Source organism: Dunckerocampus dactyliophorus, chromosome 6 (assembly GCF_027744805.1).
Source record: "Dunckerocampus dactyliophorus isolate RoL2022-P2 chromosome 6, RoL_Ddac_1.1, whole genome shotgun sequence".
NCBI lineage: Eukaryota > Metazoa > Chordata > Actinopteri > Syngnathiformes > Syngnathidae > Dunckerocampus > Dunckerocampus dactyliophorus.
Window position 1 is genome coordinate 23,788,496 of NC_072824.1, and position 284,724 is coordinate 24,073,219.

Sequence of the window (284,724 nt, forward strand, 5' to 3'; positions counted from 1 at the left end):
GGGCTATGTGAATAAAAATTAAAAACGGCTTGACTACATTAGTGCCAAACTCTGCGATTTACGTAATATATTTGAATGCCTCATGTGAACAACCACAGTGTGCGTAGTAGCTACAGTAAGTACAGTGCAGAAGAAAGGAGACAGCATGAAGTCGTTCATTGTCGTGTGTGTGTTAGATGAACAAATAAGTAAGTTTGATGACGACGTCGTTCATTAAAAGTGTTTCATCATGGAGATTTTTCAAGATCGTCGATATTGTGTGCTAAATGAGAGCTGCTCTTCTTACGCGGTGCTGTTACTAATTAGTGTGTTTTCTTAGCTGTATGAGCCTGCCATTTGTTTGTTGACTGGATTCACTGACTATTTCAGAACCCCCCTCAATTTTGCACGTGGAAGTAAATGTATTTTTCGCGAATAATAGGTGTTCTTCGGGTGTTGCGGATGTTTTGTTCAGCGGTCCTTGAACACACCAAGTGTGACGCAGATTGAGACTTATGTGTGTGACTTTCTCCGACGCTGTACAGACAGACGTGCATTTTCCATTCGTTCTTTCACCTCGTCTTTATTCACAAATGTTAATGCTGGGTGTAAATGCGCAGAGGTGAGCTTTAATAATGTTAGCTGTGTGCTGCTGTGCATTTTTGCTTGGTGCACAATCTCATGCTAAATGTGCATAAATCCATTGGGTGCTGTAATAAACCTTGTGTCGAATCCATTTCCTCATTGATTTCTGCACGTTACGTGCCTTTGTTTTCATTGTAATTATTACGTACCATGTTGCAGACAAAGCACGGCAAAAGAGCATAAAAATCACACTTCACCACATCTTACCACAGCTTGTCACCATTTAATATAATGTAATATACAATGAATAATAATAATCATTCATAATATAAATAAATTCACCAAACAGAAGACACCTCTGAAACGTTCTGTTTTAAATTAGTAGCCTATTGTATGTTTGCAGTTGAAAAATGAGACACTTTTTAAAATATAATGTCATAATATATTTAATAATATATCAAAGATGTTTCATTGTGTGGTTTGTGTTTTTAAGTGTGCAAGAGTGGAGGTACATGACTTCCAGTCAGATGTCAGAAGGGGTACTCGACTGTGAAAAGTTTGGGAACCACTGAACTACAGTTTCAAATTTTCCAAATACAAGCGTATTTGCACCAAGTATCGGTATCGGATCGGTATCGCCGATATAAGCCCAAATTTTACTCAGTATCGCATCGGAATTGAAATCCATAGCATAGCACATCCCGAGTAACAGGCCTGAGGATGAGCATTGGGAAACGCCCACACTGTGCTCCAGCTACTTCCTGTATGAGCTCCTCTTAAAGGTGCAGGACACAGCGCCTCATAAGAGATTATGATCCATACCACAAACGGAAGTACTATTACTAAAATATAATCCTTACCAAACAAGTAGTGATATTATTATGTGATTTTAACATTAAAAAAACAGACCGGTACATTCTTTGGAAGGCTGAACGCAATTTAGGACGCCTCGGAATGTTCCCCTTTAATTCAGCCAACTCCTCCGCCATGTCGCCATTATCGGCATAACAAACAGCGGGACTCAAGTAGACCTACCATCCTCTGTGTTCTCGTCTGTCCGCCGCGTCACCATCGAGCGTCTCCCCCTGCCATGCCCCGCGTCAACTCGCTGCTGCCTGCCCTGCTGTTCGTCCTCTTCTCGGGCCTGAGCCGGGGTTACTTCCCCGAGGAGCGCTGGAGCCCAGAGTCTCCGCTGCTCGCTCCGCGGGTCGTTGTCGCGCTCATCTGCCGCAACTCCGCACACTCTTTGCCGCTGTTTCTTGGAGCCATCGAACGTCTCCATTACCCCAAGGACCGTATAGCTCTGTGGTGAGTGTCATTTATAACACACATTAATGCATATGAACACATATTAAGGCAGAATAACATATTCACCTGGTCAGACAGAAGTGACAGTTAAGTAAGCTAAAGTGTGATGCAGCGTCAGTCCTGTGCTTGTCCTCTGTCATGACCAGGTGTGAGAAACATCTGTCTTAGTAGTAAACGTCCTCCTCATGGAAAGTTTCCAACTTGAACATAATTCTCTGCTTGTTTTGTGTATGGTTCATTGTTTTAACGATTTAGTCAACGCATGTATTAAATTCGGGGACCGAGTCGTCTGGCGGGCTTAGACCAGAGAGTGGAGGGGACAGGCGGGCTGAACTGGTCTAGGCGGGCCCATGAAAAGTTCAATTCAGTTTCGGATCTTCTTTCATTGCCCCTCGCTATTCCCCTCGATGCCTCCTCCCCCTCTTTCCTGCCACATCTTTAGACTCGACTGGAAACAGTGCATCACTCTTTTACACACCATCATTCTGGCACAAAAGCTGAATAAGAATAATTTTTGCTACTTATAGTCAAGTTTTTCACTGCATCCAGGCCCCAGCCTTGCAGAACTTTGTCTCTGCAGCTCACTGCCTCTTTTTTTGATCCTGGGGGAGTAGACCTAGTTTATGGAGTTAAATGTATCTTTTCATGTGTATTATTTGACAGGTTAGATTATATCTTGGCCATATCTTTACCAATACCTTCAAGCAGATAAGTACGATAAACTTGGACTTTACTTTAGAATTGTACTTAAATTGATAGATTATTTAATTAATGTGGAATAAAACTAGCTGGAAATAGACTTGCAGTCAACTGTTTCCTTGGCTTCAAACCAGACTTTCAGGCTGATTGTACTCCATCCAGCCTTTTGCATGGGTGCTTTGCTTTGTGATACTGTAGAGCTGCATCCTCAGTTGTACGTTTGTTTGTTTTTTTTAATATAAACTCAGTGGCCCTGCCAACCTGTCTATACCTGCAGCTATCAACATGACAGGTAAAGATAAAGCACCTGGCAAGCAGCCTCACATAAACAAATGCATGTGCACTGTTTTGGTGTGGGTGTGCTGTACAGGCTTGCAGGATGGAGAGTAACCTCCCATAAATCTTACAATCTCACCTGTGTTTCTACCACAGCCTTTTCCTTAAGTTTAGGTCTGGTTCTGTTGATGGTTTACCACCAATGGCATATACAGTAGATCCCTGCTTTTCACGGGGGTTACATCCAGTACCACTAGCAGATGGGCGAAAAAGCGTGAGTACCATAATTTCCGGTGTATAAGCCGCTACTTTTTTTGTAAACTTTGAAACCTGCGACTTATACAGCGGGGTGGCTAATTTATGGCCATGTTCTAATCTCGTGACATCTCCTTTACTTCAGAGATACTACTAATCATTTAAATACTTTGCCGCTTGCGAGTCAGCAAGGATAAAATATTTTTTTCTTTGGTAGGAGCCAATCACAAGGTGTAAGGGAACTCTCAACGAGCTTGTCAACCCATCAGAAATTGCAGGAGGTCATTACTCAATATAACAGTCTGACTCACGGTGTCCTTTTACAAACAATGCTAAAATCATCACACAGCAACTTAACGCTCAAAATGTAGGTAAGAAATATACAATACAACTACCAATACGAGTTTAGTATAACAGCTATTTTAATGATTTCCCATCATGCCTTTCTTCCCAGCATAGCATTTCATTGGCTATGGCTTCCGGGGCGCTGGAAAATAGTGTTTTTATTTATCGTGTGGTTAATTGATTTATTGTTTATCATGACAGGACAAATAATAGGCAATAGTGGAGGTCCACACACTTTTCATTAGACTGTGCAGGTATACATAATGTATGGCTGCTGAGTGTCCTGTACTTGATCTTATAAACCACTACTCAGATGCTTCCAGGTCGAGGGAAAGCGAGACACACATTAGAGACAGTATGAGAACATGAAGACGTCTCGATGCTGTGAGGTGGTCACATGCAAGTGTTGAGACAACACGTCTGTGTGAGAACACCACACACGCAAATGGCAAACTAATGCCCACAGCACGACGGCCGTCAGCAACTGCATGACACAGTTGGGAGTAAATCAGTTTTCTCTCATACATACACATTCCATGTGTCTCTCTTTGCCCCTCCCCATCGTGCTCAAAGATTTGTTTTGATAACACAGACGGCAGACAAATCTGCCCCACGGCTTATTTATCGTTATCTTTGTCCACAGCGTGCATTGGTGCTGCATAGCTATGCTCTAATCACAAAGCCACAGATGCTGAAAAAGTCATTATATACACTTTGTGTCTATGTCAGTACAGTTTTAAAAGTTACCAAAAATTACCATCAGTAGTATGTAGGCCTGTCACGCTAACAGATTTTGATGGACGATAATTGTTTTACAAATTATTGCAGATAAACAATATTATTGTCAACATTATTTTGAGACCATTTTTTCATGAATGTAATGATAATATACAGTATGTAATAGTGTCAGCATTATTTTGAGGCAATTTTTTTCACTGATGTAATGATACTATACGGCAGGGGTGTCAAACTCGTTTTCATTGAGGGCCACATGACAGTTATGGCTGCCTTCAAAGGGCCACTTGTAACTGTTATTATATATGAATATAAATATAACCTCATGATATTATTACACAATTGCCCGTGCATTTGATTATTTGATTTTTACTAAGAAAGTGATGGATAACTTGCTTTGAATTGAGAAGTGAAGTGAACATGTCAAGGTGACAAGCAGACATTCAGGGATTTATTTTTGATAACAAAAAATGCTTGGAATATCTGATCAGATAATATTGAAGTTTAGAAAAACTGCACGCAGTACAATTTTTCAGTCAAAATGAAATAATAAATACATTTCAAAGGAAAAAGATGAAGTGCATTATTGACACACATTATTCCCAGGCTTTTGCGGGCCACATAAAATGATGTGGCGGGCCACATCTGGCCCCCGGGCCTTGAGTTTGACACATGTGCTTTATGGCATAATAATGTGAGTACACCGTATCAAAAGCAATAAACTTTAATTTGCCAAGAGTATTTTACATTGTAATTGGAGCTTTTAATTAAAATACATTGAACATAATAAATGAAACAAACCAATGAAAATAAAATGGACTCTGAGTCTCTTTTAGCAAAAATTGCACTTAAATAGAAGTCACAATCAATCACAATATTTCTGATTATAAATCAGTGTCACTTTTGTTATTGTCTGTGTATTGACCAAAGAAACAACAACCCGGAAATACTCTGAAGTTTACATTGTGTGTCAATGCACACATCAGCATATTTGCATATATGCTTCCACCGTTTCATTTAAATTATTTTTGTTGGTTTATTGCAAACTACTTCACCTTTATGAACTAAGAAAAATAGAATTTACAATGAGGGTTGAATCATTTTGACGTATATTGTCGGATTTGATGTATATTGTATGTGTATTAAGGACTGTATATTGTAGACCAGTGGTGTCCAAAGTGTGGCTTGGGGACCATTTTCGGTCTGCAACACGTTTTTTTAATCAGATATTCTTGGATATTACAATAATTTGTTTTGTCAACTATAACACAAAGCTAAGATGTCAATGTTTTGTTCAGATAGTTCTGCAGGCGGCCTTCGCTGGAAAAAGTTTGAACACCCTTGCTGTATACAGTGAGGCAAAATAGTGTAATGTCACATAGCACAATGTATTGCAATCATTGAAGAAGAAAGGACAATATTCACAAATTGATTAAACATGTGAAACATTCGGTCACATTAAATTTAATACCTCTCACAGCGTGAATTAAAACTGCTGAACACTTGGTCTTTGAAATGGCGAACATTTTGAGGGGTATTTTATGTCCAAACCTGCAGGACAGAAAACAATCAGCGAGTGCCAGACAAATGAGGCAATTATTTTACACACTTTGATTGATAAGCTGCTTCAGATTCAATTATTGGACTAGTGCTGCCGAATTATATATCACAGTAGAAACTTCTTTATGAAGACCTTATTTTATAAGGAGACATTTTAATAAGGTGTCAGCACTACTGCTCTTCCAATGTAATTAATTATTCAGTGCGTCCTGAATAAATGTCTTCAGTGCGTCCTTAATAAATGTTTTCAGTCCAAGTACCTGTGTTCCTCATCTTCCCACAGGGTGGCGACAGATCACAACATAGATAACACCACAGCCATCCTTCGAGAGTGGCTCATCAAAGTTCAGAATGACTATCACTATGTGGAGTGGAGACCCGATGATAGATCCAGGTAATTTAGTCTGTTTGTTTGTGAGAACCAGACACTGTTTGGGCTTCTAATACGAGTGTCTATCTGGACATGTCTCAGTGCCTTCGTGGACGAGGTGGGACCCAAACACTGGAATAATCTTCGATATGAACATGTAATGAAGCTTCGTCAGGGGGCTTTGGACACAGCCCGTGAGATCTGGGCCGACTACCTACTGGTATGTTGTCAGTCACATCCTGATAAACGGCACATACATCCATGTTTATTAATGTTTATTTATATTGTTGTTTGGGGGGAATATAAATCAATGTATTGATTAATCAATACATCTTTACACCTCTGTAATGATGATGTGAACATGTGTGGAATGATGCGTATCAGTCTGACTGCAGTGGTGTTGTAGTGGCCACATACAGTAGTTCCTTTAAGTTCCTTAAGCACATCACTATTAGATACTCAAGTGGAAGAAAACTTTTGTCATCATGTGCAGTATGAGTATTTATAGGTTATGTATCTATATCACGTCATCATCATCTATCTATAATGTTTATTGTGTCCTGGGTATAATATGGTTAAAAAAACACGCTGGGGGGCATGTATTTAAGCAAGATGGGTGCTGCATGCGAGGGGTGTGAAAGGGTGACGTCACACGTAGGGTTGGGCATCGAGTCTCGAGCATCTATGGGAATCGGTACTAACATTGTGATTCTCCCAGGAGCGTTCACATTTTTTTAGCGGCTAAAAAGTTTGGCTTACTATCATAAAAAACAGCGGCTGTTCAACACAATAATCATGCAAAGAAGGGTCAACATGATCAAACACCCCCCGATTCATGGAAATAACAAGAATACCTCGTCTTTGATGCACCCGCTGCTGTGGAAGTTTGGTGTAAATGAAGGACGGGAGCTACGGCTCTAGGAGGTAAGTTTATTCATGTGCACAGCTACAGGAGTCTCTTTCAACAACAGTCAAGACACCTTTTCAACCCACACAACACACGTCCGGCCGTCAAAATAAGAGTTCCGTTGGCTACATCCAGTTTACTTTGAACAAAATAAGGGTGTCATAAAAAATAGCTTACACCAACACTGAGGCAGCAAGCAAAGTATACTAGTGCTAAGTGATAACATTAGCGATCCGTGCACTTTTCAGAGACAAATCTTATGCAAGTTGTTTGACTGTGCATGTTTAAGTGGCAGCAGCATCACACACTCACTGACACATAAACAGCATATGTGGAAATGTTTTTTCATGAGCTTCTCAGAAGTAAACATCTTTTGTGAAAGTGCACTCCTGTAGAAAGAAACTTGAAGAGTTGAATGGTTTGGTATTTATATGCTGGAAAATAGCCCTGTGGGAAATTAGTGAAGTTAATAAACAAAATGTTTAAATCATTAAATATGGATAAGTTCAGACATTTCATCCAAAAAGAATTTTGGTTAGTGCCCTCATTTCAACCATGAAAACTTTTATGACCCTTACTCTTAAAATGATTGTAATCCAGAATCATTAGGAACTGTAATCGAAATGAGTAATCGGAACTGGAATCGTTCAAATTCAAACGATGCCCAACCCTAGTCACAGAGCTGGTGTTTATGCCACGGAGTCTGACTTTCAATGAATTTATTAATGAATTAACTTTTCCATTTTTTGACTGGAATACATTTCACCGTGGAGTCCTGGGACACAGGGATCGGCGCCAGGTGGATTGCAAAGTGGATGTGTATGTTCATGAGTGGAACTGCGGCTTTCACTTTATTGCATTGCCGTGCATTGCCTTATTTGTGTGTCTCTGGCGACATTTGGGCATAAAATTGGTGGGTTGATTTTTTTTATGTTTGATTCCTCTTGTTGGCGGGTGTGAAGTAGAGGGAGGTGGGGTGTTGATACGCTCGTTTTGGGTTTGGGGCGTAATGTCATGTGCGGGATTGATTTGTTGTAATTAAACAGCCGTATTGGAGGCAATCGAGCATTTTTTTTCATTGTTGTATTTTCTGATATCTGGTCCTCCCGCGACCTCTTTAGTTTGCGTTGCGATTGTTACAGTTTACATTTTAACACTGAGTTGTTGAACGTTTCCCTGTCTGTTAGTTGCATAATTGATGGTAATGGTGAGACTCCCACTGTTTGTCCCAGTGAAACAAGTACCTTTCTATGTGTTGAGACCCATTTTATTCATCCTCTTTGTTTCAGGACATTTAGATGGACGAGGTGGAGTAAACAGAGATGTTTGGCAGTGGATGATAAAGCTTACATTCTGTTGCTACGGTTACCTGAGTTGAAATACAGATTCCTCGAGTATTTGACATGGTTGCCAGCCAGACACCCTTCCAGGCAATTCACATGTCATATGAGAGCCAACAGAAACTCCAAGAGCAGAACTGTTAGTGTTCTTTTGATGGAAGCAGCGGGTTTTTGCAATATTATGCCCTTTTGTTTGTCTGCAGGTGGCAGACTGTGACAACCTGCTTACAAGCCCAGATGTGTTGTGGAAACTGATGAGAGAAAACAAGACCATTGTTGCTCCAATGTTGGAGTCCAGAGCGGCCTACTCCAACTTCTGGTGTGGCATGACTTCACAGGTACTGTCGCTGGTTTGTTTTGAGCTTATACAGGTCCACCTTGATACATATGTAGGTATTTTCAGTTTCCCCCAGTTTTGCCCGACACAAATGGATTTGGTGCTACCTGTTCACCCTTGCTCAGCACTATTTACCGCCGTCCCTCTCCACATCGCGGTTCGAACATCGCTCCCTCACACTATCGCGTTTCTTCAAAAATCAGTTCATTAATAAATGATCACTGTGGCCATGGCATATTTAAGCAAATTGTGGTTATTCTTGGGCTAAATTAGGCATTTTCAAGCATAAAATGGCTAAATGAACTCAAATAAAAATACAAGGCAGAAGAAGCATTCTAATTGTGAATGTACTGCTGTACTCTACATTGGCCACTCGGCGTTGGGGTTCGGTGAAACAGGCACTCGACGTGTCACAAAGGTTCCCAAGGGAACACTTTTACTGTGACACTGCCAGAGCAGGAGTTTCATGTAACTTGTAACGTCTTAAATAGCTTATCTATTCTTATTTTGTCTACTATATTGGGTAATACCAGTGTAAAGCCATTTAAAGCCGTCATTACAAGTAGACTGGAAGTACTCTGTCCAGAAAAAATAACAAGGAACTGCTAACGTGTAAGTCTGTTGTCTTATTTATGCCTAATATGTCGTATTTTCTAGGATTATATCTACTATATTGGTTAATACAAATGTAAAGCTGACTATACAGGTATGTGTGTTATGAGGACCCTAATAATGTTAAACCTTGTATTTAGAAGATTTAGAAGTTTTCTATGCCATAAATTATTCCATTTATTAACATTGAATCCAGCTTGGCGGAAATTCATTTATCACGGCCGGGTCTGGAACCAGTTAACTGCGATAAACGAGGGATGATAGTAACGGGTAATGTACCTTGTCATTGCAACTCTGTGCAGTAGATGGCATTGTAACTCTGCTTCTTAACACGCCTCATACGCACCAGAGAATAAGAAGACATTGCAGGAGAGACCAGTGTTGCTAATTTAACAAGTTTTTTGCTATATTTAGGGAGCATTCAGACCCTTCTAGGTTTTTTTTTTCAAAAAAGCAACTGGCAGCAAATTTTCTGGTCTTATTGGATACTTTTGGAGACTGAAACATGAAAGCACATATCGCTCTTTTCAGCGAGCAGTGGATCCTGCTGTGCCCACCCTCATCTAAAAGCACTCACTAGCGGGTCCATCTTGCTTGCTACTTAAAAAAAAAAATCACGAAAAAAAAGTGAGAGAAGAATGTTCATTTGTATTTCTAAACCTATTTGTTTTGTTTTTCATGTTTTTTGCTCACTTTTTGTCTCTCCCACAACATCCATAAAACTTCCATGCAATTATGCAGATTAGACAATGACACCATCTATATTTTGTTCCCACAGATAGATTACAGACCTGTGGGAAACACAATTTTTTGTTTTTGATTGAAAGAACATTAGAATTTCTTCAAAAGTGTTTGTACAAATGTGTCAAACCAAGAACCTGCTGGCAGTTTAAGCAGTACTCTTTGCAGTTATTCAGAGATGATAAAAGCTAAGCATTATAATGTTTGCTCAGCTCCATCGGAGTGTATCGTGCAAAAATATTGCCAAATCCTTGTAAACTGCAATTCAACTACCTAAATTTCCTGTCAGTGTTTTCAGATTTATGTGAGACTTGCACGCAAATAAATGACAGGGTGAAAAAAAATAATAAAGGTCTAGTAAGAGAAATGCTAGACATTGGACATGAGCCTAAATTCCTAACGGAGGCAACTCCTCACTAGTTCCAAAGCAGATGTTCAGCGAAGGAAATTATAATGATATCAAACACGAGTCCCCACTTACAACAAATAAAGTTGGAATTCAAATTTCCTTCATACAGTAAATCCCACACTTTAACAGAATAATGTCAAACTCATGCCCTGGAGGGCCGAAACGCTGCAGGTTTTCTCTCCAACCAGTTTCTTCAGCAGGTGATTTAATTGATGAGCTCCTTCCCTCAAACTGAAGGTGTTGATCATTAAAATCACCTGCTTTAGTGACTGGCTGGAAAGAAAACCTGCAGTGTCTCGGCCCTCCATGGCACGAGTTTGACACCCCTGGAATAATTCATATTTCATCAGTGAGTAATACATTGCGTGCAACCGTCCTGGCAGGGCTACTACAAGCGAACACCAGCCTACATACCCATCAGAAAGCAAGAGCGCCGTGGCTGCTTTGCTGTACCGATGGTCCACTCGACATACCTGGTGGACCTACGGAAGGAATCCTCTCGTCAGCTGGCTTTTTACCCGCCACACCCGGAGTACAGCTGGTCCCTCGATGATGTCATTGTTTTTGCCTACTCTGCTCGCATGGCGGGTGGGTAAGATGGAGGGAATGTGATAGTTGGCGTGTTATGTGTTACACTTGGAAGGCTGCATTATCTGTCATATTTGATCATGCTCAGACGTCCAGATGTATGTGTGCAACAAAGAAACCTACGGATATTTTCCTGTGCCAATGCGTTCCCATGCTACTTTGCTGGATGAGGCGGAGAGCTTCTTGCACACTCAGCTTGAGATCATGGGTGAGTTAAATTATGTGGCATAAGACTGCATTTTTGAAAAGGCACACAATATGTTGTTACATATTGTGTGCTGCAGTAAATTTTATGACGTCACATTCACAGACAATTATAGAAAAATAGAAAGTTATGCATCAGGTAAAACAGAAATTGGACATATGCAGCAATTGAGATCACATCCAGCAATTAACACAATCGTTTTCAAGGATTGTATTCAAGGATTTAATCTTATTATACATACCACAGGATATGTAATCGTCCATAGGAGAGGCAACATGTACAGGCTGGGATAATTAAAAAAACACACTTTTGTTTTGCTGAATGTCTCTGGCAAGGCGCTTGGTGCTCTGGGCCACTTTTTGGGAGACTGATTCATTACAAATTCTCTTTGTAACTCTGCTCTACTGTTTGAAAGTGAAAAATCCACCACTGGAGTATTCCAGCTTCCTGTCTCTTCCTCCCAAGCAGCCAAACAAGATGGGCTTTGATGAGGTATCGTCATTTCTCTCTGTCAAATACACGCACACACCAGCATACACTAAGACAACAGCCTCAGCACATTTGTGTGCTCGCAGGTCTTCATGATAAATCTGGTGCGGAGATCTGACCGGCGTGAACGCATGCTAAGAACGTTGCACGAGATGGAGCTCAGCTGTAAGGTTATCGCTGCTGTGGATGGCAAGTAAGTGTCACTTCATCTTACTCCCTTCTCACAGCCAGCATGCGTGTTGCCTCAGTTGACATCTAACAGGCACGCTGTATTGTTGCAGAAAAGACGAGGCTACAAATCTAACCCCACTATTAAACAGTGGCACATACAGTATTCTCCATCTCTGATAATTAGTTTAATGTAGGAACAGCAGGTTCAGCCATGGTTTGCTAATTAAATTACTATTACATGAATTTGAAATAGAGGGCCCTGAAAGTCCTGCCTGGACTGACTGTATTTGGGGACATTTTTACCTTCTATCGTTGCAAAGATAATAATGATTAGTTCCGCATGACACTACAAGAGAGATATCATTTACCAATTGATTTATTAATGTGTTTGCAGTGGTGGAGAAGCGCACAAAATTATAGGGATGGGCCGAGACCGCTTTTTCATGTCCCATACAGCAACATTGTATGTCTACCAATAGCAGCCTTTTTTCGCCCTTCTTTTTATAGTAATAGATTTTTATGCTTTTATCCTTTGCTGAAAGGTGCTATCCCTCCTTGGCTCCAAATTACACTAATTTCACTCAAAAACTATACGAACACCACCACCGGCTAGCATATGTTACCAATAGTGGTGACAGAGAACATATTGTACAAAAAATGTCTATATTCTTACCAATTGCAAGTTAAACGTGGAGTTGTCTTTCTCCACGAAACGGGGGAGTGGTGTTCATGGCTGTCCCTCACTCATAGCTCGTTCACAGGCACATGCCCAAACACATACACATAGTCTCAATGAAGCTGTCGACAATTAGTAGTCATGGCTGAGCAGGAAGAGGGCGGGATATAGTACGTTTGAACGCTAGCGCCCCCCTTGCAGTACCTAACCGTGACAGACAGCACCATATTAATGTAGACACTATGACCACCATAAAAAACACCATGATAAAATGGTGCAACAAATATTCTGCTCCCCTAAAGGAAGCATATACATTTCCCACAACATGACTCAAGGTAAGCATTTTTGATTGGGCACCCGACACAGCAATACCTTTCAAAAATTGAAAATAAAGGTGAATAAAGTGAAACCTTGTAGAAAAGTGAAAATAGGAGTCTTAAAGGGACAGTTTGGATTTTTTGACATGAAGTTGTATGACATCCCCTTCATCAGCAGTGACTTACCCACCACTTCGTCCTGTGAGCCGTGTTCTGGTCGGATCTCAGTGATGAGGAACTTTCTCTTTTCTGTGCGTTCTAAAGATATAAAAACAGATAAGAGACAGCTCATCACTGCAAGTAATGGGTTACACCTATACTGCTTACAAAGACCACTATTAAAACACCTCCAACAAGGTTTTATGGTTTTACATACATGCTGTGACCATGTAGTAACAGGTATATTCATTATAACATGTAATACTTACAGTATTTTGCCACATTTTGGTCCTTTTAAGCATTACTGTAACTTCCTTTATGGGCGCATTGATTTCACATAGCAACATCGAAACGATTGCCTACACCCAGCGTTAACTTTTCTAAACTCAAAAATAAAAACACAGCAGTGACGGTAGCTCCAATATGCAGCCTGAGCTTTTTGGTACTGTCTGAGGCACCGGGAGTGTGGCGCTAATGCGGGCGAGTGTGTGGTGAAGCTAGTCGCCACCTGGCTAGTAGCTAGCCGGTGTGGTGTGGCAAAGTGTCAATGCGCCAGTAATGTAGTTTGATCGGCGTAATAATGTTAATAATAATAATAATAATAATAACAACAGTGTTGCTGTGGCTTGGTTAATATGCACGTCACATTGTATGTAAATGCAGCGTTGTTGGTGCTTTTTGGAGTATTTTTTTTAATAGGCAGAATAAACGTTTCCCATTACGTGCAGTAATGAGCTGTCTCTTTTTATCTGTTTTTATATCTTTAGAACGCACAAAAAAGAGAGACATAGGTGTTTGTGTCTTACGTAAGGATTGTGGATGATGGGAAAAATTCCAAAAAAAGTGCAGTTTGCCTTTAAGGCACTCACTTCGTTCATTTCAACATGAGGAGCAAATCGTTTTCCAGAAAGATGAAGATGTTTCAGCCTGCTCAGCTCTCAGCTGCTTCTCCGCTGTTTCTCTGTTTACAGCTTGTTGTGTAATGTTTAGCATTTACGTGATCGTTTGGACTTTGGATTGAAGTTTCTGATATTCTATCCAATAAATTTGGCCAGTATCTGACCGATACCAATTGTGAGTATTGGATCGGACCATCCCTACTAAATTATACAGAGATCTTCTTCTATTTCTTCCTTCTCATGTTGCTAAATAATATAGAAAATATTAGAATCACATTTCAATATGATGTCGTGCTACAATAACAAACTACTGTTGAAGGTATACCTCTCAGATAGTGTCATTCAAAAATGCATTGTCTACAGCTCTTGTGCTTAGATAGTGCAGGTGTACCTAATGTTTTGCCAGCGAGTGTGTTTTCCCTTTACAACAATCTCATCTATATGATGTATTATTTCTCTCTCTAATCTCCTTGTTTATCCTTTGTCTGTCAATCAGAGCTCTGAATAATAGTGACATAGCGTCTATGGGGATTAGTATGCTGCCTGGGTACAAAGACCCCTATCACGGTCGACCTCTCACCAAGGGTGAACTGGGTTGCTTCCTCTCTCATTACAACATTTGGAAGGAGGTGAGAGATGTGTCAGTGCATTCATAAAGTTCACTGCAGTGCAGTGAATTAGCACATGTAAAGAATGTCCTCATTTTGTTAAACAAGATATCCTAAACAGATTATACGAGGTGTCCACAGCAGCATGACAAAGAAAATGCTTGAATTTTAATGTTCAGCTATTCGGTGTTTGAAATTGTAGTTACTTGTTTTTACAACCAATAGCTGCTGAATAGCTGCCTCTGTTAAACGGACGAAGGATAATTGCTGGAGCATTTCTTTGAATGTGATAAATAATTCATCCCGAGTATGTTTGTTATTCATATAAATTTGTAATGCCCCGTAACTGTAAGGTGCTTGAAGAATGTTGAATATTTGTCTTGAAAGTGCTTGAATTTTTCCTTGGAAACGCTGTTGGAATCTTTATTATAACACACAACTGAGAATATTTCTATTATGGAAACACTACTTGCTTCTGTTACATATAACTATAGCTGTGTGTGTGTGTGTGTTTGTGTAGATAGTGGATCGTGGTCTGCACTCATCCTTGGTCATCGAAGACGACCTGCGCTTTGAGGTGTTTTTCAAACGGCGTCTCCAGACGCTGCTCCAGGAAGTGACGGCACACAAGCTGGACTGGGATCTCATGTGAGTCAACACAATGAAAACACTGTGTTGAAAATAGAAAGGATTATTTTCTTCTTTATACAAAGAAATCCTTCCATCTGTCACCCACGCTTTCTTCGACACCACGGACCACACTCAGAAATCACTGAGCTCCAACATTTTCACATTCATAGCTAGGAAGAATGATTTTTGATTTGGGTATTTACCACTGGCCTTGTCCCTGTTTATACAACAAAAATATAAATACACACACAAACACACAAACAGGCCTATTTCTCTCAAATATTGTTCACAAATCGGTCTAAATCTGTGTTAGCGAACATTAATTCATCATGATTCAGAGACAGCATGATTATTGCACAGGTGTGCCTTAGGTTGGCCACAATAAAAGTCCACCCCAAAATTATTGGGGATGGTCCGGAGGGTTCCGAAAACCACACAGTATCTGGTGTGACCACCATTTGCCTCAAATACCGTATACACCGATCCAGAGCATCCCAAACATGCTCAATGGGTGACATGTCGGGTGAGTATGCTGGCCATTCGAGTACTGGGATCTTTTCAGCTTGCAGGAATTGTGTACGGATCCTTGCAACATGGGGCCGTGCATTATCATGCTGCGACATGAGGTGATGCTTGTGGATGAATGACACAAGAATGGCCTCAGGCTCTCGTCACAGTATCTCTGTGCATTGAAAATGCCATCAACACAGTAAAATGTGCCTGTGTTATGGATGGAGTGGCCCGTAGTGGGAGTGGGGTTAAGGTATGGGTAGGGGCGTATCTTATGGATAAAAAACCCAGGTGCCTTTTATTAATAACATTTTGAAGATAGTGAGCATGTTTGGGATTTGTATTTAATGGTGCCCTCCCTCACCTTGCTTATGCAGTTATATCGGACGGAAACGGATGCAGGTGGATCATCCAGAGAAGTCAGTACCCAACATTCACAATCTGGTGGAGGCCGACTACTCCTACTGGACTTTAGGCTACCTGCTGTCCTTGCAAGGGGCCAAGAAACTCCTCAGGGCTGAGCCTCTGAAAAAGATGCTTCCTGTCGATGAGTTTCTTCCTGTCATGTATGACAAACATCCTGTGTGAGTTCTCCTCTCCTCTCCTCTGTTTTTTCTCTTCAAGGAGTTTTTTTTTTATTGATAAGCGGTTGTTTGTTTGATTGCTTGCAACCTCCTGCCTACACATTGTTGTAATGGATTTGTTGACGCATGGTCAGAAGCTCTAATGTCAAACTGTGTGTGTGTTCCCTATAAGTGGTGACGAACGTTTTTTTTAACTTCTATCGTTGCTTTAATTTATTTTTTTTTGACATTGTATATGAATCCTCTCACCCCTGTAGCTTAGACTACATGGACCACTTTGAAGATCGGAACCTTCGGGCATTCTCTGCGGAGCCGCTTCTGGTGTATCCCACCCATTATACAGGGGATGCGGGCTACATCAGCGATACAGAGACCTCAGTAGTCTGGAACAACGAGACAACCAAGACTGACTGGGACCGAGCCAAGTCCAGGAAAACACAGGAGCAGGTGGAGCTGAGCCTAGAGGCCCAGAACTCTGATGTGCTCCAGTCTGATCTGGAGAACTGGAGTGCACGGGATGAGCTCTGACTCTCACATACACACTGAGCAGGTTGACATACTGTACAGTAGAACAAAGCTGTGATAGTGGAAGGAATGAAGAAAAGATACGAGGGAGGCCGGGTAGACGGACGTAGGTCAAGTGAGACTTCAACATGTGTCTCTTGCCACCATTTGATCTTTCTCTTAAAGGAGGAGGTTGGATATAAAGTCAAATTAACTCTTGAAGAGTCACTTAGCAGCTTTTGTTTTATTTATTGCCTCTCGACACCCCCTTTGGTCCATATGTGACTGGACTGAAACGTTTAATCGCTGACTAATCCCACTAGCCTTTCAAATAAATACAAATATTTATTTGATAACGAAATCATAAAATGTACTTTAAAAATGCTGCGATGACGTCTTAATCTTAATTTGCTTTTAGTTGGACACTCAAATTCGGAAAACGTTGGCGTCAGTTGACAAGATGTAGGAAAAAAACCCCTCTATCATCGCCACTTGCCTTGTTTTCTTGTGGCTGTGATGAGTTAAAAACCCAATTGGTGTACAATTAGTTATTTCCCAGGAAAAAAACAACATTGATCCATTGATGCTTGGTGCCTTTTTGACAGCCTTGTTGGGAGCCATTCATTTTTCTCCTCTCGGCACCAACAGTGTGTTATTTATTATACAGTACATTTTATAACATGATATATCTTTTTTAACTCATGAATGTATGTGTGTCGTTTTCTTATAAGTAAGTCTTACAACACAACTACTATAAGTAATGTAGTTTTTTCTCACCATTGCTTTCACTGAAGCGCAACCTGAAGGTTGTGATGCATTTTGTTTGGCTTATCAGTTCTTTGTTTACAAATTGATCTGTTTTTGAGAAATAATAAAACATTTTATTGATAAATGATGGTTTCCCTGTGTTTTTAATGATGTCATTTGTGTGCGCACATTCTTCTGCAGTAGAGGCATCTCTTAATTAGTGCCTGCTGGTGCATGGCTGTGAGTACATGATTGTGACTGCATGTTGCAGTCGGCCTCTATTACTCCTCATGCTTCACTGTCCTTCCAGTGAGGGCCTCCTGTAGTCACTCCTGAGATGTATGACTGCTATGGTGCTCCACACTTTCAGGATATTTGAGGTTGTTAGTGAGCAACATGGCTGTAGTATAGCTTGGGGACATTTGTGTCCACAATGTGCAGTTTGTGTGTGTGTGTGTGCACCTGCAGACGATAGTGTGAGTCAGACTAATCCTATTAGATCTCTCTCTCTTCACCTCTATATATACCTCCCTCCTTTCTCTAAGATTAACCTGGGTATTTTTCTGCAAGCCTCCAAAGATCAATAGTTGCTTTTGCGCAGCGGCACTCGCTGAGGTTTAATAGATCTGTGCTCCAATCAAACGATCGACTCCTTAGGTTCATTTCCGCTACACTCCACATCCCGCCTTTCACATGGCTTTGATAACAGGATGCAACAAGAGTCATTCTTGTGCTTGGAGGGGAGAAAATAACTGACATCGGTAATTAGTGAGATGCCAGGTAGCACTGCGTGGCCATGTTGGCAGAGATGCATCTAAATTGAAGCACTTTGTGCAACTGTCCAGTTTCTTCATCCTTGCTGTCCTTCCTTCTTCTCTTAAAGTAAGAAGATTGCCATTCCTGAGCTGGCGTTTTAAGGGCCTGCACAATGACCTCTGCTCCTGAGTTACAGCATGGACACGCCCACTCTTATCTGTAATCTCCCTCGGTAAATCCCGGTGTCGCTTGAACTTAAGCACAAAGCCAAATGAAGAAGCAGTGAAGGTGTCATTTAAAGGGGAAAACAAAGAGCTGAGGAGGAAAGGCAGCAAATCAGAGATGAAAACAATGACTTGCAAGAGAAAGTTGGGATATATTTGAGACAAGGAGTTTCAAGGTGAGGTAAATGACTTGCGCTGTATTCAGCTGCCACAGCACGTAGAGCAATTGATTGCCTATTAAATTAGCTATTAACTAAACAAGGCACTGGCGCTAGTATATCAGGCCAGGATCAATGAGCTTCAAAAAGTGAACCGGATGATTGCAAAATTACTTTTCCGAATGTAGGATTTAAGCTTTGACCTCTCCAAGTCTTACAGTAAATCCCTTTTTCCAGGCGACGTCCAGTTTCCAACATATTTCTCCTCTATCAGCCTCGGATGTCTCAGTGTGGAGTTGTAGTGCCAAATAGATCAGCTCAAAGCCAGAGAGCCAAATCTAATTTGTGAGGTTATCACTGTCAATTCACAGCCTGCAGTGACTCCGGCGACACTGAAATACAGGCTGGCCCGGACCGATAAAGCACATTTCAAAAATGTTGGCCTGAACTTTATTTCTACATCAGAAAAGTATTTCTTCTGTGGTCCATCTGCACCATAATCCTTATTCCAAAGGGCTACAATGTAGATTGTTCTATAGTACAGTAATTCCTTAGACTAAAGCCTTCATCACTGGCATATGATCCCCAACATTTGGCTTTTTATTCTACTGAAAAGAGCATGTTTTGCTAATCCCTCTGTGTGGAGTTTGAATGCTCTCCCAGTGCTTGTGTGGGTTTGCACCTACAGTCCAAAAACATGCATGTTAGGTTAGTCCAGTGGTTATTTTCTGTCATGCACCCACTGGGGGACTGATTTGTTTTAGATAATGCTGTTATAAACTCACTACAAACTATACAGTTACACATTGCATTGTCAGCAATATGTGTGTAGGGTTGCTCATAATTTGGCCCATCATAATTTACCCCTGATTACGAGCAGAGCCGGAGAAGCTAAATGCGGGCTCACAATCTGGCAAGCAGGACGGAACTCCTGTTGCGCTGAGCCTGTGACTTGTCGCGTTTTATTAAGTTAAGGTCTATGAAACCAATGAGTATCAACAGGTGGATCAGTACCGACTCTGGGTGTGCCACTGACAGCCAGTGAAAAATTTACATTCGAAATTTGAATATATAGAAATAGAACAAGACTGCCCGGTGAACTAGTGGTTAGTATGATGGCCTCACAGTCAGGAGATGGATGTGTGTGCATGTGTTCTTGCCAGGTACGTTTCCTCCCACATTCTTAAAGCATCATGTTAATTTAATCGGAGACTCTAAATCAGCTGCTTTTTTACGGCGGGCCACATCGCGGTTCTGGTGCCCTCAGACGGGCCGCCTGTAACTGTGAAACCATATTAGCGTACTTGGAGTACATTATCTATTTACTTGCTTACATTGAAATCAGAAGTCGTGGTGCCAAGTCCAAATTCAAGGATACAACTATTGTATCATTCCTTTTAAATGGGATTCTAACTCCAACTTAAGTGGGATTTAACTCCAACTGCTCGCGGTACAAATTTTAACAATACATATAGCTAGAAAGATAAGCGTCTTTCGGATATTTTGATTATTATTTTTTATTAAAACAAATTAAAAAATATTAAAAATAACAAAACAAAACTGGTTTTCCCTCTAAATTTAGTGGGTGCAGCGTATACACCAGTGTGGCTTATACACTGGAATTTACGGGATATATTAGCAATAAAATGTCTGATTTTTTGGTGTTATTTTGTGCATTTACAATATTTAATGTTAATATTTTCACCTTCATGCACTTTCTTATCATGTTCCTACATAACGTGCTCTGAAATGCACTTCACACATGTAACATTTATGTGTGTATAAGTTGACATAGGCAATTTTAAAAAACGCTTGGTCTTAAAGTCAATAAAAACGGGTCACAACTTTCAACCATGGGGAAATGTGGGTCCCAGGTTGAGACCCCCTTGTGTAGAACATGTATAAACCCTCTATAAGCACCCATTTTAAGTGGTCTCTTTGGATCCAGCTCATGCATTGACTCTCAACTAATAATGTATGCTTTGCTTGCAGCGTTAATGACTCTTTCTTGTTGTTGTTGAGCAGTTTTATGTAAATCCTTTAGACTCGGACAGGAGAAATAATGCTGAACTACATGACTTATCTGACATAACGTCAGACATTATGAATGCAGGCAATATACTGCAATTTTAACAAATCATTTCATATCTCCACAGAGGCATCTTCCATCTTCGCCCCCTGCTTGTGTTCCATCATGGTGGACCTTTTCCTCAACCGAGTTCTGGTAGAAAACAATTGGGACCAGGATGAGCTCAACACGGAGCGGGAGATCATCGGGATTCTGGAAAACCGTATCGTGATGCTGCTCTTTGCAACTGCCGAGTGTGACAAGTGCTGGGAGTTTGTGCCTGTTCTGAATGACTTTTTTAAGCGACTGAAAGACCCGGCTTACATTGAATACCCCCGACTGCTGGCGCTTATTTATATCAGGTCTCTGCCGGCATCACTCCTTGTTTTTATTTCACACAAGATAAAGCTTTCTTTTTTGAAATGTATAAAGATTCAAGATTCAAGAGAGTTTTATTGTCATGTGCATGGTAAAACAGCAGTTATACCATGCAATGAAAATCTTATTCTGTTCATTCTCCCAAGAAAAGAAAGAAAACAAATGAAAGAATAAGAACATAAGAAACATAAACACATAAACATATATACCAATAAATTAAGCAACAACAACAGACGAGACATTAATACAAGTAAATAATACAAATAAATAAATAAATAAAGTGCTATGAGTGTGTGCGTGTGTTGCGTGCGGCGTGTGCGAGTGCTTCGTTGAGCGCTTAAAGCGCTTTCATACGTTAAAAAGATGAGCTCATGTGCATTTACTTGGTCGTGTTCATCTCGTCTCTGCAGCTTGGACCAATCAGAGGAGCAGCAGGGAAAATTTCTCAAAGAGATGCACAAAAAGGTTCTGTTTTTGGCCTTTGAGGACCCATACAGAAAGTAGGTGAACAGTTTTAGCGTACGTTTTTGTGTGTGCCATTCTTTTGTGGCATAAAAATATGTTTGTGGATTTCAGGGAACTCCAGGCCATGTTTAAGGTGAAAGATGTCCCGACTGTAGTGGTCCTTCGTCCCGACGGCTCTGTCCTGTCCCCGAACGCTGTGCAGGACATCTGTCGTTTTGGTTGCGAGTGTTTCCACAACTGGCAGGAATCTTCAGAGCTGATCGAGAGAACCTTCATGCTGAACGAGGAGTTCGACAACCTGAACATGCGCACCGCCACCGACCCTGTGAGGAGGCTCAAATACAAGACGGAGGACGACAAGAGGAAAAAGAGATGGTGGAGGTTGTAGGGGAGAGCGAAAGCTGACAATGAAGAACGAGAAAGTGGAAGACGAGCTTCTACGCCTCATAAATTAACCGCTTGGGACGCAATTTGTGACCGAAAATGGTGAGCATTGACACGAACTGACCACGCTCCTGGACGACTTATTTCCACCTTGTCAAGTAGTAAGGTGCTGTTTATGTCTAGTGCACGACAACAATATGCGCTACTCGCATTGGCCCCGCATGGGTATGCAATGTCACCACCACCTCCCGCATCTGTGAAACAGTCCCGGCATTATTCGGTCTCGCTGCGCCCCGTGTGACGCTAGGCGAGAGCAGGCATCACTCGTAGCTTCATGAATTCCTCTGTTTGCAAGGGAGCTACAAGATGTTGAACTCCAGAGAAAAAGCTCTCATTGGAGAAAAGTTATACCGAAATACTTCATTTGTGGTTCCTGATACTGCTTGCTATGCTGGGTGGTGCTGCAAGCGTGTAGGTCAACCAATACCAGCGTTTTCAAGGTGATTCTACTTTCTGACTGGATTGTTAGTGTATAGCAAACATACTGTATTCACGCTAGGGGAAATCTTTAACACCGGTGGGGGCGTGCGTAAGCTGGAAGGTGCTTTCCACTGACGTCCTTCCACAGAGGAAAAGCAAACATCTTTTTTTTTTTGCAATCAAATGCATTCAATATGTTTTTATGCTCTGCTGAAAGAATGAATGAATTTGACTGCCATGATGGACGATTATATAACCAAACTCACCAGGAGGTGATCAGACTTTTACAACAAAGTATCACAACCTTTCCCGGAGAAGGAAAGGCTGCATGTATTTCATGTCCAAATAAAAGGTAAGAGCACAAATGTTTTTCAGTTTATAAAAAAAAAGGGTCTAAGAAGTATCTGAAAACATTTTGAAGACATTTTTTAAGAAAAGTGAATTATTCTCTTTTTTTTTTGGCTAGCCTCTTAATGAGCAACCTGTATTAACATACAAATACTCCAAAGAAGTCTGTGCCTCACCAGCCATGAACCTCAGCGCACGTCACAGGCAAACACAACATCCGCAGCCTGGCAATGGCTGCAATGACACCAATGTTATATTTAGCTATGCTGACTAATACCCGCCTACACAGAGCTTATACCTTGACGTAACGTGCGTCCACATTTAAAGTGGATATAAAAATGATAAGGCCACGATAAAACGGAAGAAAACGTGACCTATAAACAACACAATTCAACCGAAACACAGATGTTTGTATGCAAACAATTGGGCAAGTCAAGATGTGCCATTCCGATGGACTCCAATCTTCAAAGAGTAAAAAAAAAAAGTGCTTCAACTAAGAGATTTAGCGTTTGCAGATGGGGCACGGATGGGGCCAGCTTATTGTGCTTTTTTTTTTTTACATTTATCTTCCTTACATATATATATAATTTTTTTCAATGGAATTGTACAGGTTATAGATCATATTATGATATCACAAGTGATATGACTGATAACTGGTATTTTTGCCTCAGAAAACCCTGCTATTTTAACACGTTTGTCCACTTTGGAAGCCCTTATAGCCCTTATATACTACTATTACTAATGCTGCTGCTAGAATGTGAACACAGAACTTCTATTAGCGTAACTTAACATATTTAAAGATACTACCTTAAAGGTAGCAAGAGCAATACACACCCTGCTGCTAAAATAATGCATATCGTGACACTTGAAGTACTTGCTCTGAGTCGCTACTGCTTATTTTGCCTCCTCTATTGTCAGTTGGATTTTCCAGCCTTGCGATTGACCACGAGAAATTCTGCTGCTTATTTCAAATTGATCTGGACTTCCCTGTGCAAAGCTGGATGAAGCTTTTAGAGGCGAGGTGAGAAAGGATTGATGTCTGGGGGAAGCTTGTATCTTGTAACTCCCACAAACAAAAGTGTCTGAATGTTGCCTTTGGTGGTATGGCGTGGTAGTCAGATAAGTCGATTAAAATATGTAAGTGCACCTTTAAATTTGTCACAGGTGCTGGCGCCTGAAGGTAAGAGTAGAAGTTGAACTTTACAGATAAAACACAAAATAGCGTGTATGTTGTCAGCTTAATAAAATATTTATTGTGTCCGTTTTTACTTGTTATTTATTTTAGGATCACGGGGGTATGCTGGAGCCTATCCCAGCTGACTTCAGGTGAGAGGTGGGGGACACCCTGGACTGGTTGGCAGCCAATCGCAGGGCACAAGCAGTCATTCACACTCACATTCACACCTATGGACAATTTCAGAGTCGCCAGTTAACCCAACGGGGGAGAATAGGTAATTACTAATAAAATTACTAATTCATTAACAAACGTGTGGGCTGGTAAATTCCACACGGCAGACATGTTTGTTTTTGTTGTGGCACGCTTGCTTGCTACCCAATACGTTAGGGCAAGACACTACACAGTACGCAGGGGTCTCTACAAGCTGCAATAGTACGAGCCACAGGTGATCGGCTTTTGTAATCGGCATTTATGGGCATATGCCGATCAAGTACTTGGCCGATACTGATCGGTGGCCAATCAAAGAAAATGGTGGGTTTTTTAACTATCGTCCATGTATGCTATATACTTTAGCTGTATTATTACATATTCATAAAATATGATTAACTCATGACTCGTGTCAAATTAAAGCATTCATTTGCAATTAATTAATTACAGTCTTTTTTTATCTTGTTGATCTAATTTTTAATCTCTACATTACTGTTTCGGTATGCAAGTTACCTTTTTGTAAAATCTGGTTTTGGGGTGGAAAACAATGGTCAGTCACACCCCGAAGCGGACTTTGATTAGCTGTCGCTGTGTTTGGCCTTGTTTAGCCTTAGCTGAGAGGCTCCCATTGTAGTTGGGAGGGTTTAGTAGCGAAGAGGAGATGTTAAAATGAATGTAAATGTTGTGAGGATTGTCGGACCAATGAGACATTTCTAAAAGAAAAGAGTGCTATACCTTCTTTTTAAGGAAACGAAGCAACTGGTTTCGCTTACCACATGAACGCAAAGCAGCCAGTCGCGAGTGCAGCCACGGCTAAAGTTAGCCAGCGAAGACATTCCTAATTCCAAACTAAACTCGAAAGAACACCCCACGTATAAGCATCTCTGAGAACGACAGGCTGATGAACGTTCTTGCCAAGTGGATAGCGATGCACTGCAAGCCGATAAACACAGTGGAAGACGAGGGGTTAACAGAGGTGCTGCAAAGTGCGTCCAGTGGCTCGTCATACATTCCACCATGCAGGACTACAGTGACAACCAGAATAAGGCAAGATGTATAACAGCAAAAAGACAACTTACAAACTTAAGATTTTGGTGGAGGGTTTGCCCAACTGTGTTGCAATAACCCGACATCACTGGAACTCACTGGTTCAGTGTTCAGTACTTGTGTTGCTCTGAAACGTTTTCTTACTGTTTGTCTGATGTGTTAACTTTATGACGTTTTATTTTATCTTTATTTTCCAATGATTTGGAGATTGACAAAAGAACACAATATCCCCCCCTGGTGTTTGAAACTAAAGGTTGCAGGCAACACTTGGCACTCTCAAATACAGTGGAATGGAAATGGCCAGGACTGATTTGTTCAAGTCTGTTCAAAACAATGAATTACTTGTTTTAAAGCAAGCGTTTGATCTGCCACAACAATTTAACACATTTAAATGAAAATACCTCAGTGGTTTTCAGGTTAGATTAAAAAGAGAATAATTACATAGTTAATTATAGCTCATAATTAATTAAACTGTGCATTTTTTAAATCACTTGACAACACTAGTTATGGTGAATGAGATGTGTTTGTTGGAGAAAAAAACGGCCTATTTTTGGAGAAACGTTGATTTTTGACCATAAATTAGCAAATTTGCGGGACCATGAATGCCGAATGCGACGTACTGGGATCCACCGTTTACCAAACAACAACTACAGTCTATTTGCTGTGACTGAATGTGAGTGTGATGTCGACCAAAGTTATCCTACAGTCATGGAAAAAATGATTAGACCACCCTTGTTTCTTTAGTTTCTTGTTCATTTTAATGCCTGGTACAATTAAAGGTACCTTTGTTTGGACAAATATAACAATGACAACGAAATTAGCTCATAAGAGTTATATTTTTTGGCAGTACAATGCTATAGCTATTCAGTGATGAAGTGATTTTGGTTATTATCAAGAAAACCATGGACGTTGCCAGACGTCAGCTCTTAAATTAAACTCTTATGTTGTTATCATCATTATATTTGTCCAAACCAAGGTACCTTTAGTTGTACCAGGCATTAAAATGGATCAATAAACTGAAGAAATAAAGGTGGTCTAATTATTTTTTCCATGACTGTATATTAGTTATACGCTTTTCCATTATTTTATAATTTTGGTGTCAAATATCTCTGGCTTATATTCAATACTTTGTATGGAACCACGCACTCGTGTCCACTTGCACACACCACCAGTGAGCACCTTGTCTGTCACCTTGTCTCGCCCCACCCTCCCAGACACAGGAGGGGAGGTGAAGCGCAGACAAAAAGGAAATACGAGTGAACAGCAATCAAGGTGAAGGAGACATAGTTTGAGAGTGAACATGATTTGACGAGACAGACTTGGAAATGATTCAAGTACAACTCAGGAGGAGGAGATAAGAGTGAAGAAAAAAGGCTGTTCTCTTTTTGGATGTGCTACTCTGAGGTCGAGGTAAGCAAGAATGAGGATTATCAGATTTAACAGCGAGCAAGACGTGCTCGTGTGATTAATGGGAGCTTTATGGGACTGACAGCGAGGAGACTCATTAGTTCATTTCAAACACTGCTATTGAAACACGCAGCAGAAGACCCTCATACTTATCTGCCACTGTACTCCCCTTTTGTCATGTTGTTTGCTAATAAACCGCCCTTTTTCTCTATCTTCAATACACCTTCTTGAGGCAGTTCAAGATGGTGGACTTGTTCATTGATCGGGTCCTGGTGAAGAACAACAGGGACCAGGACGAGCTGGACACAGACCATGAGATCATCACACGTCTGCAGAACCGCATCTTGATGCTCTTCTTTGCTTCTGCTGCATGTGAGAGATGTCAGCATTTTGCACCGAAGCTCAGCGACTTCTTCAGACGCCTGACCGATGAGTTCTACGTGGATCGATCTGCTCAGCTGGTCCTCCTGTATATTAGGTATAACAGCCCAATACTGTCATGTCAACTAAATGAGCTCCCCACATGGTCTTAGAGTCACTTAACATTTGTGGCACCTCCTATTGCTATTGCTATAAAACCTATGCTCATAATTACAATTAGCAGTCACTTTTACTGCAAATGTCGCCCTGAAATCGCATGAGAACGTGAACGTCAAGCTAACGGGTGGGTTTATAGTCAAGGAGGGGGACATTTTCCTGGCCGTATCAGTTACTTCGCCCTGCGCTTGTGTCCCCGGATGTAACCCCGCGAAAAGAGGGAATTTACTGCACAGCTGCACAGTATATATGTGCATATGCAGGTGTTCACCCACACTTCACTCATTCATTCATTTATTCATTCATCAATCACACAGCCATCACCTCGTGTTTACATTCATTCATTCAACCATCCATAGTATTAATTAATTCATCGTTCATTAATCCATTCATTCCTTTAACCATCCACCCATTTATTTATCCATCCATGTATTCATTTATTAATTCAACCATCCATATTGTATTCTGTGAATTAATGCATACAACTCATTCGTCCATCGTTTTTTTTTTTTTATTTATCAACCAATGACTATCCATATACAGTAGGGGATATAATAATAATATTATACATTATAATAATTATTTCCTCCACTGTATCCACCCACCCATTCATTCAATCATCATCCATATTGTATTCATATTGTAGGTATTCATCCATCCATCAATTCATCTATTCAGTCATCCATCCATTCTGTTATAACTCCACCAACCCATTCATTCATGCATTCATCCACTCAGAAATTAATTGAACTATTGATGCATTTATTCGGGATGCTCCGATCAGGGTTTTATGCTGCCGATACCGATACCGATCATCCATGAGTGAAATTGGCCGATACCGATCACATAGCTTAAGTGTACATTTTAAAATGTACTATTGGCTATATCAGGGGGCACTAGCATTTTTTATTGGGAGAGCCACTTTTACAAAACGAAAATGGCCAAGGGGTACTTATTTTTGCAACATTTATTTTCATAAGGCACATATGGTATTTCAGAATGTATTTCTTTCTCGTGTTCTCACGTTATTAACTGAAAACCAGAGTGAAAAGGCAACCAAAGGCAAGTTTGTTTAAAGAGCACAATTCAGACACAAGGTCATTCAAAGTGCTTTACAGAAAAGAAGGGTAAAATCACTTCATAAAATCATTCCATAAAAACAGAAAGTCATTCTAAAATCGTTCCATAAAGTTCCATACATGATTCCATGAAACAAAAAAGGTGAATAATGAGGAGTGCAGATAAAATACTTTCATTTGTCTTATGCACAGTTGAATAGGAGTGTTTTCAGCCTGGATTTGAACATTGCCAAAGTTGAGGATTGTCACACATCTTCTGGAAGATTGTTCCAGATTTTGGCAGCATAAAACTGAAACGCAGCCTCACCGTGTTTAGTCCTGACTCTGGGCACCCGCAGAGTGCTCCGCTTTGGAGCAAGACCATGAAAAGACTTGTACACAAGCAGAGTTGTTTTAAAGTCTATTCTCGGAGCAACAGGAAGCCAGTGCAGAGACCTGAGTACTGGACTAATATGGTCATATTCCCTGTTTCTAGTCAGGACTCGAGCAGCAGCATTCTGGATGTACTGCAGCTGTTTTACTGCTCGTTTTCTGAAGCCCGGTGAGAAGGCCGTTACAGTAGTCTAGCCTGCTGGAGACAAAGGCATGGGTTAGTCTCTCTAAATCTGGCTGAGACACTATTCCCTTGACTTTGGCAATGTTTTTTAGTTGGTAAAAGGCTGATGATGTTATTAAAATTCAGATCTGAGTCCATTATTACCCCTAGATTTCCAACCTGATCATTAGGTTTTAGAGAAAGAGTCTCAAGGTGACTGATAACACTTTGTCCTTGTTTCTGTGGGACAAGGACAATGATTTCAGTTTTGTCTGAGTTTAACTGGAGAAAGTTGTTTTGCATCCACACAAAAACAGGCTCGCATGTGGTTGTGGGGGGGCTACCTGGTGCCCGTGGATACCTTGCACATTGGTGACCCCTGGGCTATTTGATATGAAAGGGGAACCATAAAATTTACACAAAACATATTTGAATTACTTTTTCAAAATCACTGGTGAAACTTAGAGGATCTTAAGGAGAATCTTTAAGGAGAATTTGGATGCGAGAGCAGCTTGATGGCGCTCCAGCAGGACCCCAAGGCAAACCCGGTTTCCTCCAACCACTTTTCATGCTATCCGACTGCCACGCACACACGGATGATTGTTCACCGTTTTGGCTGCATTAGCCACCGCCTGACTGATGATCACATCGCAAGCCTTGAAAACTCACCACACCCTGCCAAGTGCCCGCCCCCCAAATGCCGCACCAAACGAAAGCTTTTTTAACGCGCCACCCGGCGAGACATTTTTCATGGCATGTTTTGCAGGGTGCAAAACTTTAATCACTTTCACAATGACAGGAACTCTCACACGGCAGACATGCTTGTTTTGGCTTTGTGAAGGGAAAGTGGGCTGGAGACGGCTGCTGGTGATCGCCAGTGGAGATCGGCGTTATAAAGCAAGTATCGCATATGCCTATAAAGTGCTTTTTCATGGAAATTGGCCGATACTGATCGGTGGCCGATCGATCGGAGCACCCCTGGTATTCATCAATCAATCCACATTAATTCACTCATTCAGCCATCCATGAATTACTTAATCCATCCATGTATTCATTCATTCAACCGTCCATATTGTATGCATATTGTATGTATTCATTCATTCTTTCATTCGTCATCCATTTATCAATGCATTCAGTCCTTCACCCATCCATCCAATAAGTTGCCCATCCCATCCACCCACTGATTCATTCGTCCACCCAATGTATTCCATTCACCCATACATGTATAAATTCATTCATTACACAAACTGTATCGTATTCATATTGTCATGTATTCATTCTACCAGCCATCAATTCATTCAGTCCATCCATTCGTTCATCAATCCATCCATGCATAGTATACTGCAGATTAGATAATATAATCATTCATGTGTTTATCAATCCATCCATTCATTTATCAATCCATTCAGCTAAAATGATTTTACCAAAAAAGTGTTTTCTGTTAACATCAGTTTGGACCTGTCAGAGGAACAACAAGAGAACTTCCTCAAAGAGCTGCCTAAGAAGTGCCTGTTCCTCGCCTATAAAGACCCCTACAGGAGGTCAGTGATACAGGCCCGCAGGCTGTGTACACAACTTGCTGGTTGAGATGACTGTGCTGCAAATACACACAGTAGTTGAAATATATTAAGTGTGCGCCACTGTGAGCACTATTATGTGTGTCCACAGAGAGCTGGAGGACATGTTTAACGTGGGGGAGCTCCCCACAGTGGTGGTCCTGCGCCCCGACTGTTCTATCCTCATCCCAAATGCAGTGGACGAAATACTTCGCCTTGGCCCTGACTGCTTCCGCAACTGGCAGGAAGCAGCGGAGATTCTCGACAGGAACTTCATGCTCACAGAGGACTTCCAGGAGAAGTCCATGCGAAGTTTCACAGATCCTGTCAGGAGACTCAAGTACAAGGTGGAGGACGACAAGAAGAAGAAGAAAGAGGAGAAAAGAGGGCGGGATGGAGGGGGAAATGATGTCGAGGCTGACGGAAAAGGAAGAGGAGCGTTGCCATGGTGATGAGAAGAGTACTACGACGATATTGACTGAGAAAGTTTCTGAAAGTTGTTATACTGTATACTGTATACCTCTACCAAGGAAGATTTGGTCCCATTCATTGGTATAATTATCTTTAAGTAGGGTCACGCAAACACATTAAAATATATCATGCATGAATCACATCGCAGTGGGAGTGCCTGTATATGTATCCTGGTTGTATTGTCATTTTGACAGGTTGCTACAAGCAGAGCAGGATGTGGCTCTGATCCGACTTGCGAACATTCGGAGATATGAACGCAAGCTGACTGGTCTATATTTTCATGTATTTTGAGTGGTCGAGCATATTCAAGATTGTCATTGGTCATTGGTGGTGGTGGTGGTGGAGGAGGAGGAGTTATTGAAAAAAGGACAAATCGTCGTGGTCGTTAGACTCTTCTAAAAGAGGTAGTGTTCTGTGGGTGGTGTAGAATTAAGCAGGCCTATTAACTCTTCATAAACTTTAATCACACGCTCTCTCCGGGTTGTATCACACAGCTACAATTTAGCTTTGCATTTCTCTTTTACACGCTCTCCCCAGCGTCTTCCTCTACCTGTTGGTCCCATTAGCAGTGTCACAGTGCCCTCTACTGGTCAAGCATGTACAGTAGCAGTAGAAATACTGATTGAGCGACTGACTACAAGGCAAAATAAAATAAAATATAGACCAGTCGGCTTGTGTTCGTATCCGCAAATGTTCGCTAGTCGGGTGTTCGTAAGTTGGGGACCTAGTGTATTTATTTTCTGTATGAGTCCAATCAGTTTTTAACATTTTCTGAAGTAAAAATCGCTGAATTTGCACATTTCCGGTTACTGACGCTACCATGAGCGTGCCTGCCTACCGTTTCACCAGTGACGGGCGGTGAGGTTCATGGCTAGCGAGACTCTTTTTGGAGGTTCTTTTTGGCGTCGCTCATTAAATAGGTAAGAAAAAGAAGAGAATAATTCACTTTGGCGTAGACCCATTTATTTATTTTTCTTATAAACTGAAAAACATTTTTGTTCTTACCTTTTACTTGTGTATGAAGTACAAGGAGCCGTTCATTCTCTAGGAAAAGTTCTGGTACTTTGTAAATGTTTCTGCAACAGTTTATTATTGGCGACATGCTGACAAACTGGCAGGCGACATGAGCCAACTCAGTGTTCACTTAGACGCTGGGCCGAGAAGCCATGCTCACGGTGGCCTCACCTTAGGTTTCTTCCCTGTATTTGAGGGAAATAACTCTCCATCACTGACATCAATTAACTATCTTATGAAGATGCATGGGCTATTCTTGAAAATACAAAGCAAAAACAAAAACAAAGGCAGTCAACACCGAAAAGAACCTGAAGAGATGCCATAGAGAGAGTAAAATCCAGAAGTCCAGAAGTCATTGATGGGAAGGAGAAAGTATCCAATGTGAAGGAAAATAAGTGAAAGCAAATAACAAGGAAATATGGCATCAATGGAAAATCAAACATCCCCAAAGCCAAAGAATCCTAAAAAAAATAAACCCAAGCCAAAGCTCAGAGACTAAGAAGGTACAATAAGCGAGCCATCTTCATCAAGCAAAAACAAATGTTCATAGAAAATGCAAAAAGATTCTACAGGGACCTAGAGAAGAAAAAGACCACTGTCTTAGAATCTCCCTCTCTTAGGGAGGCAGAAACTTTTTGGAGTAAAATACGGAAGAACAATAACTCCCATAATGATGATGTCAAAGAACAAGAAAACAACAATGTAGAGATAACGACATAACGAGAATGGCTAGATGTCACACCAATTAAAAACAACCAAGACACTAAACAGAACAAGCAACTGGAAGGCTGCGGGACCTGATGGGACTTTATAAGTTAGATGATAAGCTTTATAAGTTTACATGACCCCTAGCCCATGCTTATAACGCCATCATCAAGGAACCAGAACGATGCTAACTGAAGGCATAAAACACATCCTCCAAAAATCTGATGGAAACCACCAAACCTAAGAACTACAGCCAAATAACCTGTCTACCAACCACGTATAAAGTCCTGATATTTATCATCACTGAAGGGACCTATACATTCCTTGAAAAGAACAATCTCCTGCCCAAGGAATGGAAAGGATGCCTGCGCTTCGGCTGCAAAGCCAGTTACTACTAATCAATAAAAGCATTCTGGAAAAAGTAAAAACAAAGAAAAACAAAGCCAACAGCATGGGTGGACTACAATAAGGCCTTTGATAATGTGCCCAACGAAAAGCCTTAGACTGTACAAAGTCTGACCAGTTACCACCCAATTCATTGAAAATAAAATGAAAAAGTGGAAAACAACAGTCCATCTGAACTATGTGAAAGGTACGTTACCATCAAGGCCCATTGACATCAAGAGCGGGATTTTCCAAGGAAACTCCCTGTCACCTCTCCTATTTTGCCTGGCACATGCCCCACAAAATGCACTGCTGAACAACACCAACTACAGCTACCAGACTCCAAGAAAACAATCTATATTGACGACCTGAAGCAGATGGAATTCAGAATAGAAAGGATCAGAAAAGAGTAGTACCGGCCGGAGAGTCAGAATGGTCCTTAAAACTGAACTCAACTTTGCCAGTGAGTTTGAAGCAATTACCACCTTGGTTGTCCCAGTAATCACTTATAGCTTCACACATTCCTGCACCTTTATATATATATGAAGTCTTCCTTACATACAGAGATACCTGTACATATGCACACTCACAGTACATACGTACTTCCCCACATTACTCACTGAGTTAACCAGGGTGTTATTATGTTGTTGGTTTTATTACAGCGACGGTGATATCAGCAGTATGACTATATATATATATGTGTGTATGTGCGGTATATATGTGTATATATATATATATATATATATATATATATATATATATATATATATATATATATATATATATGTATGTATGTGTATGTATGTATATATGTGTGTATATGTATATTTTTTTTTTTTACAATGATGTGCATTACAGTAACTTTGATTCTATTCACTATCATGGATAATCATTTCATTACTACAGTTATGTGTGACTGTTTCAATGCGGTATTATCATGGTGATCACTATCATAATTCATCATTTCATGACTGCTACTGTGTGCGACTGTTTCAATGCAGTATTGTCATTGTGATCACTGTCATAGTTCATCATTTCATGACTGCTATTATGTCTGATTGTCATTGACAGCTTTGTCATTGTGGTTGTTGATATTGATTTGTCCTTTATCCTTGTTCGTCTTTATATTTGTCATGGACATTTATTTGCTGATGTCGTTCTGTATGTTTCTGTTGTTCTGTCACAATTGTTGTTGTTGCTGCTGTTGTCCTTGTCTCTTGTCTCTCTTTTTTTTGTTTTTGTCCCCTCTGTGAAAGAACTGGCAAACGTTGATGCAAGAACAAGAAAATAGCTCACCTCAACAGATTACACCACTCAAGGTCGACCGCCTATACTTACCCAAATCGAGCTCTCGTACAAAATAACTAATATCAGATTCGACAAATACGTTGGAAGAACAGAAGACACTCTGCTGAAAATCGTCACAGACCATCACAAGTCGATAAAGCTTCACTCCATCTCCAAAGAAGCACTGTCATACAGCCACCAGCTTAATTAGACCTGAGGAAGATGAGGCAAACAAATAATAAAGAATAAAGAAAAAGGTCAAGACTCTCGGTCAAGAACAGCACAAGTCAAAGTGGGAGGAGAAAGTGCAACATGGCAAATATCCTCAAAAAACCAAAAAAGCAGACATTGACCTACAGTTGAGTCACAGAGTGCTGGTCTGAAACCGGAGACGGAAAGGCCTCATAATAGCTGCACAAGATCAAAGCTTGGCTACAGGATGGTGTCACCACAACATCCCGAAAGATAGTACAGACCCCTGCTGTAGTGTATGTGGAAAATTCCCAGAGACAATAGACTGGTCACTGGCTGCCCCGAGTTGGAAAAAAACAAATACATACACTGTCATAACACAGCAGCTGCGTACATGCACTGCAAAATAAGCAAGGGATATAGGCTACTGATTGAAGACAGTGGTATGAACACGAACCACAGACAGTAGCAGAAAATGACAGTCACCGTCCTTTGGGACATGCCTAGCCACACAGGCAGACGAATGAACAACTTCTCACATTTATGACAGGGTTTTGTGATTTTTTTTTTTGCATGTTATCATGTTAACAAATACTTCACCAGTCAACCAAGCCGTTTCCTGCACTGTTCCTCTTAAATACAGTATTACACTAGCTGTTAAGCTAGGACGCTATCTAGCATTATTGTTCTGCCTTAGTGGAGGACTGAGCTTGACTGGGTGCATTTGTTATAAATCAAATGCATTTTGGCAGAGTTACGACTACCACCGCCTACAACAGTTTCTTTTTTCAGACAAACAAAACCCTCATTTGTCTGAAGATACAGACGTCTATTGATGTAGTTGGAATGCCAATCTGATATTAGCGTGATTACATTGCTTTCCTATTACAGCAATGGCTTTGCTCTCACTGTATATTGATTTGCCATCCACCAATTAAAAGTAACATAAAAATCACACGAATCCACAACGATCTCAGTTTGGCTGCCGTGTTGGTTGGGCGCCAAGTCCCCCCATGATAGGTTGTGTGGCTGTGAATGGGGAAGTGGTTAGAAGAATCAGTAAAGCGAATAATTCGCACCATCCAATCAAAGCACATCATGTTTATTCTGAGATCTGAGACGCTGATGAATTATTCAGCGCCATTAAGATAATTTTGTCTGTGAATGTTGTGCCTGAATGTTTAGCCGATGAAGTCTGGCTCTTCCCTTTGGACTACATAAGAGGCAATCAGGGTTATTCTAAGTCGCTTGTCTGTGACTTTCACATAATTAGTGATTTCCTTTGACTGTGACACATCTCCCTTCATGCTAAGGACTTCATGTTTCCATACTGGTGATGGTGATGATGATGATGGTGCTTTTATGGGATCTTCAAATTGCCTTGCAACATTTCCTGATACCTCAGCTTTGAAAGGCTTTTCACCTTCCTCTGACTTCTGAGGCTTGCTATGCTGCCATTAGGCAAATGTGAGCGTTTGCCTGCTACGGTGTGCCTTTGTATTGTCGTATTAACGACAGGAAACTCTGAATGGATAAAATATTTGTGCACAGAAATACACTAGGCGAGTGTCACATTAGTTACTTCTGGTAGAACTGGCTTCATTTCCTTCAATCGGTATATTCCCTTTCATTATTATACCCTCCAAATGTATTGATGTTGTGATCTGAGTTGGTTTGTTTGTAGGTGTTTATGTGAAACACGCTACCCACGGAATGTTGTTCTTCCAAAGATATTCCCATTGAAACATCTGATTTAAAAGCTGTAAAGCGGTCACATCAAGTTTAATCCACATTTAAAATGGCCAATATAATTTAACAGGTTCAGATGCTTATATCTCGATCAAATCTCATCAAAGTAGGCCATGATTTGTCATGCATATATAGGACCTCATTATCGATGACACTGTATTAGGGCAGTGCCCCACCAGATTCAGAAGATGATGTCATTTTTTCTTTCCTACATGTATTTCCGACAGTGTTGGGAGTAGCACCTTATAAAGGTAAAACAATGATAGCGGCTGTAACACAGTAATGTAAAGTAGTCATTTTCATAGTCATAGTCATAGTTTCTGTTTAAGTCCCTTGGATCACACGCGCAACAAATCTCTTGATACTACGGTATCCTCGGCTCTTTCATTTGGCAAATTTAAATGAAGAAGAGGAAAGAAAGAAGAAATGAAGGAAGCTAAAGGGGTGAAGGTGATTTGAATGTTTTTGACATTTGATGGCAAAATGCTATAATTTTATAATTAACAACTGTTAACAGTTGAAGGCAAAAATTACAATGAACATTTTTCCACTGCCAAAGGCAAAAAAAAATTATAATTTATAATAAATTGGAAGGTTTTCGGCTTTCCTTCCAACCCGAGGTACCTCTCAAATCTCTCTTCCAGGTGAGACAAAAAAAAGGAAAAGATGAAAGTTAAGAAGAAAGGGGAAAATGGAAAAAAAGGATCTGATTTCAGAGTCGGCCAATCCGGGTTACGGCATCAAATTGAAAGACTTGACCTGAATTCCTAGATTGAGCAGCTTCAAAAATCAGGCAAAGCTGAAGTTTTGAAAATGTTGAAGAAAAAGTCACAAAGCTGACAGCGTTGGGCACAAGTTGCATGCCGGATCGCTTCCATCAAGTGGCCGGCGCTGGGCTCGCACTCCGCAAAGTGAGCCCCACCTTCTAGACACGCCGGCTTTTATAGTCAGTCAGACCAATGCCAAATGGTTCTGACCGGCTAGGACCGATTTGGTTCAGCCCAGGGAGTGGCCCCGCTTCTGGGGTCAATGATCTCTAGGTAGAGGGCCCTTGGGAACCCTCATTCATCATTTATACGTATTTACATGCATTTTTAATTGTTTTCTGCAAAACTGTTCCTGTAAAACTATAAAAACGTGTTTTGTGTAAACATTTTTGGCTTTTCAGAACTAAGTAGATTTACATTATTTCTTATGGGAAAGATTGATTTGGTTAACTTTGGTTTCGGTTAGAGTCGGTCCTTCGGGAACAAATTAAAGACGGTAACCAAGGTTCCACTGTAATGTGTTCAGTCTGAAATAACATATAGGCTCGAGCTCAAACGCATCGGTTCTGTATTTCATGACGATTTCTTGCCTACACAGCAGACCTTTAGAATAAAGTCGAAGCACATCCTCCCCTTGCACAGCACATATGAACGCACGCTCGTAAACACGCGCGCGCGCGCGAGCGCACGCACACACACAGAGAGGCAGGCGCTACGCGCTCCCGAGCGCTGAACGCGCAACAAGCGGGCCAGCGGATGAAGCGGGAGCGCGCACTCGGAGAAGAGAGGACGGACGCAAGGCAATATCAGGAGCGGGAAATGAGATCCTATGACGGTCCAGCTGTTTGTGTGTGTATTTGTTTTTTTTTTTTTAAGAATCTGAGCAGCTTTTTATTTGACATATTTGCTACATTTTTAGAAACAGTAACGGACATCCGCCCTTGCTGTTGCGCCTGAGCACAATTCATCAAGAGGATGCATTTTCACGTCGACGCTATTTGGTGCTAAGTGCAAGGGAGGATGTGTTGGAACAATGTCGAAGGAAGATGCGCAGCCATGACAACAAGAGGGCACTGTGAAGTGTAGACAACGATAAAGGTCCACACACGGTCTGCGGATCATATTTATCCTTGGCGTATATTTCCTGCCGCCATCCATCGGGGCTATCAACACACACAAGGCCGACAGCCCGTGACGTCCGTGGGCACCGAAAGCCGTGGGAATGATGGTACCAACGTGACGCACAGTGCAGCGGGGACGGCATCGGGTGAACGGAAGGAGGGTGTGAGATCTATCAAGGGTGGACGCCCAGTTGTTGTTGGACCTCTAATGACTGCTTCACTGTCTGCTGTATTACACCGCTACCACTGCCGAGTGAATATTGCATTGATTTCCATGCAACGGGCAGTGTAGTGGGGGAACAGCAGAAAAACGTGAGGATGGAGACGCAGTGAGCGAGGAGGAGGAGGAAGAGGATTGACGGTAAGATATGGATATAGGCTATGAGGAGGCACCCCGCCCCTCTCTCTCTCTCTCTCTCCCTCCCTCCCTCTCTCCCTTGCATGTACTCGTGCACGTAGGTGATCAATGCACCGGGTTGACAGCAAAGGTGCTCTGTTCCTTCACTCAGAAAAAACAAAACCAAATCATTGTTCCTTCAGAGGTTTGTCACAGAGGTGGTAACCATAAAGATACATGATTTTGGTACCCTTGACCAGGAAAGCATCAATGCACAGGCTGGCTTAGGCCCTACTATGCTATGTAGGTAATATTAGGTTACTGTACATGACTTGAAAACAAGGCAAGTTCGTGATGCCAATTTAGACTACTCTCCCTATTTGGCCTTGGGGAAATGTACAAAATATTACCTTTGAGTTTATAAATGAGCCTCATAATTATTAGCGTAGATTGCACCTGGAGTGGACTTCCCCCCCCCCCCCCCCCCCCCCCCCCCCCCAGCAAAGAGCATTAGGTGAGTGAGCATCAGGGATGTGATGCTTGGCTTGGCTGCCATTAAGCTGCATGGGTCAGTAGTGTATAAGTGTGTGGTACGCTGTGAAATATTTATGTGCACGTGATAGGCTTCCTCAGGGCCTCACCAGAGAGAGTGGTCTCAGAGTGTCCCACCATAGGGGTCCATTGTGGGGACGATGCCACATGCAGCTTCACTGCAGCGTCTGGTGTGCTGCATGGCGCAACGTTTGATCCATGAGGTTTGGGCGTCTCAAGACGCTGCAAACGTGAACACAAGGGGGGAAAGATTTGCATTATAGTGATAGAGGATATGAACGAAAGTCCACTGTCGACATTTCAGAGGAGTGGGTCAGTAGAGGTGGAGAGGTAAGCTTACATGGCAGAGAATAGAGGGAGGCGGACAAAAGAGGATAGAGGAGAGAGGGAGAGATGCTCAGTGGCTGACGGGACTTTTGCTCTTGTGTCAGCCTCAATCTTAGCCGCATGTGTAACCTTTGGTGTGTGAATGTGAAGGTAATGGAGTACAGCATACTGTACATAAACTGATCACACGCAACATCATGACCATTTGCACTTCTATAGATTTAATTGGTCCGTCTGTCTGTCTATAGGATGTTTTATTTGAACTCTCTGGCAACTTTAGCATCACCTTTTTGTCAGTGCATGTGCTGCATGTTGGATGTAGAGGAGAAAACAATGGCAATCGGGTTTGTTTCCAAGTACGGGTAATTTGTATCGAACGCAACGCGGTAAAAAAAGAGAATTGATTCGTTCAAACCTATGCACACACGCAAACATGTTTTTGGATGGATTTCTCTTTGCTATTTCACTACTAAAACCCACACACTTTATATACATTATTATTTCTATTTTATTGATATGCTTAGAATATATATTGATTGGAGATCTTGATGGATATTTTGTTTAATGTCCCATAGCTGACGTCATGCTGTACTTCTTTAGACAGCAAAACTCATTGAGAGGGAATCAACAGCAGCTCTGTTGGTTGCATCAAAATAGCGCTTTCTGTTTTGCTTCAAAATATGATTAATCAGTGATTGATTGCACATAATGATGATGATCCCTTCTATTTGCTCCTTTTCTGTTCAGGCAAGAGGCGTACTCAGAGGATAATATGTCAATATTATGATGGGAATTAGCACATATTTTTATGAAATATGCAATTTAGGGCTTTACATAATGATTGCTTCAGTGTTTATTCATTGAAACATGGTAGTCACTCTAATGGTTTGTCCAAAGAATAAAAAATGGACATTGTTGAGGATTCAAATATAATTGAAAGTAAATGTCAAGCACAGGTATTTTCCCTGGCTAAATCATTCTACTTTGAACACTCACCTACAGAGATAAACACCTCCTAAATGTCACCATTAAGATTAGTTCATATTGTTCAGTCCAAAATGAAAAGGAACACGTCTCAAAGTGGCTCCTACATCTATTCTTTAATGTGATTGAGCACAAAAATAGAACAGGAGTATGACCAATGAATTGTAGTTTGTGTAATATTTTTTGTAGCTGAATAAGGTAATGTGTACGATGATGGTTCCACCTTCAAGTTTTGGTTAAATTACAAACTATACAACCCTTAAAGGAATTCCACTGAAGTTTTGGAGTACGGCTCCCGAGCAAACAAACAATGAATGATTAAAAAAAATGACCAAACAGCAGAGGAAGTGGTGTTTTTTTTGTCCTCATTGTGTCAAATTTTTGATAAGATTAGCTCGTCCAACAGCAACACTGCAACCTTTCCAGTATCTGCAAACATTTTTTGTGAATATTTTTCATATGAATGCTCTGCTGCGTCTGTGAAATCAAACATTCTAGAAAGGGGGAAGTACCCGTACATAATTCACAGTGCGACCATCCTCGCTCCTACAGTTAAGACTGACACTTGAAGGCTTGTAATGATGTTTATGAATGACAGTGTTAATTAGGAGCGCTCCGAGCGTGATTTATGACATGATAAATAGAAATGAGGTGACTCCGGGGCTGAAACTCATGTCTTATGTCCGCCGGTTCAACTCTTTGACATGAAAATCGTTAGAAAGGGAATAGATGGCTTTTTAACATGTTAATTATGCATTTTCGTCCTACAAACCTGCAAAATCAGGTCAGCGACAGATTACAGTACTATATAGGGTATTTTTACATGCTTTAGATGATGATTTTATTCAACCATTTAAGGAGCTGCACGGACATTTTTTTTTATCATTCTAACATTTCTGTTTTTTTGTACTGTGACATTTTGAGGTGCTTCACCGTTACAACATACACGAGTGCGCAAATCATAAACTGGAACAGAGGAACATTTGCCTTTTCATCTCAATTAGGCCTGTCACGATAGTCGATTAATCGAAAGATAAATAAAAACGACCTTGATAATTTTGACATGCGCATGCATGCATGTTTGTTTTCCTCCTCTCTCTTTCCCGCACAGCCTGGATGACAAGAAGGTTCACTCTGCGTCCGTCTGTGTGCTTTGGTTCTATCGTGGAATGAACGGAGAGAGCGAACCCTCCTCTCAGCCATTCAACCTCTTTGTCTCAGCACGTGGAGGCGGCGTGGAGTGCTAGCAGCAAGTTAGCCTAATAGCAAGTATACGCTAACATGAATGAAAGCACAAAAGCGATGGTTTCTCAGGCGATTGCCACAGCCCCAGTGTGGGAATATTTCGCTTTTAAAAAGAATGAACACTGTGAGTACATGAGCACCGACGACCGACACAGATGATTTTTACAACTGGGAAAAAAAACTACCGATGCTGCAGAGTCAACACTTACTGAGGCGTTTGGTCGGCAAAGTAAATCTAACCAAAACAGCGCAAAATGGTGCACTCTGACAGCCTTCCTGTAAAGGAATCATACCCAATGTTCATTATTTATTCAAGGCCAATTTTGTTTACAGAGACGTGATCCTCCATTTTATGTATTATTTTTATTGATGTGAGTGCTTTTTATTGGAGTGTTTTTTTCATAACAGAGACAGGGTCTTTTTTGTTTTTTGGTTATGATTGTGATTTTTGTTTAAGTGCGATTTTTACTAAAAGAGATTGAGAGTAAAATTTTTTTAATTGGGCTTTTTTTGGGGCTTTTTTTTTGTTTGTTTAATTTATTATGTTGTTTGTTTCACTTATTTTATTTAAAAGCTTCTCACATTCCAATTATAATGTTAAATACTCTTGAGAAATTAAAGTTTATTGCTTTCGATACGACGTACTCGCATTATTATTATGCCATATAATTAATAAAAAAATGGTCTAAAAATATGTTGTCAATAGTATCGATTATCGACAACAATTTCTAGCACAGTTATCGTCCGGCGAAATTTGTTATAGCGACAGGCCTATTCTCAATACAAATAAATCTTCATAACAATATTTACACTATGTTACATATACTGTATTGGTTTGTGCCCCATATTTCACAACAGGAATATGAATAATTAAATAACTCTGAGATATGTGGCTCCTTTCCACGCCCCATATAATGTAGACTAGGGGTGTACGATAATTATCAGACTGATAATTATTGGGCCGATAATTATGAGGATTTATGACGTCATACTGATAAATCTGATCACATTAAAAATAGCTCAGATAACTGATAATATAAAAAAAAGAGAATACCTTTACTGTGGTTTGTGTTACTGAGCAAAGGTGAGCAAATCAAGCGCTCCTTTTCCGTGACGCGCCGCACTTGCAAACGGCCTGTCGTCACTTCCCCACCTATCCTGAGCTCACTTGTAAACACACATGGTGTCGATCATGTGGGATTTCACAAAGCTGCTAAACCACAGAGCTAGCCACACTGAGCGACCAGCCTTCTACCATTGTTGAAGATACCTGCTTTTGTCGGCTAATAAACCACTTAGAGCCACGGTTTGTGGGCGCTATTTTAACGAGTGATATATTTTGTCTTACATTAATGCTAACATGTCCATTGCAAATGTAAAAGTTGCGCACAATCATCAGTCACTGTAGTGATAGCCAAAAGTTGCTGGGTTGCACATGACGTCACATCCGGTTGCCGTCTTCACCAGCTCAAACTCTTGGGGCTCAAACAAGCGTATTTGCAGCAGGGCGTCAAGTGAAGTCAGAGCGAAAATGCCACAAACGTGCTTTTCTCGCATGTGGAAATCGTTCACATTGGGACTTTGGAAAAAGTTATTGCTAAGATGGTCCATGATAAAGGGAAAAAAGTTGAAGAAACAGCCAAAAAATGCTGAGAAAGGTGCATGCTGAACCTGTCGCTCTCGTCGAGTGGAGCCAAGTATGAACACGCTCCAGTTTGGCTGACAATAACAAGCAAAATTTATAGTAATTTATATTAAAATTATACTTAAACATGCTCATAAAAATGAGAAATGTAGAAAGAAGTGCCTCACAACCGAAAGCTATAGATGTGTCATTTCCTTATCCTGCTTCATCAAAATGCTCCAACTGCATAGAGTAAGTGGCCAATTATTCAATAAACATAACAAAAATACCACCAAGATTACAAAGCCTGTTGTGTTGCAAGAAAAATGGATGAAAAATGGAAAAGTAACTTATCAAAAAGAGGAAAGAAAGTCTGCACCAGCCGTATTTGAACCTGTGACGTGATCATGTTAGTTAACAACAAATGAATGTTCATACGCTACACCCCCACCTCAGTAAAACAATGGACACGTACGAAAATATTCATGCAGACTGTCTTGGTGTAAGAACGCAGACAGCCATGTTAGAAGCGCTATTGTCTTCTGCTATGTTCATGATGTCTGACGCGCACAGTTGCACAGTTTTCAATTATTTAATGTCTTTATTCAACACACCATGCACACTCACACAATTGGAGCAAATCGTTTCAGTGGCATGCGCCCTTATTTCCATGCATCTGTCAACCATTACACAAAGTCACTGAGCGCGTATGTGGCCCTACTGAAATGTTTGCACCCCCAGCCGAAAATTGGAAGTGACGCGAACTGCTTCAAGGTCACGTGGTTGTAACCGAGCAATAGCAAGGACACTAATTGGGAGAAACAACCAAAGCCAAATTCTGGAATAATTGAAAATTAATTATTATGCAACTATGCACATCACCGTAATCTTATTTATGGTTACACATTTCCGCCACTGTGCTTCATGATATACAGAGTTTAAAGAAAAAATGGATAAAAGAGCAAGCGCGATATTGTAAAATATGGATATTTCCAGATACTGCGAAAGCTCTATGAGTCACTGGGACACAGTGTGCTGTTATCTCCGTGGATGTGTGCCGGGGGTAGGATTACAAGCTTGATGAATATGTGAGGAACCTTATCAACATTTAATCAACTTTCTAGCTGCCTTGAGACAATTTTGGTCTTGCAGGTGAAAGCAAGTCTACCTCGTTTCTCATCCTTCTCACAAACTCCGTGTGTTGACACTTGCAGTATAAATAGAAGCAATCAACTACACGTGGTAACTAGCAACTACCTGCTCGCAGTGCAATTTTAGGAGGCCGATATGAAATGATAGGGGGAGTGGGCTGTTGCACGCAGGGAGCCAGCGGTGTACAGGGTGTGCTAGCTGCAAATGTGTCACATTGATTGTGATCGTTTGTGACTGTGCGGTGATATGAGAGAAAGGAAAGGCATGTGGTATGACAGATTCCATGTAGATCATTCATTAAGTACGTTTGATAGTATCAGAAAGTTGTCAGTCAGGTCTAAAAATTGTAATTAAGTGACTATTTTACACAGATAGAGAGTAAATAAGTGCGTATGCGGTTACCATGCTTTGCATAGGGATCAGACGGAAACTTTAGGTCAGTGGTTCCCAAACTGTTTACAGTTGCGTACCCCTTCAGACATTTGACTTGAAGCCATGCACACTTAAGAAAACATCCACCTTTTTATCTTTATTAACTTGAAATATTTAACATAATTAATTGGTTAATTCATTTTATTGCAAGTCAAAAATGTGCAATTTGCATGGTCACATTTTGATAAAGTTTCACATGAGCACTGATAAATAGTAATAAGTAATCATCCCACAGCTCTTTTAGAAATATTGAACACAATTAATTGGTTAATTATAGTAATTCCGGGTCAAAATGTTGTATTTTGCATGGTTGCATTTTGATCAAGTTTCACATGAGCACTGATAGATTAGTAACCATCCTACATCTCTTTTATTCCAGTCGGATGTAGGCGTCCTTTCGTCTGAATGGTTTGAATTTGAGCGTCACTTTTTCTGTCCACTCATGATGGTATATGTTTAAATCTGCATATTAATTTAATACCAACTTGAAGGGGAAAGTTTGAATATCATGATAAAGCGGTATCTGAAGTACAAAAATACATACAAGCAACGATAAAAGCCTGATTTTAGGGGGGAATCCCCACTCACAGTGAAAACCTGTCACTGTGACAGGATTGGAAAACCAGTATAAATGAAATCTTCAAGATTGAACGCTCTTAATGTACAAAATAATCATCAAACTTACTTATTTGTCCACATGATGCACACAGAGCAATTACCAACTTCGTGCTGTGGCTCCTTGCGCCGTGAGGTGTTCAGTCGCACTCGTAATTGTGAGTGGTAGGCGCTAATTGTTTTTCTTCACGTACCCCCTATTACAATTGGCGTATCCCTGGGGGTATGTGTACCCTGCTTTGGGAACCTAGGCTTTAGGTAAAAGTCTCAAAGTACACGTAGATCCTTTATTCTTCTACTGTAATTGCTATCAGCTAGTGGATGGTCGTATTGGAGACACAGCAGCATATCATGCACTGTCTTTACTATGCATCCATCCATTTTCTATACCAGTTCTCATCAAGGTTGCGGGTGAGCTTATTAGCATATCCCAGGACGGGTGTTTCTGATCAACAGAACAGAAGCAAGACAAGGGAACGAAGGTGTGCGGTGAGCACACAAATACCGGAAGACCAACGGTCAGCCCATTCCTGTGATTCAAGTTCCCTGCCAGGATTGCTTTCAACCCTTGGGGGTGTGAACCAATATTGTGGTTAATTGTGATGTGACAACCTGGATATTACAAATTTAGTGTACAATTTTAAAGGTTTAGTAAAATTATTAGGAAAAAAATGAGATCTTATTTTTGTAGTTGCGATGCCATTGTGTCAGGTATAGTTGGGAACTGCTACTGTAAAGTAGCAGGATGTTGCGATACTATAGCAATATCTAATCTATTTGGTCTTCTGGCGGGACATATTGTGCAACACAGTAGCACCTGCAAGCAATTTGATCAAATCTTTGGGTGCACATTGTGCTTGCTGCTGCATCCAGCAACAAATGCTGCTGCTCTCAACAGTGGCGTGCATGACAATGTGGTGTTGGTCCTAATGCTTCCGACTTGGCCCTGAGCGTCGCCTTTGTTTCCCGCCTACAACAAACAAATGATTGACATGTGGCGACACCTCTATTCCCTACAGTCACGCATCGACCAGACAAACACACAAGCTCTAAAACCCCGTAAGTGGTTTGGACTGCAGCCTCAGCCCTCTGGGATCTGTAGAGGTCGACAGACTGAAACAGTTCACTCTATCGCACACGTGGCGAAGTAGCGTGACTTAAAATCCTCTTAATATGTAAATATTATGGGTAATATATTTCTTGTTTTTTTTCCTGCTGTGAGATAAACAGGCAGACAGGCAGACAGTTTTGTCTCTCCCTCATCCTTTGACTCCTCTTCACACAGTCACGCATTCACTCGTCCATTAGCGGCACAACACCACACGCCTGTTTTGTCACTTTGTGCTTTATAGCTCACTAGCCTCAGGCATGCTGCACTCTGAAACCAAATGAGGGGGCAGTTACTCTCTGTTGATTTTATGGTTGATTTTATTATAGTGTGAATCTTTGTACCTGTGAGATTGACATCATTTTCACTCATTTCCACTAGTCTGACTTTATTGGCTTTGACATATTACTGGCTTCCAGGGGAGCAGCTTTGTGGTCTGCCAAGTGTTTGCAGTGCGTGGCAGTTGGCACCTGCTTTTTTGGCACCTATTCTCGAGCTGCGACAATTATCCAGTTAATCGTCAACTATTTCGCTATTCGATTAATCGTTTTTAGGTTTAAACATTTAAATATCCCTGATTTCCCCTCTCAAATATGAATATTTTTTTTACTTTCCTTCGTCATCCATGAAAGCAGAACGGATATCTTTGTGTTTGAAGCAAGATATTCACACACAGCAGCTTTGACTTTGGAAAATAGTGATTGAGATTTTTGCCTCTTTTTTGATGTACAATACCGTTTGTGTTTGGTTTATATTGATTTGGTTCATTGAGGGCCTAACCGATTACTCGACTAATCGAAACGAGTTACAGATTAATCGACTAGGAAAATAAATGTTAGCTGCAGGCCTTGTACAAATCCTGCCACCTGCAGGACTGGAGCGGACTATTATTCGGTGCAATGTTATGATTTTTGAATCAAACTAGCCAGAAAGACATCTGGGATTTTCCTTCCTTGACAGAGGTCTGCACTTTATTAGTTAGTTAGTGGGATTGCGCATACAATATGCAACCAATCTCCATGAAACCTGACAGCAGGCATATGTGCCAGGCAAGATCCCATTAAATTTTGGTTAGGATCTGAACAAAGGTGAACTTGACGTGACTTGTACTGGTGACGGGTGGGACAGTGACCAACCACATCGAGCAGATGGAGGCCGGTAGTGGAACGGGTCTTGCATGTGATGATTTAAAAAAAAATGTAACAGACAAGAGAGACATGTCAAGTTTTCCATAATTCCAAAAGCAGTTCGGGTAAAGGTATTAGTGCATATTAGCATTGTAAGGTAAGAAAAGATAAGACAACTAGATGATGCAATGTCAATAGACATTGCCTGTGAATGCTGAAAAGCTGAAACAAAACTGAAATGCTTTGAAAAGGTGCAAAAATCGAAATATAGAATGAATATGGGAGCTGTTTGGATGCTGAAGCTGGACGCTGAAGCTTTGGATGCTGTTAAAATACGCTAAAACAGAGAATGAAAGTTAAGAGTAGCTTAGAAGCTGAGGTTGACAGTGGACTTGAACTGAACATGTTTGGGTCAGAAACCAAGCATTATACTAACTGAGCCATGCTACTTCTCTGGGTTTAGCAGAATTGGGGTAGTAGCAGTGTGCACCGAATAATTCTTATTGCGCCTCATTTTTTTGTCTAACTCCTCCTTTCACATTGAATGGGCATTTAAATAGCCCATTTATTTTCAATGGGCCAGTTTTCATAAAAAATATGCAATTACACTAAATGTGGGAATATTTAGAAAAGTCAGAATTGGTAGCAACCTTGTCCCGAGTGAGCTGAAGCGAAAGTGAAATGCTTTGCGCAAAATGTGTGTCCCACCGTGGACTGGTACAACAATGCAAGACTAGCAAATTCTGCACCAATTCTTCTTCTTTTTATTCCGTCTCGTTATTCGTCCGCTTCCACAGGCCACATTTTTCAACTTATTCCAAATATTTCAACACAAAAATGTTCCACTTATTCACGCAACGTGTGAACTCTTTTCTCCATGTTTCTAAAATTTCCACATTTCCCAAAATTCAAAAATTTCCACAAAATGTTACCATTGAAAATGAATGGGCCATTTTTCAAACATCCACAGTTCCTACATTTTTCAACCAATTCAAAACATTCCAATTATGAAAACCTTCCACTAACTAAGCACTTCAGAATTCACTATTTTAGACATTCTAAAAATTTCCACTTTTTCCAAATTTTCCAATTTTCCAGAACCCAAATGTTTCTTTTTCTAAGAAAAGTTTCATGTTCTACATTTGTCAACCGATTCAAGCGATTCCAACGTCAAACTGTTCAACCAGTTGAGGACATTAATTCTATCTTAAATTTTAAAAATTCCTCAAAATCCTTGTTTTTTCATAAAACCAGTAACTTTTATGACAACGCTCCTTTTTCCACATTTTCCATCCGATTCACCTCATTCCAACATCAAACCTTTCAACAAAGTCAGGACAATCATGCTAGGAGCCACAGTACAAAATATTCCAAAATTTTGCAAAATGAACATTTTTTCCTAATGCTGCTTTGTTTCAATGGGCTTCTTCCAATGGACGGCCGATTCAATTTGTCAACCGAAACAAGCCACTCCAACATCAAACTGTTCAACACGTTAACGACATTCAGACTCCCAATATTTATACTGAACAAAAATTGCAAATGTAGACACAGATATAAACACATAGCACTATCATGTTAGTTGTTAAAGAAGTGCTGGCTTGAAGGTTGGTTAGCATGTTGGTCACACAGTCAGAAGATCGGGAAGATCTGGGTTCGAATCTCCGCTGGGCATATTTGTGTGGCGTTTGCATGTTCTCCCCGTGCGTGCGTGGGTTTTCTCCGGGTACTCCGGTTTCCTCCTACATTCCAAAAACATGCATGTCAGGTTGATTGGCGACTCAAAATAAAAAAAAACCCAAAACCCAATTATTTTCAAAGACACATATAAGAATTTGGGGGTAGTAGAGTAGATCCTCGCTTTTTGTGGGGCTTATTGTACATTTTGTACACACGACTCACTCCTCCCGTTGACGAAGTTATACGATCTCATCCGATTTCAGATCAACATTCACAATAAAAGTGACTGTTGGAATTATTCGATTAGATTCAGCTCCAGAACCCTCCTTTTCTCCAGACGCACAATCCAGGTTGTAGCCCTAAATATGCCTCACACATTTGGTCACTCACGCATTTTAAATATTCAAAGGCCAGCGGGTTTTCCCGGCTGTCTGAGAAGGCGTTTCTCTAAGGTGCGTCTACTTAACCCACACTGCTTGCCTGTTGTAATCACAGTGAGGATTTATAATCATATATTAAAGGGGCTGTCCCTCTTCTACTCTAAATTATTTAACCCAAAAATATACAAGAACATGTGTGTTACTGATAGTGGTTTATAGGAACAGATTGAACAAATAAATGTCTATATTTGTCACAATTTGAAGTTTAACTTTGTAAAAAATTACCGTTCGAGCCAAATATGACTGCTGTTCAAAAGCAACAACTAACAACTAACTATCGTCGCTAAACTTTGTCAAAATTACTTACAACAAACACTAATGAGCACGTGTGTGTGTGTGTGTGTGTGTGTGTTACATGGGTGCGTGAGCAGGAAGAGGGCAGGATCTAAAGCACCCCCCATGCAGTACCTAGCCAAGGAAGACCGCACGTTTAACTTTTGTTTACCTAGTTCCAAGTTCTGAGGGTAAGAAAGTAGACTGTAGAACAGGGGTGGGCAAACTGCGGCCCACGTTTTAATCCGGCCCACAGGGCGTTTCCAAAATCCTTTTTTTTTTAAACCTTTAACATGGAAAGTGTAGCTGGCAACGTGACTTCCACTGCTACTGTGACGCAGATGCAATCTGTAGCTTGTACGAAAAAAGCCATCCAAACAAAACAACACGTCAACAAACATGACGCTCAAAGTAACCTACCCCCTGCACCCGCCGCAAGGCATGCCGGGTAGCTTGTGGTACTCTTTTTCCCAACATTTTGCCGTGTTTGTCGCATTTTTGCTTGATTGCAAAATATGTCGATGAGGTTGTTAGAGAAGTAAACACGGAGGAGTTAACATGCTTAATATTCATTGTTTTATTGTTCATAGTTCGTATTGTTGTTGGCAGCTGGACTACCCAGCATGCCTTGCGGGCATTTGTAAATAACAGTTTGAAGTTATGTGCTATGTTTAGCACTTAGTTGTTGATGTATGTGATGCGTTAACTTGCTGTGGGTGTGTTGTGTTTCCGTTTCATTGAGCCGTGAGCAAGTACGTCGTTCTGCTTGATGCCACCTACTGTATATATAAACGGCCCCCCGCCGCTACATTTTTCAACGCGATGTGGCCACCGAGTCAAAAAGTATGCCCACCCCTGCTGTAGAAGCTAGTGCTGCTGTAGAAGCACACGCAGTGTGCCACCACCTTGCACTGACATCATGTCAGTATTTAGGCAGATGACTAGGAGAGGTGGATGGAAAATGTATTTCCTGGAGAAAAAAGACGTATTTTGTGACAATAAAAATAAAAATATATTACTGTACTGTATTACCAAACTTTTATTACTCTTATTTACTCAAGAAAGTGGGATAAGGGCAAATTTCACACATTTTTCACATCGTTAGAATGGAGTTTTCTGTAGTGTAAGTAAAATGTCACAGTGGATTTAGGTGTGTGTATTTATATACATGACTTTCTGTATGTGTACTTGTGTCATGTATTTCACTCCAGGCCCACTCATACACACACTTTCATTTAGATTGCTGCTCCTTCAAGTAGGCCGGCCGGTGGCCCGAGGCTGCATCCTGGTTGTAGGCAGGGAGTGCGGTGCTGTGAACAGGGGGACTGGGTGTGTGGCTTTGTCAAGGCCCATCAGTGTCCTTGCTCTACTTTGCACCAACACTTAAGGGTGTGTATGTGCATGTATCGGTGCATGTGCATGTGTGTGTAAAAGAGAGAGAGAGGGGAGGGCGGGGGGGCCTATGCAAGCAAAAGAACATGCTGCCATAAGGCTTTTTGGCTGAGATGAGACATTTATGTGCACTCGTTTTCTTAGTGTGTGTACAGTATGTGCGTGTGTGATAACGCTGGAGAGGATCTCATTCGAGGGAGTGATTTTATGTACCAAATTTACTGTGTGGATGAGTATGTGTGGGCCTGTGTGGTCATATCATAAGGCTTTTATTGTAGGTGTGTTGGTTCAGTGGACTTTAAAAAGGAAAGAACCTCACTTGTTATTCTATGTTTGCGTGTGCGTGTATGCCACGTTATCTTACAGCTAGAATAATACACGACGCGCGCACATGTTCATAATGTAAATCAATACGGTTTATATGAAAGACGTGGTGTGAATATGGTTTTATTAAGGCGTGGTTGAACTTACAAATCAAATGTAATCTATCTAATATTTCCTCAAGGGCTGGAAATACGTGTGTGTGTGTGTGCATGCATTTGTGCGTGCGCACCGAGCACGCACTGTTGCTCTAGTCTAGTCGAGTGCATGTTGGATGTTTGTTGAGGAATGACCTAAATCTGTCTCCCGTCATTACCAAACCTTGAATCCCTTAGAAACACAAGTCAGAAATAAACACACACAATGACTATAGCAACACTATAACACACTATAACATGTTCACCCCCCCCACAAACACACATACATGCTTTTGAGTTGTTTTTTTAATACTGTAACATTAAACACATCATTCAAGCCCAACACTAACCTTCTCCTGAACCCAATTTGGTGCTAAGTCTTAGTCCCCAAATAGCCTTTTTTGATGATTGTAAGGAAACACACACACACGCACACACGATCATACGACATTACAACCGCAGTTCCAGTCAGAGCCATGTTGGGTTCATACTGAGGAGCCATTATCCTGTTGTTTGGCATGCTAGTGTGCATGCATCATGTGTGTTCCTTGCACTGTAACACCATCACACATTCACCTCCGTTCAACTGTTTTGTTCACCGGTCCTTTTGGGGGGAAGAGATTGCATCTGCTGCATCATTTATTTAGGATTACTGAAAAGTGGCCTAATGTGCGCGCGTGTGTGTGTGTTTTTGTGTGTTCTTGTCAAACTGTGTGTGGATAGAAGGATTACTGCTGTTTTGTGGGTCAGTGGCCAGTGTTGCTCCGGGCTAACTAAGGACTTATAACACACATTCGCACATATTTACAAGTGAAAATCCAGACGTCCACAAACCCAGCATGTCTCTTTGCTCTCTTTCACTCTCTCCCTCCCTCCCCAGACGGCACTGGGCTATCACCATGGTAACAGCAGATTGAGAGACTTTGCTGCACGATTGCTCAATTGTTATGTTGGTTTCTCTCGCTCAGTGCTTTCTGTCTGACTGTTGTTCTGTTCTCCTCCCATCTGCTGCATTTCTCACGTGAGCCCCATCACTGTTGCTGCTGCTGCTGCGTGTTATTGACCATCCAGGACACACACACACACACACAAATTATTATCATGCACAGAAAAAGCGGATGCAGCTCTTCACTCTCCATGTCACACCTCCACTTCTGTTTCCTCCCCAGGCTCTTCTAACCCGGCTGGTGGTGTGACGTCTGAAGTCTTCCTTCCCAGCATGGCGGCATCATTGTGGCTGTTTGCTGTGTGTGCGCTCACTTTGGCTCATGTTGCCCCCTCCAGCGAAGGTAAGCTGCTGCCAAGGTGTTGGTACCTGAGTGGGTAAATAAAAAATGGAGTATACCAATAGACCCGTGTGCCAGTTTGTCATGACATCATCATGAGAAATGTGCCTTGGACTACCACCCCAAAACCAAGCCAAAGCCATCTTGGCAAAGTTTTTGTAAGGCAGCGACCTACATAAACAAAAGATTATGAAAACATTTGAAGCATGGCCAAAGGGAGTGTTTCAAAGCTGCCTGTAGCAGCTCCTTAATAAAGCATCAGTCATTCAGCACCATGGAGAGTTGCGACACACCAGCGGCATACTGATCGCGCCGCCGTGTGCTCCCCTTTAATCCTCATACGCCGACGACCTTTTCATGTGTACACGCCACTCTGCTTGATGTGAACAACCAGATTTACCTAATGCTAATGGGATTTTCTCCAATAACCCAGGTTTAGATGGATTAATATGTCAGGTGAGTTTTACACACATTTTGTATATGCATGTGGTCAGAAACCAAATCTTACTACTGATACTTACTACGGATCAAAGATGGCGCCCTCCGTGGCAGACGTCTCTGTGACACTCTCCCGTGTTTTTCTATTTTTTGCTATTTTATTGTTCATTTTGGACATTCAACACACTCACGCAGTACATTACAACAGAGAGACACTTTTGAACATCGGCAGGGTTCACCATGAACCTTCATTTAGCCTCTCAGACTTTGCCTTTCTTCTGCGCCGGGAGAACGCAGCAGCCTGCGGACCTGGTGAGCTGAATACCCGGCGAGCAAAGCATCCGAGGCGTAAACGAGGCAAGCGAGCCGGCCTGCATGCTAGGCTAAAAGCTAGAGCGACGAGGCCACCGCTACCAAGCCTGCTGCTAGCCAACGTCCGCTCTCTTGAAAACAAGATGGACGAACTACGAGCAAGGATTACAGCTCAACGTGAGATCAGGGAATGCTGTGTCCTCACCTTCACAGAAACCTGGCTGACGGAGGATATACCGGACTCGGCGATCCAGTTGGAATCATTTGCTGCTTACCGGGGAGATCGGACTTTAGCGTCTGGTAAACACAGAGGTGGCGGCGTCTGTGTTTACGTAAACAAACGGTGGTGCACAGACGTACAGACGATGGAAAAGCACTGCTCGCAGGACATTGAGCTGCTGATGGTGAAATGCAGACCTTTTTATTTGCCTCGTGAGTTTAGCGCTGTGTATTTAACTGCTGTTTACATCCCACCACGAGCTAACACTGCTAATGCACTAGGCCTCCTGCATGACATCATTGATAAACACGAGACCAAACACCCAGACGCTGTATTTATTATATCTGGCGATTTCAACCACTGTAACCTCAGGACTGTCCTCCCCAAATATTACCAGCATGTGAGCTTTCCCACAAGGGAAAATAACATCCTGGACCAAGTCTACTGCAACATGAAAGGTGCTTTGAAGGCTGTTCCAAGACCCCACTTTGGAAAGGCTGACCACATCTCTATATTCCTTTATCCAACATACAGACAACTTCTTAAAAAAGCTCCCCCTGTACGTACAGCAGTTAAAGTATGGAATGAAGAAACTGATCAAGTACTTCAGGACTGCTTTGGCTGCACAAACTGGGATGTGTTTAAAACTGCAGCGGGGAGGGAAGATTGTACTGTTGATTTGGATGAATATGCTTCTGCTGTTACTGGCTACATTAGCACATGCATAGAGACTGTTACCACCACCAAGTATTACAGAAAATACCCTAACCAAAAACAGTGGATGAACTGTGATGTAAGGGCTAAGCTACGTGCTCGTTCGACTGCATTTGTCATGGGCACCGCTGATGACTACAAAAAGGCCAGATATGACCTGAGGAGGTCCATACGAGAGGCCAAAAGACAGTACAGACAGAAGCTGGAGGGCTACTATTCCACCTCAGACCCTCGGCGCATGTGGGCGGGGCTCCAGCACATCACAGACTATCGACAGCAGAGTAGCGTAGCCACGTCCAGCCAAACCACACTTCCTGATGAGTTGAATGAGTTCTATGCCCGCTTTGATACCCAAACTCCTGATGAGCAGAGAGGGTGGCTGAACCTGGGGAGCACACAGGACTCACCTCTCATGGTGACATCAGCTGATGTGCGCAGGGTTCTAAACAAAACAAACCCACGAAAAGCAGCAGGGCCAGACAACATCTCAGGACGTGCACTTCGGGTTTGCTCATCAGAGCTAGCTGATGTGCTTGCTGACATATTTAACCTGTCGCTTGCACAAGCATCTGTACCGACCTGCTTTAAGTCCACCACCATAGTGCCCGTACCCAAGAAGAGCAACGTGACCTGCTTGAATGACTATCGCCCTATAGCACTCACTCCTATTGTTATGAAGTGCTTTGAAAGATTAGTCATGACCCACATCAAAAAGAGCATCCCGGCGGCAACCGTGGACCCTCTACAGTTTGCATATCGCCAGAACCGGTCCACGGATGATGCAGTCAACACTGCCATCCACACAGCCCTTTCTCACCTACAGGGCCAGGACACATACGTCAGAATGCTATTTATAGACTATAGCTCTGCATTCAATACAGTCAGCCCCCACAAACTCACAGATAAGCTCCTCACACTTGGCCTGTCTCCCTCCCTCTGTAACTGGGTGTTTAACTTTCTCACAGGCAGGCCCCAGTCAGTCAGAGTCCACAACCGCACATCCAGCTCAAGAATTGTGAGCACTGGGACCCCACAGGGGTGTGTGCTGAGTCCACTCCTCTACACGCTCTTCACCTACGATTGCGTGGCCTCCCAGAACAACACCAGCATCATTAAATTTGCAGATGACACTACAGTCATCGGACTGATCACTGGTGGTGTTGAAACATCATACAGAAGAGAGGTGGCGGACCTCATAGCTTGGTGTCGTGATAACAATCTCCTTCTCAATACAGATAAGACTAAAGAGATGATCATCGACCCAAGAACAAGGGAAAAGGAGCCGCATAGACCCCTGTTTATTGATGAGACTGAGGTGGAGAGGGTGAAAACCTTCAAGTTCCTTGGCACACACATCAGCGAGGACCTCACCTGGTCTCACAACACCCAACAAATTCTGAAGAAGTCCCAAAGGAGACTGTACTTCCTGAGAAGACTGAGGAAATTTGGCATGTCCACCACAATCCTGAGTTGCTTCTACAGATGCACTATCGAAAGTGTCCTTACCGCCTCCATCACTGTTTGGTACGGTAACTGTACAACACGTGATAGGAAGGCACTCCAGCGGGTGATCAAGACCTCACAGAACATTGTTGGGGCAGCCCTCCCCACACTGCAAGACATTTATAAATCTAGAGTCCTACGAAGAACACACAACCTCATCAAGGACAGCACACATCCACAACACTCACTATTCACACTCCTACCGTCAGGCAGACGCTACAGGAGTTTGAAGTCCAGGACCACAAGGCTGGCAAACAGCTTTTACCCACAGGCCATCAGGCTCCTCAACGAAGCACTCGCACACGCCGCACGCAACACACGCACACACTCATAGCACTTTATTTATTTATTTATTTGTATTATTTACTTGTATTAATGTCTCTTCTGTTGTTGTTGCTTAATTTATTGGTATATATGTTTATGTGTTTATGTTTCTTATGTTCTTATTCTTTCATTTGTTTTCTTTCTTTTCTTGGGAGAATGAACAGAATAAGATTTTCATTGCATGGTATAACTGCTGTTTTACCATGCACATGACAATAAAACTCTCTTGAATCTCTTGAATCTTGAATATTCATATTATGTTTACTGAGCATCCATATTCATTATTATGGTATTTGGGTGAGTGTTAGTTTAATTAGGGGCACTTGTGTACACGCCAAGCCTGTTTTAAATAAATGAACTAAATATTGATTGATTTCAAAGAGCTTTAAATCTGTTTTTTTTTTGTTGCAATTTTTTGTTCATTCGCCCTAAATCAGTGCTAATTTGTAAATAGGTGATAATTCCGATAAAACGCACGGCGTACATGTCCCACTGTTAAAAAAAAAGCCCACAATATTTATATGTCTTTACGTTTCACTGAATGTTTTTTTTTTTAGATTACGCACCTTTATTGACAGGCCTTGAAGGCACTGTAGTTGCTGTGAAATAAAACTGTATGTGAGGCACATTGACAAGAGACGGAGGAGGGTTCTGGAGCTGAATCTAATCTAATAATTACAACAGTCTCTCTTATTGCAAATGTTGATCCAAAATTGGAGGTAGTGTCAACGTCAAGCTAGCAGGAGAGTTTGTAGCGGGAGTGGGAGCGAGCTGTGTGTCAAAACTTTTTATGGGCGTCTCGATTACTCGCGGCTTTTTGACATTAGCTGGTGGTCGCGGAAAGTAAAACTCACTAAAAGCAGGTATGTACTGTATATCCAAGTGCAGAAAGCTGCAGTTAAATTGAATGTATACTAGCAACGAGGTGTATTTGTCTACAACCATACAGTGTGTGTACACGTTGATATCATCACTTTGTTAACTTATACAATGACGCACATTATATAAATTATTTGAAATGAATTAACACCATCATCAGTTGAAAAAGTCATTTAGTATGTGTGTTGAGTAACATAAATAAATAAAGCATAATAAACTTTTAGGCTTAATCCAAAACGTACATCAGAATTTTGCACATCATCCACAACGCTTATGTGAGACATGAACACATGTCTCTCTCTTTTCTGTGCATTCTAAAGATATAAAAACAGCTTAAAAGAGACCGGCGGAATACGTGTAAGTGGCAATAAGTAATAAGTGGCAATGTTACAAAACCCGTATTTTAGCAATGCAAAAATCTGCCACTGAGCATGCGTGCTCTGTTAGGGGAGTACGTAGGACGTGGGGTACCTATTTCAAACCAGTAAATACCCTGAGACAAAAATTAGTGCATCCTAAAGACAAGGCTCCAAACCAGAAACAGAGCAATGTGGTCTATTCCATCCACTGTAAAGATGAGGAATGCAAAGAGCACTACATTGGGGAAACTAAGCAAATGCTCCAAAAAAGGCTTTATCAACATCGCAGGGACAATGCTAGTGGTCCTCAATCAGCAGTACATCTACACCTGAAAGCTACCAATCACTCTTTTCAGGACAGCGAGGTAAAGATTTTGGCCAAAGAAAACAGATGGTTTGAAAGAGGAGTAAAGGAAGCTATTTTTGTCAAACAACAGAACCCATCATTGAATCGGAATGGTGGTTTGAGGTTTAATTTGGACCCTGTGTTCAGCAGGTTACTGAGACCAAAACCCACAGCTCTTAGTCTTGCAAATGAGGTGAAGGCAGGGCCGAGCCAGAACAATAGATGCTAACAAGCCAGTATCAGAGTCGTTCATACCCAATTCAGGGAGTGACACTTCCCTTTTATCGTAGGTGTGAATAACAGGATAGGATTATACCACTGCTCCGCCCAGGCTTAGTGTAACGAACCAATAGGAGGAGGGTGTTGGCACACCAATTCCGCCCACTCTTACTGTATTTAAGGCCTAAGCTACCAGCACTTATTAGTTTGCTGACGAAGCTCTTCGGATGAGGAGCGAAACGTCCGACACCTTCTACACAGAAGTACAGATGACGTCTCAAGAAGCCTTTTCCTCGATGGACAACTCCTGTACGACTGAGAGCCTACACAGACGCATAGATATCCATTCATTCATCCATTTTCTATGCCGCTTTATTATAACAATCATGCTAAAAAAAACATTGATTTCCTGAACTATGGAGTGGATGTTGCTGGATTTTCTACATTCCTGTCATCGATGATAGCTAGGTGTATTTCTTGTGGTGAGTTTGGGGTGAAAACAAGTACACAGCGTGCTGCTGCACTGCAGTGTGAGGCATATGCAAGAAAAATATGACACTTGATTTTCTTCCCTGGCCTTTTTGATTATCAATAAAATATCAATGGCTACTCTGTTGAGATTTTCACTGTCTGAGTTATTATATATTTTGTATATTGTATATTATGTTGTACTTGCCAAGGTCCGTGGGTCGATCACAGCTTTCGTCTTGACTCAATGTTAAAGCAATGGGGACCAAAGGCTTTATATTCGGTTATAAAATCTGCTCTAACTTCTTTAGTATTTGGGGTAGAGAAGCGAATGAGGTATCAAATTAAAGTTCAAGTCATGCTTTATCAGATAGAATTAATCACAGACTTGATTTTACAAATTTCAAAATTTTGTCACATTTCTAGAATAAGTGTTTCCCGTTACGTGCATTCTTAGCTGCCTCTTTTTAGCTGTTTTTTATATCTTTAGAACAAACGAAGAGAGAAAGACATACTGTATGTGTTCATGTCTCACATAAGGATTGTGCATGATGGCCAACATTCCCCAAAAAGTGCAAAAGTTCAAAGTTTTCCTTGATATAGTGTGCAGTAAACGTGATGATTGGCAACATGCCGACAACATGCAGGTGAGTTACACGCTGGGTGATGAACAGATGATTGGTTGATCACCAGTTTGTGGAGGGAAAAAAGCCAGTTGCTGATTGGATTGGACACAGAGTGGGCATGTCCTTCTAGTGATTAGGAGGCTGGGGGCGTGACACAGCCTCATTTATACCTTTTAATTTTGCTTTCAATATAATGACATACAACAATTTAAAACTAGAATGGCACAACATTGAATAATTTAAATTAATTGCTATCACTATGTAAATGTGATGGCAAAAAATTATTATTCAGCCACAGTTGCAGAAACAAATTAATTGCAGCCTGACAGTGACTAAGTACATTGTTAATGCCCCTTTCTTCTCAGCACTTTTTCACCTTCTCCTGTCAAACCCCCATCTTCCCCGCTTGTGTCTTTTGTGGACAGCCATGTCTCGGGCCGCCATGCCATTTGGGCTGTTGCGCAGGGAACTGGCCTGCGAGGGTTATCCCATTGAGCTTCGCTGTCCAGGAAGTGATGTGGTGATGGTGGAAACCGCCAACTATGGACGCACCGATGACAAAATTTGTGACGCAGAGCCCTTCCAGATGGAAAACACACAGTGTTACCTTCCTGATGCACTGAAGATAATGGCCCAGAGGTGTGTATGTGTGTGTGTGTGTGTGTGGTTGGTTCAGCCATCCACTAGTTCTTTATTATTAAATATGCAAATCACTTTGTCGTGTGTGAGATTGGATGCGGATAAATCAATGGGAGCATCTACAGCATGCAACATAGTCCTGCACATCACTCATGCAGACCTGTGTTAGAGGAAACATTACACCCGGCAAGTGCTTTTGTTGTGAGTTGTGTGTTTGTGTGCGTGCAAGTGCAATAATCACTCCAGCTAAATCTGGCTGCACCATTAGCTGTGTACTCAGCACTGCTTTCCTCGAAGAACAGATCAATATTCAGGGAGAGGAGACAAACGGAGAGCCCTTTGCTTCCCCTTTCCTGTATATTAATCACTCTCCTTCTTTCTCTTCCGACTCCATCCATCACTCTCTTGTGCAGGTGTAACAACAGGACGCAGTGTGTGGTGGTTGCAGGGGTGGATGTCTTCCCAGACCCTTGTCCTGGAACATACAAATACCTGGAGATCCAGTACGAGTGTGTCCCTTACAGTGAGTACCAATGTGTATTTTATGCAAACACTACTGAATACTATTCATACATAAAAAAACAGCACATGAGCACATTAACTTGTATGTTTTACAAATGCTACACAAAGATACACTATATGGACAAAAGTATTAGGCCATTGCACCTACAGTGAGCAAAATGGAGGAAAGTGTGGATCCCTCTTTTTCCGGTCTTTTGGGAAGACTTTCAGATTTGTAGTTGGACCTGTTGGCACACAATCTCTGTTGTAGTTCATCCCAAATGTGTTCCACACCAAACTCATCCTAGCATATGTTTATTCAGTCACGTTGAAACCGAAAATATCCTCCCAACTGTCCCCAGCAGTGTCCAAAATGTCTTGTTCTGGTGGACAATTACGAGTTCAGGGTTCCAGCCCACCTACTGATTAATACATTCATTGATTGATTGATGAAGGGTCGTGTCTCAATACTTTTTGTTCACATAGTGTAAAATCTATTTTTGTCATGATATGTTATAAATGTAAGAGTTTATTCTTTATTTTTTATAACCTCTTCAATTCCTGAGATGCTGTTTCTCCGCAGAGAGTGTGTGTGCTTAAAATACAAACAGAAAGTTGAAGGAAGTGTATTTGCATAGTGTATGTCTCCTATGTGTGTGTGTGCGTGTGTGCGTGTGTGTGTGTGTGTATGTGTGGGAGCGTGCACATATGCACCTGCGCGTGCATGTGTGTGTTTTCTTTTCCAGAGTCACGCCATGCACGGGAGTTGCTCTCTTTTATCCACAGGAGTGCCACTGAGAGATTTAGGGAAGGGGAGGAGGAGGAGGAGGGTGATGGGGATGAATGGGGGTGCTGCATGGGGGGCGGGGGGGAGTAGTGACGAAGGGATAGCAGGTGGGGTGGGGTGGGAGGGGGTGTTAGGGGTTGGTTCTTGTAATGTTTGTGAGAATGGAACTCATAATCTGTGCAATTCTTTCTTTACTTTCTTTTTCCTTCTCTCTGTTTCTCGCTTGCATTCTTGCTTCTTTCATTTCTCCTTTTCTTTCACCCCTCTGATTTCTCTTTCTTTCTCTCCCTCTTTTTTCCTATGCTTGAGTAGAAGTGGACCAAAAAGGTAAAGACAATACACTGTAGCATCTTGATCTCTCCTTACCCAAACCCCCCGTTTCTCTCTCCTTCTCTTCCTCTCTCTACCAATTCTCTCTTCCTCCTACCCAAGGACGTTGTTTGTAGTCATGCTGGATGTTGCCCCCCTTTTTTTAATTTACTCCTCAGTTGTTTTTATTCCATTTCTTTCCATCCCTCGTTGTATGGAAATCTGTGCTTTTATCTAATTTAATGCAGGTTCCGCACATAGTCTTTCTTTTCTCTCTCGTGTTCTGCTCTTCTTTCTCTTTCTGTCCTGGTTGTTCTCATTGCACACATAAACACACCGGCTACAACACCTTTCTATCTGTCCTCCTTTCCTTCCTTCCATCCTCTTTATGCTTATGTTACCTTTTCTTCCTCTATAGGCAGAGCCCCTTATTTACCTTCATAGGAAACATAAGACCAAATGTGTGTGACGTGTCTGGGTGTGTGCATACCAAGCACTGCTTATGTATGTGTGTATGCGTCCGTGTGTGCGTGTGTGCGTGCGTGTGTGTGTGTGTGTGTGTGTGTGTGTATGCATGCCTTCTTGCATGCCAGCGTGAGATTGTACAGTAAACATATGTGTCCATATATTTATTTTTTTGACATGTGGGTGGACCAATCGTTGTGCTCAGTGTAAACTAACCTGCCCTCTCATTCACTTTAAGGCAAAATGTAGCCCCGCCCTCTACGTCCCTGATTCTACCTCACACCGCACTAACCTACATGCCCGCACACATATAACATACTCACACACCTTTCATTGCAGTGTCCCCTGTTATATTACTCACTACACAAGCACATGCACACACCGACACACACACACACACACACACACACACTTTTATGTCTCATCTCTTGCTGGACTTTTGACATCAGCACATGTATTTTAAAGCCCTCTGTCTCTCCTCTTCTTTGTCTTTCTTTAATCTCATTGCATCAACTGCATCTGTCTCAATTCAATTTTCATGCATTGATCCATTTCCTCCCACAATCCTTACACTCTCTATCTCTCTCACCCACTCTCATCCATCCATATCCTCTCTCTCCTCTCTCTCATCCTTGTCTTTGAAAACTCCCATCTCCCAGTTTTCGTCTGTCCCGGATCACTGCTCAGCATCCAGTCGCCTTCCTCCGTGCTGGAGGCGGAGCATCAGTCGGGGGCATGGTGCAAGGACCCGCTGCAGGCTGGTGACAGACTATACGTCATGCCATGGACACCCTACAGGACCGAGGTGCTGTACGAGTACGCTTCCTGGGACGACTACCGGCAAAATCGAGTCACCACTACATACAAGTGAGTTTGTCCAGTGAATTCTGGACAATTTCAGTTAACGCAATCAAATCTGCAGATCCCCCCCCTCCGCCGTGTTTTCCAATTGTGATCTCGGTTACTCAGATGCTGGAATTACAGTCAAAGTCCATTAAATGTCTCGGCTTCAGGGCCACTTTTATGGAATTTCATTTAAGCTTCCTTTAATCATGAATATGTTTGTTATGTCTGTAGTGTATTTTAAAATAATAATAAAATACAAGGTTAAAAATAGTTATCAAGCAGGTTATTACTTTTATGTCTAGGACATTTTAAGTAGCATTTTAGGTTATGAAAACATTCCTCAAATGTATAAAGTGTTAAGTGGGTGTTTTCATAATGACTCTGATCTTTCCCTGCGCTAAGTCCACATGAAAGAGGGATTGTCTTTTTGTTTTGGTTTGTTACTTAGCAGACTTACACGAAAGCCAGTCACGAAAGTCAGTGAAACATTGTGGAGTCGAGACGGGTGTTCAGGAAGAACCCTTTTAATTTGGTGCAAATCCAAACCAAAATGGCACTACGGTAGTTAAAGGTGCTGTCTGCCTTGGCTAGGATAACCTTCCAACGTGCTGTAGCCCGCCCTCTTTCTTATCTTCCTGCTCAGAGCATGCAAGGTACGCCCCATGTAACACACACAGGCATTCGTTTCTGTATGTTTGTTGTCAGCTAATAATAGCCATTTTGGCAAAGTTGATCTACTTACTTTAAGGTGTGTACGCGATTTGGACCGAGCGGCAGAGTCCAGACATTTATTTGTTTTGTCTGTTCTTTTAAACCACTATTGGGAACATATGCTAGCCTGTGGTGTTAGCTTTATATTTTTTAGTTTAAAAAGTATCATTTGGAGCAGAAGTGGGAGAGCACCTTTAATATATTTCTTTTGTTGTTGTGTCAGTCACAATGTAAGGGCTGAGTGATGTCCATTTGTCTATTTGTAACTTCTTATTTTATTCTCTGTTAAACCAGAAAGTAGCAGGCTTGCTAGCATACAGAGAGATAAACAAATGTATCAGAGGAATTGACTTTTTGCTGTTTTGAGTAACAATGGAACCAGAGTCAATAACGGTACATAAAATGCAAATAAAGAGATGCGTAAACAGAGTGAGCTGCAGTTTTCTTAACCTCATCATTTACTTTGTGTCTTTGTCCTTCACAGGTTGCCAAGTCGCGTGGACGGCACAGGCTTTGTAGTGTACGATGGCGCTGTGTTTTACAACAAGGAACGCACACGCAACCTGGTCAAGTATGACCTGCGGACTCGCATTAAGAGTGGAGAGGCGGTGGTGGTCAATGCCAACTACCATGACACGTCACCTTACCGCTGGGGAGGGAAGTCAGACATTGATCTGGCAGTGGATGAGAACGGCCTCTGGGTGATCTACTCCACTGAAGCCAATAATGGACGCATCGTGGTCAGCCAGGTAGCACAAATGAAACTTTGTGAGGGGCAAGCTGCAGATTTGCCTCTCACCTTTTCACCTCTTCCCTGCTCCTTAGGTGAACCCGTACACCTTGCGCTTCGAAGGAACATGGGCCACCGGCTTTGACAAGCGTGGGGCGAGCAACGCCTTCATGGCCTGTGGCGTGCTCTATGCAGTGCGCTCAGTCTTCCAGGATGATGAGGGGCAAGCAGACGGAAGGGTCGGCAACGACATGGTGGTGTATGCCTATGACACCAGCCGGGGCCAGGAGCTGCCTGTTCAGATTCCGTTCCCCAACCCCTACCAGTACATCTCTTCCATAGACTACAACCCCCGAGACAACCAGTTGTATGTGTGGAATAACTACTACGTTTTGAGATATCCGCTTCAGTTCACCCCACCACCACCCACTAAAGGTCTGCTGAGCCAGAACTTAGATTGGTGTAACCCAGGGGTGTCCAAAGTGCGGCCGGGGGCCATTTACAGTCTGCGTTTGTTTTTTTATTGGCCCTTGACAAAAGAAAACAAAAAAAACACAGCAAAAATGGAAAAAGAAGTAATTTTACAAGACAAAATATTAGAAAATTAAGTCATAATATTTAGAGATAAAATAGCATAAAGTTGAAATATTAAAGACTAAAAAATGTTGTAAGAGTTGTAATATTATGAGAAACAGAGAATCGAATTGAATAAAGTAGAATAGAATAAGAGGAAATTAAAACAAGAATAAAAGAAAAAAGAAAAGAACAGAGTTGCAATTTTAGGAAACGTTGGGTAAAATTTATATCACAATAAAGTCATAATATATTTTTTTCATAATAGAAAAAAAATGTACAAGAAAATTGACATATTTGTAAAAAATAAAAATACCAAAAATGGAAAAACGAGCAAAACAACGTACCAAGGAAAAAAGGTTATTCACATTAATAATATGCTTGTCAACAGTAACACCAACCTGACAGGCTGTTTTTTTCTTTAATTATGGTAAAGTGGCCCCCGCATGTTTTGATTTTGTTGTTGGAAAAAGTTTGGACACCCCTGGTGTAACCAGACCCTTTGAGGAATATATGGATCTGAATTTAAGTTTCATATCCCCCCAGGTCCCCTTTCTTCTTTAATGACTACCGTCCGCTCTTACACGGCAACAGTGGCGTTGAGTCCCGTGCGGCCATCAGCCTCCCATCCAGTGGGCGTCATCAACCGTGGGCCTTTTGATCAGCGGCCAATCACAGCCATGGTACCCCTAACGCCTCGTCCCCCTTTGCGGGTCCCCTTGGCTCCAGGTGGCCCTGGTCAAGTAGGTGGATGTGAAGGAAGAGTGGCACGAGGCGTGCAGTGGCCCCCCACTCTGAAAGGGGAGACAGTCGAGAGGCCCTGCCCCAAAGGCTCACTGGGTAAGTCAAACGTTGTATGTGCGTGTGAATGCGCGTTTGCGTGCGTGCGTGCGTGTGTGACGATGCCAGCATTTCATTGATAGTGTGTGTGTGCGTGTGTGTGTGAGTGTGTATCTTGTTTCCCATTGAAATGTAGTCACATGCCCTCTCTTTGAACTCCTCTTCACATGACATGAAGAAAGTAGTTTGACTTTTTAACGTCATGGGCCGTCGACTCTCGTTCTGCAGCTGTCTTCTCCTCTTGAGAGAAAGTGGACATTTTGTGTGTTGCACATTGTGTATCATCCTGATCCTATCACGTGTGTAAAGTTAGTAATATTGTTCAACTGGAGGATGTGTTTTTATCATAGTGGTGGAATGACATGGATGCTGTTGCAGTCAACTTGTATATCATTTAAATGAAACAGCATTTCTAGCCATCACATAAAAGTCCTTTTGCCAGTGTCACAGGAGTCTTCCATGTCACGCTGTCTTCTTCTGCAGGTATCGCATCCTACCAATGCATGCAGTCTCCTGTGAACTGGAGCTCCAGAGGGCCTGACCTCTCTAACTGCACCTCTCCCTGGGTCAGCCAGATTTCACAGAAGGTCAGTCACATAAACACCCCTTGTGCAAATGGCCCAAAGCCAGTGAGTAAGAACTTTCTACTTCAGATGTCAAAAATCAAATGTAATTCTGAACGCTGTGTGCTCAGATTAAAAGTGGAGAGAACGCAGCAAACATAGCCGGCGAGCTGGTCAACCTGACCCGTGGGCGGATCTACGCCGGTGATGTCAGCATGTCTGTCAAGCTAATCGAACAACTGCTGGACATTTTGGACTCCCAGCTGCAGGCATTAAGACCAGCCAATAAAGAATCTGCAGCACGTAACTACAATAAGGTGAATGGCTTCCTCAGATTCATGCTGATGTGGACCTGACCTTTTGTGGAAAAGAGGACTGAAATGTCAGCGCGGATATTTGTAACACAAATGTTGTTTGCTGTCTTTGCAGTTGCAGAAGAGGGAACGCACATGCAGAGCTTATGTGCAGGTAATGGATGGACAGATGATATAAATGTGTTATTCAACTTTTTCCTTTTTTGTGTTTATGTGCTTCTTTTATGTCCAATTTATTGAAAGACATAAACTCACCAACAAATAGTGTAGGATGGATGGATGAATGCAGAAGGATAGATAGATTGATAACGGGCACGCAGGTGGATGGCAAATAAATGATATATTTAATATATGATATTAATGATATATATAAATATATATGACATATATATATGAGATTTAATATATAAATGATATATATTTATTATATAATAAATAAGTGCCATATTTTGGACTATATCCAAAACATCACTTTGTGCCCCACCAAAAAAATTGACTAACGTTCTATTGTTTTGTAGGGCACCTTGTCAGTGGTGGGCCCTTAGAATTGTCATCACTTGTTTCATCCTACAACCCTGATAATAGCTGATTGGATATTTAGATGGATTAACAGATGGATAATGTGCAGATGGGTGGATGAAAGTTGGAGAGACAGGTGTATGGAAGGATGATGGGGCAATGATGTATGGACAGTTGGACAATAGACAGATGGACAACTGGACAGATGATTGAAGAAATTGACTGAGGAATGATGACTGATGGGGCGATGGATGGATTAATGGATAGAGGGAGATATCACACATGGTCAGAAGATTGAAAGGATTGGTGGATGGATGATGGGCAGATGGATGAATTAATCAGATGGATTTATGAAAGGGTGGATTGATGGGCTGTTGGATAATGGACAGGACAACCAATGAACAGACGACGGATAGACTGATGGATGGACGGGCAGACATATATGTAAATTAACCGGATGTATGTTTCTCCCTATTAGGCCGTAGTCCAGACTGTAGATAACTTGTTGGGTCCTGAGGCTCTGGTGTCCTGGGCTGACATGAGCGGTCCTGACCAGTCCCGCTCTGCATCACTCCTGTTAGATGCCGTTGAGAAAGGAGCATTCCTATTGGCTAACAACCTCTATGAAGGCAGATTCAGTGACAGAGCACCAAACGTTGGTATGTCTTTTCACTTCCTTTCAACGTACCATACCTTAAACACAATCATCTCATCTACACACCTGTGTGTGTATGTGTGTGTGTGTGTTTAGATCTGGAGGTGTATGTATTAAATACAGAGGCGGACATACAGGACTTAACATTCCCGCACTCCTACGACAGTGACAGCATCCTGCAGATCTCAGCAGTGGCTCTGCAGCAGTACAGCAATAATGGTATGAAGCACACTCGTTTCAATATAGAAACAATCTTTAATAAACCACAAATAAAAATGTTAATGGATTGCAAATAAAACTCTTCAAAGCAGTCAACGACACAGAACCGTGAGTGTTAATACATATTTTTCCTCCTTCTCTTCATTGCACAGGCCAAGTGAAGTTGGTCCTCTCGCTGTATAAGAACTTGGGCTCCTTTCTTACCACGCAGAACTCCACTCTGCGACTTGGCCTCGGACTTGGGCAGGGGTCAGAAGTCAGGCGTCGAAGCCTGGTCGTCAATTCTCATGTCATCTCTGCTTCTGTGCACAGAGGCTCCAATAGAGTGTTCCTCTCTGAACCGGTGGTCTTCACTCTCAGACACCTGCAGGTCTGCCGGGAAATTCAACATGGACAAAAAAATCCTGATGATATTAGTCAGTACTTAAGAGTTGTTTGTGCTGGGTGTGTGTTGTTTCCACAGCAGGAGAACCACTTTGGTCCAAACTGCTCTTTTTGGAATGCCTCAGGGGTTTCTGGGAGTGGCAGGTGGTCCACACAGGGATGCCGTCTGTTACATACCAACAACACACATACAACCTGTGCCTGCAACCACCTGTCCAGCTATGCTGTCCTCATGACGTATCAGCAACCTGCTGTAAGAAACACACACCATGTAAACACGCACATGCACAGAATGACTGTCATTGGAGTGTTTTGGCTGCAAAAACTATTGTGTCATCACATTACATAATGCATACATGACCAACGTACTGTATTTGCTAGTTGCTACTGTATGTGCATTTTGTTTATGACCTGTACATGGAAATCTCATTCATAACAACCCAAACAGTGGTAACAGAACCAACCTCTCTCATGTCTTTATTTTCATTAATTAGGGCAACACTGCTGCTCTGCAAACTACAGGATAGGGATGATTTCCTAAATTAGAAAGACTGATTAAATGCTGTTACTCATAGTAGTCGTTGGCATCATACCCTCCGGTCTTTTGCACTTATTCACAAGATGTTTATTAATTAACCAATAAAGGATCTGTGAGAGATGCTTCTGAACACTGCAAGCTATTTTGTCTTTCATGAAATTAAACTGAAATGTGATTCCATTTACTTAACACCTTATAGATAAATATTTGTGTGTGTCAATAGCCGCATACAGGAGAGTGAAGGTTTGAACGTCTCTGTGTGGAGTTTGCATGTTCTGCAAATGTCCTTCTCTATGACTCTAAATAATCCATAGGTGTGAATGTGAGTGTGAATGGTTGTTTGTCTATATGTGCCCTATGTTGTCCTATGATTGACTGGTGACCAGTCCAGGGTGTAGCTCGCCTCTCAACCAAAGTCAACTCCAGTTTACCAATGACCCTAACGAGGACAAGCGGATAGATGGATGGATCTTAGTCAGCTATGTGTCAAATAGTAGAAGCATTGTGTGTGCATGTGGTCTTTAAGGTGACTTTCTAACATAGCATTTCATGTTTTGTCTTTCTGGTATTAACAGTCTGGTGTGGGAGTAGAGGAGCTTCTGGTCTATGTCGTCTCCTGGGTGGGCATCTCTGTGGCTCTGGTGTGTTTGGCTACCTGTCTTACTACCCTTTGCTGCCAGGGGGCGCCCTGGCACACTGACCACAGCACCATCCACTGCAACCTGTGGGCCAACCTGCTCATCACTGAGCTCCTCTTCCTTGTCGGGGCTAACAAGACACAGTACACAGTGAGTTCTTATTCCTTATATTCAAAAGCATTAAATCATTCCTGTCTTGTTGCAACATGTTCATCATACATCTGTATTTGCAGGTTGTGTGTTCCATCATTGCTGGCCTGCTGCACTTCTCCTTGCTCTCTGTCTTCTGCTGGTTGTGTTTGGAAGGAGTGGAATTATACATTTTGCAGCGTGAGGTGTTTGAGGGGCGTAACTCCAGGAGGAAGTATTTCTACCTGAGTGGCTACTCTGTACCTGGGCTGGTGGTAGCTGTGTCTGCGGCCATTGACTTCAGAGGCTACGGCTCAAAAACTGCGTATGTTGATCAAAACTGTGCAATGTGTGTGGATGTTTACATGTTTTTGCTTCCAAAATACCGTACGTTTTATTAGTCCACAGACACATTAGACTTGATCCGATTCAACAGCCTTTTCGACCTCAACAAAGATACTATATTGTATATATTATCTGCTTTGGTTGGCACTGTCACAAAGACTTTAAAATTTGTTATTATTTCATAGTCCACTGCTAACCACAACAAAATAATATGCCTGTTATTAATCCCCTTACTTATCCCCTAATAGTTTGAAATGTTTAAACTGACATTGTTAGAGAATTTGTTATTATGTTTGTATGCACAGCTGCTGGCTGCGAACCGACAATTACTTTATTTGGAGTTTCCTTGGACCTGTGGGTGCAGTTATCACAGTAAGAGTTCTGTTCTTACTCTCATAGACACCCATACAGTATTTAACCACTAGATAATGAGTGTAATAATGTATTGATGACTGTTGTGTTTACAGTGTTTACTCTGTGTTGTCCTCAGCTCAACCTTATTATCTTAGTGATGACCTTACATAAAATGCACAGCACCGCTGCCCTGAAGCCAGACTCCAGTCGCCATGACAACCTAAGGTGAGTAACTGCACTTCGATTTGGAGACAAAGGATTACATAATGAACATGAGCTCAGTTTCATTTTTCTTGTTTGCTTTAGTTTATTTGGGTGAGAAGAAGTCCAACCTTTGAATGATGAAAAATAACAAACCAAAAAAGAAAATTGCTAATGTCTGACAAGCATTAGTTACACATGATACAGCTAGCACAATGATACTAAAAAAGAAACGTCACTAAAAGAATGTTTGTATTAATCATGAATTCCATGCTGAATGAAAACGCTTGAGAATGAAGTTTGTCAAGAACCCTTTCTAGGCAAGAAAATGCTTAGGATGCGATGTTTCTTTTATCGCCTCAAATGATGAAATGCTCAGCTTTAAGTGGCAGGTGGCTCTGAAGGCCCTAAAATGACACAATTTCTCCTCAGTAGATAAATAACAAGGCCAATACATGTGCACCTCTTGTTACTGTCATTTCTCTTCCTATAAAGTCATTAGAAGCCTACTTTAAATTATTACATCAAAATTGTGCATTTTTAATGAATATGATCATTATAGTGGCCATAACTTTATTACTGCATTTTACCAGTTATACGATGAAGGTTGAATCTCAAATACTGCTCAGCTGTAGCGAGGTAATGGTAAAAATGCATCCCAAACAAGAGCTTAGGTCTCGAGCGATATGGCTCATTATGCATCTTATAAATATATATATGTATATATGTAAATATATACATATATATATTTCTTTAAATTATGTAATTAACAACAGTTGATAAGATATCACAAATACAATACTTGATAATGATAATAATCATAATATCAACAATAACAATAATAATAATCATAATATAATCCACAACAATAATAACAACAATACTATTTTTAAAAAAGCATTAAACAAACAACAACAAAAAAACAACACTAAAAGCACATAAAAAGGAATTACAATATCAACAATCTTCATCATTATTGTTACCATTACCATCACTACCACTACTAATAATAATAACAATAGTAACAATAACAGCACTATGTATCTGATCCACAGAACATGTTCTACATGGGGTCGGCCTACGATATTCACCTGTACAATGTTAAGATATTCCCTTAATTTATCCTCCAAACAACAAGGTCATTTTCATCTCTGCTGAATGAAAAGACATTTTTATGCTCCCAAATTACAATTGTAGCTCGCAATAAGAAAAGAAAGAAAATACATTACTCTCACACTGGGGAAATTCACAGCACAGAGTAGTATGTTGCCTCTGTCAGAGAGCATCTCATAATGTCACATATGCTGATGGTATCATTATTAGTGAACCATTCCTGTTCACGTAAGGGAGTGAGGGAGTTTTAGAAGCCTGCGCATCTACAAACATTGTGGAGGGGCTGCTCGGTTAATATAGCGACCATGTTGCTAAATTGTCAACATGGATCTCTTCTACATATGAGGTGTGTTGTGAAGTGGGACCAGTGATCGCCGGGACTTGTAAAATGGTGCTCAGCCAAAAGTAACGAGCGTTAACGCTCAGTTACACTATTTTACAATGTGTTATTTTATTATTCAATCAATCAAAAACACGTTTTCCGCGAATATGAGAAGCTTCATTTAGCTGATAACTTAAACTTAAGAGGTCAGCTTCTTTCAAACAAAATGCATTGTTGAAGTCATCTTATCAGTAGTTCAGGTAGTAAGCTGTTGCTCACCTGTAGTCTGTGTCGGAAGAAGATTTAACAATTTCCCATCAAAAAAGGACGCAACAGAAGAGGCACAGTGATGACAGTTTCATTTGGTTGGAATGTACTTTTAAATGTCCCGGCGGCTTCCTCTCCATTAGCCTAATGACAACTCCTCCCCTTAGGGGATCAGATTTGACAAGAACAGGCTGGCTTTTCCTGTAATTCAGCTAATCACCGGTAGATAGGGTGGGTGTTGGCTGAATTTCAATAAATGTGTGAGGAATGGGACGTGTGGCGTGGGTGGGTGTCATTTGCTTGACTCTCACAGTAATTTTGTGAGAGTTGGCAGACTTGCATGTGACACCAAAGTAGCACCTCTATTGTGCACAGATTTGTGCAAACTCTGGGCTCCATTCAACCTCAACTCTGTGCTCTTGAGCTGTACCCCACAAAGCTAGACACAGGAATGATGACAAGCGGCCTAACAAGTTTGGTTAATTATGGGAGAAAAAAAATGTTTAGTAGTCTAATAGTAAGATTCAAGAAAGCTCCATCAAACTGTGCAAACCTGCAATTTGCACATTTATGTACGGACAGCACGTTAAATAATGAATCATTTTGCTTGAAACAGATGATAATGTTTGTGTGGAGGTGACAATGTGTTGTCCAGTGGGAGCAGTGCTGAGTTACACACCCTGACAGCAGCTGGAAGGGAGGCCTGTCAGAACCTTTCCTTCTGGACCTGTGCAGCCTGTTGCTTTAATTAAAGATCCAGTCGGTGCTGCGAGAGTGTGCTGCACAGGGTAGGATGTGTTGGTAATGAGGGATGAGCATTTGGCTACCATTCCTCTCTCACTCAACAACTCCTCCAAAGGGAAATCAGCCTATGAAATGAATGTGTTCGCCTCCTGTGGGAAGTTTTTACAGAAAGAGATTCAACAAAAAGTAAAGATTTGATCATACTATTGACTTTGTGTATTCTTGTGTGTGTAGGGCGTGGGCAGTGGGCTCGCTGACGCTGCTCTTCCTGCAGAGTGTCAACTGGTCCTCAGGCCTGATGTTCCTATCTGCTCCATCTCTCCTCCTGGCGTACCTCTTTGCCTCCCTCAATACGGCCCAGGCTATCCTCATCACCATTTTGCACTGTACCCTCGCCAGGAAGGTCAGCATTGGAGCTCGGTGTCATTATCCTGCATGAACATGACATCATTTGTGTTGTGTTTAGGGTCAGAAAGACTACGGCCGATGTCTCCATCTCTCCCAGTGCTGTGCAACATCTTCGTCCAGCTCTCCGGACTCAGTAAAGGGTGCTGCGTTGCGCTCCAACAGCCGCTACAGCAGCAGCCAGGCCCGGAGAGCCACAGCGAACAGACAGGTGAATGCTCCATCTCACGCTCTTTCTCCGTGTCTTAGGGACTTATTGTGCACTTGAGCCAGTTTGACAGTCTGCACATATTCCTGTTCCAGAGTCGTATTAGGAGGATGTGGAATGACACAGTTCGAAGACAGACAGAGTCATCTTTCATCGCCGCTGATGTGAACAGCACCCCAACTCTTAACAGAGGTCAGTTTATTTTGACATGTATTTCCTGTACTTGGCAACATTTATTCATCACTTTTCTGCACATAGCTGCATTGGGGAATCATTTCCTGACCAATCCAGTGCTGCAGACTCATGCTGGAGCATCTCCTTATGACACCATGCTGGCGCAGGGATATAATCAGCCCTTCACCTCCACAGGTAAATCTCACCACAACCTCAATGTTGCCTTTCTTCATCTTTACACAAATAATTTAGTTTTAACCACACTTCTATTTATAAGCACTTACAAGAAGTCTGCATAAGTGATATCATTTTTAGTTTTAACATGTACCGCTATACAGTACCACGCACCACTAGAGTTGTTGTTCTAATTACCATTTTCACAGCAGTCATTGACATAGTAAAACATTAAATGCAGGTTATATTAATTCAGGTTCCATACATTTGGTTTTTAGAGAGGCAGTTTCCTTTTGTGCAATTTTGTTGCTTTAATTTTACTTTTTTCTGAATTATATATATGTTTTCTACATTACAATATAGGTAGTGTTCACACTCCTTCAAAGTAGATTTTTACTCTGCAGGTATATTATTTTTGTGACAAATAGTGTAGTCATGTAACATTTGTGTTTTTTGTGTTTTCTGCTTTCTTTTTTTTATTTTAAATATTTTTATTTATATTACTAGCTATGGTCATATTATATTCATATTATAGCATTGCTTATTCAAGATGTCAAAATGGTGGCCTAAAACCTTACCTGCACAGGTGTAGTTAGGTATAGTTTGTTGTCTAAAAAAACAGTTGTATTAACAGACGTTTTAAAAAAAATAGTGCACACTTTGTAAACACCACTTAAATTTCTTGGCCTGCTTTTTGTTGTGTAGTACAGTAGTACTAGTAGTGTCTTGCAATTATAGATTTCTTACTGATACCCGATACTTCTGATCAAAATTTTAAGACCAGTTGAAAATTGTAAAGAATTTACATTTTGCACAGTTTGATCTTAAATCACGCACGGGCTCCTATGGCTGGCCTACGTGTAAAAAACGCAAGAAACGAGGTGTGATGTGTGATGTGCTGGTTTTTGAACCGCAGGCCGGCCACAGAGGTTTTTTGTCATGTCAAACAAACTGTACGCACACTTAAGTTTTTTTCAGGTTGCAAGACAAACTTACGCACTTGGTACGTACTCGTGCGTTGTCCATACGTTTGTCTTTCATACATTTGCTGGTGTCGGGTTTGGGCTCCCTAATATTCCTAATAATATAGAATCTTGCCAAAGCAATTTTGCCTTTGTGGGCGTCTGCGTGTTACATTTTTGTGAATTATTAGTGTGAATTATTGGAAATAATAATTGGTTTATGTCATTTAAGTCTGCTGTCTTTGTGTTTTATATTTTGTGGGGTCCTATTGAATGTTTTTGATGTTGTTTCCCTCTTTGTCTCTCTCTTATGTGGACCAGTGGGAACCTTCCGAAACAAGAGTATGAGCTCTTCTTTGTTGTGCTCACCCAAATCATTTAGCGCCACTTGGTTGGCTTCATAGACGACCTGTGTCATATTTGCACACAGTGACCATACATAGATCATGATGACATGAAGAACCATGAAATTGACAAAGCCTCAATCTTTGGGAAGATGCTCTGCTCATTTTTTCATACATACATATTCATGAAACTCCCTTCACCACAGTCTTTTATTATTCTATGTCTTTTCTTCTGTAATTTGTCACTTCCTGTTTATTTCTGTAGAGGTTGGTGTGTCGCAGAGCCAGGAGTCCTGTGGTTTGGACAGTGTTTGTCTCAATGGAGGCTACACTCCCAATACCTTCACCCTACATGGTCTCGGGGCCACACCTGGATCTCGAGCCGGAGTGGTGGGCAGCACCGACCTTCTGAGGGAAGGAGGCGTCGGGATGGGAGGCGATGACATATCCCCTGCCTTGCTGACCCCACATGGTGCCGCAGATCTGGGCGCCGGTGCCGGTATGCGTCGTAACCTGTCTGACGCGGCAGCGCTGGAGAAGATGATCATCTCTGAGCTGGTGCAGAGCAACCTGAGGCCTCCAGGCGACATGCCTGTCCCTCCTGAGCGCTACGGAAGCCTGGCGAGGCCTCATCATCTAGACAGAACAGCCCATGCTCACACTGCCACGCTGACTCGGCACACACAACAGCCGCAGGAGGGCTGGGCGGCCACCATGCAGCCCACCACCCGGCACAACACACAAGAGGGTTGGCCGCATTTAAGGCACCTAGGTACTGAGACACATTCAATCCCACATGAGCAAGATCACGCAACAACGCCACGCTTACAAGATGGCTGGTCACACTCACATACTCCTGGAGATTGTGAATCCCGAGAGCTGCTTAAAGAAGGAGAAAGGTTGCAGCTGCAAGGCACTCTGGGCCGTCGCGGACTCCAGGAGAGGCAACAAGCTCGTCCTCCCGATGTTCAGGCTCGACCCTACTCCACGCTCAGCCGTACCCCGGGCACCCTGTCCCGCCACCGCAGCACAGCAGAGTCAAGCGGGGGGATGGAGCGAGACAGGGAACGAGACCGGGATCGTTACCGTGACAGGCCCCTTCCGCCCCCTCCTCCCCCTCCTCCACAGGAGTCGGAGCCCCTGTACAAAGCTCTGGAGCAACCGCTGCTGATGAAACAAAGGGAGGCGAGTGTCGATGCATGGCGAGGTGGGCAGGACAGAGAGAAGGAGGAGACCTTTCTCCTAAAACGAGATGGACTGATGGACAACTGGAGGGGTAGCAGCAACAAAGCAAGAGAGGATTCTTTTAGCTCTCAAAAGAGAGATGGAGACATGGCTGAGTGGAGAGGTGGAATGGAGAGAGGAAGGGAGGAACCTCATCTCCTGGAGAAGAGAGATGGGAGAATCGACGCGTGGCGAGGAGCAGCGGAGACGAACCAGGAAGAAACTTTCATCACTCAAAGGAAAGATTTTGGGATTGATGGCTGGAGAGGTGGCATGGATAGAGACAAGGACAGAGATGGCTGGAGAGTGGCACTTGAACGAGAGAATGACAAACAGAAAGACAGAGCGCTGGATGTGTGGCGTGGGGGAGCGGATGTAGACAGGGAGGAGGCTTTCTTGTTTGAGAGCAACGACGGGGGTCTTGATGGCAGGAAAAGAGGAAAAGATAGAGGCTCTCTCAGGTACCATGGCGACCGAGAGGATTCAGACGGCTTTACTCTGCCTTTGACCCCTGATCTCGACCTTGATCCTGATTCCTCACCAATATACGCCCGAGATTCAAACCCCTCGCCACTCTACCCTGGAGACCACCGATCACCACCCCTCGGTATCTTCCCACGAAGCTCTCCCCCAACCAATATCTTCGCTCCTCGAGACACTAATTCTCCTCCCAACAATCTCTACTCCCGCCACTCCCCCCAGGTGTACAGTCGCAGTAGTTCCCCTCCTCGCTTCTACACCCGCACCTCCCCTCCGACTCTGTCCTACCCTGACAGCAGCCCTGAAGGTCCAGAAGAGGTCAGCCCAACCAGCCCGCCCCAGAGGGCTGCCCTGGAGCTGCCCTACAGCCTGGGGAGACCCCCTCTAGGTCCAAGGCCTAATCACCTGCAGACCTTCTACCAGCCACCACCACCAACAACTAATGGAGAGGCGATGTTCACATCGGAGCCCACTACGGAGCCCACTTCGGAGGGAGAAGACGGTCAGATGCAGAGGGTGACGAGTCTGTGACTAGGGCGGTGGTGATCGGGGCATAGGAACCAGGGAGGGGGAGAACGGAGGCAAGCACAACCAACAGTGTTAACTTAACAGTAAGGATAACGATGCAGCTCAAGTAGCTGATGATGCTAGATGATGAAAGTAGTGATCATGTCACAGTTGGCTCCTCCCTACTTCTATCTCCCGATCACCACAAGACTTCCCCCTTCTCATCTTTTGTTATTTTTCTAGAACTCATTAGTCTTAAATCTTTCCCTGCTCTCCTTTCCCGAACCCCTGCTGTGTCTTCCCACTTCATCAGTGCTTAATTCTAATTGGCTCATCATCTGACCGTCTGTGGGTCCACTGGCTGGGTGTCGCCCCTCCTCGTAGCAAGAGAAGAGTGTCGTAACAGAAAGAAAGCACTTGTGTGTTGCCAAAAAAATCCTTTCAAAGAACACATGCATGACTTTCTAGTGGCTTTTACAAGGCCGCACATACTGTAAGAGGAAAGTGCAAAAGTGCAAGTGAGCGTGTGTGTAGCTTGATGAGCATGCGTGTGTGCAAGGTGTGTGCGTGTGTGTGTGTGTTGGGGAGTGTGTGTAAGATAGTGTCTGTATATAAATCTTTTATGATTATGATTTATGATTAATGTATCACAGTGAAGCATTTTATCAATGTCAACGGGGGTGGGCCTCTTACATACGTGCCCTCCGTCCGGTTTTCAACTTGTTCCATCACATCAAAACCAAAACTTGACCTCCAGCCGCCACTGACCGCTGGCGATGGAACCTTTTGCCGTGGAGTTGTCATAGCAGCAGAACTCTTGTCTCTAGAGCAGATCATGTGAAACCTCAGAACTTTTTCTGCAACTCCTTATGACCTTGTACATATGACCCTCAAGTGTTCTAATTGTCTTGTATTGCTATTGAAGTTCAAGTAAACACGTGAATTCAATCTGTGTCCTGTCTTGTCTGTCTGTGTGGACTTTTACAATTATTTTTGTTTTAAGGAACAATTACTTTAAGATAAAAAGAGGAAGTGATAAGCGGAAATACAGTCAGGACTTAGTCCACTGTTCTTGAACACTTCTATTACTTTAGTGCCATAATTTGCTGCTAGTAAGGCTGCAAAGAATTAGAACAATTGTGACAACTTTCGTTAGCTGGGAAATGTTGGAAAGAGAATTCCATCCATTGTGACACTTGTCAGGGTCACAGGAAGCTGGAGCCTACCCCATCTAATTTCAGGGGACAGTGAATGTCTAGGGTGACCATATTTTGATTACCAAAATCCAGTCCGGCAATGTCACTCAAATTAGTGAGTATCCCTCTTCTGTATGGATAGAAAACTGTTAATATTACAAAATACTATCAAAAACCAAACACAAACACACAAGTGTGAAAGGAAGAATGTTCAAAAACCCGAGGGCAAATGTTTAAGTTTTGGATTGTTGCCAACATTTTTGAGAAAAAGCAAGAATTTGGGAATTTGAACAGTCGTGCATGACGTTCCCAATTTTAGGAAACTTAAACTGGGCAAGCGTCAGAGGACTCCATGCATGTTTTACATTTTTTGGCTTTTTGTGGCAACAATGCAGGAGAGTGCCCTAATGCCTCTAGATTTAATGGCCCAATGAAAAACAATGAAAACCAGGACATTTTGTAAAAAAACAGGACAGATCTTGTTAGGTTAACTGGAGACTCTAAATTGTCCATAGGGAAGAATGGGAGTGTGAATGGTTGTTTGTCTATATGTAACCTGCCCTGTTTCGCACTGCCCGCACCGGGGTTTGAACACAGGACCTTCGTAATGGGAGGGGAGAGCGCTGACCACACGGCTAATAGCTCGGACTGTCAGCCATGTGTTCAGCGCAGCTCTTAAGGCAGAGGGAGTGAGGTTTACCAACGTACACTCGCACAGCCTCACTGGCTGGCATCTGTTACATATATGTGCCCTGCGATTGGCTGGCGACCAGTCCAGGGTGTACCCCGCCTCTCGCCTGAAGTCAGCTGGGATAGGCTCCAGCATACCCCCGTGACCCTAATGAGGATAAGCGGCATAGAAAATGGATGGATGGGAGAACAGGACGTTTGGTCAACCTTTGGTACAGTCTATGAATGATGTTATTAAAAGGTGAACTCACACGGAGTGGGACTACACAGAAATGCAAAGCAAGCAAACTACAAGATACAGGAATGCGCACAAAAGGATAATAAATCCTGTAGACACGTTAAGTGCATACGGAGATGCAAACGGGGGATTGGATCCCAGCTCTCTAACCAAAGTAAAGTTACAGCGTACAGAGACAAACAGGAAACAGAAATAAAATAAAAGACATAGATGACAGATGCAGATGACAGTCGAAACATAATTTCCACTCAATATATCTTAAAAAGTTTATCTGAATCTAAGAAATTGAACATTCATGGAATAAGATACCGAATAGGTAATAATGGAAGAACATAGAAAAACCCCAAACAAGTCCACCTGTCATGCAGAGTGCGCCACTTGGGAACCGATAGGTGTATAATTGCCACCACTATGTCACGCTCTGCTCTGGTTTGTGCTGTCTGTGGTCCGTGCGGCCTTGTTTGTGTTGTGTTTGGATCCTGAGTTTTGCCCTGACCCTTGTGTTTCCTCCAATCAGCTCTATCATCCCTCTCATGTTTAGCCCCAGATGTGTCTTGTTCGGTAATTAGTGCATTTAGTTCCCAGTTTTCTGTCTTGTCTTTGTCGAATTGTCATTTGTCGTGGTGAGTCTGCTAACTGCCCTGTGTTTATTGCTTATTTTGGACTTCACAAACCGTAACTTTGCATTTGTGGATCCTGATTTCTCCAGTATTTGGTGAGCATCATTTAATTGTTGCATTCGGTGCTCCCTTGGACTTGGGTCCACCACGCCTTGCTGCCACAGTCTGACCGTGACACTATATCGGGTGAAAGGGGGACTACACCCAGACTCGTCGCCAGTTCAGATTTAATTTTTGTCAAAAATTAAAGTAGAGTAGGTAATAAGGACACAATTATTTAAAAAAAAATCTTTCATGATTTATTGATTCTTGAGCTGTAATATTTTGATAACATACACAGCTTAAAAACATTTGACAACTGAAAGAATAAAGATTAAACAGATGATCTAAACATTCTTTTAGTCATTTCAAATCTGACATTAAACAGAACATGTGCCGAAACAACATCCTATACTGTACGAGGAAAACAAAGTGGCTTAGTAGGCTCCCTTCCCAACATAATTACATTCACTGATTTAGTTTGACATATTGGCATGAAATATTTTTTACTTTCTTAGTGGTAATACAACTTAAATAAGCCACTCCTGATCAAAATGTTAAGAAAAATGCCAGGAATTTACATTTTGCACTATTGGATCTTAGGGAGGTTCTAGGTGGAACTTCAAATGCAAAAAGAATACATGAGAGTGAGACAAAAACATTTTTGAGTAAGCAAAGCATTTCAAGCAACTATTAATGTGAAATAGGCTGTTCATCTTCTGGTCAAATGTATGAGACCAGAGCCTTTAAACGCCAGCATCTGTGCAAAAATCTTGACGGCATCGGATTGTTGAGCTGCGTAAGCAAGGCCTCTCGCAGTGTGCCATTGCTGCTGATGTTGAACGCACTAAGCCAGTTATTTGAAACTTCTTAAAAGATCCTGAGGGTTACGGAACAAAGAAGTGGTAGACCCCCAAAAAATTTGGATCCGATTGACTGTTCGTCAAGACACGGGACGATCCTGGGTCCTGATGGCTTCCATCTTTACTGACATGACAAGGAGATCCCACCCCTGAGATGTTTTCCACACACGACAGTGGAGGGGGCGCCATCATGATCTGTGGTGCTTTTTTCTTCAATGGAACAATGGAGATTCAAGTTGTGCAGGGGCGTCAAAGCAGCTCCCTCATGACTGAAGGCCCTCGTCTGTGTGGTAATGAGTGGGTTTTTCAACAGGACAACGCTGCAGTCCACGATGCCCGCCTGGCAAAAGACTTCTTCCAGAACAATAATGCCACTTTTTTGGATCTAAATCCAAGTGAGAACATTTGGGGATGGATAGCGAGGGAGGTTTCCAAAAATGGACATCAGTTCAGACAGTGGATGTCCTCTGTGAAGCCACCTTCACCACCTGGTGCAACATTCCCACTAGCCTCCTGGAAACACTGACATCAAGCATGCCCAAATCAGTTTTTGAGGTGATTAACAAAAACGGTGCAGCTACTCATTACTGAGCCTTTTTTTAATTTTTTTTTTAGCTTTGGTCTCACGTATCAACGTTTGATCAGCTAATAAACAGTCTATTTCACTTTAATTTTTTTTCTCACTCCCATTTCATCTTTTTGCATTTTGAAACTCTACTTAGAACCTCCTTAGGTGCAAAATGTAAATTCTTGCAATTTTTCTACTTGTCTTAAAATGTTTTTTATCAGGAGCGCACATCAAACGCTTTCAGAAATACAAAATGTGCACATACAGGTGGTCCTTGGTTACGAACGAGTTATTTTCCTAGACCTGGGCTTGGCAACCTTTAGCATCAAAACATCCTTTTTGCCTCCTCTTCCAGTAAAGAAAAATGGTCTGGAACCACAAAACATGACCCAGCTTATAAACTTTTAAAAGTTTTAATCTTTTTAAAATTGCACCTGTTACAAAAACAGAATTCAACTAACAGAAGTGCAGAGTGCATGTGGAGGCCTACTTTGAAATCATTTAAACACTGAACTATGTAGGCTTTTTTTTGAGTCATTCCCGTATTTGTGCAAAATTAACAAAACGTAGCCAACTTTAACATACAAAAGCAGAAATGACATATCTGCACATCGGTTCTTTCTGCTCAGTATCATTTACATCACTTGACTCATCACAGGCAATTCAGTATGCTTGCACTGAAATAATCAATTTGCCTGCTGTTGATGTTGCCATTCTTTCACTTGATCCTGTCCTTGACTGTCTTTGCAGGGAGGGGCATTTCTCTCATTTTCAATTTGTTTATTTCTTTAATTTGGAGAATAAGCGCTGTGATATTTTTAGGAAAGATTCTTTCATGTACTCTCCATCTGTGAACGGCCACGCTCTAGTCTGCAGTGCAGTCACAACGCTGGCAGCTGCAGTTGAGTTTGGAGCCTTCATCCACTTCTTCAAAGTATGTTTGCTCTGTTCAACCGTACGCAGTTCCGAAATCGTTCCCCTATACCCATCTGCAGTTGGGTACTTTTCAGAAAAAGCTGAGCGCTGGTTTTGAAAATGTCTTTCAACGATACGATGGCTTACCGCGGGGGTAGCTCGCTGTTAAGACGTCTTTTTCCTGTCTGACTCACTGTTGCCAACTCCTCAGTAAGAAAGGTAGCTATCGTCCTAGAAGTCGCTGGATGACATCAATGACTAATTTGCATATGATGATGTAACAGATGCTGTAGGAAAAAAGCATAATCTCTTAGGAGAGACAAGAAAGTGAATAAAAACACCTTAATTGCGTTTAGAACTACAAATAAACTTGATTCTTGGTTTGTTCATTTAAAATTGGCCATCACTTCATCAAAATAAAATAATTGTAATATTTTATCTCTGCCAGCGCCTTTCAAAGTCGAGACAGCGTAATAATTACAACCGGACTGGCCCCCAGCCTCCACCTTTTATCTTGCAGTCAGGACTACTTGTTTCATTTATCACACAACGTTCTTCCATCACACGTTCTGACACACTGACAGGTAAGTAAGCGAGTCCCAATGAAGTTTGAGTGTAATGTGTAGTAACTAAGAAACATTCACGTTTTACATCCCGCTCTGTAAAACAGGGTGAGATCCACCACAGCAGCATCCCACCTTGCGCATGCGTGATTCATGGATGTGTAGCGCTCCACTGTGCTCTCAGTGTGCCACAGGAGCTGACTGTGTACTGACCTGCTTGTGACTGCATTGGGGCGGGGCAGACCTCTCAGCAGCACCCACTGCTGGTCAGTGAGAACACAAACGGCATAACAATACGTGCTTTCACTTTCACGTCTCCAAAATACCAGAAAAATCTCCCAACGACGCTAGATTTGTCGCTAGTCGCTTTTGAGAAAATATGTCGCCAAAAAGGCTTGGAATGTCGCCGGATTTAGCGACAAAGTCGGCAAATTGGCAACACAGGTCTGACTGACTGAGAACACACACCGGCCTCCTCCCCGTTCCCTTGCTCATCCAATCAGCAGTCATAACGCAGTGTGGATGCATTCACTGATTTGCGGTGAGTCGGATATTTCTTGCACATTTCCTCAGCTTCGGTGTTAAAAAAACCTCATGGAGCTCAGCAACAAGGAGGTTGAAGAGCCGCATGTGCCTCTGGAGCCGTGGGTTGCCGACCGCTGTCCTAGACTGTGGTGTAAGTCCAGTTTTAGTGTAAGTTGTCAGTCATACCTAAATTATCCCTAAATTAACTCCTAAGTCACTCACATTGTACACAGAACACGTGAAGGACATATCAAATACAGTAATAAAAAGAATATATACAAAAATTAAATGAAACTTTTTTTTTTTTTTTTAAAACAACCCTTAGCCTTCAATAATCTTTATCCTTAATGATGGTCACAGTTGCGCGGTTAGGACCAAAGGCCAGTATTGGCGGGCGTTTATCCTCTCTGCTCATCCAAATCCATTCAGAACTTTTCATGTTATTTTGAACACAAACAAACAAACAGACAAATGCCAGCAAAAACGTAACCTCCGTGCTGCGCTTGCGCTTAGCGGAGGTAATCAAGTTTTTTTGTTTCTAACCACGGAACGTCATAAACAGAGGACCACCGGTATTTGGTGAATGACCAAGTCATCTCCAGAATCACAAGGTCCTATTATTGCGTCCCCTAAAGAACAGTGCTAAGGCAAAGAAACCATGAGATGCAAATCTACCTTAAATGACCATGAAAGTCGGTGCTCTGTTATCATGGCAACAACAACAGAGGCACCAACCCATAAGGCAAATGACTGTATTGCTGTGTACTCTTTCTGTCACATTCAGTTATGTCACATCCTCTGCTGCCCGCTCCCCCTTGTTCTTGTCCAAAATGCTGAGGTATGAGGTTTTACTTCACAGGAAATAGTCTCACATTCTGTCGATCTTTTTTTGAATCACACCACGCTGCTGGCTGCTGGATGCCGCTGCCGGCACGGAGGGAGGTGGAGACGAGCTTTAGCAGACGCTGTGATGTGCTGATAAGGGGTTGTCTTGGGTCTCAATCTGACACGGAGTCGAGCTTGGTCTTTTGAACATGGACGAGATGTAGAAAGCCTGACAAGAAACATGATTGATGATAATTAACATAGAAAATAAGACAAGGAAATGGGCTTAAAAAAAAAAAGAAAGACATAGAAGGCCTGACAAGTTTTTAACACATTTAACACGGGCAACAAGACAAGGAAACGGGCTAAACTCACCACCCAGTATGCAGTGAGGGCTCCCAGTATGTAGCCAACTAGTACATCCGACGGGTGGTGTCTGTTGTCATTGACGCGGGTTATGCCAGTGTAGATGGCCAGCAAAAACAGGAAGAACTGCAGCATGGGCCTCAACAAGCGAGCCCCGCGCCACGTCAGCCGCGTCTGAAGATAAAACTGCCCCAAAAACATTGATGTGAGTGTGCCTGAACGTGTGTCATCAAAAGTAAGACAATTGTAGGGCGGTACTACAGCTTCCGTCTTTTAAACCATCACTATAAATATTAAATATAAAGTATGTAAATATAATATAAATCTAAACATTACTTTTGCAAATGTTATGAACTTTCCATAGTTTGTTATAAACCTGTCATGTTCTGCAGGACAGGAGTAATCACTTCCTGTCCTGTGCTCTTATTTTGGAGATTCGCTTTACCCCAGTGGAGTCGTACACAGCTGTTTACCATCGCAGTTAGTGGTGGTTGAAAGCCCAGCCTCGTCACAGGTACGGCGCTGGCTCATTGACTTGTTACTCTTCGCTGTCACCTGAACATTTCACGACCCTGTCACTGTTCCAGTTGCTTGTTGTCACAGAGCTTTTTTTCCCTGTCACTTTTTTGTTCCGTTTTTCCTGCGCTAGTCTGAGTAGTGTTTTTTGTTTTGTTATTCAAATATTAGTATGTGCACATATACGCCTCCTGTCTCTGCATACCGTGGGTCAAGCACTCGACAGCTCCCCGCTCCTGACAAAACCAACAAAAATTTGAACATAGCTTAACATATCCAATATTACATTTAGGGCTGGGAATTTCAGGGTACTTCACAATACAGTACAATTTGCGATACATGGCTCACAATATTGACATTATCTCGATATGGCGATGGGGTGAAACAAACCATAGTTTATATTTTGCAGCCATTAGCTGGGATAGGCTCGAGCTTACCTGTGACCCTAATGAGAGCAAGCGGTATAGGAAGTGGATGAATATTTGGAATATTTTAACCAGAATACAACCAGGAGTGGTGCAAAACCAATGATAGTGCTTTTGTGCAACATAACTGTAAACAGGATTTCATGTTAGGTGTCATTATAGTAGTAGTGATGTAATCAAGATGACCCGGTTGAGCAGCACGACAATGTTGACAATAAAGAACGTAAAGTAAACCACCCGTCTCTTGACTGAATAACACAACTCTACTCCTACTCCCTGGGAAAGTCTATTCCAGGGTGCTGGAGAGAAGAGTACGACCGTTAGTCGTACCTCAGCTACAGCAGGTGCAATGTGGTTTTCGTCCTGGTCGTGGAGCACTGGACCAGCTCTACACCCTTGCAAGGGCACTGGAGGGTTCATGGGAGTTTGCCCAACCGGTCTACATGTGCTTTGTGGACTTGGGAATAGGCATTTGACTGTGTCCCTTGCCATGTCCTGTGGTTGGTGCAGCCGGAGTACAGGATTGGTGGCATGCTACTACGTGCCATTTGGTTCCTGTACAACCAGAGCAGGAGCCTGGTTCGCATTGCCAGCAGTAAATCGGGCCTGCTTCCGGTGGACGTTGGCCTCCGCCAAGGCTGCCCTTTGTCACAGATTCTGTTCATAATTTTCATGGACAGAATTCTATTCGCAGCCAAGGCATCAAGGGGGTCCAGTGTGGGGCCTTAAGGTCTTGTCTCTGTTATTTGCATATGATTTGCATATGATGTGGTCCTGATGGCTCCATCAGGACCTTCAGAGGTTTGCAGCTTGAGTGTGAAGCTTCTAGGATGAGACTCATCATCTCCAAATCTGAGGACATGGTTCTCACTCAGAAAAGGGTGGATTGGATCCTTCGGGTTCGGAGTGAGGTCTTGCCCCAGATGGAGGAGTTTAAGTATTTCAGGGTCTTGTTTACGAGTAGGGGAAGGTTGGAGCGTGAGATCGACAGGCAGACCGATGCAGGGTCTGCAGTAATGCGGTCGCTGTACTGGACAGTCGTGGTGATGAGAAAGCTGAGCCAGTCAATTTACCCGTCGATCTACGCTCCCACCCTCACCTATGGTCATAAGTTTTGGGCTGTGACCGAAAGAACAAGATCACGGATACAAGCAGAGAAAATTAGTTTCTTCCATAAGGTGGCTGGACTCACCCTAAGAGATAGGGTGAGGTGCTCAGTCATCCGAGAGGAGCTCAGAGTAAAATTGCTGCTCCTTCACATCGGGAGGAGCCAGTTAAGTGACTCGGGCATCCTGTCTGGATGCCTCTTGGACGCCTCACTGGGGAGGTGTTCAGGACACGTTCGACCGGTAGGAGGCCTTGGGGAAGACCCAGGACACGTATGTCTGGCCTTGGAACGCCTCGGGATCCACCCGGAGGAGCTGGACAAAGTAGCCGGGGAGAGGGAAGTCTTAGGCTGCTGCCCCCGCCACCCGACCTCGAATAAGTCGAAAAAGATGAATGGATGGCATTACCATTACCAATATATGCTGAACAAAACATCTCCATGTTAGCTTTTCTGTTATATGTGTCAAATCCAATTAGTGTAAAATTGAATACATCTCAACCTCAGTGTTTTAAAACATGACAAACCAAACAGCAAACAGAACAGACATATGTTAGCATTAAGTGGTCGACATGCTCAAAGGCAGTCCTCCGTGGGCACATCAAAATGCAGCACACCTCGCTCATCCCCCCCCCCCCAAACAATAGAGGAGAAGAGTGAAACCGCGAGCTGGGGTCACGCGCCTTCCACAGTGAAACAAAGCGACCTCTGTGTTTCTCATTTCTCCTTTCAGTCTTTTTTTTGCCCCCTTCATTCTCATTTGTTCACCCTTATGCTGCTCACTGGACTGGTGATGGCTCTACTTTTCTCTGCGCTCCCTCGCTACCGAGGGGCAGTAATTGGAAAATGGAGGCACAGTGTGGTAATAGAGATAGAAAATGCTTCTATACTTACAGCTAAATAGAGCATTGTGTACATGGCAAAGGAGGCATGGCCAGAGAAGAAGGACTTCCTAAAAAGATGAGAGGAAGAGTGTTTACAACTTTGACACAAGGATATACAGTGGAGCCTTGGTTAGAGTCATTCATTTGTTTCAGAAGGGTTGACTCTAATCGGAAAGGACGCTAACCGAATCAGAGCTGGGGGCGTCAGAGCTGGGCCCTCGATGCCCTCCGGAGTGTGGGGGTGGCGCTGCACCCCCAGGGGGAACTAGCAATAATGGCTAAAGCGACAAATTTTATCACACTTAATCACTCACACTAGCATGCATGCATGGTCTGTTTTCAGCATCTTTGATACTTAATATTAATATTATTATTAGCACCATTATTTCTGCAGTAATAACAACCATACATAAAGATACTTTTACTGCAGTTACTCTGCTATTCCTGCACCAGCTGACTATCTGTCCCATCTACCACTACGGTAACAGGCGATGAAGTGGATGAAGTGGCTACATCTTGGTCCCTTGTCTTCCCCTAACCCTTGCCCAACATCCCCTACACAGACTCCAGTCACAGTCAGTGATGTGACCTGACGCTGTCTTTTTTGTTTGTCCCTCTAACCATGTTCTGCAACCCAAAATAGAGCCAAAGAAAGTTGACAGCATTTTGATAAAGTTGAGAAACACTATTGATTTCGAGAAATAACTCATGACTGTGTTGTGTCTTGCTACCTGGGAACAGTCACATCTTCAATGAAGGTGAAAGTAACCTTAAATGTTCACTCATTCCTTTCATGAGTATTTATATGCAATCAGAATTGTTTTATGCATGTAAAACTACAATTGCAAAACTATAAAAATGTCTTTTGCGTTAACATTTTTGAGTCAACCACTGATGACATCATAGACGGGCGATGTAGCGGACTTTGCCATTTTGTTAGCAAGCTATGCTCATATTGGTGATAGAAATATATTAGGAACTTTAAGAACAGTGGGATTCATGCAGTGTATTAATGACAGGACAAGATGCGTGCCATATTGTACGCTAACCGCACCGAGGCAAAATTTTGGCAGGAATTTTTGAAAAACACGCAAACCATGAGGGCAGACGCTAACTGAGATTCCACTGTATTGGTTTCATAAGCACCGTTTCGAGGTATAGAAAGATCAAATGCTATAAATGGATGGCAGGAGTGGTGGACAGATGGTTGGATGATGGAGGATGGATGGAGGAAGGAAAGGACACATGGGTGGACAAACATCACACAACACACACCTGGCCTCCTCTATCAAGCGATGGTCATTACTGGAGCAGTTGACTTTTTCTACATACGTTCCTGGTGTGCAGTTGAGCAATGCATACGTGACCCCACACACAGACAGAAAGTGCGGCCGCAGACGGCCCACGCTCAGCTTGGCCATGTTTGTCAGCGATTGACCCACGCAGCAGCCAAACAGGAAGCAGCCCAACTCCTTGTACAGACAGGTCACATACTTGTTCCTGACGAAGGCCTTGGAGGTGGCACTTAAGAAACGCACCCGGTAACACTCCCCAAAAGCGATCTTCCGGTGGACATGTGAACACAACCACCATGTTAAGAGGACCGGAGTTTAATCAAATTGCTGACTACTTAGTACTCACTGTGAGGCCCGTGATGAGGATGCCAGCAACGATGAGGACTTCATCTGGTACGGCCTCTGAGCGCAGGTAAGGGTAGGTGATGCTGCAGTCTCCACAAATAAAACCTCTTCTGTACGGACCCACTGCCTTCAGCTCAGACACAAAGAAAGGGATGGAAGCTGAGAGGGGCAGAAAGGTGAGACCAGGATCAATGGGCCTCATTCACGAACATCTTCTTAAAAGTCTTCTTAAGAAGTGTACTTAAGAAGGCGCGGGTTGGAAACTGCGCCACATTCACGACACGTTCTTAAGTAGGGATAATCGTTCGCACCGGTGTTCTTAGGTTGATGAATGCCAACGGGGATGCCCGTGCATGTGAGCCCTAATTTGCATAGGTCACCGCCTATTATTTCCTATATAAGGTAAAAAATGTGCCGTGCGCAACAGGCAGCTGGAGGCGGCGATGGCAACACGCAAGGGCAAGACTGAGGAGCAGCTGGACAACAAATGAAAGAAAAACTTCAATTCTACTGAAATAGAGGTGCTTTTACAAGGAGTGACCTGACACAAGACCACCTTATTTTCACGTGTATCCACCGGTCATCAGGCCATCCAAAAAGAGTCGGCATGGAGCATCATTGCAGGAAACATAAATGCCGTTTCCACGGAGAAACGCACCACCGCAGAGGTTAAAAAGAAGTGTTTTGACTTAAAATAGACTAAAAAAAAAAAAGATTGGACTGCACCGGAGGGATCTGGAGGAAACGGGAGGCGGGCCATCAATCAGAAACCAAACCATTTCGGAAACTCTAGAAAATATTTACACAATCATGATGGAAAAATAAAGTCAAAATACATAGTTTGTGTGTGACAATGTATTTTTTCTGTGGTTACATTTGATTAGACGCTGCCTAATTAATACAGCAGCCCCGTGCTCTGGCTCAAGACGTGGCTGGGGGCGCACGTCGTTATCTGGGGGTGCTACGTGCGCAATAGACACACCACGTTTCATTGCGATGTTATTCTGATGAGCCTTCACACCTGCAAGAACAGAGAGGGAAGCCTGAAGCCTGAAGCGGGACATCAAATATTCGTCGCTTTCAGCAAATAAATCTACATGGTCCCTTTACATTCTCTCTCTGCGCAGCGCAGGGATTTGAATATGTATTTATCGATGGAGTATATTTTAGTTGTTTTGATGATAAATAATTGTTGGGATATTTTATTTGCACTACATTTTTTGGGATCAGGTTGCAAAATCCATCATGAGGGCGATTGCGCATTGAAAGTGCGAGCTTTGCTTGTGCGTAAGAGTCCTCCTGAGCGTTCGTAGAATTTGTTCTTAGATCTAAGAACTGTGAGTTAAGAACACGTTTCGTGAATGCCAAAAATCTTCGTAAGAAGGCTTTAAGAACACATTTGTGCGTAAGAACGTTTCATGAATGAGGCCCAATGTTAGTATTACAACAGCGTCCCATATTGTCATCATTTCTGAATGGATTCAAGTTCACACCAAGAACAAAATGCTCAGGATGGATTTCAGTCCATACATGTATGAACATTGACTAGACATTTACTGCAAGATTAAAAGGTAAAATCCTTATGCAGCAATGATGTAATGTTGAGCACTAATGTTACGTACATTCCAGACTACTGGGAAATGGGAAATATCCTAACTGGCTTCACTGTGACACTGCTGGTACAGCTGTATTAAGCTTCCATGCAGCATGGTTCCTGTTTTGTTCCTGAACATTCTAACATATGCCCCATCATTTGAGGGTCTTCTCACAAATAACTTGCACCATTGTTTGAACAAATGATGTTGGACTGTTTAAAAATGGCGCCAAGAGGCAATTATCCTTCTTAGTTAGATCTTTACTCAGTTCCTCAGACTTTCCTATTGTTCTGAGTAATGGCTGTCAAATAAATATCATTTTATGCTGTAGCTGCAGTCAACCATGATGACTAATTATAAGTCAATACGGTTCGGGCTTGTCAAATTAAAAGACATTCTAGAAAAAAGTTGGGTGAATGGAAGTACATACATTGGATCCTGCACATTCACGACTCCGCAAGAAACATGTCAATCACCCCAAGTCGGTAATAATTTACAAATATGTATTAATTTCAGGTCAAATATACAGCATATATGTACCACCGTTTAAAAAGGCCATGGTTTTTACACGTCCATGTCTTTATGCTTCACTGATATTTTTCACAAAGCGTGGAGATTTTGCACTTTGAATGCACTGTTGCTGTGAGACATGCTAGCTCGTGACTGACTCACCTGTTCTATTGATCATCTTACATTATCATTCATTAGTGGTGAGTACCTGCACATGTTAGCATTTAAAATGTGTTTTAATAAGTGTGTGAGGCATATTTAGGGATGAAATCATGATTGTGCATTTAGTATATAGCCACAAGCATATACCATCAATTCTGGTTTATAAGCTGAGGGGTTCAAAGTTTATTCACCGGAATTTACGATAGCTTTCATGGCAATTTAAGAGAGAGGGTTCCGGAGCTGAATCTAATCTTATAATTACAATGCTCACTTTAATGCAACTGTTGATCTGATACCAGAGAAGAACGTCAATGTCAAGCTAGCAGCAGGGTTTGAAGGCGAGAGAGAGAACCGTGTCACAAAGACACATTTTTATTGATTTTTGCCATTCTTTGGTTGGTGTACAATCAAACTCCCGTGAAAAGTGGGGATTTATTCTACAGCATGTCCAAAAGAAATTGATGAGGTATGTTACATTGGTTCTTCGAACTCAGTGTTTATCAAAGTTTTTAATCGCATTGCATTTCTCTATGTTTTCCTCAGAATGGTTGTTGGTTGTCCACTCGTCCCTCTGGCCAAAACACTGTCCTTGTCTTCAGAAATTTCTGGTGCCATGCACAAATTGATGGACGTGACGGTGGACGTCTTAAAATCCAGCAGTTTCGCTGAGTCTGCATTGAATGATATTGTTATAGTGTCTCAGGTTATTCAATTTATCAATTGGGAATTCATTGTTTGTCTAAAATCCTGTGTTTTATTCTGATTACAATCAACAAATCAAAGGTAAAATCACAAAATGATCCAATAATACTGCAATGAAAAATTAAAAGTAAAAAAGTATTAGTAGCAGTACTGGCCCTGTATTTTCTTGGTATCGATACCAACATATACAGTATCGCCCACCCCTAATTAATAGGATTACAGTGATCCCTTGTTTGTTGTGGTTAGTTAACAACACTACGGACAAACTATAGCTGTGCCTCAAGGGACAGCCATACGCAGTACATAGACATTTGAATTCTATAAACCCTTCATCTCACTTTTTAAGCAATCCCCTAAGCATCCCCTTGATCAGATAGCAATGATAAGGTCTACTAAAGAAAAGAATGAGAGACAGACAGGGAATGTACCATAATGAGGAACCGACAAAAGGTCAAACTTGTAGTTTTACAGTAAGGTAATGTTGCGGGCCTTGAGTTTTTCTCTGGAGAAACTAGCTCATTGGACTACTGAGAGGAATGTGTAGGTCACTACATGGCTCCAGTGGGATTGAAGGAACTTGCTAGAATGCTCCCGTTTCCTGAATGAATATATGCGGAATCTGGAATGTGGACAAGTTCAAATGGAATAGCTACAATTAGGTTACATTGTGTACAAGCTGGAGAAAGAAAGGAGGATTGTTTGTGACTTCATCTCAACTCTTTCCTCGAAAACAAAGAGTGAATGCTGGAACAAAGCAGAGCCAGAAGCAGCCTGACACTGCCTGCCAACCACCAACAACCCCAATCACCCCCCAATACCCTTCTATGCCTCTCTTGGTCTCACATGCCTGCACACACAAAGATGAGGCGATGCACAACTCTCTGCTTTCAGCACGTCTAGTCTGAAAGAAGTCTGTTGAAGCATACTGCCTCTTCATCCAGTCAGCGTGTGCATAACCTCTTCCTGTCACCTCCTGCATATTTTGACCATGGGAGCGAGGGACAGTCATCATAAACACACGCACACATAGGGATCATGCATATTATTTATAGAGAACACAATTCCCCTGATTCCCCATCAACTCTGCTCTACCCTGAGAACTTGCGGTTGCCATGGAAACAGTAGAATTCCCTGGGCAATGCACAAACCAGCTGGCACAGAGCTGGAGAGCATGCTTGGTCGGGAAACAAGAGCCATACATGTGCATGGGGGAGGCGAAACAACCGAGCCTAAAAAGTTTACACCAAGAAAAAACAAGACGACAAACCTAAAATTACACTGAGGATGGAGACCCTGAAAGTACAGTCAGTAGCTGTTCAACATCTGTGTTGAAAAAATGCATGACAAAACATGGAAAAAGCTCAACACAAAAACCTAAATTAAATAGTTCACAATTTGCTTTAAACATATGCCCATTATATGACGGTACAAATCAGCCTTGTTAATCACTCAAAGGTAAACAAAATGAGGAATTGTGTGTCAAATTCAGGCAAATCCCAATGTCAGATACAACAATACCATTAAATGTGAAACTTTAAGGATGTGCTGTTGCGGTTTTGCTGCTCCAGAGACACTTGTTAAATTGTTATTATTTAATATTAGTCCGTCAGAGAAACCCGTGCAGTTTTATTTGACTTAAAAATAAGACTCTTGTGTTCATTCATTGTTTGTATAGTCAGACTTTTTATTCTTATGTGAAATTTGGTCCTGTTTTCTTTTAAATGCAATTTAGGTTCCAAAATAAGTGTGTTGTAGGGCAGTGGTTCTGAGTTATTTTCTGTCAAGAGTCACATTGCATCCTGAGTAGGACAAATTCAAACATGCTGGCATGTCTGCACTAATACTGAAAGTCCTCCCTGCCTCTATTTGAGAAGCACTGGTTGGAGGGTGATGTGACCTTCGTCAATTTTAATTGAAGAGCCCTGCTGTACAGCGTACACGCACCAGACACTGCATTAAGTACACCTGCAGCGCAACCTACAGGTGCATATCAATACATTGAATATCACAAGAGGCCATTTAAAGGCTTAAAGTGGTTAATTAGCTGATTAGAGCTCGAAGCAGTAGTTCACAATACTGACAATGTTCCAAGTTTGATAAAATACTGAATTTGGCGTTTTAATTAGCTGTCGGCAACAATCAAATCAAAGTGATTAAGAAATTACGAAACGCTTGTAATGTTCGTCTGTGTGTGTTGCGAATGTATAGCATATACGAGTTTCACCTTTTGAACCAGTGAAATAAATTCGCTTTTCAGATGTGTTGTAATTAAGATGCACCACGTGCATTGAGGCGTGTGTGTTTACATTGTTGATCGTTGTCAGTTTTAACGTGTGTATGTACTATGTATGCACAATAGTCACTTTATTAAGTGTCAAAAGTGATTATTTTAATAGTTATAGTCATTATTTGCAGTTGCGTAAAAGTGTACATCGCCACACTTATGCTCGTATTTTAACAGCTCGGTAAAAAGATTGCACACACTTGATATTAATAATGTCATTTAAGCAGAAAAATGACATTAATATTCTTTGTAAAGGCACTGATTTGTGAAAGAGCTCCTACAGTGGGTGTCATGACACAAATAAAGAACACTGACCTTGGTTGATGAAAAACCTTAGAAAAGTGGTTGGTAGATATTTACCAAGGACGAGGCACAGAAGGTCCAACGCCACTAGAAGCTTCTTTGGTAATAAAGTCAGCCCATCTTTCTCGTTCACTCTCTTCCTGGTGCTGTTCTCCATCACCGGTGCTTCTACCCGAACTATGCTTTTGGTCTTGGGTCGTATCTCTGCGCTCACACGGGCGCACTCTGTCCCAACCTGGTCCAACATGACGAGTGACGTCTGAAGAAACGGATTGGAGAACTTTTTGTCATCAGTAACTTCGGAGAGCCACAATTTAAAAGACCCCTAAGAGACAGAACGCTTGTAGTAGTCATGTGTGCCGGGGCGGGGTGACGTCAAACTAAATATTGCTTTTGACGCGTTCTAGAAGATGGCATATCACTTCTCCAGCAAGACTCGTCCTGACAGGCAGCAGAACATCCGTCACCTGCATGTTATGCACTGTGGTGAAACCTCTCCCTATCTCGCGTGGCGGTGGCACTCACGTTAATTACAAGGTAGTAACTGCTCAAAGTATAACTTAATATAGTCTATATAACTTAATATAGTATATAATATACAAAAATAGTCGGGGGGGGGGGGCATAGCATCATGCCTGGAATGTATGGAGCTGAAACTCCAGCATGGTGAGGGGCACCAGCATGTCCTTAAGTAAGCATGCAAGGCGGTGACACACTGCCTATTACTACATCTGATTTCAATTTGCATTGGGGTTTATGACGTCATGAAGTAAACAAAGACACTTCCTGACTTCATAACAACAGTTCCATAGCGTAGAGGTGGTGGGTACGACAGACTATTGAGTATTACGGCCAAATTGGAAAAAAAATACTCTGAAAAATGAGTAAAGGAGTAATAAATTTGCTACTTTTTTCTTGTAAATTTGCGACTTTATTGTTGAGAATAAAGTCATAATATTACGTGTCATACGTGTCGGAGGGAAAATAGAGCATCGCTCTTCAGGAAGGAAGGAAACCTTCGTCAAGCTTTTATTTATAACGTGGCAGCAAAACAGATTTACAACAGATTAGCATGTCTCGCCCTTTTCACTTCCACCTTCCTTACCCCGCCCCCTCCACATGCCAAAGGCCAAAGGTCACATAAGTCCCCCCTTTTCATCGCTGTCTCAGGCAGCGCCTGGAACATAAAGTTACTTTTTTTGTCGTAAATGCACGACTTTGTTCTCGTAAATTTACGGCTATATTCTTGAAAAATCCGATTATTTTAATACTCCGTCCTAACAGGCATCCCTCCGACACATAATATCATGGCTTTATTCTTGTAAATTTCCCACTTCTTCATTCTCGTAAATTTGCGACTAATCACAACTTTATTTGCGAGACTAAAGTCGTAAATGTACTACTTTTTTGTCATAAATTTACGACTTTATTCTCGAAATCTCCGATTTTTGTTTTTTTTTTCAATGTGGCCCTAGGACTCCGATGTGGTAATCAGATGGTGTAACACAACATAAATTGACAACAAGGCGATGGCAAAAGTGCGCACCATGAGGGAGAGTCACTTGAATAGGGACAACTCTATTGTAGGAGCGGAGGTTGAGAACCACCAGGGCGTGCCTTAAGTCCATGCAAGTCAAAAGCCAAAGTCCATCTGCGAGGGAGCACAAAGACATGAGTGGAGAAAGAAACAGCGCGAGGGAGCACACCATAAAACCAGTGAAAAGATCCGTGTGAGCATGCTGTGGGAGACGAGGAGGAATTGAACAGTATCTCCCAGCAGTAGTGCATCAGCTTAGGAGTATAATAGTAAGTGTTCACTTCCTGTATTCGAAATGTACTCTTTGCCAGTTTTAAATACACAGACAAATGATAAGACAGTAGATGAAAAGGCTAATAGTTGACAGAAACATAGCTGGATGATGAGTGAGTACAGACAATGTTCTCACAAAAAAATGAAGAGTTGTAAGTGTAGTAGTGGTTAGACATAGCATTACATGTACACAGCGGTTGCGGTCTCTTCTTCCTTTTACTTTGTCAACACCAACTGCTTGTATCGTTTCTTGAAATGGCTCATTTTAGTGCATTGTTTGAGTTCCTTACGCAATCCGTTCCATAATTACATTCCACATACTGAAATGCTGAAAGTTTTTGGTGTCGTTGAGTGTTTTAAATTACATTTCTCCCTAAGGTCATATTTCTCCTCTCTTATTGAGAAGAATTTGATAACATTTTTGAATGTTTTGAGATACATCACAAAGTACAATTCACAGTTCCACATGTCCAAAAGGAGTAGGAAGAAGCAAAGCTTATTTAATCCCACCCCCCCTTCCATTTTACATCTGTTGCAGTACACGTATTCACTTCCTGTATTTCATGTGGTCTTTTTAATGCATACAAAAGTGATAAGTAATGTATCAATGCGGTCATATGAATGTCAGGGTTTTCTCACAATCTTAATAAATAAGAATTTTATATAATAATCAGTATAATAAAAAAATAAGCCACATTAAATACAAATAGACAGAACAAGTTCAAGACTTTCTTGTATTTTGCGAAAATCAAATGCCTGTATTTCTTCTTGAAATGGCTCATCTTAGTGCTTTGTTTGAGTTCCTCACTCAATCTGTTCCATAATTTGATCCGACAAACTGAAATGCTGGTGAGAGGTACAAACTCACCGAAATATACGAATTAGAAGCGCCGACAGCCGTAGCAAGGCAAGCTCACAGGATAACTGCAAATACAAATTGACGGTGTGGACACTGAAAGGGTGAACGGAAATACATTTTGGGGGCTCATAATAGATGAAAAAAATGAGCTGGAAATCTCACGGATACAAATATACAACACAAGGTGGTGAGAAATACTTCAATACTAAATAAAGCATTCCTCTCAGTAGGTAATTTTGGTTGGCCGGCCACTCCTGGGAAGGTTCACCACTCTTCCATGTTTTTCCCATTTGTGGATAATGGCTCTCACTGTGGTTCACTGGAATCCCGAAGCTTTAGAAATGTCTTTATAACCTTTTCCACACTGATAGATCTAAATTAATATCAGTTAAGTTATGTTTTAACAGGGGGGGGCAACACTTCTTCACATAGGGATTTTTTTTTGCTCCCTTAATTTTAAAAGGTTTCAATGAAAAACTGCATTTTTTGTTCAGTTGTGTTGTCATTGACGAATATTTAAATTTGCTTGATGATCTGAGACATTTAAGTGTGACAAACATGCACAAAAAGAAGAGATCAGGAAGGGGGCAAAAACCTTTTCACACCACAGTATTAATAGTACATTGGTTGACATGACTTAAAGCACTGCCGGTTCCACTGCATTTGACTAATGCGTTTACACGACACACTTTTGGAGTTATTTTATATAGCTTCTCAGCTACAAACAACTTTTCAGCAGGGATTGCCTCATTGTACATACAACAGGAGTGACTCTGAACTGTGACGTTTGTAAGAGTGAAAGTGAAAACAAATAATAAAAACCCAAGAGCGTAAGAAAAACAAAAACATTTGAGGATCTCTGTGGGTGTGTGCTTGTTTGTGTGTGTGTGTGTGCGAGTGTAAACGTGTGTGTGTGTGTGTGTGGTTAGTTTCAATAGGGAACACAGGTTGTTGGCAGCAGCACATGACTTTTCTCAATCGGATGTCATACTGGTAATTCTGCGGCCATCCTCCACACAAACAATCCCCACATTTTCCCATCATGCCCATTTTTGTTCTCACTTGTCGTTTGCAAGCGAGTCAGCATTTCATGTGTGATTAGGTCATCCTGGGGGAGGACATCACTTCCACTTTTTCAGTACAAAACGTCTCAGCTTTACACACCGAAAACATGAAGGCAAATGCACATCAGAGATGAGTAATGAAAAAAACGTTTAAACACACAGAACGCATGAAAGACAAAATAGACTCATGATTAACTAGAAGAATGAAATGAAGGAGTAATAAATCCCTGTGGTTGTCTTGCAGGCCATGCTTTCTTCTTGACATACACTCCTGGTCAAAATTTTCAGACCAGTTGAAAAATTGCAAGAGTTCAGACAAAAACTGAAAAAACCGAGGCAATTTTTTCCAAAGGAAATGTAAATTCAATGACCATATTGTAGCGAATAATTGCAGTTTTACATGCAGAAAACTATTTAAAAATAATGAGAATATATAATCACACTTAATGCAAATTTCATGGACCGCGTAGGGCGATGTGTTTGGACACTTTGTGGAATGACACCGTACAGAGCCAACACACCAGTTTTGTTAGATGCAATATTGTACGAAAACTGAGACAAAATTTTCATCAAAAAATGACTCATACGGTAACTGCGGCATACGAAAACCGAGGTTTTTATACCCATACAATTTTATACTCATACAGAGGAAGCATACTTTAAAGGAAAACTGCACATTTTTTGGAATTTTGCCCATCATCCACAATCCTTATGTGAAACATGAAGACATTATTATTATTATTATTAACATTGTTACGCCAATGGAACTATGTTACTGGCGCATTGACACCTCGCCACACCACACCGGCTCACTACTAGCCAGCTAGCAACTAGCTTCACCACACGCTCACCCGCAGGGCGTCAGAGCCGCACTCACAGTGCCTGAGACCACTACTAAAAAGGTAAGGCTACATATTGGAGCTACCGCCACTGCTGGTGTGTTTTTGTTTTTGAGTATAGAAAAGCTAACGCTAGGTGTAGGCAGGCATTCATTTCTAAGTTGCTATGTGAAATCAATGCGCCCAGGAAGGAAGTTCCGGTAATGCTTAAAAGGACCAAAATACAGCAAAATACTGTAAGTATTACATGTTATCATGAATATACCTGTTACTACATGGTTACAGCATGTGTATAAAACCATAAAACCTTTTTGGAGGTTTTTGGAGCTGTTTTAATAGCGGTCTTTGTAGGCGGCATAGATCTATCCCATTACTTTTGCAGTAATGAGCTGTCTCTTTTTATCTCTTTTTATATCTTTAGAAGGCACAGAAAACAGAAAGACGTTCATTTCTCACATAAGGATTGTGGATGATGAGCATTTAAAGTTTTCCTTTAAATGGATTGAAATTATAAGGCATTTTTGGGTAAACTTTGAGTATCATTTGAGGACTGTATATCAGTGTCCTTGTTTTTGTCATCAGAATATGATCACATTAAAATATATATAATAATCCAGCTTCATAAATAATGTACTATTTAAGTGATTGCTTCCAGATTCATATATTCTGTGTCCTAACCCACAGTCAAATTCGGATGATAATTGATTATACATGTTCTATGTGATATGTTATATGTTCATAGTTTTGCAGCACCAGGGTTCTAGAACATTTTAGGACTCATCATAGCTATTTTTAGCAACTTGACAGGCATTTCACACTGTGTATGAACCGCAGACTTTCCATAAATGTTTCTCCTTTGCTTAGGTTGCGGATTTGACAAGCTAATCATATTTTGTCACCAGGAGTGTCACTTCATAAAATAAGAAAACTTCCCTCCTGGAGTAAAGTCATCACACCAGTGAGGACCAGCATGATGAGTAATCTATACTCATCATAAGTAATCCATATCACTAAAGTAGAGATGTATACACTTATCATGGACATGATTGTCATCTTAATTTTGGGTTATTCGTGATTCATTTGAACAGTGGAATGTATGGTTGGGCAAAAGTGCAAATTTTGGTATCGACTTGATACCAAGTAAATACAGTACAGGGCTGAAGGGCAGATACTGATACTATTTACTTGAACTCTTTTTGACAGTGATTGACTGTTTGTAATCAATATAACAATATATAGATATTGATCTGATCCCCCTGATCTGATTTATTATAGAAGGTACATCAAATCCATGATTTTTACAAACAACAATTGGCTGCAAAAAGTTTGATATTTGGGGGATTTCTCTCACTGTGTATGTTTTTCCACAAAGAGTCCACACAGAGATTCTAATGGCGATCTGAAGCCTCAATCTAACACAGGCACGTTATGCACTTTCCCTGCAAAAAAATAATTCGAGCCCATTTTGTTCCCCTTTAATTTTGAGCATGACCGGGATGTATTTTCTGCATGTTAACGTCAGAGGAGAGAGTAATAAAAACTGCAACTGCAACATGAAAACAAATGTCTCTCCGGCCAGCCCCAAAAACTAAAAGTGTGGAAAACGATAGCGTCTCATATCCGTTCACATACATCCCACACAGTCACACACCTCTTGGCGGGGAATTCCTGACGTCACAACAATTGTTCATCTGATTGGCTGCCTAGAGAAGCGAAACCGTTTGTCGGCCTGATGATGAAACTCGCGCAATCTCCAACACACCCACAGCTTTTCTAAACGAAGCCTGAAGATCCTGTTTTGTGTGCGTGTGTATGTGGGTTTTTGTTTTTTTTTAGATTTGACAAGTTGACAGTATGGAGATGATCTGGAGTGACACCATTTGCAATACTTTGCGCAACACGAGTCTCGGAAAGTTTTCACGCCCCCGGAAGATACCTCGTGGGAGGCGGCGTGAGAGCAGAGGCGAAAAGGGAAACCCATGACTTTTGGGTGTGAAACAGAAGAGACACTATAGAAGAGTATAAAAGACCAACTCAGTGGCATTCTCCTCAATCAACAGACCTGGACTGGACTGTGTGGTGCCGACAGCCGTTTTCCAGGCACGTGGACTTGTCCCTCGGTTGTCCCCGTGTGCGCATTATTGGAACATAAAGCTGAAGACATGGACATTGAGTGTCCGGAGAAGAGATTCCGTGGCCGTGGACAGTGTATGGACGCGTGCGTGGTGGTGTCCATCCTGGTCCTGTATGCAGCCTTCACAGGTTGTGTCATGGTGCTGATGGGGCTGCGCTCCAAAATGGACTCATCTCCACAGCACTTTCCAATTGATCCGACAGGACTCACACCGAACCCAGCATATAAGGTACATATTGGATTTTGGATTGGTTTTTTTAGTTATGTCGACAAGACAACTGTGTTTCTCTTTTGCACATATCTGACTTATTAAAAACCTATTTTTTGATTTGACAGATGCAGAACTTTGCTTTCTTGGAGGCCGTCTCAAGTAAGTCTATTTTTTTTGGTGGAATTTAAAACTACGCAGGAGGGGCACTTAGACAGATTATTTTAATTCTTGTAAAAATCTCTAGATTACAGTCGTCCCTTGCCACTTCACTTTATCTCCTTTTTTCAAGAATATATTAATTAACACGTTGAGTACTGCCTATATTCGTCCAAAATATGCACATTGAAACAAAATTTACGCATTTTTAACCTAAATTAAGCATTTTCCTGCATGAAAATGGCTGAATGAACTGAAATACAAATATGTCATTCAGAGATGCTGTGAATGATGTGTGCTATTCTACACCGGTCACTAGGTGTCAGTCACGTTCAGTGAGACACACCCACACCGGCCATGACTTTATTGCAGGCGTGAGTTCTCTCACAACAGGAACAAGAATTCCTAATAAAAATTGTGAATAAAAACGCGGCAAGCTAAAACTCGACTCTGAACTCCTGACGTCGCTTCCTGTCCAACCGCCACACATTTACAGCAACACACACAAGCATGATTATCCAGCCATCCATTTTCTGTGCAGCTTATCCTCACTAGGGCCGCGGGTATGCTGGAGCCTATCCCAGCCGACTTCGGGCGAGAGGCGGGGTACACCCTGGACTGGTCGACAAGCATGATTATTTACGTCTTAAATGGCTTGTTTACTCTTATTATGTCTACTGTATTGTCTACTATATGAGGGTACAGGTGACTATAGGGGTGTTACTTCATGTGTAGAGGGCTTGAATGTTAAAAACCTTATTTCGAAGGTTGTAAACAGGTTTTCTATGCTCTCACTATGAAAATATTTGATTTATAAATAAGGAATCCTACTTCGTGGCAATTCAATTATCATGGTCGGGTCTGGAGCCAATTAAGAGCGATAAACAAGGGATGACCTGTATTTGGATAATGTAGTAAATTAATGATAACTTTGCCATTAGTATCATTGTCACTTTGTTGATTGTCTGGTAGAAATGACATGGTTTGACTTGTATCAACTCAGTAAGTTCCCAAACATGCTTTCTCGCTCTTTTAAAGGGGGAACTTACACATGGCTTCTGCTCACATTACCTCCCCCAAGGAGGCCATGTTTTCATCAGTGACTTAATTTTTTGCTAACGATGATTTTATGTTGACTGCATATTCTAAATCCACATGTTGATAAAATGTTATAAAATATTCTTGTATAAAATGGGCCAAAATTTTTATTTAAAATCAAAATTGATATAATTTTTTTTTTTTAAATGTGTATGTAAGGTCAAAGGTTGGATGTCGCACAAATCTTTATTCATTTTGTTGCAATTCACATGTCATGTTCAGGAACTTCAGATGAGGTTATAGTTCTTGTACCTGTGTATGATCTTTTAGCTAAAAATAACAAAAAAAGAAATTGGAAATCCAAGGAAATACATTGTGCTATTTGTATACATTTATATCTAAAAATGATATGGAGGAGTTTCTGCTCTGTGAGTCAAACAAGAGCATGTTCCTCATAACATGCGTTTGTCTCCTTCTTCAGGCAAGTTGGTGAACTCCACCATGCAGTGGGCTCCAGTCCCTTACGGTGCCGGGAAGTCTGTTGGAAGCAACTTCCAGTTTGACGAAAATCAACATTTCCTGAGGCCCCAACGTGGAGGGACTTACTTTATGTACCTGGACCTCAACGTGACCTGCACTTGCGCCTTTGGGTGCAGCTGCAGCGCGGGCCGCCTGAGCGTGCAGGTGGGCGACATGCTGAGCTGCCAAGTGGAGCTTCCAGAAGGGTCCATGCCTGAGAGCAAAAGATGCTGGACAGTGAGTTGGATGGACAGCAACACCCAGCTGCTCACCCACATGAGCGTTCCAAAGGAAGGACTGAAGGACTGGAAGCTGGGGCTCAGTGGTTCTAACTTGGGCATGTTCCTTGTGGACTAACGTTTACAAGAGAATCGTCCTGCAGATCTGCAGGTCCCAGTTTCAGAACTCAGCAAGAGCATCGGCTCAAAGACTTGGCGGTTTATGGACGTTACCAGAAAGAAGAGAAGTTGCAGTCGGGACCACGCTAATTGGTTACAGACTAGACACTGAGTGCCTTTTTTGTAGTAATATGCATATTTATTTAACAACATGGGACTGATTATATTCCACACAGCTGTATGTCAGATATAGTCTTGTTCCATGTTGATAACACTACATTAGTGTTGATGTGCAATATGCTTCAAGTCGAATTTGAGTTGAATGCGACTGTGTTTTTTGTTTTCATTTTATAAATATATAAAAAAAAAGTAAATAAAGGCGAAGTTGTCAGTTGTAATGCTGACAAAGAGTGTACAGTACATAACAATAATATATTTAATAGTGCATTTTACTAAATAAACACACACCCTCCACTGGGATCCCTAAAAAACGACTCCAGTTGACTACAATAAAAAACGAAACACCGAGTTGATGATTAATATTTCCTACTCGATCAGTGCCCTGCAATTGCAGTCTCCTCGCGAGTGGAAGTAGCCGACAATTCAATGGCAAAAGACAATAATGTAATGATAAATGAATCAACGGTAACCAAACCAGTCCACTGTACTGAAAGATGTGGAATTAAAAACGTGCGATGGAAGAATGTAAGTCCAATGGACAAATTGCACGGTGATGATTGTATCCATATTAACATGGAAATAAACATGTGAACTCAGTTTTGGTCTCGGTGTGTGTGTGTTTGAATCGGAGAAAATGACGTCTGTGAAAGTGATTGCGGCACAGCTGAAAGTGGAATATTTGAAAAAAAAGTTTGTTGCGAAGGGGAAAGTTCCCTGTTGTTGTCGGTAGCGGGAAGTAACCGTGCATCACTTCCTGTTTATTTATTTTAAAGTGTGGTTTAGGAAACAAAAAAGCGTTGGTCAGCAAACAAGCACAATAGCGGCAAATAAATGGAGACGTGCATATGTTGACATTGTGATCGACCTTTGTTGCACACGAAGCAGAAGCCTGACACTGACATATTTTACACCTTTGCAGAGCTGCTTTCTAGGCAGTATATCATTTTATTTATTGGCGATAATACATATAGTTTTACATTAATACCTCAAAACTGAGCATTATTATTTTCTGTAACTACATTGGAGATAAGAAGGTTGTAACCAGTTGAGTGTATAAGGATAAGATATTTACACAATAAGTCATAAATATGTAAGAGACAACCAGAAGCTGGATGAAACATTTAAAAATGCATGTTTTATTTTGGTTTATGGTAAAAACAGCAGGTGGTCAAACACTGCATAAAATGATATTTTTCACTGTAAATAATAAAATAGATGAATGTAACATCACGCTATACTTTTACGACGTCTTCTTGTAGATTGCCATCAACCACTGGCCATATGTACATGTACAAAGGTGTGCACAGGGGATGTGCTTGAGTTGATTTGGGGTTTAGAACAGGAAATAACCCAATTATTTCAAGTGTCGCCACATTGTTGACATTTAGGTTCCCGCATGCTACTTTTGTAGCTTCTCTGTTTGTTTTTTATCGGATTTGAAATGAAATCATGAAGGTGTGATTGATGTAGCTTTAATTTACAAGGTTTCACAATGTTTTATTTTTTTTGCATCATGGTGACCTAGCGGGTCGCATGTTGGCCTCACAGTCACTAGACTGAGGGTTTGAATCCCCCTTCTGGCATCTCTGCGTGGAGTTTTGCATGTCCACCCTGTGCGTGTGCTGGTTTTGGACGGAGAGCCATTTTACATTCAAAATGTTTAGTTAAAAAAAAAAATGTACATGATTTTACAAAACATTTTAAAATAATTATGTACAAACAGCTAATGCAACTGTCAATTTAACATATCGTTTATTTTTGTCTTTTTCACTTTCAGCATTTCCTTGTCAGGTGTTGCCACAGTGAGTCAACTGCATGAATGGTTATGTCTTACCTTTTACCCCGGATGCTCTTTTTGATCAACTCTGCCCTGGAATCAAACCCGTACCCTCTGCCATAAAAAGCGGAAAAGCGTGCCATTTCACCAACAGGCATTATGGCATTTTTTACAATATTTGGATGAAAATCATTGGCGCTCAAAGCCTGGAGCCCATCGACATCACCAAATTGCACACAAGTGAAAAGCATGCTCGCTCCGAACACTGACTTGGCAGCTGAAGAATACTGTCTCGTGAGTCTGTTCGATTAGCAGACACATCTATGTCATAACACCATGTTTGACGCACAATGACCTGTTCTTTTCCTTCACCATACTTTCTTCTTCACATTATTCTGATACAAGTTGAACTTGGTTTCATCTATTTTTTTTAGGCTGATTTCTGTTTAATCCAGCTTTCCTGTTCTTGAATGCGTATGTGCCATGTTGTAAACCCCCGTGCCTCTACCTCTTCACCAATAAAAGTATTCTACCACCATGTTTCTTGCCTTCCATTGTCTTCTCAGCATTTTGATGTTGTTGAGCTAACCACTTTCCTTGTAGCAAACCACTGCTTTGTTGGTTTTTGTTATCCCTCTTACAGATCGATGTCTTTTTTTCCAGCCTAATGATGTTGTCTTTCACTTCCACTGAGAGCTCAGTGAACTCTTCTCGTATTAGTGACGTCATTCAGACAACTGCTAAATAATGATACTTGTGATCATGGCCACGTATAAATGCATAAAAATGGCTATAATTCCAACATGGTATTTGGCATGCTTGTGTAAAACCTCTTTCAATCACATCTTAACTGTGCTGTTTCAAGTCAGTTGTGTTTTATTTTCCTCGTTCGCCATATGTTTTTGCAAATGCCATTTAAGCATTGCAAGAAAAGCTGAGTCAGCCACAGCAGCCTCGGCATCTTCACTCTCTTTCAACCCTCCGTCGTCTTTTTGTCATTTTTTTTCCGCACCACATCCTGCTCTACACACACATGCAGCATTGCTTTGCAGGCGCTTGTGTTACTATACACATCAATAAATGTGCAAGTGTGTCATGTGGCTTCCGCCTGGGGTTTGTCCAAGCGCGTCGAAACCAACTGCAACAATGTTAACTTGTTCATACTCGGATGAGAGCGGAACCTTCTTCTAAGACAACCTGAGCAGTTCAGTTGCGATTGATTCCATGCCCTGAGAATACAATGACCTGGATGAATGAGAATATTCACAGGCACTTAACTCGTTCACACTCACTGTGGTTTTATTAGCTACACATGGTCAAGGTTGGATGCACATAAACTAATTATTCATTTTATTTATGCAACCAATAGTCGAGTCTGAATGTCAGATACTGTTTTTATGAGATTACAATCATTTGCTGCTTCTTCATTTGTACGCTCATCAGAGATGATGAGGAAAAGGGTGATTGTTTTTCTATGGCGATATCATAAAGGCCCCCATGAAGTTTTCACTTGGTCCAGGACGCAGCTTATGTATATTATCCACTGTGACAAATATTTTATCTCCAAACTGCAGGTGGAAGATCCCTGCCAGGAAACTGTCCCATAGGTCCTCCCCACCTGAGGCCTTCACACTTGAAGGTCTCGGGGTCCAGCAGCGGGACCTGGATGAAAAGTCCAAGAGGCAGAAACAGCATGAAATGGTTGCGTAAAAACAGACAAAGTGAGGAAGGGCCCACTAACCTTTTTGATTTCATAAGTTCTATCGAGTGGTCATATGCCTCGGTGTCTTTCATCACCTTGTGCTGGATGAGAGAACACGCCTCTGCAGCGTTTACTTGCACTTTGGAGTAGAGGTAGTAATAACCTTCTTTCTTCACCAACAGGCGGCCATTGCTGTAGCCCATCTGGTAGGTGATGGCATCGCCATCTTTGTCAACCCACTGCACCACATTTTCCTCTTTGATAGGACTGTTGCTACCTGATATGAAAATAAACGACAGTTTCAACCAAGACGTTGAAATAAAATAGACCTTTCTGTTGCTGCTGTAAAATGAGAGGACTCTTACACATTAGGTGGGCAAACGGCTTCTGTCCCAGCAGAGTCTGCACTGGGTTGACCTCATTGGAACCTGTTTCCATAGGGGAGATAGATAATTTCACAATTATTTTTTTTTAATCATATCTATCTATCTATCTGTCTGTCTGTCTATCTATCTATCTATCAATCTATCTATCTATCTGTCTGTCTGTCTATCTATCTATCTATCTATCTCTATCTATCTGTGGTTAAGTGATGGAGCCTATTATTTTTTTCATCATATAATTCAGGGCTTTTGTTTTAATGATAATAATAATAATCATACCATCAGCTCTCACGTGACCCTTAAAGGCACCGAACTGGAAGATAAAAAAAAAAAGAGCCTGTGAACTTCAAGCAATTTGGCAGCCTCACATGACTTATTACGTACATTAATGTCACTAACCTGCTCGGCAGATATTTTAGAGTTGGACAAGTTTCGACAGAGAGGATCAGACACACAAACGGAAAATGCCTGCAGGAGGAAGAGACAGTCAGACAAAATGTGTCTGCAAGACAAGCTTGCAAGTTCAAGAACAGCTACTGATGTGTTTGCGAAAACATGTAGTGTGGACATTTAACGATGTCCACACTACATGTGCAAAAAGAATGCGGTAATGATAATGCCACGGATATGAAAATTACATTTAAGCGACAGAGTTTGTTAAACTTCGTTCATTTCCAACTCTCAGGGCACCGTTACCTCTGCTTAATAATTACGTACAAATCAATACATTCTAATTATTTGAATGGATATCATTTCAATCATATAATCACAACATGCACCTTATGCAACTGGAGACTCTAAATCAGGGGTGTCAAACTCAGTCACGCAGGGGGCCAAAACTCAAAGCCTACTTTAGGTTGTGGGCCGAACTGGACATTAACCCCCACCCCACCCGCCGACGTATCTTTCTTGTTATTTATCCTGAAATTTTCACCACTTGTATATTTCTGCATATTGAAAGTATTAAAAACCTTAAAACCTTCTTGTCCTTTTAACCAACATAACTGGTGAACGAAGCACACTCATATGCATCATCAGTGCACACACACAGTGTCTATGCTCATTTGAAGTTGCGAAAATGACAGGACGTGCCCCTATAATCCAGGCTCAAAAAAAGAGTAGTTAGTATGGTCAAACTTTGAGAAAATGTCTCATTGACGACTGACAACTAGTTAAGTAAGCAGCCTTACACACCTTTTGTCCCGGTTCCCCGCGCGTGCAGTGCTGGAATACCAATATAATGCACCCCCGTTGATGCGTTCGGTTGGGACAGTTTGGGACAAAATGCACCTGACAGCTAGAGAATGTGCTTTTATCTGCACATACATTATTTTTAAATTCACTGGTGTGGATGGACATTTTTTCACATTGGAGTGATTTTTTTGTGTCCATTCATTCTTGCTTGAAATTTAAACTTTCCGATAGTCCGCGGATACAGTATACGACTGTGGTTGTTTTGGTGATCAACCAACTCTTCATCATTCTCTCAATGTCCAGGCAAAAGCTACAGTATTGTATATCGACACAAAAACATCACAATCCATGAGAAGAGTTTGCAGCTGTGGAATGGGCAGATTACGCATTTCCCAGCATGCTTTGCTGTAGTTAAAATGATCACTTTTGACTGTCTTATGCCTCTTTAAGGTGTTATTTTTTACAGACAGGGTGTAATCATCAAAGTGCTGCCCTTTTTAGTCATGTACAGTTAAATTATTTAGACTTTTGGTCCGTATCTGGCACCCTTATTAAGAATTATTCTATACACAATATTGTTTCCACTTGTAAAATTAAAATTAAATGACTGTCTTATGCCTCTTTAAGGTGTTATTTTTTACAGACTGGGTGTAATCATTAAAGTGCTGCCCTTTTTAGTCATGTACAGTTAAATTATTTAGACTTTTGGTCCGAATCTGGCACCCTTATTAAGAATTTGTGCTATACACAATATTGTTTCCACTTGTAAAATTAAAATGCCGGAGGAGCAGTTCATACAAGCGGGGCCAATTAAGCACTTTGTTTGATAAGCTCTGTGAGGCGGGCCAACTCAGTGCTATTTTCCAAACAGATCCGCGGGCCAGGATGAAATTGCAGCGCAGGCCGGATTTGGCCCTCGGGCCTGAGTTTGACACATGTGCTCTAAATTGTCCATAGATGTGAATGAGAGTGTGAATAGTTTCCCTATATGTGCCCTGCGATCTGCTCCAGTGTGCACCCCAGCTCGCCCATGACGTGACTGGGATAAGCAATAGAAAATGAATAAATTGACTAAACTATTCCATCTTTGTAGTGATTATAACGTGTATATATTAGACCAGGGCGCTCACACTTTTTCAGCCTGATGGCTACTTTTAAACATGACCAATTCCCAAAGATCTACCTACTATAAACATAGACAATATATTTAGAATATATGCAGTAAATGTGTAATGTATTCACTATATTTATAAATATAAGTATTTATGTACATTGCACATGTATATCAGGGGTGCACACACTTTTCACCATGCAAGTTACTAGTCAACATGGTCTATCACTTACTATAAAAGATATAACATATACAAACAATCCAGCAAATCTAACTGGTAAACTTTGAATCTACTATACTAAAAACCAATGAAGAATATTTCATATTCACAGTTTCGAAGTTTACAGGTAATCAAAGTAGTTGATATCTGAACAATTCAATTCAATAAAGATAATTACACATAATTCATCAATAGTTGTGCACATAACCTGAGTAGTATGTCAGTGGAAAGAGTCTTACATTCATTTGACACACAGTTCAAGTTTTACGTCCAGTTAGCGTTTGCTATCAAACATTCCACACATACAAGAAATGAAAATGATTATGCAAAAGACAATGCAGTCAAAGTCAAGGCAACATATTAAAAAGGTTTCAGCAATGGGCACATTTTCCAATTAATCATGAAATAGTAGTTACATGCGGAAGTGTAGAAAACACGCGTTTCTATAGTGGAGTTCAGGAATCAAACAATTAACTTTTTTTCAACATAACTAGCCGCCACAAATGAACGGATAACTTTTGTTACATGCATCTTACCGCTGAGTTAGCTTGTCAGTAACCAGGACAAGAAAGAGGAAAGCTGCATTTCCTCATGTAGCTTGAGATGTCTGTTACTTAATCTTCGCCGCAGGGGGAGAATCAGCGAATCAGGACGGGCGCTTAACGTCAGCTGTCTACAAAAGCTGTCTACAAAGTGACGTTTATGTGATCGACCCACAGTATCTTCTTGATCCACCAGTAGCTCGCGATCCACGTAATGGGCACTGCTGTATATAGGCCATATATTAGGCCATGTTAGATATAAGGTATATTACTATATGTGGATAAAACATAACAGAGACATAAAGTATGAGCACACAGCCTGAAAATGCCAAAAACAGAAAGAAAATCTGTCAGGTGATTAGAGTTAACTGAGCAATCGTTTTATAATTACAGTTTTACATGCATAAAATAATTCGAAATGCATATAAATGGCGTATGAAAGAGCTAAATGAACATTTAAGGTTACTTTTATTTTCACTGACTGACTGACTTCATTCACTTTTCCCAAAGAGACAAAGTGGCACTAAGATCAACCACCACCACCACCACCACCTTCTTGTTTTGCCTGAATTCCGTAGTGTTTCTCACCTTCTTTGTCAAAATGCTGGCACTTGCAACTTTCTTTGGCTCAATTTCGGGTTATTGTTGTGAGGAATAATTCAATTCAACAATTCAATTCAAGAAAGAACTACAAATGGCAAAAAACAGAACGGTGGTGGTGGTTGATCTGACTGCCACATCGCGTCTTTGGGAACAGTCACATCTTCAATGACAAAAATGTAACCTTAAATGTTCATTTATCCAATGAATTAATCATTTATATGTATTTGTATGCATTTGGAATTGTTTTCTGCATGTCAAAGTATGATTATAAAACAATAAAAACATGTTTTTTTGCTTACATTTTGGGCTTTCTGGAACACATTAATTGGATTTACATGATTTCTTAAGGGAAAATTTGATTCGGTTAGCGTCCGTTTCAGTTAGTCGGCCCTTCTGGAATGAATTAATGATGGTGACCAAGGTTCCACTGCATTGTTGTAAATCAACAATGTAGTCCTGTGATGGCAGGGCATGGATCCATAAGTTCTAAAAGAAGGCAAAACCCCAGAATCCTCCACAGAGATGGGCTGGTTGTCCAAATCAATGCATTTGATTTTGGATTTTCGATTTTCAGTGATCTGCTTTGCCTTTTTGTTCTGTTTTGAATATGTGTCCCAAGTTTGTAGATTTTTTTGTCGCTGGCCTCGCTAGCTGCTTCGTACGCCGTTATATGCTTGGTCATCAGATGACGCATTAAATTGGGATTGAATACATCCCTGCTAGACCACCCTTTGAAGTTGTCATTTTGCAGACTATTTTCATTTACAATGCAGAAGTAATTTCACACATGGCTTTGTTTACTTTCCGGCCTGCTGTAAAAACAAAACACTTTACAGCAGCTGCCATAAAGATCGGGTGGGCTAATTCTCTGTTCTCAGATCAATAAAAAAAGGCAACAATTGCCCCAATATCTCTAATTAAAAGTGTTTTGTGTTAACGGTTTTGGTCGTCTGGAACGGATTAATTGGATTTACATTATTTTCAATGAGAAAAAGTTTCAGATTTTGTCGTACGGTCCAGTTTTACACTGACACTTTGGAACGGATGAATGTATATGATGAAATAAACTTGGATAAATCATTAAAAATGTCATCCTAATAAGCATTTTGTAAAAATATTTTTAAAAAGGTTCCAGAATTCACTAGAATATTTGTCTATCATGACATAGTGATGCTTTATAAATTGTATCGTAAACCGTAAAAATTGCTGCGATCTTAAAGACTTAAGCAAAATAGAATGTCAGAAATGAAACGTGATGGGCTGTAACAAAAAAAAAAAAGAGTCCACTTGACACATTTGAAAGGATGGTCTTGTGACTTAGTGAGCAAAACCCAGACACAAAGAGGATGTTTAGCTGTCAGTTAGCAGTTTGCATGCGGGGGCGCAGGGAATATGACGTATGGAAAAATAGGGAAATTGGTGATGAAGCAATGCACTTAAAACACGAAGCACTTTTGTCCAAATCAGACATCTATCTCACCTCCGTTTTCATGTAAAGGTTGTAGACAAAATATCCCTCGACAACAAGTCCCAACACAACCAGTCCCAGCACCAGCAGAAGAAACCTGTGAACTCCTGGTGACCGTCTTGTTTTTCTTACACTGGGCGGGGAGAAGAAGGTGGCTCGACTGTCCACCACAAACACTTGGGGGTGGTTAGTCATGCTGGCCTCTGCCATCTTTGCACTCCTGCTCCACCTGCCATGAAAAAGGAAAAGTCAAAAGGTTCATTTAGGCAAGGAATGCAGAAAGGTAACTGGCAGGCAACAAGTCTAGACAAAAAAAGATATCATATGACAAGAATATAGACTGACAGACATGAAAGGCCTCCAAAATAAACAGCGGCTGCTCTTTGCGGGTACTGCACCACGCTTCTGGGAAACGGCGATTGCTACATACTACATATTGCGAGAACATGGCGACGCAAGGCTAATACAGCCTGGTTAACAATGCATGTTTTCTTCTTCATAGAGAGAATACCTTTGATTTACTGTTAGCTTCAGACGTTTCTTCTCAACTCAGCCACCCATCAAGCAATGAATTCAATCTCCCCGTGCAGCTCTTTTTTTGGGATATACAACTTAAAAAAAAAAAGAAGTACCTGAAAATATTTACCACATTATGGGGAAAACCTCCAATATAAAATAATGCAAGCTCTGAAAACGCCTAAACTTCAGGTGTCGTGCACTTAGTAAAGCTGACTGTGCGTGTATCCTGCCAACTGTCACCAATATTGCTGTTTTTTGCAAGCTCGCGTAAGGAGGAAATGAAGATGACACAGGGAAGAAGCAACCAGAGAGAGAGAGGAACGTATATGTGCATGTGTGTGTTGGACACTCCCCACGTGTACTAAATACAGTATATATACATCATTTATACATTTGTAAACACACACTTTCTTGCTCTTATTCTCATTTCCTACAAAATGATCACCATTTCACAGGCCTGATGGATTTGCTTGACGCATTTGCCACAATTCTAAGAAAAGAGCCGCCCTGCGTTTCACTGTCAAGCAGCTCAGGGTGTAGTCCGCCAGCTCCCCATGACACCTGGATGCATGAAACGGGATGGTTAGATGCACTAAGCCAAGGAGAACGTGGTGCCTATTATGTTTTCACCGTCGCCCACATCATTTTTGAATAGAGCATAAAATACCAATGCAAAGAATCATTAAATAGATGTGTGTTGTTTAAAGGAGATGTGTCGCACAGGCTTTGAGGAGATAGTGGAACATGAATGCGTCCACATGCTCTGCGTCCATAAGTTCTCTGTCACTACTTGAAATTGCTACACAGTAAATATTCTTATGATTTAAACACATACAGTATTTTCTGTCTATGGTGAACATGCTAGTGCTTGTAAAGCAACAGTAGCTGTTTTGTTGCTCCAGAGCTCCCTCTGTAGTTGTGAAGTGTAATTTTTTTTTAAAACAGCGGTCAATGCCAACTTCTTGACTAGGCAGCGTCAAGCACAATAATAAACACAATATGAGAGACGTCTAATTCTGTAGACCATCAATGCAGATGATCTAGAGAGAATGTTCTTCTTTCCGCAGGTGAGTATAACATTTACATTAAGATTTTATGATGGTATTTCAGAGGTAAGATGTGCATATCTTATTTTGCTTTATTTGGGAGGTGTGTATGACACGTTCCGCAAACCTGCTGACTAAAAACCTGACAAGGGTGTCAAAATGTAAAGTTGAGGTGCACTCAAAACTTGCTTATTGCTTGCAGTGTTCAATCACCACCGTGTAATAAAACGCATGTAAAAAGATAGCTGTCAAATGTTAAGTGTGTGAAAAATGGTGGCAAATAAAACCTTGCACTCACAAAACATTCATGTCAGTAATAACAATCATGATGGATGTACATAACGTCATAATGTTTTGGCCCCATAACTATAGCCTCACTTTAGGGGATCAAGGTGCTTCCCATGCTAATTTAGATTAGTTTATTCATAGGGGAAAATGCAATTTCATAAAACACATGAAAATAAATGAGTTTAAAAAGTCAGAATTAGCCAAGAGGCTATTTTTCATCCGTAGTCCCCTGGCCATGATGTTAAGAAGGCTATAAAAATCACAAGTACAGTAAGACGAAACAATAAAAACACAAAATCCATGCTGATTAGAACAGTATGAACATCAGAGAAATGTTACAAATATCACATAGAAATATAAGAGTACAACAATAAAACATGTCACAAATCCACGGTTCACCTTTCGCAGATTTTTTTAAGTGCAATTTTGCATATTTTTTGTAACGGTGTTTAACGCACGTTGTGCGCTGCATTCTTGTGGTGCATTAGAGTGATCCATCAGTGCTCTGTTGTGTGTCTGTTTTTGTATTGACTACTGCTACCGGTAGAGAGTGTTGAAGACGTGTGCAGCGTCACCACGTCGCAGTGTGTTTACGTGCCTGTACGAGCACATTAGGAACCCACAGTAGACAATAGTCGGCTAAATACAGAGCCACAACAGTCCTTATTGGCTAAGGGAGAGCCCGCCCATTGTGTTCTGCGTCCTGATGGGCTGTAGCCCATTCTCCTTTGTGCCTTTTCTAAATGGTGAACAATTTGCTCAGTTACTCATTTTTCAGAGATTTTGGAAATAGCTGGAAGGATATTAATGGGCCGGTAATTATTCAAAGATGTTGAATGGCCAGATTTGAACACTGGAGTGACAATAGCAGTCTTCCAAGCATTTGGGAAGTGACCAGTTGAGATGGAATGGTTGATAATGGATGCAACGGAATTAGCAAGGACTGGAGCAAGGTCTTTGAGCACGCTGGTATCCATTCCAAAAACATCCATAGCTTTTGAGGATTTGAGAGACTTAATATTTGTGACATTAGACTCAGTAATGTTGCTTAGTGGAAGGGACTGTGTGGGAGCCATTGCTGGGCACACTATTCTCCGACTTGGTGTGAAATTTCTTGAAATTTCAGCCACCGAGTTAATAAAGTAGTGGTTAAAGACCTCTGCTATTATGTTTGTCTTTGTTAGGATATTACCATTTGAATGGATTTCAATTTATTTGCATTTTTGGGGTGATCCCCCTTGTCAGTTTTTTATATTATTCCAAATCATTTTTGCATTTAATTAAAGTGTAAATCATTTTACAGGATGCAATTACAATTAATATCAGAGACACTCAATCCATCCATCCATCCATTTTCTATACCGCTTCTCCTCTTTAGGGTCGCGGGGGTATGCTGGAGCCTATCCCAGCTGACTTCGGGCGACAGGCGGGGTACACCCTGGACTGGTCGCCAGCCAATGGCAGGGCACATATAGACAAACAACCATTCACACTCACATTCATACCTATGGACAATTTAGAGTCACCAATTAACCTCACATGCATGTTTTTGGAATGTGGGAGGAAACCGGGGTACCTGGGGAAAACCCACGCACGCACGGGGAGAACATGCAAACTCCACACAGAAATTCCCAAGGGAGAATCGAAAACAGGTCTTCCCGATCTCCAGACTGTTACTGTGTTGGCCAACATGCTAACCACTAGACCACCGTGCGGCCCAAGCCACTCAGTAACACCATGATTTTCCGCGTCAGGTTTTTGTGTCCTTTTTCCCGCAATAAGCAGAATTAAATCATCATTCAAGAAAAGGCCATACGTTATCCAAGATTTTTTAATCACTATACCTCAATAATGTAACAATTACAACCATGACATTTCCATTTCACTACAACTAACAATTTCAAAACATACGTAGAATAGAACATCCTCGTAAAGGTCTCTGCAGTTTCAGAGAATGTGTCATATACTGTGTTTACAGTATAACTTCTCAGGGACTACGCTATAAAAGTGAAACTTGGATATACTCGAGAGACGTCAGTGTACAAATTGTATGGCAAATTTATCATCCACTGAAAATGACTCAACACACAGTCGTTCATGTCCAAATAGCTGGCAACACAAGTGAGTAGCAAGATAACTGTTTCCTGTCTACAGTCAAGAATGGTAGTGGCAGCGTCATGGTCTGGGTCATGGACTCCGTGGAGGAAGTGGGGGAGAGAAGGATGTTGGCTAAGCTGACATCCATCATGAACAACACCTCTCACCCGCTACATGACACTGTTGTTTCCCTGAGCAGCTCCTTCAGCAGCAGACTGTTACACCCACGGTGTAAGAAGGAGAGGTTCCGCAGGTCCTTCATACCGACCGCTGTCAGGCTCTACAACACCTGCACCACCTGAACCATGTTGTAGTGCTTTACTTTACTGTTCTCTTTACTTGTCTTGCTGCTGTAACAAGTAAATTTCCCCGCTGTGGGATAAATAAAGTACATACAATGGTCCATGCATGAGTGCTGCTGGTATGGGGGAGTTTCATGGGGGGAAATGTGAATACCAACATGTACTCTGACAGAGGATTATGGCAGTGCTCGATAACAATGGTCATTGTCCACAATGTGGACATGTTCACTTGGAGGTATTTGGACAATAATGGCTAAGTATTTACTTATTAATCAAGGACAGTGACTGTATAGGCTACTTCTTTCCAAGCTGTACACTGATTGCTCTATTTTAGTTTCTATAGTATTGTCCCCTTAGAACACATGTGTCAAACTCGTGCCCTGGAGGGCCGAGAGGCTGCAGGTTTTCTCTCCAACCAGTTTCTTCAGCAGGTGATTTAATTGATGAGGAAAGAAAACCTGCAGTGTCTCGGCCGTCCATGGCACGAGTTTGACACCCCTGCCTTAGAAGATATAATAACATGGTGGCTGAAATGTGAAGGGTCACCTCACTTTTGTGAGATAGGCTACTGTATATTTTCCTACATACTATTAATGTGTTTTTATTAAAGTTGTGATTTAGATGTTGTTGGCATTCGATCTGTTCTTTTATTTTGTTGTTATAGGGAACAGTTTAACAGGATTGGCTCCGAAGCCAAACTTTGTGCCTGCACACACACACACACACATACACATATAGACACACGCACGCACAAGCACATGCATACACACACATGCATGCGTTTGCATTCAATGAAGATAAAGACACAGAGAGAACAGAAGGAAGTGTGTAGTTGTGGTGGGCCTGACTGTGGGGGTATGCTACGAAGCGAGTTTAGTGGGTTTGCGAGCTGTGTTGAGTGGAAAGCCGGACTTGCCTGTTTTGCGAAGGTAGCTCTCTCTTAAAGCAGCTGGATCACCATGGTAACTTAGCTTAAAATTGGCTATGAAAGCATCACTGTTTCACTGTATAACTCATTTGGAGTTGGCGTCACCATTTATTGAGAACCCGGTGGAGGTGGGAACCAGAATAATTCGGGCAGCACTACAAAGGGAGTGGCTATAGCCAGGGAATAGCATCCCCTGATGAAATTCTATATAAGAGATATCGATTTTCAACTGAGAGAATCGGCTAAATTTGCTCACTTTTTGAGCCAAACACCAGGAATAAAATACAATATGAAATATTAATAATTAGACCAATGTTAGCAGAAGTATATGTCACAGCAGTCCTTGTGCGAGTACTCAGTCCGTTAGTCTTCCTTATATTAAAATATTTGCTGGTGGAGTAAGCACTCTGCGGCATCAATCAACTGCAACAAAACATTTATTCTAACAATAAGGAAAAGCTTGTCACAAAGAAAAAGTGACCACAAAGCCACAAAACAAGTCAGCAGTGCCAATTAGTGGTCACCACGAAGTACAACGTTCTATTGCCGTAAAATATACATATTTCAAAGATGAAAAAAGACAGTTGCTGCTCCAATTTATTTATTTTTTTAAATGGATAAGTGTTAATATGTGAAAGTTGAGCAGTGTTGAGCGTTGTTAAATGAAAAGACTAGCAGGCTATATAGTGCAATAGTCAGCGTTAACTTGCAATTTACACGGTCCTCCCTCGCTGTATTGGTGGGGACAGTGTTGCTTCTAGCAGTCTTGGGAACTCCTCATAACGCTCCATAATAATTTGTTTGTTGATTTGTTGATGAGGAGTCCTTGAGGTAACAGTTGGAGCCAGAGAATTTCCTCTGAATATAAAAATAAAAGCACTGTCATAAGGAGTGTGAATTAATCACCCACACAGGAAGACCATTAAAGGGTGTTCTTCTGCTTAAATTCTTTGAGGAGCTTCTTTACCATCAAATGAACATACAAGATCTGTATCAAAAACAGTTTTTGTACTGCATTACGTGTCTAATGTTTACTCCTAAGGTAAATATTGTTTACTATCTCACTGACTCCATTTTTGTAGTTCTACACAAGTTCAAAGAAGCCATGTTTGGTCATTTACGACTGGGCAACTCACCTCTGGAGTGATTGGTTGATAATGGCAACGCTTCGTCTTATGATTGGTCAACAATGTCTTGTGACATAAAGGGCTTCACCCAATCACTGCACGAAAAAGTTTTCCTGCGGAAGAATGTCAAGGAATGCCTGAATGTGGCGTGTAACCCCGTTTTAGCACATCTTCTCGGCATGGATCCTAGGGGTACAGCTCGGGTGCTTGTCATCGCAGTTTTGGGATGTTGTTTTGGGGAAGTGTACAGTTACGGAGAGGAGAGCAGCGAGTTCACGTTCCTGTTGCAAGCTGGGAAATCGGATTGTTTCTTCCAAAGGGCAATACAGAATGGTACGATGGAGGTGGAATATCAGGTAACTGTGGTCAGGAGGGTCCTAGCAGTTGGAACGTTCTTTCTCCACAATGGACAACATATTGTGTCAAAAGCACTTCGCTAAATCAAATGGAGCATTTTAACATACACACACACACACAAAACTAGACACAAACTAAAACTAGATCCTATTTATTGTGTAGTTTCTGTATTTTTCATGTACATGTATTTATAAATTTGTCTTTGTTCAAATTTGATTTGCTAGTAAATCAAATTCAGTAAATCGAAGCTCTTATTATTCTTTATTCTCCCTTTTCGAACATGTAGACACCTAAACACAAGAAGTGAACCATTTTTTAATAGCAAAATGTAAACACGGGGTGTGAATGAATTACAAGTGGTAGGTTTAAATAAACTTTGCTTCTTCCTATAATCCTTTTGGTACCTGTTGAATTGTACAAAAGTAAACATGTTAAGTTTACTAATGTAACTTGTTAAGCATGTCCGAAACAAAATCTTGACTATGACCATGAGTGAGAGGAATTTTCATTGGATGGTAACATATACAATATGTATATATAAAAAAATAAATAAATAAAAAAAACACCTACATGTATTTGCCTACACCTGCACAGTCTAATAACAGCCAAACCTGTGTAGCAACTCAACAAGCATTCAACATTTTTGCAATGTATATATCATCTCTCTCAAGTGCTTATGGGTCCAGCTGTGTGACCTGTATGGCCCATCTCCACGGCAACACTCAAAACAGCACAAATGCAGTGCTGCGGCTCACCTCGTGCGTGTGTGTTAATACCAGGTGATAGGAGGTGCTGGCATGGATGTGGACTTCACCATCCTCTCTCCAGAGGGCATCGTCTTGGTTGCAGAGTCTCGGCGCTCTGATGGACTTCACATGTTAGTACAAACGTAACCTGCATACTCGAACGTGTTCCAAACACTGATGCTTTCGCTTCCGGTTTCCTTTCCTTCACTCAGGGTGGAGCCCACAGTGAAGGGAGACTATCAAATCTGCTTTGACAACAGCTTCAGCCACTTCTCGGAGAAGATAGTGTTCTTTGAGCTCTACGTGGAGGGTCAAGGAGGAGACGTGGGTGGTGATGAGGAGTGGGGCGGAGTAGAGGAGCTGGATGAAAACATGCTGGAGTACAAGTTGCAGGACATGCGGGTGAGATGTGGTGATGACTCGCATACAACTGGGGTCAGAACATGCAGGTACACTCAACATGGGCGTAAATGTCACATCCACAAAGGGTCAAACTTAGACATACAGATTATATACACACACACACACACACACACACACACACACACACACACACATATACATTCACCTAAACCTTTTCATAAGTGGTGCTTATCCTAGAATATATCATTATTGATATATCGTGATTGACTGCAGCTGGTAGTGTCTTTGCTAGCATAAAAATAATTTCCTTGGGCAGCGCTCCAGCATGCTGGATTTACCAATACACAGAAGACCCTTTTTAGGTAACTAGCAAAGGTAACCAAGTAAAGTGTTACATTTCATTTATTCCAATGTGCAGGTGGTCCTCAGTTTGCGGCGTTCCGTGTTACGACATTTCGTGGTCAGGAACGCGCTCCCCTAAGTTCAATGAAAACTTAATTTTGATCCGTAAACACGAGACTTGCTTGAGAACTAATTAAAGCGTGCGGAAGAACACGATGTGCTCAAATTGTCCGCAGTTTTTGCAATCTCCTGACCGTCGTGACGATCATTAAGGATAAAGATGGTAATGTAACGTCTACCTGGATGTTGTAAGAATGATGAGGAGGTGGTCGATCAACAATCTCATTATTGCACAACCAAAACTAGCTACCGTTGGCCATATTACGCCAAAACAACATCAGCCAACAGTGTCCTCTCTGCATGCGGCCGTCCTCCTCGGATCCTCCCACACACACACACACACACACAGTCAGGACTCACGTGTCTGAGATCACAAAACTCCTTTAACACTACACATAACGGCCAGGAATCTACAGTATCCTTGAGCATGTTAAAGGATCTGCTCCTATGAAAGTGACAGCAAAAACTAAGCAGCGTAGTGTTGTTTCGATTACTTTTTAAAATGTATCATTTAATGTTCATTGCAGAGTGAGTGACTGAAGTGTTCATTTGTATGAGTTCCGTCTTGCGCTAAATTTGCATCGTAGGAATGGAACCTGCCTGTAATTCGAGTACTACCTGTATTTGGAAAATATGAAGTACTGTTTAAAGTCTAAAATGCGAAGTAATGTGTTTGCTTAACAGTAAATGATTTGACTCCTCAGGAATACATGGATTCTATGCACAAACGACTGGAGCGTGGCCGGCAAATGCAGACGGTGCTGCGAGCCTTTGAGGCACGGGATCGAAACCTCCTGGAAGACAACCTCTGGAGGGTCTCGTTTTGGTCGTGTGCCAGTCTACTAGTGATGCTGTGCGTGGCTTTCACCCAGGTAACACGTGCACAATGCGGTACAGATGGTGAATCACACGTTTACAAGATTGTCGCCTCCTGCAGGTCTACACTGTACGCAAACTGTTTGACGATAAGCGGAAGGTGTGCACATGAAAGGGTCTTTCTCCAGTGAGACAACACGTGCAGGGAATCCAGCTGTTCAGATGTGGAGATATTGATATTTAATTTAAAATGAATCCAGCTGTCTGAGCAATTAACCCACAGTTTGCAATGAAGAACATTTTCCCAGTTAGTGGCCTTTTCTTTCCTTTAGTGCCTTTTTAGTGTTGAATCTTACTGATGCATTTTAAAAGGCACTGCAGGGCATTTTGCAGTTAAAAAAATTGAGTGTGGTTGTATGATCTAGTTTGTAAAGGCGAAAGGTCAGTGAATCACTCAGTTCTTCCAGTTTACAAGGGAAAACGATGTGCAATAGTAGTGATGCATTTGTTCCTCATTGCCGTGCTAAGTTTAATTGTATGATTGTTTTCTGTAAACAAACGATTATTCCTAGTTTGTGTGTACATGTGCCAGCACTGTAATGCATTTCGTCAGATGCGCCACACAATGTCATTGCAAGCACAATAATCATGTGCCCATGGTGTTTGATGCTGTTTAATGTGAGTTATTTTTTTTCTCTATTGTGTTTCTTTTTAATGAGTGGTTTTCCTTGTCGAAACAAAAAAAAGTACTGCCATAGTGAAATTAAAAGTAAAGTTTTCATGGGAGGCATGGCGTTGGTTTTAATAAATATTTTACAGAGTAAAATCATATGACTTGTTGTCTTGAATATTGAACAAATGCTACATCACTGCACTCGAATAACAACTTCAACGCAACATTTTTGAAGGTTTTGTATTCCTGTTGTTTCAAACCGTATGGCTGTGCAGCGGTGGGGACAATAATTTACTATATCATTATTTGAACGATACAACAGGTGATACAACAGATAGAATATCAAAAAACAACTTAATAAAGGTTATAAACACATTTTTATTTATATACCACCACATGGTCAAAAGTGATAAAAGTAGTTTAAGTGTCTCAAATAAGAAACTTATATTTGACATAGACTTGAAATCGTGCATATATACAGTACAACCAATTCAACTAGCTCCAGTAATCTAATCCCTCCTCACTTTGAATTTCGTGGCTACACCATCACGGTATTTCAAAAATATATTAATAACTCATGCTGTTACGTGGTTGAATATGGCCTTTTAGTAGTAATGAATGTATGCGTGTTTAAGCAAATGTTTGGTATTTTTGGGCTGAATTAGGCATTTTCAAGCATATAGTAAATGGCTAAATGAACTCAAATCTCTAAGAGAAAGATTTTACACAGCAGTCACCTTCAAGGCACTCATTCAACAAGCAAAAATTCCCACAATTTGGAAGGGTATGAATAATTCTGGTTTTAATTGCACATCCATACGCGTTATTTAGATTATTCTGTGGTTACCACAACTTCCACAAGGCATTCTGAGCCGCCAGTCAGCTTCCATCACCTGTAGTTGCTGCGAGAGGAGGCGTGTGCAGGTCTTCTGTGAGGGAAGACCGTATCATTGTTAACATCGTCGTACAACGCAAATAACAGACACCACGGAGAAGCAAATATATTGTGTTAAATTGGAGTTGCACATCTGTATTCTTCCCAGCTGGGCACGAATAAATATCTTTATTTTGTTGCCACTAGCAACTGCAGTTACCATAGCGACACATCCAGAAAAATGAAACATCCATTCACCGTCTTCACCTGACTTTAATGTAAATGAGATGATACGTTACCTGAGCTGACCTTCTTTGTGAAGCCTACAGGAGTGCTCTTGCATGCTATCTATTGCACTATCTGTGCACAGGAAAGTAAGAGCATGCATGAAGAGGTGAGGAAGGCCCAGGACAGGTATGGCTTTGCATGGCAACTAAGACATAAAGGAACAGAAAGAAGAGCACACCCCCACTGTATTAAGGCCATCCTTTAATCAACAATTTGAAAGACAGGCCCTTTCCCTCTTATGACATTATTTATGGCTTTCGAGGTGATAATGATGATACACAGCGGAGCTCAAGGATTCAAACTAGACCAAAAGTTGAGCACTGGAGGGAGATAAATGATAAGGATATAATAAATCTTAACTATAGCATATGTATGATGCTGAAACGGGTTATAACAGTCATTCACCAAAAATATAAAGGCACAAAAATGATTGAAGGACGACTTTCAAAAATATCCTTTTTAGATCTGCCATGAAAGCAGACAAGTGATCAACAGGGCTGCTCAGCTATTGAGTTGCTTAGTGTATACGATTTTAGATATCAGATGGAAATGTCTTAATCATTGCTTTTGAAAAAAGAGGTTTCTTACCACAAGAATCAACTGAACATTAGTATAAAAGACAAAAGCAAAAATGTGATGGTTCATAGACTCATTAGACTTACAGTATCACTTTACACGATGTCACTGAGCATGTTGTTAAAGAACTACACCAACACTCAAAATGACAAACATCATGTCTCTGAGATGCAAGGATAACTCACTGGAAATATAAAAGTGTAAACTGAACAAAGTGTGTTTGTAGGTACAAGTATGTGTCTGTGTATGCTTCTAGTCAAGCAGGGAAGGTTCTGAAGGACGTACAACGGTGGGTCTGTGGGGAGCCGCCGGGGGTCTTCTGCTGCAGGAGGACGGAAGTAGGGTAGTATTGGGGAAGGGAAGAAACATGCAAGTAAAATGATCATGAGCTACTCATGCATCAGGATCACCAAAGCTAAAGCATAGCACTGCCACCATCACGAACCCAACATTTACTATGAAAAAGCCATAAAAAAGCCTCATTAGCCCCATTTATAGCAAGACGTACTGTTTAGTTCACTTTTGTTTGCGTTCCTATTGCTATAAGCTAGGACAAGTACCAAAATAACCATAAGGTAACACTTCTGATCATCAGAGGTACTTTGCCCAACGAGTGGTTCTAGATACATTGAATCTGTTGATTGGGCAACCTTCTCTCAAACCTGCAAGGCAATCTTATTGTAAATTTAGAAATAAGAAGGAATACCTAATTCTTAGTTGAATTCATTGACACATTGTGTTTTTTTTACTTTCCTATGTTATGGAGCTGACACATTCAGCGCCGTATTCAACTGTGTATGAAGCGTGGCTGTCATGCGGTGTCTACCTTGGGATGCCGGGCGGCAGCGCAGGAGGCACACGAGCCGGCCTGGAGGGGATTACAGGAACGTTTGGATCGAAACCCGTCTGCGCCGGTGGCGGTCCGGGTCGAGTAGGCACTGGTGGAGCTCCGAATGCTGGTGAGGGGTTAAGGGGAGGGGGAGGCCCGGGTGTGGGTCCCCTGACTGCAGGGGGGCGGCTTGGAGGGGGCGCTGTTGCCGAGCCAGGGCGGGCACCTGCAGGAGGACTGAAATAGGGGAACATTTCAGTACATTTGAAAAATCATTCAACTTTTAAAAGATTGAACATTTATCTTTAAAGGAAATGTGTTTTAATAAATGCAGTATTTCCTGAAATAGTGGCTTCCACTTTAATACAAGTTGTACCTCAAGTGCGTCATCACCCCAAATGAACATTTCCTTTTTTCTTAAAATAACTACAACTAACTAGACCTACTTGGTAATAAATGCCTGGTACTATCTGCAGTTGTGTAACCCCTCCCCCCGCTTGTTACCCAGAGTCTTTGACCATCCAGGTGTCATCTACCGGCGGAGGCACAGGGGTGGAGATAGTGGTGGTGGTGATGTCACCAATAATGACCAGAGATTCCTTCAGAGCATGGTACATCCTCAGCATCTCGTCTCTCCTCTGGGCCTGCTCAGCAGACTCCTCCATCAGGCTGCTTTGGTCCCCAGCTGAGTACAGGTAGGCCAGCAGCTCCGAGTGGATAAAATCCTTTGCCTGGAGGTCAAAAAGCACGATATTCAAGATTTACAGTTTCCTGAACAGCACCATTTCAGTAAACGTCCCATATTTACTTAACATGGGAATATTTAAATATTTTTGGTGTTATCCATTGGAGCAGATCTTAAAAATGTCCACTTGTAAATAATGTAAATAAAAGTAATGGGGCAGACCACTTAACCAAGGCAAGTTACTGTAATATATCAATCAAGGGTTGGGTAAAGTCCCGGGTACTCCGGTTTCCTCCCAGGAACATGCATGTTAGGTCAATTGGCGACTCTACACTGTCCACAGGTATGACTGTGAGCATGAATGATTGTTTGTCTATATGTGGCTCCTTAAAAGCGCCTGATTGCTGCCTCCTCACTCTCTCTGCCTGACTCCTGCCCTAGGGCCTTTTCTGCGAAGGTAGGTCCACAAACCAGGGTTTTGTGCTCAAGAACCAAACCTAAATTCCCCCAAAAAGTTCAACGGCACTGCGATGGTGGTTACCAACTTACTTTGTCACGTCGGCTTTGTGCTCAGTGCGCATTCAAGGGCGTTTGACATCATATTCTACCTCTGCACAAAAACTCAGCAATCCCAGACGGTTTATTTTACACAAGATGAGTAAGTAATTATGATGGAGCGTTATAGGGAGTTCAAAAACATTATCACTGCCAAAAGCAACACTGCTGCCGCCAATAAAGCGAGGGAGGACCGCTGGCAGAATAATTCTGAGCGTGTAAATGCACAAGTTAACACTGATTATTGTACAAACTATATACCCTGCTAGTGTTTTCATTTACGCGCAACATTGTACAACTTTGACATATTAACTCTTATCCATTTAAAAACAAATAAACTGCAGCAGCTACTGTCTTTTTTTCATCTTTGAAATATGTCTATATTGTTTCCATATGTTACTGGTCTAGTGGTTAGCATGTTGGCCACACAGTCACAGTCTGGAGATCGTGAAGACCTGCATTCGATTCTGCCCTGGGCATTTCTGTGTGAAGTTTGCATGTTCTCCCCGTGCGTGCGTGGGTTTTCTCGAGGTACCCCGATTTCCTCCCACATTCCAAAAACATGCATGTTAGGTTAATTGGCGACTCTACATTGTCCATAGGTATGAATGTGAGTGTGAATGGTTGTTTGTCTATATGTGCCCTGTAATTGGCTGGCGACCAGTCCGGGGTGTACCCTGCCTGTCGCCCGAAGTCAGCTGGGATAGGCTCCAGCATACCCCCGCGACCCTAAAGAGGAGAAGCGGTATAGAAAATGGATGGATGGATGGATGTTACTGGACTGAATTCTACAATGCTGTACCTTGTGGTGACCACTAAACGGCAGTGCTGGCGTGTTTTATGGCGACTTTTATCTTTGTGACAAATGTATCCTTTTTGTTGTAGTTGATTGATGTCTCAGAGTGCTTATTCCTCCAGCAAATTTTGTAATATAAGAAAACTAACTGGCTGAGGACTCACACAAGGACTACTGTGACATACTGTATACTTGTACATCTTCTAACATTGGCCGAATTAATATTTCATACTGCCTTTTTTTACCTGACGCACAGCTCAAAAAGTAAGCAAATCTAGCGTACAATTACAGTATATCTCTTGAGAGAATTTAATCAGGGAATGCTAGCGGATCAGTGATCAAAGACGCCACTCCCGTCTTAGTGTTTATTCTTGCTCCCACGTCCACCGGGACTCAATAAATGAGTTACACAGTGAAACTGCAGTGGTTTCATAGCTGATTTTAAGATGAAAGTCTGGACTTTCCATGGTCATATAGCTGCTTTAAAAGAGAGCTACTTTTGTAGTACGGGCAAGCCTGGCTTAAGATTCAACAGACCTCGCTAACCCACTAAACTCGACTCACCACACACACACACTACGACACCCTTGCACTCGCCCCTACTCACCCACTCATGTTACTTTTATTTAATATACTGTATATTGTGTGGTGTCCCATCTTAGTTGCCACTAATCACCATAATCTCCAATCATCACACTTTTAGACCCAACCAAAGGGAATGCACGTCTATTTAGTTGCTAAGTGCCCAGTGGGACAGTGTGTTTACTGCCTGAAAGCTTGTAAAATGACCTCAATCAAAGACTCCAAAAACTCTGAAATTCTCCATAGGCATTATAAAAGAGGAAAGCCTACACTGTTGATCATGAGGTGCATGATGGTCTTAGGCATGAGGTCTCTGATAGACTTGTTGACGATGCTGATGTAGGAATCCACCAAGTTGCGGATGGTCTCCACTTGACGCTCCAACTGTGGGTCCATAGACACGGTGTCGCCTGGATTCATGGCATCCTCATTTTCAGGCTGGAAACAGAGAAGGAGACACGTCACGTGACAAAGACAGAGAGTTGATGTGTTTGGATGGAAACAAGACATTGGTCTGGCATACTGCTGCAAATATGCTGTCCTTTGCTTCTATTCTTTTGCACCATCAAAGATTTTATGAAAAAGTATGTTGAATTAATATCCATAAACATCAACCCAGCCCAGTGAACTGACTTCTGAAGATGTTTTTAACTTTCATCAAAGACTGGTATAACGGGTCCAAAGTGCCCAAAACCGCAACTGTCACCTCACTATGTCTTCAAACATCCTCGGGCCACATTTGCATGTTAATATTTAAAATGTTAACACCTGGTCTTTCTCTGGGTAAACACCAGCTCTGAGGAACGAGGCTTTCCAGCTGTCAACGTCCTCCTGAGTGTCACACGCCAGCTCGATCTGCCGCAGGTCTTTATACACGTTTCTGTGTAACACACATACAAAACAATATGACAGGACACAATGATAAAAAGGTTTAAAGAGACTGTGGCTGGCATCGGAGGGCTCACCTCTGCTCAGTGTTGAAGATGGCAAAGACGTGTTTGCTGGACATGAATCCCTTTTCCACATCTCTCAGCTTCAGGTTGTCCAGAGGGAGCATGTACTTCTTCTCTTTCTCCTGATGAACCACAAAACATGCAGTCAGTCAGTTTACTATCAACTAACAGGCATGTTGTTTATAAATGCGATCACAAAGCGCTTCAGAGTTCTGTCATGAGTGAGCATCGTGCAATACATTATTGTTACAAGGGTGAGTGCTCATTATAAGAAGAGTCATGCACAGGTATCCATGGATCACAAATTCAAACAGTACTACTCATTAATATAATTGTAAACTAGGTCTTTGGGAACAGTCACGTCAAGAATCACATCTTCAATTCATTTATCCCTTTCATTCATCATTTATATGTATTTATATGCATTTCTATTTGTTTTATGCGTGGAAAACTAAAGCGCGTCTGCTCTCAAGCCGCAGAGATACATGGCCAATTATTAGTTGGATATGCATACTACACTTCTTTTAACAAGTATATATTTTTTTAAAACTTTGTTTTGTTTTGAGCTAAACTGTCATTAAAGTGTGAGCCACTTTACCTCCTCATCTTTGTACCAGGAAAGCGACTCTGCAGTGAGGACAAACCAGTAGTCCTTGGAGCCTCCCTTCATGATGCTAATGTTGATTGTCAGCCAGCCTCGGCGGATAACCTGCACACGAGAGAAAAACAGTTAGCAAATATACACAAACCACAAAAACTAACCCCAACTATAAAATATAATCCTGAGAAATTCAATATAAAAGTCACCCATGCAAGTTCTGCCCGTACAAACAAAGCCAAAAATACAAACGCACAGAGACGAGCTAAAATGAAATGATGACAGGCGTGAAAGACAATCACCTTCCCTGTATTCCTCTCTCTGCCAGACTGAGACACAAGAAGACACAAGGGAACTGACACTCAAGGATACACAGCCGACCAATGTGTGTGATAGTTTTGCAGAACTGGAGAGTCAGTTTGTCAAAGTGTTGATGTGTGTGGATGTATTTGAGTGGGATAAAGTCTGCAATAAATGGAAGTGACATCAGAGACTATTATTTCTTCTCCTGGAAAACAGGGATTTAATGTCAGTTAAAAGACCACAAGACATCCCGTTCCTATCGCACATTCAGGAATTTACTCGTTCACTTCCAAGTTTCACAAAACGTGACAGTTGACTCAGGCACCCACCCAAAGAGGAAGGGACTCAGAAGTGGGATACTTACAAGAATCTCTCCCTGGGTCATCAAATGTGGGAACAGTACAGGAAATAAAGGTGTACAAAGAAAATACAAAAGGGCACATACAATAGTGTGTTAGTAGAAGCCACGAAAGGCACAGATGGGTGGCGACAACAACACATAAACATAGGAGATGGACAGCTGTCATGACATTCCATGACTTCAGATTGAGCAGTGTGTGAATGCATTACCTGGTTGGGCATGACTCTCTTCTTGGTAGCATTAGCAGCTGTCCTCTGCTGGGCACTGCAAGATGAGAAGTGTTGCATAACTAATCATGTGAAACTATTACTATGGCTAAACTAATCATTTATTTATTACACTTCTTATGATACCACAAAGGGAAAATCGCTTTACACTATGCTGTATATTTTTCTGTGCCTTAGATGTCTGGCTCAAGGGCACTTACAGTAGACAGGGAGCAGACTAGCATCTGTCCAACAACAAAGTGCAATTTCTTTGATTCCTGCAGCGGGCCTCGGAACGTTTCGAAGGCGGCTTTACAGACTGAGCTACTACCACCCCAATTATAACAATGGTGATGTTTCAACCATTCATTCGTGTATGTTGCAAGACAACTCAACAGCGATAAGTCTTTGATTTAACCATATAAAACTCAAATATCACTCCGTAGAGCAGATTGTTAAATAATGTCAATAAAAAAAACTATTTGTCTTTGGCTCATGTGCCAACCGTCATGGAAATCAGTTTGAAATGTTCCCACCAATCACCCCCTAACTGAACAGTACCTGTCCTTCTATTTACTGTTTTACTACGCAAAGACCGCTCGCAAAAAGGTCATTAATCAACACTCAAGAAAAGTATACGCCACTAAAAAAGCTACATTTTGAAATTTGTGTGGTGCATTGTGAGTGTTCTTTGCTGATTTCTTTCTCTGTTGGTAGTAATTTAAGCAGTACACAGTACTATAAGCAGTATACTGTAATACGTTTAAAGATGTCATTGCTATGATACTTTCATCTGATGATAACATAATATGTACGTATAAACAGTATCCTGTTACTGTACGTATGATGCATTTTCATGTATTAAGCTACAATGCATATTATGTGGAAAAAAATAGTACAATTAGATCAGGGGTGTCCAGACTTTTTCCACTGAGAGCCACTTGCAGATATGCTAAAAAGGTATATATATATTTCAAGAAAAAAAAGCTGAATCTGATCTTTGAGATATAGGTTAAAAAGCATAATATTTTTATGAACTATGCGCTTTTTCCCCCCATTTTGCTGTTGTTTTTTTGTTAATTTGCCAAATATTTGAACTTTCATCTTAAATAATCTGTGTAAATTTTCTTCTCGTAATATTATGATTTTATTCCCACAATATACTGCTCAAAATAAAGGGAACACTTAATCAATCATAATGTCAATCACACTTCTGTGGACAGCACTTAGAAAGCAACACAGATTGACAATCAATTTCACCTGCTGTTGTACAAATGGAATAGACAGGTGGACACCAAGACACCCCCAATAATAATAATAATAACAATAATAATAATTATAATAATAATAATAAATGTGATTCCCATTGATAATTTTTTTGTGATTTTGTTGTCAGCATATTTAACTATGTAAAGAACCAAGTATTTAATAAGAATATTTCATTCATTCATTCATTCATTCATTCATCTATAGGAGGTGTTATTTTAGTGTTCCCTTTATTTTTTGGAGCAGTGTATTGTAACATTTTTCACCTAGCTAATTTTCCACCTTTATTTTCTTTAGTTTGTTTCTCATATAACAACTTTTAAAAAATAACACATTTTTTCTTTAACATTTCAACTCTATGCTACTAAAATAACATTATTTTTACTTATAATATTCCAAGTTTTATTCTCATAAAATTGCGACTTCTTTCTCGTTACAATGCGACTTTTTTTCTCTTAATATTTTGACTTTATTCTTGTAAAAGTAGAGCTTTTCATTTCTGCTGTTTTTCACTATTCCAGCTTTCTTCTTGTAAATCTTATTTTCATAATTATGACTTTATTTCCATATAATTTTGACTTTATTGTTGTAAAATAACTTTTTCCGTAGCCAAATTTTCCAAAAATTACAACTTTATTTGTTGTTTGATTTGTTTCTCATAATATTATGACCTTAAAAAAACATCTTTTTTCTTTAATATTTCAACTTCATGCTACTAAAATTACATAATTTCTCTCATCATATTATGACATTATTCACATAAAATTACAACTTTTTGTTGTTAGATTACTACTACTTTTTCTCTTAATATTTTGACTTTATTCTTGTAAAATTACTGCTGATTGTAGAATGTGCCGGGGGCCAATAAAACAACAGCCACTCTATCATTTTGTTATGGTGGCTTTATTGTTTCTTTATTATTGATAATGAACATCAGTGTTTCCCATAGGACTGCAATCTATCTGTGGTGCTGAGGGGGACCAGATGATCTCGTTTAATTTGCAGATTTTGGTCGTGACATACAGTATGTTGCATGAGTGCTCTGAGGCCACGTCCACACAAATGTGGATAATTTAAAAGCACATATTTTCTATGCGTTTTGCCCTTTCATCCACATGCAAAATTTGTCCTGAGCTTTTTGAAAACTCTGGCCAGTGTGGAGGTTTTAAAAAATTCCAGCTCTGTTTTTGTGTGAATGGGAAAAACGTTTTGGTTTGTGTCATAATAATAAATGCGCAACATTAGATCATGTTTTTAAACTTAATTTAACAACTAAACATGAAGTTATTGACTTACGAGTGTTGCTTTCATTTAGTGCAGCTGTAGACGCGAATGTGTGTGCCCTACAATTAAAAAAAACATTCATGATGTTCCCTGGGCTCCATGTACGTGAGTGTCAATTTTAAAAATAATTTACACACAATTACACAGCTAATATCTCACTATATTGATAGATGTGTTATAATGTGCATCCAATTCAGTTGTGGGTAAGTTGCTTTTTCAAGCTTCTGACTGGCCAAAATGCACGACACCCCTGTGAATGTGTTATTATCACTGATCTAAAAAAAAGACTGGATCGAGCTTCTATTGTTTTATTTTTTAAGCCAATGGAAATTTGCGGCGGCCATCTTGGTGAGACCACTTTGCTGTGAGACAACAGTATGGCAACGCACTGGTAAAACTTTTCAAAGTAAGAACTTTTCAAAGCAAAGCCGTTCAAGTAGTGGCACATATATCAGGTCAAAAAAAGGTGCCAAGTAAAAGTACTTACGAGTGGAAGGTTCTTGGGAAGTACTTTTTAAGTTGTGTTTCCTCATCCTCGCTTCCTTCACTGGCACTCCTGATGTTTTTGATTTTTTTTTCACTAATTCTGCGTTTGTATACCAGCACAATCACAAGTAAGGTGGTCTCACCAAGATGGCGGCGATCAAAAAAATCTGGCTTCAAATTTTGGCGCGTGAAAACAATAGGTTGCTCGATCCAGTCTTTTTTTTAGATCAGTGGTTATTATGTAGTGCTTATGAGGCGTGTTAAAAAGCTGAAGAACTTATAATGCCATCTACTATACGAAGCTGTAACGATAAGCTATACAGACAGTCCTATTGTAATGTGTTCATGAGAAAGGGTGAAAATCTAAAAGTTTAAAAAAGTAGCGCTAAATCTATGTGTGACAGTCCTGATTTTTTCACGACGAGGCTGCCACAAATAAATACATGTTTAAGAAAAATGTTACATGTATAGAGTGTGTAGTGAAAGAGCACATATCGTTTAGGCACCTCACAGTCATTGTGATACACTGGATTGCATTACAATGTGCAGGCAGACTTAATTAAACGGCTAGTGGCTGTATCTTTATTGCACCTATATACAATAAATAATAATAATTAATATGATCATTGTTTATATTTATTACGGAAAAAATATCTCACTTGGCAAATCCAATAAAGTCCTCGTGATTAGTGTTGATGTAGGAGAGTTCGATGTCAATCAACAGGAGCACCTGCAGATCAAACATAACACACATTTGCAAATGGGTTGAAATTGCACCCAGTTGCAACACATACACACGTGTACACACTGACCTGGTCTTTAGTCTTACTGTCTCTCTCTCTGATGTAAGTGGTGACGATTCGCTCTGTCTCTTCTCTCAGACGAGGATACGATCCCAACTACATACACACAAAAAGAAGACACACACTGCTGCAGGCACCACAATTACACAAAATGCGCAAACTCTTGCCACACATCAGCACGTAGGCACCTATTCACCCAAGCGCACAGATGAAGTGTACATTACGAATGCAGATACATGCGGCAAGAACAAGGAGGCATGCAAATGAGTGTCCTATCAGCTTGAGATATTAACGATAACCACAACTAACTTGTTTTGAACGATCAAGCTGAATAAATAAATACAACCTCTAAATACGATTGCCCCTAAGGTTGTACAATTTGGATCCTATTTTCTAAAAAAAATATGCCTCTAAAGTTGCACAACTTCCGAGTGTGTCATGATATCGCACAACCAACTGAGTAGAGCCACCAGCAACGTTAGCTGATAACACTCGCTGCAGGATTACTGGCTAGCTGCTATTTGCATTGTCGCTGATCAAGGTAGAGTGGTAGCTTCTTGTCTTGTTAACTTCAAATACAACTAACTTGATATTACATCTTTGTCTTAAAAGTTAATAGAGTATAACCTATCACAATGTCACTTCAAACATTTTCTTACACTTATGATGACGACAGGTTTTTTTCCCGTTCCCGTCAATTTTGAACAAATGGGAGGTCAACTGCTGAGGTTCTACTGCAGTAGTGCAGCAGTACCTCAAGCTGAGAGGAAACCTGAACTAATCCGTGAGAAAGAGGAAAAGATGAAGGAAAGGTTGTGGTGAGGAAGATGAAGAGAGCAGGCATAATATTATGAAAAGTCATAGCAGACATCTTTCCTTTGCAAAGCTGTGCTATTTCTTGGTGTGAATGGTGGGGATTTGGAGTAATCAGTGAGTGAGGGGGTGTTGAATCACCACTGCGAGTGCTGATGGGGTAAGTAGGTTGGTCAAGGTCCAGGATCAGAGGGGCTCTTAAATGGGTCTTGAAAGGGGGAATCACAGGATGAGATGAGTGCTGAGTGAAGCCTGTAATCGTTAACAGTTCTCTCCTGCCTTTTTCTATATTGGACTGTCTTCTATCATCCGGCACTCCATATCTCTGCTTTTCCAGTTTACCTTTTCAGTGCACTTCCTGATCAGGGCGACAAGCTCGGTGACGACGAGGTCGACACATTTCAGACAGGGGTCTTTCAGCTTAATGATCTGCTTTTTCACTATAGCCTCAAACGCCATGTCTGGAGTGAACAGGCCTGTCCTGTGGTGACGCATCATGGGAGTAGGAGATTTAATGTCAGGCGAGGAAAAAGTCAAGAGTAGTATTGTGTAGAGGAGTGGTTGCAGGGAAAGGGTAGCCCAAGTTGGGTAAGTAAATTGAGACGACATAGAGGAGCACAACAAAAACAAGAACAGTTAGTATTTTGCATTTAGTTAGTTCTGCTTTGTGTTTAGGCCAGTGAAAACAAGCTGCTGGTTTTCAAGCACGGTACGCTGACAAAGACCTCAATCCATTATTTAATCATTCTAATTTCCCCTGAATCTCAATTATTCATCTTTTTGTCCACATTTTGGACAAGTCCATCCATCCATTTTCTATGCTGCATATCCTCATTAGGGTCGCGGGGGTATGCCTGAGCCTACCCCAGCTGACTTTGGGTGAGAGGCAGGGTACACCATGGACCCTGGACTGGTCGCCAGCCAATCGCAGGGCACAAATAGACAAACAACCTATAGACAATTTTTGGAATGTGTGCGGAAACCACAGTACCCGAAGAAAACCCACGCACACACGGGGAGAACCTGCAAACTTCACACAGAGATGCAACTTAACAAAGACTCACCCACATCATAAAAGAACTGTGAGTCATCAACTCGAACCTCTGTCTCGTTCACGGTGCAATCAACACAAACACAAGGCAAGCTGGGAAGCCCATGCGCACACTTCCCCAACACTACAGAAATGTTAAATAACAAAAAAACGAGCAAATTGTGAGTCAAGGGCTGCCCGTCACAAGGTGCCTTTAAAGCGAGAACCGCTACTGCAAATGGTTTAAGTCCAAGCATTATCAAAAACGGCCACACATACAACATTGCACTACCTGCTCACCACCAAACCACACACTAACAGACACTGGCAAATTGAATATAAACAAATCTAACAATCTATAAGTTATTATATTCGTCAAGTGTTGAATACATTATAAGCGGCTCTTTTCCCTCCAATATGGTGGATGAAAGAAAAACACAAAGTTAAGTACAGCTTCATCAACCATTTCACCAAAAAAGCCATAAAATATGAAAAAGCAGGTTTTCTTTTGGGGATTTTTTGTAGTTTTGTACACACAACTTATGTTATGTTCCACACAAAACTTTGCGCTGTGGAGGCAACAAATACAGTAGCAGGTGGGTAGCGGGTGGAATACAACAGCATTATATTAACACCAACCAACATGAGATTTTTGCAAACATATGGATGGATCAAATGAGGGCAGAGTGCACAAAGCATTGTGGTAAATCTTCAGTTAAGTATTTTAAGCACTAACTTTCCACCCACAGTCTGTGGTTTGAGACAGGCCACAAAGTTATGAAGTTTACTACCAAAAAAACAAGAAAAGCCTGCAGCTTGTTTTGTTATAAAGCGGTACACAAACACATATAGACCTGTTTGTGATCACACAGCCTCTCAGAAACACCGCAGTGCAGCGTATATTCACAAAGAAGTCAACTTAAGGGTTAAGGGATGTTAACTAAAGGAAGGAAGTCTGCACAAATAGGTGTAAGTTGTAATGCAAAAGTGAAAATGAAGCTACAGTACATAAAAATGATTGTCTGCTCCTAGCTGCTCTGCACTCGGCCACCCTCTCTGATGTGCAAGCATGGCAGCAGAGCAGGAGACGGTGCAGTGATACCTTATTGGTGCACTGTCTGACTGTGTTGATGAGCTCCTGGATGACCATATCGATGCATTTCAGACAGGGTTCTTTCAGCTTAATGATCTGCTTTTTCACTATGGCCTCAAACGCCATGTCTGGGGTGAACAGGCCTGTCCTGAAGGACATAGAGATGGGACAGACATGGAGCAGGAAAACAGGAGATAGACAAGGGAAGGAACAATACAAGACAGGGCGGCAAGTTGAGTAGCTAAAAACAGTTCAAAGATTACAAACAATCTAAATCAACAGGACAACAAAATGGAACAGGAACAGGAACAAAAATGATTGATATTGTAAGTATTGTTGCAGGACAAACAGGAGAGACAGCTCACAAACACAAGCTTATAAGCTGGGAGACAAAATGTTTATGTGCAATATGTTCACAGGTTTTTCCAACTTGCCTGACTCCATGGATGTTTTTGATGGCGTAACTGATTTCCTTCCTCAGCTCCTTCTCATCAAACTCCATCTACGGCACAGAGCAGCAAACACTTAAATGTTGCATACAGAATAAGGAACACGCCATTACAATTCCAACCATTATCAGTGTTTACGTCTTAATGAGAGTAGACGTTGGAACTGTGGTCACCTTCACTAGCTCAAAGGGAAAGCGCTCATGAAAGATGCGGTTAATCTTCGCTCCTCCAGATAAGTTGGAGGTGTCCACCTGATCACCTGAGCCTTCGATGCACTTTTCAAAATCAACACCAAACTGCTGCACCATCCTGCACATAATGTAGAGTAGATGGACAAATTAAACAGCCTTCAAATGTATCGTTGGGTTTTTCTGCGTGTGTGCACTGACTGAAGCAAGGCCTTTGTTTTGCGTGCAGGATCATCAGGGCGGAAGTTTTTATATTCTTCCACCTCTTTCTCTAGGGAAAGTAGCTGGCTTTGGAGCTTGCTGCGTAACCCTGGCAGAGTGTCACGGATGTGGTTGGTAAGTTGCTGTAAAAACACACACACAAAAAGCACACCTTTGAAAAAAAAAAACTACTGCATTAACCAGAATATAAGATGGTATTCTTAGAAAGAACTGGTGTGTCAAACTCAGGCGCAGAGGGCCAAAACTCAAGTCAACACGACTTCAGGTCATGGGCTGAACAGGACAAGTAAATCGGCGCAAACACGATCTTATCACTGGCTGGACCGTGTTCGTCATTGTGTTATATGTTATCGCTTATTGTCGCCATGTCACTCACTGAGTTGCATTGCAAAATGGTAAAGAATAAATTGTTACCATATGTGTTTATTTAATTTACCATTCAGGTTGGATTTTATTTGGTGAGATGCATGGATTTTCTGTGCGCTGAGAATGTGGGAGCAGTGCACGATAGAGGGAACACTGGATGCGGACCTGTTCCTTGCCATTTTGCCTAATAGTTCCAGATGAAATTGAAGCGCGGGCCAAATTGCCGGAGTTTGAGACATATGCCGTAAAATCTTAATAACATTCAGGATTGAGAGATTATATTATACATGCAAGCCAACAGGTGGTGTCTAATGACTTCTTTCTAAGCAAGTCAGAGTTTATCTTCCTGTCAATCGCACACACCAGTGACATGGAGAGATGCTGCCATGACACAGAGACGACCGAAAGTGGCTCAAAGCTTGAGCAAGTTAGCAAACAACAGAGGAGGAGTTGTGATTCTTTTTTTTTTTTTTAGGTCCTCACACACTCTGTGCCAGAAATTATTAATGGGAGCACAGGAGTTGTGATTCCAATTTTAAAACAATGGGGCTCATTCTAGCTGAGTTATCAAGCAACTGTCAAACAGCTAAGAAATATGACATCTTTTGTTGCAACCTACCAGTTATTTCACAGACATCGAAAACATAAAAAGACGTTCCACTGTATAGCTCAAATTTGTGCTCTGTGGCCATTGTTAGGTGTGTGACTGACCTGATTAAGTGTCTTCTGTAGGTGTGGTGTGCCCATGCGCTCTGCAATGTGTCTGTATGCAGGATGGGACAAGAAGAACTTGCGCTCAGCAGCCAAAGCAGCACGGATATCTTTCTTGCCATCAATGTCCTTCTGACTGCGGTTTACCACGCCGATGTAACCTAATGTGTTTGTGGATGGAATGTTAGTGAAAGAACCTTCAAAGGTATCAAACTGAAAAAAAACCTGAAACATACATTTAGGCTGCAAAAATGAGTGAACAATAATTAGAGTCTGTGACTGTGCAGTCTCACCCCTGCGGAGAGGAAGGAGTTTGTTTTCAAGGATGTCTCGAGCATCCGTCCCTTCATCCATCAAGTCCAGCTTGGTGATCACACCAATAGTCCGCAGACCTGAAGACAAATGTGTCGCTGCTAAAACTGTCACCCAGATCGTGCCCCCCCACCCAGCATTAATGCAACAGGGTTTTAATACAGATATAAGAGACTATTTAATTGTTTGACTATTTTAAGGTATAGTATGGTGGTTTGTACATCATCTTAATTGCAAAGGTTCTATGCTGCCTCTCACCCCTAGAAAATGGAAGGATGGATGTATAAATATAGACTAATACAAAGCCTCATGTGAAATGGATGTAAGATAGCGTCACTGTGAGTAACATGTAAAATGAAGTTGAATTAACCTGTGATAGTCTCAGGCCTGGTTACTGAAATTAAATAGAATCATCTCGTTGGATTACAAAAGAGTTACAATTAATACTCATTATATTTTCCCTACTTAGAGAAGAAATAGAAATAAGAGAAGAAATAAAAAGAAGTTGTCCCACCCTGGGGATCCACCTCCTTTGCAATCTTGAGAGCATCAGAGTTGGCCAGGTCAGTGTTGGCCGGAGTGACAGCCAGGATCAGGCAGCTTTCCTTGGTAATGAACTGTAGCAGCATGTCTCTGATCTGGTGTTCGATGTCGAGAGGCTGGTCTCCGACAGCCACCTTTGTCATCCCCGGCAGGTCGATCAGGGTCAGATTTAACACTGACGGGTATTGATACGGGAGAGAAATGACAGAGGAGACATAAAACTTAAAACCAAAATGGCAGGGAAACTCTAGAGTGTGTTTTCCTCACCGTGAGGGGAGTAGACTCGGAGGTTGATGGGGATGGGCGAAATGCCCTTGTTGGATCCGGTGAGTCGATCAGTCTCTGCTTCAATCTCCTGACGGACTTCATCAAAATCCACAAATTTGCGCCCCTTGCAGTGTAGGAACTCTGCATACTCTGTAACGATAATGTAATGATGCATGAACAGCACAGACAAATAGGGACAATGCCAGAACTGCTAAAAGGATGTGTCAAACTGCTCTTTAATAATTACCCATTAAATTTAGAGAGTAAAACAGATTTGTACATATACAAACCGCACATGTCCACATCATAATGGCATATTGTGGCGCGTACAAGCCACTGAGGAACAGGTAGATCTTTATCTGGTAGCAGCCAATCATGAGTTACAAGGAAACTCACAACAAGCTTGTCAACCCATCGGAAATCGCAAGAGGTCATTACTCAATACAACAGTCTGACTCACAGTGTCATCTAAGAAAGAACGCTAAACTCATCACACAGCAACTTAATACACAAAAGGTTGATAAGAAATATACACAACAAGTACCAATACGAGTGTAGAATAAAACTTTACATAAAACTATTTAATAAAAATTGAATAACAATTTAACTTCTTCCCATCATGCATTGCTTCCCATCAAAGCAGTTCATTCAGTTGCAATGACGGCCTGTGTCCACCGGAGGAAGCCATGCCTCCCTCTATGGCCAATGCAGACAAGCTTGTAGTGTGTTCCAAAGAAAGTTCCTCACTGACTCACGAGCAGACACACTGTTTAAACGAGTAGTAGTTTGAAGTAAAGGAGCTGTCACAAGACTGAGAACATGGCCATAAATTAGCTGCACCACTGCATACGCCGCAGGGTTCAAAGTTTATGAAAAAAGTAGCGGCTTATACACCGCAATTTACCGTAATTATTGTGTGTCTTTGTCTGTGCTGTACAAATAGAATAAAATAACCTAAAACAGTAGACCTACTTTGAGCTCATACAATTGTTTTTAGAAATGCAAACAGTAAAGGACAGAGCAGTGTGATGTAATACGCATCGATCAGTACATGAAGTGGGAGTTATTTTCAGAAACAATTCAATTTACCTGCTTTATTGTGAACTAGCTGCAGTATCAGAGGACGACGGGTGACAATACCAGAGCCTCGAGGCAAAAAGTCTCTGAGGGGAGAAACAGCGTATGTTTAACACACATCAACAATAAACACGCATTGCATGCATGCATGTGAAAACAGAGAAATGATGAATGAATGAATGCACACTTAAGAGTGTAGCCATTCTATCCAGTAGAGATGTTAGTAAATGACAGTTTCAAAAACCTTTCAACATTTCGACTTTTAACCTTGCAAGAGAGAAGAAAACCCATATCACAAATTCCTTTTGTGTCCATCCTTTTGTGTTCATCAGAATGGAAACTCTTGTTCAATAAAATTGTGATTATTTCCAGGTCACTGATGACACATCTCTCTAGGCAATGACAGTGTGTCCGTCATTGTTAGAGCCAGACTGATACATTACTTTTTTGGGGGTTTTTGCAACGCTGGTTCTGGATACAGGCGTCTACATATATGTACATATATTTTTCAAAAGTATGTACTGTATGCAATGTTACCTATCATTAGTAATAACATCAACATAATAATTAAGTAAGTACTTGTGTTAACTTTATAACTTAGAAGTAACACAGAGGGAGGAGCATTTGGACACAAAACAAAGTAACATATTTTTAATAAAAACAAAATAAACGTATACGTTTTTCATGTGATATTTGTCAGGATAACTTGACTCCCCCAAACCCCTGCCTGTTATCCACTGCTGACAGAGCAATCAGGAAATTACACAACAATTCCCGTCCTCTTTTCTCAGTACTTCCTGTCACTTGCGAAAGCACCAAATTGTGATAGGATAAAAATGCTGAAACCATTCTTTTACAATAATTGTCTGAAAGATCTGGTAAAAATAGAAACAATAAGAATAGGGCTACAAAAATAGCAATACAAAATAGGAAAATGTGCAGAACATTGAACTTGAAGTCATGCTACGGACTATTAGATGAAAAAGATGCAGAAACATAACTCATCATTATAACATTTCCAATACCATACATATTGGAAACAAAAGGCTTATTCCAAAGCAATAATATGTATTAATATTACTGAACTGTTTACACAGGTGTACACTTGTAGCACAAGATGTTCACTGAGGTCAGCTTGTCCACGAGTACATTACCACCATTGATTTCTATTCATCATAGTGCTTTGAAATTACACTTTGCAGCTGTTGAGGCAGGTCTGGCGCAATAATAATATCTTCCGATTTGTGCTAATTTTAAAAATCTATAAAAATTCCCATAGACCTCAATTAGACCTACAGAATGTTACAGAACTGTAACTTATTGTCATACTTGTGTAAATGTAAGTTCTTGGGTTCTAAAACCCAAAGATACGTCCAACCAAATATGCTGGTACATCATGCAGCATGCACAATAAAGGTCTGACTTCCGTATTCTTGTCTGATTTTAAAGAGTGTTTTTCTTGAAAGACAGAAAACCAAATTGTATGACTTTTAGGCCATTCAGCTTTAGAGTTTCCATTGTCTTATTTAATATTGCTTTAACTTCTTTAGCGCCAAAGCACGAACAAACACATGGAGGTGATGCTCTCAAAATTGCAATATTTATTATTATTAGTCTTATGAGTTTGAAGTCCAGGACCACAAGGCTGGCAAACAGCTTTTACCCACAGGCCATCAGGCTTCTCAACGAAGCACTCGCACACGCCGCACGCAACACACGCACACACTCATAGCACTTTATTTATTTATTTATTTATTTATTTGTATTATTTGCTTGTATTAATGTCTCTTCTGTTGTTGTTGCTTAATTTATTGGTATATATGTTTATGTGTTTATGTTTCTTATGTTCTTATTCTTTCTTGTGTTTCCTTTCTTTTCTTGGGAGTATGAACAGAATAAGATTTTCATTGCATGGTATAACTGCTGTTTTACCATGCACATGACAATAAAACTCTTGAATCTTGAATGAGGGATGGGCATTGTAACCAATTAATTCTTGTCATTCAGGAGTGTCAAAACCTTTTCCACAAAGGGGCGCATACAGAAAAACTGAAGAATGCAGGGGGTCACAAATTATACATTTTGTGCATCAAAGATAGGTGTGTCACGATACACTCAGCTCACGAGACGAGACGATGCATGATATTGGGTTCATGAGAACGAGATGAGATGATATTTAATATTACTTAAAAAATATAGAACTGGACAGACAGGCTTTTTTATTTAACTGAGTCACAAACAATGCAGCTGCATTTTGAAACGATTTATAACTTTGCATGCATGACCTAAGCATGATGCTTTTAACTAGGGATGTCCCAATCTGTTATTGATATTGAACATCTGGAAGATATCAGCAAAAAAAACTCGTACTGATTCAATATCAGAGGAGAAGTGAAAAGAAAGAGTAGGCCTGTGTAGCGTACAGTGGCGCCTAAATGCAGCAACAGAACTAGGCTTGCAAATAGTGGGGATACAGTATATGCTAAGCTATCTGAACAAAACATTGATATCTTAGCTTTATGATGCAGGCAGCAAATCATATTATTGTCTATATCTAATATCTAATAATATACCATTAATAATTAATACATTTTTTTTGTATGCGGATGGCAATAAAAAAAAAGTTGGTGGCTAAAAGTGGCCTCTGGGCCGCACTCTGGACACCCCTACTTTAATTTCAACCATTGTGGATCAAATAATCACATGCCCATCCCTATTTTTTACTCAAAATAAATCACCTTTTTTAGCACCCAGGAAAAATCACCAAATTTAGTAGACGAGTGTACAGGTGAAAATCTGTGCATTCTTGAGGTCCAGGACCCAGCCCCCAAGAACTGACTTGATCGCTCCTCTTGCAAAGTTGGTAAATATCATCTCTGGACACCAGCTTTACTAATTAACACAAAATTTGGTGGACATCTATTGTTTTAAGATGCACAAACAAAATCTAAGAACCCTAAGAACAAAACATATGTTAATCAACCCATCTTGTGGGTTCACTTAATCCCTTACTCCTGTTTGGTCTCACCAGTTGTCATTGTGGTGTTGTTCGTCATAAATACTTGGTAAAGAATGGTAAAAAAAAATTAGGTAGCTGCATGTTTGATAGTTCAGTAGTACAACAGTGGAACTCGCTTATCTTGACGGCCCTTGGATTGGCTGACTGAGTAGACATAAGCGGTTGTCAACATAGCCGAATTTGAAACTAATCATTTCTGAGATGGCTGTGACTTTTTTAACCTGCGGCAGTTTGTTGACACTGTCTTCCTCTATTTGTGCATATTTGTATTTTGATTATTCTGTTTTCATATGATATTGCAGCCACAGGAGAATCGTGTATGGTTCTGAGGTGGCAGTGACATTTGCCTGCTAGAAAGAGCCAGTCCAAGAGTTGCTGAGCCGCGTTGGCCACACTGATGTGTTTGCTTTAACGTAAACAGTGCTGTTTTGTAAACACCAGTAAAAAGCTGACTTGTGAACAGTCGTCCTACGTCATCGTTATTCCAATGACATATACAAAGGGATGCTCCGATCAGGGTTTTATGCTACTGATTCTGATCATCCAGGACTGAAATCGGTCAATACCGACCACATGGATTATTTATACATTTTTCTATTTATTTATGATGAGTTCTATTGGCCAGGGGTGCCGTATAAAGGGGAAAAGTCAGGTCAATTTCAACAATTCCACGGTGCCTTGACTGCCAGCGGGCCCAAAAAAGGGGTAATTACTAATAAAACTCATAATTAATTAAGGGCCGTGGGGGTGTGGGCTGTGGGGGGGAAACGGGAATTTTTTATATGAAAAAAGGAACCACAAAATGACCTTAATTTAGACAAAAAACATATTTTACTTACTTTTTCAAGAAAACATATCACTCGTGAAACTTACAGAGGATGAGATGCCTTCTTTAAGGACACTTTGGATGTGAGAGTACATACTGTAGGTTGAGCTCTAGCAGGACTTCCAGGTAAGTGAGAGAGCACTTCTGCCTGATGCTTGCCTCTTTAGGCACCCCCGAACAAACATTTCCTGGGAGCCATTGCTCGACGTGAACAGAGCGACGCAGAGCGGGGGTGCTGGCCATTTAAGGAAGTTCGGGTTGCATTGACGTCAATGGAACTCGGTGTTAAGAAAAACTCTGTAACTCCGCTGCGGTCATTTAGTCGTATGACTTGACTACAATAACAACAAAGTTTCGTACAAGCACAATTTTTACTTGCGGTGGCTATCAATCAAAAATAAATAAATAAATAAATAGGTAAATGTGTGCGGAGCCCAGGTTAATATTGCCATGCTTTTATTTTGAAGCTCATTTTGCAGTGAACAGGAAGTCATTGTGTGCACATTTTAATGCTGCGTAGTTAGAGTAGTAGTTATCTTACGGCAAATTGTTGATCGCCTATCTGAGACTGCTTTTGTGTGTGTGGACCCACTACGTACATGCGTGTGAATACGTGAATGATCATTTTATTCGGGCCAAACAAAAATACACCAATTTTTATGCTGTTCAACTTGTAATTGGAATACACATAGATGTTATTTTGTTCTGTCTGTTGTCTTAAACCACTATTGGTAACATATGCTTGCCAGTGACACACAGTAGCTTTATGCTGACACTTTCTGGTAATAATAATAAGGTGTACCAAGACTTGATGAGTTGTTCGACATAGACGGTTCGGCAACTTCAGCAGGTTCCACTGTAGTAATCTTATTAAGAGACATGAAAACAGCTCAGACACCCTTTGTGAAGATCGGCTAGAGTGTGTCCTACACGCATGACAGTGCAGCTGGTGACATCACTGATGACCCCACACATCAGTAAATCAATGGCCCCACTGTCTCCCCCAGGAACCGCTTGGGACCCGCAGACAAAAGGCAACAGGGGAAAGGAAGCATGGTGACCGCCTATGCATCCATCGCCACAAATGGCAACATCATAAAACAGATCATCTTCAAATGTTTCTTTTCTGAGCTGGCATGAACTGCTAACTGCAACTATGAAACCCTCTGCAGCATGATTTGTCTTGAGGAGGAATTCATTAAGATTCTGTCAGTCTCACTCAAAAAGCACAAGAAATTCAGCAGTGTTGGCATACTGACAGACTCCAACCATTTTTGCCCATTCTGAGCCTAATGATCTATTTATACAGCAACCACTTAATATTCCAAAGTCACACACTGTTCTGCCCATTTCAAGTTGGGCTGACCTATGTAATGGAGGAACGATAAAAGGTATTTTACGACGACTGCAACTGCTCTTAAGGAAATAAGACTTGGTTAATGTTTGACATAAGTTCAGGGTGAAGCTGAGAAAAGTCTGACTACAAATACTTCTACTCCCATTTGGGAAAATTTGTTCAAGATAATTACGAGGCTATTTGCCCCTAAACACAGCTATTTGCTTGCACAAAAAGCGTAATTAATGTCAGTGAATAACTCGTCTTTCAAATGGCAAAATAAAAACACAACAGAGAGCGCCGAGTTTGGTACTTCTACCCAATACATGGTATTTCACATCCATCCACAAGATCATTATAAACGCTACAACCTCCCGACGAAATTCTCAAGAACGGAGCTTTTCCCTGCGCTCTGGCCGCCGACGACCGCTATCTGGGGTAGCTCCAAGTTGCAGCTCTGGCCGATGGAGCTGAAGGCGTCCTGGAGCTTGTTGATGAGTGGAATCAGGTCTTCCATCCCCCGGTTCCCCATGGTGGCACCCCGGTCAGCCCAGTGGGCTCTCGGTGGCTCTCCGCACGGTCAAGTAAAAGGCCTCCAGTAAAGTTCCAGATGGCACAGCGGTTTGTCAAATATCCTTGAGTTTTTGTGGTAAAAGAAAGAAGCTGGCAAAGACTGACGTGTTCCTGCTGCGATAGAATAAGAAGCAGGATGAATAACAAGATAGTTGTATGGTAACAGTAGCCACATTGACTGAAAACTTCTGTCACCATCCGGTCAGGCGACACCCAGCCTCCGACAGGCGCTGAAGCCCCACCTTCACAAGCATTCCCCCTCCCATTGGTGAGTTTGGCCGTCAGTCAAAGTTCGAATAAATATTGCACTGAACTTTTCATTAACTAGTTGTCATGTCATCGTGACTTGACTCGCTTTCTTCTTCGCCTTTTCCTTCAAATTGAGTTCATAAGGCATAACATTTGTTTTTTGTTTTGGTTTTTTTCTAAAAAGCAAACGTAATTCTGTAAGCATCAAGTGTTGGTGTAAACGCAGAAGAGAAGGAAAGACGTCACACAATTTCACATTTATTCAAATTTCACACAACTGTTTACAGTTTAGCCACCAGAGGTCGCGAAGACGCTGCACAAAGTACAAAAAATACTGCTGTTAAAGTGCAATGCGCAATTGTTATGAGCTACGAAGTGAAAGCAACGTTCCTCGAACTATAAAGCGGTAAAAAAAAGAAACAATAATATATTGGACGAGGAACCATGCATGATAGCAAGCTCAAGTTGAAATGGATCTCACGCATAGTAAAAGACACGTTTATTATACTGGAATGTATGTCATGCTCAGGGAGCCGTGTAACTTGGATCCCGAGACGCAGAAACAGGTACAAGTCCAAAAGTTCAAAATACATTTAATGCACAAGCAAAGGAGGCACAAAACAGGAACTCAAGGCGACGGTGCAAAAAACTAAGAGGGCACCGTGGGCAAAAACAAGGACAGCACTGAACAAAAAGGTACTGGAACTACCACATGAGCTGGACGGAGATCTGGTGCAGCAGGACGACAGAGCTGGTTGGAGTAGCCACATGAACTGCAACAGGAGGATAAGGTAAGTGGTAGCAGGAGAAAAGCACATGGTCTGGAAGCACAACCATTGACAATAATCCAGCACTGGCAGGCTGCAGGTGAGGAGACTAAAAAGGTAGCTGATTGAACACAGCTGCAGGGATCCGGTAGCTCCGCCCAGCTCATGAGGTGTCACCGTCTGAGCAAGTAAACAGGAGAGGTCAGCAATAATATACAACATAATGGAAAGCAGCACAAAACTACAACAGGCGACAGGTGTCACCGTAGCGCGTGACAATGTAGCCACTGAAAATACGATGATGACTACTGCATTAAAATATACACTTGTATAATGTAATAATAATCGTCAATAAATTGTAAATAGTAATTAAAATAGCAATAATCTTTAAAATATACATACAGGTATTGTAATGTACTGTAAAAGGTTTATTGGGCAAGATTTTAAATCTTTCATGTATTTTAAGAATTTGTGCATTTTCTTATCTCCATAACGTGTGGAGGAGCAATTTCACTAATTAAATGATACACCATTATGTAAACTTTGTGGATTTTGGGGGGTCTTTCTATTATGAAAAGTAGTGGTAACTATTGAGGAGCCATCCTGATACAGTCGGTTCTGCCGTGAACATGCACGTGTGCGTGTTCGTCAGCTCCTCATGACAAACAATCCAATAACTAATATTTGGAAAGTTTGAAACCACATTTCTTGCTTACATTTATATAGCCTGAATATTAGTCTTAACATTTACATAGCTTGACATGAGATACAATGCAGATAAACGAACATTAAAATAACATCCTTGACCAGGAAGACTACATTCTACTCATATCTTGGGTTCACAATGCACACAAATCCCTAGAAGGCAAACATGTAATTGCATAGAGCTTGGCAAAATGAATTGCAAGACCTTAATTCAAGATAAACTCAAAGTATCCAAAAGTGAAAGAATGGTAATGTCACGGCTCCCTGGTCTTTTTTACAGTCGAGTAGATAGTATTTGGGTCTGGATGGATGTTTACCTGAACCCTATTGCTAGATGAGTATTCACTGGATGAGCCAATGTTATCAGTGTTAGGTGGTGTGTTTTCTTCGGTTGAGATGCTCCTTGGGTCCTGTTGGAAACTAATTCTGAAATAGTGCACCTGGTCTGCTGGAGGACTGAGCATGGAATTTCCTGACAAGGGCTGCGTCTGTATCTCCTCATAGTGGTGATCAGCAGGCTCTGCCTGTAGAGGAGATAGAGGAGAGAGAAACTGGGTGATAGGTGTATAGCTGTAGAAAGAATTGAGAAGAAAATAAATCCAAAACATAAAACACACAAACCGCATTGATCCCCTGCATTGATGATCCTCCTGCAACACAATGAACCAAGACCATGATCATTTGACTGGATTTAATATATAATAGGTGTGATTGCTGCCCTGCGATTGGCTGGAGACCAGTCCTGGCCATGAACCCAAAATGTTGATGTTTTTTTCCCTGAGTCAGTTAGTTATCACTTTTGCCTCATGACAAGGTGCTTCATCATACTGAAAAAAGCATTGTTTGTCAACAAACTGTTTTTGGATCACTGGGAGAAGTTCTCAGAGGATGTTTTGGTTCCATTCATTATTCATGGCTACAAAACTGTGAGTGGGCCCACTAAGTGAGGAGTGTCACCTGGTCCAAAGTTGACCGGCCCTGATGGAAGCCTGCCTGTTCCCGTGGGAATTGGGGGTCCACCACTGGCTTGATACGGCTATGGATCAACCTCTCCAAGATCTTGAATGGGATGCAGAGCAGTGAGATTGGTCTATAGGACTTTGGGTCTTCAGCAGGTTTGTTCGAGTTTGGAAAGGCAATGAGCGCAGCATGGCGTCCGATCTTTGGGAGCTTGGACCTCCTGAAACATGCCGAGTAGAACGAGCAGAGCCATGCAGTTGTATTTGCGGGCTTGTGGATCACAAACCACGGGGTGAATGTATGGCCACCTGGAGGTCAGCTGCTGAAAAGTCTCCCAACAGGTTGACACCCACTCTGGCTGCCCTACAAAGGGAAGCTACCATGTGTGATGTTGAGCGGGCAAAGTTCTTGTCTACACCTGGGAAGCAGCCGTCTTTGGGGAGCTGGGACGCGTAGTGCCCCAATCCCACAGCTAAATCAACCTTCAAAGACAGTCCTGACGCTTGCTTGACTTTCTTCGGTGCCCTTAAGCCTTCTTCTCAACAATTGAATCTCTCTCCTTTAAGTTCTTAATGATGTGACAAATGGTTGATGGAGGTATAATCTTACTAGCAGCAATATCCTTGCCTGTGAAGTCCTTTTTGTGCAAAGCAATGATGAATGCACGTGTTTCCTTGCAGCACCACCCTGCTTTTAAAGCTTCCAGTCTGTTATTCTCACTCAATCAGGATGACAGAGTCCTCTCCAGTTTTTGTCCTTGTCAACCCTCTCACCTATGTTAACCAGAGAATCACGAACATGATGTCAGCTGGTCCTTTTATGGTAGGGCTGAAATGCAGTGGAAATGTTTTTTTTGGGGGGGGGCTTAAGTGCTTTTTCATGACAAAGAGGGACTTTACAATTCCTTGCTATTCATCTTATCACTCTTCATAACATTCTGGGGTATAAGCAAATTGTCATCATAAAAACTCAGGCAGCAGACTTTGTGAAATTAATATTTGTGTCATTCTCAAAACTTTTGGCCATGAGTGTATATGTTTGAGCATGTTTGTGTTCGTCAGCCACACATGGCGTAGAACAAAAACCCCATTCCACACCCCTAAGCTGTAAACCTAGGGAAACATTGTATTATAATATATGATAAATTCGTATTACTCACTTTTTGTTTGTGCTAAGTGTTTATTGGGTGTCTTTCTTGTTATTTTATTCTATTAAATGCAAATAACTTGTCCTCACCTTGCTTCCAAGTGATTTTGTGTCTAAGCAGCACAAGTGTGAGTGCAGCTACCGCCAACAATATGGGACACACCAGCACAGCTGCAGTGATATCTAGAAGCACCAACAGGTAAGGATCAGTGTGTTTGTATGTGCTGTGTGTTGGCAGTAATAGAAATAATACCTTTGAAAATACCGTGTTTTGGTTGTGTTGACGTTGAAGATGCCATAGATGACTTTGGTCTCCACACAGGCGCTACTGTCACAGTCAGTGTAGGATATCTTGATTTTTTACTTTTGTGTGTGTTCTCGGCTGCATTCAAAATAGACACATGCACTCATCATCTCGTTTGTTTATCTGGCTTCTACTGAACATGCTCCATTTAAAAGAAAAGACGGTTTACAAGCTTTCACTTCCCTAAGTCTCAGTCAGATGTGTGAAGCCAACTATACAGTATGTGTTCAAGTATTATATGTACAATTAAGTACAAAATTATTCAAACCCTGGTCAAATTTAAAGTTAATTAAAGTTAAATTAAATTGTATATATTAGGGGTGTCACCAGATGTCGTGTGTTGATGTTGCAAGATTAAAACTTGACAAGATTTCGCATTCAGAAAAGATTTCGTGGACACTAGGACTTGCATTATAGTAAATAAATTAATTAATCACGCAATTAATGAAAACTAACTTGATAATTTTGCTGGCCCCAATATATTGCCATGTGTGTCTGTTTTTCTCATCTTTCGCCTCCAAACAGGTAGGAAGAGAGTTTCAGCACCATTGCACGTTTGAGCCATAGAAAAACGGCGTGAACGGAGTGAGCCCTTTTGTCAGTCATAGTCTCTTTGTCTCGGCCTGGTAGCATACACACATAATGCAGAAGAGTGTCACCTAATAAAAATTAAATTAGTACTTTGCAATACTGTATACTGTCATATATTTTAAATATGTTTTCATTCGACTCTCGTCTCGTTCCCGTAATCTCGTGCATCGTCTCGTCTCGTGAACTGTGTCTCGTGACACCCCTTGTATTTATTGAAGGGGTATAGTTCAGTTAGAAATGACATTAGAAAGTGGCAAAAGACGGTCGTGTTAGAAATCATTTTTTAAAATCTGTCTATTATTGTATTTTACGTTTTTATTAATATTTCCGTCATTGTTGAGGAAACAAGCTTTAAGATGAAACTAACATATTTATGTAGGTGAAAAAAAAAGTTTTTCTTGATTTTTCTCAAGCTGCTGCACCTTCTCTGAAATCTTATAGCGCCTCCCAGTGGGTGCCTGTCTCTTTTTTTTGTGGGGGCAACAATAGACAAAATTTTAAACAAATGTCACTGATCACTTACCAACATGAAGTTGAACTTTGGTGTTTTCACTTTGCTTCCAGGTCCTACTGGAGCGACACCAGTATGTTCCAGAGTCGCTTTTGCTCAGGTTACTGATGTACACTGAAAAAGTGTTTCTTCTTTTGTTTGTTCTCAACACTTTATGGTTGTTTTTTTGTGTCATCCTCTCACAGTTGACAGGATTTTGCCCCTTGCACAGGAATTTATCATCATCGTCATGGCTTTCTGGGTATGGACACTGGATTGTAGCATGTTTTCCGACACTTTCATTTATTACTTGTGGTTTGATGTTATCCCAGGCTGAAAAAAATATATTTTGTCAATTGTTTGCCACAACCATGTTAGTGATGTCCTGTTGAAACACCCAGCCATCATCGAATATACTGTTACTCGCCCAATATCCAGGACTGCACCACTGCACGACCTGAAGTGCCGCTATCGTCTTACGGTTATAAATGGTCTTTGATCTTTCACTTGTATAGCACTTTCCTACCTCAAAGCGCTTTGACACTACTACCTACTGATGACGCAGCATCAGGAGCAACTGGTGGTTCTGTATCTTGCCCAAGGACACTTCGACACAATCACGGAGGATCGAAACTGCAACCTTCAGTTTGGGAGACGACCACTCTACCACCTGAGCCATGCCGCCCCATCAGGGCATTATAAGGGTCTTACTTTGGTTTGAAGATCATCCTGTCTTCATAGACAAGTCCATCTGTCTTCTGACTTCGCTTAGGTGACATTTATTTGGACTACCACTCCACTTATTTGACTTTTAAGAAGTTTTAAATATTGTCTTATTGCGGCCAAGCTCTGCAGTACAGTATTGGTGCACTGCAATATGGCTTGCTTGTGCAGTTTAACAATGCTGCCACATTCAAAGACAGAATGTTGTTTTGCCTTTGCCATCAGGCGATCATGACAGTGTCAACGTCTTTCTGTGGAGATTTGAACTGTACAGATGTGGATAAACTGCCTGTTTGAGTTTAATTGTCTTTTTAAGACATTTTTTTTAAATCTCTTGCTCCTGTAATCAGTGTATGTTAAATATCAGGATAAAGTAAATGTCTCTGATCTTACAGTACAACAATTACAGACCATATTTACAGTGAGAGAAATAACTATTTCATCCCCTCTAGTTTATTTGTAAAGTAGTTTATAAAATATATATATATATTGTAATAAAATGATTTGAATTTGATTGAGTGAAATAAGTATCTGATCCTTTAGTACTTGGTGGAGAAACCATTGGTCACCTCTCTCAGAATCATCCTTATCCCATCTCTTGCATGGAGCTCAGGAGTGACTATCATCATGTGTTTTTTACATTTTTCATCATTGCACCAGCAGTTTCTTTCTCACCAAGCTTTTTGCTGAAAGGGGCATGACTAATTTGTGTGCTTCATGGGCACACGACCAATCTCCTGCTGGTTAGTAGGGGATGAAATACTGATTTTAATCAATCAAATACTAATTCATGTATAACCTTTATTTCAACATATTCTGTTTCTGTGTGTTGAAATAAACCCACAAATAATTCAGGGATCAAATAAGTATCCCCCCCCTGTATAAGAAACACTGATTAAGATTTTGGTCCTGACTCTAGACATTTATAGCTTATCATTTTATATGATGAAATTCATCAAGTCATTTTTTGACGAAAAAGTCCAACATTATTTCTTTCCCAATCAAGCACATACAGTACATTGTTCAAAATGGATCGTTGATAAAAAAAAAAGCATTAGATTATTCAATATTTTAAAAGTATCCTTTCGAAAGATTGCACATCATATAATCCATCCATCCATCTTCTATTCTGCTTATCCTCACTAGGGTCGCGGGTGTGCTGGAGCCTATCCCAGCTGACTTCGGGTGAGAGGCGGGCTACAGCCTGGACTGGTCGCCAGCCAATCGCAGGGCACATACAGGTCCTTCTCAAAAAATTAGCATATTGTGATAAAGTTCATTATTTTCTGTAATGTACTGATAAACATTAGACTTTCATATATTTTAGATTCATTACACACAACTGAAGTAGTTCAGGCCTTTTATTGTTTTAATATTGATAATTTTGGCAAAAAAAAAAGAAAAACCAAAAATCCCTATCTCAAAAAATAAGCATATCATGAAAAGGTACTCTAAACAAGCTATTAACCTAATCATCTGAATCAACGAATGAACTCTAAACACCTGCAAAAGATTCCTGAGGCTTTTAAAAACTCCCAGCCTGGTTGATTACTCAAAACCGCAATCATGGGTAAGACTGCCGACCTGACTGCTGTCCAGAAGGCCATCATTGACACCACCAAGCAAGAGGGTAAGACACAGAAAGAAATTTCTGAGCAAATAGGCTGTTCTCAGAGTGCTGTATCAAGGCACCTCAGTGGGAAGTCTGTGGGAAGGAAAAAGTGTGGCAGAAAACGCTGCACAACCAGAAGAGGTGACCGGACCCTGAGAAATATTGTGGAGAAGGGCCGATTCCAGACCTTGGGGGACCTGCGGAAGCAGTGGACTGAGTCTGGGGTAGAAACATCCACAGCCACCGTGCACAGGCGTGTGCTGGAAATGGGCTACAGGTGCCGCATTCCCCAGGTCAAGCCACTTTTGAACCAAAAACAGCGACAGAAGCGCCTGACCTGGGCTACAGAGAAGCAGCACTGGACTGTTGCTCAGTGGTCCAAAGTACTTTTTTCGAATGAAAGCAAATTTTGCATGTCATTCGGAAATCAAGGTACCTGAGTCTAGAGGAAGACTGGGGAGAAGGAAAAGCCAAAATGCCTGAAGTCCAGTGTCAAGTACCCACAGTCAGTGATGGTCTGGGGTGCCATGTCAGCTGCTGGTGTTGGTCCACTATGTTTTATCAAGGGCAGGGTCAATGCAGCTAGCTATCAGAAGATTTTGGAGCACTTCATGCTTCCATCTGCTGAAAAGCTTTATGGAGATGAAGATTTCATTTTTCACGACCTGGCACCTGCTCACAGTGCCAAAACCACTGGTGAATGGTTTACTGACCATGGTATTACTGTGCTCAATTGGCCTGCCAACTCTCCTGACCTGAACCCCATAGAGAATCTGTGGCATATTGTGAAGAGGAAGTTGAGAGTCACCAGACCCAACACTGTGGATGAGCTTAAGGCCGCTATCGAAGCATCCTGGACCTCCATAACACCTCAGCAGTGCCACAGGCTGATTGCCTCCATGCCACGCCGCACTGAAGCAGTCATTTCTGCAAAAGGATTCCCGACCAAGTATTGAGTACATAACTGAACATAATTATTTGAAGGTTGACTTTTTTTTGTATTAAAAACACTTTTCTTTTATTGGTCAGATGAAATATGCAAATTTTTTTAGATAGGGATTTTTGGTTTTTCTTTACTTTTTTTGCCAAAATCATCAATATTAAAACAATAAAAGGCCTGAACTACTTCAGTTGTGTGTAATGAATCTAAAATATATGAAAGTCTAATGTTTATCAGTACATTACAGAAAATAATTAACTTTATCACAATATGCTAATTTTTTGAGAAGGACCTGTATACTGTAGACAAACAACCATTCACACTCACATTCATACCTATGGACAATTTAGAGTCGCCAATTAACCTAACATGCATGTTTTTGGAATGTGGGAGGAAACCGGAGTACCCGGAGAAAACCCACGCACGCACGGGGAGAACATGCAAACTCCACACAGAGTTGCCCAATGGATATTCGAACCCAGATCATCCCCATCTCCTGACTGTGTGGCCAACATGCTTAACCACTGGGCCACCGTGCGGCATCATGTAATCATATCAGATTTTATATCTCTAACACAACTAACAAAACAGAACAGCTCGAAAAAAAAGGAACTTAATGCAGTCTAATTTTACTTACATTCATCGCTGACTGCCTGACAGACATTTTTACTTCCTGTCACTGTATATAATGCAAGAATGACTGAGAAAAAAGAAAAGAACACACATAATCATGGCATTACAGAAAAAGCATTTTGTCTTTATGCAAGAATAATTTTAAAAAATCCTTAATTAACTAATGATAAAATAAACAATATTACCAGTGACGGTGTAAGTGATGATTTCCAATGTTATTTCCATCTTTTTTAGCATTTTCCAGAGGAGATCCTTATTTTTACATAATAAAATAGGCTCTTAGTCAAGGATGATCGAGCGTGTTTTCTTCTCTCTATCTTCGTGTGTGTGCTTTGACAGTATGCTCACTATTTTAGCACCTAAAACACCTAAGACATTTGCATGGTATTTTAGAATAAGGATGTGACTCCCGTGTTGCTGTGACTCAGAGAGTGGAACGGAAGAAAAGAAGACGAGAACGAAACAGACTGGTGTCAACTGGTAATTAATGCAAACTGCCATTCCATGTTATTTGATTAATGTTGGAATACAGTTGTGGCTTCAACAAGACTGCATCACGGCTGGCAGTGCACAGTGTTCACACGTTGCAGTAGACTGCTGATTCATCTGGTGCAATAAGACTAATAGAGGAGTATGTCACATCTGTAGGGTGAGGAGAGACACGGCTGTTGTCTGTGTGGCTGCTGTGGCTGATAGTGGAATAGTGGAGACACTCTGGAGGATTCATGATGACATTGCTGGAATCCTGGCATGGAGCTGCAAATGAGGGGAGGGCAACTGTTTTTAGTTTTTCTTCGGAAACTGTGGTATCAGTTGCATAGGTTTTTTTCTTTGCCTCTCCTGTGGCAAACATATCACAAAATTATTTCATATGAAGCCTTGATAGCTTTATAATTTTATGCGTCTGTGTAGGCTCTCAGTCGTACAGGAGTTGTCCAATGAGGGAAAGGCTTCTTGAGACGTCATCTGTACTTCTGTGAAGAAGGTGTCGGACGTTTCGCTCCTCATCCGAAGAGCTTCGTCGGCAAACTAACAAGTGCTGGTAGCCTAAAGGAAGCTATTTTTGTCAAACAACAGAACACATCTTTGAATCAAAATGGTGCTTTGAGGTTTAATTTGGACCATGTGTTCAGCAGGTTACTGAGACCGAAACCCACAGATCTTAGTCACGCAAATGAGGTGGAGCCTGGGCGGAGCCAGAACAATAGATGCTAACGAGCCAGTATCAGAGTCGTTCTTACCCAACTAAAGGGAGCTACACTTCCCTTTGTTTGGAGGTGCTAATGGAAGGAGAGGATTAGACCACAACTCCTCCTAGTCTTAGTGTAAGGAACCATAGGAGGAGGGTGTTGACACACCAATTCCGCCCACTCTTACTGTATTTAAGGCCTAGGCTACCAGCACTTGTTAGTTCGCTGACAAAGCTCAAAGCGGATGAGGAGCGAAACGTCCGACACCTTCTTGACAGAAGTACAGATGACGTCTCAAGAAGCCTTTCCCTCGTTTATAATTTTATGTTGCAAAACGTGATACTCATACTATAAAGTATAAGTATTGTAGAGACCTTAAGGATTTATTTGAACCATTCATAACTATACAACTTACATCTTCAATGGTTAAAAAGAAACAATTCAGTGCATAAGCTTAAATTTATTTAGGATTTTCTATAATGTACACAGGGTCAAAATGATGCACAGAGGCTCAACTATATACTGTACATACACTTCTACTAATTTGAATTTGAATTTGAATTTGTATTTGGAATATTTACTGCTAGTGAGTTGTCCATGCACCAATCCCAGGTGTACCCCGCCTCTCGCCCGCAGTCGGCTGGGATAGGCTCCAGCATACTCCCGCGAGCCTCGTAAGGATAAGTGGGATAGAAGAAGGATGAATTGATAGAGTTGTCCATGTAAGTCTGCATATACTGTAGTATGCAATTCACTCTTTGATGCAAGAGAACAGAAATGTGCTAAAGGACATCTTTTATAGTCGCACTGTAATTTTAATTGTCCATCCATCCATCCATTTTCGCCGCTTCTCCTCATTCTGGTCGCTGGGTTATGCTGGAGCCTATCCCAGATGACTTTGGGCGACAGGCGGGGTACACCCTGGACTGGTCGCCAGCCAATCGCAGGGCACATATAGACAAACAACCATTCACACTCACATTCATACCTATGGACAATTTAGAGTCACCAATTAACCTAACATGCATGTTTTTGGAATGTGGGAGGAAACCGGAGTACTCGGAGAAAACCCACGCACGCACAGGGAGAACATGGAAACTCCACTCTTCAAGGGAGAATCAAACCCAGGTCTTCCCGATCTCCAGACTGTTACTGTGTGGCCAACATCCTAACCACTAGACCACCGTGCGGCCTAATTTTAATTGTAAAATTCCAAAATATTTTAAACATTTCTGAAAGATTGAAAAAAAAACCTTGCATATACAGTACATTGACTTTTAAATCTGCCAACATGAAAATAAAGCCGAAATGGAATCATGTCGAAAAATCATTACTTTGAATTTCTGTCATCACACATATTTCTTTGTGGACATCAGTGTTAAGCTAACAGGTTAATTTCCACCACACACAGACCGGCTAGGCTACAACAAAACGGGTCACATACCCTTTTCGTTTGCCTTTCTTCTCTCATCTTTGTCTCTTTCCTTTTTTAACTCCCGGGCTTTATTTTACTAGGCACTGGCGGCACTGTTTCACTCTGCTCTGCCGCAACTGCCAATTAACTGCAGCTACAAACAATCACGGTGAGGGTAGTAGTGGACCAAACCATTTCATTTAGCTATGGGGAGGTGGTCAGTCAAGATTACTTTTGGTCAATGTAGATCTTTAACTGTTACTACCAAATACAAGCAATTGTTTTAATCATATTCCAACTATATACTGTATATACAGTATATATTTTTTAACCACAGCTACCTATTTACTGGGGGCCCTGTAAGTCAGGGCTGGAATTGTCCTAACTTTGGCCCCTTTTACGGCGCCCCTGTGTCACATTCTGTTGTTTGTGTTCTGGTTTGTGCTGTCTGTGTAGCCTGGTTTGTGGAGTGGTTGGCTCCTGCGTCTTGCCCTGACCCCAGTGTTTCCTCAAATCAGCTCTCTCCTCCCGCTTGTGTGTACCACACGTGTGCCTTGTTGTGTAATTAGTCTGTATTTAGTTTCCAGTTTTCTGTCCTGTCCACGACGAATGTAGACATTCATTATGTCCTGTAAAGTAAGAATGTCGTATACAAAAGAACTACTATTGCAACAGCACATCATCAGTAGGGTAAAACTAACCTGTCTCACAACGGTCTAACGGTCTCTAGGAAGAGCCGACATCAAAAGATCAAAAAGCGACGTCGCTATGAACGCTTAGCCGCCACAAGCCTGTTATCTCTGTGGTAATTTTTCTGACACCTCTGACACCTGTATAAGAAGAATGTCGTGTACGGGACACCTGTTAGACCGTCATTTGTCATTCGTGGTGAGTCTTCTATCTGCTCTATGTTTACTGCGTATTTTGGACTTCACAAACCAGAACTTTCTGTCTTTGTATTTTTGGATCCTGAGCTGCCTAGCACTTGGGCATTTGAGCAGCATTCTGTTGTTGCCTTCTTTGCTTCCGTGCACTTGGGTCCTCCATGCCTTGCCTCCACATCCCTTTTCACCCAACTATGTCTAAGTTTAAACTGTGTAGCGGTTGGTTCGAGGTGGATTTGACGAATTTGGAAGTAGCTCCCCTTCTTAATGATTCCATCCACTTTGTGCAGTGAGTGCTGAGTGCATTTTATGCTGCCATAGACAAACTACCAGCAAATCCGATCATAATCACTAACTAGAAGTTAATGGGGCTTAGCCTTGTCAAGGTCTCTCAAGAACAATCACAGAGAAAATAAAAAAGTTGTTTCATTCAATTCGAGTGAGAGGCGGGGTACACCTTGGACTGGTCGCCAGTCAGTCACACTCAATTAATTTTAATTAGACTAACATGCATATTTTCGTAATGTGGGAGGAGTACCCGCAGAAAACCCATACATGGACAGGGAGAACATGCAAACTCCACACAGATGATGCAAACAGATCTGTGTGACCAACATGCTAACCACTAAGAATGATTCAAATAAATCATTAGCGCCCCAAATCAATCTGACATTCATGCATTCACACAACTGTACATTATCACTGTGATTATTTCTTTCTGTATTCACAAGAAATGCATGGAGTCTCTTTTTCATACCAGAAGAAGTCAGAATGTGGCCTTTTTGGTGTCTGAAATATATGAGGAGGATTAATGCCAGGGCCAGTACAATTACTCCGAGGCTTGCTCCGATATACAATGGCTTCACTGCAAAGAGATTAAAAAAAAAAAGGCACATCTTAGAATTTAGTATATTTCAGGCAGATTGTATGGTTAATGCCGAGCTAATAGTGACTTACTAGATGACGAAGTATTTGGATGAACTGGTTCAGATGGGTTTATTGATTTCGTGTTAGGTTTGATTCCTTAAAAAACAGGAAATACAATTGTAAACAAGTAGCCATGAAGGAAGTATTTAGCTTGTCATTACCAGTGTACATCTCAGTCTCTTTCTTTTATCCTTTCTCTATTGACTGAAAATGCCATGAAACACAACAAACATTTGAGACAAACTGTTGTGAGAGAGCAATAAGGGAACAAAGATCTTTATCTATGCTTGCCGAGCTACTCATGTACTACAACATAGTCACCAAGCCTTTACATTATCATCCAATAAAAGAGCTGTTTCACATATTCGACCTTTGCGATGATAATACGGCACTGCTCATGTTTGATTGACATGTGAGAGAGTTTTTCATTTAACATTATCTTTATTATTGTGGCTGTAGCTTGCTGTGCTGGAGAACTGCTCTGCATCATATTGAAGGCTGCTTCAAACCCCTCTGAGTGCAATGCGGTATAGTTGAACAGCGGGACATAATATCAAATTATTGTTATGTATTGTACAGTATCGATACAGACATTGATGCAGTACCGACAACCAGTTATCAGTACTGTCACTGTTCAACATTCATCAGTGACGAGTAGGACATGTTAATGTGCCTGCAGGTGTACACTGCATGGCTAAATAACCAAGTAAAACATGATTTATTACATTTGGATGAAGAGCTCACAACATCCTCAAGACTGGATTTGACCATCTGTACTTAAAATAAATATTTTGAAGCATTAAATGTACACATACAGCGTATAGTGATAACTGTTGCTTGTGTTACATTTTTTATCTAATACAGGTTTTATGTACAGTAATACAGGGGGGCCTTGATCTACAAATGAGTTCCGTTCCGACAGCTGTGATGTAAGTTGAGTTTTAGTGTACGTCTGAATTTATATCTAAATTACAGCAAAGATAACAACTAATACTCACACTATCACACATCAAGGACACATAAAATACAGTGATAAAAAGATTAAATTAAATTAAATGGAGCGGTAATTTAAAAAAAGAACAACTCCTGACTTTTATGCTTGTCTTGCACACCGGAAGGGACGTTGCAAGGGAGGGAGAGACAGACCTGTAGGGAGGAGGAAGTCTCAATAATGAGACCATTACTCTGTTTAGTTATCACTGTCCATTTCATAGGAGCAGATTCTTTCACATGTTCAAGAATAACATTATTTGATAAAAACAGATTATCCTTGAGCTTCAGTAAAACTAAAATAATGCTATTTGGAAATAGCAGAAAGGACACGTACGACCAAATACAAATAGACGGGGAGGACATAGAAAGAGTGAATGAAAATAAATTTCTGGCGATCATAATAGATGAAAAAATTGAGTTGGAAATCTCATATCAAAAATATACAACAAAAGGTGGAGAGAAATACTTCAATATTGAATAAAGCAAAATTTGTTCTTGATCAAAAATCTCTCCACACTCTTTACTGTTCTCTGGTATTACCATATCTAACTTATTGTGCGGAGATAAGGGGTAATAATTATAAAAGCAATCTTCACTCACTCAATGTACTGCAAAAAAGATCAGTGAGGATCATTCATAATGCCAAGTATAGACAACATACAAACCCTTCATTTTGAAAATCACAGATATTAAAATTTGCTGATTTAGTAAATTTTTAAAATAATTCTAAAATAATGCATAAAGTTAACAATAACTTGTTACCCCAAAATGTCATTCAGTATTTCTCTATAAGAGAAAAATCAAACATGAAACACTTACGCGCGAGAACAACACTAAAAACCCACAGCATTTCAGTATGCGGAATTAAACTATGGAATGGATTGAGCAAGGAACTCAAACAATGCACCAAGATGAGCAAATTCAAAAAACAATACAAGCAGTTGATGTTTGCTAAATACAAGGCAGAAGAGACTTGAACTTGCTTTATGCTGGTCTTTATCTTATTTATTTATTATTATTATTGATTATTATATTAATCGTTCTTTCGTGCTTGTTTTTATTTATTCTTATTTATTTATTACACTGATTATTATATGGAATAATATTCCATGGAATACAGGAAGTGAATAATATGTACTGCACAAGATGTGGAATGGATTAAATAAGCTTTGCTTCTTCCTACTCTTTTTGGACTTGTGGACCTGTCAAATGATTCATGAGATGTTTTCCATTGTAAACTGCATGTATGCTCAAATCAAATTAAACCTAACCAAACCAAACCAAAACCAAATTGCTGCTGGAAAGGCCCTTCACTGAGTGTTTTATGATGTCTAATTTCACTTCACTTTCCTTTTCTTTCTTGTGCTTCCCCCAGAATAGTCTGCCTCACACTTAGGAAACAATGGAGGTTCTTTCAGCAAGCGTATTACGTATTACTGCGCCTATGTATGACTCTATATTATTCTCCCACTGCAGGGGTGGATTGGCCATCGGAAGTACCGGGAGTTTTCCCGCTGGGCCAGCCAAAAATGGGCTGATGGACGGCCGTTTATTTATTTATTTATTGCTGCCCCCTCCACCCAAGGCCAAAGATCACATAAGTCCCCCATTTCATAGCTGTGCAAGGCAATGACTGTCACATAAAGTTACGAGTTTTTTCTCCTAAATTTACGACTTTATTGTCAAACTCTTATATTTATTTTTTTTCAATGGGGCCCTAATTCTCTGTCGTAACAGGCTTTGCATGAGACAGCTATGAAAAGGGGGTACTTATGTAACCTTTGGCCTTAGGCATGTAGAGGGGGCGGGGTAATGAAAGGGCTAGACATGCTAATCTGTTAACTGTGTTTTGCTGCAACGTGGTAAATCAAATTTATTACTATTCAATTTACAACTTTATTGTCGTAATATTATGACTTTTTTCCTCGTACATTTACGACTTTATTCTCGTAATATTATGACTTTTTTTTCTCGTAGATTCACGACTTTTTTTCGTTACGTTACGTTTCGTTACGTTATTCTCGTAACGTTACCCCGCAAATTTCCGACTTTATTCTTGAAATCTCCGATTTTTTGTTTCAATGTGGCCCTAATACGCCATCGTAAAATGGCAAGGTTCTCGTGTTCATCTGCCTCTGTAAGTTGTCAACACGTTGGCCGTTTGTTCAGCTTGGGTCACGTCAGATAAACTAATGTTAATATTGGAGGTTTTATTTACATTATTTGAATCCGTGCATTTGGTGGAGAAAACAGAGATGCCATTGTAAACGGTTCAGAACAATTGTTTAACTGTCTATGAACTTTGTCTATATAACATATAGCAAACATGGGGTGGTGTGTCATAACTTAAATCTAGAAAACAATAAATATACCATTGCGATTCACTGATGGTTTGCTTTTACGAAGCACTTAAGTGATACTTTCTACCGACGTGTATAATGACATCCCGCTCATCATGTGACCTGCAGAAGTCAATGTTTTAAATGTCAACATGCACATTTTTTAGCGCCCACAGTTCAACTTGCATCATGAAGGACACTGATGTTGCAATTTAAACAATATTTATGCTTTACATATTTTTTCAGTCAGAGTTAATGGTTTAGTGTCCTTTCAACATTTTCACATGATACAGTTACAATGACTAAAACACTACAGTTACAATACGAAAATAAAATCATATCATACTAGTTGTCTTTTGCTTTTTTTACAGTATTAATAATTTATGGTTTCGCGTTTATAACGTCGTAACACGCAATGTCATAAAACAAGCTTTTTTTTAAATATAAATTGTTCTAAGAAATGTGTTTTCATCAGAAAAGGATATTTTCACATTTTTACTGTATATAATTGTATTTGTCTTTCATATCTGATGTGTTTCTTTAATTTTTATTCAGACATTGTGCTACATCATAGGTTATTTTCTTCCAAATACATCGATTAGTGCGTAACGGCTGTGTTGTGGTATTATCAATAGCACTGGCAAAATATTGCTGTAATATTGTATAGTAAGGTAGTCCATGATTCGCACCTTTGCTGTACACCAGTGGAAGCTACAACCACATTAACACACCTCTGGCAATGTTACAAAAAATGTTACTCGAGCACATTAGGATGTGTATGTGTACCTAATAAAAAGGAGCGTGAGTGTATTCACTCACCTTCTCTGACAGTGAGGATGACTTTTTCTAATGGATCAGTCCAAAACTTTTCGACACCACACGCGTAGATACCGGCATCCTCCTTTTTCAGGTGAAAGATTGTAACATAAAATCTGCTTCCTTCATCCCTTATCCTGTATTTTTTTGTATTCCACTTGCCTGTACCGCTACTTATGAGGACATCCTCATACCTGCAACGTCCTTTGCAGAAATATTTGACATTGTCAGGTGCTTTGTTGAGAGAGCATGTGATTGTAATGTTCTGCCCAGACACTCCTGTGATCGACATCGCTTCAGCCTCCACGTATGACAGCCCTGCACAAACACAAAGGCAGCAGAAACTTGTCTAATATAACTTATATTATAGGCTGTTTTTTTAATTAGCGGCAACACTAAGGAAAGTCAACAGATAAATATAAAGAGCAGTATTGATCTCCATTCCTTACCTCTCATAAGAAATGCCACGAGGAGGAAAAATACCTCCATGCTCTCACGGGTTCGCTATTCTTTTCTACTTTTTTTTCAAGAGTTGTTGTTTCGTCCTTGTTTGGTTCCTCTTTGTTCTTACTGCACTTCCTCCGTCCACATCTACAAACCACCCAGGCACATGAGAAGGACATGTCTCACATGGAAAACTAATGGGCAAATGAATAATCCACAGACACCCCTCCTCCCACATGGTAATAAAAAAAAGATTATAGTTGAAATTGAAATGACCTTCTCGCCTAATTTTGTGTTTTGTTTGTTATTGCAGTGAGATTGATTATCGACACATATGATCAACAATGGCTGAAAGACAGAAGATTAGTTCTGCGAAGTAAAGTGAAATTATGTTGCTTTGAACTGTAAACTACAGTAATTCACAGCGTCACTCTATTATGGTTTTTCAAAAAATATCTTGATTAATAAACCATGCTGTTTTGTGGTTGAATACAGCCTATTATTACTCCAAAAATAAGACAACTTTACATCTTTAAAGCATTTTTCAAGCTTTAAAAATGGCTAAATGAATTAAAAGCACAAATATAAGGCATTCAGAAAGACATTCAAAGACATTGTGATGATATATAGTACACTACACTGGTCACTGGGTGTTATAGTGTTACTGTAATGTTAGCAGGCTTTTATTGCAGGTTTGACAGGTTCAGTAAACCCAAACACGGGCTACTGTTTCAGCCATAAGCCTCGCCAAGCTAAAACTCAACTCTGAACCCACAGTGTCACTTCCTGAAGGCTCCCCACTCATCTCTCTTAGCACCTGAACACATTTACAGCAGCACACACAAGCCCAAGTCTTATTTACGAATGAAATGTCTTATTTTCTCTTATTATGTCTCTGATATTGATATAGGTTTTCTCTGCTCTAACTACAAAAATATTTGATTTATAAAAACAGTAAACGCTCATTTATTACCCGACTGCAATAAGTGAATTTCCACGAAGTAGGATTTCTTATTTTTAAATGGAATATTTTTGCAGTTATGGCATAGAAGACCTGTTTATGATTGTCTAAATACATTTTTGTAACATTATTAGAGCCATCTAGATGTGACAGTGCAATAACAGCAAAGAGGAACCAAGTCAAAACGGAACAACCATTGTTACAAAAAATGTTTTTGTAAAGAAAAACTGGGTGTGAGAATGTGTGAGGGATGGGGGTGTGGGGGCGGTCAACAATCAACAAACCGCAAATGAGTTACACGGAAATGGGAAAAATCTCTTGCCATCAATGGAACTGACCACAATGAGCACAATGAAAAATGCATGGTGGAAAAGAGGGCTGGAGATGTAATCATGCTGGACTTTAATTGACGTATCAACAGTCAGTCACCAGACGTTGCTCCTTTGGACTGTTTTTTCCTCTGAGGTTATAATAGACATGCTCCTCCAAATGGCTGAGATCTAAATAGAGGTATTCACTGCGCTTGAGGCTGCCTGCAGAGTCCCGATGTCGCCCCGTAGTGTCTGTTGGTGCATCAGGATGAGTGTTATACTCCAGACTCGAACCCCTGCTGTGGCCCTCAGCTTCACTCATCACGGCAGGCATCATGGTCTCATAGTCACATGAGATCTGTGGGATGAGTGCATTTTTTATAGTTGACCATCACAATTTCTGTGTTTTAATGTGAGCAAACCTTTCTATTCTGACGTGGGCGAGTCCTCTGTTGTTTCAAAGTGAGTAGCAACACAAGTGTGTAGAGACACACGCATAACAGGGCAGCGGTGCACACCACTGCAGCCGCAAACAACATCAGGTTACGCTCTGAAGACAGAAAGAGAACTCATCATGTATTCCTGTTTGGTCACCAACTTGATCCAAGTGCATAGACTGCATTATAGTGAAGTGTCAATAAATACTTGAATCACATTTGTCACACTAAAAAAATCTGCCGAATACACTGATTCCGGCATGTGTCCTAAGATTAGAACAGCTCTGTTGTGTCTTATTTTACACGTAATACTTACTGTCCATAATGATGTTACGTGGAGTGACTGGTACTTCATTTACTAGAAAAGACAAATACCAAAACCATGAAAGGTTGCACAAAAAATGTGCAAATACATATAATTACACACAAAGGTGTTTTGATGGCTGGATCACAGCTGCGCGGTAGCCCACGGAAGTGGCTGGCGTCCTACACTATCCTACAATATAAAACACCTGAGAAGTGGATATAATATGAATGTAAAATGAGACTGTATACTTTACCTTTGGACACATCTAGTTGTATGACATCGCCATGGTTTGAGAGGAAGCAATCCTCCACCCCACACCAGTAAAACCCACTGTCCTGAGTGAAGACTACATCCACCCTGACGATGAAAAAAGCTCCGCTGGTGTTGTCGGAAAGAGAGAATCTTCCTTCTTGCACCCACTTGACGTGCTCTTTCGCCCGTATCAGGTGTTTGAATGGCATTTTGTCATTAAATGAGCAGAAGTACTTTGCATTCATTTGACTGCCATCTTGATAGTTGCATCTAAATTCAAGGCTCTGCCCCTCAAATAAAGCAATGGTTTTCATACTGAATAGCGCTGTCCCTGAAAAAAAAAACAGTGTTAATTGTCCGGTTATTGTGTTTTTGATGAGCAGTTTAAATGGTGAATGAACTTTAAAAACAAACACGCATAACATGCAGCCCACCTTGAATTTGTAGCGTGAGGAGTATTGTTGTTCTCCATAGGATCAGAGATGCTCCCATCATTGACTGTGTGCCTTCAGTCAACATGCTGAGGTGCTACCTTGCTGCACAACAAAGAAACAACCTGGGCTTAAAGACAGTGTTAAGTCGCATGCTTTTATGTTCATGCCTTTCTGCAGTTTCCTCTTTCAGGAGCGACCCTGCTCTGAAAGTGAAATTCTTGTACCGGTAACTGCGTGTGACTTCATCTGTGCAAAGAACTCAAAGGAAGATGCATGGTCACATATAAACCTCCATAACATGAGTTTAGAAAGCTGGTCGTCCATTTTGCACTGGTGCCAAGAGCAGGAAAGGCTCTGGGATTGGGAAAACCAGTCAAACTCTGCTTCACCTCTGCGATATGACTGTCGCAGGCGGCCAAATTTCAAACCACACCAGGCATTCAACCATTCGTCTTACGGCCCTATATAATCGCTCCTCGTTTCCCCCTATACACTGCACGCCTATGATGCCAAACGACCTGTTTTGCACAGTGTATGCCAGGCTTAAGGATACCCAGAAACCCAGATACCCAGAAATTTGGCAATGTTTTAAATAGCCAGTCTGAGAAATCTAGATAGATAGATGCACACACGTCTGCACACACCTGCAGGTACTGGGATTATCATAGAAAAATAATTGATTCAAGATTCAAGATTCAAGAGTTTTATGGTCATATGCACAGTAAAACAGGTAGTTATACTATGCAATGAAATTCTTGTTCTGTTCATTCTCCCAAAAAAGAAAGAAAACACAAGAAAATGAATAAGAACAGAAGAAACATTAATACCAATAAATGAAGCAACAAGAACAGCAGAGGCATGAATACCAATGAATGAATGAATGAATGAATAAATAAATAAATAAATAAATAAATAAATAAATAAATAAATAAATAAATAGTGTTATGAGTGTGTGTGTGTGTTGTGTGCGGCGTGTGTGAGTGCTTCGTTGAGAAGCCTGATGGCCTGTGGGTAAAAGCTGTTTGCCAGTCTGGTCCTGGACTTCAAACTCCTGTAGCGTCTGCCTGACGGTAGGAGTGTGAATAATGAGTGTTGTGGATGTGTGCTGTCCTTGATGAGGTTGTGTGTTCTTCGTAGGACGCGAGATTTATAAATATGTCTTGCAGTGAGGGCAGGGCTGCCCCAACAATGTTCTGTGAGGTCTTAATCACCCGCTGGAGTGCCTTCCTATCACGTGTTGTACAGTTACCGTACCAAACAGTGATGGAGGCGGTAAGGACACTTTTGATAGTGCATCTGTAGAAGCAACTCAGGATTGTGGTGGACATGCCAAATTTCCTCAGTCTTCTCAGGAAGTACAGTCTCTTTTGGGAGTTCTTGATAACTTGTTGGGTGTTGTGAGACCAGGTGAGGTCCTCGCTGATGTGTTTGCCAAGGAACTTGAAGGTTTTCACCCTCTCTACCTCAGTCTCATCAATAAACAGGGGTCTATGTGGCTCCTTTTCCTTTGTTCTTGGGTCAATGATCATCTCTTTAGTCTTATCTGTATTGAGAAGGAGATTGTTATCACGACACCAAGCTATGAGGTCCGCCACCTCTCTTCTGTATGACGTTTCAACACCACCAGTGATCAGTCCGATGACTGTAGTGTCATCCGCAAATTTAATGATGCTGGTGTTGTTCTGGGAGGCCACGCAATCGTAGGTGAAGAGCGTGTAGAGGAGCGGACTCAGCACACACCCCTGTGGGGTCCCAGTGCTCACAATTCTTGAGCTGGATGTGCGATTGTGGACTCTGACTGACTGGGGCCTGCCTGTTAGAATGTTAAACACCCAGTTACAGAGGGGGGGTGACAAGCCAAGTGTGAGGAGCTTATCTGTGAGTTTGTGGGGGCTGACTGTGTTAAATGCAGAGCTATAGTCTATAAATAGCATTCTGACATATGTGTCCTGGCCCTGTAGGTGAGAAAGGGCTGTGTGGATGGCAGTGTTGACTGCATCATCCGTGGACCGGTTCTGGCGATATGCAAACTGTAGAGGGTCCACAGTGGCCGGGATGCTCTTTTTGATGTGGGTCATGACTATTCTTTCAAAGCACTTCATAACAATAGGAGTGAGTGCTATAGGGCGATAGTCATTCAAGCAGGTCACGTTGCTCTTCTTGGGTACGGGAACATTGAGTAAATGTTTGAATGACAATAAAAACCTTTGAAAAATGCCTGTGCTTGAAAAAAACAAAACTGCAATTCAAACCAGCAGAAGTCAAAGTCAGAAACCTTTTGCCACTTAACATTGGTCACCACCTGGATTTTAATATGTATGAGCGTCCCATTGGATAGTTGCTGCATGGCTGATTATGTTTCAGGTGTATAAATATAAATCTCTGTTTGCCTTTTCTTATTTTAAGTATTATTAGTGGATCTCTTTTTTCTATTGTTTCTGCTTCTTCTGTTTTGTGTCTCTCAGATGCTAGTTCTCCTGAGTCGGGCGTTGTTACTCGATGAGCACAGCTGCCTTCCATCAGCACCTCCTTTTAGGCCCTGTCCACACAGGAACGCACCTGAGATTTTTTTTTTGGCGGGTTGATAAAACCAGACAAGAATAGCTCACTGAGTGAAAACGATGTAATAAACAAGGCACAAGCCTCACTTAATCGGGAAATATGCAAATTCCGTGATTTTTACTTTTGGATTGGATTCACAGAAAATACATTTAGAATACAGGACAATGGGCCAATATTCATATTGTTTTATGTAACCTCTCTGCCTCACCTTCCTCCCCTGACTGCATCTCACTGTTGACACCTAGTGACTAGTGTAGAATGCTACATATTATCAGAACGTCTTTAAATGCGTCTTCTGAATGCCTCATATTTGTATTTTAGTTCATTTAGCCATTTTTATGCTTGAAAATGCTTAATTTTGGAAGAAATACGTACGATTTGATTAAATATGCATATTTTTCATTAATAATAGGCACTAAGCATTTATTAATTTATATGTTTTAGAAAAAACATGATAGAATGAAGTCGCAAAATTCGAATCGCTCTGTGTATTGTTTTCTGCCACTTAAATATGATTGAGTTGTTTTTGTCAGATCGGGCAGTTGTGAGAGTGAGGTTGAGCGCTGTGACTGAAAATACCATTATTAATCCCACTTCCCTTTTGTTACTACTTCCCTGATGTCTGATTCATTTAGTGCCTACAGGTGGGAGAAGTTAAGATAACCACTGAAAGAGACAAAGCAGAAATGGTCTGACACAAAGTAAGCTTTCAGCGTTGTACAGGGTGTTAAAACATACCTTAACTGAGATTAATTGAGCTCTATCAGTCTGTTTCTTGAAGGTCATATTGAAGACTCCATTCTCTGTGTCCTCCAGAGGGCGCTTACTTGATGTGGCTCTTTCTCCAAATTGTACTCGAGCCAGTACATCCTGTTTGCTCCTGCATGGATGTCTGCACAAGTCTTTACTCAACTGGGATGCAAATTTGTGTGAGCACTGCAAAGAGACCTCTGCCCCCTCAAAACTTTCCACATTGATATCCACTCCCTCAATCCAGGCACTTGTCAAAAAGTGGGTAACACCATATTAGACTTGACTTGATTTTCTATTCGGTGACTTTAGCTGACTCTATGTTTTCTTCAATTCTTACCATACAGAAAAAAACAAGACAACATGTACACGCCACATTCTCAAGTTCTTCGTGGTGGCGGCTATTGAATCTTACATCATCGGTACACTCTTCATGCACCCAAAGATGGGTGCCTTCTATCATTTCACTTTAAAGGTGCTGTGGGAGACAGCCGAGAAGGCGTTTCACTTTTTCTCATTTATGGCGCTCTCTTTTGGCTGATACACGATGGTGCAGCCAGTCATCCAAGTGCCTCACTTGCGCAAAACACTTATCAATTACAAAATATTGGACTCTCGTAGAAATGAGATCTTAGGATATCCCATATCCTCATTACGGTCACGTTAAGCCTGAGCTTATCCCAGCTGACTTTGGGCAAGCGGCGGAATACTGGTCACCAGCCAGTCGCAGGGCACAACCATTTATCCTCACATTCACATCTATGGACAATTTGAAGTCTCCAGTTAGACTAACATGCATGTTTTGGGGATGTTGGAGGAAGCTTGTGTAATTCACAATGCCCACTCCGAGGGTCGACCACAGGTCCTTCGTAATGGGAGAGACGAGAGCGCTGACCACTCGGCCAAAAGCCCGGGGTGTCGACTGTGCGTTCAGCGCAGCTCTGACGGCAGAGGGAGTGACGTTTTACCAACGTACACTTGTGCAGCCGCACAGACTGGCATCCGTTCCACTTGAGTTCCCAGAGAAAAATAACACAATCACGGGGAACACATGATTGTAATCCTTGAGTCCTGTCCTGTCTGACCACAAACTAACCGCTGGGCCAAGCCAAGCCGCATATTTTCATGTCAGTTGCTATTAGATGTAGTCCTCAATTTGTTGTTCTTGTGACCAAATCTATCACTCTTTACTTGATTTGGTTTTGAATGACAGGTCGTCTTAGACAGTATAAATGCAAACTAGAGTAAGGAAGATGAGGTCATGTAATCCATTGGTCCCCAACCCCCGGGCCGTATTTAACTATGAAACAGCATGATTTATTCATATATTTCATATATTTTTGAAAAAACGTGACAAAATGAAGCTGCAAAAGTTACACTGCCGACTGTACATTTTTATTTGCTTGCAGATGCAGTAACATAATTTTTTTTCTGGTAATGTCACACGTCTGCGTCGCCACTCATTGCTTGACAGAATTCCTAGGGCATGAGCTTTTGTGCATTAAAGCCCAACGAAAAAGAAAGAGCACAAGCCAGTAATGTTCACACTGCTGTTCCTTGGCAAACTGGGCTTTGCTGCCCTCAATAGTAGAGAAAGGTTGAGGAAAGCTGGCAGGAACAGTCAAAGTCAAACAGACACACACTACGAAAAAGACTGTTACTGTTTGCCACTAACATTTATTTATACAGATCCATTTCAAATTTGAACCACTGCTACTGACTGAACAACACACTTCTTCTTGTCCTTAATGCAACAGCCAGTGCGCTTCAATGTTTTAACCAGCATGATACTTCCTTCATTTATTTCACACACAATTTTCGAGGGAATTGTCATTTGTAATTATGTCATTCTATCAAATCATTTACAAGTGTAAATTTATTTCTACTGCATGTGTTAAGAAGTTGTATTTGTCAAAAGATAGCATTGTGTTGCGCATCCTTCATTTGACTGTCATGCCTTCTTACTTTGTTAGCAGAAGAGGCATTGCAATATTACATCTAATGTCACGTAATAACGCACAGTGTGAAACATGAAGTTGTGCACTTAATGTCACGTAATAAGTGAAGTTGTGCACTTAATGTGATCTCAGACAAATATATTCTAGCTTATTTCATCTGAGTCAAAGGAAAACAAACCACACTCTACTTAGTCATGATTTTGGGGATCAAGCGCCTGGAAGGTGGCAGCATACTGGGAGGCATTCTGCGCGTTGGTCTCAGGGTTGACATCTGATTCAGCGGTCCGCAGCCTCACTGGTGAATTTCCCACACGCTGTGAAAAAAGACAAGGCGTCTTTGCTAACATCATGAGCACGGCAAGAGGCTTTTTGTGTTGTATTGGAACAGTTACACTTACATTGCCTTTGTTCGCTTCTGGTATGTGCTGAGCTTCTGAAAGAAAAAAAATGTTGGACACAAACGTATACATGTGTATGTTGGTGACGTGCAATGAATTTCACGGCTGGTGAGGCACTCACTCCTTTGGAGGTTTTTTTAATGTTAATACAGGTTGCTTATGAAGAGAATAAGAAAAACAAAAGAATAATGAACTTTCGTTTTTATTAACGGAAAAACGTTATATATGAAGTGCATGCGCCCTGTCCTTCGCCAGGAAAAGCTCTAAAAGTCAGATCACCTTCTGGTTGTCAAATGATTAAAAATGTTCATTTAACGGCGGTAACTAATGTATTTAATTTATTCCGTACAATTTTTTTGTATAAGCCACCCCTCTCTGTTATGACGACAGATGGGGGCGCAATAGTGTCCCCACAGAGTCTGACGCTCTTTTATAAGTTTATTCTGACCTGAACACATCTAACACCAGCGCATTTCCAACACCATACTGTATATGTATATATGTGCTGTATATACAACTCACAAACATGTCTCTTGTCCGCTGAAGAATGACACTTCCTCATGGTCACTCCACTACAGTGAGGTGCATTCAAGGACACTCCGAACGCACAACAACATCTTTATTATGCGTGTATGTTTGGTCTAAATAAACATAAAAACTGTAAGTGGATATTCTTATCACTCACTAGCGTAACTCTTACTAAGGAAGTACAATTTGCTGCGTTTAAATATGCTCGGAAATCCCAGAAAATACAATCTACACTCAAAACAGTGCATTCAAATTTAAAAAATATGTGACGTCTTTCAACGCAACCCCCATGGCTCATAGCACTGCTACTATTAAAGAGACTGTTGTTTTAGATTTTCAGACGTGTGTGGTATCTTTTAGCATGATTTAAATTTGCAGTTCATTTGGAGCTATTAATACATACAAATATGTAATGTCATTTTTGTTCATAAAATATAGTTTAAAAAAGGGCATTTTTCACACATAGTTGCAAATGGTCATTAATCATGATTAATTAATTTGAAACCTGCGATTAATTTGATTATTTGACAGCCGTAATGTATGGTTCCAGCTAATTCAGGTGTCCCTGCTTACGAGAGTTCCATGGCTAATCAAGTGGTTTGTTGCTGCTCAGAAAGAGCATCATGGGTGGCAAACGGAAGGGAAAACATTACATTTATTGAAAAGAAAAGAAAAAGTGGAGAGAGCATGCACGGCTGGAAACCCATGTGAAGAACTAAGCCCTACCAGAGAAAAAATAAATCAAAGTAAAATCAGAATCAGTCAGAACCAGTCTTACTGCACTGTTCTCCGGCAGTATGAGGATCAAGTCCAGCCAGCTCATAAATCACAAGAGCTCCAGTAAGCCTTGTGATTTACCAGGAACACGATGAGTCATCCGCATGTACCATTCTCCTGAGCTAGACAACACATATAACACAACTTGCCAGTCCTTGAAAGGTGAGTATGCTGTAATGTCACAGCCGCAGCTTAGGTATCTCCTCTTTATTTGATCAAGAAATGTGCAAATTCAGTTTTACTTAAGAAATGGTATAAATATTGCAATCATACGGAAAATACACTGATACAGTTCAATGAACAAATCTTAATATATATTATATTATAATTATTCCTTTTTTTATAGGCCTCACCTGCCGCCCCCGACCACACGTCACCGGTGTGTGTCTTACCTGCACTACTCCTCCAGTTTCTATAGAACATCAGCGGGATGATTGCACAAACCAGAAGAGCCAGGCTGACTGACACAATGATGACCACCGTTGTGTCTGTTAATAGAACAGAGGAGTGCAAGACTACAGTCTGTAACGATACAAAAAGTCCATCACTATATGTTGAAAACTGGATTTATTTTACAGCAGCGATTCTCAAATGGTGGGTCGCAATCGAAAAGTGGGTCGTGGTGCCGTTTTCAGTGAGTGGCGGGTCTTAGTCTGGGCAAAACAAATAGTATTGTAATGATCCGACGTCTATGAATGCACCTCGCATTCTTGTCTGCGCTCCACGCTTCCTATGCCGCCAAGAGCTGCGTGCCTAGGCAGCCGGAAAACCGTTGCAAACCGTCCCTTTAAATAAGATGATAAAGATAATAAGTTTGAGTGATGGTGAGTCCCACAGCCAAACCAGCGTCGCTGAGCCTGCCTGCACAAGGTCGGTGCACAAGTCAAAACCTGCTACAAGACTCCACAAACATGGAAAATGGCTATATTTTTCCTGCTATTTTTTTTTAATCTATCATTAATTTAAAACTGTTTTTCTACTTATTACATTACATTGGAGCCTGGTGGTTAGCAGTGGTGGGCCATTAGTTACGAAGGATACAAGCATTTTCATGAGTCAAATTGCATGCTGAGTAGGACAAATTCATAAATGTCGGCAGGTTTGCACGAATATTGAAAGTCCTCCCTTCCTCTCACGCCACCCTTACAGTTCACTGCGAACCCCCCAGGGGGGGCCCGCCCCACTGTTTGAGAAGTTCTGGCCTACAATTACATCTTCTAATATTAAATCAAGTTTTATTGCTGCACCTAAACTTGTTTTAGTGACCATTTTTACCTTCTTCAATTACTAGTGGATTCCTAATGCTTTTGAAAGGCTTCAGCAGCTGCAGATACTGTAACTATTTATGAATAACTTTGACAAAAGAAACTAATGCCTTCTTTTAATGTATAACAGGACTTCTCTTTGCCCTTCAAGTTCTATGTAGTTATAGTAGAAGCAAAAACAACCAAAAAACAATGCCTAAAAAGTCACATGAAAACGTAAAGGCTTCATCGTGCATGACACTGAGCGAGCAGTCATCTAATCTCATGAGACTTCATTTTAGTGAGCATCAGTAGAATTTTTTCCAAAAGTGTGCTGTGCGGTTTCTTTGTCTTTTTTTATGAAGCGTGCCAGTGATGGCAGAAAGGGTGATAATGACCATAGAAACATAAATGGAATTTACAGGACTGACGTACATACACAGTACAGTAATCCCTTGTTTATCGCGGTTAATTGGTTTCAGACTCAATCGATAAGTGAATTTCCGCAAAGTAGGATACCTTCCTTATAAATGGAATAATTTTGTAGTTACCGCATAAAAAACTTGTTTACGACCTTCTCAATACGGTTTTTACTATTATTAGAGCCCTCTGCACATGAAATAACACCTCAATAGTCACCTTTACACTCGTATTACCCAATGCAGTAGACAGACTGACACATTACCACTGGGAGAGTTCCTTGTAGTTTTTTTCTGGACAGCCTACTTCCTGAGGTGGAAATTGTCTCATCAATGTAACATACTGACACCTAGTGACCAGTGTACAATACTACTGTATATATCAATTTTTGAATGCGTCTTCTGAATGCCTTAAATGTTTGTATTTTCGTTCATTTAGCCATTTTTATGTTTGAAAATGCTTGTTTGAAAATGGCTCCATACATTACAGCGATCTAATGTACCTTATTTATTACATGAATAACATCAAATTAAAAGCACAAAATGAATGCCGACCCACCATCCACCAGTTCAAATTCCAGCCAGGTTTTTCCAGAGAGATTATTACATCGCTGTCTGACGTGTGTGGTAAAAGGCAGTGTGCTAGCATGAATTAACTTGAGACAAATGTGCACATTAGCACTCAATAAGTCATCAAAACTTACCTTTATGCATTCCCACATAATATCAGCATTTGACACCAAATATGAGGTGAAAGAAAAATGGTAAAAATACAGTATAGTAGCCTATCTGTGCGGCATGAGATAAAGTTAGCACACGCACAATGGACATGCGTCAAGTGAGACGGGTGTAACAGAGAGAATCTGGCCACTTTTCAAAATAAAATTTAAAAAAAATGAAATAATGGAAATTATTTTTCCTTTCTGTAACAAATGACTCACGGCCTGGTCCCGAGCCGCGGCCCCAGGGTTGGGGACCACTGCTCTACAGCAGTGTTACCTAAATACAAGTTTACAGTATATGTATCACTTTATACTTCTAGTATACAGTTAGACCACATAGTTTGGATTTTTGCTCTTTGAGAGGTCCTCTTAAGATTATATTGCTGATAGATAGAAAGAAAACAGACGTTATACTATGCTATATAAATAAAGGCCTCAAGAGAAAGATATTGAATAAAAGGGGTATTATTTGTAACCCATTTGTCAAGAGGAACTTATTATGAACCTGAGAGACTGGTTGATGCGCTCTTGTTGGTGTGTTCCTTTGTGGTGAGCAGTGTTGGCGCTGCAGGCAATGCAGCAGTGCTGGAGGGAAGGCTGTCTTGTGCTTCTGTTTGTGTCTGATGATTTGCAGAGGGAGGAGATCCAAGAGGAAGCGCTGACACTTTAAGACAACAAAATACTGTATACTTTAACTGTGGTTTTATTGTACAGACATAAAATAATACAGTATGCAAGTGTGGAAGTCATGGTAAAATGAATTGTGTCTTGTGTCAGTAAAAAAAATTATAATATAAGAGACTATAAGAGAGATAGCTCTTGTGTTTGTAATGATTGGATAAAATAATTTGAGATTTTGAAAAGCCACCAAAAAAAATCATTTATTCATCATAAACCAAGGGTATCCAACGGGTAGCCAGTTAAAAAAATAGTCTCTTGGTGTTTTTAACCAGTCAATTCATGGCCACCCATTTTATAATAATATTATATTATTATTCATGTCCTGCATATGTAACACATTACTCAAAGTCATTTTTCCTCCTGTATTTATTATTTATTCTTCAATATATTTAGTTAGTTATGTATTATTTTCTAAGTATTTACTTATTGTACTTGTTTATTACATTACACATGCTGAGAATGAATTATCAGTAACAGACATGGCTACAGTTAAATAAGCTTTTCTTCTTCCTACCCTTTTTTGGATATGGTGAATCATGCAAGTGGAAACACGTGATGTTCTTTAATGTAAATATGTTAAGTACATCTAAAACAAAACAATAACAGTGACCATTTATGACAAATTTACCACAAAACAACCTTGTGTAAACCTTGTGTAAACATTTGGAGATCCTATTATGAATTATACAAGAAGTACTAAATAAAACTGTTTAAATAAAACTAGTACTTCTGGTAGGCGGCTTTCTGCCTTGACCAGCTACAGATACGTTACATGACAATTGTAACCTTTCCCTCACATGTCAGTCAGAGTGGTTTTGATTCTTTAATTACAGATCTACAGATGTGATTGTTGTAGTAAATGCTAAGCCTCATCAGATTGTTTTTACATAAACGTATAGGTAACCTCTGCATAATTGGTGCAAGTAAATCTGAGGAAATGGCAATTCATGAAAAATGCGTGGCTATTTCAGCACACCCGCAGCTCACAATATGTGTACTTCAAGATGAAAAAGCAATATGAAACTTAAATAACACTCAAATCAAAACTTACCTGAGAAGCAGCAAATCATGACAACATGAAGAATCGCCATCCTATCATCACACTAATGGTAAAACAAGTATATAGCCCGAGAGCTCCAGTGCTTCACATACGTTAGTCGATGCAGTACCATGGGAATGCGTGTCTTCAAGGAAAGCGACAAAGAATGGATTGTGTTTTATCTACTCATGCCCTACATATCCATTTAGTGGCGTCTAAGAATATACAGTACAATGGTTCTCTTCATTGTGTCCTCGCTCCCATAACTGTTGTTCAGTCTGCTAATAGCTTTTCTGCAGCAGCAACTTGAGTGTTTGCGGCAAGATGTATCTCCATGCACAGGCTCGGAGGCATCCAACAGCAGTCTGCTGACTGTGTCATGGGTATTTGCTGCTTCTTGGAAAATGTTTTTACATTCACTTTCTCTCCGAATATCTAAATGAAGCCACTTTCAGGACTGTTTTACCGCGTGTCGACAAGCAAGAGGTTTTTTTTGGCTAATTTTGAGTCACACTCTCTCTGCCCAGTTCAAATTTAGAACACTGGCAAAATGGAAAACAGACTTGCATTGTTTCCTTACATATGCACAGATCTTTTATTAGAAAGGCATTAAACCTATGTCTTAAATTTTCAATTGTGGCGTCGTTCATCCTGTCCAAACTGTTCCTAATTTAGATCTGATGGGCTGCACAGTGGAAGTATGGTTAGCATGACTGTCCTACAGCAAAGAGGTTCTGGGTTTGAATCTGGCACCGTCCTTTCTGTGTGGATTTTTCATGTTCTCCCCGTGTTTGCGTGGGTTTTCTCACACATCCCGAAAACATTCCTGTAAGCTTAATTGGAGACTCTTAACTGTCCATAGGTGTGAATGCGAGTGTGACTATTTGTCTACATGTGTCCTGTGAATGACAGGTGACTAGTCCAGGGTGTAACCCGCCTCTTGAACAAAGTCAGATGGGGTAGGCACCAGCTCACCCGTGACACTGAACATATTAAGCAGTGGAACATGAATAAGTGAATCAATAATAACAAAAACTATTACATTTTGTTAAAATTCTGCAAATAGAAGCTGTGAACAGCTAGCTGTATTTCCCACTTGCCAAATATGTACATATTGATTACTTTTATCAATGACATGTTGGTGCTGTGTAGGAGATGTAATTACATGTGGAACCATTTATCATTGACAAACTAGACCCCTGCATGATCTAATCTGTAGCGTTTCATTTGTCCATTCAAATTTAAAACATAGGACAATAAATCCTCGTCTTATAAAAGTAAGTACGTCCTTGTCACCCATTGTCTGGAGCAAATCTTTCGTTCTTGGTCCTTCAGCCATTTACACAGGAGAGTACCACCAGTGAAAGAGGAACATGAAAAGCCGAGAAAGCTAAAGACTATTCTTAACCCTCTTCTCCACTCCCAGGCATAACACACTTCATGAATAGGTTTAATCCTTTAACCCTAACCCTCAAGAATTGTAATGTTTGTGCGTGTTCCCTGTGAATTCTAAGAATTATAGGTGTGGCTTTTTACAATTGTGTAGCTAGGATTCCTTATGAATGCAGGCATGCGGCACCACTCTGCAATGTGTTTGTTCAGTTGGGGATCTGTTTGGTTTTGTGTAAGAAGTGTGGTCCTAAACCTTCCTAAATATGTGTTGTGTTCTGAATTGGCTCAATTCAGTAAATCTAAGTTTGTATTATTGGGTCTTATTGTCCCATAGCCAAGTATGCAAAGCTGGAATTCATGGGAATAAATGATGGTCTAGCGCAGGGGTGTCCAAAATTTGCAAAATCTCAGCACTTGAAAAAACACGAGTGAAGCATAATACATAAATACATAATACATAAAAAATACATAAACACGTCAAAAATGTGGGTTTCTATTAGTGGTAAATTCATGCTGTACATTTTACATGTATTATCATATTTAGAATTTTTTGCCGACTTTTGGTGAATGAGATGTGTCTGTATCTTATAAAAATTACACAATATACAACCAATCCTTGCTGTCTTGGCAATTTCAAAGGGTATGGAACACAAGATAGTTAGGGTAGCTGAGGGTCAAAGGTCACATTATTATGATATATCTTAATACAGGACACTGCATGAGACCAGCCATGTTCTTAATGTATTATTTAATGACAAAACATTCTTGTTAGCATCCGATTAGCTTGTCACTCATGGTATGACTCATGGTAAAACAGGAAGGTGGCGTCTGTGTTGATCTCGCTGCCACATCCCGTCTTTGGGAACAGTCACATCAAGTATCACATCTTCGCCGAAAATAAAAGTAACCTTAAATGTTCATGTGCATTTTGAATTGCATGTAAAACTATAATTATAAAACCATAAAAATGTGGGTTGTCTTAACATTTTTGGCTTTCTGGAATGATTTCATTGGATTTACATTATTTCTTATGGGAAATATTGATTTGTTTAGCCTCTGTTTCGGTTAGTCGGACCTTCTGGAACAGATCAATGACACTAACAAAGGTCCTACGCTACTATGTTTAAGCTTATGTATGTGTACTGTATCTGTAACTGCACAGCAATGATTTCATTGCTTACGGCTGGAGAAAGGGCACACTTTTATGTCACAAGATCAATAAATACATCATAAATGATCAAGTCTTCTCAACCATTTATTGCTGTTAATACAACCCCTTACTTCCAGTCCCCTTATACTTGTACATACATATGTCATTAAAATATAATTCCATTAATAAAACTAAACACCAAACAGTATTGGTTATATTTACAATCTAGTCTGCGATATATTACAGTAACTGCTTTCAATGTGGCATTTACAAGACGGGTGACTGGGTAATATTGTCCCTTATGTATTGTCTCCATGTGGTATAAAATACAATTGGCAGCTTAGGGAGGGGTTAGAGTCCAGTTTGGCTTCTTTATGACCGAGGGAGAACCTGGGCGATGGTGTGCCGGGCACTCTGACTGAGCCGCTCAGGGAACTTGACCTCATATTCCACGATTAGGTCACCTCGGCGGTCAGGGCGCTTGGGATAAGGCAACCCCTCGCCGCTGATGCGCCTCTTCATCCCGGGCTGAACCACATCTGTCGTGGTCACTGGGATGACTCTGCCTTCCAGTGTGGGCGTGTTGACTGTGGAGCCACACAACGCCTGGTGGGAAAGAAGAAACGCTGAAGTGAGTTACGTACATTACATCATCAAAAGGTATCGAAACACACTGAAAATACATTTGAACTTACATCTCTGAGTGAGATCTTGGCTATGTAAATGATGTCAGAGTTGTCACGCTTGAACACAGCATGTGGTTTGTCCTTCAACAGAAAGACCACATCAGCTGGAATGTTTGTTGGGGTTTCATCCCCCTCTTTAGGAAACGTGATTTTAGTCCCTTCCTTCCATCCCTTCTTGATCTGCACCTCCAGGATTTTGTCTTCTATTCTCAGTGTTCGCCCATCAGGGTTCAACCTTTTGCGAGAGATCTTCATTCTCTTTGTGCAACCAGAAAGCACTTCCTCCAAGGTCACCTGCAGCTCATGGACCACAGGGGGGTCTTGTTGCTTCTTCACAACGCTACTGTGACCGCCAAACCCTCCCATACCAGAGCTGAAGGAGCGGGGGAACCCGCTGCCGCCCATTCCAAAGCGGGCAAAAGGGTCATCCGTGTCCATTTGCTCATCCATGCCGCCATTGCGCCCACCAAAGAACTGCTCAAAAGGATTTCGTCCACCGAAAAACTCTGAAAAGATCACATGTGGGTCACCTTGGAAGGTGTAGCTAAAGTTGCCTGGACCACCACTGCCGCCTGAGGGACCACCACCTTTTAGACCTACATAAAAGAAAAAAAACAAATAATGGTTACAGATCAAATTCTGATGATGGGCAAGATGTTTCACTTTCCTTTCTGTATTGATGTCAGTTTTTAACATTATTAGAGACCTCTAGACATGTCTCTAGACACAATAACACTCCTATACTCACCTTTACACTCGCATTAACCAATATAGTAGACATAATCAGAGAGAATAAGCCATTTAAGACATAAATAAATCTGAGTCATGGGTGTTGCAATAAATGTATTCCCGACGTGTGAAGGGTTCAGAGTTGAGTTTTATCTTGGAGTGGATTATGGCCGCAACAGTGGCACGTGTTATTATTATTATTATTATTATTATTATAAGTGAGTTTAGACAAAATCAAAGCCAAAGTGCAGCTATGGAGGTTGATATTGTTACTTTTCTAGTCTGCGCCTTGATGCTCTTTGAACTTTTCAGTTCAACTGTGGGAAACCTCTTCAGACACGGCTCCCCATTCAACCAAGGCTCCATTGTTTACACCCGGGATCAGCTGTTAGCCCTGTGCCACACACCCCATCTCTGCGCGGAGAGGCCGGAGATCCCCAAGGAGCTGCGGAGGAGCAGAAGAGGATGCAGGTCGGGAGTGAAGTGCAAGAAGCGGAAAAGACGGTACAAGCCATGTCTACCGTCTGTCATCATGGGGAACGTAAGATCTCTCCCCAACAAGATGGAAGAGCTAACGGCGCTCACCCGACTGCAGAGGGAGTACCGGGAATGCATCCTCGTGTGCTTCACGGAGACGTGGCTGAGTGAACTTTCTCCGGATTCACATGTCGCACTGGACGGATTCCAGTTGGTACGAGCGAACAGGAATGCAACGGAGAGCGGTAAGAAGAAGGGAGGGGGAATCGCTGTGTTTGTGAATGATAGATGGTGCCACCCGGGACACATCTGTGTGAAGGAGCAACTGTGCACCAGAGACGTGGAACTGTTAGCGGTTAGCATGCGGCCATACTACCTTCCGAGGGAGTTTTCACATGTTATTGCTATGACTGTGTACATCCCTCCCTCAGCGGTCGCTGCTGCAGCTATAGAGCAGATCCACACCATCGTCTCTCAAATTCAGAACCAGCACCCCCAATCCCTCCTCCTCATCTCCGGTGACTTCAATCATGCTTCCCTGTCCTCTGCTCTTCCCACCATGTTGTAGTCAATATGTATTCTTTACACTGTACTTTTTTACTTGCGTATCTAAAGTAAAAATACAATACAATACAATACAAATATGTGTGAAGTTGTTATATTAAAATAAATACCTAACATGAGAATGTTTTTTGAAATTTTAAAGCATCACGCAAGATGCACATAAAAAAATCGTATCTAAAAATAGCCTGTAAAATAAAGTAGGCCAGTCTCTTTTTGAAATAAATATAGAAAAAGTAAAATATAATTTTTTATTTTTTTTATAACAAACCTTTAGCTATGCTCATATCCCAAGAAAATAAAAGGAAAAAAATGAAGGTTAAGAGGAAATTTTAAAATGTCAGCAACTCAAAAATACTTTAAATTGAACAGTAGTATTTTTTAGAAGACACAAGCATGTCCTTATTTTGTGCCAGGAACAGCAACCTGTCAACTGTATCAGGCAGAGCAACTGTCTGTCTAACTTCCTTGTACATTTGTGGTAGAGCTTGTCGTGCTAAATGATTGTGACTGCAAACCTTGCTGGACATCGCAAGTCCATTGTTTTCATGAGGTTTTTAAAGCTGTTTTTTCCACTGTTGCAAGGGGGACCATATCTTAGCAATGTGATAGGACACCTCTTTTTAATAGCACACCACTTTGCTTTTTATTTCATGAGCAACACAACAGGAGCATGGCGGACAGCACGCAGCTTCACACATTCCTCGCATTGGCGTTTGTGCCAAGTTTTAAGGTGGTGAAAAAGATTTTATTATGCTCTGAATTCGAAGTACCTCCACATTACTGAGCTACCGCTTATTCCTTGCTGACTAATTCTTCCACCGCAGACGCTGTCGCTTCAACTGGATCCGCCTGGCTTCTACTACGCCCCTACTCCCTCCTCCTCCATGCAAGGATGAGGGAGATACAGTGCAAATCCAGTCTACATAGATATATATCAACTATATGGCTGGTTTTGATATCGTGCTTAAAGTAAATATCGCCCAGCCCTATTAAGAGTATTATGTTATTGTGCCTTTCAAACCTACAACAAAAGCCTGTTGTTCTGGCGATCAAGTCTGATGCTTGTGGGCCTCACGAACATTCTAATAACATTACTGACACCTAGTGACCTGTGTAGAATTCACAGTGCCATTGAATGAATTTTCTGAATGCCTTACATTTGTATTTTAGTTCATTAACCATTTTTTTTGCTTGAAAAGGCTTAGTTTAGACAAAACATTTGCTTAAATATGCATTTTTTACTAATAATATGTCATATTCAACCAGTATATACTACGATTTATGAATTAATATATTTTTGAAAAACCCGTGATACCGTGATTGAAAACCGTGAATCCGCAAAATTTGAACCGCGATGTGGCGAATGAAACTGTAGATTTTTAATTCACATACTCTAAACCAAGGATGAATATCTGATCGGATTTGTTTTTCGTCTGTGTCCTAATAGTCAGCAATAATTGACATTATTAAACCAGGGGTGTCCAAACTTTTTCCAGTGAGGGCCACATCCTGAAAATAAAAGGCTGCAAGGGCCACTTTGATATTTTGCAAACCAACACATAGAGATATGCTAAGAAGCTATATGTAGCTGAAGAAAAACTGCATTTCACCTTTGTAATATAGGTGAAATGCTACTAAAAATGATGTTTTTTTTTCCATAGTAATACAAGTTTATTATTGTAAAATTGTGACTTTTGTTCTTCATTCGATTATTACTTTTTCTTAATATTTTGACTTTATTCGCGAAAAATTAAAGCTGTTTTTTTTCCATTTTTGCTGGGTTTTTTAAATTTTCCAACTATTTAATTTCAGCTTTCCTCTTCTAAATTTTCTTCTCGTAATTACAACTTTATTCCCATAATATTTTTTATCTTTTGGAAAAAATAATATAGTTTTTCTTTATTTCAACATTTTTACTGAAATTATATTTTTCCTCATATTACCAGTTTATTCTCATAAAATTGCAACTTTTTCTCATTAGAAAACTATTTTTTCTCTTAATATTTTGACTAAAATTTCTGCTGTTTTCCATTTCCATTTAATTTTCCAAATATTTCAACTTTCTTCTTATATATTTTCTTCTCCTAATATTTTTTAAAATCAATTTATTCCCATGTTATAAATTTCCCCCCAAGTTTCTAAAAATGACATCTTTATTTATTGTTTTTTACTTTAAATTTTTTTTTTGTTTAATATTTCAACTTCATGCTAAAATCACATTTTTCCTCATAAATTATGCCTTTTTTCCTTGCTAGATTGTAACTCTTCTCTTAATATTTTGACTTTTGATTGATTTTCCCATTTTTGCTGCTTCTGTTTTTTTTGTTTTTTTTACGTTTCCTTGTTAAATTACATTTTTAGAATGTGCTGCGGGACGATAAAATCACAGGTGCGGGCCGCAAATGGCCCCCGCGCCGCACTTTGGACACCCCTGCTGTAAACATACTGATACAAACACGCAACATCAAAGGCACAAGACCAAAATAGAACGGTTCTATTAGTAAAATGGTGAACTAATATTAATGAACACATTTTGTATTCATGTCTTGTATAAAGTGATCATGAACCCATACTGTCAGTCTAAAGCATTCAATTAAGGATGACAACAAATAAAAAATAATAATAAATTCTGGGGATATGAATTAGCGTGGCACAGTGGCAATAGGAATTATATTGCTCTTCTTAAATGAGCAATTGTCTTGCATTCTTTCACTATTAGTCCATGCTGCAGTGTATTGCGTCCCCATGGTACCATAACATGGACCACAGTCGACACATTTCACAAGTCCTGCCATAAATTACAATCCATCCCAAAGGTTACACTAAGTGTGTAGCATGATGTACTTATTAGGGTTGGGCGGAAATGCGTATTTCAGTATCGATAGTGAATATACAAAACTACTGATACCGATACTTTTTTTAAAGTTGTATAATTCTGTGATCTTGCTTATCATGATTACAAACCACCTAAAACAAAAAAACATTTTTATCAAGAGACTTATTTGTGAACGATTTAACAATTTATGAATACAATATTATATAATTATGAAACAATATCATCAAAACAATACGAGTACTCCATTATTCCTCTTTATTGCACACAATTTTTTAGCAAAACTAAGCCAAATCAAAAATAACTCAGCAAAATGACTTTTAAGACCAATACTGGCGCTCATTCAAATCCAATAGAAGTGTAATAATTCATTATAATAGTAACACTAATACTACTCATGATAATGCTACATCCATATTTGCTTCGATCCGCCCACCCCCTACTACTTAGTCGACGTCTTGATGAACTAGTAAGGAAGCTGGAGAGGAACCTGAACCGTCCAGTTGCGATCGATTCAATGCCTAGCTGGGAATCCAATAACCTGGATGAATGCGAATATTCAGAGGCATACTAAAAAAGCAGGATTTGGGAGCCTCGCTTTTCCAAGCGCAGGAACAAACTTTGACGGTCGAGTGAGCAGAGTTTTGTGCCTGCCAAAGTCTGCCAGCAATAGAACATACTTCACATGCTATTTAAAAAATAGCCCGTCGGTATCTGACGTTAGTGTCAGATTTAAAAAAAAGTCTTACCTTCTTCCCCAAAGCGGTCGTAAATGTCCTTCTTCTTTGGATCGCTAAGCACATCGTATGCTTCAGCTATTTCCTTAAATTTCTCTTCCGCTCCTGGCGACTTGTTCTTGTCAGGGTGGTATCGCAGAGCCTGCTTACGATAAGCTTTCTTTATTTCGTCCTCAGAGGCATCTTTCTTAATGCCCAAAATGTCGTAGTAGTCTTTCCCCATTCTGACCGCCCGGCAGTCAGTCCATTCAGATGTTCAAACTGTACGGAAGAGACGCGAGTCCTCGCTCAGTCGTTTCAACTTCGCAACGCACTGGAGATATTTTCAATATAAACAGCATGGAAACTTCCAGAGCTTTCCATAACAAGCCAGTACAATCTCCAATGTGGCGACTGGAGACCGACCTAAACCACGCCCCTACCTACGTCACACCATGATGCCTTCAAATACAGTCAGAAATATTCTAGTACAGTAATGTCCTAGTCCATATTTAGCATCTTAATATCACAAGAACACAACTCCAACTCTATTTTTAAAGCAGCATATGCTAGTTTTTATTTCAAAGCTAATATAAAACATTAGGGCTTGAATAAGCAATACACTATTCTCAAAAAGGTAGGGATATTTGGTTTATGGGTGAAATTTATTTGGCACTATAATCTTTACATGTGAGCTTAATATGACCTCTAAACTTTTGAATATCCAACTGTTCAGCGTTTCATTACTTTTTACACTTTTACGATGTTCTCTTACATGGAGATGAACAGCAAAACTGAATATTTGTTCTTCGTGTACCATGACAATAAAAACAACCTTTGATCTTTGACAACAGGTGTGTGATCAATGACTCAATCAACACATTTTCACAGAAAGGCTCTTCTAAGGGGCTATCCACATGGACACGTTTTCAGGTCAAAACGGTAAAGTATTTTATCGTTTCAGCATCTCATCCACACGGAAACAGCATTCTGGGTGCCCTGAAACGGTATTTTTTTTAAAAGAGTGGGAAAATCTGAAAACACCGGCTCGTTGTTTCCCTACAAACTTTCAATCTGCTCATTTTTAAAACGATGATGTCACTTACCTGTCGCCGTCACGTGACCAGAACTGAGCTTTGACAAGCCAACATAATATCTGAAAATTTTGAGTGTCATGACTCACCGTAGTCGACATTCCCCCGGCATTTTCTTGTCTTAAACTCCCAAAATGACGCACATGTAATTCCACTTTGTCATAAGTCTAGACGAGCTTCGGAAATCGGAAGACGACGTACTTATGCGCATGCGTTCTTTCTTCTTCTGTGGTTTGGCGTGTCATGTGATTCCGTCCGCGTTCCTGTTCACAGCGCCACACGTAGGTGTGCCCTGTGTATTACATCGTTTTCACTCAATTATCCGTTCTCAAAAATCTGTTCCCGTCTGGATGCAACAATTTGATAATCCGGCGCAGTGTGGACGTGACTTTTTTTCAACAAAACATCCCAAGAACTTGACCGTGTGGACAGGGCCCTATTCTCTCTGTATCTCTGTTGCAACCTGCTGATGACACTCTGCAACACCCTAAGCTCAGTGGCCACTTCCCTCTGAGAACATCCTGTTTGCAATTGCACAATACTATTGATCATTTTGGTAGGTGTTGTCTTGGTCTCATGATGTCAAATGTGAACAGAATGATGAAGAGGACTGTTTAAATAGAAAGTCTAATTGAACCAGGACTTTTATTGGTCCATTCATGGATCATACACCCGTTGTGAATTTTCCCGTTGAGCTCCTTGTCAGAGAAAATGAAGTTGTAAAAAAACTTTACTGAAACACTGAATTGTTGGACATGAGCATTCAAACATTTAGAAAAGGTCAAATTAAGTTCACCAATAAAGGTTATTGTGCATTTTACCCAATGAACAAAATGTCTTACTTTTTGTGAGTACATTGTACATTGGCTCTTCTTACTCCATCAAAAGTATGAACTGCTGACTTCAACATAGTTTTGCTTTTGGTGTTTCAAGGTGTGACACAATAGTGAGGCCTGGTGGAATAGTTGTTACTGAAATTATAAAAAGAGAGGTAAACAATTTGAAGAATTTAACAATTGGCTGTCTTTTGCACTGGTAATGAATTATTCTGCGATTGGTTAATGATGAACTGTAGGTGTGAAACCTTGAAGCTTCTTGAGACGTTAATTGGGAGCTATTATGCTTTTCCTTTTTTTCTGACCTATAAATGCTGTGACAATGTTGTATTCTTGTGTTAAACGATGCCAATGTGTAAGATAATGAGGTTTGCGCATTTGTAAGTGAGCCCTGAAAGCAGTTTTGGACGGCTCTGCGCGTTGTGTTTTACAGAGTTTTTTTTAACACCAAGTTCCATTGACGTCAATGCAACCCGGACTTCGTAATATTGGCACGTCCAACACCCCCGCTCTGCTTCGCTCCTTTTACGGTGTTACCACGTCGAGCAATGGCTCTCAAGAAATGTTTGTTCGGGTGTGCCTAAAGAGACAAGTATCAGGCAGAAGTGGTTGGAGTTGCTGATTCCCGGCCACGGGAAACACAGTTTGACTCACGTAGTGTATTAATAACACACACACCACATTGTATGCTAACCGGAGAATGCACGGCAAAATTGCGAGGTAAATTTTTGAGAACGCTAACCGGTGCGGACGCTAACTGAGATTCCACTTTACTTGTATCTGTACTTAATACTTATATAATATAAAATAAAACAAGCATTTAATATACTTAATACTCATATAATGCATATTTATTATTATTATAGTGAAACCAGTGATAATAATGTTGGGTACTGACCATCATGATATTTGTTGCCATCATCATAGTACCATTGCTGTTATTGATACAACTGTTATTACACCCATTGTTTTCTCACCCCTGCCCCAATTGCTCAACGCTCCTATCTTGTTTTCTCTACCTACTCTCTGTCCTTCTAGTCTGTCTCCCTAGTCTGTCAGGTTTTTCCTTGCCTCTGTTGCCAAGATATTGCTCATGTAGAGTTGGTTTTCTTTAATAGTTGGTGTTCTTTAATGAATGGCAAGTGTGGTTCCAGACTTGCTCAATGTGCAAGGTGCGTTGAGATAACTTCTGTTGTGAATTGGTGCAATAAAAATAAAACGGACTTGACGTGAAATTACCAATAATGTGCCGTACACCAGTCACATGGATGGAAGCCAGAAGCCCGGGTAACTTAGAATATTTACTTACGACATGTGAGATCATTAAAATGTATTTGTGAAATGCAACAACAATTATTTCCCAGTACACTGATTTACGACACTTTTTCTTTTCTTTGTACATACTTTGACAATGACCTTTCAATTTACAAAACTCCTATTGGTTAGTCCGCAAAATCAGGAGGCTGCTTCTTCCCACTAACGCCAACGCTGATTGGCTAAAAGGCAACGCTGATGGCCTCCCAATTTTTGCTCAGCCGTTGCAAACTACTTCTCTGATTGGAGGTTGCAGTGTCACTCATTTGGGACACCAAGGAAAGGAGTGACAAGATGAAGCACTACGAGGTAAGTACTGAACATGGGACGCTCAACCCTCAATGGAGCTAACATTGCAGCGGTTTAAGCAGTTGGGATTGTTTTTGTGTGACTATTCCAGCCAGCATCCATTCAGTTGTCCATACTAGACACAAACAGAGGTTGTACAGCACGAGGCAACGAAACCGCCCGCTTGCTGTGACCGGGGCTTTGCGTCATGTAGCATGCCCGCATTAGCAGTTGTATTGGTTAATGCGCAATACTCAATAACGGCATTTACAGTACATAGCAATTGGAGAACGTTATGTGTTGTATTTCTTGGTTACGTTATGTAACCACACGCATTTGTGCAAACCATACATGTATGGTTTGCACAATGCGCTGCATCACCACCATCTCTGTCTAGAATGAATTATGGCGCTCCTTATCTTGTTATTACTCAATAATCCATCTGGTAAATCAGTCTCAACAGTCCCTGTTGGGCCTTAGCAAGAAAAAACGACACTCTTCTCCTATGGTAAAAACAAAAACAAAACAGGAGAAATATCAATTCACGCATCGAAGGCAAATGTTCCTTTGAGTTTATTGAGCACCTAAAGCCATCAAACAGGCTTGAAGCAGCTTGACAAAAACCGACCCAACCAGTGGGACCATGTGCCTCCTCGCACAGGTGGATTTTGCAATCTGAGGGGGGGGTAAAAGAACAGCAAATGAATGGTAAAAGTCACTGCTACCACTGGCATTGTCCCAAATATGTATGATCGTGAGTGCAGCTAATGTTGCTCCGAATATAATCCAGAAAACACAGTTGATAAGATGATTGAGTGTCAATATTTTTTGCACTGTGTTCAAATGACACTAGTAGGTATTTCTGTTATTGTGGTGTTATTCATTAGGCCCATTTTGTAATGGAGAAAGCCGCATCAGCTATGTGGGGGGAAAAAAGCAGTGTGTCACAATAAACAAAGGACAATTGAAGACACCCAGCATTCAGACTTCTTGGAATGGAATTTGTTTGAGAAAAGGCACGTTTTGTGTATTTCCCATTCCGTTCCAAGTGACCGTTCTCTGTTGACTGCAATGCAGGGTATGTACATTTGCTCTGCCCATTATATATCGGAAAACTGCGGTTGGTAGCCTTGACAGAAATTGGTATGGTGCTGTTGTTACCATTCCAATTTTTGACAAGGTAACTGCAAATTGTGCATTTTACTACTTACTACAACACACAGTTTTTCCTTCTACGTGTTCTTGTTTTATGAAGTCTACACTAGAATGCAGTGTCATCTTTACGCCTCTCTCTAACACTATGGCGTCCATCAAGTGGGTCAAGTGGTTGCCTAAACTCAAAATGAGTCCCTAAATTCAAACACTGATGATTTAACAATAGGTGTCTTACCTGACAACTTCCTAGGCAGAAGGTTTTAGCAAAGGGGTCTATCTCTACTTGTGGTCACCGTGCCGAGGGTCCGCTGTTGCAGTTAATTCTTCTTGCTTCACTTTCAGCCCATCGTGCGTTAGCGGGACAGACTGTCACTAATCGCTAGAGCCTTTATATAGACTAGGATGAGAGGGGGTGGGCGGGAGGGTATACAGTGGCCATGGGTATGCTTGGCGCGGAGAAGAGTCAGATGTGACCAGTTAGTCTTACACTGTAGTGTTACATGCTTATCTCCAATTTAGCTCTTGTCCAAATAGTACAAGCTGTGGAAATAATTGTAAGAGACACTGGCAAAAAAAAAAAATCTGACAGAAAACAAAAAATGTGTACTGTAAGCGCAATTCCATTCACACTGCTAAAAGATCAACAAAGGACTAAATGGTAATGCTTCGGTATTATTGTTTGCATCATTGTTTGTTGTGCAAAAACAACAAAACCAATTGTTATCAAAGTTTGTGGAAGGGTGGCACACGTGCAGAGGAACAGCCCATAAAATTCTGGTTTGAATCCAGATAAAAGTGCGGATAGGGGAATTAAATTTTTGAGGCTTGATGTAACTGTTTCCCCCATCTAAGAATGCAGATTGTAAAGTCCCATCCGTTTATTCTCAACCAGAAAGTAGCCTGCTAACTAATCGAGAACAAATAATTGATTTTTTTGCTCGCAAACTCACAAAACGGACAAACACAATACGGTGCTCCACATCTGTCCCCTTTGGTTAACAGTTTCACTGTAATACTACAATGCTAGTTTGCTAGTTTTTATTATTAACCTGCTTGTGAGTGATAAAAGACAGTAAGTTGTTAATTGACAATTCCATACCCAACTGTAAACACGTCTAAGTTAAAGCGCCATATTGCAAGGTGTGACTGTAAGTCTTTCATTGGGAAATGGCAACTGTTGGCCATTAGAGGGTGGAGAGGCTGTGGTGGGCTTCACCAAAGGGAATGCCCCAACTAAGCTAGGAGAATCTGGGGTATTATCACCCTTGGGTAGAAGGAAAGGGCAACTCCCTCCGTGTGTGTTACTGCAAGACGTGATGGGAGCGCTTGATTTTTAGGTATGACACCTTGCAACCAACTGAACACGTGGAAGAAGTCACTAAGGTGTTTTTTAGCAACAAATGACTGTGCCATTCTAAGGACATCACCCTGTAGACACAGATGGGTGAGTGAATGGCAAGAGGGTTGTGCAGAGTTAGCAGTGGATTTTATATTTAGCTGCAGAGAGAGGAAGAGATGGGGCCGAACGGTGTTGGTTGTCATAACACCTCACCCCCTTTTGCCCACTTAGCTGCAGACTGAGAGGTGTCAGAGGTCAAAGCGTTTTTAAAGGGGTGGGGCAGGTGGCGTTTCATAACCAAATCACAATTTCTCCATTCGCCATAATGATGTGACGTCGAGATAAGTTTCTCTTCTTGATATAGTTGCAGATTGCCTTTCCTGACACTGCAATTGTGCAAACACATGTGGCATATGTCTACTCTCCAGGGATCGACTGGCAGTTAAAATAAGCAGTTGACCAGAAGTGAAGGAATGAGACAGGGCCAGCCAGCGAGGAAGGGAGGGGGTTTGGTGGGATGAGGTAGAGAGGAGGAAGAGGGAGGGGCTCCCAAAGCACCAGCATGGGGGAGACAGATTTATTTCCACAGCTGAGTGCTGCACCTCAGGCTTGGTGTGGTTCTGGGCTAGACTGTCGGGTGGTGGGGAGACGGGAATAAACTCGAGTCCGGAGTGTGGACCGTTGACATGGATGCCCTCGCGCTTGAGGCCACCATTGGTAAAAAGCCGGCTAATGGGGCGGCGGCAGCTGCACCTGTGCTGGCACCAGCGCCAGTCAAACGCAAACCTGCTAAAAAGACTAAAAAGGCTGTTGTTTTCTTTGAGGTGGAGATACTCGATGCCAAGACCAAGGACAAGCTCTGCTTCCTGGACAAGGTGAGAACAACGCATGTAACTATTTTAACTAATTGTGATGGAATGACCAGGTGCATATTTCATTGTTTTAGTTCATGAACTGGTTGTACGAATGCTTGATACGCACAACTGGTACAATTGGGTTGGTCCTATGTCAAGTAAAAATATCCTACTGTGTGTCAGTGAGAGTCAGACCTTTCCTAGAACATAGTGAAGTTGCCTTAGTTGTCGTCAGAGGGTGCGCAACTGTAAACCCATACTTTCCCACGTGACACTCCGCCTGCTTGGAGGTCTGGCCACATGGTGATCATACCCACAATCTTGAGGAGTACACATTCAGTGTCCTTAATTTCTCCTATGTCAGCCTTTTGACTGTGTAATGGTCAGGTGTCCCAAAACCTTTGTCCATATAGGGTTTGTGCCAACCAGTAATAAAAAAAAAAATTGAAAGAAACAACTACTTTACCCATAGTTGTTTCAGTGTGCAATTGTCAGACAATAATGACATCATGACAGCAGCCTCTTAGCTCTGTAAGTGCTCATGTACTAGATCCTAGGTTCCCAAAGTGGGGTACGCATACGGCAATTGTCTTGGGGGTACGTGAATAAAAATTAACGTCTAACACGCACCTGAACGTCTCACAGAGCAGCGCGCACAGTCAAAGAAGAAAGGAGATACGGCATATGAATAAGTAAGTAAGTTTGATGATCATGTTGTGCATTAAGAGTGTTTAATCTTGAATTGAATTTATATTGGTGTTCCAATCCCCGCACTGTGAAAACCTGGCAATGTATGTGCGTGTCACGATGAGCGAGTGGGGCTTCCCCCGAAAATGAGGCTTTATCGCTGGTTAGTTTATCATGTTTGTTTACCTTTCAGTTTGGTATCAAATGTGGTATGCAAACTTAAATCATAGCGATTGCAAGTGGACAAAAGTGAAGCTCAAGTTCAACCAATTCAAATGGAAGGATCCCAACATCTGGCTGAAATAAAAGATATGTAGGATGAATACTTGGATGGATGGATAGATAGATAGATAGATAGATGGATGGATAGATGCTTGATTAATCTCCAAGAGAAATTCCCTTTTTGCCTATTTATCAGTGGTCATGTAAAACTTTTATCAACATTTGTCCATGCAAAATACACCTTTTTTAAACAGAATTACTGACTATAAAATTAATTAACCAAGTCATCATTCTCAATATTTCAAGTTAATGAAGATTTAAAAAGGTTTATGTTTTTTAAGTGTGCAGGAGTAGGGGGTACATGGCCTCAAGTCAAATGTCTGAAGGGGAACGCGACTTTAAAAAGTTTGGCAACCACTGTACTAGATCTTCATCCCACAACATCTTTGATAATCCTGTCCAACAATGCAGGCTAACAACAGTAGCAGCTGCCACAGCCGCTTGTTGGAATTGGAGAAAAATAATTGTCATGTGAAATGGCAAAGGTCTAACATGTTTAAATACAGTGGAACCTCCGGTTTTTGTAATTGGTGTTAGTTATTTGTAATGGGCAGCGGTTCATATACAAAACATTAGGTGTTCTGCTTTTCAAACGGAAAATAGCTGGAAGGGACATGAGGTGCAGTTGGTGGCCCATTTAATGTCATGATTAAAATCAGCAAAAAACATACATGTGCATTAGGCCTGTCACCATAATCAATAAATTGATTCATCGAATGATTAAAAAAAACATTTGTTCTGTAGTGGAATGAACGGACAGAGTGAGCCCTCGATCATCTCATTCAGCCTCTTTCTGGAGGCGGGGCTACTAGTGAGTGGTTACAGAGCAGATATGCTAATATGAACGAAGGCACAGAAGCGATGGTTTCTGAGGGGAATGCCACAGCCGACAGCCCCAGTGTGGGAATTTTTCGGTATTAAACAAAAAAAAAAAAGTGAGCGCATGAACACTGACGGTCGACACGGACAGTTTTGTCAACTGGGAAAAAAAACTACTGATAGACATGGCTCGGGCAGCGGAGCCGTCGTCCCGACAGTCAATGCTTACTGAGGCGTAGGGCTGGGTGTTGACTGTTGAGACTTTTGGTTGAAGTCCAAATTGTACAACTTTGGAAGCATTCCATTTTGGAAGCTCCACTAAAATCAAAGTTGGGTTCAGCTGTGTGTGTGTGTGTGTGTGTGTGTGTGTCTTTTACTTTGGGTTTTTTGTTGTGTAACTTGTCATGTGCATTTTTCTCTGACGAATAAGTGCAGTGTTTCTTTGTTTATTGTGGCTGTTGAGTGAAAATGTGGCATCTGGGCAGCTAATTCCAACACCTTAGCAGGACTTAACCTCACTGCACCACTGTGTTATACAGTATCTGATACACGCAACACAAAACAGCAAGCTGCAGTCCTTCACATTAAGGTTTATATACAACTGTGGTTCATTGAATTGATAGCACCTATTATAATATATAATAGTTATATGTGTGGTAGTTACATTTGCTGTGTTTACGTTTATGTTTAGGTCAGTGCAGGCAGGCCGGTTATCCAAAGAGCCTCCCATTTCCCGATCAAACAGTCGTGATCAGAATACTAAATGAGCTGTGGGTCGTTTGCAAATGATCCTCAAGGAGCACTTGGTGATTTCATCCTGCCAAAAATGGTGTGAAGCCTTCATAATGACGTGGACAGAAATGGCGCTCGCCAGTTCTCCAAAATTAAGCTAGTGTTTGTTTATTTATTGCGAGAGTGGTTCTGCTAGTCAGTCATGTTATCATTGTACAGCTGCAAAGGTACATATTTGTTAACTTTGCATTGTTACATTTGTCAGGTTCCATGCTGAAACAGCCATCTGTCACAACAATGAATGGGATAACGTTCGTAAAGTTTCATTATTTTCAAAGATAGACAGGAAGAATTTGGGGGAAATGATTGTGACGGTGTTGATGTAACTTTATAGAAGTCATCAGGTACATCTGCAAGAACTGACATGGTGGATGGATGGTACCATATTTAAAATTCAAAGTCTTAAAAGAAAGGTAAAATCTGTAACTTGCTAATTAGCTCATCCATCACTTTGGCTTGGATTGAGTTGACCTTGCTGCTATTAGATTGTGTTCTGAATAGTTGTCGTTTTGGGTTTGTATGTTGTTGCGCAGGTCACTGTCAGCTTGGCATGATTCCGCGTACTTTGGCGGTGGCCAGATGATCTTTGAAACTTGAATACCAGCTGTTGGATAGCTCACGTCCACGGGGTGTGTGGGCATAGCGAGAGCTAAATTTACCGCTAATCGCTGTCATGAATGGAAAACAGGGTCGTTGTCTGTTCTTCTGTATAATTGCGTCAGCTTATTTGTCATGGTGTTATTTGCAGGTGGAGCCCAATGCCACCATCGGGGAGATCAAGTCTATGTTCCACAAGAGCCGTGAGTGTTCTCACTATGGCCTCATACATCCCAATTAAGAGCAAGCAAATGTTCACACTGTCTTGTCTGTTTTAGATCCCCAGTGGTACCCAGCCAGACAGTCCATCCGACTGGATCCCAGTAAGCCAATCAAAGTTAATATCGTCTCCACAGTAGAGTGGACATCTGCGAGTGTGTTTTAAGTACTGTAACTGTGTGTTTCAGAGGGGAAATCCCTGAAGGATGAGGATGTTTTGCAGCAGCTCCCTGTGGGAACCACAGCAACTTTCTACTTCCGAGACCTGGGGGCTCAGATCAGCTGGGTCACGGTAAGTACACATTCCACGACAGACCCACCCAGTCCAGTGGACCTGACATAACATCAACCAAAGTAGAGCGTATTTTCTCAAAAAATTGTCTCCACTCTAAGAGACGCCATGCCCCTGTTCATGCCCGGATGTATCGTCCACTTTAATAAACAGACGCTTCACTAATCATGTTTTTTCGTCAAACATTGAGATTTTACATTTTGTTTGCCAGTTTTTGAATGTAGAGCATAGAAAATCAGTTTCCGACCTTTTTAAATACAGGTTTTAATATTTTTTGAGCCATCTAAACATGAAATAACACTCATATAGTCACCTTTACACTCATATTACCCGATATAGCAGATATAATCAGAGAAAATAAGACATTTAAGACAGAAATAAAACTTGTGCCCGTGTGTTGACAGGAAGTGACGTTGGGGTTTCAGTGTTTCAGTGGAATACGGCCGCTGTAGCCCATGTTGTTTTTATGATGATTATTATTATTATAATTATTATTATAGGAGAAGCGGCATAGAAAATGGATGGATGGATGGATGGATGAGATAATTCAAACCTACAATAAAAGCCTGTCGTTCCGGCGATCAAATCCGGCTCTTGTATGTTTCACCTACTGACACATAGTGACCAGTGTAGAATACTGCATATCACAATTTGAATGCATCTTAATGCCTTGCACTTGTATGTTTAGCCATTTTTATGCTTGAAAATGTTTCATTTGGGCAAAACATAAGTAAAATTTGCTTCAATGTGCATTTTGTTTGCACTAATAAGCTGTATTACACAAAATGCACAAAACAGCATGATTTATTCATTTACTTATTTAAAAAAAAAAACATGACAGAGTGAAGCCGCGAAATTCAAACGGCAATGTGGCGAGCGATGACTGCATATGAAGAAATATGATGTTTTTCAGTGTTTGTGTGGAGTTGAGTGATTGTTGCAATATGTCCGTTTGTCTCTACTGGGAGCAGGAGGAGAGTCTGTCCTGTGTATTCTGCACAATGATGCAAAGGTGGAACTTGTAAGATTAGGCAGTTGTAGAAGCTGCTGCGGCATATGGTAATTTGGCAAAGTGGACCAATCTCTGTGGCTCGTTACTGAGTGAGACGGGCGACACAGAAGGGACGCAAAGAGAATGTGTAGCGTAGTCTGTGTACATGGCCAATAAATAAATAATATGGCACAACAATCAAAATATAATAGTAAACATATTGTTAAATAAATAGCTCAGCATTATTTTCTTGTATTGGATATCTGAGTGGATGTGCTCAGTACTTACCTGTGATACGACTGCTGTGTTCTTGTGACTTTCAGGTCTTCCTGACGGAGTACACCGGTCCGCTAGTCATCTACCTGATGTTCTACTTCAGGGTTCCCTTCATCTACGCCCCCAAATATGATTTTACCACCAGTAAACACTGGGTCGTACAGTGAGTGCCTCCAAAACCATGTCCGAAATTCGCACCGACAGGCAAACATGTCTGATTATAAATGTGGAATTACTGTTTGAGCACCGTGACAACATGATCAATTACTGACTGTATGCTTTGTTGTCCTGACAATAAGGCCGTCTGCTTTTTACCAAGCAGCTAAACAAGAACTTCTGCTTTTCCCAGTCTGGCCTGCATGTGTCACTCTTTCCACTTTGTCAAGAGGCTCCTGGAGACGCTGTTTGTCCATCGCTTCTCTCATGGAACCATGCCGCTACGTAACATCTTCAAGGTGACACTGATGCTGCCATTCCAAAGCAGTCATGTCACGATGTGATCTATTCGATACTCTGGCTGGAAATGTAGGGAGCTGCTTTGAAAATGTGTTTCCTTTCAGAATTGTACATACTACTGGGGCTTTGCAGCATGGATGGCTTATTACATCAATCACCCGCTCTATACACCACCCAGTGAGTGTACGCACTACTCTACAACACACATGTACTGTACATACTCTCCCAACTTAACTTGCCGTGTGTGTGATTTATCGTTACAGTTTACGGAGAGCAACAGATCAGACTGGGCCTCATTTTATTCCTGGTAAGAATCCTTCCAACACATGACCTCTTTAGAAATCGTCACGCGTCTGATCAGCGATGTCACTTTCTCTCCCTCAGTTCTGTCAGATTGGCAACTTTTCCATCCACATTGCCCTCCGCAACCTCCGTCCGCCAGGTATACACACCATGATCCAACAGTTATGCATATTGCAAAGCTAATCGTGATAGCATAAACATTTATAATATTTCATTACGTCTATATAACTTATGACGGGTTGAAAAATAATGACAAATTTTAAGCTCAAGTTTTCCACAGACTACACAATTTGTCAGTTGTCTAAATTTTGCACGGAAGTCCAATTTCACATGTTGGGAGAGTAAGATAACATTTAACAGACGGTTACTACTTCTACAAAATAAAGAGGATGATCTGCAACAAATGAGATGCCTGGAAGAATACCAGTGTGTATTTTATTCATGATATCAATAAATGCAGACAAAGCTGCACATAGTGTATGTCACAAAAGTGGGTACACCCCTCACATTTCTGCAAATGTTTTATTATATCTTTTCATGGGACAGCATTAAAGAAACAAGTCAGGGTACAGCTTGGACAACTGTGTAAATGTGCTATCCCCTCAAAAATAATTCAACACACAAGCATTAATGTCTAAGCTGCCCTACGTTAACCATTTCTTCTTTCCGGTGTCGTTAGTGTTACACGATCTTAGGTGTGAACGGGGGAGCTGGTGTGTTAAATTTGGTGTTATCGCTCTCATACTGGTAACTGGACGTTCTACATGGCACTTAATGGCAAAGAGCTCTCTGAGAGGCCTGGGGGGGGGGGGGGGGGGAGTTATTGCTCTGCATAAAGATGTTGCTATAAAAAGAAGGGCAACACCCTGAAACTGAGCTGCAGCACGCTTTGACAGAACAGCGTCCACTCCTCACCATGGTCCACCAAAGAAGTTGAGTACACATGCTCGGCATCATATCAATATGGAGGGGTATATTCACTGTTGTTACCAGTACCAGTGGTTTAGACATGAATGGTTGTGTGTTGAGTTATTTTGAGTTTTAAATTTACATTGTTATTGAAGCTGTACACACTTGACTCCTTTGCATTGCATCGCAGTTTTTTTAAGAGTTGTCCTATGAAAAGATATAAAATATTTGCACAAATGTGTGGGGGTGTACTCACTTTTGTGACCTCAGTGGTATCACCTCCTGGGCAGCAAGCAGTTAATACTATCCTAGTCTTAATGTATTTTTCTCCCTACCATTTTATTCAGGGTCCAAAACCAGAAAGATTCCCTACCCAACAAAGAACCCGTTCACTTGGATCTTCCTGCTGGTCTCTTGCCCCAACTACACTTACGAGGTTGTGTGTTTTTGTTGTATAATTTGGCTGCTTGAAAAGAACAATGATGAAGTACTGTAACTGTAAAATAACTTTTTAAGAAGTGATTCCACAGTCTTCCTTCCGTTGCAGTTGGGGTCTTGGCTCGGCTTCACCCTGATGACTCAGTGTCTGCCCGTGGCCTTCTTCACTTTGGTGGGTTTCATCCAAATGACCGTGTGGGCCAAGGGAAAGCATCGCAGCTACCTGAAGGAGTTCCGTGACTACCCTCCGCTCCGATCACCCATCCTGCCCTTTGTGCTGTAGGGGACGACCTTCACGGCCCCTCCCTCACCCAATCAGCTCCATTGATCTTAGCACCCTTCCCTCTCTGCTCAAACCTTAGAGTAGCAAAGCTCCCAAATCTAGGCTGGAACTTAAACTGACTGAACAAATCCCTGCCGGCTTTCCTCCAATACCAATTTTTCCCCGTTACCTTTCTTGATCGTTGCAGAAATGCTGAGAGTAATGTTTAACACCACAATGGCTTCATTTCTTTTCGTACACAAAACAAACCCTTCTTGCTAGGATATTTGAATTATTTTGTCGCTCTCTAAAACTGTTCTGACCTTCAAATCAACCTGTGTACACTGAAAGACAACTCGTGGTGAACTGATGAATTTTGATGTTCAGAAGTGTTGAAGTTGTTGTTCAAATCCATTCATCTACATTTGGAACCGTATGTATCGCTGGATAAAGTAATTTATTAATAAAAAGGAACCAAAGTTTGTTTCCCGTTTTTGTCTGGAATATTAGACAACGCTTGACAATGAATTGAGAGCAAAGCTATGTGATGTTTTGCTGTGCTGTATCAGAGCCATGTGAAAAAAATTCAAATAGTATGAGAATAACGCTGTAATTTGACTAGTTTAAACATACTTGTGTCACAAAGAGCACTATTGAGGTTACATTTTAAATGCTGTAATGCACCAACACTGTACAGGAGCCATACATTGATTTTATTTTCCATTTCAGTTGTGCATGTGCACACACAGATAGCGACAAAACTGGTGTCTGTGGTGGCACTGTGGTACGTACTGGGGGGTGTGGTGTTTATAGTACTGTGTGTATGCACCTGTGCTGTGCTTGGATTATGGTGGGGTGAGGCTTGGAGGAAACTGTCACCCATTTAATCATGTGTTTATCATTGTGACAATTACTGTAATCGTGTTGTTGAAATGAGAGAGAATAGCACTAATAGCTAAAGTGGTTCGCACAGGCCACAATAACGGCTTGGGAGGATATTTTCCAATTTACGGTGATAAAAATTGTGGCAGAAGTGGACCATGGCCAAATGGAGGAAACTTTTAAATGCAGATTGTTATATGCTATGTCCCAGTCGACCAGGCACTGAAGATGTGATTAACTGTGATTACTGTTTAGTAATGAGAAGGAAGACGTGTCATTCAGAAAGGAGATGGAGAGACGGGGCTTAATTTAAAAATATAGAAATGTCATTTTTTAAATATACAGTATATACTGCATAATATAGTAGAATTTGTGATTTCACGTTTAACAGAACTACACACTCTAATCACCACTTTTGTCATCTTTGTTCAATCATCTAACCCAAAGTGCTTTTCAACAAATATTTAATTACCCATTTAATTCAATTTAATACGGCTTTTAAAAATGGATTGGTCCAGCACTGTGGTGCATGTAGATCGTACATGACTAGCATGTTTGCCTCACAGCCAGGAGGTTCGATGTCTCTTGGCTACAGTCGGCTGGGATAGGCTCCAGCTCACCCGTGACAATGATCAGAATGAATATTGCTGAAGAATAATTGAAAAAAACAGTACTGCTAAAATGCCGCATGGGGGCACAACAGATATAAATGTAGACATTTCAACAATGGAGAGCTCGGCAGAGTAATTCGCCAAAAAAACAAAACAACCAAACTCGGTTATTTACAGCTCACTATGAGGCACTGTTTAATGTGAACAGCATTAGTTATATACAGAGAGGAAGGAACAGGATGAGTTTCATTATGCAGCTTCAGCCTGGGCCTCAATTCTCTTCTTCCTCAGCTGGAGTCTCCTCTCCCTCTCATACTCCTTCATCCGCATCACATAGCTAAAAACAAACCAAAAAAACATGAAACATTAGCTTGGAATGTGCTGAGTGTGCCATTAAAACAAAGGTTGTGTTTTAGGAAGGTTTGCTTTGGCTATATCATACTGACCTGAATATATAATAAAAATATAATAACATACAGTCAAAGCTCTGTTTGCGTATGCCACAGTTTTCGTCAAAATTTTGCCTTGGTTTTCATATATTATCTTGGTTTTTTATACAGTTTGCCTTGTACTGAATTGTTCCATGAAATCAAGTTCCAAAACAAAGCACCCTACGAGTTTCTGACTCACTGTCCTCGCATGGTTGTATTTTTTAAATAACCCACCACGGGGCCAAAGAAAGTTCCACATCCCGGCAATTTGATCAAGAAAGCTGAGAAACACTATTGAATTTGTTGTGGCCATGATGTACAGAACGTCCGCATCAACAATAAGTTCCACCCATTCACCATTTATAATTATTTCACACTGTTTTCTGCATGCAAAACTATCATTATTCGCTATAAAAAATGTGGGTTTTTTTGTATATTTGGGTGTCTGGATTGAATTGAATTAACTGTATTTTAAATGAGAAAAATTACCACAGTTTTGAGGACAAGTGGCATAGAAAATGAATGAATGAATACCTAAGTTTTCATACATTTTGGTTTTCGTCTGACCTTTTGGAATCAATCAATAACGAAAACTGAGGTACCACTGTATAATAATAATAATAATAATAATAATAATAATAATAATAATAATAACAACAGAAATATAATACATAATACAACACTGAATATAGACAACTTCTTCAAGACCCAGTTTTGGAAAAAAATTTAGACAAAAAAATCTGCGAAATAACTGGTATATCGCAGCAATTCTTCTTGCAACTTGCTAAATAGCTCTACTCCAACGATCACCGTTATTTTCTCAAGCGCGTCTGCGTCAAAGCTGCACCTTCAAGTCACTGGTGTGTGTGTGTGAGTGATAGGAAGAAAAGCTCTGATTCGTTTGGGAGGAAATATATCCGGGTCAACATGGTGACAGACTAATTTTATATCATACACGAACCCATCGCTACAAATGTTGAGATATCGTTATTTTTAGTAGAAATACACACAGGGTTTTTTTGTGTTTGTTTGAACACTTACTCCTGGTGTTCACAGTAGTCCCAGTCGTGCTTCTCATGCTTGCAGGCTAGGAAGTTGGGCCAGTTGTCCCTCTTGCACTTCATGAACTTGAGGAGGTGATGAGCACAATAGTCCCTCTGCTCCAACGGCAGCTGGGCTAAATTCATCTGCTCCTGAGTGGCTACCATCTCTGCATACGGAATGAACACGCTTCAGTACATGTCAAATATAAACATGACTATAATGCTGGTTAATACAACACAACATCACTGCCTATATTAATCAATCGCTGTGAGCAGGTTTCTGATGAATGCTATGATAGCAGTAATGTCCTTATTGAACGGTTTTATTTCATTATTAAACATAGATTGTCTTTCTCGCAAAGGTTCGTGAGTTATCGCGTTGTTACATGCTAATCTGGCTGCGTTGAATTGAAGGACCAAGCTACTACAAAACATTTAAACGCTGCATTGAGTCGACATATTGTTACAAACCTCGCTCTTTCCTTTCAGCAAACCCAAATTGGGGGTCGAACTCGAATTTCTTCGCTGGGTCAGGTTCGGTGTCTGTTTCGGTGACATACCGTCGAACCAGGTGAGCGCCCATGTTTCCGACACTGTTTTATACAGTAGACAACAAAATAGTTTAAACAGGTTATCTTTGCTCCGTTGTGGGCTAATATTTTCTAAATGCTTCAGCAATCTCCCATTCGGTCACCTACACAAATCCCTTGCATCCGCTTCCGCTTCAACCGGAAATAAACAGCTCTTATGTGTACTTCAGAAATGTCTTCCCCAAGAAGCAGACAACAACGTTCCACTACAACCTCCCGGGCTTCGTTGAACTTAGGATAAAAAAGTTGCAAATAAATATATTTTATATTTCAATGGAAGATACATTTTAAGTAATTATTGGATTCTTCTTTACTGATAATATATTCATTACGAATTTGGCGTCGGGGCCTGCAACTCAGTAAGCGTAGTACAGTACTATAATTAGGGTTGGACATCGTTTGAATTTGAGCGATTCCAGTTCCGATTCCAATTCGTCGTTTCGATTCCTGTTCCTAACGATTCTCAATTCCTATTCTTTCAGAGGTAGGGCACTGATCTGTACTAATTAAGTCTGGATACACCATACGTCGCACGCGCCCGTGCAAGCCGCTGAAGCCACAGAGAGGCCATCTTACCACTCACATCTCCTACGTAGCAGACTACATCCGCACAGCGTACATAGTGTACAAAGCAGATGAAGAGGCTCGCAGAACATCTATATTTTAAATTAAAAAGCGGGGAGATTCTCCCATTCCTTCAAGTAACGCAACCTTCGTCTTTTAAAAACGATTTGATACGTTATTCTCTATCTTTTGGCTATATTAAATGTACTTTATCCCCTTCCAATTCTCATTGCCTTTGGGACAAAATTCTACTCTGCACCCTGGCTCAGCACTCCCCTATAGCAATGCATAGTTTTACTCCTCTAGAAAGAGATTTTAATTTTAACTGCATATCCCATCCCTTTTTTCCACTAAATCATACAATTCACTATGCTCTCGTCTGTACAAAATATGAATCATAAAAGAGAGTGACTTTGGACAAGTTTTAAAATCATTTTACATTTTTCTGATTTTTTTTTCCTGATTTTTTTTTGTTTGTGTTATGAAATAGAAATAACCTATTTTCTGATATAGAAATATATTTTAACAAAAACCACTGAGTCCTTATGACTAAGCTCAAGCACACCTGTTGTGCGAGGTTAGTCTGAAGACTAACCGTGATTTTTTTTTATATGAAGTTCTTATGAATTACTTTACTATGAATTTCTCACAGGGATATTTTCAAACAGTATCAATATCAAACTGTTGAACTTGAACATAAATGTTTTTGAAGTCTCTTTACATACACGTTCACAAATTTGTATTATTGAAAACATCGTGCAAAAACAATTACACGTATCCTGGTGTTTATGTGTCGGAGAGTGTGTTATGATGCAGACTAGACAAAGTGTAACTTAACCATGTTACAGAGTCCCTGCTAACCTGTTGGCAGAATACCAAATAAGTGTGGTGAATGGAATAACACTTTGCGGGGTCTGGTCAACTTCCTAGGTAAAGCTACGGTAATGATTTAATTTATTTTGAACATGCATACAAGTTACATTGGAATACATCACACAGTACAACTCACAGTTCTACATGTGTACTGTACTGTTTGCCAGTTTTAAATACATGGGGAAATGATAAGGTAGTATAAAAATGTGGTAAAATAGGAGTCAAGGTTGTAGTCACTGTAAATAAATTCTACTGTATAACAGTTGTGATAAATAATATATAACTGATGAAAGGCTTAATAGTTGACAAAAACATATTTGGATAATGAGTATAGGCAATGTACTCACAAAAATAGAGCACTCTATATGAGAGGTTAGGTGTAGCATTGTATTACGCAGTGGTTCAGGTTTTTTTCCTTGTATTTTGTAAACATCAACTGCTTGTACTTTTTCTTGAAATCGCTCATTTTAGTGCTTTGAGTACGTTACTCAATCCATTCCATAATTCGAACTAAAGGGTTTGCATGTTTTCTATAAGCGGCATTATCTCCTGATGTTTTTTGTAGAACGTTTAGCGAGTGTTAATGCTAGCGTTAATGTCAGGTCGTTTCTGAAAAGGTACACAGCCTTATGTTAGTCGGATTTGAGTTGGCCACTATATTTGCAGTATAATTTGTTTGCTGCTTCAATGTTGGCATAAGACCAACGTAATTTATTTACTTACCTGACTGGTTGGAAGAAGTCCGGCTTAGCGTGTCAAAACAGGGCACTCTGTACACCGCGTTTAATCATGTTAGTGGCGCACCCTCCTTTGGATGGTATGATGGCGGTGCAAATTTGCACTACCCCGACCGTTCATTTTCTTGCTGAATTTGATGCAAAATGTCGAGGGTCATCGCACACAGTCAGTGGTTGAAATGGATCAACACAATTTCCCGTCCGCGTCCTTGTCAGTCATCAAAATGAAGAATCCAAATTTTAAAAAATGAGCAATCCTGGGAGAATCAGAATGTTAGTCCTGGTTCCCAATGAACGATCCTGGGAGAATCGTAACTTTAGTCCCGGTTCCCATCGATGCCCAACCTTAACAATAACGGCGTAAGCCTGAGAATATTCTCATTCATCCAGATGATTGTATTCTTAGAGCATTCAATCGATCGCAACTGTTCAGGTTATCGGGTTTGGCCTGTCATCAGTTCATGCTCAAAGACTAGGTTGGACACACACCAGTCAGACTAGATATTGGCCAGGGGAGCTGTATGTGGCGAAATGTTCGGACAATTCCAAGGGCCCTGGTGTTAAAAAATAAAGAGGGGGCCATGTGATTTATTTTTTTTCATGGGGCCCAGAATTCCTGGCTGCACCTCTGACATTGGCTATATGATCTGAAAAGATGAAACATAAAATCACCTTAATTTAGACAAAAACATACGTTGACTTTTCCAAAAGAACATGTATCACTCGTGAAACTTGGATGAGACGCCTTCTTTAAGGAGACTTTCAGTGAGTACCTTGTCTGATGGCGCTCTGGCAGGACTTGCACGTAGCGTGTAGCTGGGCTCCAAGTGAGAGAGAGCAGCCGACAGAACCCGGCTTGTCCTTGTGGACCCAATCTTGTGCATCGTAATCGTCTCGTGGGTTGGGTGTGACACCCCTACTCACCAGAGATGTGAATTCCTCCTCCTCAGTCAGCCATTGTGGATGTAACTTGCCATGTTAGACAATTTTGCTCTGATCAACCAATGAGAGGACGGAAACGTCACTGCGGGCCAGCTAGCTGGTCCTAAGAAGCAAATCTGAAGTCTTATAATCTAAAAAAAACAGCCCCATTACAAATAGTGTGTATGTGAGAGCTGTCAACACTCCTGATTGTGAAGGCCCTGGGCAGATTACATGGATCTGGCAACACACCGAAGATGAAATGTGACTGGACAAAAACATCTAACGTATACACACACTACTGGAAGCTGTGCAGCCAAGAAACACGCAACTGAACAAAGCTAGAATACAATAGAATAGAAACTTTATGGTCACGGTCAAATAGTACAATGAAAGTGTCTGGGACTCTCTCCATTGCAGCATAATTACTAAACATAAATCTAAACATAAGGTGCAGTCTAAAATATAAATACCGATCTTAAAATATGTAAAATATAAAACAAGAAGGTGGATGTATAAAAGTACCCGACAAAGTGTGAAGTGACATTGCACATTAGGCTTTTGGGAATAAATTTATAAAATTTCATGGAAGAAATATTCAAATTGACATTGTAAATGTCTAAGTCAGTGCTTCTGATCGTGTATAGGCCAGCAGAGAAAGCTGTGCTGGCTCTGACTGCACACCACTGCTTTACACACTTATTTTTCAAATATTTTTTTCATTTGTGGAGAAAAACGAATTGTTCCTGAAATGATCTTGTTTTGTCACGCAGTGTTATTTTGCACTACGTCAAATTCAAAATGCACTTTAGCGTCTTTTCATTAATGGGGCTACATTAAAAAGTGACTAAATTACACCGTCAGCGCTGAGCAAAAGCTCCAGCGCATGCGTGTGTTACCTTGGGCGCGGCATTAATGCTAGGAGCAGGAAGAGGACGGGATATAAGTTAGCACCCTCTAGGCGACCGTGTAATCGTTTAAAACAGTCCCTTTAAATTTAAAATGTGAATAAATTGAATTCATTAAATAAATGATACTTGAGAAATTGCATTCAAAAATTTCCGCAATTTGGGTCGCCGCTCGTCATTGAAGGGTGACGGTGCGTGCTGCAACCAAACCAGCAGGGATCCACTGGTCTGGATGAGGTCATTGTCTAATTTGCTTAATTGGCCATGACATACATGTCATTTTTTATGTGGGAGACAAAAAGGGAAAAACTTTTTCTGTTTTCTTATGTCATAAGCTGGAAGCCTCAGTGAGTGCTTTCAGATTGGTTGGCCCACAGTATCACCATTCATGTTTGAGCCTCCAAAAGTGTCTAATAAGACCAGAAAAAGTCTCTAGTGTTGTCACTAGTCACTTTCTTAGTCTGAATACTCGCTAAATTTTGCGACAAAGTTGTGTATGTTGTGTGTTAATAAGCACAGTTATGATACCATTGACTGTACGGCGTTAGAACGACAAGCTACATTCACAGCGTTTATAAGCGGTGGGTGAACAGGTAGCGCAAATAAACTGGAAAAACTTCCGAAACCTTTAATTGGTCTCAGTCTGGATTGAACGCCTGAAATCAATTAACTTTTGCGACATTCTTGTTCACTGATATGCACTTGTGTGCATGTACACACACACACTGCTCTCGACATGTCCGAGCTCACACTCACACTCGGCGGAGACAGATCATCGTTCTCTTATTTATGTTTTATTACTAAATATTAGCAAATAACAAGCATAGAGGTCAAAGTGTGACTGTACAGCCCCAACGTGACAATCAAACTTAGACTTACAGTTACGCTGTATGCGGATGCAAGGGTTGCAATATGAAAATGTGCTCCGGACGTTGTAGAGAACAATGACATGAAAAAGAGGTAGTGATGCTGGATGTGGTGCTGGGAAAACACACTGGAAATATTCACAACATGGAAACCAAATGCACAGATATAAACAATACAATTCGAGTAAAACTGTACAACCTGGACTGTTTACTGCTGGGAGAAGGAATGATACATGTGGCAGTTGTGCTGCTTGCCTGACAGCAGTGGAGCCACTTGAAAGTGTGTCATTCATTTCCATCATTCTTTGTCAATTGTCATTTACAAAATAATGGATATTTACATATTTTCTCTGGTAAATCTACTTAACACTCACTTGAGTCTTCCATCTTCAGTTGTGTGTCTATTTACAAAAGTACGATTATGTTACAGTACAGATTTAACTCACATGAGGAAAAAATGACCTTAAAAGAACCTTTTGTGGTTGTATTTTGCACTGCACTGATATTTTGCCGGTCTCCATCCATCCATCCATCTTTCATACTGCTTCTTTATTTTGTTCAGGGTCCGTGGGGAGCTACATCCTGGACTGGTTAGGACTGGCCAGTCTATTGTAGGACACATTTTGCCCGTCGTTCTGCGCTAAATAATGTCACCAAAAAAACTATAAACTGAAGTGCACCCGACCTTAACTCTGATTGCAATGAAACCCAACAAATTTTGTATGGTATTGACTACTTTGACAACATGTGGCGACAAAAACAGTATATTCTCCATATGAATTCTTTGGCATCATAGCTTTTTACACTCTGCTGCCATTTTTGAGACATGGTGCACATATAATTGGGGAATAACCGCTCAACTGACTAGCTTATGGTGGCAATTAACCTTAACCTTGAGGAGGATCCACAAAGGTCTAACCACCAAATAGACTCCATCTTAAAGCCCTTGATCATGTTTATGTTCTCAAGAAGTCACATATAACAACATCATGTACACATCAAATATCAAATGGCAAGATTAGGGCAATGTGGGGCAAGATTCCAGTTACTACCTTTCAGTGCAGTGCAGCGCAGTTCTACACTGTGGCAAACCACAGCCACAATAATACACTCTCTGACTGCATCAATCACGACTGTCTTTGTAAATGCACACCTTCTTCGGCCATGAACAAAACACAGACTGAGAAATGGCTAAAAAATCTTGGGTGTCATTGTGAAAAGAGTACAGTGTAATCTCGGTTAGCGTCTGCCCCAGTTAGCATGCTCTACGATTAACGTCCAAAATTTACGCTACAATTTTGCCTTGGTTTGCCTGCGGTTGGCGTACAATGTGGCGCTCATCTTGTCGTGTTGTGAACACACTGCATGAATCCAACTGTATTTGTTTTTTATCACAAAATATCCTTCTTAGCATCCTATTAGCTAGCTAAACAAAATGGCAACCAGAGCCAGAAGTTACATTGCCATCTATGACATCAGCAGCAGTTGACAAACTTTTTTTTTTAACACAAAACACTTTTTTAATGGTTTTACAATGACACTAAGTCCCCAACCAACGAACACAATTGGTTCCAGACGACCGTTCCTAAGTCGAATTGTTCTCAAGTAAGGGAAAAGGTAATATTACCAATGATATAGGTACTACATGTACGTGTATACATATACAGTATATGTGTATGTATGTAAATATGAGTTTGGATGCAGTAGTAATATTAAACGAGGATAATTAATGAAAAAAAACAGTAAAAAAAAATGATATACTAATACGTAATGATAAATGTTATTTACCTTTGAAGAGGAGTGGTGGAGCATATGTAGTTGTGGTGGTGGAGGAGGAGTTATTGAAAAAAGGACAAATCGTCGTCCTTTTAGACTCTTCTAAAAGAGGTAGTGTTCTATGGGTGGTGTAGAATTAAGCAGGCCTATTAACTCTTCATAAACTTTAATCACACGCTCTGTCCAGGTTGTATCATAAAACTCTTAGCCTTCCTCTCTCCTCTTCCTCGTCTTCCTGTATCTGTTGGTCTCATTAGCAGTGTCACAGTGCCCTCTGCTGGTCAAGCATGTAGCAGTATAAATATGGACTTATAAGGCAAAACACATGAAAATATAGACCAGTCGGCTTGTGTTCGTATCTCCGAATGTTCACACGTCGGATGTTCGTTAAGTAGGGGACTTAGTGTATAGTTTTACATGCAAAGATACGATGTGGAAGAAGGTAAAAAAGTAACCTCAAATGTTCATTCATCGCTTTCATTCATCATACATAATTGTAAAACTATAAAAACATGTTTTATGTTAACAATTTTGACTTTCTGGAAGGGATTCATTGGATTTACATTATCCCTTGTGGGAAAATGAACGGTTAAAGTCTGTTTTGGTTTGAGTCGGACCCTCTGGAACGAATGACGCTAACCAAGGTTCCACTGTACTTCTCAATCATCTGTGCTGAAATTGGTAGAAAATCCCTTTTTTGTGTACTGTCACTCATTCTCCTGTCCTACATTGAGCTGAGCAAAGAAGGCCAGGAGGAAGCGTGTGTTCAGAGGTTGTGCGCTAGTACATGAGTGCTGCGTTGTAATTAAATGTCTGTTTCGTGCATGTCGTTTTAAATATTTGACTGACACACATCATGTCTATTCATGTACAGTCGTCATCCTCGAAGTGTGTTTTCTGCAAAACCTTGACATGGCGCTCGTAGATCTTGAGGGCGGGGCCCAGTCGGATTGACAGGCCAGTCAAAACGTCATTACGCTGCATGAGGAGAAGAGACTTCCCATCGATTTCCTAATGAAGACAGCAAAGCCATGTGGGAAGGCATGGAGATATGCACTACAGCAGTGGTTCCCAAACTTTTTACAAGGGCGTACCCCTTCAGACATTTGACCTCAAGCCATGTACTCCCTGCTCCTGCACACTTGAAAAAATACCTTTCTATCTTAATTATGTTGAAATATTGAAAATAATTGGTTAATTAATTCTATAGTAATTCCAGGTCAAAAATGTGTATTTTGCATGGTAATATTTTGGTAAAGTTGGACATGAGCACTGATGAATAGATAAGCAATCATCCAACACATCTTTTATTCCAGTCTGATGTTGGCATTCTTCCCTTCGACTGGCTTGAATTTGTTTAGCGTTTAAAGTTTAAGTCTGCATGTTAATTTAATACCGAACTGCAGCGCAAAATTTAACAATCATGATCTTAAATGCTCTTTTAAATGCTCTTAATGCACAAAATAATAATCAAACTTACTTATTTGTTCATATGATGCACACGGAGCAATTACCAACTTCACGCTCGGTCTCCTTTCGCCTCACGCCATGAGGCGTTCAGGTGCACTCGTTTGTGAGTGTTAGGCGCTAATTGTTTTTCATTTTTATTCACGTACTCCCTGCCACAATTGGCGTACCCCATTTTGGTAACCTAGGTACTACAGTATATCAACGTGCAGTCTATATGTGGCGCTTCCTGCTGGTGAGGAAAGGAGGTGCAGACTCACCTGTGTCCTAAAGGCAGCAGCCTGCTCGGGAAAACCAGCAGTAGTAAAATAAGTGACCACATCGGACACGGTCCAGTCCACAGGACTCCCGCTGGCCCCTTCCATCTTAATAAAGCTAGAAATATCAGCAAGAGAGGCTTTGAATTCATGTCTTGAATGAATACAATTAAATACAGGACAGGATGGTGGCACAAATCGTTCTGGAATGCATCATTTCATGCAACATTTCTTGGTAGGCCTGAAGAATTAACGATAAAACTACTACTTCTTTGCAAAGAAGTTTAACAGCTTTTTCAAACTTTTAAAACTAGGGCTGTCACGGCTGATTAAAATGTTTAATCAGATTAATCACAACTGTATTTACTGTATTTATTGACAGAAAGATAAATGACAGAGCACAACAACACAGGGTTGTTCCGAAAGAATGAACCAATTTCATTGCATGATATTTCATTAAGCAAAAGCAATAGAAAACTCCAGCCTAGTCACAAGTGTTCTACTCACAATCAAGTTTTATTTCCTATCCTAGGCTACATTCACACTGCAGGGTAAGATGCCCAATTCTGATTTTTTGGATAAAGTCCGATTTTATATGTGGTTGTTCACGTTATCAAAAAAATGTGACTTGTCAATGTGAACGCAAAGCGACATGCATGTGCAAAAGCACAACGTTGCATGCATTTCCGTGTGTTTCCAGAAGTAAAGATTGCTGAAGTGTGGGCTCTCCGTAACGCCTTTATGGCAATTTCATGGATTATGTGCAACGGGAGTCAATATTTTCTTAACCATCTGATTCCGCTTAGGAGATAAAGAAGGAAGAGGGCAAGAATTTTGGCTATGGCAATTTGTGGAGAACTTGCTAAGACGTCTCTTCCGAGGAGAGTGTGGGTGGCAGATATGGTGGGACATTGCCGTGACCCGCTCCACTGACACTTTTTAAAAACAATTTTCGGATGACAAAAATAAATTTTGCCTACATCCTATATAAAACTTCAATATACGTCACTGTCAATGTCAATGTTACAAATGACTGTGCTCACCCTCCATTGGTAACCCCACCGTTTATCCCTTGCTCTTCAGACAGGCCACTGTCTCTCGGGGAGGCGGTGGGTGTGAGCAGGCAAGACGACACGCCCACTTCTGTCTCACACCCAATACCTACCCATGAAAGAAAGACTCACTAATATCTGATCAAAGTACACTTCAATCAGCACACATACATTCTGAGATGGAGAGAGGAACTCACCATTAAAGCCTGACTGGGTGTTCTTCATTTGACCAATCTGCATGTAAAGAGAAGATTTTTAATACTGAAACCAATGACCCAAAAGCTAGCAACAGTGTCACAGGTGAAATGATGCTGAACCACCTGAGCATTGCCTGCCGATGCCAAACGAACCGGTTGAACACATTGCATTGAGACAACAGTGGGATACGATGGACGTGGAAATGAATACAATATGTGTCTGCTTGTGAAAATATAATCTATAAAAATCAATATCTATAGTAAATAGAAATATAACAACACTGATTTTTTTTAAAATGCGCAATTAATGTGTTCACGTCCTGTTAGTTTGGAGAACGGACATCGCACAGAAATGGACAAAGAAAAGGGTATTCTGGATGGTAAGTTTAGACTCAAAGCCCTGGAAGACAGGACATGGGACGAGATGGAACAGCACCCTGGAGATGATCATAGAAATCAAGAGTCACTGAGAGATTTCCTGGGGCTGCATGCGACCAGCGTCACTGTAGCAATGTTACATTGCCCCTTATTTACGTGCGCGTTCTGTTAGGAGAGTCCGTGGGGACGTCCTTAAAAATGCTATTTTTTCATATATAGGGTGGGTTTATTGTCATTCGTACACATGTTAGGTAGATTACTTTGTAGATTACAAACAAAGGTACCTTTAGTTGTATCAGGCATTAAAATGAACAAGAAACTGAAGAAACGAGGGTGGTCGGATCATTTTTTCCATGACTGTAGAGAGATGCCGCATCAAGCGCTGAGCCGTACGTCAACGTCACCGCCATATTGGATGTGTCAAGGCAGCGCTGTAAATAAATACAAGTAGACGTACTTACTTTCGCCGTTCTACAAAGAAATTTAGGTTAGTTCCTCTCGTTTATGCATTCACACACGCACTAATACCCTTCGGAAACAGTTAGGCACCAAAAACAATGTGACTGTTTTCAGTGTGATTTTTATTGTTTTTGGCGCCTAACTGTTTCCCAAGTATATTAGTGCGTGTGTGAAGGTATAAACGAGAGGAACTAACCTAAATTTCTTTGTAGAAAGGCGAAAGTAAGTACGTCTACTTGTCTACTTAACGGAAAGGCACTTTATGAAAGTAAGTACATTTACTTGTATTAATTTACAGCGCAGCCTTGACACATCCGATATGGCGGCGACGCTGACGTATCGCAGCAGTGTACAAACCCACTCGGTGCGGCGTCTGTCTATGTCTGTGCTTGTGTCGTCTTAATATGCGGGGTTAAATGCAGAAGTGAGCGCGCAAAAAAAGAGTGAATTTGTTAGCATCATCATTGCTGAACTACAGTCAGTTATACTAGACTCATCATAACCCAATAATAAAAAAATATGCCTGTATAATAGAGCAACTTTTAATTTTAATAAAAGACACACACACACACACACATTGAATGATGAAAATCTTGAACAACTATTTTATGAAATGACTTATGAAAGGACTCATTTTGACAATATATAAACCTTTTCAAGGCCCATTTGCTTGCTCAAATAACAAATTTAGCTCTTTTTTGAGTTGCCACTTACTTAAAAAGTGCTTAATGGTTGATAAATCCGCAGAAATCCGCCCATAAATCAATATGATAACATATCAGGAAAGGCCTCACTTCTCTGACTGTTGAACTCTGTGAGCGCCCTCTTTTGTACAACCTTGGGTACTGCAGCTATTGTGTTATTTCCATCCATCCATCTTCTATGCGGGACTGGTCGCCAGCCAATCGCAGGGCACATACAGACACGACCACACCTATTCATTCATACCTATGGACGATTTTGAGTCGCCAATTAACCTAACATACATGTTTTTGGAATGTGGGAGGAAACCGGAGTACCTGTAGAAAACCCACGCACGCACGGGGAGAACATGCAAACCAACGGAGATTCAAACCCAAATCTTCCCAATCTCCTGACTGTGTGGCCAACATGCTAACCACTAGGCCATGTTATTTATATAGTGTAATAACACATGGAGTTTATCTTGCTGATAACATTTGGCACGGTTCCAGTTGGATTTCCCATGAAGTCATGCTGCTATTAAAGTTAGATTGATTGTTGGAATAGAGTTTAAATGGACTTCATTGTTTATTTGCTTATCAACAAATTTCAGTGAAGTACCAAATCTTCTTAGGGCCATTCATCCATCTACCCATTTTCTACCACTTATCCTGTTCAGGATTGCAGGGAGCTGGAGCCTATCCCAGCTAACTTTGGGCAAAAGGCGGACTATGCCTTCTACTGGTCGCCAGTCAATCGCAGGACACATAGATCAGATCAACTTCTGACAATACATTGCGTAGCTAGTGGCCTAAACATGCTTAAAAAGCATCGGCATCTGTCTTTAATTAGTTCATATTTCACGGCTCTTGTGAATCAACCCTCATGTCGATGAGTTGCCATGAGAATGTAACCCATAACTCCTCGGTCAGCATGATCGACCCAGAGACCTGTCTTAGATCCGTATAAATGCTTCTTCAAGGATGCTAGTGTACACTGTAAACGACTGTACCTAAAAGTTCGGAATCACTTGCAAATTTGTTTTCCAAAGAACAATTGGAAATTCACCAAGAGTGAAGAGGTGACCCCAGGAAGCCGAACTCGAAGGCAGGCAAAGAACCTCAAAATTGGACTCACGGGTTTGTCTTAAACTAGGGGTGTCCAAAGTGCAGGCCGGGGGACATTTGCGGCCGGCAACTGTTTTTTTAATTGGCACGTGGCACATTCCAAAAACATAATTCACCAAGAAAACTAAAAAAAACAATAACAGCAGCAGCATACATAGAAAAATAAGCAGTCAAAATATTAATAAAAGTTTTTTTAATCTAAAATCTAAATTTCACGAGAATAATGTCGTTTTAATAGTTTTAACAGCATTTTAATAGCATAAAGGTTAAACATTACAGATAAAATCCGTTATGTTTTTATACAGTATATTTTTATAATATTATGGGGATGAGGTCAAAATATTATGAGAATAAAGTATTGTATTGCTGTACGTCAGTCTACTGTAATTTATATTTTTAACATCAATAGTTAAGATGCGAAATTATGCAGGTGGGATATATTTCTTGACAAAATGCATTGAGAAATAAGTTCAATTGTTTGCTTTTAATAAGTATCTTTAAAAACAGTGCTTTACCTGTGTGTCCAAAGGCACCTGATCAGGTGTGGCAAGTCTGTGTTCCACATGTGTAGTGTTGCATTGGGATGAGGAAGCACCCGATGGAGGCGAACACCCAGTCATAGCGAGGGGATCCGCACCTGGCAGGCCATCTGCACATGACAACATGGAGGAGGGACAAACCACTTAGCACTGATGCTTATAGTTCGTCACCAGCCACTTCATTAGGTACACTTGCATAAAAAAATGAGATCTAATACAAGACCAACTAGCTATATATTGAGCTATTAATTCGAAACTATATTTGTAGTGTACGGCATCATACTGAGACTTTTCCTGTACACTTCCTGTGCTGTACAAACACACACCTTTGTCACTATGTACATGCTGACGAGAACTCTCCTCCTCAGATGCTCTCTGGGCCTCAACATCTTCCTTGGATTCCTGCTTGAGATCTGCCAAGGTTGTCATGGCTACCAGGGATGGTCCTCCCTTCTCATTAGAACTCCTGGGATCCTCCTCTTCGTCATTGTCCTCCTGCACACCTTTTTCACCGGCTACATCCATCGGCTCGCTCTCCTGACGAGACTGCTGCAATGACATTTAAAAGTTGTCAGAATTGGCCGTCGTGACCGATTGTGATTGGACACACAAGGGCTGATTTTGACTTCCCTGCGGTGCTTCTGTCTGGGCCAGAAAGTGCAGATAGAGGGGTAAAAAACTCACATTAGATTGGTAAAAAGATGTGTGTCTCATAAAAAAAAACAAAAAAAACTGGGGGGTGTCTTGAAAGGAGCTGTGGACAAGAGATGCCCCCACAATCTGACCGATTTGGAGCACTTTTGCAGGGAAAAGTAAGCAAATATTGCCAGATGTGCCATGCTAATAGACTCCTATACCCTTCAAAAGATGAAAACTCTTGCATCACAAAAATGTGAGCTCTGATTTTTTGGAGAAGGCATTTTTGTGATGCAAATGTATGAATCTTTTGAACGCATATTGTTTTGAGAAGCCAAATTCTTTACTGAATTGTCCCCGGCAACTAAGTGGAAGTACGTTCTTCATCACTGAAATCTGACCAGAAGTGGACTTAGGAGACCAAGTGGGGGGTAAGTCGCTGTTATCGGACTACAATCCTGATGGGGATGTCATACAACTTCATGTCAAAAAATCCTAACTATCCCTTTCACTTTGTTTTCAGTGTAAATGTTGCTTGTTGTTGTCAGTCAAACTTGAGCGTGTTCTGACTGGCTCCACTCAAGGAGAGAGACAGGTTCAGCAGCCACCTTTCTCTGTGCTTTTGGTTGTTTTTTTTCCCTTTATGATGGACCATCTTTGTAATAACTTTGAGAACAGTGCAGGTTTGCTGTATTTTCACTCTGACTTCACTTGACGTCTAGCTAGGGACATGCTGGTTTGAACCCGTGATGAAAACAACCAGATGCGACGTCACGTGCAACCTTGCAATATGTGCCCTGTGATTGACAGGTGACCGGCCCACCTCTCACCCAAAGCCAGCTGGGATACACTCCAGCTCATCCGTGACCCTGATGAGAACAAGCCACATAGAAAATGGAAGGAAGGATGTTTGGGTGATACAAAGAACTGGATGATGAGGGGAACTTGTTAAATGCTGGGATGGTGATGGAAACAACCAAAGGTGAACATGTGATTATGCAAATTAGGAAGCAGCGTCGTGTACGTGGGTTCGGTCACCAGCTGGCCCACGTTGAGACAGACCCGCGTCGGCCCACCCATACGTCACTGATCCACTTCTCAACCAGAATCCTCTCGTGCACGCGCGATGCAGAGACGCTCTCGCAACATGCGCGCACGTTTGCATTTAGGAAACCGCTCTTGACCTATAATGTAACCCCCCACAAGCATATAAAATAATGATACAGACGCATTTAAATGAATAGTTTTTTGGGGAATGTACACAATAAACAGCACACATTCGGGAGTGGAGCGCGTCGCAGCACAGTGTGTGCGCCGTCTCGGAGAGTGGTCATTAATACAGCAGACAGCAGCTCTTCACCTCGCTGCACGACCCTGGACGTGTTGCAAATGTTAAGTTTCGTGTCGCCCACCTCTTTTTCGTGCTGCTTGTCCTTTGCAAGTCTCCCAGCGGACGCCCCCGTCGTCATCACTCCCCTCAGAGGAAGAGTAATGTTCCCGCAGCGGGTCCTGCGCAGCCTGCCGCCGGCCACCTCTCTCTCCATGACCACTTTGACTTTGCCCCTGGTCAGCTTCTCCTCGGAGAGACGCTCCTGGCTGCTCAGATAGCCCAGAATCTCTTTGAGACCAAGCGGCTTCACGGGGCCTCTGTTGGCGGCTTTGGTGGCGGTGGTGTCAGGCCCCCCCCGGAGGCTCCTCTCGGACAGGCTCTGGACCGAAGCCACCAGCCGATCGTCCAGGTCCAAGTTGGATCCGGTGCCCCCGCCCCCGACTGGAAGTTTGGGGCACAGGGGCACGTTGTGTTCTTGTCTGCTGGGTCCTCCTGTGTAACTTTGCTTGGCGGTGTCAGCTCCGGACGGACCTGGCTGCTGTTCATCATGCGCTCTTATTCTGTGGCCGGGACGGGCTTCTTCATCTTCTTCACAACCGCTCCCGACAGGGTAGCCCGCCTCCGCCACACCACTGTCTGCGAGGCTCCCCTTTCCGCTAATCGGGCTGGAGGGAGACTTGTGCTTCTTTTTGACGGGCGGTTGGTGAGCCGGGCTGGGCTCCGAATCCTCCTCCTGGTCGGTGAGGCTGAGCGCACTGTCGCCGTTGTTGTTGTTCAAAAGGTCCGCCGCCGCCTCTTCACTCTTCTTTCTGCTCTTCCTCTGCACCTTGGCCGCGTTCCGATACGAGATGGAGCCCTTGTAGCTAACTTTAAGCACAGCCTGCTCCTGGATCAGTTTCTCCAGTTCTTCCCTGGTTCGGTCCGGGTCTGACCCGTGTCGTCTGCGGACCATTCGACAAATCCTCTCGAGATCCGGACGCGCTTTCCTGGAGCGGAGAGAGTCGATTGTTTCCAGGATCCACTCTCGGTACTTGTTGGGTCCAGACATGTTCTCATGCACAGCCTTAATGCGGATGAGGTTCGGCTGTTGTTCCTCAAGTGGCGCTGCTGTGTCAACGCTGGGAAGCAGAGTGCGACTCCCCGGCTGGAGAAAGGCTACGGAAGCCTCTTTAGGACTTTGGCGTTCGTTGTCCACAACGTGCACTTAAGGTGGACGGAAGATGGCGCCCGTGTCTTCGGTACGGCCGCTACGGCTTTTAAGGTGGAACTCTCTCGCTTTTGGCGCATCACAGCTGCGTTCTTTGTTCACCTTGCCATCGTGTCCGGTCCACGGTGGAAACATAAAGACTGACGCGCCGTACGTGCATGTTGGTACGTGTTGGTCGCGTGGTGAGGGCACTGAGACGGCAAAGAGATGGGTGGAGGGCGGCTCGTTTGATGACGATGTTGATTGACACTTCAGAAAGGCCACGCATAACTTCAACAGAATTTCAGAATTAAAACTTTATTGGAATGATACTCATGTTGCAAAATAGTACACTCGTGTTTTTGTCACTGCTCTAGTGACTTCCCTTTGAAGTGTGTGTTCGTCAATGCGTGGGGTAAACATGGCTCACATTGGGATCGCTCATTCCCTTAAAAGTGCGACAATCTTTACCCGCATTGTGCCTGCTTTGAGGGGAAGTTGTACCACTGCAGAAACATCAAGGAGACACAATTTGGTATCATAACTTCAAATTTTTCATTTTGTCCAACATGATACAGCCAACAACACTGAATGGATGGAATACACAAATTATCAAGTCTCAACAAGTGGTCCAGAAGAGTATAATCATCACAAATAAATAATAATAACTGACACTGTGGATACCTCAGCCTTATTTGAATCAATATAACTTCATTGCTCAGCAGGTGGCTTATCAAATATAATATACCTTAATATGCTCCTTTACTGTATTGTTGGACTCGGTTAGTCTTTAAAACATGTGGCCACACAAAAGTTATCTTTCTTTGTTGTGATTCAGCTTGGGTATGGCAACGCCAATAATAAACATCCTGTCATAAAACAAACAAATTAGGGACAAATAAATGAGCTTAAATTGCATTCCGGTAAGTCATTCCATAAAACACAATGGCATTTCTGCTCTTGCAAGTCATTTAATTGGTCGATAGTTCCTAATTTCATGAGATTAATTGGAATATCCTGCCATAAACCTTGGGGCACTGCTTTTGAGACATCATACAGACAAAATGGAAGGAATGCTGGGAGGATTTGGCCCAATACTTGTAATGAAAAACAGACCACAAGCCAGCCAGCGAGATCTGCGATTCACTGTCGTTGAGAAAAAAACAGCATAGACACATCATATGAACACACAGTTCGACATTATGGATGTGCATGTCATTTTGAGAAAAGGTTTTACCTCAACCAAACTATTCAATACGGACGGAAAGGATGGAAATCATCTGAAATTCTGTGGTGTTTTAGCCACACCAAATCGACATGAGAGCAGCAAGGTGGTTCATATTAGGATTTTGTATTTCTTTACTCTCTGTAAGGTGATGACTTTGAGAGTCATGACAGGTACCTACAAATAAAATGTATAATTTTTTTGTACCGCTTAACCTGTTCAGGATGACAGTTGACTTAGTGTGACTGATAGCCAGGCATTTGTGAAGAATGCATTGTGTGCGAATAGACCCCACACCCCAGCTGTAAGAAAGTCAGCTATATAAAGCACTACACCACCAATAACCTAATTATTTTCATAACATTCATGAATTAAAAAAAAAACAAAAAACATGAAGCTTTTACAAGCCGCTATACACTTTTTACAGTGCAGGATGTTACGGAAGAAACCCTACAAAAGTCTTGTGGCAACTACAATGCGGCTGTAAAATAATATTCAAAGGCTTCGACATTTGAAAGCAAACAACATATTTTATTTTTTAGAATTCCTGAATGTCCAAATGCTAAAAAGACCACCGTGCTGCATGTTGCTGAAATACTTGCTAAAAGAGGCATTGACCAGATGTGTCATGTACGTACTTGAAATAGGCAGGTTGTACAGTGCACTAGGAACCATGTTATCCTCTAACAAAAAGGCGCTCTTCCCTTACCTGGCTGGTTTACTGGTATGGTCATTAGTTTTACATTGTCGTCACCACATGAAAACACATTTTGGATTAAAAAAAAACATAAAACAAAGAGGTGATGGACCGCACAGTTCAACATTTCAAGTGATAAGCGGAACAGGCTTGGGATATTTAAAAAAACAAAACAAAACAAAGGACACAAATAAGACCACCATCAATGACAGATCAAAGTGCTCTGGTGATCCAGAAGCAGTTTGAGGTAGTCTGCCTCAGACGGTCTCTTTCAGGGCAAAACATGCAGAACCAACATTGCCGGTAGATGAGCGCTGAGCGTAGACAGCACAGGGTTTTGTCCAGTCACAAAACTTAATGGAAGGGCAAAATTGTGGAAGACACTAATCAAATATCTAAAAATTCCCTTTAGTTCCTTTTAATTCCAACCAGAGCTTGAACTTTCCATGTCATTAGTTATGCTCATCGAATATCCCCATTGAGTGTTATGTTCAAACCTGAGATACCATGTGACGGCGTTCCTTCCACCATTAAAACACGGACTTTGCATTCCCTTGTCCACACTTCTTTGTGTTAGCGTGACATGATATCAGCGGAGACACATTTAAACATTAAAAGTGTTTTTTGTGGAGATGGACAAAGTCTTGCTAAGCTAACAATGAGAATAAATACTGTCACATAGTCAGCATGAGTGACTTTCCTGTCTGACGGCATCATATGGTTTGTTTTTCCATTGCCGGTCAATAGAAAAGCATACAGAGTAAGGGTTGCTCTCGAGGGGGAGAAAAAAAGAATAGTTTCCAAATCATAAAGCCATTCAAGCTGAATGTTTGTCTGGATGTGATTGATTGATGAAACCTCTTTCGCTTATCAGGGAAAAAAGGCAGCCAGCCAATTATCAATGTGAATGAAAAAAAATCACTCTTTAGACCTCGGCTTGCGCAAGTCTCAGTGGGCTTCACGTATGACCAACAGATGAACGCCTCTCCTGGGCCGCAAATGTGAAGGATGGAACACGGAACAATACCAGCAGGGAGGAAACTGTGTTGCGGCGATTCTAAACAAGAGGGGTTCCCCACATCTATGAATTTGAAGCACACCTTCATTATAAAGGGATCCAAACATGAGATAGAATCATAAAGAAAGTAGAACAGAAAAAGGCAACACTGCTGGTAATCAGTCTTCTCGCTCTTTATCGCCTCTCAATACCCTTTCCCCTCTTTTTGCAGCTGGTGCTTGTGATTGTGACAGGAGACGGTACGCTCCTTCTTACATCTCCCACTTGACCAGCCTAGCTCTGACTCCCCCTGCTTCCTCATCGACTCCCTCCCTCATTCACTCTCTCGCTCACTCTAGAACTCAGCAAACTCCTTGGCACATTTCTCATTGAAGGAAATGCGAATCTCCTCCTCCTCGTAGTCGTCAAAGTTGCTGGTGTCGCCGGGACCCTTAAACTTGGGAACGAACGGAGCTTCCACCTGAAAAAAAAAAAGACAAGTAACATCTCTGTGTGCATACAAAATACACCCACACAGACAAAGCACACACCTTTTTCTGGTAAATGGCAATCCAGTCAGTGGTTGAAAACCACTTGTGTCCTTTGATGTCGTTGACCCCGTTCTTGAGGTTCCCATAGCGTTTTGTTAAATCAACCTTAAAGATAATGTCGATACATTTCCTCCATTATCATTTGTGCGTGCAAAAACACGTTTCACATGTCATGAACGACAGGTGCAATATTTTTACCTGGAGCAGGTTCCTCAGAAGGTCCTTCAGGTCTGAGCTGAAGTGAGATGGGAAACGCACCTAAAGCAGACAATAAAGGTGCTTTTCTCAAGCCAGCACAAGTGGAAATGTCTTTATAGAGTTGGGGAACATTGCTTTAGACCAGGGCGGGGCATAATAACCGGTTGGTCAACTAATTCACCGTTATTTCAAAATGTATGGTGATGCGATTGAGGCAAAATAGAGTGCAGCCCTCATCTTTGCGAACTATTGCTTTTCCCCATTTCCATGCCTTCCATGGGGGAGAAGTCAAATGGAGTTTTTTCATATTTGCACAAATACATAACGTGGATGCTCATTATCTTGTTGAAGCACGTCCATATTGCTGTCCATGCTTTTCATTCCATACGGTAAATGTCAAAGAAAGTTCTTCTTGCTGTAACTTCTCACTGGACTTCACACATAGGTGAGATGTTGCAGCACCAAACTCAGCATCACCCGGTGGCAGACTGGAACTCCCGAACAGGCCGCGGTAGTAGCGCCTAATGCATATATAAACGCATACCGCTGATTTTAGCACACGCACAAAACCGGCAGGGGTACAATTTTATAGCGGTCCATCCGACACTGGCTCGTTGACATTTTTTTCTACCGACACAGTAAAGAATCTTGAGACCTTCGTTAATGAGGCAAAATACTTTTGGCGTCCTCTCGCTGCTTCCTCTTCTCTGATCCATTTTGGTAAGTTTGCAGATGAATTTAGCTTTCAGATGGTTTTCTTTTTTGTTCTGTTATTTGTTTGTTTAGTATGCTAACATAATTGTGGTGCTGCTGGCTGTGGTGACCCTGGCCCGTGCTGTTTGGGGGCCTAAGGCAATTGCCTATTTTGCCTTAATGGTAGGTCCGTCCCTGGTGGCGCTGTTGATTCAGTCTCAACTAGTTTGTGGTCTGAAGAACAACCCTACATTGACTAACAGTAAACGCAGACCTGCTTCAGGCAGCATTCTGCTCAATACTGCACTGGCATGGAAACAGGAGCTTAGAACGTTCAGGGAGACATTCTCATCCTGGTTCCCTTTCAGACTTGGCTCCAGCAACAAGCTTTAGGCTATGGCCACACAAGTACGGATTTTTTTAAAAATGCATATTTTTCTATGCATTTTGGCCTTGTGTCCACACACAAACATGGGTTTTTGTCCTTAAAAAGTGAGCTTTTGGAAAACTGAAGCCAGGGTGAAGATTTTGGAAAACTCCGCCTTCTCTGCTAGCCTAACCATTACCAGAAGTACTGACCTATATTTACAGCTTAAATTCTAATATTAGTTCCATTCTTCCATCTATTTTCATCTAATTAGTGTTGCGGGGATATGCTGGAGACTATCCCAGCTGACCTGGGGCAAGAGGCGAGTTACACCCTGGACTGGTCGCTTGCCAATCACAGCCAATAGACAAACAACCATTCACACTAACATTCACTAACACCTATTTAGAGTCGCCAATTTTTGGAATGTGGTAGGAAGCAGGAGTACCCGGAGAAAACCCACACAGAACATGCAAACTCCACACACAGATGCCCAAGCGGAGATTCGAACCCAGGTCTTCCCGATCTCCTGACTGTGTGGCCAACATGCTAACCACTCTAATACTAGTTCCACTAAATTATATTAATATATTACCAACAGTCGAATATCTTTATTTAGTAGCGTCTGTTTTGGCTGCACTGCTTCCAGTAGTGTATGTGCATGTTAGATGTTCTTGTCAGATTTCAGCTTCTATGCCAGGGGTCGGGAACCTTTTTGCCTAGGAGAGCCATGAAAGGCACATATTTTTAAATGTATTCCCGTGAGAGCCATATCATATTTTTTTAACACTGAATATGACTAAATATGTACATGTTTAAGCAAGACCAACAATTTTAGATTATAATAAGTCTCTGAATTGATTCTTTTTACTAACATTGTTATACTGAAAGCTATCCAATAATAAATAAAATACTTGTTACAATTAATGCAACTTCTGGTGCTGCACGGTTTGGCACCGCACTCCGTATCGTTCTTTCTTTTCGCCATCTTCTTCGTCAAAAGTGGTTGCTTTGCAGAATTAGCAAATTAAAGGAGGGAAGTTTACTTCTTGACATCTCAGTGACGCAGGTAGGCTACCACATTATCCAACAATAATCAAGTTTTGGTGTCCGTCCCGGAAAATATCGGAAGGACAGCTGGCGTTGGCTCTGGCCACCCGCTTTGTGGCAGACGATGAATGGATTAAAATGCATAAGAAAGTTTTATATTTTGAACTTTATTTTTACACTGTGATTTCTGTAATGTTTTACTTTAAAATGTCAGCGAAAAAATAATTGAAATAAATAAATTTTATCGTGTTAAGACATGTCTGAGAGCCAGGAGCAGTCATCAAAAGAGCCACATCTGGCTCCCGAGCCATAGGTTCCCTACCCCTGTTCTATGCGTTGCCATATTAATGTAATCTGGCCAAGGCCTTCAGAATTAAATTCCCGAATGTCCTGGCGAGGTTGCTGTCACATACACAGTAGCAAAGGGGCTGTTTTTTTTGTTTTTCAGATTTCTGATTCGACTTCTGATTTGCCTCAAAGGGCAAATGGCAGCTCCCCGGTCTTGGTTGGCTGTTAAGAGCAAAACTGTTCAGCAAGCTCAGTTAAGCCCACATTGGCTGATTGAGGAGGAGAAGTTGACATCTCTGGTGAGGAAGTAGTATTTAAAATGAGGTTTCTGTCGTCTTATTAGATAAATATTGATTCTAAACTTTGCGATATGTAGTGTAGCGGTTTGACATCGTCTTAACTTTGTCACCAAGCCGTTCTTTTTACACTCGTCCCATTTGACTGAGTGCCAACACCGGCGATCACAACACCGGTGGAAATTAATTATTAATGCTAGAAGTCGCTAGCAGAAATGTAAGTCAGGCTTACCGGTGACAATGTATTTGAAGATAAAAGGTGAAGTGGGCGTCTTGCTTCATTAATAACAGTATTGCGGCGACCATAAGTCCGCTTCATAACACGCCTCATACGTAGAAGAGATCCGTGTTGCCAATTTAGCGACATGGTCAGTGTATTTAGCAAGGAGGGGTGCACATTCAAAGTAAAAGACAAGACGTGTTTCTTGCGTCATCCGCTGCGCCTATTTCAGTTTAATGGTTGTTTGGAATAAATTGCTTATTCAAAAATGTTTTGGGCTCGCTCCCATTTCTTCTGTTCACATTTTGAAGCTCTACTTAGAACCTCCTTACGATCCAATAGTGCAAAATGGAAATTTTTGCAGTTTTTTTGACTGGTCTTAAAATTTAGATCAGGAATGAATCACCCTCCTCCAATTCAAGGATTTATTTTCTCTCCATTGCGCAGCATGTACATTCAAATTCAATAATGCATTTAAGGTATGACTGATATCTTTTTCTCCCATGAACTTTAACATGCATCCATCTTCTACCACTTATGCTTATGCTGGGGAGATGAAGCCTATCCCAGCTGACTCCGGGTGGAAGGTGGACGACACCCTGATCTCTCCCCAGTCAAGCACAGGGTGTATAGACAACCATTCCCACTCACATTCACACTGAAACTGAGTGGGGACTGAACCCACACTGCCTGCGAGCCAACCACTAGACCATCAGTGTTAACATTAACAGCTGATTGTTAAAAAAGAGATCTTGTGATTGTCAGAGACACTTGAAAGAAGAAATAGGTTGTCCTCAACTGAGCATGAAATGCAGCACACCAGTCATACATACAAATGTATGTACAACAAATCTAATGGAAGTGTGAGTGGGTGAAACTTACCTTCCCTGATACAATCTTCTCATAGATCTGAATAGGCTGGTCAGCGAAGAAAGGGGGGTAACCTGCTGCCATTTCATAGACCAGTACGCCCAGCGCCCACCAGTCCACTGCCTTGTTATACCCCTAATTATCCAAAGAGGCACACAAGATTCGTATTATTATGAGGTGTCTTATAAACAGGCAAAGTGCAGTCTCAAAACAGCTCCATTGCCAACAAATGGAGATGGAGCCTTCTTTATATACTGTATACAGTAAGTGGTCATCAAGTTACAACATTTCATGGTTACGTACGCCTATAAATGAATTAAAAACGTCATTTTGGTCCGTAAACACTGGAATCACCTCAAGAACTCGTTTCAGCACGCGGATGAATATGCGCTGCACGCCGCAAGGGCGCAGTGTGTATTCTAGGGCTGCAACTACAGATTATTTTCTTAGTCGATTAATCTGTTTCGATTAATCGAGTAATCACTTAGGCCCTAGGCAGACCAAATCAATTGGAACCAAACACCAACATTTAGTGGTTTGGTCTGCAACATATCAGACAAGAGGTAAAAATGGCGATCACTGTTTTCCAAAGTCCAAGCTGATATGTGTGAATGTTTCGTTTTGCCTAAAATACGAACATAATAGGTCTGCTTTCATGGATGACTAAGGAATTTAAAAAGTATTCACATTGGAAGGGCTGAAATCACAGAATATTTACATTTTTAAAACAAAAAATTATTAATCAAATAGCAAAATAGTTGTCCATTAATTGATTAATCATTCTGCGAAGGGCTTTCATGAAAATATAGTTACCTTGTATCACTTGAAGAGTTTATGGCCTAAAATTATGATTTCACTTAACTTAAAATTATACATCTAAAAAGCCTGTATGAGTACAGTGTTCTCTCACTCTGTCGCTGTTCACTTTTTGTGGACTCGCTAGGTTTTTTTTGTGCAATTTTAGTGCTTTTTTAAACATTTTACAGTCTGAGCCTGGCCCTCTAAGAAGAAATGCTTCCCTCTCTCGTCTGTCTGCACCGCCCATTGTCTTTTGCGTCCTGATTGGCTGTAGACCATTGTCAATCAATTGTCTTCATGCAGCCCTGCCGTGTCTCCTATTCCATTGCTAGCTTGCCTTCTTGCTAGCTTGCAGTCCTTGTATGTTTGCAAGTTTCTCCCCAACAAAACCCACAATGTAGACAAAATGTTCTGTGCCCAAAAGGCACAGGAGGTTGCTAACCATCGCACAAAAGGTTGAACTTCTGGATATGCTGAAGGAATGTAGAAGTTACGAGGCTGTGGGGCGCCATTATGGAATAAATGAATCTTTGGTTCGAGGAGGAGGACTGCAGCAATATGTTTTAACAAGGATACAAAAACGCTACAGTACAACGGAACGGCGCCAGGACGAAAAGGCACGGTCAGAGGACTGAACTACACGAGTCACTTAATAATTTCTTGTGTCCGACCTCGTAGGTTGATCATTAAAATTCAAACGAATGTTTGATCTTTTTTGAGAGTTTAAACAAGAGAGAAATGTGAGAAAATATTCATGCCTGTCTGAGAAAAGTGTGTAAAGTGTTTGGGGAGGGGTTTTGCAGCCTTAAAACATATATAATTGTAAAAAAAAATTAAGTTGGCTACTTTGCGGATTTCACTGATTCCGATCTATTTTGGGAACCTATCACCCGCGATAAACGAGGGAACACTGTAATACAAAAACATACACATATACCCCCAATCACTAGAACTGTTTGATTTAAAAGATGCAAATAGAGGAAAATCGTGGTTTACCTTGCTGAGAATGATTTCGGGGGCCAGATATTCCGGAGTGCCACACAGTGTCCAAGTCCTGCCCTTTACACGTTTGGCAAAGCCAAAATCTGTCACCTTTGAAGGGAAAAGTCACAGAAAGAGAATGAATGACATGACAACACTTGCACACACTGGCCGGCACTGCAGTACGAGCAGCACACACTCAAGTTAGCATGGCTAACACACTAAATTTAAATGATTGTAAAAGTTTTGTCCAAAGTGAATATAATCAGTTTTTAGACATCATATATTGATATTGTCGCTGTCTGATGATGAGAACCATGCATGCCCACTTCATGGGCATTTAAAACTCCATTACCTGTCTTCAACCAGTGATAACAAGTCATTTTAGTTTATTGTGAAATGAATGTAGGGACTGGTACCTTTCACATTTGAGCTGATACGGTACCGATACCAATTTTTGGTACTTGCGTGTGTGTTACACACATATACACACACATATTTACCGTTAACGACAACTATGTGATGTTTTTTTTTAATAATGGCCAAATTAACATCCAGTGCTACATACTCCTATACCTTTTAATATACCTATACCTTTACAAAAAACTGCCAATGAAAGTGGAGCTCCTTTTCTGTGAGCTACAGTACATGTGTGTCTTCCTTCCCTGTGCACTTCTTTTTCAACAACACTAGGGGGCGATTGTGGTCACTGAATTGCTTTACACTTAGAAGAAGTTGTTAGTAGCGATGTGCGATACCACTGATGTCTTTTCCCATCTGATACTGAGTAAAATTCAGGCTGGCATCGGCGGTACCAATCCGATACTGATACTTGGTGCAAATACGCCCAACGTGTCGGGTAAATTTTAAAAAGTTGTGCATTTCAAATCACAGCATAGCCAATAATATAAATAGTGTGAGACATCAAAGTAATTTATTCATTTATTTTTAAAGAACGGCATGTCATTGAGACAAGGTCTCAATAATTTAATTACCTTCCACTATTACCTCAAATGATTCAAGTATCAAAGTATTTTGATTTGAGAATCGAATTTAGAGCCTGAAGCTGCTATCTAAGGTGTCGATATTCCCGTATCGAGCCGCTCATCACTAGTGTTGCGCTGGTTAGCTACATGCTATTAGCTGCGAAGCTGTCCTTACAGAAGCTCTCGGTCAGATAGTATAACTTTCTACAGCTCTTTCGTGTTGTAGGTGATGTTTGAATGTATGTTTATAGGACATCTCATTTTGTTCTTTTTTTTTTATAGTTCTCATCAGAGGCATAGAAAAAAATTGCGATTGTGGGGTAGATTAACTTCTGTACTTTCTAGCACGTATGAATTATGTTGAATAGCTGGATTACATGTCAGTGACATCTAAATTGTTGTATATGGACATTCCAGTGTCATTCGACTAAATAAAGCATTATTGAAGATGTTGGTTGTGAATGTTGTTTTTCTACATACGTTTTATACAATCTACCAGGGACGTCCCAATCCACAATTTTTGGCTTGCGAGTCGATTTTTTTATAGTCTTGCCTATCCGATACCAATTCAAGATTCAAGATTCAAGATTCAAGAGTTTTATTGTCATATGCACAGTAAAACAGCAGTTATACTATGCAATGACATTCTTATTCTGTTCATTCTCCCAAGAAAAGAAAGAAAACGAATAAGAACATAAGAAACATATGTACCAATAAATTAAGCAACAAAAACAGAAGAGACATTAATACAGAAAAATAATAAAAAATAAATAAATAATAAAGTGCTATGAGTGTGTGCGTGTGTTGCGTGCGGCGTGTGCGAGCGCTTCGTTGAGAAGCCTGATGGCCTGTGGGTAAAAGCTGTTTGCCAGCCTAGTGGTCCTGGACTTCAAACTCCTGTAGCGTCTGTCTGACGGTAGGAGTGTGAATAATGAGTGTTGTGGATGTGTGCTGTCCTTGATGAGGTTGTGTGTTCTTCGTAGGACGCGAGATTTATAAATGTCTTGCAGTGAGGGGAGGGCTGCCCCAACAATGTTCTGTGAGGTCTTGATCACCCGCTGGAGTGCCTTCCTATCACGTGTTGTACAGTTACCGTATCAAACAGTGATGGAGGCGGTAAGGACACTTTCCATAGTGCATCTGTAGAAGCACTACAACTGTTTTATACTGGTCTTTTTTTATATTAAGCTTTTGCTGCAAACATTAATTTGTGGAATTGAATATGGTGATGAAAAGGGTTCTTCAAAGCATTAAAAATAATGCAACCAAAGTATTGCTGAATTTACTTTTTTATTACACAGCATGACCAACAATTTTGTTTGGCTGTTGTAATAAACATCTGTGAGTCAGGACCCTGCTCCAATAAAAGATCCAATAAAAATCCATCCAATAAAAGATTAAATTTGAAATAATGGGAGTGCAAAACACTTTTAGGTTAGGACTAATCATTTGACATGGTTATAGATCAATTTATAAACCAATTTATAGATCAATTTGTGGTGTGATTTTTTTTTTTATTGACGGTCCCTAGTATAAACAACCATTGGTTAGAGCAGCACTTCCCTTCACAAGTGCACTTGTTACCAGTGTATTTATGAAATTTGTTGAGTGAGAATTAACATAATGTTTGAATTTACCACCACCAATACCACTACTACAGTACTCTACACAATACTCATCATCATAATTGTGTGGGTGTGTCAATCGTCTCAGATTTTTGAACAAAACAACATTTCTGTACACGCTGAGAAACGCAGAGGAAGAAGCTTCCCAAGTAAATAAAGTACACACAGCTTGACGTATTTTGCGGGAGAAACTGAAAATCCCACTGGCATTTGAGAGCTTATTATTTAGTGGTGATTTATAATGTCGGTTTCAAGGCTGTTCTATTAATACACACTTGGGAATTTCCAGATGAAATAATCCGAAAAAGGTATTCATGATTGCACATTACAGTTGGATCCATACCTCTTCTGATACTGGTTGCAATGTGATGGCAAGTCCTTTTAAATTCATGAATAAGACATCATACGGCAGCACTAAAATCATTTTATCATCATTTTAGCAACAATTAAAAAATGAGCTTTCCTATTCTTTTTTCAGTGATAGCTATACCTCAAGTAATTGTTGGTCCTATTGTTTATCCTTGCATTTACCTGTATGTAGCCCTGTTGGTCTATGAGAAGGTTTTCAGGTTTCAGGTCTCTGTAAATCAGGTCCAGAGCATGCAGGTACTCAAACGTCAGAACAATTTGAGCAGCGTAGAACCGAGCATGAGGCTCACTGTAAATGTAGGGACACATGCAAAGGTGTTTAGACACACAGCACAGCGTTCAGTCCAAACTTGTGAAGAACTGACCTAAACACAACTCAGTGTCTTCTGAAAAAGCTTGAACGTTTTCCGTGTCCCAACAAAATGATTGTGCAGTGTAGATCTCAATTAGTTACTAACCTAAATCTGCCAATTCTTCGTAGATGGGAAAACATCTCTCCACCTGGCACGTACTCCATCACCATATAGAGGTTAGTGTTGTCCTGTTGAAAGGGAGCGCGAGACATGCTCAGCATAGAAATATATTTTTTGGCATAAGGCAGATTCCACACGGGACTGGTCGCCAGTTAATCACAGGGCACATATACAGGAGCAGACTTACCATTAGGCAGAAACAGGCAATTGCATAGGACCCCAAAATTTCCAGGGGCCCCAAAAGGTCTCATAAAAACTGATTATCGATTTTTTTCTTTGATTTAAAGTAAATATTACTGTTAGTCTTAATTCACATGCTTAAAACTACATCAAAATGTGAAATCTAACATGGTCTTTTCGACTGCTCCCTCCTCCCTTCTCATGCAATGGCTATTCCATGTTTGCATGTGCAGATTGATTCAGGAAGATGGCAGCAAAAACAAAGTTGTTGGCACGGTGTGGAGGAAGAATAAGCGGAGTTACCTGAGTGGCGTGCAGAAGGCAAGAGAAAAATAAACCGTTTTTGCCAAAACTACCAAAGGTGTCAACCTTTTTCATAGTCCCAAGTACAAACAAAGACATACGACAACAAGAGCAAGACGCTCTTGACAATAGCACTGCTGTCAATTATCAGCCGCGGAGGTAGTTCTCGGGATGAAGCTGAGCCCGCGAGTGATGCTTTTTATCACAAAGATGTGAGTATTAAAACGGTAAACTACATTAAATGTTGCTTAATGTTCTTATCAAATAAAAGCGTTGAGATGATTCACTTGTTAGGTAATAATAATCCCCCAGGATGATTGGGCCCCCAAATGACTAAATATGCTCCTGCACATAGACACAAACAACCATTCACACTCACATTCACACCTACACAGTGCAGGAATCACCACACTGAGCAGGAATCACCACGCTGCCTGCAAGAATGGTAGCCCTGTATTGTAATGCACAGGATATGCCACTAGAGGCCACTCTCAACAACAAGCGACTACAGTCGTACCAAAGAATGGGTCAAAGATTCATGTAAAACATAGCAAGGGTACTGCCAGAAATTCAACCGCAGATCAGCTTTGATATTTTTGCGAATTAGAAACTGGACTTGTTCACCATTTAGTTGAGTAAAATGTCAGAAAAGGCCTGAAAACCAGACACTGCCCAAGCATGTTAATAGGTTTATTTGAGGCATCAAGGGTATTCAATCCCAGGTCATTCAAGGTGCAACCAAACAGCTTAAGTGGATAAAGCTTTACGTGGAGGATGGCCAGCTGGGGAATCGGCACAGTGTCAAATGTTGAACATGTCTGCCGCCGGGATGTCATCAACAACATACAACATACAAATTTGCAAAAAGAAACCCCCCAAAAAACCCCACAGACAATCCAACTCACCATACCTTGAAGGAGTACTCTAACCGCACCAGAAAGGGAAAGTTGACGGCCTGAAGAATTCTCTTCTCATTCAGCGTGTGCTCTATCTGCTTGAGCTTCACCACCTAAAACATAGAGAAAGTGAAAAGGTAAATGGTCTAATTGTGTAGTTGAATTTATAGGGTTAGGATTTTTTATTTTATTTTATTAGATTTGATGTATTTGTTTATTTTGTTCAGCAACAAAGAAATGTAGGTAAATTATGAAAATCGTATGGCAAAAGCATGAGACTGTCGGAAAATCCTGATGTCAGAAGCTGAATTTGGGCTCTTTGGTGATTTAAAACCACGTTTTCTGTCCCAGTGCCCTTTACATTATTCTATTTAATACTTTCGACTTTTGCACCGATCCCAAAAATTCTGTCTCCCTCCCTTATTTTTTTCACCTTTATTTTCCCAGGTAAGCTCAACTGGGAACAGCTTCTCATTTACTTACAATGATGACCTGGCACGAGGCCCCAGTAGAAAGTAAAAACAAAACAAATACAGCACACATCAATCCAAAACGTAACCACAAAACCAAAGAAGAAAAAACAATGAAGTTCTGAGATGAACAGGTCAACATCAACAGTCAGTACAGTATTTGTTAATTGGGACTTATTATGGAAAACTGAAGTTTAAATTGCTTGCATACACACACTGTGTATGCTACTTAGAGGCCATAAGTCAGTGAAACTGCTCGGAAGCTCAATTCTGGAAGTGGCAAACAAACCCTTTCCTGGGCTGAGACAAGCTTGTTAGTTTCAGGGTTGGTCCACCTCTCCTTTTAAAAGTCCGCTTTGAAAATTGATTTTTAAGAGTGTCTGACACCAAGTCAATTTGTTTTACTCCTGTCAGCCATTGAGGGCCTTATTGTGTACAATTGCTACAGACTATTCAGCTTGGTTTTGCTCTGATCAACCAAATGGAGGACAGAAAAATACTGACATTACTGTGGACCTGCTAGCTGGCTCTGTGAGGCAAATCTGAAATCTGATTGGTTAAAAGAACAGCCCCATTGCTAATGATGTGTATGTGACATGGGCCAGCACTTCTGATTCTGAAGGCCCTGGGCAGATAAAATTGACGTGGCAACACAAAGAAGCTGAAATCTGATTGGACAAATAAAATCTAACATATGAATACACTGCTGGGAGCAGTGCAGACATGAGACACACTATTAAATTAAGATAATAGACTGTTGGGAATAAATTCATACAATTTTGTGGGTGAAATAGTAGAATTTAAGTTGTAGGTCAGTGCTTCTGATAAGCCAACAGGGAAGGCCATGCTGGCCCTAACTGCAGACCATTGCTGCATCCACACAGTCACAGCCACTCTAATCAGCCCCAAACATCAAGGACATGGAGGAGAAATGAAGTTAGCCAATTTTTATGTGGGATTCAAGTCATGTTAGCTGGCTCATGGTAACTGTAACTCTTTACGTAAACTCACCTTAATGATGTGACTCACCTCCAGCTCTGTAACACTGCCATCCCATGCTGGCCCTTTTTACCAGCCGTGAACAGAGAAACACACTTTCCTCTCCACACTTTTCTTTTGTTTTTCTTTTCTCAACGCACATAAACACCAAGCATCGTTGCCATGACAACAACCTGAGTTGGGCATACACCAATAACACAATGACATAGCGTTCAGAGCCTGATATTTGCTCTGTCGTCGCCTCGACTCAAAATGTGTTCAATTGCGCAGTGCGAACATTCAGCAACGTAAGGATAATTCTTCCCATTTCAGGCAGAAGAGTTCAAGTACTTTTGCCCAGCGAGTGTTTCAGTGGCGAAGATGATCTCCATGACTAGCCATGGCTGCGCTTAAGTGTCTCTTACGTTCCCATAGATTGCTTTTATTTAGGTGGGTTCCTACTTCCTACTTTATTCCCATTCTCTTTGGCTTGATAGGACTTGTATCGAACAGCTTTTTGTGAACTAACGAATTTGATATAGATAGTCTGTGTTGAGCATTTAACTTCTGAAGTGAAGATTTCTGCGTTGTGTTAGCTTCTCGCTAGCATATACTTGTGACTCGTGATCATTACATTAGTGGTTGATTTCATGCTACACGTGTGGCGGTTAATGTTAAAAACTTTGATCTGTGAGGAGCATCAGCGAAAAAAAATAATATTAACTGGTTAACAACAATTTATTTTTGTTAACAATTAACAATCTTTGTCTTTATTTATCTTGCACCCAGCGCGTAGCAACCGTCAATTGCCATTCTCAACACACACACACACACACACACACACAACACATTCCGGCATTCAAAATAAGAGTGCTCTTTGTCACCTTTGTCTAATTGTGTAAACAAAATAACGGTGTCATTAAAATATCTTACATTAATAACGTGTTTGGAATTACATCTGTGACATCAATAACCCAAATAGCACACATTCTATGCTGGTAAAAAATATGTGGAAAAGGAAAAAAACTGAATTCCAAAAAAATTAAAACGGAGAAAACGGAATTTGGGAAAAAATAAAACACATTTCACAGGGCCCTAAGAGAGTTTGTTAAAAAAAAATCTTATTCTAAATCACACCACAAATTGATCTATAACCATGTCAAATGATAAGTCCTACCCTAAAAGTATTTTGCAAGCCCATTTTGTCCAATTTGATCTTTTATTGAATATTTTATTGGATTAGGGACCTGACTCACAGAGATTTGTTATAAAAGCCAAACAATATTGTTGGTCGTGCTGTGTAATCCCACAAATTAATGTTTGTAACAAAATCTTATTATTATTAAAAAAACAAAAAAAGATAGGTACTGGATCGGAAGCCAAAAAATGTGTATCGGGACATCCCTAATTTTAACGTTCTTAATATTGTAGATTCCCACTTTTTGTTGGGTTCCCTTTGAAAATATGCAAATAATTGAGACTCCCATATGAATGATTTCCTTTTTGACACTCTCATCAAGCCTGGGCTATGAATAAGACGCTACTTTAAATAACATCAATTTGCTTGAGGAAGTGCTGTCCATTTGCAATGAATTGCAGATTGAAATTGAAGCTTGACATTTACATCCATAATCACACAAAACAAACCAACAAGAACTTATCGAATCATAAGCCTCCCTCACTCAAGGTGCAACCAAAAATAACACGCATGGAACACACAATGTACCTGCACCACATGGACTACGTGGGTATAAAAATAAACACTTACACACTAATACACATGTAAAACCATACTATTTTATACTAATCTATAACCCACAAGCCATGCTGGGTAACTTCCTGTTGGGGAAGTGTGCATGTGAGATCCCCAACATGCTTTTCAGGTTAAAATGTAATGTTGACTTTGTTTTATAGAGCAGTGGTTCTCAACTGGTTTGGTTCCAGGACGCACCATCATCCTTCAATGACAAGCGGCAAATTGCAGAATTTTTTTTTTTTTTACGTAAACTTCTCAAATATCTTATTTATTTAATAGATTACTTTTATTTGTTTATATTTTAAAGGGGATCTATTATGTTTTTCCTCTTTTCTGACCTATAAATGTTGATACAATGATGTATTCTCGTGTTAAACGATGCCATCGCGTCAGATAATGAGGGTTGTGCATTGGGAAGTGAGCCCTGAAAGCAGTTTTGGATGGCTCTGCATGCTGTGCTTTACAGAGGTTTTTTTAACACCTAGTTCTACTGATGTCAACGCAACCCGGATTTCCTTATATGGGCAAGCACAGGTACAGGCTGTAGGCCTACCCTCCCCCGCTTTTCCTTCGCTCTGTAGTCGAAGATTTCACCGGGTTAGCACATTGAGCAATGGTTCTCAGGAAATGTTTGTTCGGGTGTGAAGGAAAGCTAATTTTGTTCAGCTTTCCTAAAGAGGCAAGCATCAGGCCGAAGTGGTTGAAGTTGCTGAATCCCGGCCAGCAAGAGAAAAATATGCTCATCTGTCAACGGCACTTCACACCGGACTGTTTTGTGAACATGGGCCAATACGAAGCTGGACTATCCGCCAAACTGGCGCCAAACCGACGCCTTTCCAACGTTACTTGGCTGTGTTGAAGAGTCAGAAGAGCAAGCTGTAAGTAACAATTTATCAGTGTCCTAACTGTGTTTATTTTGTGTAAGTAATTGGACGAAAGCGGTTATCTGTGTAGCATTAGAGAGTGTGCATACAGGGAGCAGGGGGAGTGTTAGCTGCATCCATGCAAATTATAAGCTCACTGATGTCTGGAGCTGCTAATAGCCTTTTACCATCACAATCTGTGGGTCTGCCGGAGTTTTTTAAAAGCAGCCTTTTTTCAAGAGATAGATCGCCATTTACTATCAACTCCTGTACCGGCCAAATTAGAAAGTGGGGTTCGGCAGCTGTCCGGAAGTCCTCTGGAGCGCTTGGGAGTGTGACCAATCACAGCAAAGTGGGCTCGGCGGGAAGCATACCTGGAGGAGGGGGTGGAGTAAATTACACAGACCGTTTGGGCGGAAAGCAGGAAACCCAAGGAAACACTGCAGGAAGAGGCACAGAGTCTGGAAGATCTAGAAAGCTTTCTGTGCGGGTTATCATGTGTAGCTGTTGTATTGGCGTCCAGAACTCAATGCAAAGGCCCGAAAATGAGTATAATAGGTCTCCTTTAAATGTTGAAAGTTACGTGGCTGCCTAGAGGGCAGTAACTTTTGAATGTGTTGCAAGCATTATGTCATTCCCTCTTCCGTCTCCGAGCATATAAGCTGCTGCCCCAGGTAACACACACATGGACAGGAGCCTTTGCTAACCGCTGGTGGTGTGATTTTGACGCAGCTGGAAACAGTCCCTTTAATGAAAAGACATGCAGTTTGAACTTGAGGTAGTGCAAAATAGTTATTGTGTTTCATAATGATTTCAGGAACAATACGTTTTTATCCACAAATTCAAAAATTATTTGAACAAAAGGTGTCTCTGAAGGTTTTCAGTACATGGTATATCTTCTGGGGAGTTGAAACAGGGATTTGCCATGGACCTGGATGACAGGTGAAGGATCTTCAAGAAAATCAAGTGTATCCAGTTGCTATGATTCAACACTCAGTAGGTAAGTTTCATTATAATAGGAGGACCATTTCTTCTGTAGGCCACCCTTCTGCCTGGGCCAATAGATCAACTTGGGCATTAAACAGTACCGTCATACTGTACCTGAATCCCCCCATGAAACACAATGTAAGTTTTAGCTTTATGCCACACTCTTCTCCAGTAGATATCTAGCTGTGTGTTGGACAGACATCGTCTTTAGTCCACACTCAATGTCCTTCCCTCCCGCTCAAGCTCGGCCAAGTCGGCCATAAACACGGCACACACCTCATGGTGGAGTAGCAAGTGAGTAGCACACAGGTGATTCATGGACATGGGGTCATTATACTATTTTTTCTCCACAACCCACCAGTTGAGAATCACTGTTATAGAGCGTTCTTATCTGAGAAGCACTTCTAAAACGACTTCATCCTTGACCTGTGACCGGGACTGACCTTCTGCTTGTTGAGGATCTTCATGGCGTAATGCTGTCCCGTTTCTCTGTGCCTCACCAGCATAACACGCCCAAATGAGCCTGTGCCCAGAGTTTTCAACCTCTCAAACTGCTCCAGGCAAGCAGTGTTCTGAACGGACAAAACACCAAGCGTTAGTTCAGTTCATTGTTCAGTGACAAAGGCAGGACAAGTGATGTGGTTTTGGGGGGAAATTTTTATTTTCTAATCTATCTGATAAGGAATACACTTTTTAAGAGTAAACCGTCCATTGGATGATGCAATGAAACATTACACGTCATTTCTTGAGAATTATTGAAGCACTATGAGTGACATGTCTTCCATTTGCACACAGTTATACCTGGATAACATGCATTGTGATTGTGATTTACCCAAGAAAGTAGCAAAAGCCTGTATAACATTATACTACGACATGTTATTTTTAACAAATGTCTGTCATAATGTGCTCTTTACAAAATTATTCATACTTTTTGTCTCAGGATAAAAGCATTGATATTTCTGACTTCTTATAGTTTTTTGTAACTTTTCTGTAACATTTCCAGCTAGAACATACAGTACATTGATTCATTTTCTACCACTTATTCTGTTCTGTTCCGCGTCATGGTTGAGCTAGACCCTATCACAGCAGACTTCAAATGAGACACGGGGAACATACGGAACTGGTCACCAGTGTGTGTGTAAAAAATTTACACTGGAGTCTCCAATTAACATTGCATACATGTTTTTGGGCTATGGAGGGGACACTGGACAACCTGGAGAACAGTGAGAACATGCAAACCTGACATGGAGAGGTCTAGGCCGAGATTCAAACCCAAAACCACCTGGCTGTAAGGCAGATGTGCTAAAGACACCATATTACATCTTAGAAGATACCTATTCACCAAGTAAAAATTCACATTTAGCCTGCAGGGTATGAATCGATGTGGGCTGAACACTTTATAATTCAGCCCATTGATTTATTTTTATTGGTGCTTAATATGAAAATGCAACACATTTTCATAACTTTGCACAAGCATATATTGCCTATTTGATAAGACAACAATGGACTGGTTTGGAAAAAAACAAAAGCACACCTTCCTCCTGCGATGATGACCACTTCTACTGTACAGTGGCATCTCTCACCTGTTCGGGGTTCTCCCACTTCTTGAGGAAGTCCTCTTTGGCTTTAGCAAGGAACTCCTTGACTGTAAAATACAAAACCAAGAGGGTTTTAATTTTTTTTAAAAGAATGAAAATGACATCCTTAAAGCTTTGAAGAATCACATTAAATGCCTTCATCTAAATTAATTTGTGATAAATTTAAATAAATGGCCAAACACCGCATTCATCTGGGGGGGTTCACATGTTTGTCATCGTAGTTTGTAAGGTGAGTGGTGTTCACTGAGTTAATTGGAAGAATGAGCTTAGAACAATGGAGTGATTTTTCTTTACATAGACAAAAATAGATATTTTTGTCATTGGCATATTTGAGCCCATAAATTCATAACAAAGTGGAGCTCAAGTAATTTTTGACATTGTAATACTGGTGTCACGAGACACTCAGTTCCTTGGAAGAGACGACACGCAAGATGGGGTCAACTAGGATGAGACGAGATTTTAACATTACTTTTAAGAAAAGTACAATGAAAAAAATATATGACAATATTTTGCAATCTACTAATTGAATTTCTACTTTGTTACACTCTTCTGCACTCTGTGCGTATGCTACCGGCCCTGCCTCCACCCATAGGGACAGAGTCCGTATGGCTGACAAAAGGGCTCACTCTGTTCATGCCATTGTTCCATGGAACAAACGCGCTAAGGTGCTGAAACCAATGCACAGAGTGAACCTCTTCCTGCCTGTTTGGAGGCAAGAGATGAGGAAAACAGACACGCATGCACATGGCAATATGATAAGGCTGGCAAAATTATCACGTTCATTTTCATTTATTGCATGATTAATTAACTAGTTAATTAAGTATTGCCCCCAGGCCTAGTGCCCACGAGACATTTGTTTTCTGAACAAGAATTCTTGTCTTGTGACACCCCTACTGTAAAATACTGTAATTATCATAGTTTAAAACTGTACCACAGCGGAATGCTTTTCAACATGCACAATCTCAAGATCTACCCAAATATTTTGTTTAAACTGATACAAAAAACTGGTTAGCATATATTGGGAGACATCAGCTCTGTAAGCATTTGAAAGTTTCATTCTTTTGATTTTTATTTGGCTTTTTAAATGCTTTTTGGGGATGCCACTTCATATAGTAATTGCAATGTAATTAAGACTCAAATGGAAATGATAGTAATCCTCCCTCTTCACAATAACCACACCTCATTAAAGTTAAGGGTGAGTACAGTTTGTGAAGTGTTCATACACAGAAGTTAACTTATTCACACACTTGAATGACAGTGGCGAATGTCAAAAAGCACAAAGTTGACTCGCCTTCAGCAATCCCCTCTCCTCACTTCCAGCTCCACCTACATTACACATTATCAAAATGTGATCATTTCTTCTAATTTATTTGAGTTTTATTTCATCTTGCAGCAGTTAACATAGTTTATTTCAGGTAGTAATTTAACAGTATTTATCGTTGCTTGCGCTGTAGGGGTGCACAAAAGCATTGAGAAAAAAAATTGCCATCTTGAGTCACACTAAAATGCTTTCTAATTTCTAAATGACATTTTTTTTTATAAATTGTACTTAATGAGCTACATCACAGACAAATACTGCCATTTTACTGGCGGGCTCATTGGCATGACGGCCAACACTTCCTCCTCGCTCTCCCCGTACCCCAGCGAGCCTGCTGACCGCTGGCTATCATTCATCAGCTCGCAGGTGGAGTCATGGCATTAGTTAATTGACTTTATTTTGACTTGTCTTTATTACATGAATTAATGCATGTACGATGGAACCGTGGCTTTCATACACCCGGGTTTTTGATAAAAATGATTGCTAAAAATACGACTCGGTTTTCGTACGACCAAACAGTGCGCCTGACAAACTAGTCGGATCCAAAAACAAAGCATTCACGCATTAGTGACTCAGTCTTTGTGAAGAATGGATAGTGGTTCTTTTAGAGTTGGGACACAATGGACAAATTCTGACAGATCCTGTAATCATCTTTATTATGTGTGAATGAGTGCTTTATTTGTTCATAGAACACACACAGAACGATGAACAGCTCGTATTTGTCTCCTTCCTCCTTCCTAATAAGCACTGTGTGCCAACTTTGGAAACAATGATCAACATTTTTGTCTCTTTCCTGATATGTCGGTATGATTAAACAACTAACTGTCTGTGTTTGGTTCATATTGAGGATGTCCCGATCCGATCTTCAGGATTGGGGTCGACTGCCAATCCGCTGTATTTATGAAGATCGAATAATATCTGCTACCGCCACGAGATCGGGCCAATCCGGTTGCCGTATCACGTTCGGAACTCTGAGCCACACTCCAGCATGGTAGGTGCAGGAATGCGCTTCAAAGCTGGTTGCCACTCGACTCGCGCCACCCACAAGAAGAAAAAAACGCAACACCACCATGCAGACATGTCCGCGGTGTACCGTGGTGAAGTTAGTTTCACATTGGATATACGGTTCCGTTGCTACAGTGGTAGTTCCCTCTCACTGTGCCCGGACTGCTGCGTCATGGTGTAGAGAGCTCGCACCGGAAGTGCCGCTGTAACCGCTGGTTGATAATAGGGACCGCACAAACACTACTAAACATGTCCAAACTGCAGCAAAAAACCTTGGAAACTCTTCTGTTACGGAGCGTGAATGGATGTTAGCGGGGTTCGTTTAGTTTAGCTAGTGCAGCTGTGTGTGCATGTGAGTGTGTCTCTGCGACTCGGGCTGGATGAGTATATTTTCACTGTGTTGTGTTTTACTGCTTTAATGTAAGGACCATTATGCATTTCCCACTGACGACGTGCAGGTTCTCAGCGAAAAAAAAGACAAGAGGCACATTTATCTTGCACCCAGCGCATATCAACTGTCAATTGCCATTCTCAAGACACACAACACATTCCTGCCTTCAAAATAAGAGCGCTCTTTGTCACATTTGTCTAATTGTGTAAACCAAACAAGGGTGTCATTAAAATATCTTACATTAATAATGCGATTGAAAATACATCTGTGACTCCATCTTCCTTAATCACAAGCACGGGCTTTACAGTTGTTGAAGATTTTTCTGAGGCTGACATCCTATTAGAAAAGTTAGCTAAGCTACATCCATTTCTCAATTACTGGACAAAATGGGCCAATGATGTATTGCATCAAAAAATGTAAGAATTTTAGCATTTTATTCACTAAAAATAGCACACACTCTGTGCTGGTAAAATAAGTAGAAAAGATTAATAAAAACTATGAATTCTAAAAAAATGTAAACAGAGAAAACGGAATTTGGGAAAAAATAAAACAGACTTCATAGGGCCCTAAGAGAGTTTGTTTAAAAAAATGGTCTAAATCACACCACAAACTGATCTATAACCATGTCAAATGATTAGTCCTACCCTAAAAGTATTTTGCGTGCCCATTTTTTCCAATTTGATCTTTTATTGGATCTTTTATTGGATTAGGGACTTGACTCAGGGGTTTGTTACAAAAGCCAAACAATACTGTTGATCATGCTGAGTAATAAAAAAAGTAAATTCATCAATACTTTGGTTGCATTATTTTTAATGCTTTGAAGAGCTATTTTCATAAACATATTCAATTCCACAAATTCATGTTTGTAACAAAAGCTTATTATTATTAAAAAAACAAACAAACAAACAAAAAACAATCGGTACCGGATCAGATCAAATCTGCAAGACTACAAAATAATCGGATCGGATCAGAAGCCAAAAAATGTGGATCGGGATCATATTGATTTGGTCGGTTTAGGACTTAACCAATTACTTGATTAATCAAAACAACAAGCATCAGATGAATCGACTAACAAAATAACCGTTAGCTGCAGCCCTACAGTTAATAAAGGTTTTGTGATGGTTTGATGATGGAACAAATGGCAATTACAATTGGGAAAAGCTTGAAATTTGAACAAATGTGTGAACCAGCATCACAGGATGAAGGCTACAGTATGTCAGGACATGCTTGGCAGAAACAGAGCTAGTGGCAAAATAGCAGAATATCATTTCAAGGCCAAAATACAATCGTAAGTACGTATAATGTCCACGTCACTAAAAACAAAAACCCAATGCTGGATCATAAGGCTCAATTATATTTGCAAAATATCAACACACGTTTCTGCTGTGCTCGTAATACAGGTGTTAAGATACTGACATCTTGCGTCACATTTCACTATGTGATTTGTGCAAAGGGAAACAAACTGAGAAGGTTTGAACTGTGCTGGACCTCTCATGAAGAGACATCCCATTAACACATTGACTGGATGGTGCACTCATTGGCCTCAAGACTGGGTACAAGTTCACGCAATCAGTTGAAGTCCAATTAATAAGGCGGATATTGATTGATTGGCATAAATCTACATTTACAAATGTGTTTATTGTTGAGTTTGGCAAATGAAAGGGTATTGGAGAATAAAGAAAATGATAAAGGGAGGTGTTTTGGGGGGGGTTATTCTCTTATTTTGCTACAGGAGATGGGTGAAACATTGGAAATACATCTCGCAGTTCTACACAACTGCAAACAGAACTACAATATTATATTGTAGCACTAGTTTAAGTACTGTGTATATATTTATATTACATGTGCAGTAAATGGGTCTTAATACAAAAACAGGCCTTGACGTCACACACAACGACCACAAGTTGGAGAGGTGCAGTTGATGCTCAGGTGTGAAGCGTGCTGCGTGCCGTACTCACCGCTTTCCATCTCGCTGCCCTTCCTGGCCGTGGGCGCGTTGCCCATGATGACAACTTGTCCAGGAGCGATCCGTCGCTATTGGGCCCCGTTAAGCAGGTCTAAGCTCGATTAGGAATCGACAGTATTGCCTAAATCCAGCCGGAGCGAACAAAGTGTTGATCTTGAACAGGCTGTCGGCTGCTGATGCAGTGCAGGGTGCAGCCGCTCGTTTCCCGAGGTGATATCGAGCGTCAAATCTCGGATAGGTGATGTGTCTCGGCCGCTGAGGCTTCCCAGATCGTGCAGAGCCCTGTCGGCCTGAACACGGAGGATCCAGTCTTCTCCTGAGCCTCCTTGCAGCCCCCACCGAGCGAGGCCCCCTGGCTTCCCACCTTCACCCCAGCCTCTAAAAAAAATCACAGTAACACAGGAGGCAGGAATGCGGTGTTCTCAGTCGAAAGGCTGCCACTTGGCACTAGCCGACTCGGCCGTTTAAAAATCAAATCTTCCCAGACATCGACGAGAATTCGCCCAAATCAACATTGGCCCCCCGTAGACCCGGGGACGCGCGAGATGACGGAACTACAGCCCAGTGAACGTCCCTCCCACTCTACTGAACTAGGCTTGACTGACAGCAGGGCCGCGGCTCCCGATTGGACAACAATCTACGGCGATGTCCAATGGGGCGTGGTGATTGGTCCTCGGCGCTCCAACGGCAGCATCCCGCCGCCCTACAAAACGAAGGTGGGGTGGTGGGTGCTGGGTTAACGTCACTGATATTTTCCTCCTGCCGGTGCAGCTGACCTGGCGTGACGGGACAGTGACAATGTCTACAAGCGGGAGTCTGTAATGGCACCTAACTCTTATAATTGGGTTCTCTGAAAAACACGCAAAATCTCAACACCCCCCTCCCCCTTTCCTCGCGGCCGCTAAGCGACTGATACACGTTTCACCAAGTGACGTCAGCCACGAGCTATTTTTAGAAATGTTGGTCAGAATGGAACGCACGCGCTGCGCGATCTGGCTAGCTTGGCAGGACGCGGCATGGCAGACGGACGCGGGAGGGAAGGAGAGATGTTCTTCAGCAGCGATCACACAAATACACCTACAGGCAGCCTACAACTGTGTACGGCTAAAACCAGGTGTCTCCAAGAATCATATCTTCCGTGTGCATTTAAAGAAAAAAATATAATTATATGTATAAATATATACACACATATATATCTATATAAATAAAAGAAAACGACTGTAAATGAAAAAGTAGGAGATGCACACGCTATAAATAAGGATTTATAGGTCAAAATGAATAAAAAGATCACTAGCAATTAATCCAGCCTACAAAAACTATGAATGTGCATGTTGCACACTTCCATAACATAGACAGCCCCAAGCTGAATCTAAAATTAGCATTGCTATCAAATGATTTAGACATCATGAGATATTTTCATGTACTGTGTGTGTGTGTGTGTGTGTGTGTATACTGGATACATTTCCCCACCTAACCATGCAGCGACTTTACACCAACTGTTTAGTTGTTTAGGAGACAAAATGGGTGAAAGCAAGTCTCCCCGCCTCCTTTTCTTCCTGCAGTTGCCTAGCAACTTTAGGCTAGGGTGAAAATGGATTGGTGAGTGATGTTGCATTTTATGAATGAAATACAGGTGGTCCTCGGGTTACGGACGCGCCCCGCTCCTAGACTATGATGTAAGTCTAATGTATATTAATATATTGCTAAATTAAGTTATATGTCACTCACACTGTACACAGAACATATGAAGGATATAAAATAAAACACAAAATACAATAATTATATGAAATACAAGATAACAAAAATAAAAAGTAATAAGAGTAAGAGTAAAGAGAATAAGAGTAAAGAAGCCATTTAAGACATAAATAAGACTTGTGCGTGTTGCTATAAATGTGTTCCTTAGGGGAGCTGAGTGGCGGGTGGACAGGAAGTGATAGCGGGAGTTCAGAGTGAGTTTTAGATTGTCGTGGGTTACGACTGCAACAGTAGCCTGTGTTTTTATTTTTATGAAGGATTATTGTGTTTTGTGAGATCATTCAAACCTGCAATAAATGCCTGTTGTTCCGGCTAACATGGCTGGTGTGTGTGTGTGTGTGTGCCTCGCTTGCTATGCTTAAAAAAAGCTTAATTTAAGCAAACAAAATTAAAAAAAATTTGCTCCAATATGCATATTTTTGATTATTAAGTTATATTCAACCACGAAAACAGCATGACCCCTATATACACACTCCTGATCAAAATCTTAAGACCAATTGAAAAAATGCTAGAATTTTCATTTTGCATATTTGGATCTTAATGAGGTTTTAAGTAGAGCTGCAATATGCAAAAGAAAGAAGGGTGAGTGAGACAAAAAGAACTTTGAAAAAATAATTTATTGAAAACAACAATTAAATTGAAATAGGCTGTTTATCAGCTGATCAAAAGGCCATTGCTAAAAAAAATAATTAAAAAAAAAACAAAAAATGTTCTCAGTAGGACTCAGTAATGAGTAGCTCCACCGTTCTTGTTAATCACTTTAAAAATTTGTTTGGGCATGCTTGATGCGAGTGTTTCCAGGAGGCTTGTGGGAACATTGTTCCAAGTAGTGAAGATGGCTTCACGAAGGGCATCAACTGTCTGGAACTGATGGCCATTTTTACAAACTTCCCTTGTCATCCATCCCCAAATGTTCTCTATGGGATTTAAACAAGGGGAACATGCAGGATGGTCAAAAAAAATGATGTTATTCTCCCTGAAGACGTCCTTGGTCAAGCGAGCATTGTGAACTGCAGCGGGGATGCCTGCTGCAACATCTAAAAGTAAGCAAACACCGTTTGACGACCCTGCGCCACCTGACGCGCCAGTGTTCCACTGAATGAAAAAGCACCCCAGACCATGATGGACCCCCCTCCACTGTGGTAGAAAACATCTCAAGTGGGATCTCCTTGTCATGCCAGTGATGTTGGAAGCCATCTGGACCGTCAAGGTTAAATATTTTCTCATCAGAGAATAAAACTTTTTCCACCTTTCAACGTCCCTTGTTTGATGCTCCCTGGCAAAGTCTAAATGGGCAGTTTTGTGGCGTTGAAGGAGACGAGGTCTTTGAATTCGTTTTTTGTTTTTCAAACCGTTTTCCCGCAGATGCCGTCTGATGGTTATTGCGCTGCAGTCGGCACCAGTAAGGGCCTTAAATCGAAGACCGCCCTGTGTCTTGATGGACAGGATCCTCCGGCTCAGCGCAGGTGTGATTTTTTTTTGGGTCTACCAGTTGACTTTTTTGTTCCATAATGCTCAGGATCTTTCAAAAAAATGTAGAATGACTGATTTACTACTCCCAACCTCAGCAGCAATGGCACTGCGAGTGGCCTTGCTTATGCAGCTCCACAATCCGACCACGTTCAAAAAGTGAAAGCTTCTTAGCTTTAGCCATCAGGAAGTCATGACAGTGTGAATGCCTGACAGAAAATGAACATTTTGAGCAGATTTTGGCTTTTACAGCCTGTGGTCTTAAACTTTTGATCAGCTGATAAACAGCCTATTTCAGTTTGTTGTTTTCAATAAATTACTTTTTCAAGATGCTTTTTGTCTCGCTCCCCCTTCTTGTTTTTGCATATTGTAGCTCTAATTAAACCCTCATTAAGATCCAAATGTGCAAAATGCAAATTCTAGCAATTTTTCAACTGGTCTTAAGATTTTGATCAGGAGTCTATATACACATTTACGTGTGTATGCGTGCACACACACACACACACACACACACACACACACACACACAGAGAGACACGCACGCATGCACACCCATATATAGTTTTTTTTTTTGTAAATTGAGCTCGACTCTCACTCCATGTATTGTATACGTGTTTCTTCCTGGCTTCCGCTGAAAATCAGGATGGCAAAAAGGTTTAATGTGAGCAAACTTACAGTAGATTGCACCCCAGCATCAAACAAAATAACTTATTTACCCAATTACTAATATTACGAACATGTACACAAAAGAATACATGTATATTGGAAAAGTTTATTTACAAGGATGTTGATTGCAACATGGAAAATTTTTCTCTCTATGATCTCTATGAACATGTATGCCGTCGCAGTGTGCCTATAAGAGTTTTACTCGATGTGTCACGTTCTGAGAGGCATCGTCTTTTAACAGTCTTTCTTCTCTACTGAGGGAACACGTTTCATTCTGCAAAAGGCCGTCTAGACGTGAGGGACCTAAATTTGGCTCAAAACATTCAGAGGCAATTCTGATGCTGCCATTCAAAGAATAGCACGCCTTTCGGCCAGCGCCCTTTTCTGTAAAGCGTCAAATTGATATTACAGGGCGCACCAATGGATAAAATTGTTATAGTTTTGGAGGAACCCGGAGGTGTGCATGTATACGAAACTGTTGACTTACACATTCACCATCTCAGTTATGAGACAGCACTACAAATGGTATAAATTATGGTGTAAATCTGTCATGGTCAGTTGTGTGCATTTGTGTGTTGTACCATCATGTCTTTTTTTTCCAGCTCTGGATCACACTGAGCATTTGTTGTGAACTAATCTGACCATTCTCACATGCAGTCCATGGAATTGTCTGGTATTAGTCCAAGAGGTGGCATCTTTCCTGGTAGACAGGAGGGCGGAGGGAGCATGCCACTGATGTTGGGAGATGGGTCCACATTCTCGCTGTTTTCACACTTCTCCGCCAGACCCTCCCAGTTGATATGGAAGCGAGTGACTCGGGGGTTCGAGGCCAAAATGTTCCTCTGCAGCTAAAAGGTTCAAACAAAGAGGTCAAATCTCATCACACCAATATAATGGAAGAAACATCAGTATGAAAATATTAAAGAATATTATAAAGATGGAATATGAAGAGTTAAAGTGCTCATGATACTAAAAAACAACAAAATGAAAGAACTCACTTAAACATTTTTGCCATACTGCTGTCATAGATAAATAAACAACTATGAAATAGTAGTGAAATGAAGTTGTGATTTTCACACGGTTTTGACAGCCCCCCCCAGCAATTTTTTTTAAATGACGCCATCTTGCCTGTGACGTCACTGCCAGAGCCAGATTCAAACACATGCAGCCATGAACACACAGCAAAGTCAAAAAAGTGACATATTTACGTACAACAATAACACAATAACAACATTCACGGATACTGTGTTGCAATAACTATGATATAACATACACAAAAAAATGGCCCATTTGTCCCAAGAAACTTGCCAAGGCGAATTGTGTCTTTTAGAAATGTGAACAAGCTTACTCCGTCTCCTCGGGTATTCCAGCAAAACCCTTCAACACAACCAGCGGGCATGATATAAATAAAATATCTATAACAAACAGCGGCAATTCGTCCAGAACTGGACCATAACTGAGAAAGCAGAACTCCCAGGAAGGACCGTCTGGCGTCAACGTCACTTGTCCCTCCTCCTCCAGACTCGGAGGAACTGATGACATTTTTAAAAATTGTAAATATTTCAATAATTGAGCACACATCTAACACAGGAAATATGCCTTTCAATGACATTTTTCACAGAAGAAATAACAAGGTTAACATTCATTTTAGTGTCATGAGCACTTTAAAATTAAGTATAATAAATAATTTGAGGATAACATTTTATAGAAAAGAAAGTACTTTAACCTGACAAAGACAGCAGGATACAAAGACTAGGATGACCATAATACACTTAGTAACATCTAATCACTAATCATTTTGTTGATTTATGTTAGTTTCCATACATTTTAAGCTGTGTCTACAACCTTGTCACTTATTTCTAGCAACCAGAAGAGGGCGCTGTTCATTCAGAAACAAATAGTTTGCGGTCTTAATGGAGGAATTGAAACAAAAAGAAAAAGAGAATAAAGTTGATTGCTTGACCAAACAAATAAAAATGTAAATATGCATGTGCATAAAACAATAAAGGCTGGTGAAAAGTGAACGGAGATGTGTTTAGACTCATTCATGATAAAGACAATACAAGGATAAAACCGCTCTTAATTGGTTCGAGACCCGACCGTGCTAAGTGAATTGTTCGCAAAGTGGCATTGCTTCTTTATAAATGGAATATTTTTGTAGTTAGAGCATAGAAAACCTGTATACCACCTTCTAAATACAGGTTTTAACATAATTAGAGCCCTGTAGACATGACACACCACCCACGTAGTCACCTTTACACTCATATTACCCAATATAGTAGATATAAACAGATACAAAAAAATAATTTAAGACATAAATAAGACTCGTGCTCGTGTGCGTTACAGTAAATGTGTTCCTGACATGTGGAGGCTCAGAGTTGAGTTTTGGCTGGATAATGGCCGCAACAGTAGCCTGTTTTATTATCATTATTATTATGACTATTATGTTATTATTATTATTGTGTCTCTTGTGAGATAATTCAAACCTGCAATAAACACCTGTTGTTCCACGGATCAAGTCAGATGCTTGTATGTTTCACCTACTGAAATCTAGTGGCCAGTGTGGAATACTGTCTATCCAAATTTCAGTATTGATATTTGTATTATAGTTAATGTAGCCATTTTTATGCCTGAAGATGCTTCATTTAGGCAAAAAACACATGCAATTTGCTTAAATATGCATACTTTATTTATTACTAATTGGTCATATTCAACCACGTAACAGCCTTAATAATTGATATATTTTTGAAAACCGCGATAGTGAGCAGCAATGGTCGAACTGCGGTGTTGCGAGGGATGTCTGCATCCCTTGCTTATCGCGGTTAATTGATTTCAGACCTGACTGTGATAAATGAACATCTGCAACGAAGGATTCCTTGTTGACAAATGGAACATTTTCTTCGGTAGAGCATAGAAAACCTAAATATGGGGTTTAACATTATTAGAGTCCTCTAGACATGAAATAACACCCCTATGGTAACTTTTACATTCATATTACCCAATACAGTCGACATGATAGGAGAAAATAAGACATATGTGACATAAGACATAATATAGACTCACACATGTTAACATTGGGAGACTTCATTGCTGTTCTTCCTTTTTTGTACAGTGGCTATCTCATCAATGTAACATTACTGTCACCTGGTGACCAGTGTAGAATACTACACACCACAACATGTCTGAATATTTGTATTTTAGTTCATTTAAGCCATTAGCCATGCTTGAAAATGCTTAATTTAGGCAACAAAATACTTAACGTTTGCTTTTGTGTTTTTGTTAAACTAATAATAGGCTGTATTCAACCACCAAACAGCAATGATCTATTCATTAATATTTGTTTGAAAAACTGTAAAAGGATGACGGCCCGGAATTCAAAGCAGAAAGTGCAGAGGGACGACTGTATCTTTAAACAAACATGCTCCTTAATCCGTGACAACAAAAATACATGGCAAAGAAATGTAGGAGGCCTGACTGTCATCTCGTACCTTGGAGTAGTCGGGTTTCAGAGGTGGATTTTCTCGTAGCTCAGGGTCAGTGTACTCATTGTTGACATAGTAACCAATGCGGATGAACTCCTGACCACAGTAGGTGCAGGTTATAAGGACTACGGTGACTCCTACAGCATCTGTCTCTGGAATGAGACCTGTGTTCGGAGCATCGGCCTGTGAGGATGCACGATTACACAGACAGCAAGAAAGAGGTTGGAAGTTTGGTAATACTATCATTTGTACATTATGCAAAACACAAACAAAACCAGGACTCAAAATAGATGCTGCGACTAGGCCTGTCACGGTAACAAATAAGATTTTGCTGGTCGATAATTTTGCTATAAATTATGGTCGATGATCAATAATATTGACTTTTTTTTAGACTATTTTTTCCATTAAGTGTCTTGTCACATTTGAACCACTAGATGGTACTCAAGTATAGTGTACCTGTGTGAGGCACAGAAGTTGCCTATTGTGGCAGAGTCCGTGAGGAAGAGGTAACTCTTTATTTTGCAGGCAGAATAACAACACGGCTCACATCGAACTTCTAAACCCCATTGAAATTGCGGGATGTCACTACTTCACATACCAACCCTACTCATGGTGTCATAAAAGAGCTGAAACATCACACAGCAACGCAGGTTGATAAAAACAGACAATACCCTACCAACATATAATGCAGAACAATAACCAACAACAATGTGAGCTCTAAGCATGTATTTAGCAGCCATTTCCAAAAACAAGTACAGTAAGGCACGCTGGGAAACAGGAAATGCTCCCCACGAGGCTACACTGCCTTAAAAACCGTCTATGTTAAAAAAAACAAACAAAAAACACTCCAATAAAACCTACACACACACACGCAGTTATGTAGTGTATTGTTAGGGGTAGGGGGTCATATTTGAGCTGGACCACAGCTGAGTTGCGGCACAAAATGCAATGTTGAATGTCCTTCAAAACGTCTTCTTTCACTCAGTTATATTGCTGTTTGTGACATGTGCATGTACGTTCTCCCGGGCAATTCATACTGTCTGTCAAACATATCCCGAAATGTTGGCTTTTCAAGCGTATTTGAAGGTTGCATTTCTTTTGCAATGTAGCAAGCGACACTGTGAGCGCGCACCACTTTTCCGTTGTTTCGTTTAATATTTATATTATATTTCCGCCAATCAAATGCCTCAGTAAGCATTGACTGTCGGGACGATGGCTCTGCTGCACATCCACACTGGAACTGTGGCATTCGGCTTAGAAACTATAGTTTTTTTCATTCATTTTCACGTTTGCTTGCTAACTTCCTCCACGTACTGGGACAGAGCTGAATAGCTGACAGGAGGTTCACTCTCTCCCTTCATTCCACTATAGGACCAATGCGCACACACACATGCAGACTGAACCCTCGTCATCCAGCCTGTGTGGTACAGCGAGATGAGGAACAGGGACAGGCATACGAATATGCACGTCAACTTATCGAGGCGTCAAAATTATCAACCTCGTTTTTTTTTTCTATCGTTCGATTAAACGATTTATCAATTATCGTGACAAGCCTAGCTGCCACCCAACCAATTTCTCCAGCTCAGCAAACTGTAACAGAAATAAGAACACAACTTACCTGAAACACAAACATGTGTCTGCCAGCTGGGACTGGGCCCACCAAAACAGAATCCAGAACCTGGTCATACTCTTCACTCTCAGCTGATCCAACATAGATGATCTTCCACTCCAGATCTGACATAACACATGATATGACAATAGTGAGTCATAAGATTCTGCTTTGTGGGTATCACCTCCCAACTCCATGTGTAGATCCCGCCTTATTTCCTCTGAACAGCATGTGCACATTATCTATTGCAGCTCTGCATCATGGAAATGATTAAGGCAAAAACCTTGCACAATAAACAAATGTAATGTGTCAATGTTATACAGCCATATAATGCTTTTATTAGGCCAGCAGTGTGGAAATATTCTGTGGTATAGCTTTTCACACAGATACATAGCCTAAGATTCTGGAGGTGCTAAAGGGTCTTATACAACCACTGATTAACTGCTTAATTTTTACAGAGGTGTGTACTAAAATGTTTGTTTGCGTGTGGTTGCTCAATCAAACGCATGTTAACGTGTATGACTAAAAAACCTGTAAGAACATCCTATGGTAGTCACATCATATAATTCTGTAAAAAAATGAAATAGCGCTATTCCAAAAATAAAACGGACACAGCCCACATCAGAATATTACAAAGAACAAGAAGCATTCACACAATCAGACATTAGGGCCACAATAAGTTCACAGGGTATTATGAGAAAAAGGTTGAATGAAATGTTGAATGCTATCAGACAAGAAGCTATCACACTACAAATAACGTAATAATATAGTTTTGTATATGATGCTTATGATGTATATGATGCGGCCCTCAATTGGAAAAAAAAATTGGACACCCCTTACTGACGGCAAAAGCCGATGTCAAAGATACAGTTGTGGGTTTGGGAGAAGTTCGCGGCAAACCATTTAATTTTCTGTTACGACGGAGACACACCGCCAGAAACCAATCAGCTATTTCGATGTAAAGAACGTGCAAGCACGTCAACCAATCAGAGCACACTGGAGGCGGGACACCAAACACAAACGCGCCAGCGCCAATTTTCAACATGTCTGCTAAAATGCTATTAACTAATACGGACAGCAAATAAAGGGAAAACGAAGCAAACAATAACACCCTCTTACACCGCAAAAGTCTATATTAGAAGAGATGGAATAGTTAGGCGGTAATCGATAGCTAACATATCTCCGACATTAAACGAACGTGTTTTTATACTCGAGAGGGAAATCATACTCACCTTCGGGTAAATCTTCCATGCATTCAAACGTGATTTCAAATTGAAAAGGATTTCCAAACGGACTTGGGTTGTCCAATACAGCGACGTTAAGTACCTGTACCTTAGCCATGCCGGTTCTTCAAACAAAAAGATAGCACCGTTGTAGCTTAGCTTACTTTTTACGTAAACAAAGTTTTAGCCGGTACTTTTGTGTCGATGTCGACCTCTCCAGCACGCGCTTACCGGGATTGTTACTCTTTTTTCTGGCGACAGCAACATCAACCGGCGACGCAGCTCAAAGCGGAAGTACGTCACTTCTTCTACTCCGCTCCCACGCTGGCTGGAATCACTGCTGCCACCCATCGTTCAGTTGTAGAACAGCTAATCGCTTATCACTGAGAACCATTCAAATACATAGTCAACCAATACATACTGTATATTTAAGTAAAATTAAATATATGCAAAATTTACTGGTAGAGTATAGCTGCCTTTTTACCAAAGCGAACAAAGCAAGCATGCCAAACTGACAAAACACTCATTAGGCCTATGGAATCGTATTGCTGTACCTTCAACCTGACTTCAAAATTATTTATTTAGGCATGAGCTTTACTGCCACGGTACAACAAATAAACACAGAGATTATTTCTATATATTCTAGAATTCAGGCTTGTGTTTTGGAAAACACACATTTCCAACACAATGCTCAGCCGCCGGTCATCTATAATAATAACAAAAAAAAATAAACTGCTTGATTTTTTTCTTTTTACATGTCTTAAAAACATGAAATATTTTTTTTTGCACATCCCATACATGCATAAATGTTTTCCATGGTACTGCATGCATCAAGAGAGCCAGTGTGTTTGGGAATAATGCACAATTGTCATTACATGCACAATACATTTGGGTATTGCTCACAGGCGGCGTTTATTCTGTAAATGGTTCCCACAGTCAAGTCGGCTTCAAATATGTGTTGAATTATCTCTGTGGGGGGTGCTCATGAAAATATCAACTACCCATTGTACTACACTACTAATCAGTTTGCGCCTTTTCATTGTGTTTTCTTTGTGTTAATATTACCTATTCATCTTAGGCATCATCCACCACTTATTACATTGACTGAATCTTCTCTTTCAAAATTTAAATTCATTGCGTTGAAATAAAACAGAGACAATGAGATCCAGAACATATTTCATTTTAATTTAAAGGATAGTGTAACATTTTCATTTTACAACAGCAGAAATTGTTCAAAATGACAGTATTGCAAAACAAAATCATTGCATCAGCATGGCTTTGACTATTGCTCACATCCAAAATCCGCATATTTCTTGACCAGCTGTTCCATGCCTAAGCATGTAATTCTGAATTGCATTGTTTGGCACTCTGGAATTGTGGGCCAATACTCCAGCCAGGTTTTCTCTCCAAGCACGTACTGGAACCTGAGGAGAAAAAGGTGAAAAACCAGTTAATGTTACAAGACGTAAGAAAAAGACACCATAAAACAACTTGATACAAAAGGGGACAATACTGTACATAAACATACAAAGACTTACGTTTGCCTCTGATCATCTCTGTAAATATCCCTGGATGAGCCCATAATTAAATAGGTTTTGCCTACATCCAGATCTAAAGCCTCCCTACAGTGTGGATAGCTGAGGAATGTGCGCAGTTTGCCCTGAGCACCCATATCGGTACTTCCTGTAATGGCAACATGGAAGAAGAAAGAAAAGTATGAGAGCATAAATATTGAAAGTGTCTAAAAAAGGTAATAAAATCCCACCTTCTTTGACGACAAGCATCACTCGTGCTTTGTAAATGTCGGTTGACACGCCGTCGACAAAGTCTTCTATCTTCACCTGGTACACTAGGGACAGTCAAGTTGCATGTAAGCTTCTTAGTTTTTCCTTCCATCATCTAAATCAAAGACTAGCTAAAATGTATGTACAACAAACTGAGACTTACCAAAGTCTATCTTGCTGGTTGGTGTACTCTCACAAGACTTCTCTGTGCGCAAGTCGTTGCTGATTTGGCCCTTCTTCTGAAGACTGCAGTTCTCTAGTTGGGGGAAAAATGTGTAAATATCTTCAATATGAGGGCATATTTGAATGTTTGTACCAGTCCAGAGCGAATCCTGCAGCTGCTTGTTGACATATAGACATATACAGTATGTTTAATGGCCCATTGTTGTTAGTCACCTCATACATCCTATGTGTTTTTCTGTCATTCTACAACCTGACCAGCATGCAATATCAAATGCAAATCTATACAAACACCTAACATTTCTACTTGCATGCTCACATGTGTGTCATCTGGTTTTCTGTGGGGCATGCAGCGCAATATTTACGGAGTGTTTCCCTTTATGGCAAAGATATCAAACTCAACGCCCGCGGGCCAAATGTGGCCCGTGTGTCATGTTCCGTGTGTTGCACTCTGCTGCCGCCTCTGTTTTTGTCCCTGCAGTGTCATGGCTGCTCTGATGAGTGATTAGGAACACCTGCGATCAATCTGCTGCGCTCCATATATACCTCTGCTCACTCACTACCCAGTTGCCAGTTATTCCCTTGCCAACCCTGCTTCCTGTTCCTCGTCCCTTGGCTCCCAACTGGTCCCCTTGCTCGTGTCTTTTCTGCCATTGTTATTTGTACTGCCTCTACCTGCTCTGCACCTTTTTCCTGCAGCTCTTTTTGTTCTGTGAGTACCTTTTTTCCTGCCTAGCAGCGTTTTTTCGTTCTTTGTAGTTTTGGCTCATGCCCTGCGTTCCTTAGTTGTTCTTTCTAGTAGTCATTTTTGTTTGTTTTTTTTCTTGTTTAATAAATAGATTTTTTTCTTACTAGCGCTGTGTCATTCTGCATCACGGGTTCCAATCTTTTTCGTTGGCTTAAGCCACACCGTGACACCGTGAGAGCAATTAATTAGGTCAAAAGCTTGCTTTGATCAAAAACTACATTTCCCACAATGCCTGTCGACTGCAATACGAAGTGACGGCTCACCGCCACTAAACGGCAGTGTCTCCACATCAATGCCAACGAGTTGACTTGACAAATAAATAATGATCCCAAAATGTCCAGGGAGAGAAAAGTTGATGCGGATGGAAGACCGTTTCAAGAAAGATGGGAAGGCGGGTACTTGTTTGTGCTTCAAGGAGAAAGACCGGTATGTCTTTTGTTTTACGAAGCGGTGTCGGTTGTTAAAGAGTACAATCTGCGTCGGCATTTTGACACTAAACACGGAGCTAAGTACGCCAAAGCTGACCAATATAGTTGTAAACTGAGTCAACTTTTATTTTGTAATTTTTAGTTGATTACGTATCATTTATATGTAGCTGCTGTTGCAATTATTTAGTATTTGCAGGTTTTATGTGTGTATGCGGACAAATTATTGTAGTCAAACCATCAGTTGGATGCAAGACTGTGCAGCCTTTTTTTTTGGTAAAATGCTACATCTGTCATACATGTTGTTAGCAGCTCACAATTGTTGATTCTACAGCAATTAAGCCCATTTTAACTTTGACAAAAACGTTTTGAACAAAGTTAATGTCATAACTTGTGTTTTATGTTATTTTTCTTAATTCACTCGGATAGTTTGATCCTTGATTGATGGAGTAGTGTGGGTTTCATAAGGTGACAAATTCAAATGATTTATGTTATAACAGAGCAACAAGTAAAGATATTTTTTTTCTATGCAACTGTAATGTTTGTCACTTGAATAAGTAATACATTTAGAGTTGTTTAACATTAAGGTGTTGTTAGGTTTATTTTACATTACATTCGATTACATTTAGTTTTATGTAGAAGTTACATCTGGCCCATCGAGGACAGCCATTATGTCGATGTGGCCCTAAGTGAAAATGTGTTTGACGCCCCTGCTTTATGGGATTATAATCAGTGTAATAAATTCAATAAACAACGTCCTTGCATGGTTCACAGAGAATTCTCTTAAAACAGACAGTCCGAGTCAGCTTACCTTCAGCACATGTGCATTCATCATTTCTGCACAGTTTGAGCAGCTGCCCTGCTTTCCTCTCCGGATGGTAGAACTTCACACATTGCGTCTCTACAATAAGCCAAATAATTTGCGTTGACGTCAATGAAATGCACAGTAATTATTGTCTGATCTGTGAAATATTCAGCGGCGTCTTTATGACTTACGATCATAGTATTCATAAACAGATACAGCAGCTGGTTGTAAGACACCCACTTTATACTTCTGGTGGATCCTGAAGCTGATTTCCTCTGGACGCCTGTGAGAAACCTGTGGACGTGACGTGGCACAAAAGTGAGGCAGCTCTAGATAAAAAGTAATCAAAAGGACAAATTAGGTGATAGGTGAAGCGATGTCATACTTTGTCCAGATAGATGATGAGAGAGCCTTTCTCTGACAGGGCTGAGTTCACCTCATACTTTGGAATGATGCGGGCACGTCCTTTGGACAACTATAGAAACACACCATCAGCCATTTTCTTCAACGATTAACAATGTAAGGTGTGCATGTGTGTGTGTGTGTGTGTGTGTGTGTGTGTGTGTGTTTGGTGGCTCTTACTGAGTCCAGGTCTTTAGTGTCGAAAGTGTAACCAGTCAACAAGCCAATGTCCAAGATTGACATGGTAGCATCATGCTCCTTGTTCTTATACCTGCTCAGACACCACACACATCATTTTCATGTCACCTGACCGCTGTGACGTTTCACTTATCAGTAGAAATATGTCAAAGTGAAAGACCATCAAATATACCTAAAACTTGTTTAAAAATAAGAAACTAAACACAAAAGGCAATATGGTCAGCTGCTAGTTTTACATTCACATTCACACAATGATGAAGGCTTATGATACCACAAAACCCAAAGTAACCAGATCATTAATGATGACAGTGTCAGAATCAACAGTAATGTCTTGCACAAAAAGACTTTAAGAGGACAGAGGGGGGATGGAACTTGCAACCTTCCAGTGGATGACTGTACTTACATAACCTCTATCTTCAGCTTGTATGTGTTCTCATCCTCGTCTAATTTTTCTGGATGAAACACACATCAGATGAGCATTTTCACGCTTAAATGCGAGCGCCGGTGCATCTGCAAATGTTGTCTATTCACTCATCAATCAAATTACCTGGGATCAGCTGCACTGACAAGTTAAACTTGTCACAGTCACTTTCTTTTTGGGAAGGCAGGGCATAGTACAGCGACACCATCTGTCACATCGACAACAGCGTATCATGTTATTGTATTAATGAAAGCGACATTTCTCTTTTAAAAAAAAACGTCAGTGGTAGGCTAAATATGAGGGTACTGTATTGATGAATTTGTACTTGTTACACGGGTGTGTTCTGGCTGGAAATGGCAAAGGACAGTCAGTGGTACAGACTTCAAGACATTGTTTTAGAGTTCTGAATACCATTCATTAAAAATATGGTGCCATTTTCTTTGCACCATTCTGAAGGATCCTGGCATTATCCAATTAATTTTTATTTACTTGAATTTAATTTTAACGATACATACGGATCATTGCCTATGCCTCCATTGAGAAAGAGCATGAATATATTTTGAGAGACAAGGAGATCGAAAAGTGGGAACTGGTCACCCCCGAGGGGTGCCACATAAGTAATTGACCATTCCAAAAAGTGAATAAAAAAGCCACTTTTGAGTGGCTGCCTGTTGTTTTAGCCAATTTTCGGAATGGTTAGCCACTTTAAGGCACCCTCTGGTGGCGGACAATGTAGTGTCTAAAGCAGGGGTCACCAACACAGTGCCCGCGGGCACCAGGTAGCCCCCCACGACCACATGAGGCGCCCGCAAGCCTGCCTTTCATTCAGGTTTTCAGTTAATAATGTGAAAACACTAGAAAGAAAAGTATTCTGAAATATAAAATGTGAGTTGTGGATACCAGCATTTTGGGAATGTTTTGGTAAAACGAGCATATTTGATCTGTATGAAAATCATTTCTACAAAAAATGAGTACCTCGTGGCCTTTTTCATTTTCTAAAAGTAGCTCTCACAAGAAAAAACGTTGGTGACCCCTGGTCTAAAGACTAACCACATGTACCACTCTTTGATCTTGCCGCTGCTTTGTATATTTTGTTCTAAAATGACAAACACAGACTTACTGTAAGCGTTGCTTCTCCGGTACCTTCTGCCGTCACTTTCACATCCTGATTAATCTGCTTCATCTTTGTGTTAAAAAGGTACATAGTAGCATATAGATTAACACACATGTTGATGGATGCAGGAATGGGAAATGAGTAAGACACTAAGCGTTCTCACATCAGATGTTCTTGTGGCATAGTGGTTCTCGTTGTTGATGCTATATTTGATAGGCTTTGATCTGCCCGGCAGCTCGATGTCCACTTTCAGATTATAGTCTGGCTCTTTGGCATTGGTCCAGTATTCAGCGATAGATTGATACACCATGATGGTAGCCTAGACAAGAGGAAAAAGTGCTGAGCCAAAGTGACATGAATATAGCTGGACGATGAAGCTGTATCTCACCTGAGTTGATCCATAACCTCCGCCCACCTTCTGCTGTTTGTTGAACCATCGTACCACAGGTCCGGCATCACTAAAGGCCTTCACAAAGAAATTCAATTAAAAGGTTTGCATTGCATGTGTGTGTATAAAGAACAGAACATGATGGAACAGGGAAATCAGGTAAATGTTTTACATTTTCAGCACAGCTGTGATAGGCTCCAGCATAGTGAGGACAAGCGAGACAGCCAATGGATGGATGGAATATTACATTACAACTGATTATTATTAAGTCAGTGGAACGGGGGTCTTTCCCCCCCAAAAATAACGTAATAACCGAATGTCCGTGAATCCACCTCGCGTCCGTGAATGCACGAGGTGCGGGCCATGTTTACTGTTGCGTCCATAACCCTCGGCAAGCTGAAACTCAACTCTGACTCCCGGACGTCATTTCCTAGAGCTCTAATAATGTTAAAAAACGTATTTAGAAGGTCAAAAACAGGTTTTCTATGCTCTAAATAAAAAAAATATTCCATTTATAAATAAAGAATCCTACTTTGCGGAAATCTGTGTCTTGCCTGGAACCAGCATCATCCAATGCACAGCATCATTTCCCAACAGAAGAGCAGATTCAGTGGCAGATTACTATCACTGCCTTGAATGATGCTCCACTGATCAGATCATTCCTCCCCCACGCCATGCGACTTTTCAACACAACACACGGGGAGCGGTAAAAACACACACAGAACTGGACTTATTAACTTATTAAGTAGTATTATTATGTATTATCATTATTTAAATTCAAGTGATCTGTTACGTATTTATTTATTCTATCTATCTATCTATCTATCTATCTATCTATCTATCCATCCGATACTTATTCTGCCGGAGAAGAGCGCGACAAGACAGCTACTGCACCTCGTGTTGTGTTGCATTGGGGAATTCCACACACAATACAGACTACCAGGTACAGTACGACGAGGCTGGGAGGTGTTTTGTGCCCAATTCGGACAGAGGGGTGGCTTACAGAAGAAATGGTCCTCCTATTATTATCAAACATACCTACTTAGTGTTGAAAAGATATCCATATAAAATCTCATCTAGGGCGCCACTTTGGGTAGAGCCGGCTCTGACTGCAACACTCACTGTTATACACTCACCTGGGCCTTGACCAGAGCAAGAAGCGCATAGGCTGTAGCTTCCAGAGTATAAATATGTCCCTTTGGCACAGGCCAGTGGCTTAAGTCTGAAGACGAGACATACAAACATGCATATTTCTATATGACAACATTTTTTAAAATTAAGAATACTCAATAACATTACAAAATAATATACAAAAATAGCAACAATGATTATATATATATATACAGTACATATATATGTGTGTTATACAATGTATAAGAATCATGCTTCATATTTTTATAATGTGGTAATTAAAAGCATTTTAGAATGTTTTGAAGCTGACCTGGGGAAGCAAACCGAAAGAGGAGTTCCTTGTTCAATTTGTTCTTATTCGCCAAAGCATATGATGTCATGGCAACAGCGTATGGGTTGACGAGGCTGGGTAGACGTTTTTCCAAGTAAGCAAGCGCTTTGGCTTCGCTGTCTTCCAAACTCTGGGTAGAAGGAGTGGAGAGAGTAATATGGAGGACAAGTGTGATGGAAAAATAGATGGCATAAATATGAATTGTGTTATGTTTCTGATGATGACCGTGAATACATCATATTTTGCTAACTTGCAAAGTTCAATCATTTGTAAAAGGGCCATTAGCTTGGAATGTGAAGCCTTACTTATTATCACTTTCCTTATTGTGGGCCCATAAAATAAAGAATCATCTTTACAAACAAAACATGGGCTGGAAGAAGGTGAAAGTGCAGCTTTTTGCCCAGTACAGTGTCCATTACTGAGTCTGGAAGCCAACAAAAGGTGTTTTGCCAGGGGAGTACTCACATTAACAGACTCAGCGCAAAGTGCCCTTGACTCCTGCATTGCAATAAGATTAAAGGCCGTCATGGAGGCATCTGAGTCTCCACCGCGCACATCGCCCTACACACACAAACACAACATAGGCACACATGAGTAGTGTCGTCAGGAGCAGCGCCATCATCAGAATAAATTGATAAAAAAATGTAATTAAATTGAAATCGCCCTTACTATCATCTCGCCATGAGCAACTGTTCCAACTTCTCGAAACATTCCGTCAGGTTGCTGTGCATTGAGAATAAGAAACTTGACAGCACTACATATCACATCCCTTTCCACTGCCACCAGCTGGTTGGCCATGGAGAAAACCTTGGCGACGTAGGCTGTCAGCCTGGGAGAAGAGAGGGTGCACCGCTTTACTTAAGTTTATTTGCATGCACAAGCTCCTCCATAATGTGAAAGTACTCTAAAAGAGTATTTGTTTGCCTCACCAGCTGCTACTCTGTCTCCCGGCCCACACAGAGAAAGAACCGTCTTTTTTCCGGTATGCAAGCTCATTTTTGTATCCTGTGCACATTAAGCAAACTTTGTAACCACTTTGACATCTAATTATCTTTCATCTTCTTCCATTTGAAGAAGCCTCGGTAAAATATACAGTGCGACCTCTGATGTTGAATATAAAAACATAAAACGTAACGCTTTTTCTGTAAATATATGCCTCACAAGTCAAACAAAACATGGAGTTCAAATCCTGTTAGACTTCAGCTTGTGTATCAATGTTAAAAATTGGATTATCACTGTTAACGTGTTATTTTTGACAGCCCTACTTCCTCATTTATTTGAACCTCTCAGGTTTTATGATAGTTGACAAACCTTTTCGTATTTTAAACAACATTAAATCAACAAATTATTGGAATGGATTTGCAGTAATGAAGGTTCTGTGGTGATCATTTTCTAGCAAACAGAACATTTTGACCATAACTTATTTTACAGTTTTGCCTAGAACAAAGAATTGAGAGTAAAATGCCTGTGAATTATGTAAAGTCTACCGACCTGTCTTGATGTGTTGTAGGGCTGCGGTACGTTTCTGAAAGCCTACAGTTTCCCACTGGTTGGTTTTGTCCAAATATGTGGTTGCAATTACAGGCAGGGTCATGTGGATCATGTTCTGCTCGCCACAGCCTCCGGGCTGATAGATCAGACTACCCATGGATGTTCCAGCAATGGCATTTTCCACGAGTAGACTCACTTGTTCTCTACCTGTATTAATAAACACGTACAGTATAGTCATGTGAAAGAATGAGTACATAACATAACTGTAAATGACGTTTGTGGCACCCCTCTATGAGTTGTGCTCAAAATGCTTGAGAAGACATTTAGATTGCCAGCTCATTGTCATGTAGGTGAAATGGTCAGATGTCCCCATATATTTGTGTACATACAGCATAACAAATTGTAGAATGCTGGAAGCAAAAATGATATCTCACCTATCACAGAGATCTGTGTGGTAGTGGGTGAGTTTGGTACCAAATTTGTCTTAGGAATTTGGCTGTTGAGAATGACTTCTTGTTTCCCACCTATGGTGAAGGCACACAAGTCAGCGGATGAAGAGCAAATGACAAAAACACATGACATTGTTCCTGCCATAGAGAATCATTTGGATGTGCAAAGGAAACTCACCTTGACCATTATTGGCAGGGTCAAGGGTTATTACCTGAGGGGCTTTAACCAGAACACCTTCTGACTGGAAAAGCAAAAAGAGAACATTTTTAAAGTTTGAAAAACAAAGATAACTACAAAAGTAACTACACAGCCTTTGTCAATGACAGAAACATAATGGAAAGCGGATAGAAGATGTTGGCAAAGCAATACCATCATCGAAAGGTGCTTTAGAGTGTCCGCTCCTCGCTATCTTTGCCATGAAGAGTTTTCAATTAACGTAAAAATGATGTTAAATGTTAATTTATCCATTTCATTCACCATCTATAATTATTTCATATTGGCTGGCAACCAGCAACCTGACTTTTGCCCAAAGACAACTGGGATAGGCTCCAGCATACCTGCACACCTAGTGAGGACAAGCGGTATAGATCAAGGATGGATGGATGGATGTTTTCTTCATATAAAACTGTAATTATTCTTTATAAAATGTATTTTTTGTTAATATTTTTGCTTTTGCAACGGATTGGATTTCCATTATTTCCTATGGGCAAATTGCCCAAATTTCAGTTTATGTTGGACCTTTTACAACAAAACCCGAAGTACCATTATTGATATTGAAATAATTGTATTGTATTGTATACTGCAGTAACGAGTACAGCACCCTTCTGTGGTGGTATCATACACACAAAAAAGCCTAAGAAGGTGCAAAACACATTTGCTGATCATGCTCACTGTCATGATATCTTTTTTTAAAAATTGTCTCATTTTACTTTTGAGGCTTATCTTTCCTGAACATTTTAGTTAACTCTGAGCTGTCCAACTCTTGTGGCATGTGATTTCGGAGGCTCTACTAAATTTTACAGTGCAAAAAAAGAGTACATTTCCCTCACCACCACACGCAGCGTCTTTATGATTCCATCGCCGAGATGCGAGTCTCTCACTGCTGCTTTGATTTCAATATCAAACTGTCCTTCCTTCATGGGAATGATGATAAAGGGTAAAGCTTGCGTAGTTTGGGGCCCGACTTCAACCTGCTGGCGAAACCTCCTACGCTTGGAGGCTGCGCTGCACACATGCTCCGTCTCAAAAAGATCCACACGTACCTTTAACACACAGATGAAGAAGGAGACTGAAGAATGGGCTGGCTTTATCATGTCTACCAAAACTGACTTCCTACCCATTAAAAGATGAAACAGCGGAGCAAATGCACACAGACTTACGTCGATCTTATTGGGGCTGTAGTTGTGGAGGATTGCTCTAATTTCAATCTGCTCTCCACGCACGGCAGAATAAGGAAGCTTCAGGTCAATGAAGAAATCCTTCCTTGCAATCACCTCCAAAGGCTTACTAACACAGATTCCTTAAAGATACCAAAAGTTAGTCCAGCAAATACAGTGACTCAGGAAGGAGAGAGACTGGAGTGGGTGGATTCTCACCATGAGTTCTGGATAGACTAATGCCCATGAACTGCCACGTTGTGATGGAGTCTTGCAAGGGAAAATAACTCAAATGTGATGTGGTGTCACTGAAATGAAAGGAAAAAGCTTGATATTTTTGTACAGCAGAGCTTATTCTTTCTTTGTACTGCATGTACTGTATACACACTATGGCTCTATAGGAAGGTGAGTCTATACATATACTCCGTTTCCTCACCAGTTAGGCGTTTGTTGAGGGCAAGCAGGCAGTTTGATATCAGTCCAAAGCCAACTTTCAGGGAATTTGGAGCGGCTAATAATCTCAATGTTGTCCACGTAAAATTGATTATTCTGCTGCTCACCTTAAAAAGGGATTCACAAATTGTAAATTTACAATTTACAAACATTCATGAGAGCCGGTAATTTAAGTGAGCTTTGTACAACCACTGCATCCCGTGTGTTGATCACTTACTGCGAGCAATTTTGAGGGCGTCGTGCTTCATGTCAGCTTGCTGGGCTTCCAGCTCCTTGCAGCAATGCAGGAAGGCCTCGACACACTCCGCGCCGTCAGTGATGTATTCGCTGCGCGTTTCACAAGTGTACGAGAGAGGAATTTCGCTCATGCCATCCAAACAACATTCCTTTTGTATCCCTTTATATTTACCCGCTGAAAACAAAGGACATATGAAAGACACAGAGGCCAATGCTTTTTTGAGCTGTTTTCTATACAGTGGCAAGGTGCGCAGAGATTTGAGCACGGGGCCCTCTTACCTAAGGTTGTTGTAACCTCTAAAAGAGTAGAAGCTCGTCTCTTCCTGCTGGTTGATGGACATTTCAGCTCTGGAAGTGCAGCATAGTTTGTATCAAGAAAACAAGTCAAAATGAAGTCCCTCGGGTATCTGATTTATTATGGAACATTAAAGATCAGTTGGGAAACCATATTCATCTTTGTTTTGATCTGTGTGAATTGTGTATCAATTATTAATTTCTTCTTGAATTGTGTGAAATGTATGCAATTAAAGTACTGTAAAATCTTGCACATTCCTTTTGTTCTGTATTTGTGAATTGTATTTTATTGTATTTTATGTTGGTGAATATTATCTGCTTATCATTTTATTTATATTATTGAACTCTTCATATGACAAAATTCAGTAGAAATAAAAAGCCATTGTTTTAGGAGAACATTTTTATGCTTTGCTTTTTGTAAGTATCGGTTTGGTCGCTAGTCCAGATTTGGCACTGGTATCGGATAATATGGAAACGATACCCAACCCTATTGCTAAATCTATATTCTGGATTTATCTATACATTATAGAATGTGTTTTGTCAGTTTTTTTTACTCGTAGTTATTGTTTTTTGGTTTTGGGAGTAATTTATTTGCTGTTCCCCTCTCTGCTCATTACCTACTGTGTTGCCTTCACACCACCGCGATCAACATCCAGGCTTTTGTCTGTATTACTAGTACTCTTTAATAGGGAGTGCTTCGTAAGAAATTATCTTCAAGCTTGACTGATACTGTGACTGCATTAACAGGAATCACTGTATAAAATGATTGACTGTTAAATGAACACCACTTTGCTGTCATTTACTTTGTAAATACACAGGACTTGATGGAAAATGTCCTTGGTGCCAATAGATGGTAATCACATGCGGCGTGGATGTTGAGAGTGGCGTGAGAACTTTATCTCAGCCATGGGAAGGATGCAACATGGAGGCCTCTTAGCCGTTTGAAGTTCTGTTCCTGGAACTGGTAAGGTGTGGAGGTGTACCTAACTACCAGACTATGCCTTGTACTTTCTTATAAAGGTAATGAGTAAAGTTTATATGTCACCTAGTCTGTAAGGCGTTCCTGATGCAGTGCTGGTCTCAAACATAAGCCCAGCATCATAGAACACACTCAAGCCATCCTTGCCTCCACCTGGAGTGCAGCCGGTGTCATGCTTCTCCACAGCCTCCCATACCTGTTAATTACCAAGAATGAAATTATAAATAGCTGTAAAATTATCGAACATACAGTATCACGTACTGAAATCTGTAGCACCGTGATTTGCTAGTGGATAATACCCTATTTGGAACTACAGAAAGTACAGTCACTTGCATCTAAGAAAGAAACTGAAAAGTTCTAGCCTTCTTCTGAGTGAGGCGATGCTGTTTGTTCAGAACAAAGACGCCTTTGTCAACGGCCACCAGTCCCACTGTGGCGTCCGGGTCTCCAGTGACTTTTAGTCCAAACAGCTTGCCAGGCTCAAAGGAATTTGCAGGTATCGTTGATTCCAGCTTCAGCTAAATGTGAGGACAAGGAAACAAGTGAGACACACTGACAGGAAAGAGCATCTCTTATATTCCAAGTACAACTTCACAAGCGTGGGTGTCTTCTTTCTTAGCTTCATTCTTTTCATTTTACCGAGCCCATGCAGGAGTCCTTGACATCCACCCAAACAGAGTCAGAGACCACCTCCTTCTCATTTGCATGGTAGTAAGCTATGATCCGGAAAGACGGCAACATGTCTTTGGTGATGGGAACATTGAGGGAGATCAGAATTTGCCCTCTTGTCCTGAAACGACCATATTTCACCAGTTGACCTCTGGCAAAGATCTGAAGAGACCGTTAAAATGTCAGTGTTCATCTATGAGAGTACGTTTGTCAAACATCCAAACATACACCGCTACAAAACACCTCTCACCAAGTATGTGATGTCAGTGTCTTCGTTTGACTGCCTGTGTAGATTAAGGTTGATTTTCATGTTTTGTCCCAAATCCAGTTCAGCTGTATCCACCCCTGCAAAAGTCACACTTTTGAAGATGACATGCTGAAATAAGTTGGTGCATCATAGTCCATGAGATGATAAAAGTGTCATTTACCTATGTGGATGTAATTTTTGCTTTTGGTGTTATATGGGAGTACTTCCATTGAGGCAGATGCTTGCCTCTCTAAGGAAAGCTTAGGATCATTGGTTACTGCCTGCAGTTGAACAAAACATGTAAGAATGCATTAGTATGTGATAATACCTTATTATTTAGTGGTCGCACTCAATAAAAAATGCACGAACAGTGAGTCAGCAATGCATAGGGTGCTTTTTTGTTTCGATGATACAGTACAGAGCAAACAGACTAGCTTGTTACATTCAATATTGTGCCTAAACCGAGGCAACAAAACCGAATCATACAAAAACTGGTCCGTACAAAAAACAAGGTTTGACTTGTGTCGCTTATATTGACTTATATTTGCGTTATTTGATATTGAATTCACGATATATCATTTAGTAAGTTTATTATTCAGTGAAATATGCCTGTACTACTCTATAAACTATGACATACCAGGGCATACCCTGGACATTGCACGCTATACACAGGGAGGGATCATCACAAAAGATGGTGCAAATCCAACACACTTAAGGGACAGCTATACAAATTCAGAATGTCCTCATCAGCCTCCATTGGCGAGTCAAAGCATCATCTGTACATCTTAGTGACGTTCAGTACATTTCAGGTTTTCATGTGCCAAAATGTTGCTGTTTATAACATGATTGATTTTTAGTGTACATGATATACAGTAGGGATGTCCCAATCCACATTTTTTGGCTTTCGATCCAATCTTTTCATAGTCTTTTTATGGTCCGATCCGGTACCGATCGTTGTTTTAGGTTGTTGTTGTTTTAGGTGTTCAGTAAATGATATTGAATATGTGTCACACTAAAATATGGGTTAAGGTTAGGGTTAGGCATGTTAATAGACTGTCCAAAAAACATAAAACATCCAAAAAAGAAAAATATGTAGGTGGTAAATTGGAATTGGGCACTTCAGTCTGTAGTGTAAACACCACCCTGATGGGCAGGCTAACGTCAACAAGAACAACCATTTTCACAACCAACACATTTTCACTATATAACAGATCCCAAAGAAACACTTACAGAACACAACCCTGGTGTGTTCAAGCACCACTGAACAATGTGCTTGACAAAAAACATGATCTGTAATGCATAAAGCATAAAACTGGTGGGCTTTCTAACAGTGGCATCTGTATGCTGTACATTTTACCTGTATTATCACATACTCTATTTATAAACCTATATTTTTTTTTACCAAAAATCTGCAAATATGTGGAGATGTGAATGCTGAATTGCAAATGTGTGGGGATCCACTGTAATGATGCTTTACTTTCACATAAGCTTATAAACATGAGCTTTATTTCAAGAGACTTACATTGATGGTCATTTTTGGATCCCTTGCGAGTGTATTAATGGTGAGCTTGGCTAATCCGCCATCTGTGGTGAAGCCATTCACCTCACCTGGTCTCACCACCACAGGAACACCTCGTGCTGGAGATTTATCAGGATTCAGAACTTCAACCTGACATCAGAAAACATCAAACTTATGTTGAAAACACATGAACAAAAGCGGGTCTATGTGGTACTTGGAAGCAATTTATTTTGCATGAATTCAAAACTTGACAGATTAGAACAATATGGTGTGAGTACATTAACCGTGCAGTCGCCCACAACATGAACTGAATTTCCACATACCGTAACATCAAAGGACATTCCTGGTTTGAAATATTTGGGCGTTTTCTTGAACTGGATACTGTAAGGAGATGTGACAACCTGGATGCCTCTCAACTCTGCCTCTACCATTTCGCTACCTGTGAAGACAAAATACACACACAGCAAGGTATTTTTTTCCGCTGTTGTTGTTAATTGTTGTGATCCCCCCATGACAATTCCTTCTGAACACTGTCCTACCGCTTTGTGTCAATACGCTGACAGACACAAACATGTGATGTCCCACCAGCTCAGGGATGTTTGGGAAGGTTTGCGTGATTTGTGCTCTCTTGAGTGTGACCACTCCAACACCTCTCTCAACCTAAAAAGTGAAAACACACATTGGATGAATAAATAGTGCACATTGTTTTGTCAGTGCTGTTATTATTTATGCAAGCCAGTTTGAATTGAAACACTGTCATCTCCATGTAACAACATGTAACATTGCCAACACTACATTACGGCTGCAGGAGGGAAGTGGCAGGTGGGGTGTTGGTCATGTGTTTGCAGTGCCAGCCCAAAGGGGCTGTTTTTCTTTCTTGTATGTATTTTATATTTGATGCACAGCAATGACTGTGTTAGTGTGTGTCCAGATTTCTACCTATCAGTGTCGAGTTTGACATTCAGTCATCATAATGGGTGTGGCTGGCATAATGGCATTATTTTAATTTAATCAGGCTATCAGGAACAAATGATTGTGCAAATTGGAAAAAGGAGCCACTGTCATACCTGTCAGCATTTGCATTTGAAAATAATTTTCGGGAAAATAAGTGAAATTCAGGTCTTTCCACCAGAAGGTGTAAGGTGGAAAGACCTGACTGCCTACTGTGGTGCAACCATGCTTTTATTTTAGGCCCATATCCTGACCAGATATATTATGTCGACATTGTAGTGGAAGAACATTTAATTGTTCTGCCTGTCATTATATTATAGTCGCTGGCAAAAACAGATGAACAAAGATGCATTATTTGTAGTAAATAAATAATACTTTTCAGGCCAATTAAGGGAAATTGGATAATGATGATCTTTTCACAGCACACTAATGTACTGCAGCACCGTGATGTTGAGGCAGTCATTCAGTCATCAGTTCTTTTACTATACTTCTCCTCCTGTTCAGGGTCACAGGTAAGCGGGAGTCTATCCCAGCTGCATTTGGGCAGGAGGCAGAGTACACGCTCCCTGACCTGAGTTCAAACTCATATTCACAGCTATGGGAAAACGAGTCTCCAATTAAGCTAACATGCATACAGTATATTTGACTGTGAGACTGTGAGTACTCTGAGTCAACCCACGCGAGCAGAGACACAGACACAATCCCCCAATTTCCTGGCTGTGAGTCAGCAATTCAAAATCCATTGAGCCATCTATTTTCTATGCCGTTTATCCTCCCTAGGGTCGCGGGTGTGCTGGAGCACCAGCTGACTTTGGGCGAGAGGCGGGGTACCACCTGGGCACATATAGACAAACAACCATTCACTCTGACATTCATACCTATGGACAATTCGCCAATTAACCTAACATGCATGTTTTTGGAATGCGGGAGGAAGCCGGAGTACCTGGAGAAAACCCACACGCACGGGGAGAACATGCAAACTCCACACAGAGATGGCAATTAAAAATTCCAAAACGAAAATAAAAAAAATAAGCTTTAAAAAAATCTATTAATCCACTAAAGAATAGTTATTAGCCCTTGACAATCAAGGTAAATTAGTCATACGTCCACCCTTAGTAGCCTTAATAGCTGCATGAATCAGTGTCCACTGTAAAGTTAAAGTATATTATGCACTTACAGATACTCTCTGAAGAGATGCCGGAAAGCTCTTCTTTTGGCCGTCATGCACAATCCCAAACACCACATACGCTGTCCCATCGACCTCCTTACCAAAAAGATACCTAAACCACATGACAGTAGGCCATTTGAAGTTCACAGACATAAATCATCTTTGTCCTGCACCGATGAAACATTCTTCAAACCATTCAAATAGAACTTTCACATACGTGGCTCTGATGTTGACAGTGAACTCTTCACTGTCCTGATAGAAGAAGGAGACCAGAGGTGTCAACTTGACTTCAAAACTGGGGAGCACTGAAAAAATAAAAACACTGTTCGTAAATGCATGCAAATTACGCACAGTATACTTTTCTGTGAGACAGTTGATGATATAAGAGGCGCTCACCGTACTCTTTGACCTCAAACTCTGCAAAGAAACTTTGCTGTGGATGACTTTGGAATTTTGCCACCACTTTCCATTGTCCGGGACTACACACAGAAATTTAGAAAAAATAAAAAAATCACCCTCCAAGGGAGAATACAGTTAGATCCAATAATGTGTTCTATATTTGTCATACTTGTGAATTTCATGTTGACATTAACAAAAACATCGAAAAATAGTGTTTATTATTATGTGTGATACTCATAATTGTAGCTCAAATCCGTGATCTCAATGCTCAATTGTCTAATAAAACAAAACATACAAAACTAGGATGAAATAAGTGGAAAACAGAATCACAAAAAACTCACCTGACAAGTTCAGAAAGTTGAAACCTTCCAGAGTGCATCCCTGACTTCAGAAAAACTGCTGTTTCAAGTGATAAAACAATGCCTTCTGGGGTCTAAGAAGAAAGAATATGGGGCAACCTTGATTGTCAGTGTCACAGTATGTATTTAAAACACTACATTTTAGTTCCTTGGTAGTGCATATGGCTGACTTTCATGCTGCCAGTCTGGGATCATTCCCACTCGATGGCTGGTGATTGGCTGGCAACCAGTGCAGCAATCAGTTCAGGGTGTTGTCTGACCTTCTGGATAGACTGCAGCTTTCTGCATATCCTGAACAGTAGAGGCAGTTTAGAGAATAATGGATGCAAATGCTCCATTATTATCCATCCATCCATCAATTTTCTGGACCAGAGCTTACAGCTGACCAAGGCCAAAATGTGGACTACACCCTGGGGTGTTTGCCAGGTCATTGCATTGACTGGGAATCAAGGCCAAATCAGCTGCATGAACGTCAGCTATATAAACCACAACACTCCCAATGGCCAGCAATCTCTTCTCTTTGATACTTTACATCTGTGGAGAAAGTATAGCGGGACTACAAGGTTTATAAACTGAGCAGAGAACAAGTGAGACGAAATACAAACCATCATCTCAATGGTTATGGCGGCCTCTGCTTTGTTTTGGTCATCTCTCTCGACAGGTTCCATGCGGGGCGTGACTGCAAACATCCTGTAGTTCACTGAAAAACAGCATGACAGGGTTTTGTCCTTTAAAAAGTCAGGGACAATGCGTGTGTTTTGAGCTACAGTATATGACTCAAATGCTCGTGCTTTTCCCACCTGTGCTGTCGGGAGTGTAGAGATTCTTGTCTGTCTGGATGAAGATATAGCCAGACTGGAAGGAGACCAGCACAACTTTTTCCAGCAGTCGATCAGGAAACTGAGCTTGCAGGTACACATACTGCTTCATGTTAGGATCATTATTGAAGTCGGTTGCTGGTATCTAATGTATGAGGAGCATAACATAGCAAAGACAAACATGTTGTTTTGGAGACCTCAAAGACCTTACCAAAATACACCTGTACTATCTTTCTGGTACCGTAATTTGCCCAAAGGTCTGGAAGTTGTTTGCACTATTAAGGGTCACCGATGCAAGGCTGAGCGTTTTGGTTTTGGTGGGATGATTCATCACCCTGATGTCCACCTTCATGTCACCCCCAGTGCAGTCTTGACACTCCACAAAAATGTTTTCTGCTGTAGCTACCCGCAACAGGTTGGGGGCAGACATCACCTTCCTGCAGCACATTAGATAGGGAGAATGATTAAGAGCTTAGAATATTCACATTTACACTCTTGGTCAGAACACTAGCACAATCAAATCCAATAGAAAATAGTTTACGAAGATAATAATGCTTCATTTTGAGAGATACTGTAAACAACGCTCATTCATACATTTTTTAGGTCACTTGTTCACATTACAGTCGCGGGGTAATGCTGGAGCCTACCCCAACTAACTTTGGACGAGAGGCGGGGTCACTTTTCACTGATATAGAAAGATGAACAAACATACAGTCGTCCCTCACCACATTGCCTTTCAAATTTCCATTCCAAACATCCATTTTCTATACTGCTTCTCCTCTTTAGGGTCGCGGGGGTATGCCGGAGCCTATCCCAGCTGACTTCGGGCGACAGGCGGGGTACACCCTGGAATGGTCGCCAGCCAATCGCAGGGCACATACAGACGAACAACCATTCACACTCACATTCATACCTATGGACAATTTCAAGTCGCCAGTTAACCTAACATGCATGTTTTTGGAATGTGGGAGGAAACCGGAGTACCCGGAGAAAATCCACACACGCACGGGGAGAACATGCAAACTCCACATAGAAATGCCGAGGGGAGAATCGAACCCAGATCTTCCCGATCTCCAGACTGTTACTGTGTTGGCCAACATGCTAACCACTAGACCGTTCAAATTTCGTGACTTCAATTTATCACGGATTTCAAAAATATATGAATTAATAAATCATGCTGTTTGGTTGTTGAATAGGTAAAATTTTAACTCAAGTAAAATTAAGCGTAAAATTTTCAAGCATAAAAATGGCTAAATGAACTAAAATACAAATATAGGATGCATTCGAATTGTGATATAGAGTATTGTACACTGGTCACTAGGTGTCAGTAGATGAAACCAGACTTGATCGCCGGAATAACAGCTTTTATTGAAGGTTGGAATTATCTCACAACAGGTACAATAATAATAACAGTAACACAGGCTACTGTTACCTGCCGTAATCCACCTAAAACTCAAATCTGAACCCCAAACATCACTTCCTGTCCACACATGTCTTAAAAGGATTATTTTCTCTGATTATATCTACTATATTGGGTAAAATGATTGTAAAGGTGACTCTATGGGTGTTATTCCATATCCAGAGGGCTCTAATAAAGTTAAAACTCATAGTTAGACGGTCGTACCGTAAAGCACCGTGTATAAACCGCACCCGTGTATTAACCGCACCCCCAATTTCAGGCTCACGGCGGGGGAAAAAATTTTTTTAGTTCATAAATGCTTGCCAACTCTTTCATCTCAAATCAACATGCGTAAAGGTACTAAGCAATTTCAAAAAGAAGAATAAAGGAGAAATCTGAACTTCGGCATCAAGATCTTTAATATTATGGCTAAGCACAGATTAATAATAATAATAATAATAAAAAAATCCAAATGAAGAAATTTGCAATTTTCAGAGATGTTTTGATATCTTATCTTTCACTGCTTCTCTTTTTCTCTATTATTATTTTATTGCATTGCTTCAGTGTGAATTTGAATAAACTCCAACGTTGTATTGTATTTTACATTGGAAGCTTAGGTTAGCTTCAGTGTTTATAGACACAAGCATTTTCAGCAACTGTACAGCAGAGGGCGCTAAAGTCAAAGCAACTGTCTGACCCACAGACGGCTATTCTAAAAATGGGCTTCTCGTCAATTTCTGCGTCTGGTCACAGACCTGTCATCGTGTATAAACCGCACCCCGATTCAGTGGAAAAAAAGTGCGGCTTATACACGGTGCTTTACGGTAAATAACTTTTTTATGCTGTTGCAACGAAAATATTCCATCTAGAAAGAAGGAATCCTACTTCGTCTTTGTTCACTTATCACGACCGGGTCTGGAACCAATTAACTTCAATAAACAAGGGATTATCATACAATATTTGTAGTAAATAAATACAGTGCAGGCACAAAGTATTGTAGTGTGTGGAGAAAGTGTTTTTATAGACTGGTTTGCTTTCATTCTCCTGTTTGTCTTTTCACTCATCAGCACTTCTGAATGGAAAGTTTTTTTTAATGCAGGCTTGTTAAAACGTGAGTTTAGTTTTCTGCATTTGATTCAAACATTTTTTCCAAAAAACATTATTTTTTTCTCATCATGTTCTTCATGTCACAACCCTTCTTCTGAACCCCTTCCTGTTATGTCAACAGATCATCTCACTCCAACCTGCTCCTGCATGGACTCAAACAATGAGTCAGCTATTGATTTTAAGGACTAAAACCCAGCATTAGGTAAATGTCATCACTGCACTGTTTGCCTTGTCTGGTGTCATGTCCCACTGTGCAAACATGGATCCGATATGGACCATATTCCTGGCCTTATTTCAAAGACCACATTACCTTGACTTGTGGAAGAGCAAACTGGTGGTTTGCTAATCATTATGTAAGTGAGCTAAGTCAATGTTTATAGTTCTAAAACCTTTGTCAATCAATTACCAATAAATAATAGTCATGGAAGCGGCTAATGTGGCCCCTGCCCAAAATCAGCTGGGATACGCTCCAGCTCACCGAGAGTACCCTTTTTTGTTGTGCACCTGCTCCTGTCTGTTAATACATACGGCAGGTAGATACTGTACACAAGGGGTGGGTAACTTCTGTGATAAGGGGGCCAATCAAATACCACTGTCCACTAGCAATGGCCAGGTGAACTGGATAGAACAACATTACTGTGAAAATTATTCATTTACTGAAATGATACTTTAAGACTAAATATTTTTTTTCTTCCTAACATGGCACAAAACAGGTCAATTAAAACATTTCAGTGCATTAAAGTTCCCTGACAAGAACAACTACTACAAATTCCACTGCACAACACTGTGGCTACCTGTATCTAAGGTTCCAGTTGCCCATGTCTGCTGTAGGTAGATAGCTCGATAGATAGATAGATAGATAGATAGATAGATAGATAGATAGATAGATAGATAGATAGATAGGTATGTAGAACATTCACTCTCAATGACAATGTTAGCAAGTGAGTCCCAAGTGTACTTACAATGGAGCGCCATCAGTCACAGATGACAAGAAGGCAAAGGCCAACGAGGCCAGCAGCCAAACAGGAGTCATGGTCTCCCGTTTCTTGAACTGTCAGTGTAGAGTCCAGCACAGCAGCGGTCCCCTTTTATGCTCCTCTGCATGCTCCTCTCGTCCAATCGTCAGTAACTACAAGTACAACGGGATTTCCCAGCAGCAGTTGAGAAACTGAGTACTCGCAAAGGTTATTTCAAAGATAAACATGAAGAAATCACTTACTGGATCGACTTGGATGAATTTCGCTTCCTTCAAATGTAAACACAATGAATATTAGAAATACAGTCTAACATCATACATAACAAATCTAACGTATTTGAATTGTCATTTTGTATCACATTTACATTGAATGAAAAATGGGAACACTCAATTCACACTCAAAACTGCTGCGCCGTTATTCAAACTGTCCACTTTGGAAGCAACACAGTTTGACAATCAATTTCAACAGGTGGTGTCTTTTTCCACTTTAATTTTGAGTGTGGCTCCAAATCCAGACCTGCATGGGTTAATAAATTTGATTTCAGTTGATAATTTTGGTGTGAATTGGTTGTCAGCACATTAAACCATGTAAAGACCAAAATATTTAATCAGAATATTTCATTAATTTAGATCTAGGATGTGATATTTTAGTGTTCCCTTTTTATTTTTTGTTCCTGTACCCCTATTTCTGAACTGTCCAATAGGAGAACCATTTATAACAGTTTTACAGACATTTGACCTGAAGCCATGTACCCCCTACTCCTGCACACTTAAACAACATAAAACTTTTAATCATAAATAACTTGAAATATTGAACATAATGAATTGGTTAATCAACTTTTGTAGTAATTCCGTGTCAAAAATGAGTATTTTGCATGGTCACATTTTGATCAAGTTTCACATGAGCACTGATAAATAGGTAAGTAATCATCCGACATGTACGGTATTTTATTCTAGTTTGACGTTGGCATCCATCCGTTTCACTTTGCGTTTTTTGTCCAGTCACGATGGCTATGGTTGAAGTCTGGATATTAATTTAATACCAAATTGAAAGGGAAAGTTTAACAATTACGATAAAGCAGTATCCAAAGTACAAAAATACACACAACCAACGATAAAGCCCCAATCACAGTGACTGCTAGGTTTTCACTGCTGCGCCGTGTGGGGATTGGAGTACCAATATCAATTAAATATTCAAGATTAAACACTCTTTAAACAAAGTAATTATCAAACTTCCTTATTTGTTCATATGATGCACACAGAGCAGTGGACAACTTCACGCTCCGTTCTCATTGGCGCACTCAGGCCAATTGAGTGTCAGAGGCTAAATGTTTTTCATTTTTATTTAGGTACTTCCTTGATAATTTGCGTATGAGATGAACACTTTCAGACATGATGCAAACATCATTTTTGTTTGAACATTTTACTTTACGTTATTTCTCTGTTGTCATTTTGACCCCGTTGACTCATTTCTTTTGAACATGTACAAGCACACAAGGTTAAGGTTGGGTAATCTCTGACAAACATTTTTTTGGGACTTTCTGCAACATGGAATGACAGGCTAGTGCGCTACAAACAGAGAGCATGAACTATTTTAATAAAGACCTGATTGATTGATCTGTTGGGTGATTGCATTTATGCTGGTTTACTTACTGTTATTGTATTGAGATCTTCCCGATCTCCTGACTGTGTGGCCAACATGCTAACCACAGCACATGGTAGACACCTACTCATTTTTAACTTTTTCATTTGAGCAATATATTTAATGCAGCCCGAGATCTGTCGTTTACCCAGTGCTTTTGTCTAACAGTTACAGCTAGCTTAATCAGACATAAACAAGCATTATTTAGCATGTTGACTTATGGCTATTCACTCATCCAGACTATGGTCCCTTCTATTAGAGTATTAGAGACCCGACGATGCAGCAGTTTGCATATTAAGGGCTGCTTTGAATATTCAACTAAGATGGAAAAGTTCTGAATAACCATACAAGCACCAATTTCTCCGGTGGTGAGTAGTTGTATGTCGACTACCTTTAGTAATTTCACTCTCTTGAGGGCGGAAGTTGTCAGCCCAGCATTCCAGACTGACCAATAAAAAGGCTTGTAACGCCGTTCAGAGGGAGCCCCGCCCACACTGTCAATTCACAAATGAGATTTGCAGCCAAAGGTTTAGAGCTGCAAAAAAAGCTCAGAAATTGCAAACGAAACTTTTGGATTTGCAAATAAAAGATCTTTTCAGCTTGCAAATCAATTTTTGCTCGCAAATCAATATTTTGTTTGATTGGATATAAAGACACAAAGTTTTCGCCATAGGATCTGTTTCTTCCTACTCCTTTTCAGACATTGTGCAACTGTAAACCTGATGTTCTTTAAAGTAATTTTGTTTCATAATCGTTATTTTTTTGGTTTTTCTTGAGGACTTCTCCCCTTATCACAGATACTGTGCAGACATTTTACAGTATAGCCTCCATACAATTTAATTATTTCAAATAATGAATTACATACATTTAGTTTATATGTGGATAGTGTTGAGTGTATGCGTGCACGTGTGAAAATGCAAAAGCCGCAAAATACAATAGATTGAAAAACTTGAGTCTTCTGATTGGCCGAGCTGGCTCACGTGTCCCGTCTCATTTCCATTTGGCCAGGTAGCGTGGGATCGTCATAGTTTCGGCTGTGCTGACAACACGCCGCCTCGTCTCGCCGGACCAAACTTGTTGTTCGTTGTTGTTTCGTTAACCTGGGACCTCCACAAACTACTCATCTCATCTGCACAGTTTTCCGACTTTTCGACAGGTAATTGTCGCTAAATTAACCGCTTGCAACTTTTGAAGGCAGCAGCTCAGCAGTCAGCTGAGCGGCTCATCCGAACAGGTGGAGCAGGACGGGCTGCATTCCTGCCCCGGGGCACCCGCATCCTCTTCAACTCTCTTCAACGCACAGGTCTGCCTGCCACTCCAATCAGTCAGGAATATCAGGCAAGAATAGTCAAGCAGACAAATTATACAATTGATTTGATTACAACAGAAGGAAGTGAGTGTGTGTAAATGACTTGTTGATATGTTTAGCCACGACATTAGGCACACCAGCTCATTCAAATGACGACAAAGGTAATAATCCACATTTTTGAATGACACATTTAACAATGTATTTATCATTGTTATGTAGTTTGCAGTGCACCGCGTTATTCTAAAAGCAGCACAAATTGTAATCCAGCTCTTTTATAGGAGCTCATTAGTTTGTGTCACGTTGTAGCCAGTGAGTGTATTTCTCCAGTCGCACACCTGTTTGTTCCATCTATTTGGTTTATTCCCAATGGTGTCAATTTTCTTCTTTGCAAATGAACCTCACTATATAGCTAAATTTGAATCTTGTTGAGTGTTTACATGAATACAGTACAGGGAAAATGTACTTTTATATGTTCTCTCTCTTCACAATGACTGTGTCTGTGGTTTCCATGTCTTTGCCGAAGCCTGTAATGCAATCCACCATAACAGCTCACATGTAAATATTTGTTTTTGTAAAAAAAAACAAAAAAAAACACGCTGAGCATAAACTTAGCTGTGTCAGAACATTTGTGGTAAAATGTTAGCCTGGTTACAGGCAATGTCATCCGCTTTAACACTGACAGATGACTTTATTCCAAATTAGTTATTTTGTGCAGTACAAGTAAATATACGTTATTTTACATACGTACATATATGTAACATGAGTTAAATAAATACCGTACTGTACAAAAGTCTTAGGCAACCATTACAAATGTTGCTTTAGCAATACTTTAATGAGCACAAATAACTAGAATGTGATTTAGTTGCACAGACCTCCAACAAGGCTGAATTATTTTCAAAATTGACAAAAAAAATTATGGAGTGTATTGGTGTTTGCTAGTTTAGTTATAGTTAGTTTATCAGATTACTTCCTGGTTCCTGGAGGAGGACAAACGGGGGGTGCTATTAAGATTCTGGGCAGTGTGGACTGTTCTTTTGATGCCATAGGGACTCAAACTGTAATATTGCATTTATGTAGTAGCCCTTTTCTCCAGATTTGGCCCACAATGTAATGGATTCTTCCTTGGTCAATGTGTGAACATTGGTGGAAATTGGTTTTGTATTCAGTGGTTGCACACACAACGTATGGACATTACTGCGAATAAGTACAACACATTGAAACCATACTCATCCTGACAGTTTGTGATCTTTTTTTTTTTTTTCAAATGATGCATGATTAATACCAAGTTGATGGTCACACTTCGCTTCAGTGTAAGATTCCATGCCACCACAGGCGTCTATCATTGTCTAATTTTTGTTATTTTTACCCTTATCATGCATTTTGTCATCACGTTCCACTTAAAGGGATAGTTCAGATTTTTTGACATGAAGTCGTATGACATCCCCATCAGCAGTGTAGTGCATCGCCTGTGGCTTTCCCCCCACTTCGTCCTGTTAGCCGAGTTCTGGTCGGATTTTGGTGATGGGGGAATGTAGTTCCGGTTAGATGCCGTGGCCACTTAAGTAAATAGTTTGGCTTCTCAAAACAATATGTGTTCAAAAGAGTAAAACATTTGCATTAAAGACAAAAGGCCATACTGCCAGCAGGCCGCTGATATCATGCTAGCACTCACTTAACACCTAAACTCCGGCATGTTTGGCTACTGTGAACACTCTAATCCACACGTGTCAAACTCGTGCCATGGAGGGCCGAGACGCTGCAGGTTTTCTCTCCAACCAGTTTCTTCAGCAGGTGATTTAATTGATGACTTCCTTCCCTCAAACTGAAGGTGTTGATCATTAAAAT

General features: G+C 40.9%; 17 protein-coding genes across 39 annotated transcripts; 7 read left to right on the forward strand and 10 right to left on the reverse strand.

Annotated features, from left to right (window-relative positions):
• Nucleotides 1-1,403: 1,403 nt before the first annotated feature.
• LOC129183183 (procollagen galactosyltransferase 1-like) lies at nt 1,404-17,629 on the forward strand. 2 transcript variants are annotated; one of them, XM_054780125.1, is made up of 12 exons: nt 1,404-1,872; nt 6,026-6,136; nt 6,215-6,332; nt 8,563-8,697; nt 10,842-11,046; nt 11,135-11,254; nt 11,667-11,743; nt 11,827-11,933; nt 14,459-14,591; nt 15,091-15,218; nt 16,088-16,294; nt 16,552-17,629. In XM_054780125.1, the coding sequence occupies exons 1-12, from the start codon at nt 1,655-1,657 to the stop codon at nt 16,820-16,822; spliced, it is 1,830 nt and encodes a 609-aa protein (XP_054636100.1). In that variant the 5' UTR covers nt 1,404-1,654; the 3' UTR covers nt 16,823-17,629. The 2 variants fall into 2 exon arrangements, with proteins under 2 accessions (XP_054636100.1, XP_054636101.1); XM_054780126.1 differs by lacking the exon at nt 1,404-1,872 and adding an exon at nt 3,011-3,121.
• A 932-nt stretch (nt 17,630-18,561) lies between these two features.
• LOC129183304 (nucleoredoxin-like protein 1) lies at nt 18,562-22,823 on the forward strand. The gene is made up of 4 exons (XM_054780394.1): nt 18,562-18,701; nt 20,840-21,113; nt 21,540-21,629; nt 21,706-22,823. The coding sequence occupies exons 2-4, from the start codon at nt 20,878-20,880 to the stop codon at nt 21,980-21,982; spliced, it is 603 nt and encodes a 200-aa protein (XP_054636369.1). The 5' UTR covers nt 18,562-18,701; nt 20,840-20,877; the 3' UTR covers nt 21,983-22,823.
• A 158-nt stretch (nt 22,824-22,981) lies between these two features.
• LOC129183303 (nucleoredoxin-like protein 1) lies at nt 22,982-30,962 on the forward strand. Its single transcript, XM_054780393.1, has 4 exons — nt 22,982-26,647; nt 26,881-27,122; nt 30,247-30,336; nt 30,464-30,962. The coding sequence occupies exons 1-4, from the start codon at nt 26,627-26,629 to the stop codon at nt 30,801-30,803; spliced, it is 693 nt and encodes a 230-aa protein (XP_054636368.1). The 5' UTR covers nt 22,982-26,626; the 3' UTR covers nt 30,804-30,962.
• A 6,696-nt stretch (nt 30,963-37,658) lies between these two features.
• LOC129182368 (adhesion G protein-coupled receptor L1-like) lies at nt 37,659-78,613 on the forward strand. Of its 3 annotated transcripts, XM_054778375.1 has the most exons (26): nt 37,659-38,402; nt 52,957-53,076; nt 59,907-60,120; nt 60,534-60,643; nt 61,721-61,735; nt 62,842-63,049; nt 64,224-64,488; nt 64,565-64,904; nt 65,589-65,882; nt 66,366-66,469; nt 66,577-66,762; nt 66,875-66,913; nt 67,757-67,937; nt 68,030-68,152; nt 68,305-68,522; nt 68,616-68,789; nt 69,650-69,862; nt 69,946-70,166; nt 70,492-70,558; nt 70,677-70,765; nt 73,422-73,590; nt 73,654-73,803; nt 73,896-73,992; nt 74,059-74,169; nt 75,432-75,452; nt 75,720-78,613. In XM_054778375.1, the coding sequence occupies exons 2-26, from the start codon at nt 53,007-53,009 to the stop codon at nt 77,687-77,689; spliced, it is 5,649 nt and encodes a 1,882-aa protein (XP_054634350.1). In that variant the 5' UTR covers nt 37,659-38,402; nt 52,957-53,006; the 3' UTR covers nt 77,690-78,613. The 3 variants fall into 3 exon arrangements, with proteins under 3 accessions (XP_054634350.1, XP_054634352.1, XP_054634351.1); XM_054778377.1 differs by lacking the exon at nt 75,432-75,452; XM_054778376.1 differs by lacking the exon at nt 61,721-61,735.
• A 2,095-nt stretch (nt 78,614-80,708) lies between these two features.
• Nucleotides 80,709-95,635, reverse strand: LOC129182369 (phospholipid phosphatase 3-like). 4 transcript variants are annotated; one of them, XM_054778379.1, is made up of 6 exons: nt 95,257-95,635; nt 89,645-89,802; nt 89,279-89,565; nt 88,014-88,071; nt 85,083-85,259; nt 80,709-84,936 (listed from the first exon to the last, which is right to left on the reverse strand). In XM_054778379.1, exons 1-6 carry the CDS (start codon nt 95,444-95,446, stop codon nt 84,838-84,840), a joined length of 969 nt encoding a protein of 322 aa, XP_054634354.1. In that variant the 5' UTR covers nt 95,447-95,635; the 3' UTR covers nt 80,709-84,837. The 4 variants fall into 4 exon arrangements, 3 of the variants coding, with proteins under 3 accessions (XP_054634354.1, XP_054634353.1, XP_054634355.1); XM_054778378.1 differs by having other exon boundaries at nt 95,212-95,635; XM_054778380.1 differs by lacking the exon at nt 85,083-85,259 and having other exon boundaries at nt 95,212-95,635.
• A 5,013-nt stretch (nt 95,636-100,648) lies between these two features.
• Nucleotides 100,649-105,389, forward strand: LOC129182891 (uncharacterized). 2 transcript variants are annotated; one of them, XM_054779534.1, is made up of 4 exons: nt 100,649-100,748; nt 101,608-102,134; nt 102,242-102,275; nt 103,792-105,389. In XM_054779534.1, exons 2-4 carry the CDS (start codon nt 101,934-101,936, stop codon nt 104,184-104,186), a joined length of 630 nt encoding a protein of 209 aa, XP_054635509.1. In that variant the 5' UTR covers nt 100,649-100,748; nt 101,608-101,933; the 3' UTR covers nt 104,187-105,389. The 2 variants fall into 2 exon arrangements, with proteins under 2 accessions (XP_054635509.1, XP_054635508.1); XM_054779533.1 differs by lacking the exon at nt 100,649-100,748 and having other exon boundaries at nt 101,528-102,134.
• A 2,112-nt stretch (nt 105,390-107,501) lies between these two features.
• LOC129183021 (tumor necrosis factor ligand superfamily member 14) lies at nt 107,502-114,055 on the reverse strand. 2 transcript variants are annotated; one of them, XM_054779793.1, is made up of 7 exons: nt 113,994-114,055; nt 113,360-113,576; nt 108,609-108,677; nt 108,489-108,522; nt 108,192-108,254; nt 107,866-108,103; nt 107,502-107,786 (listed from the first exon to the last, which is right to left on the reverse strand). In XM_054779793.1, the coding sequence occupies exons 1-7, from the start codon at nt 113,996-113,998 to the stop codon at nt 107,597-107,599; spliced, it is 816 nt and encodes a 271-aa protein (XP_054635768.1). In that variant the 5' UTR covers nt 113,999-114,055; the 3' UTR covers nt 107,502-107,596. The 2 variants fall into 2 exon arrangements, with proteins under 2 accessions (XP_054635768.1, XP_054635769.1); XM_054779794.1 differs by having other exon boundaries at nt 113,980-114,034.
• A 5,724-nt stretch (nt 114,056-119,779) lies between these two features.
• tmed1b (transmembrane p24 trafficking protein 1b) lies at nt 119,780-123,210 on the forward strand. The gene is made up of 5 exons (XM_054779351.1): nt 119,780-120,010; nt 120,791-120,888; nt 120,970-121,159; nt 122,287-122,454; nt 122,520-123,210. Exons 1-5 carry the CDS (start codon nt 119,834-119,836, stop codon nt 122,568-122,570), a joined length of 684 nt encoding a protein of 227 aa, XP_054635326.1. The 5' UTR covers nt 119,780-119,833; the 3' UTR covers nt 122,571-123,210.
• A 278-nt stretch (nt 123,211-123,488) lies between these two features.
• Nucleotides 123,489-147,569, reverse strand: LOC129182864 (dynamin-2-like). 12 transcript variants are annotated; one of them, XR_008570709.1, is made up of 22 exons: nt 147,140-147,569; nt 141,600-141,673; nt 140,511-140,660; nt 140,215-140,418; nt 139,682-139,780; nt 139,389-139,549; nt 138,291-138,433; nt 138,075-138,210; nt 137,887-137,954; nt 135,672-135,810; nt 134,526-134,612; nt 134,373-134,443; nt 130,681-130,735; nt 130,475-130,486; nt 129,808-129,918; nt 129,222-129,331; nt 129,025-129,136; nt 128,527-128,694; nt 126,143-126,369; nt 125,636-125,875; nt 124,245-125,128; nt 123,489-124,000 (listed from the first exon to the last, which is right to left on the reverse strand). XR_008570709.1 is itself a non-coding variant. In XM_054779472.1 (21 exons), the coding sequence occupies exons 1-21, from the start codon at nt 147,298-147,300 to the stop codon at nt 123,961-123,963; spliced, it is 2,583 nt and encodes an 860-aa protein (XP_054635447.1). In that variant the 5' UTR covers nt 147,301-147,568; the 3' UTR covers nt 123,495-123,960. The 12 variants fall into 12 exon arrangements, 1 of the variants encoding a protein (XP_054635447.1); XR_008570704.1 differs by lacking the exon at nt 130,475-130,486 and adding an exon at nt 130,110-130,136 and having other exon boundaries at nt 123,491-124,000; nt 124,245-125,131; XR_008570707.1 differs by having other exon boundaries at nt 123,491-124,000; nt 124,245-125,131.
• An 8,559-nt stretch (nt 147,570-156,128) lies between these two features.
• Nucleotides 156,129-168,315, reverse strand: LOC129182729 (CMRF35-like molecule 8). The gene is made up of 9 exons (XM_054779180.1): nt 168,171-168,315; nt 167,738-168,067; nt 167,494-167,535; nt 167,163-167,290; nt 166,948-167,098; nt 165,028-165,342; nt 160,907-160,972; nt 160,707-160,814; nt 156,129-157,217 (listed from the first exon to the last, which is right to left on the reverse strand). Exons 1-9 carry the CDS (start codon nt 168,253-168,255, stop codon nt 157,039-157,041), a joined length of 1,404 nt encoding a protein of 467 aa, XP_054635155.1. The 5' UTR covers nt 168,256-168,315; the 3' UTR covers nt 156,129-157,038.
• A 13,074-nt stretch (nt 168,316-181,389) lies between these two features.
• dnajb1b (DnaJ heat shock protein family (Hsp40) member B1b) lies at nt 181,390-188,226 on the reverse strand. The gene is made up of 3 exons (XM_054780331.1): nt 187,829-188,226; nt 182,486-183,072; nt 181,390-182,396 (listed from the first exon to the last, which is right to left on the reverse strand). Exons 1-3 carry the CDS (start codon nt 188,037-188,039, stop codon nt 182,163-182,165), a joined length of 1,032 nt encoding a protein of 343 aa, XP_054636306.1. The 5' UTR covers nt 188,040-188,226; the 3' UTR covers nt 181,390-182,162.
• Nucleotides 188,227-191,283: 3,057 nt separating this feature from the next.
• tecrb (trans-2,3-enoyl-CoA reductase b) lies at nt 191,284-202,477 on the forward strand. 3 transcript variants are annotated; one of them, XM_054779832.1, is made up of 12 exons: nt 191,284-191,348; nt 194,646-194,696; nt 198,004-198,055; nt 198,131-198,175; nt 198,260-198,363; nt 199,678-199,793; nt 199,980-200,085; nt 200,191-200,269; nt 200,350-200,393; nt 200,471-200,528; nt 201,646-201,734; nt 201,846-202,477. In XM_054779832.1, the coding sequence occupies exons 1-12, from the start codon at nt 191,334-191,336 to the stop codon at nt 202,017-202,019; spliced, it is 933 nt and encodes a 310-aa protein (XP_054635807.1). In that variant the 5' UTR covers nt 191,284-191,333; the 3' UTR covers nt 202,020-202,477. The 3 variants fall into 3 exon arrangements, with proteins under 3 accessions (XP_054635807.1, XP_054635808.1, XP_054635806.1); XM_054779833.1 differs by having other exon boundaries at nt 200,191-200,263; XM_054779831.1 differs by lacking the exon at nt 191,284-191,348 and having other exon boundaries at nt 194,441-194,696; nt 200,191-200,263.
• A 1,181-nt stretch (nt 202,478-203,658) lies between these two features.
• On the reverse strand, nt 203,659-205,797 carry ndufb7 (NADH:ubiquinone oxidoreductase subunit B7). The gene is made up of 4 exons (XM_054779834.1): nt 205,664-205,797; nt 205,437-205,558; nt 204,964-205,132; nt 203,659-203,828 (listed from the first exon to the last, which is right to left on the reverse strand). Exons 2-4 carry the CDS (start codon nt 205,546-205,548, stop codon nt 203,741-203,743), a joined length of 369 nt encoding a protein of 122 aa, XP_054635809.1. The 5' UTR covers nt 205,549-205,558; nt 205,664-205,797; the 3' UTR covers nt 203,659-203,740.
• A 3,366-nt stretch (nt 205,798-209,163) lies between these two features.
• Nucleotides 209,164-222,039, reverse strand: samd1b (sterile alpha motif domain containing 1b). 2 transcript variants are annotated; one of them, XM_054779026.1, is made up of 7 exons: nt 220,406-222,039; nt 218,684-218,906; nt 218,334-218,467; nt 215,174-215,210; nt 214,987-215,085; nt 213,928-214,042; nt 209,164-213,211 (listed from the first exon to the last, which is right to left on the reverse strand). In XM_054779026.1, exons 1-7 carry the CDS (start codon nt 221,369-221,371, stop codon nt 213,163-213,165), a joined length of 1,623 nt encoding a protein of 540 aa, XP_054635001.1. In that variant the 5' UTR covers nt 221,372-222,039; the 3' UTR covers nt 209,164-213,162. The 2 variants fall into 2 exon arrangements, with proteins under 2 accessions (XP_054635001.1, XP_054635000.1); XM_054779025.1 differs by having other exon boundaries at nt 214,968-215,085.
• Nucleotides 222,040-223,201: 1,162 nt separating this feature from the next.
• Nucleotides 223,202-247,475, reverse strand: prkacab (protein kinase, cAMP-dependent, catalytic, alpha, genome duplicate b). Its single transcript, XM_054779027.1, has 11 exons — nt 246,897-247,475; nt 242,210-242,271; nt 241,070-241,198; nt 235,587-235,685; nt 234,179-234,261; nt 233,883-234,009; nt 230,756-230,851; nt 228,974-229,096; nt 225,178-225,237; nt 224,980-225,084; nt 223,202-224,909 (listed from the first exon to the last, which is right to left on the reverse strand). The coding sequence occupies exons 1-11, from the start codon at nt 246,940-246,942 to the stop codon at nt 224,784-224,786; spliced, it is 1,056 nt and encodes a 351-aa protein (XP_054635002.1). The 5' UTR covers nt 246,943-247,475; the 3' UTR covers nt 223,202-224,783.
• Nucleotides 247,476-248,195: 720 nt separating this feature from the next.
• Nucleotides 248,196-258,117, reverse strand: asf1bb (anti-silencing function 1Bb histone chaperone). The gene is made up of 5 exons (XM_054779028.1): nt 257,341-258,117; nt 257,119-257,234; nt 255,896-256,011; nt 254,284-254,460; nt 248,196-251,643 (listed from the first exon to the last, which is right to left on the reverse strand). The coding sequence occupies exons 2-5, from the start codon at nt 257,225-257,227 to the stop codon at nt 251,443-251,445; spliced, it is 603 nt and encodes a 200-aa protein (XP_054635003.1). The 5' UTR covers nt 257,228-257,234; nt 257,341-258,117; the 3' UTR covers nt 248,196-251,442.
• A 156-nt stretch (nt 258,118-258,273) lies between these two features.
• Nucleotides 258,274-280,081, reverse strand: LOC129182645 (complement C3-like). Its single transcript, XM_054779023.1, has 43 exons — nt 279,915-280,081; nt 276,688-276,883; nt 276,429-276,591; nt 276,234-276,328; nt 275,611-275,702; nt 275,267-275,349; nt 275,088-275,175; nt 274,880-274,982; nt 273,291-273,411; nt 273,075-273,190; nt 272,755-272,901; nt 271,414-271,513; nt 271,236-271,330; nt 270,956-271,147; nt 270,679-270,834; nt 270,383-270,512; nt 269,323-269,391; nt 269,024-269,218; nt 268,790-268,913; nt 268,573-268,661; nt 268,357-268,496; nt 268,027-268,239; nt 267,155-267,218; nt 266,962-267,051; nt 266,528-266,734; nt 265,966-266,041; nt 265,706-265,865; nt 265,502-265,597; nt 265,016-265,166; nt 264,711-264,796; nt 263,575-263,652; nt 263,350-263,505; nt 263,193-263,255; nt 262,199-262,280; nt 262,055-262,103; nt 261,634-261,724; nt 261,437-261,526; nt 261,243-261,345; nt 261,058-261,147; nt 259,057-259,149; nt 258,875-258,958; nt 258,648-258,792; nt 258,274-258,533 (listed from the first exon to the last, which is right to left on the reverse strand). Exons 1-43 carry the CDS (start codon nt 279,983-279,985, stop codon nt 258,392-258,394), a joined length of 4,974 nt encoding a protein of 1,657 aa, XP_054634998.1. The 5' UTR covers nt 279,986-280,081; the 3' UTR covers nt 258,274-258,391.
• Between the last annotated feature and the right edge of the window lie 4,643 nt (nt 280,082-284,724).

What these genes read in the sequence shown, in the direction of transcription:
- LOC129182368 (XM_054778375.1), top strand. Translation starts at nt 53,007, where the DNA reads ATGGCGGCATCATTGTGGCTGTTTGCTGTGTGTGCGCTCACTTTGGCT. An exon ending in CTGCCCCAAAGGCTCACTGG is followed by an intron (nt 65,883 to 66,365) that starts GTAAGTCAAACG and finishes CTTCTTCTGCAG; the next exon opens with GTATCGCATCCTACCAATGC. An exon ending in TGACAGAGCACCAAACGTTG is followed by an intron (nt 67,938 to 68,029) that starts GTATGTCTTTTC and finishes GTGTGTGTTTAG; the next exon opens with ATCTGGAGGTGTATGTATTA.
- LOC129182864 (XM_054779472.1), bottom strand. Translation starts at nt 147,300, where the DNA reads ATGGGGAACCGGGGGATGGAAGACCTGATTCCACTCATCAACAAGCTC. An exon ending in ACTCCTTCCTCTCCGCAGGG is followed by an intron (nt 139,550 to 139,681) that starts GTGAGACTGCAC and finishes CAAACACATTAG; the next exon opens with GTTACATCGGCGTGGTAAAC. An exon ending in AGAGAGTCATGCCCAACCAG is followed by an intron (nt 130,137 to 130,680) that starts GTAATGCATTCA and finishes CTTGTGTCTCAG; the next exon opens with TCTGGCAGAGAGAGGAATAC.
- LOC129183304 (XM_054780394.1), top strand. Translation starts at nt 20,878, where the DNA reads ATGGTGGACCTTTTCCTCAACCGAGTTCTGGTAGAAAACAATTGGGAC. An exon ending in CTGGCGCTTATTTATATCAG is followed by an intron (nt 21,114 to 21,539) that starts GTCTCTGCCGGC and finishes TCGTCTCTGCAG; the next exon opens with CTTGGACCAATCAGAGGAGC. An exon ending in TTTGAGGACCCATACAGAAA is followed by an intron (nt 21,630 to 21,705) that starts GTAGGTGAACAG and finishes TGTGGATTTCAG; the next exon opens with GGAACTCCAGGCCATGTTTA.
- LOC129182729 (XM_054779180.1), bottom strand. Translation starts at nt 168,255, where the DNA reads ATGTTGACTGAAGGCACACAGTCAATGATGGGAGCATCTCTGATCCTA. An exon ending in CCTCACGCTACAAATTCAAG is followed by an intron (nt 168,068 to 168,170) that starts GTGGGCTGCATG and finishes TTTTTTTTTCAG; the next exon opens with GGACAGCGCTATTCAGTATG. An exon ending in ACGTAACATCATTATGGACA is followed by an intron (nt 167,291 to 167,493) that starts GTAAGTATTACG and finishes TTCTGTCTTCAG; the next exon opens with AGCGTAACCTGATGTTGTTT.
- LOC129182891 (XM_054779534.1), top strand. Translation starts at nt 101,934, where the DNA reads ATGGACATTGAGTGTCCGGAGAAGAGATTCCGTGGCCGTGGACAGTGT. An exon ending in CACCGAACCCAGCATATAAG is followed by an intron (nt 102,135 to 102,241) that starts GTACATATTGGA and finishes TTGATTTGACAG; the next exon opens with ATGCAGAACTTTGCTTTCTT. An exon ending in TTTCTTGGAGGCCGTCTCAA is followed by an intron (nt 102,276 to 103,791) that starts GTAAGTCTATTT and finishes CTCCTTCTTCAG; the next exon opens with GCAAGTTGGTGAACTCCACC.
- prkacab (XM_054779027.1), bottom strand. Translation starts at nt 246,942, where the DNA reads ATGGGCAACGCGCCCACGGCCAGGAAGGGCAGCGAGATGGAAAGCG. An exon ending in GGGCAGCGAGATGGAAAGCG is followed by an intron (nt 242,272 to 246,896) that starts GTGAGTACGGCA and finishes TGTATTTTACAG; the next exon opens with TCAAGGAGTTCCTTGCTAAA. An exon ending in AGAAGATTGTATCAGGGAAG is followed by an intron (nt 225,238 to 228,973) that starts GTAAGTTTCACC and finishes TGTCTGCTTTAG; the next exon opens with GTGCGTTTCCCATCTCACTT.
- dnajb1b (XM_054780331.1), bottom strand. Translation starts at nt 188,039, where the DNA reads ATGGGGAAAGACTACTACGACATTTTGGGCATTAAGAAAGATGCCTCT. An exon ending in CGACCGCTTTGGGGAAGAAG is followed by an intron (nt 183,073 to 187,828) that starts GTAAGACTTTTT and finishes TCTTTTATGTAG; the next exon opens with GTCTAAAAGGTGGTGGTCCC. An exon ending in CCAAGATCTCACTCAGAGAT is followed by an intron (nt 182,397 to 182,485) that starts GTAAGTTCAAAT and finishes CTTTCCCACCAG; the next exon opens with GCGTTGTGTGGCTCCACAGT.
- LOC129182645 (XM_054779023.1), bottom strand. Translation starts at nt 279,985, where the DNA reads ATGACTCCTGTTTGGCTGCTGGCCTCGTTGGCCTTTGCCTTCTTGTCA. An exon ending in TTTGCGCTGAGTCTGTTAAT is followed by an intron (nt 265,167 to 265,501) that starts GTGAGTACTCCC and finishes CCTTCTACCCAG; the next exon opens with AGTTTGGAAGACAGCGAAGC. An exon ending in AAGCTGAAGATAGAGGTTAT is followed by an intron (nt 261,725 to 262,054) that starts GTAAGTACAGTC and finishes GTGTCTGAGCAG; the next exon opens with GTATAAGAACAAGGAGCATG.
- LOC129183183 (XM_054780125.1), top strand. Translation starts at nt 1,655, where the DNA reads ATGCCCCGCGTCAACTCGCTGCTGCCTGCCCTGCTGTTCGTCCTCTTC. An exon ending in AAGGACCGTATAGCTCTGTG is followed by an intron (nt 1,873 to 6,025) that starts GTGAGTGTCATT and finishes ATCTTCCCACAG; the next exon opens with GGTGGCGACAGATCACAACA. An exon ending in ATGTATGACAAACATCCTGT is followed by an intron (nt 16,295 to 16,551) that starts GTGAGTTCTCCT and finishes TCACCCCTGTAG; the next exon opens with CTTAGACTACATGGACCACT.
- ndufb7 (XM_054779834.1), bottom strand. Translation starts at nt 205,548, where the DNA reads ATGGGCGCTCACCTGGTTCGACGGTATGTCACCGAAACAGACACCGAA. An exon ending in TGCTGAAAGGAAAGAGCGAG is followed by an intron (nt 205,133 to 205,436) that starts GTTTGTAACAAT and finishes TTCCGTATGCAG; the next exon opens with AGATGGTAGCCACTCAGGAG. An exon ending in GACTACTGTGAACACCAGGA is followed by an intron (nt 203,829 to 204,963) that starts GTAAGTGTTCAA and finishes GTTTGTTTTTAG; the next exon opens with CTATGTGATGCGGATGAAGG.
- LOC129183021 (XM_054779793.1), bottom strand. An exon ending in ACCTTTACATGAAAACGGAG is followed by an intron (nt 108,678 to 113,359) that starts GTGAGATAGATG and finishes TTCCTCCTGCAG; the next exon opens with GCATTTTCCGTTTGTGTGTC. An exon ending in CTAAAATATCTGCCGAGCAG is followed by an intron (nt 108,523 to 108,608) that starts GTTAGTGACATT and finishes TTTATCTTCCAG; the next exon opens with TTCGGTGCCTTTAAGGGTCA.
- tecrb (XM_054779831.1), top strand. Translation starts at nt 194,508, where the DNA reads ATGGATGCCCTCGCGCTTGAGGCCACCATTGGTAAAAAGCCGGCTAAT. An exon ending in CTCAGATCAGCTGGGTCACG is followed by an intron (nt 198,364 to 199,677) that starts GTAAGTACACAT and finishes TGTGACTTTCAG; the next exon opens with GTCTTCCTGACGGAGTACAC. An exon ending in CCCGCTCTATACACCACCCA is followed by an intron (nt 200,264 to 200,349) that starts GTGAGTGTACGC and finishes TTATCGTTACAG; the next exon opens with TTTACGGAGAGCAACAGATC.
- samd1b (XM_054779025.1), bottom strand. Translation starts at nt 221,371, where the DNA reads ATGTCTGGACCCAACAAGTACCGAGAGTGGATCCTGGAAACAATCGAC. An exon ending in ACAAGCAGCACGAAAAAGAG is followed by an intron (nt 218,907 to 220,405) that starts GTGGGCGACACG and finishes ATGTCATTGCAG; the next exon opens with CAGTCTCGTCAGGAGAGCGA. An exon ending in AGGTGCCTTTGGACACACAG is followed by an intron (nt 215,211 to 218,333) that starts GTAAAGCACTGT and finishes CTTTACATGCAG; the next exon opens with ATTGGTCAAATGAAGAACAC.
- LOC129182369 (XM_054778378.1), bottom strand. Translation starts at nt 95,446, where the DNA reads ATGTTGGACCAGGTTGGGACAGAGTGCGCCCGTGTGAGCGCAGAGATA. An exon ending in TCCTCATCACGGGCCTCACA is followed by an intron (nt 89,566 to 89,644) that starts GTGAGTACTAAG and finishes GTCCACCGGAAG; the next exon opens with ATCGCTTTTGGGGAGTGTTA. An exon ending in CGCTTGATAGAGGAGGCCAG is followed by an intron (nt 88,072 to 89,278) that starts GTGTGTGTTGTG and finishes TCATCTTTTTAG; the next exon opens with GAAGTCCTTCTTCTCTGGCC.
- asf1bb (XM_054779028.1), bottom strand. Translation starts at nt 257,227, where the DNA reads ATGGCTAAGGTACAGGTACTTAACGTCGCTGTATTGGACAACCCAAGT. An exon ending in CATGGAAGATTTACCCGAAG is followed by an intron (nt 256,012 to 257,118) that starts GTGAGTATGATT and finishes GTGTTATGTCAG; the next exon opens with ATCTGGAGTGGAAGATCATC. An exon ending in TGAAACCCGACTACTCCAAG is followed by an intron (nt 251,644 to 254,283) that starts GTACGAGATGAC and finishes TGAACCTTTTAG; the next exon opens with CTGCAGAGGAACATTTTGGC.
- LOC129183303 (XM_054780393.1), top strand. Translation starts at nt 26,627, where the DNA reads ATGTGCTACTCTGAGGTCGAG. An exon ending in TGTGCTACTCTGAGGTCGAG is followed by an intron (nt 26,648 to 26,880) that starts GTAAGCAAGAAT and finishes TTCTTGAGGCAG; the next exon opens with TTCAAGATGGTGGACTTGTT. An exon ending in TATAAAGACCCCTACAGGAG is followed by an intron (nt 30,337 to 30,463) that starts GTCAGTGATACA and finishes GTGTGTCCACAG; the next exon opens with AGAGCTGGAGGACATGTTTA.
- tmed1b (XM_054779351.1), top strand. Translation starts at nt 119,834, where the DNA reads ATGGATCCTAGGGGTACAGCTCGGGTGCTTGTCATCGCAGTTTTGGGA. An exon ending in ACAAGTTGCAGGACATGCGG is followed by an intron (nt 121,160 to 122,286) that starts GTGAGATGTGGT and finishes TTGACTCCTCAG; the next exon opens with GAATACATGGATTCTATGCA. An exon ending in TGTGCGTGGCTTTCACCCAG is followed by an intron (nt 122,455 to 122,519) that starts GTAACACGTGCA and finishes CGCCTCCTGCAG; the next exon opens with GTCTACACTGTACGCAAACT.